The sequence below is a fragment of the Rhineura floridana genome, chromosome 11 (assembly GCF_030035675.1).
Source record: "Rhineura floridana isolate rRhiFlo1 chromosome 11, rRhiFlo1.hap2, whole genome shotgun sequence".
In the NCBI taxonomy this organism is placed as follows: Eukaryota; Metazoa; Chordata; class Lepidosauria; order Squamata; family Rhineuridae; genus Rhineura; species Rhineura floridana.
In genome coordinates, this window is record NC_084490.1 from 7779714 (window position 1) to 8068071 (window position 288358).

General features: G+C 43.8%; 4 protein-coding genes, 1 long non-coding RNA gene and 8 gene segments (V, D, J or C); 2 read left to right on the forward strand and 11 right to left on the reverse strand.

The window, feature by feature from the left end:
* Positions 1 to 2279: 2279 nt before the first annotated feature.
* Positions 2280 to 3755, reverse strand: LOC133366937 (olfactory receptor 6J1-like). The gene is made up of 2 exons (XM_061590486.1): positions 3659 to 3755; positions 2280 to 3172 (listed from the first exon to the last, which is right to left on the reverse strand). The coding sequence occupies exons 1-2, from the start codon at positions 3753 to 3755 to the stop codon at positions 2280 to 2282; spliced, it is 990 nt and encodes a 329-aa protein (XP_061446470.1).
* A 26135-nt stretch (positions 3756 to 29890) lies between these two features.
* On the reverse strand, positions 29891 to 45880 carry ABHD4 (abhydrolase domain containing 4, N-acyl phospholipase B). Of its 3 annotated transcripts, none has more exons than XM_061588793.1 (7): positions 45721 to 45880; positions 41445 to 41533; positions 38535 to 38910; positions 36649 to 36803; positions 34462 to 34573; positions 33829 to 34015; positions 29891 to 32036 (listed from the first exon to the last, which is right to left on the reverse strand). In XM_061588793.1, the coding sequence occupies exons 2-7, from the start codon at positions 41482 to 41484 to the stop codon at positions 31947 to 31949; spliced, it is 960 nt and encodes a 319-aa protein (XP_061444777.1). In that variant the 5' UTR covers positions 41485 to 41533; positions 45721 to 45880; the 3' UTR covers positions 29891 to 31946. The 3 variants fall into 3 exon arrangements, with proteins under 3 accessions (XP_061444777.1, XP_061444775.1, XP_061444776.1); XM_061588791.1 differs by lacking the exon at positions 45721 to 45880 and adding an exon at positions 44828 to 45107; XM_061588792.1 differs by lacking the exon at positions 45721 to 45880 and adding an exon at positions 43721 to 44621.
* A 97-nt stretch (positions 45881 to 45977) lies between these two features.
* DAD1 (defender against cell death 1) lies at positions 45978 to 50094 on the forward strand. The gene is made up of 3 exons (XM_061588794.1): positions 45978 to 46537; positions 49065 to 49211; positions 49915 to 50094. The coding sequence occupies exons 1-2, from the start codon at positions 46195 to 46197 to the stop codon at positions 49193 to 49195; spliced, it is 474 nt and encodes a 157-aa protein (XP_061444778.1). The 5' UTR covers positions 45978 to 46194; the 3' UTR covers positions 49196 to 49211; positions 49915 to 50094.
* A 15949-nt stretch (positions 50095 to 66043) lies between these two features.
* LOC133366938 (uncharacterized) lies at positions 66044 to 188473 on the reverse strand. The gene is made up of 13 exons (XM_061590487.1): positions 188324 to 188473; positions 187378 to 187676; positions 179784 to 179802; positions 177568 to 177858; positions 162573 to 162638; positions 161907 to 162196; positions 105031 to 105047; positions 89930 to 90004; positions 86653 to 86729; positions 73163 to 73447; positions 69878 to 69925; positions 69209 to 69316; positions 66044 to 66587 (listed from the first exon to the last, which is right to left on the reverse strand). Exons 1-12 carry the CDS (start codon positions 188367 to 188369, stop codon positions 69210 to 69212), a joined length of 1620 nt encoding a protein of 539 aa, XP_061446471.1. The 5' UTR covers positions 188370 to 188473; the 3' UTR covers positions 66044 to 66587; position 69209.
* On the reverse strand, positions 167780 to 169008 carry LOC133365973 (T cell receptor alpha variable 26-2-like). The segment is given in 2 exon segments: positions 167780 to 168355; positions 168660 to 169008. Coding segments are annotated over 2 exon segments (411 nt in total).
* On the reverse strand, positions 169169 to 171886 carry LOC133365974 (T cell receptor alpha variable 4-like). The segment is given in 2 exon segments: positions 169169 to 170223; positions 171692 to 171886. Coding segments are annotated over 2 exon segments (381 nt in total).
* On the reverse strand, positions 176885 to 178997 carry LOC133365972 (T cell receptor alpha variable 26-2-like). The segment is given in 2 exon segments: positions 176885 to 177858; positions 178681 to 178997. Coding segments are annotated over 2 exon segments (474 nt in total).
* Positions 188474 to 197217: 8744 nt separating the features above from the next.
* LOC133366939 (T cell receptor alpha variable 4-like) lies at positions 197218 to 198523 on the reverse strand. The segment is given in 2 exon segments: positions 197218 to 197588; positions 198367 to 198523. Coding segments are annotated over 2 exon segments (417 nt in total).
* Positions 198524 to 222384: 23861 nt separating this feature from the next.
* LOC133365976 (T-cell receptor alpha chain V region CTL-F3-like) lies at positions 222385 to 237358 on the reverse strand. The segment is given in 3 exon segments: positions 222385 to 222784; positions 223582 to 223640; positions 237271 to 237358. Coding segments are annotated over 2 exon segments (357 nt in total).
* Positions 237359 to 244001: 6643 nt separating this feature from the next.
* LOC133365975 (T-cell receptor alpha chain V region CTL-F3-like) lies at positions 244002 to 246042 on the reverse strand. The segment is given in 2 exon segments: positions 244002 to 245101; positions 245846 to 246042. Coding segments are annotated over 2 exon segments (363 nt in total).
* Positions 246043 to 247672: 1630 nt separating this feature from the next.
* Positions 247673 to 250027, reverse strand: LOC133366940 (T cell receptor alpha variable 18-like). The segment is given in 3 exon segments: positions 247673 to 247782; positions 248989 to 249292; positions 249979 to 250027. Coding segments are annotated over 3 exon segments (408 nt in total).
* Positions 250028 to 253198: 3171 nt separating this feature from the next.
* On the reverse strand, positions 253199 to 254070 carry LOC133366941 (T cell receptor alpha variable 2-like). The segment is given in 2 exon segments: positions 253199 to 253596; positions 253909 to 254070. Coding segments are annotated over 2 exon segments (468 nt in total).
* A 6025-nt stretch (positions 254071 to 260095) lies between these two features.
* On the forward strand, positions 260096 to 266426 carry LOC133366496 (uncharacterized). Of its 2 annotated transcripts, XR_009758415.1 has the most exons (6): positions 260096 to 260190; positions 261294 to 261448; positions 264244 to 264386; positions 264522 to 264874; positions 265422 to 265663; positions 266027 to 266426. It is a non-coding gene; the product is annotated as an uncharacterized LOC133366496 (long non-coding RNA). The 2 variants fall into 2 exon arrangements; XR_009758414.1 differs by lacking the exons at positions 260096 to 260190; positions 261294 to 261448 and having other exon boundaries at positions 263432 to 264386.
* The last annotated feature ends 21932 nt before the right edge of the window (positions 266427 to 288358 follow it).

Consider the following 288358-nt stretch of genomic DNA (forward strand, 5'->3'; position numbering starts at 1 on the left):
AAATACCCATGGGAATAAGGTCACAAGCAGGACCTGAATGCAAAGCACTTCCCCACTTGTGATTCCTAGCAACTGGCATTCAGGGGCATATTGTCTCAGAAGCATTTGTCTAATGCTCTTGTAAAGCCATCCAAATTTCGTTGTTGTTGTTATGTGCTTTCAAGTCGACTACGGCATATGGCGACCCTATGAATCAGTAATCTCCAACAGCATCTGTAGTGAACCACCCTGTTCAGATCTTGTAAGTCCTAAAGCCATCCAAATTAATGACCGTCAATGCATCCTGGGGCAGCACATTCTATAAGGTACATAGAAAAGTGGAGGGGATGGCTGAAGACTTGCAGCAAGGTGGGACAGAGAGAAGCTGAGTTCTTTTCCAGCTCAGATCAAGATCCAAGCTGGGGAAGAAATCGAGGGATTGCAATGTTTACCTTATATTTGAGGTGAATTTTATGAGTGCCGTGTTTTTTATTCTGATCCAAGGAAACCCACTCCCTACCATCTGGCTCTGAAAGGGGTTTGGGTGGGAGTGTTTTTGCATCACAGGCCAGAAAGAGGGTATGAATCACTCCCGGTGCTCTGGCATCAAAAGCACCAGTGCGGGGGAGGAGCAGGGATAGGCTATTTAAGGTCTTGCCCCCACTGCTTTGCCTCTTTCTTCAGGAGTGTGGCAACCATCCCACCCTCCCAGTATGTGGTATGAGACTAGCTGGTCACCTTAGAAGGGACTGAATAGAGTTTTTTGACCTCTCCTGTGATTGACTGGAGGGGGCGGGGATTTTTCATCTTTACCATATTGCATGCTGGAGGGGAGCAGTTAGAGATGGGAGTTGGACAAATAGGTTGATTGATTTAATTTAGCCACTGGGAAAGTACAAGTGGCAAGTACCCTGAGGCCCTTGTCAGCGCATAGGGCTGTGGAACTCTGTGGGGCAGGGTATGGGTCACTTTTGAGGTTAACCAGTGTCACTCACCTGGAGTTGTGGGGTTTTGGCAGGGATGAATCAGGAAGATCTCCGTCATCACCCGAAGGGGTATGGTGGAGAAAAGAGCTGGAAGCATAGCAGCTTAACTCCCTGCAGGGTAGGCTCATCCGGTCACGACAGGTTTAGGAGCCTGAGAGAGGATTATGGATTTCCACCACATGGTCTTCCTTCCCCTATGCCATTTAAAGTTAGAGGTTTTTAAAGTTCTTGAGTTCATATGTTCTTAAAGTTGGCCCTAGTTCACCCCATACCTATGTCTTACCTCTTTATTTCCAGTTTCCTGGCACAAAATGAACTTTGCATCACATTTCTAATATTTTGACAGATAAGTGGAATAACAGGTGGATTGAGGTTAGTACTGGAATGTGAATCGGTAAAAGACATATAGTGTCAACTTGAAGGAATAAACATTACAGCATTTTATTTCAAGTGACATTTGAGTTTATTTTAATTGTTTAAATGTAACTTTTTTTCCTTGTTCATATATATATGATGGTACACACAGGTGATACATTTGGAGTGACAAGGATGAGACCCAGGATTGGTGATAGATGGTTTAAGCACAGCTCTCACTAACAGTCTGTGTAAATTAGGAGGCTGGCGAAATGCTACAACAGGAGGCCTGCTGATGGCTCTAGCAAGATGTTCAGAGTTTGCCAGCAATGGGTAGCTCTCCCTCATTGCTCGGTGATAGGAGATGCTGGATGGAAATCTACCACAAATGGAATCCATTGGTTTTTCATATATATGAAAAAGTCACCTATTGTTTTGATGAACTATCTTAAATGCCCTGGTCTGGATCCAACGAACCATGCTACTAGTTCCTGACATACCAAAGGGAGGCTGTGAGCATGTATTTCAACAGCAGTTCCTTCCCCCGTGCAGTATGCCAAACTTCTTTTTAGACTGATAGGAGTTTCAGAAACAATTTAAGATATAGTATGGGGATCTCCCATTTAAAAAGGGGAGTCAAAAATCCCATTGGCCATACCAAAAGTACTTCTTTAGACCTCAGCTAGCATCCAAATCAAAGGACTCATGATGTAACACAATCTTGTCTTTGAGAGTGAAACAGATGTGTATTTGAACGGATCTCATACAGTCTTCCTCAACCTGGTGCTTCTTTCAGAATACAGCTGGGAGGAAGGGTAGGATACAAATTAAATAAATAAATAAATCATCATCATCATCATCCCTGTCAATTGGGCATGTTGGCTGGGGCTGATGAGATCTTTAGTCCAAAACACCCAGAGTGCACTAGGTTGGGCAAGCTGTGGTTTTTCCACCACTCAACTAAGGTTTTTCCCAAACGAATGCATTTTCTTTCCAGGTAGCCCTGATGCTTTGAATAAACTTGTCCCACGTCTGGTGAATTATCTTTCTAAAGGCCTCTTTGACATTATCATTCTTCAGGGTAAAGATGAATGGGTTTAGAAGCGGGAAAACAATGGTTGTCAGAACAGCGGGCACCTTGTGGGTGTGCAGTGTCTCTTTCTGAGATGGAATTATGTAGATGAAGATGGAGATCCCACAGGAGAGTGATATCAAGGTGAGATGAGTGGCACAGGTGTTGAAGGCTTTTGTCCTGCCGGTGGTGGTGGGGATGTGCAGGATTGTTGAGATAATGCATGAATAAGAAATCAGAGTCAGGATGGTTGAGCCAACAATGACCAGAGAAGACAGAATGAAGTCCATCAGCTCTATAAAATGGGTGTCAGTGCATGAAAGCTCCAGTAAGGGTCCAGTGTCACAGAAGAAATGGTTGATGTGATTGGATTTACAGAAGGTTAATCTGTTAATTTTGATGATTGGACAGAGGATAGAAAGGAACCCAAACAGCCAACAAGCCAACACTATCCTGACACACACCTGACCATTCATGATGGTATGATAATGCAGAGGTTTACATATGGCTGCATAGCGGTCATAGGACATAGACGTCAAAAGGAAAAACTCCACTGTGCCCAATAAGAAGTAGAAGTAGATTTGGGTCATGCAGGCTGGGAAGGAGATGGACTTGTCACCAGAAAAGAGATTCCATAGCAGTTGTGGACTGACAACTGTGGTGAACAGGATGTCTAAATTGGAGAAGTTGCATAGGAAAAAGTACATAGCAGTGTGTAGCTGACTGTCTACCAACACAATGCAAAGGATAAGCATATTGCCAGCCACAGATGTGATATACATTACCAGAATTGTTACAATGGGTTAAAAATTAAAATGTCACTGAAATAAAATCAATTGATGCAAAATATAACATATGCTTGCTTTCTGCAAAATACAGGAATTTCTGTTTATCTGCTTCTTCAGCAATTAGAGATGCTATTGCTAGCTTGTAGGACCAAAGGTCAAGGATAAAGGAAGTCTGAACATGAGAACAGAGAAGTGGAAAATTAAACAATTTTAGGAAAGCATCGCATCATGTATTCTTGATTACTAATGTACTTTGAGCTTGTGAAACCTTAAAGATTATGAATATGATGCGTTAATAGCCTATAAATATGATACTTGTCAACTGTTCGGGACAGCCACTTGATTGAGGCCCTCCCTTTGCAAAGGTATATTAAAGGCACACATTTACTGTTGTCTGGTCTCGTCTCCATTCCTTATTGGCATCTCAAGGAATTGAGAGCCTATATCAGTCAGGCCTCCATTCAGGCCTGACTTCTTTTGTAACAGAATGACTACAGCGAGAAGGATCTCTTCTCTATGTCCAATGGAAAAGCCCAGCAGGATGAATTCAGTCACTGTTCTGTTGAGGTTCTCCATCCCCTGCACCTTTTCTTCCCCGCTACCACTTAGGAAGATCACCTGTGCAGAAGTGGATAGAAAGTAGTCAGAGAACAGCCTGCATGGATTTCAGCACCCTGGACAGAAGCCCATGTCTTTACTTCTTTGCATTTGAAACCCAAACCAAGCACCAGCTGCTCATCTTCTGCCAGAACTCGTTTCTGATGCCTGGTTTCTTCCAGCTTTATTATCCTCCACCTCTCAAAAAAAAAAAAAAATCTTGCCACATGATCTCTCATACCACAAACCTCCATCATTTGGTTTTGTCTCAATGCCAATGGTTCTGGAAGAAATGCTCTCTCTGATAAACCAAATGTAGTCACATATACCCAGATTATTACATAAGAATTCTGGAGCCTTAAAACTTCAGTTTTCCTGAGAAAAGAAACTCCAAATTCAGGAACAAATATTGCGCAAATCCAATCAGATTTCATACCTCATTTCATAATTTTGTTTTTGTTTAATTTTGCTCTTCTTTCATTTACTTCCATGATTCAAAATGTGAAATAATTTGATGTTTCTGTGGTAAGAGAAATGAATGGCACATTGGTGTGAACAGAAGGAATGGAAGGAGGTAGGTAGGTAGGTAGTTAAGTAGTTAGGTAGGCAGGCAGGCAGGCAGGTAGATAAATACACATTCATGAGGATTAAAACAAAATAAAATAAAACGTTGAGATTCTTGGAATATAGGATTCTGTTTCAACTAAGGGAGAATTGAATCCTGTACTTGAGATTCTCCTATGTTGAGGTTTTATTAAAAGCATCAGCCATAAGGACAAAAGAAGAGCCCTGCTGGACCAGGCCAGTGGCCTATCCAGCCCAGCATCCTGTTCTCACAGTGGCCATCCAATTGTCTATGGACCTGAGTGCAACAGTACTCACCAGGGAGAGGGTTTTTTTCTGGATTGGGATTGTGACACAGAGGGAACTGGTTTAACCCTTTTCCCCACCACCATTTCCCTGCTGGCCCCTCCCCCCTTCAACACTGCCCACAAGGATTCTCTTTGCGGCAAAGAGCAGGTTTGGGCAAATGGGAGCTTCAGGGGGATTTTCACTGAGGCAATGGTGTGAGAGAGAAAGGGTTAAACCCCCTCCCCTCTGCACCACCATCCTAATTCACATCAGAGTCCCCCACAGCTATTATTGAACAAAAGAACTGGAGAATCTCAAACACTTCAGAGACGCATGAAACATCATGTCTTGGTTGACCCAAAGTGAAGAACTATAGGGCACATCAAAGGACTTTACAAGGGTCCTCTGTGTGTGTGTTTACTTCTCCTGAACAAAATTGCCACCCACGTACCCACCACCTCATTGCCATTATTTTCCTTTTGTCTGGCATGTTATCTGACTATCTCCCAAATACTCCATAGGAGAAATGAAATAGAGGAGAGAGAGAATAGAACATTCCAATGCAAGTATTTTTTTTAAAAAAAAGGTACTTATTTAAAATTGTATTTACTGTGTTTTCTGGGAAATGCAACAAGGAAAAGGAGAACAAAGAATGAAAAGAAGCTTTTTCTGGTCTTTCCATCATTGTACAAATTCTGTCCTCTGTGGGAACGCTTTAAGTCTCAGCAAATTTAGCCTTTTGCAATGATATCTATTTGACTCCCACAGCCATTAAAGACATGCATGTGGTTGTGGTTTTGGTTGGCAGACTTGCTTTGGGGGGAGGATTTGTGTGTGTGTTTAGCTCAAAAATGCACACAAAATTGCCAGGATTTCAACACTGGCTCAAATCCAAGGTTGCAAGACTACTTACATGACTGGAGAAGGCAAGGGAAATAGTCCTGCAGTATTTGTCTCTTGCTTATGCGCTGGGCCATTTAGTTAAATGTTTTGCTTAGATACCAAAGCACATTTGCTCAGCTCATAGGGCAACGACACCTTCTGCCTCTCTTCTCTTTTGATTATAGATCTGGAGTGTACCTCCATGTTGTACAGCCCAGTCCAGGCTTTCTATGCCTACGCCACCCTCAAGCTGCTTTATATTGCCATAGATAATAAGATACATTAAATTAAGGACAATCAAGAAATAGAAGTCTCCCATCCCCTACTTCCCCCTGCAAGCCCCTGAAAATACACCCCCCAAAATCCCCTCCAAGGGGTTGGGGGCCCTTCCTCGGCAATGTGAAATGAGGCATTGTGTGAGAGAGCTGCTTCAGGGAGGAGACATAAGGAGATTTGTTTCCTCCTTCAAACTTCTTTAATTTAACATCTGAAAGTCCAAGTCAAATGTTGGATGCTTCCCTCTTCTCTCAACACTCCCCCACCGCACCCCATCCCACATTGAGTGGGAGGAGTACCCTCAACCATCCAGACAGACTTTTCAGAGGGACCAAGTGACTGCAAGAGGGAGGAGGGGGCAGGAAGCTCTCCTCCTTCTATGAATTTACTGAAGTAAAGTTCTCTTATTGTCCAAGCCACAGATTCCTGATCATTGATCCATCCAACTTATCCCAGGAGTGTCTGCTCTGACTGTATGCAACTCTCCCCATTTCAAACTAAGGTCTCTCCCAGGCCCGTGACACATTTGCTGGAGATGCCAAGGACTGAACCTATGATCTTCTCCATGCAAAGCATAGATTCGACTCCTGAGCAATTGACCCTTTGCACAACTCCTTTTATTTTGCCCCCGTTATCCAAGCTAAACTGCCATTTACTTGTTTTCTGATAAATCTTTTTTTAAAAATTCCATTATATAAAAAGTAAAGGAAATTACATGCAAACAGGATAAGGAAATCAGGGCCCTCCTGATGTTGTTAAGCTACAACCTCCATCATCCCTGACAATTGGCCATGCTGGCTGAGGATGATAGAAGATGATGCCAAGCCACATCTGGAGGGCCACAGGTTCCTCAACCCTGCCTTATTAGTTAATTGTCCAACTTACAACATATGATTCTATGATCCCCTCTTCCCCCCTTCTTTTTTAATCCTATCTCATCTTGTGTTTGTGTGTTATTTATTTATGGCATTTATACCCCATCCTTTAACCAAATAGGCTTTCTGAGTGGCTTACAAAAAAACATATTAAGATGGTCCCTTCGGCTTACAGTCTAAAAAGACGTGGCACAGAAGGAAATGAGCGACAGGAGGGAGGAGGTGAAAGCAAGCTCCAACACAGTTTGAAGAATGGCTCTGGATACTCACCTACCCTGAATGTTAAGAACGAAATATCTGCTTCTCTCCATATGGAGTAGCATCTTCCATACCTTTTGCCAGTCTGTCCATACCACACATTGAGTCTGCTGTAACTGTTATTGCAGCGTCCTGTTTTATGCCGCACGCTGGAACTCAAGAGAACCTGCACCTTTGGGCACAGTGTGGACTCTGCGTCGGCTTTGCAGACTGGGAGACAAAACCCAGGAACAGGCATTAGAGGTGTGATAATGCAGATTGCCTCTTACTGCATTTGATGCCATAGCTGATAACTTCTGTGGTGACACTGGTGTCAAGCAGTATCCATTCATAACCACCTGGTGTACACCTCTGAGAATAAATAATTTTTTTTGTCCTGAGGGACGTAGAAGGGTGTCGCTGGTTCATAATAATGAGGTTCCAGAGGGACAGTCTTAGCAACAGAACACCTTGAAGAGCCTTTCCCAACCTAGTTGAGGAAGACTTACCCTCTAGATGTTTTGGGCCTGAGGTTTCCTACTAGTGGACGACACACCATTTGGCAGTGGACCTCCAGGGCCTGAGATGTGGGTTTTTCCCAGCCTGACTTGAAGATGCCATGGATTTCACCTCAGAACTTCTGTATGCAAAGGGTGTGCTCTACCACTGGGCTACAGCCTTTCCCATTTTATTTGCAATGCTTTGGGATGTATATTTTGACAGAACCATCGGGGGTAGTGATCTCCCCCAAATCCTCAAAAACCATTCATTTTCAAGAAAATGTTCAGGTCCCCACCCAGATTATATCTGGATGACATGGGTAAGTCTGCTAACTAGTGTACTTACATGTTAGCTGCCCTGCTTTGATAAAATATAAAAGTGGTTCTTAACTTTTATTCCACAACTGCCTACCAAACATGCAACTTTATCAATGAATGCTCAACAACCCTCAAGTTAAAACGTAGGACATAAAAACAGCGCTCCAGGCAAGGCAATTTTATTCTGATGTGTTCATTCTGACCTGCTACATTGATGAAATGTGCACACGATTCACAGAGACACATAAAACAGCACTTCAGGCAAGGCAACTTTGTTCTGATATGTATTCTGATATGCTATATTGATATGTGCAGATTTCAGACATGCATTCAATGAGATCTTGGCGCCTGATGACCATCAGCTAATTCCTTAATGTTACGAGACAATAGTCAAGAAATCAGAAGAAGGCTAGGACTGGGGAGGGCAGCTACGAGAGAACTAGAAAAGGTCCTCAAATGCAAAGATGTACCACTGAACACCAAAGTCAGGATCATTCAGACCATGGTATTCCCGATCTCTATGTATGGATGTGAAAGTTGGACAGTGAAAAAAGGGGATAAGAGAAAAATCAACACATTTGAAATGTTTTATTTATTTATTTATTTATTTATGAGATTTGTTAGACGCCCATCTGGCAGAGGTTAATCTGCCACTCTAGGCAACTTACAACCAAACACAAGTACATTCCATATAGACATAATCAAAATCCTAAAAATTAGAAATTAAAAATTAAAGCTTAAACATTTAAACCCCCCAAGATCTGCAATCTGCCAGCCTAAATTTGAATTTAAACCCCACAAGAACTCCAATCTGCCAGCCGAATCCCCTTCCCACGCCTGGGTAAAGAGCCAGGTCTTCAAGGTCCACCAAAAACATAACAGGGAGGGGGCCTGACGGAGGTCAGTTGGCAACAAATTCCAAAGCGTAGGAGCCACGATAGAAAAGGCTCTAGACCTTGTCCTCACCAACCTCACTTCTTTTACTGGAGATATAAGAAGTGACAGGGAAAAGGGGGAGAAAAACCAGGATGTCAAGAGGCAAATGTGGGTGAATCAAAGTCTGGAGATTTATTGTAAAAATATTTTTAAAAGGTATGCCCAATGCGTTTCGGCTGGAAAAACTCCTGCCTTCATCAGGGGCTAAAATACATAAATGAACGAACTCATTAATAAACCAGACACAAAAGGTAAAGGTTAGACAAGCATGAACTACAAAGAACCATCTGTATACTTACATGCCAAGTGATGGGGGACAGGACTGGCACCAGGCATGCCAGAGCCCTTGGGCACCAGCCTGTCCTGAGCCCCGGCACCCACCCATATGCCCCGCCTACCTTTCTCTTGAATTGAATGCTGGTTGTCTGGCTGGTCTATGACCGAAATAAAATTATTCATTCATTCATTCATTCATTCATTCATTCATTCATGCTGGTTGTGCTGTGTGCGCATGCCTGCCATCAACCAAGATGGCGGCCGAGGCTTCCCTAAGGGGCTGATGCCTCTGCTGCCATTTTGGTTGATGGCAATCATGCACCCGCAGTGTGGCCAAGGGAAAGATAGGTGGGGTGTGCAGGCGGGTGTTGCAGGCCTGCGTGGTATTAGAGGGAGTGCCTGGGAGCTCCCCCTCTGAGATCCACAGCAGGGTTGGAGCCGACACTGCCATGGATCGTGGAAGGGAGCACTAACCACCCACCCTAAGGAGCGGCTCTTCAAGGGCCCTTCAGGCCCCAGGCTCCCTCAGCCAGGGCCCAACCTGGCCCCCCTCTGGCACCAGCCCTGATGGGGGAGACATTTGTTTTGGTTCTCATTTTAATATGAAACTCCCTGATTTGCCAGGGGTGGGGAACCTCGAAACTGCATGCCAAATTTGACCTGGCAGGGGTCCCAGTTTGGCCTGTGAGACTGTTTCCCTTGAGACTATGCCCATCACCCACACCTGATGTCATCTGTGATGTGAGGAATTGGGCAAGTGGAGACACAGCTGCCAATTCACCATTGGGAGCCTTGAAGTCAGCGGTGGCTTGTGTCAGTTGGGATTGGTGGGGCGGAAGACAGGGAGCCAAAAGTAGGTGGAGCCAGAGCCAATGACAGGCATACCCAACTCACTCTAGTTTTGTTCCCATCCTCCTCCTGGCTGAATTCTGCAAGAGCAACACTGAGGAGAGGCAGGAGGAGGCAGCTGATAGGTGGTGCCACACATCCCGGGCAGGTTGTAAGTAAGGAGATAGGCAGATGGGGGCTGGCTGATGACAGATGGAGGTTGGTGAGACAGTGCCCCATTTGCCCTAATGTACCAGCCTCCACTGCTTGAACTCCGCTCCCAATTGTGCAGGGGCAAGGAAGGCTTGCTGTCCCTGTGAACAGCTGAAAGCAGAACTCCATAGCACAGCTGACCCCTGCAGAAGAAGTGGAGCTTCTACCAGCTGCTTGATGGGTGCTTTGGAAGCGGTGCATGGGGGATTTTGATAGCTGTTGCATACCTGACGTCACCATGATGTCAGATGTTTTGCAGGTGGGTCGCAGGTGGATTGTGCACCTGTCAAAGTTGGGCCATGGGGGGCGGGGATTGATAAAGATCTGCCCCATTGGGCCAAAAAGTCTCCCCACCTCTGCAATGTATGAACCAAAATTCACACTTTTTCTTTTTCGTGACGCAGTTCTCCAACCCAACCATGTGTACAAAAATGTGTATACTAGAGGAAACTGTGCCCAAAAATGCACAAATCAGTGAAAACAACATAGAGACGTGTTTTATTATGGAAAATGCTTGCAAAAATGTGAATATTGGGGAAAATTGCATACAACACATGTACGTCAGGAGAGGTTTTGAGAAATATTCATGAGATTATTAAATATATTAAAATATCCTTTTTTAAAAAAATGCAAACTGATTCAGAAATGTGGGGAATTGAAGATTGGAAATATAAGAAACTACATTTTACAGAGGTTGTTGGATTCCAATGTACCCAACTACCTCTGTAAAAACATTTGAAAAACGTTTGAAGAAAGGGGTCTGCTTCTTCCTTCTCCCCACTTGCAAAACAACCCGTTGGTCTTCCCCTTCCTCTTTCTTACCAGTTGCTCTTCTTCTTAACAGAGCAGGCATGATGTGAGGCAAAGGTACATACAGTTGTCTGAAAATCATAGTGCAGATCCACACCATACCTTTATAGCACACCAAACACACCGACCTCCCCCAAGGAATCGTGGGGACTGAAGTTTGTTAAGGGTGCTGGGAATTTGTAGCTCTTGGAGGGGGGAACCACAGTTCTCATGATTCTTTGGGGGAAGTCACATGTTGGATGTGCTTTAAATGTATGGTGTGGACCTGCTCATAGTTTTCTTAGAGTTCCACATGGGCCTGAAGACACACTCTGGGAAACAAAGATGATTTGTGTCCTGCTGGATCAGAACCATCTAGTCCAGCATCCTGTTCTCACAGTGGCCACCCAGATGTCTATGGGAGGCCCACAAGCAGAACCTGAATGCAACAGCATTCTCCCTACTTGTGATTCCCAGCAATGCAGAGGCATACTGTCTCCGACAGTGGAGGGAGAATATAACCATCATGGCTGGTAGCCATCAATGCCTTCCATGACTGTCTGGAGCTTTGCTCCACAACATGCCCATCCTGTTAAAAAAATGAAAGAAAGAGGAGAGGCATTGTGGTCAACTGCTACCAAAAGTGTGCAGTCATTTTTTTTGGGGGGGGGGGAGAAGCTCCCAGTCACCAGCCATAGAGGGGCCACTGGTTCCAGGCAGCAAAACAGCTCTTTGAATTACATCAGCATCTTGCAGGGTAATGTCTTATGATCCATTGTCTTTAATGTTCAGTACTTTCACACCTTGGGCATGATCTAAGTATCCATCAGATAAGTGGATTTTACTCAAAAGGTGGTCGGATTCAGCCCAGGATCTCTTCTTGACCACATGACAGTATCTACGGCTGGAATTCACCACCTGAGGCTGCCATCCAAAGCATGCGCACCGGAAAGCAAGTTCCATTGCACCAAGCTGGATGTACCTCTGGGAAAATCATGAGTAATGAGCTACAAGACTTGGCAGTAACTTTCTTGTTCTCTTAAGAAACTGCCAAATAGCCCAATTAACCTTGGTAATGAACTTTATAAAAAAAAAAGTGATGGGAGCTATCAGCTCATGAGCCTAATTAAGAGCAAACGATCCCCTACGTCAAGCAATCCCTGGAGAAGTGACCCTCTTCTTAATTAGGACATTGACTTTTTCAGTATCTCTTCATTTACTTTGGAAAGAGTTTTCACAGATTATTATTTAAAATGTCCCATATGTGTATGGTATTTTCTCCCCTTCTACTGATGAAAAAAAATCCCATTTCTGTTTTATTTTCTTCCCATTATTGCTAACAAACTGTCAGCTGAATAAGTCTCCACTATCCCAAATGGCCCCCCAATTTGGTGATGGCTCTGTGGGGCACAACATTTCAGCTCATATGGATTCAAAACATTTCCATCCTGTCTTTCAATAAAATATATTCAAAGCATCTTGCTCCATATTGCTACACACACACACATACAATAAAACCTGAATAATTTTGTTTTAAAAGCTTTGCATTTTCCAACTAGCCAGTTCAAAAAAAATTAAATTAATGGAAAGCTGGAAGCAATGTTCTAATCTGGTGCTTACAAATAATCAGATTATTTTCTAGGCAAACAGGACAGGATAGTTATGTGTTTGCTCTCACAGTCAAGCCAACCATGGTATTCCTGATCTCTATGTATGGATTTGAAAGCTGGACAGTGAAAAAAGTGGGTAAGGGAAAAATCAACTCATTTGAAATGTGGTGTTGGAGGAGAGCTTTGCGCATACCATAGACCATGTAAAAGACAAATGATTGGGTCTTAGAACAAATTAATCCAGAACTGTCACTAGAAGCTAAAATGGTGAAACTGAGGTTATATTTTGGACATTTAATGAGAAGACATGACTCACTAGAAAAGACAATAATGCTGGGAAAAACAGAAGGGAGTAGAAAAAGAGGAAGACCAAACAAGAGATGGATTGACTCCATAAAGGAAGCCAGAGACCTGAACTTACAAGATCTGAGCAGGGTGGTTCATGACAGATGCTATTGGAGGTCACTGATTCATAGGGTCACCATAAGTCGTAATCTAATTGGGCACATAACATTATTATTATTATTATTATTATTATTATTATTATTATTATTATTATTATTATTATTATAGCATTTGAAGTGGTATGGAGGTATGTGGTCCTTTTTAAATAAGCCCTTATTCCAGGAATATGAGGGCTTTGTTTTTAAGATGTTTGTTGAGATGCTTTGTTTTAAAGGGTTTTCAAAAATATGCTTTGTTTTCAAGATGTTTGTATTAGTTTATCATTTATTGTTTGCTGCCCTGGGCTCTTTTGGGGAGGAAGTGCAAGAATTTTTTAAAATAATAAATAAAATAAAATATCAGCCTTCCAAGGGATTGAACCTGGACCCAGATGCTCTGCCACTGAGCTACAAACCTTTTCTAAATAACAATGTGGGATGAAACTAAGCTGGCCCAGTTTCATCTCTAGCTGAATGTGATGTCTGTCCCAGTTTCCAGGCTGTTCTGGGTGCCTTCTACCATGTCTGTGTTGACCAGCCCCGCCAAAGACCAGCTTGACAACATTCATAACAATGGCATTAATAAGAAGACAGCAAGTCATACCACAAGATGCATCTGCCAGATGTTTCACTTTATTCTCCCCTCTGGATGCCATGGTCAAGGTTGAGGTGGGGCAAGGAATGCCCTTCTGCCATGATCATGCCATTAGCCAGGTATCGGAGGGGGGGAGGGGGAGGAGGACCCATGGCCTGGTCCCTTGGAACTTCATACCATGTGGGGGGAGGCAGGTCTTCTTCTGCCACCATGGAAGAGACAAGGTTTCCCATCAGGCGGTGATACCTGTAGTTCTCTTCACGCTCACCCCCATCTCCAGCCACCCACAGAGTCAAAGAGGAGATGGGAGGGCAAGATCTCTGAGCTGCTCGGCGAAGGCGTGCACCTCTGCGTCCCCAGGAAGACAGCATCTCCTTTGGAATGGGGTCCAAGTCTTGGTAGAATATCTCACTAGGGGCAAGCGATATTTCTTTGGGCTGCAACAAAAAGTTAGAGGTGAAATGCTTTTTTTTCAGGTTTGTGGGGGGGGGGGACTTCCATTTGCAAATAGCAAATTGCAAGATGCCCAGCAAAGATTCCTTTTGCAAACAGCAAATTGCAAGGTGTCCGTCCAAAATTCCTTTTGCAAATAGCAAATTGCAAGACGTTTGACTTCCTTGTTTCAGTTTCGGAACTGATATTCTGGTGGTGAAATGGGAGAGGAGGAATTGGGGCCACTGTGCAAAGAGAAGTGGGATGCCAATCCATGCCTTCTCAGGTAGACCTCAAGGCATCCCACTTCTTTTCAATGGATATCAGAGCCATCCTTCGATGGTACATACAGCGGAGTTATTTCATTTATTTATTTAAAGGGTTCATATTCATCTGCTTTTTGGAGAACACAAAACTGCTCACATTGATTAGTTAGTTAGTTAGTTAGTTAGTTAGTTAGTTAGTTAGATAGATAGATAGATAGATAGATAGATAGATAGATAGATAGATAGATATATAGATAGATAGATAGATAGATAGATAGATAGATAGATAGATAGATAGATAGATAGATAGATAGATAGATAGATAGATAGATAGATAGATAGATAGATGATAGATCTGAGTCAATGGTTGCCAGTGGAAGTCAGAGAAAAACACACTGCAGAGGCAGGCACTTGCTTCCCCTTCAAGGGCGTTGCTTGGGTGTGTCCTAGAGGGACTGAGCCATGGGGTTTTTACACTCGGCCCCTAATCTCTTGTCCATTCCCTCACTTTTTGTAAAGCTTTTTTTTTTTAAAGAAAAAACTTTGTCTAAAAAAATAGTTGGATACACTGTAAAGCAAGGTGCTGGTGAGCCTCATCTCTGCCCCCCCCCCCCAATAATTCACCCATAGGCACAAGAAGCAGCTCAGTGGGATAGGGAAAGAAAGGCGACATGGGGGAGGGAAATGAACCACAGGCAAAATTAAGTCTGGCAAAATTTGAAACAAACCCGTCCCAAACAGATCATATAACGCTAATTCTCCTCCTGGTACAATGGCTGCCTGTATGCTTCCAAGCCCAGTGCAAAGTGCTGGTTTTGATTTATAAAGCTCTTTATTGCTCCAGACCACAATATATTCTGGAATGCCTCTCCCAATATGAACCATGAAGCTCACTGGGTGACCTTGGGCCAGTCACTGCCTCTCAGCCTCAGAAGGAGGCAATGGTAAACCACCTCTGAATACCGCTTACCATGAAAACCCTATTCATAGGGTCCCCATAAGTCGGGATCGACTTGAAGGCAGTCCATTTCATTTTCAATGGGACTTACCTCCATGTTAATGTGCACAGGATTGTCCTGTAAGTACGTTGTGACCTTCTCTTTAATAATATATTAATGATCCTGTTTCTACCATGAAATGTTGGTGCCAAGAATCAAAAGCCCAAGAATATCTAGTGATACTCAGGTTAACCTGGAACAGATAAATAGCAACTAGAGGACAAATGAATTCCAACTACCTTGAATTTTCAAATTTGCTTTTTAGATGTTTTTACTGCATCGTTTTATCACTGGTGTGTATTTAATACTAAATAAAAATAAATAAATGAGACTTTATTGAACTTTTAATGTTTGGAAATGTTCTGCTAAATATGCTGTTTAAAGTTATTTTTATAAGTGCAGTATATTAAATTTGATGTTAGTATTGTTGCCTCATAACTTCTGTGCATATCACTGTTGTTTAAGTGTGATATATGTGTGTGTAATGTCTCCCAAAATCAAATTCCACAACTTTGGATTTGAATATCACCAAATATTGAGTAAGAGGCATCCAGACTAATGTAACTGATGATGGTGGTAATAATAATAATAATAATAATAGGTTGTATCCAGACTTATAGTGTAATCCTAATCATGTATATTTAGAAGCTAGTTCTATTGAATTCAATGGGGCTTATTCCCAAGTAAATGGGTTTAGGATCAACTCGGGGGTGCAAAGCCCTCAAGCCAAATGGAAACAACCAGCCCCTTCAATAGTTATCCTCCCAGAGCCCCTGAACAAAGAAGACTTTAAAATGGGGTCACTTGAGTACCTGACAACCCTGCTGCAATACCACTGCCACGCTCTCGATACTCACTTGCCATTGGCCTCTCCGAAAGAACTTCATCAGCCCCTGACTTCCCTTGGCTGGTCCACCGAACTCAGCTCCTTCATCTCCCGTTGCCTCCAGCTTCCTTCCGGAGGCCCAGTTCCCCATTCCAGGGGGTTCACCCCCCCTTGCTAGGAGATGCCCTTCTCCCCCTTGTCCTGCTTTCCCTGTGTGACCACCTCCACTGGAGCGGAGGGCTGTGAGGCGATGGGGCTATTGTGACCTCAGCAAGTTGCTGCCAAGGAGACCTGGAGGCCTGTGGCCTTCACTTCGACCAGGAGCTCACGCCTCGCCGCTGTACAACTCAGCCCATATTTGCCCTCATCCGCACCATACATTTAGAGCACTATTATGCCACTTTCAACAGTCTTGGCTTCCCCCAAATCAAAGAATCCTGGGAACTCCTTTTTTTTCAGGGCGCTGAGAGTTGTTAGGAGACCCTTCAGAGAGCTAGTTTCCCAGAGTTCGCTGGGAAGAGGAAGTTATTGTTAGACCACTCTACGAATTGATTGTCAGCTTTCCCATCTCCTTGTTTTCAGAAGCCAGCAGGGAGGAGGAGGAGGATGGGGACAAAAGTAGAATTAGTTGCCTCTGCTTGTCAATCATTCTGGTTCCACCAGCTGGGCTCCCTGCCATCCATGCCCCTACCAGTCCCACTGGGCACCAGCCACCACTGGACTGGTGGGGTGGAAGGCAGGGAGCACAACAGAAGATAGAGCCAGAGCCAATGACCAGTTTTGTCCCCATCCTCCTCCCTGCTGAGTTCTACAAGAGACTAAGGGAGGAGAAGGAAGTTCACAGGCAGTGTAACCTCCTGGACTGGTTGTCAGTAAGAAGGGAATTTGGTGGGAGCTAAGAGCAGGCTGAAGTTGGTAGGGAAGTACCCCCTTTGCTCTAACATACCAGCCTCCACAGCTTAAACAAGGACAGAAACAGCCACAAGAAACTCCTGATTCCACCCAGTTGGAGTTAAGTCCAGTGCCACCTTGTGACTAAACCATATAATGACACTATCCGCTCATCTTGTTATTTGTTAGTGTCAGGGTTCCACTTCCACTCGGAGGACTCTACAAGTTGAATCTCTGAGCAAAAATGGGGGGGAGGGATGGGACATGGTGGCCAATGAATCTTGTCTCCAATGCGCATGTGTGGACATGCGTGTGCATGAACACTAAGGAACCAGCACCGTAGCCTGCCTTCTTTGTTAGGTGGGGCAGCCACATTTCTAGGTAGGGCATTTTTGGGGGGGAGAAGGTGCATAGCTCCAGCCAATCCCACCCACCTACTGGTGGAAAGGATGTGAAGGCCAGGCCAGGGAAGGGAAAGGCAGCGATCTTCCCCATCACTCCTCTTCCACCCAGAAAGTGTATTAACTTGCATGAATGAAGTTTAATATGTTGAATTGTCTCACCCTTTTTTTGAGATCCCTAGGAATACCAGACTCAGAAATTGACTTTGCCTATAGCTAAAGTCCCCTTTCACCTGTCCGGTTTCTTCATGGGCTAAACTGGCCTTTTAATTGTCAGGGTGGGAGGCAGAAGAGATTCTTGGGATAAACTCCTCCCCCCCCCCCCAAAAAAAGTTTGGCTGGGATCATAAGCTTGTTTGGAGAGAATCTTCTTTTTTTATGGACTGGACCTGAACTGGAAGTTTTTTTATCTCCAGGGTGGGAGGTGGGGGAGATTTGTGGTGGCAAGCTGCCCCAAGAGCGGACTAGGCTCTACTGGACCTTATTTATTTATGCTAATTTATTTAAAGTATCTGAAAAATTGATATGGGCTTATACAAGATAATTAACCCTCATAAGAAAAAGAGGAAGGCCAAACAAGAGATGGATTGATTCCATAAAGGAAACCACAGACCTGAACTTACAAGATCTGAACAGGGTGGTTCACGACTAGGGTTGCCAAGTCCATGGCCTGAGATTGATCCTGTATCTTTAGCAGAAGAGAGAGTCAGCCAAGTGCAGGTGTTCTTGCAACGCTGTAATGGGGAAACCCAAAAGGTGGAATTCTCCCTCCCCCCTCCACAACTTTTAAAGATACAGAAGGCCTCTTGGAGGCTGGGTCTAGCAACCAAAGGTCTTCTGTATCTTTAAAAGTTGGGCAGGGGGAAGGGAGAATTCCATCATGTGGTTTTTCCCATTACAGCATTGCAAGAACACCTGAACTTGGCTGACTTTCTCTTCTCCTAAAGATACAGGATCAGTCTCAGGCCAAGAACCTGGCAACCCTGTTCACAACAGATGCTATTGGAGGTCACTGATTCATAGGCTACTATGAAGTGGAAACGGACTGCCTTCAAGTCAATCCCAAATTATGGCTACCCTATGAATAGGGATTTCATGGTAGGCAGTATTCAGAGGGGGGTTACCATTGGCTCCCACTAGTCCTCCCCAGCTGGCTAGGGCCTGCTCAGCTTGCCACAGCTGCACAAGCCAGCCCCTTCCTTGTCCACAACTGCCAGCTGGGGGGCAACTGGGCTCCTTGGGACTCTGCAGCTTGCCCACGGCTGCACAGGTGGCAGGGCATGTAACCCCTGAGCCACTCCCTGTGGGGGTGATCTTTAGCTGGCCCTTGACACCCAGGAGACATGAGCGGGGATTGAACTCACAGACTCTGGACTCCCACAAAGGTAGAATTTATGTTGGTTGCACTGCTTCCTTTTGCCTCTGGACTTGCTGATCATGCGGCCCCAGAAAAGTTGCCCAGAAAGGAATGCGGCCCTCAAGCTGAAAAAAAGGTTCCCCCATGCCTGCTTTAAGGAGACATCACCACCAAATGTCTGGCTGAGAGGTCTTCCTTCTTAAAAACCTGCAATGTCATCAACATCTGCTGGAACGACAGTTTAGCATCAGATCTTTATTGTCCAGCAAAACCCACAATTTATCGCATCCCTCTCAAACTTCCCATGCACACCCCAAGACCCCTCAGAACATCGTCAGACTTTTCCATCGGCGCTTGATCTCACGGGCTGCTTGGTCCAGCCACCACTCCGCGTACATAACTTCCTGGAGCCAAAGCTGGAACTTCTCCCATTCGTAGGAATTCTGAAAATCCTGAGATGTCAGCTCTAAGAGAGCGGTCTCCAATCTATGGAGCGTGGCACTGGAAAGTCGCAGGTTCCGATAGCGGAAATTCTCCTTCCAGCCTCTGACGTGCCCCTGTAACAAACAATTAGTTATACATCAGGGCTTCCTACAATCTACTGCAGAGGTAGCCAATGTGATACTATCTGGATTTTGTTGGGCTACAACACCTTTCAGTCCCACCCAGCATGGCCAACGGTTAGGGATGATGGGAGTTGTAGTCCAGGAACATCTGGAAGGCATCACATTGGCTACCCCAATCTATTGAGTGACTGTCTCCCTGTATGCACCTGGAATACCATCAGCATTTACCAGCTCATCAGCATCTGCCAACTCAGAAGATCTCAAGCAGACAGCAACAGGAGCTGGTTAAACACCAGGTCCATTTGTTTCTGAGGCAGGGATGGGGAACCTTTGGGTCTCCAGATGCTGTTGGACTACACCTCCCATCTCCCTAACCATCAAGCCATGCTGGATGGGACTGATGGGCTTGGGAGTCCGACAACACCTGTAGGGCCACTGATTTCCCATCCCTGTTCCCCGGACTGTACACTCATAATTATTCCCCAAGATAATAAAAGGGATCCTTCACAACTAGTCTCATCCTTGTAGAAGACTAGGCAGCAGGGGTAGCCAATATTGCACCCTCCAGATGTTGATTGACCAACTTCCATCCACCTCGGTCAGCATGGCCAATGGTCAGGGATGGTGGGAGCTCCAGGGTTGGCATGAAAGGGTGGCCAGGTTGGGCCCTGGCTGAGGGACCCACTGCAAACAGGGGCCCCTGAAGGGCCCCTCATTAGGGTGGGGGAATAGCACTCCCCTTCTGCGATTTGTGGCAGAATCCAGGCTGCCTGCCTGTTTGCTCGCTTCACCTACCTCTCTTCTGCTTATGCTGCTGTGTGGGTCTCCCATCAACCAAAATGGTGGCGGAGACTTCTTTAAGGGGCTGATGCACCTACTGTCATCTTGGTTGATGGCAGCCCTGCGCGCGTGTGCCATCAGCCAGGATGGCAGAAGGGGTATCAGCCCCTTAGAGAAGCCTCTGCCACCATTTTGGTTGAGGTAGCCCTGTGTGCGCAGTGCGTGCAGCAGCAGGACACAGGAGAGAGGTTGGTGGAGCAAGAGCCATGTGCTTGGGGTTAGTTGAATGCATGCATGCATGTGGGTGTTGGGGGTCTGGGGCAGGCTGGTGCCCAAGGGCCCTGGCATGCCTGGCGCCGGCCCTGGGAGCTGCCCTCCAGATGTTGCTGGACTATTCCAGCACTTGAAAGGTTGCTCCACAGAGCAGGGCCAAGATCTTTTCTTGATCATCCCAGAGTGCAGGACACGGAATAATGGGCTCAAATTATGGGAAGCCAGATTTCAACTGAACATCAGGAAAAAGTTCCTAACTGTTAGAGCTGTACGACAATGGAACCAATTCCCTCGGGAGGTGGTGGGCTCTCCAACCCTGCAGGCCTTCAAGAGGCAGCTGGACAACCACCTGTCAGGTATGCTTTAATTTAGATTCCTGCATTGAGCAGGGGATTGGACTCCATGGCCATATAGGCCCCTTCCAACACTAGCACTCTATGATTCTATGACTACATCACATTGTCTACCCCTGAAATACAATGTTGGTCTTCAGCTGGGAGTAACCCTACAGAACTGGCTACAGGATTGAGGATACCCTTGGCAAAAGACCCATCTGGTGCTCCCTCGTACAAAGGTGGGTCTCCCTATTGTTTGTGGGAGATGTCCTGGGGCGCTTATCTTGGTGGTACCAGCATAGCTCCAGGAGATCATTCCCCTCCTCCCCCAGCCTGGAAATTGTATCATCTCTTGGATGCGATCAAAAACAAAGATAGAGGCTGCTGGGAGCCAGTAAGAGATTTTTGCATATATAAAAGAAGGCCCAGGGCAGGCATAATCAGTGGGCCCTTCTGGAGAGCTAGCACCCCAGCAGGTGCCCCGGGTTGCTGGGTGCTGGCACCAGTGGGTGGAAGCTACATGTTGACCCTGACTACATTCTGGTTAATGTCACAATGGAACATTGCCTACCTGGGCTAAAAAAATAATTATGATCATAGGTTTTCCTCTTAATTTGTACTTAGAGCATGCAAACAAGGCCAAAATGGACCCTGCCAGGCTGCTTTTGGTTCAGCTGCATTGGAACATAGGAAGCTGCCTTATACTGAGTTAGAACATTGCTTCATCTAGCTCAGTATTGTCTACACTGACAGGCAGTGGCTCTCCAGAGTTTCAGGCAGGGGATAACCGCAGCTCTACCTGGAGATGCCACTGATGGCTGAAGGGGACTATTCTTTAAGGGACTGATGCACCTACTCCGATCTTGGTGGATCGCAAACCTATCACTAATGAAAGAATGTTTTTAACTGTGTTTTAAAATATTTTAACTGGGTTTTAGAATATTTTTAACTATGTCTTAGAATGATTTTAACTGTTTTTAGAATGCTTTTATTTTTCTTGTGACATTGTTTTGTTTATGTTTGCTGCCCCGGGCTCCTTCGCTGGGGGGGGGGGGGGAAGGGCGGGATATAATTTCAATAAAAAATAGTAAATAATAGTTATGAATTTAACCCTGTTAAATAACCCTACTGCAAAACAGGAAAGAAAAAAAGTCTGCACTGTGAAATTTTAACTTCATTTCGTCTTTGGGCAATGCTTTACTCAGTTGCGTAAGCATATGGATATGGCATGCACGTATACTTGGCCTTCTAGCCCCACCCCTCTCCCTTTAACCCCACCCATTGAGCACATATGCAGACTCCACCCCCATTCCTCATAGGTTCACATCTTCTAACATGCCATTAGAGAGCCATCGTGGTGTAGCGGCTAGAGTGTCACACTAAGGCTGCATTCAGACATGGGGTTGATTGTGTCGGTTTTACTGATTATAGTAACAGCTCTTCTGTCCTGATTTCTAACATTCCTTTCATGCTGCAGTACCTGCTGCTTTATAGAATGGTGACTTTTTGACCGAAATACTGCCATGTCACACTAAATTCCATTCACCCCAGTGGGCGTGGTGTAACAGAACAACGAATGTCATTGGACATGTTGCTACCCCCACTTTCTGCACCTGCACGCTTCTGTTCCCCCATGACTCACTCACAGATGAAACAGGAATGCTGGTATACTGACCCAAATTTTGTCACTTTATTCCTGTGATTTTCTGGATGGATGGGGTTGCAAACGGATTTTTTTTTTTTCTGGAAGCGACTGGCATGGAAATGAGTGCTACACTTCTGCTATATTCCACTTGATTTCTGGAACTGGAAATGTTGGGGAAACGGAGTAAACTACTAGTGGACATCCAATGAAGCTGAATGTTGGAAGATTTGTCTGGATAGACCAAAGAAAGTACTTCTTCACACAGTGCATAGTTAAACTATAGAATTCACTTCCACAGGAGGCAGGGGTGGACACCAACTTGGATGGCTTTAAAAGAAGATTAGACAACTTCATGGAGGAAATGGCTATTCGTGGCTACTAGCCAGGATGGCTATGCTCTGTCTTCATAGGCGGAGACAGTATGCTCCCAAATACCAATTGCTGGAAACCACAGGAGAAGAAGAATGCTCTTTGCACTCAAGTCCTGCTTGAGGGTTTCCCACGGGCAACTGGTTAGCCACTGCGAGAAAAGGATGCTGGACTCTTCCCTCCCACATTTTCCAGCAACTGGTATTCGAAAGCATATTGCCTCAGACTATGGAGGCTAGTAGCCATTTATCCTCCATGAATTTGTCCAATCCTCTTTTAAACCCATGCAAGCTCGTGGCCTAGTTTAACTATGCGATGTGTGAAGGAGTACTTTCTGATATTTGTCCCAAATCTTCCAACATTCATTTCATTGGATGTCCACGAGTTCTAGTGTTATGACAGGAGAAGAACTTTTCTCTGTCCACTCTCTCCATGCCGTGCATAATTTTATTCACTTCTATCATGCCACATCTGACTCATCTTTTCTCCAAACTAAAAAGCCCCCAATGCCGCAACTTTTCCTCACAGGTGTGATAAGAGCCAAAGTCACCCCGTATTTCTGAGACTATGTGATCGACAAACATAGGCTCCAGGCGAGCAAGAGACGTACACACAGTTAAATCTGCCCAGTGACTTCAGAAGAAACAGAGCACCACATCCTGTTCTTTCAGCTTATTTTATGTAGCATCCTGTTATTAACCACAAACTTTGTTCCAGTAGCCTGATTTGTCCTAGACAGAGTGCCTCTGTGGTTATGCAGAGTATATTTGCCATGCTTGTTTGTACCATATAGCTTGTGTGGTTAGCAAAGTGCTAAGAACATACTTTTGTTTTTTTGATGCAAGGTTCTCCTGTCAATTTGTTGGGACAACATCTCTTATGTAAGTTAAATGCAACCATTTACTATTTACCTGACGGGTTGAGAATTGTACTGCCAGCACCTAAGGTATCACAATTGATTGCGTATTTACAGGCTCCCATTTGTTCCCTCCAAATTCCTTCTGTACCTCCTATTTTATGGAGTATTAAAGAGGGAGAGGACATCACAGGGGAGTCGCTCCGTTCCCTTGATCATTCTGGTTGCCCTCTTCTGAACCTTTTCCAGCTCTACAATATCCTTTTTGAGGTGAGGCAGCCAGAACTGTACACAGTATTCCAAATGCAGCCGCACCATAGATTTATACAATGGCATTGCGATATTGGCAGTTTTATTTTCAGTATCAACTGAAACATCATGCTTCCCTAATCTCAGTTGTGCCCCTTGATGTCCCTCCCACCCTCTCCTCCAGGACCCTCCCTAACACTCACAACACAACAAATTCTTGGCCAGCAGCAGTCAAACAGCTCCAGCTGTTTCTCCAGTCTTCTTGAGCTGCAGGATGTTGCCTGGCTGAGGCCGACTTGGGAGGGAACACTCCCCATCAGCCCCTGGGTGCAGGTTGGGACTGGGGCTCTGCAGAGGCCTTTGCCCTGTGGAATGAAAGCAGGGCCTCCCACACCCCACCCCTGTGGCTAAAAGCAACATCAAACAGGCCCTGCCTGACCTCACAATGCAAAGGTGAAGTCACAGAGCTGCTGGTGGCAGGAGACCACACATACTATCCCATCTATCCCATGCCTACACAGAGGACTTCGAAAAGAAAGCACAACAGTATTGAATACTCAGGTTTTCAGCCAAGATTTCCCCACCCAACCGCCCAGGTAGATCCAGAGCTTGGAATAAACCAGTTTGGTTTAACAAAAGTTCACTGAATTAGTTCAAAAAATCTCTGAACCACACCTGAAAGCAATTCCCATAATTGCTGGGTGAAGTGAATGTGAATTAAGTTTGTTTTGCTCCAGAATTTTCTAATTCATCTTCAAGTTCATTTACTTACATGTGTGTTGTTTTTTTTTACTATTTAGACTCTTTCGGCCTTTAAGCTTAAAGATCAGAATTGTTGGGGGGAAATCAATGAAACAATTCACATTCTACTGAGTCTATGTTTTGAGGTTGTCTTAGTCTTCTTAAGTATGTTTTACACTTCAGCCCAGCAGCATGTAACATTCTGGATGTTTAAAAAAAATTGCAGAGGATCCTTTGGATGAACTGGAACTGTAAATTAAATTCATAAAGAGACAAATGTGAATGGGAATATAGTTCTTTTGGGGACATGCAAACTTCCTTGTAGAAATGAACTTTCAAAAACTTTCTAAGGTAGATAATATTTACTATCCACACAGAGCTCCAATGTAATTCTGGATATGTAGATAAACAAAAGGAAGTTACTCTTTTCATTTTATTTCTCAATTGCAGATAAGCTGGCCTCTGTCCCATCAAGGTGATCCCCCACCCCAGCATTTAAAAATATACACATATAAAACACCAAAAATAAAGACCGAATGATTACCACAGCAGCTTAGAGACTTAATAGCAGTGGCAACTCCAGTTCTAACTCTAACCTCTAACACAGCCTTTCCCAACCAGTGTGCCTCCAGATGTTGTTGGACCACAACTCCCATCAGCCTCAGCCAGCATTGCCAATGGTCAGGAAAGATGGGCATTGTGGTCCAACAACATCTGGAGGCACACTGGTTGAGAAAGGCTGCTCTAACATCTGAAAGAACTAGAATGGTTTGATTTGGTGGCAGAAACACATTAAGGGCTCCGAAATCTGTAGCTTCGTACGTGTGTCTGCTTTTATAGCCTAACGTTTCACTTGCAACTTGGGAACCATGATAACGTTGCATATTTGGTGGGCTGTTAAAAGTTAAGAACAACTGACCTGTATATAAGGCCAGGGCAGCTAATATGCACATGCACAAATTAACAGACTTACTCATGCAGACACAATTGTGCATATTAGGCAAGACTATATCTGTTAGGAGAAATCCACACTGAAATGCTGATGAATATTCATTCAGAAATTTTTTTTTATGTCAACTGACATGGAAATGTGGAAAGCTGCACTTAAGACTGAGAAAAAGAGACTGAAACTGACGGCTTCACCTATCCCTAGTGTTACATTAAGAACACAAATAGAATTCAACTTGTGGAGTTTAAAATAAATAAGAGACCAAGGAGGAAGGATGTCATTGACACCAAGGGGTGGGATGGTCCTTCCCTATCCAGTAAAGATCACACACACACTGTAGTGTCAGTGGGACTTCCCCACCCATTGTTAATTGTTGCTTAGTGTGCGTGTGTGGGGGGAGCGAAATCACAGGTGGGGAGGGAAAATTTAAACCTCCCTTCCGTGTGATGTCTATGAATCATTCCCTCCTCTGGTGCCTGTTCTTTTTTTTTTAGTCCATGACATTATTGCTAATGTTTTAATATGACCCCACTTCATTCAAATACCCCCCAAACAATGTGCAAACTGAAACAGAACTATCCTCCAAAATCCATACTTCTCTGAATTTTGTGATGCACTTCTTCTGCCGAAAAATGAGTACAAAAAATGCACATGTGAGGGGAACGTGTGTATAAAAATGCAGACGTTGGTGGAAATAACACACACAAACATGCATTACATTGGGAGAAACTGATTGCCAAAATGTGTATATTAAGAAAAACTGGACAGAAGTGTTATAACATATTACAAGAAATGAACACTAAAGTGGCTGATAAAAGTTCGTGAGGTCTTTTTTGAAAAAAAAACAACAACCACAACCTGATGGGGAAATGTGGCAAATGGAACTTAAGACTTGGGGGCAGGGGGAGTGAAAAACTGTAAGAAACCTATACTGAGAAGATTTCAGCGGCTGCTAATCCCTATATGACCCTTTCGGGTTCCTCTGTAGGATTATCTGCCCCAATACTGGTTTTTAAACATGCTGGTTCTTTTCCTGTTGCTTTGCTATTTTGCCCTCTTGCCCAGAAGGGTCCAGCAAGGCAGGCCCTTATTTAATTTTATCTCCCCGCCCACCCAGCCGAGAGCCAGTGTTGCACAGTGGTTAGAGTACTGGACTATGACCTGGGAGACCAGGGTTCAAATCCCCACACAGCTGTGAAGCTCACTGGGCGACCTTGGGCCAGTCACTGCCTCTCAGCCTTAGAGGAAGGCAATGGTAACCCCCTTTGAATACCTCTTACTATGAAAACCCTATTCATAGGGTCGCCATAAGTCAGGATCAACTTGAAGGCAGTCCATTTCCATCTTACCCACCCAGCCAAAAGCACCAAAGAATTTAAAGCTGCATTTCCAAAACATGGCCGCTGGATGGCAGCAGATGATTGACAATGGGAAGAATAAAGGCGGAACAAGAAGGAACCTGGATGGCAACTCTGAATACCACGTGGTCCTTTTAAAGTGGGAGGAAGGATGGAGCCTTTAGAGCAGTGGTGCCTAACCCCCAGCCCAGATCAGCCACTCCCCCATCATTTCCCCCCATCATTTTCCCCCAAGTCCCAACAGCTTTAAAAGATGATTAGACAAATTCATGGAGGATAAGGCTGCCAAGTATGATGGCTATGCTCAGCCTCCACAGTGGGAGGCAGCATGATTCCGAATTAGGGATGGAAGGATCTGACCATCTCTCAGATTCTCATTTTTCTTTTCAATCTTAAATTCAGTTCTCCGCACTTCTGCAGATATCGGCAATTTTAAAAAAAGGAATTCTCATGAAAATTCTTCAGCGTTTTGGTGTGAATTTTTCCTCATAAAACACATTTTTGTATGCAGTGTTGACTAGCGTACACCTTTCTTTGCAAGCAATCTCTCTTAATATAATGCATTTTTGTATGTCCTTTGTATATTCATTTTTATGCATGCTTTCTCTCGAAATAGGAATTGTTGCAAACACTGGTTGGTTGGAGTAGTCCATCTCAACATTTGGATAATTGCGGGTTTTGAAGGATGACTGTGTTTTGGTCCTCGCAAGTGCAGATTTGATAGACACAGCTGTAAATGTGAACTGAACTGAATTTCTCATTCATCCCTATTCCGAATACCAGTTGCTGGAAATCGCAGGAGGGGAGAGTGCTCTTGCACTCAGGTCTTCCTTCCAGGCTTCCCGTGGGCATCTGGTTGGCCACTGTGAGAACAGGATGCTGATCTAGATGGGCTACTAGCCTGATGACAAAAAAATGTGCCCATGTGGTGGTGGTGAATTAGACATTGCATTGGAGAAGGGAGAGGGGTCTAAATCTCTGCAGTCAGTCCAGGGCCAAAATGAGGATGCAAACGTCCTCCTCCCCAGCCACCAGCTTGATTGTCTGATGAGCAAGAGGTGTGTGAGCTAAGCCCCCTCCTTGCATGATCTTGAGAGATCAGCTGAGGAAATGGGGGAATGTGTTCCTGTGAGTGCGCAAGTGGCAGGAATGGCCCTATGCAGTGAGCCCATCAAGGGTGTGGCCCTCCAGCCTAAAATTTTTAGTCACCTCGGCTCTGGAAGGCACAGCTGAAATATGCTTGCAAGAGAGTGATCAGTGCCAGGATATCTTCTTGCACTAGCACAGCCTTTGTACCCAGACACCCTCATGTGAGACTTTCCCCTCCCAGTCAGAATGGCTCTGCTCAGTGTCAAAGATTCCTCCTTTTAAAAAGTTTTCGTTATGTTTACAGCCAGGCCTTCGTCCATAGAGCCCAGAGCATTGTTTCCTCCCTCCCCCATTTTTTCCTGTGGGGTAGTTTTGGTTGCGCTCTCTATTCTTCCATCCTTCTAATAGCCGATGTGGTGCCCTCCAGATATTGTTTGACTACAACTCCCATCAGCCCCTGCTGGCATGGCCAATGGTCAGGGATGATGGCAGTTGTCACCCAGAAAAATCTGGAGGGCACCCTGTCGGCCACGTCTGCACCAAGCTGTCTGAAGCCGAGAGGAGATGGAAGGGGCTGGTTGTGTATGGGTCACAAGATGCTATTGCTTGGGGTCAAGAATCAATGCACAGGCCATTGTTGGAGACATAGTGCTAGATTAGAGGCAGAGTTATTTTAGTTACTTATTTCTCATCTGTATTCCACCTTTCTTTCATCATGGTATTCCAGGTCTCCCATCTGAACAGTGCCCAGTTCTGGACCGTAGCTTCAGCAAGGTGGCTGTATCATATGTGAAGTTCAAGGTTCTGGCTTTGTACAGAGCCCTGTACAGATTGGGACCAGGAAAGATCACCTTACCCCTATATACCTAGTTGATCACTGTGCTCTGCAGGTGAAGGCCTCCTGCAGATACCATCTTATCCGGAGATCCTTTCCACACAACATAGGAAGTGGACCTTTAGAACTCCCTCCCCTTAAATATTAGACAGGCGCCATCTGTTATCTTTTCAGTGCCTACTGAAGACCTTCCTCTTTCAACAAGCCTTTTAAGCAGACTTTATCCCAGTTTGTGTCTGAATTGCTTTTAATGTTTTTAAAGCTTTTTTTAAAGATATTTTAAAAATATTTTGTTTTAATATGTTTTAAAGTCTGTTTTTAAGATGTTTTAGAGTGTTTTTAGTGTTTTGTTTGCCATCCTGATCTCCTTCTGGGAGGAAGGGTGGGGTATAAATTCAAACAGCAGCAGCAATGGTCGCTGCCGCCCTTGACCATTTTTCTACTTCACTGAGGCAACTCTTACATTCTAGAAAAGCCTTTAGGTCTCCAGATGTTGTTGGGCTACAACTCCCATCAGCCCCAGCCAGCAGGGCTAATACTAAGGGATGATAGTCCAGAAACATCCGAGGACCCAAAAGTTGGGAAAGCCTGTTCTAGACATGACTGGGTGAGGAAACCAGTGCAGGCAACTTTTCCTTCTGAACATCCAGCAAGAAGAGGCCATTTTTGAAAGCTATTTCCTGCAGCTTTAAACAGTACTTGCTCTAAATAAGGGGTGTACTCTCTCGTATGTTTATACAGGACCAACCTGGTGCTAGGCAGATGCTCAAGAATGACCCCTATTCCCCTCACAGAGCGACAAGTCCCAGCATAGTTTAACAATCCATCGTTCTTCCCAGGGAACCCTGGGAACTGTAGCTGAGAGGACTCTCCGCACCCTTAAACCACAGTTCAAAGGATGCTTTGTGGGAAGCCATGACTGTTTACTGTGGTATAACAGGGCTTCAGGTGCGTAGTGCTAATGGGGCCTATGCTAATGCCTCTTGCTTGCCCAGCTGGAGAAATGCGTGGCCTGCATGTTCATAAACCTCTGACTTGCGTGGGGCAGGAATGTAGCCTGCTCCACAAAGAGTCCCATCCATTGCTCCTCCCACTTTGGGTTCTGGTCCCACCCACCACAGCTAAGCGGCCCTCGGGAGATTGTCCAAGAGAGAAAGGGCTCCTCACCTCTGGGCAGAGAGAAAAACAATGGCCAAGGGGGCATCAAGAGGTGCCAGCAATGGCAAAGAAAGGGGCGCAAGGCAAAGCTAAAAACAGAAATGACCCAATTTCTTTTAAAACAATAATCATTTACTTTATTAAACATATAAAATTTAGTACAAACCAAGGTGAATTCTATACAAAGCACTGCCAGGGAAGTTAAGAACAATCTCCCACAGACAGCGTTAGAGAGGGTGTTAATATGGCACCACAGAGGTTACACACGCGTATGTGTGAACAGTAGGCCACAGTGCCAAGTAGATCTGAAGAGATAGGGTAGATCATCATCTTCTTCTTCCTTTTTGACCTTCTATTAAGTGCATCTCCCACCCCATCAGCCAACTCCTCATATGGCCAGGGAGCAGGAATTAAAGAAACCTGAAAACATCTAAAGTTAGCAAAACTTTTAAAAGGAAATCAAGCAAAATATGTATCTTTCCCTTCCACCAAGATGGTAGTTAATATGGTCAGTGCTTTATGTACATGAGAGAGAGGAATAGGTTTGACTGCACGGACACACAGTGTGGGTTACACAAGCCCAGCCACAAACCTGCCACAACAGAGGGGCCTTCATTGCCTGTCTGCCACCACTAGGTGGGGCCAGCGAGAGCGCAGAGCAGGAGGCTTTCAAAACTCTTGCGCAGTGAAAAACAAGCAGCCCCCGTCTCGCATTCTCTCCTCCTCTAGCACATTTTGATGGCTACTGAACTGCTGGCTGCATTTCAAAGGTGGGCATGAATGGAACGGCTGTGCAGTTATACTTAGATTCTCGAGCTTGCTTAAAACATGGTATGACACCCACACACACCCCGGAGGCCCGTTCAGATATTGCGGGAGCCTGGCTCTTAAGTATCATGAGGCTGCAGAAATGGTTGCAGCAGAGGGCTATGGGCAGCAAACAAAAATAGCAAACAAATACTGGCTTTGTTCGATAAAGGATGTTGCACAACTTTCAGCCTGCCCTCCATGCTCCAAAGGTGCTACGGTCATGAAATTCTTCCCTTAGAAGGAAACTAGATCATCTCCAGGATTGTAGTGACCTCCGATTCTCCCCTGGCACTGAGGGTATGTGTGTGTGCAGATCATGCTTAAGCCATTACTGCCTATACTGCTTTCTTGATTCTTCCAGGTCAAGCATCTGGAGGTCAAGTATCTCCTTTCAGTCCAATCCCCGCTTCCCAAACCCAGCATGTTGTACTGATCTAGGCCTGCTTCTGGAGTTCTCATCGGGAGCCATCATGCCGGACCTCCTGGAAGATCACCCAGCAGCCCATGAATGGCCCAGACTCCCTTGCCAAGCACATCCTGTTCCGGCTCTCCCATTGGTGAACAGACATGACATATCCCACTCCCTCAGCCAATGAACATTCAAGAAGGTATCGTTACAGAACAGAGAAAGTGGGGACGGGGACTTGCATTCCAGTTCCCCTAGATCCTGGCTATCTCCTTGATTTAGGTGAGACTAAAGATGGCATCCACGAGACCACTGCATTCCCTCCAGCTTCATAAACCAAGTAGCCTTGTGTCCAACTGGAGCAGCAATAGCATCTCCGTGAGGAAGGACAATGAACGGTGCATTTAAACTGCCTACCCAGAGAGACAGCCGGTGTAAGCCAATACTATTTCCCAGTGTTACTACTGTGATGTCAGCATATTGCAATGAGATTTTTTTAAAAAAAGCTATCTGGCGTGCAAATGCTGTGGATGGTGTCACAAGGACAAAATAGATGAGAAGAACCAACAGCAAAGGAGAGTGGAGAAAGGGGTGTGGGCGGGGTGACAATAGGGCAAGAGTTGCAACAGAGAAAGAGGAATGAACTGGAGGCGGAGGTAGCATAAAGCAAACCAAGGCACACGAAATTAAGAGAAAATAAAATGATTAGAGGTTAGATTAACCCAATGCAGGCGGCCTGCAGCCTTTAAGTAGAATGAAGATTCAGGAGCAAATCTGGGGGTTGGGGTGGAGCCAGACGTCCTCCAAGACCAATTTGCAAGGAGCTGGAGTGCTTGCTTCTTGGGGGGGGGGGGCATGAAGCACATGGGTGCATGTCTTATGCGTGTCCCCAGAGCCGGATAAGGGGCTGGAAGAAAGCAGCCTTCTTTCCTCTCCCGGATTACATGCAGTCAGTCAACAGAGTTGCAGATCTCTTCCACGGCAGTGTTAAAGGCGTGGGGCTGGTCAGCGTAGACGTGGTGGGAGGCACCTGGAATAGCCTGACAGGGGAGAAAAGAAAATGGAAGGGAGGATGAGACAGAAAGATCAGCTCTTGATGAAGCTGGACAGGTTAGGTTTACGTTTGTACAATGTATACATCACCTCCCACTTAAAAAAAAAAAGGCCCAAAGCGATTTACAACCCAAGTAAAAGATGCAATAATAATCACATTAAGGTTACTAAAAACAGAGTGGACAGTACAATAATATCGTATCGCTTGGTGCTGCCCAAGTGCATGGGAAAACAATAACGGCATTGCCTGGCATCAAAATGATGTCAAGGTTGGTGACAGGCAGGCCTCCCTGGGGAGAGCATTCCATAAGCATGAGGCTACTACGGAGAAGGCCCGTTCTCTCACCGCCGCTCTCTGGATCTCTCTCAGAGATGCCACGCAGAGAAGGGCCTCGGCTAATGATCTCAGGGTCCAGCTAGCTTAGTTCTAGCCCACAATACTGTTCAGATGAGCTGTAACTCAGTGACAGAGCACATACTTTGCATGCTAGAGGTCCCAGATACAGTCTTTGGTGTCTTTGTCAGAAGGTCCAGGCAGCCACCCATCAACAAGGAGTGCACCTCAAGGACCAGGATCCCCATGAGTAAGTGTCGTCGTCAAGAAGAAGGGGCTTCCTTGAGAGCAGGGAACCTTGAAGGGTGGACTAAGCAGTTGTCTCTGGGTTTGAGTAACCAGGCTACATAAGCACACATTTGCAGATGGCTTGTTGTTGGAACACTGCAGGTCCTTAGCTCTGTGCAACCTGGCTTTTTGTTCCTGAGTGCTAACCTTGCTGACATTGTGCAAATGAACCCTGGACCTCTGTGAATACCTTGCTCTTGGAATCCTGCCTATCTTTGGACTGCTCTGTTGTGCTTGACTCTGGTCCCTGCTTCGCAACCCTCCGATCGGATCACGCCCACTCAGGGACCAGCTCACTGTGTGCAAGCTCACCTTCCCCTTAAGAACTTGCATGCCTGGATTACCCTGATATCCAATTGATATGACACCAAGACAGGACAGCTTCTCGCCCACACTCCGCCAAAAAAAAAAAAAAAAATTCTGTGTATCAAGCAAAACCAAACGTTAACTGTCCGTTTTGGAATTAAGACGTTCGAAATATTTTCAACCAGCCTTTCGATTACAAGGTCACCAAGGCGATTTAAGAGATTGTACCCAACTAAGACCAATGAAATGAATGAACCTACATTAGTCATGTGAAGTAACTTCAGTGGGTCTACTTTGAGTAGGATTAGCATTAGATGCAACCCCAAGACATTAAATATAATTTAATTGGGGGGAGTTACTTTGCATAGTTGCAGAGGAATGCTAGGATGGAGAGGAAGCAAAGTTTTAATCTTGTGCCTATATGTTAAATGTGGTGCCTGATCAACTGAGGCAGGAGAGTTCCAGAACCAAAGTGCCACTGCAGAGAAGACCCTGTTCTTGGTAATCACCCACCTCACCTCTGAGGGTGTGGAAACCCAGATGATTCATTCTCAGAGGCATGGGAACAGGTATGCAGAAACTGAAGTTCTGACACTCTCTCTCTCACACACACACATACACACACACACTCTCCAGCTCAGCCCTATTTAGATCCTGACATTTGCTAGAAATTGCCCACAGATTTTTCCAAGCTGATATTCAAAGCCACAGGGGCTAGACACTTGGAACTGCAACCACTTTAGGCTGGAGGATGCCAGGCTGGACGCTGAATTCCACACTTGGAATGCGCAATATAACCACAACTACAAGCACTTGCTCATCCTAGTCCCTCTGTGCACCGAAGTTCCTACCATGTCACAGACGTAGCTCTCCGGTCGCATGTGCTTGACTTTCTCCCCGGTGCTGGTATCTATCCAGGAATTGGCACCGTAGATAAGCGTGATCGGCAAGTCGTGCCGCACCAGGTGGATGCGCTCCAACATGGGCCGCCGCGCCCAACCAAACGCCTCCGTCATGGCCTTGAACCCAGCCTCGCCACTGCGGTAGTGGTGGGGAAAATGGAAGACAACACAGCATTGTTACTGCTGGGCCTCACTATAGGCTTGCACTAACCAAGTGCGGCTTGGGGGGGAAAAATCCCCTTCACGTATGCATTGCAGGGGGAGATGGATAGCAAGGGACAGGTTCTGACAGAGGAACATTTGACCACCAGCACTGCTCTTCTCACTCCCCACTCACAATAAGCTTCCAAACAACCGGAGGTCTTTGAAAGCCACTGATGCCATTGAGACGTGCAAGGGACTTCTCAGGGTCAAGGGCTACAAGTATTCAAAGAACGTGAGAACCACCCTACTGGACCAAGCCAAGAGACCATCTAGTGTAGCCCATGGGAAGCCTGCAAGCAGAAACGGAGTGCGACACCCGCAATGCCCACCAACTGGTGTTCAGAGGCACATACCGCCTCCGGCGGTGCAGGTGCTAACCTGGGTGTCTGGGCATTGCAGTGGTAGATGTATTCCGAGATGGTATCGTCGTCAAAGAAATCAGCAAACTTCTGCTTGAAGTCTGGACGGAAGCGCTGCACCAGCCCGGGACCTGGGGGAAAGAGTGGATCCAGTCAGCAAGTCAAGCTTGTCCTTGAGCTTCTCCCCGCCCCCTAAAAGTCAATCAATTTCCCATTTCGAGTTGGGCAATAGCTTTTTCCCATCCCCAAGCATCTACGGGAAGGGTTATTGATTTCTAAATATTACCGCTTGTCTTTCCAGGGAAAAAAAACCCTTCATCCCCAAGACACTTCCAATGAGAACCGCTTCCTGTCCACATTCATCTCCAAACACAGCTCTACCCATTTTACAGATGGAAGAACCGAGGCAGAAGAGTAGTATCTTTTTGAAGGACACAAACAATGTCCACAAATTCATGTACGGTGTGAAATTTGGGACTAGGTCTCCTAGAGTCAACCCAAATACTTTTCTCATCCAATCCTTATTTATTTGGAATGAAGTGTTCCTGATATCCACAGGACTTCCTCTGGGCTTTTTGATTTAAGCAGGGGGGGGGGGGAGATGAATAAAGGAGGATGTGACAAAGGTTTATAACACTACGCATTGTATGGAGAAACTGAAGAGATGGATCTTTTCTTATAAGTCTTAGTCTTTGGTGTCATCCAGCTTGGGAAGATTCAGAAAGGGAATCTTGTAGCACCTTAAAAACTTAAAAGAATTAATGAGTCCAGGAAAGCTTTTGCCATAAAGTCCACTACATCAGATGCATGAACCAGTGTATGGAATTCACTGGTGCCACAAACTTAGATAGACTTAAGAGGGGATTAGACAAATTCAGAAAAGTCTACAAATGATGATTAGTCATGATGACTATATGGAACCTCTGAAGACCAATTGCCTTTTGGGGAAGTGGGAGGAAAGAGACAACAGGGGAAGGCTATTTCATTTGCCTGCGGGTATCTGGAAGCATCTCACTGGTCACTCTGGGAAGCAAGATCCTGGACCAGACAGACCTTTTGTCTGATCCAGCAGGGCTCTTCTTGGGAACATACAGAAACTGTCTTATACCAGGTCAGATTATTGGCCCATCTAGTCTCTTCCTTGACTGCAGAGGCTCTCCATGATCTCAGGCAGAGGTCCTTCCCATCACCTACTACCTGATCCTTTTAACTTCGATGAACCATTGATCGACCCAGGAACCTTCTGTAGCTGAGTGACTTAACAGCCTCAAAACTAGATAGGAATCAGCATGTTCCTGGTTCGAATTCGTTTCTGCCATAAACTCATCTGGGTGACTTAGGCAAACTCCTCCTCTCTCTCTCTCTCTCAGCTTCAATCCTGCCTCTCCCCCATCTGCAATATGGGAGATAACAACACTGCTGTACCTTGAAGGGTTGTTGTCAAGGCAGGGGTGGAGAACCTTTGGCCCTCCAGATGTTGCTGAACTACACTTCTGATCGTCTCTGGGCACTGGCCATGCTCGCTGGGGCTGGTGGAAGTGACGGTTGAGCAACATCTGGAAGGGCAAATGGTCCCCGCTCCTGTTGTAAGGATTGCAACCAGATGATGCAAGGAAGTGAACACTTGAAAATGCTGTGCAAGTGTCACTTCCTGTGGGAAGCTGAAAGAAACCTATGTGCAGTTAGGTAGCTGCAGCACATCCTAGGATGCTTTCTCAACATTTTAAAAAATATTAATAAACAACTCAGTTCTCTGAGTGCGGACCTTTATGTAGCCAAAAGAGTGCCATCCATGCACAATCAGCTGCTATCGACAGGCTTGAGGGGAGGCCCAACGCTTAAAGAAGCCCCACAAAATTGCAAAGAAATGAGAAATGCTAAAGAGTAAAACACCCAATGAGCACTGAGCACGCCCAGTGACCACGGAATGCTGACGGAATGCTGGAGAAGGAAAACCAGGGAGAGGGGAATACAACAGAGTATCGTGGAAGAGGGTACAGCAGGCTGGCTGGCTGGCACCCTGGACAGAAGCTCTCCGCACACTGCCCCATTTTGCTGCAGGTCCCACTTGTCTCAACCATTTTTAACAGCATGGATAATAAGCTCAAGCAAGTCTACTACTAACATTTGCCAGTCCCGGCGCCACCTCCTGCATATTCCCCGACACCCCCTGCATCTGATTTGTTTTCTTGCCAACTTCACTCACCCCAGGGACCAGCAGCTCGGAGCACAGCCAGAGGGTTGGACCGTCCCAGCACCGTGGCCACAGCCTTGATCCAGGTCGGGGGTGTCCGGATCTGAGTCGGGTCGGTCGGCCGGGTGGGGAAGCCCCAAGGGTCCACAAGAATCAGATGTTTCACCCTGGGTCAGAAGATGCATGAAAACCAGCCTAAGTCTGCAGTTCTGTACCACTGAGCTCAATGGCATTAATGTCAGAGTAAATACGCATAGGACTGGCACTGCAAAACAGTGGGAGATGAGTCACAAATCTAGCTGACTGGGTATTTTTAAAAATATTTCCCCACATTAAAAAAAAAAACTGCATGTGGGCAAACGAGCATGTCAGGGAGCTAACCTTCTCCCTGATGTGCTAGCTTACTAGATGAAAGGATAATTTATTTGTGAGGGAAATATTTCACTATCAGATTTCCCCCACCTGCATTCCTTGAGTGGTACAATCTAGCAAAGGCTATACTTATCAGAAGACAGCACCTCAGAGTCCTCATTAAGATCTAGTGAAGCCAGGCTCTCAATTATACGATCTATGTGCCTGGTTCAGCCGGCAAGGGCACAGAGAGAGGCATTATTGGTTGGTCTGCCCCATTAGACATTATGGCCAACCGCCTCCCCTCACACTGCTCTCAACTGCCCTTGCCTGAGCATCTTCTGGAACTGCTGTTAACATCTGTTCAGGCTGATTGTACTGACTAAGGGTTATGTTGCTGGGGGGGATATCAGAGGATGAATCTGGGTGGGGAGGTGGACGGAACCTCAGGCCCAGCAGCAGAATGCAGCTCTCCAGGCCATGCCCCTCCTCCCAGGCCCCTCCTCCCAGGCCATGCCCCTCCCCCAGGCCACACCCCTCCCCCAGGCCACGCCCCTCATCCAGCCTCCCCCACCCCCTCCAAGACCGTGCTTTCGCCCGATTGGAACGTGTTCTTGAATTCCGACAAGGCCTCTTGGTACCCTGGACGGGAGGGGCAGGTGGGTGCGTAGCACTTCTGTGTGGTTGGAATGTAGCTTAATGCACTAAGGTAAGGGAAACTGCAGGCCAGATCCAAAACATCCCCGGTCTAATCCAATGAATAAATAAATGCTGATTGTGTAACTCACTTGTACAAGTCCTATCACCCCTGGCCATTGGCCATGCTGGCTGGGGATGATGGAAGTTGCAGCCCAATATTGTATTGTTTTTATTGATGTATTTTTACATTTGTGTTTATTTTTTGGGGGTAGAAACAAACAACAACAACATCTCGAGAGTAGCAGGTTGGAGACATCTGGAAAACAGCTACCCCTGGCTTATAACCAGGCTGGTTGCCACACAGGGTAGAAGGCCAGGGCTCTATTTCTGTTGCTCCATTTAGAGAGCAATTTTAAGTCATGGAAGCCAGCGGAACATATGCCAGCTTAAGTTGAGCCAGCATAAAGTACTCTAGATCCAAAGCCTGTTCAGGTCAGAGGCTACTACTGGCTCAGTCAGCCACAGCCTGGCAGTGAGGAAAAGAGCCTGAAAAGCCCACTGAGTCAGGTCTCTTGGTCACGTGACTGAGCTGAACAGAAGTAGAAGCTAGCATTGGTTAGATTCTCTCTCCCTCCCAGTCCCCCCACTCTCCCGGAACTCGCATTTTGGGGGACTTGCACCAGCATAAACTACACTGGTCTCGGGTCATGTGGCTGAGCTCTGGCTGAACCAGGGTGAGCAAGTTAAGCCAACTGAGGCTGAGCCAGGATGCGTGATTTATGCCAGCGTAGCCTGGCTGAGCTGGAGATCCGCTAGATCCTAACTTGCTCATCCCACTGGATCTTGGATTTGGACTGTGCCCTTAGACACAAAAGGTTACCCTCGTGCCAAATGTCACAAAAACATACCTGTCTGGGTACTGCAAGCTGTAGGAGGCTGCCAGGAAACCCCCAAGACTGTGGCCCAACAGGATCATGCTGGGAATGCCCATCTCCCGACGCCAGGCCTCAATGGAGCTGACAAACTCCTCTTCGGCCCCCTGGGCATCCTGGGGGAATAGGGGGCGGGAGCTGCGGCCGAAGCCCAGGAGGTCAAAGGCGTAGAGAGGGCGCCGGTGGCTCAACGAATCCAGGTTCAGGATCCAGAGCCCGATGCCCCCGCCAAAGCCGTGCACCATCACCAGGGGGGTGCGCCCCCGGGCCCGTTCAGGAGACAATGATATGGTCCAGATCTTGGCCTGGTTCGGGAGGGAGATGTACCGGGCCACAAATCGGTTCTGGAGACCTGGTGAGGACAGAAGAGAGGACATAAAGGAGAGGTGAGCGTTTAGTATCCAGGATAAAAAAAACTCTGCAAGCCCACAAACGTGAGGGGGTCAAGATTCTCCCTATCACAGATTGCAGGATGTTGCAATGCACTCTAGCATTACTGGGCTGCAAAAGGGATTTGAAGGAAGATAGATTTACCCCAGGGATTGGATCTGCAGCCATCCAGATGTTGATGGACTGCAGCCCTCATCAGCCCCAGCCAGCATGGCCAGTGGTCAGGGATGACAGGAGTTTTAGTAACAACATCATCTAGATGGCCACAGGTTATCCCATCCCCAGTCAACCTAAAAGAATGATAGTAGTGTTGCAACATGTACTCAACTGATCAGTTAGATTAATCAATTAAAAAGACCCTGTGATTGATTAGGAATATGTGCATAGCAATTTTATGGAAGTGATTACAAAAATCAGAGATGGCACATGCCGTTTTGGAAGAGGCATTCTTCCTTCTCTCTCTCTCTCTCTCTCTCTCTCTCTCTCACACACACACACACACACACACACACACACACACCCCACTAAGGCACGGCTTTTCAATCTAAAACTTCGAGGCAAGGGTCTGTATCATCTAAAACAGTGAACGTTTTTCATCCGCCAAAAAGTGCAAATGCATGCAGATTTAAACAGATTGCTCAAAACTCACATGATTAATTGATCAAGATTTCTTTAAGTGGGCGATGACCCTTGTTACGAGCAATGAGATCTAGGAAAAAAACTTCACATTCAGGGTCACCATACCCCCAGTTCTTATATGTTGGATAAACAAGAGGGTGCAGCTCTCCCCTTCCTACTTTGCTTGTGAGCCTCCCCGGAGTACCTACTCGGTTGCTGGCCATAGATTACTCATTGGTTAAAAACCAGTTGCATACATTCTGTTTGGAATAAAGTAAGCCAAGACACACTTTACAGCAGTCATGTACAGCCCCAGCCAGCATGGCCAATGATCAGGGATGATGGGAGCTGTAGTCCAAAACATCTAGGGGACAACAGGTTGGCTAACGCGGAAGTCACGAGTAAACAGAGGGAGTCACAAGGCTCTCTGAACTGGAAGAAATATCCTCTAGCTCAGCCTTTCCCAACCAGTGTGCCTCCAGATGTTGTTGGACCACAACTCCCATCAGCCTCAGCCAGCATTGCCAATTGTAAGGAAAGATGGGAATTGTGGTCCAACAACATCTGGAGGCACACTGGTTGGGAAAGGCTGCTCTAGCTCTTAAAACGGTGATGAGTTATATCGCATCCATACCGAAGGAAACCTCCCCGCCGAGAATTAGGATCTGGATGGCAATCAGAGGAACGACCTTTTCAGTGGTGGTGTGAAATGCCTTCGGCAGGGAAACCCTCCTAGCTACCCTGTTACTAAGGCTTTGGGCCCAGGTTAACACCTGGGGATTTTAGCCATTTTATTAAAAGATTTTAATATATTATTTTAGTTGGCATTTTAAAAGATGCAGAGTACTTGTCATTTAGACTGGATTCTATCGGTCTTGGTTCTTTTTTAAGATTGGTTACTAAAGTGTTTTATTATTGATACACTTTGGGGATTTTTTTCTAAATTTGAAAGGTTATATACACCCTAAATAAATAACATTTTTTTTTAAAATCCAAGTATTTTCACATGGAATTGTTTTACTTTGTTTTATAACTGATACACACCGTTTTACTTTTTATGAGTTTTTTAATTGTATGATGACATTGCTGTAACACGCCCTGGGGCCTTGAGGTGAATAGAGGATAAGGAATCTTATAAACAAATAAACCAGGAGCATTGTGGTAAATGAAAATGACAACTTAAAGCCAACCACTCAGTGCTGGGCCAGTAAAAAAAAATGAGCCATGGGGAAGGCCTGGGCAGGCAACAGCACTGAGCCCTCAGACGCTGGGTGTTCACACCAGCAAAATCTTACAACTCTCCATGGATCTTAACTGAAGCACAGGAACTTTTTTTTTTTCAGGTAAGATTATGAAGGAACCGTGGCAATTTGTTCCAGCAACTTCTCTAGGAAACTTTACTCCCTCTCTCATAACATTCAGGGGCATCCAATGATGCTAAACGTTGGAAGATTCGGGACAGACAAAAGAAAACACCACTTCACAAAGCACATAGTTAAACTATGGAATTCCCTCCTGCAAGAGACAGTTACGGCCACCAAACTGGATGGCTTTAAAACAGGATTAGGCATATTCATGGAGGATAAAGGCCATTGATGGCTACTAGTCACATCGGCTGTGTTCTGTTGCCACTGTCGGATGCCATCCGCCTCTGAATGGCAGCTGCTGGAAGCTGTAGGGACAGAGCTACTGCGCTCAGGTCCTGCTTGTGGGCTTCCCATCATGGGCATCCGGTTGGCCACTGGAAGACCAGGATGCTGGACTAGATGGGCCACTTGATCCAACAGGGCTCTTCTTATGTGCTTATGGGAGATTAATTTGTGCCTCTTTCTTGGGAAAAGGAGAAAAAGATTTGACTTGCGTCCCCTCCTCACTTACACTGCAGGATCCGAGCTTCCACATTCTTGAGGTGGGACATGGAGGTGGGACGCCAGGCAGGCAGCCAGCCCCCTAGCCAGCCTTGGGGCCTGTGGAAAGGACAGAAGATTTGTTAAGGTGAGAGCAGGCAGAGGGGGATAGAAATGCAGCGCGGTTGGGAGAGGCAACAAAACATATCAAGGCAGTCAGTGATAGGAAGCTCATCTCTGTAGCAAGATTTAGCAACTCTATGATCCCTGGAAGGGAAATGCAACTTGATAGAGCACGAAAGAGCCCTTGAATAATTGGGGCCTCTGTTTCGTACGGGGACCAGCAACCAGCCATTGTAGCACTCAAATGTTCAGATTTCAGCGTAGGCACACGGAGTAGAGACCACCATGTTTTACGCTTCACTCCAGCTAACCTTTGCAGTCAAATGGAAGGCAACTTTGCATTTTGCTTTGAAAAAAAAACACCACCCCAAAATAGCTCATTTCCCCAAAACGCAAATGACTCATTTGCAGTGCAAACCCTATACATGTTTACTGAGGAGAAAGTTCTGCTCAACTCACCAAGACTCTCTTCTAAGTAAGCATGCTTGGGATTGCACTGTAAAGCTGCAGTCCTAAGCATACATTTGTTAAGGTCAGTAACATCCAAGGTCAGCAGCATCCAAGCAAATATGTTTAGTAAAGGGCTGCAAAGTCCCCAGTTAAAATTAAAACTACTCAGTGAGGGGATTTAGAGCAAGTCCCTGTCTCTAAGGCTCCCTTCTTCACTCTAGGTATAATATTTCATTTGTTGTTAGCTCTTCTTCCAAGAACTCACGATGGTCTACACGCTGCTTTCAGATCACATTTTTATGAGGTAGGCAGCTGACTGACTCAAAATCCCGAGAGAATTGTAATTGAGTCAGAATTTGAACCCAGGGAGTTCTAGTCCAACATTCTAGCCCAGCCTTTGCCGGCCTGGTGCCTCCAGATGCTTTGGACTACAACTCCCATCAGCCCCAGCTAGCATGGCTAATGGTCAAAGATGATGGCAGCTGTAGTCCAAAACAACTGGGGCAGCGCACCAGGTTGGCGAAAGCTGCTCTTCATCCTAAACCAGTGCTTCTGAGTTTTCACCGTGCAAAGCTCAGTACACTTTCAAGCCTTTCGTCACAGCCTGAGGACTAGAAGCTTGCTGCAGCTGCTGCTTTTTTTTTAATGAAAGGTCAGCCAATGAACTTCAGGGCTGAGTGGGAATTTGAACCTGGGCCTCCTGGTCTTAGCATGGCATTCTATGTTTACTCTTACACAATACTGGCCAAGCTTGTGGACGAGTTGTAACAAGTGACTGCAGTGATGTACACCACGTGCCTTGAACTTCTGGAACGCTATATAAATGCTAATCATTATCATCATGGTGCCATCAGAGTCCATTAAATGATCCCATAAGTGACAGGATCCCTGATAGCCAGAGACATATCATCAACCCAGCAGTTCTCAATGTCTGTCTGCCTTCCACTCTCTCCTAATCATTTACAGTGGCACAGAAGGAAGGGGGAATAAAACTACTTGCATTTAAGTCTTTTGCTTTTTCATACAATTAAGGACTCCCCAGCCCCCTGGATTTACCCACAGGCCCCGCTATAAAAAATCTAGTCTCAAGCTTAACCTTATGAGAGCTCAGTTTGGAGAGAAACGTGGGGAAACTAAGGCCCCTTCATTTCCAAAACTCGGCCAAGGAGGTTGATAACGCTGTAACTAGTGCATAGCTCACTCCAGCGCATTCCAAGCTGTCACAAGCGCAAGGCAGTCATCAAACAGCACTGCCCCCCACCCCCTTTTTGGAAATGGAAAATGGTTACAATGGAACAGCAAGGACATTGGCTGGCTTCCCCCTCTCTGGATAAAACAAACCAACCCCGAGGAAAACAAGGCTGCATTGTTGGGATTCTGTGACAAGGGCAGCTAGACAGATTGCTGAGTCACTCTCCTTCCTGGTTCCTCGCTGATTCACTGCTGGCTTCCAGGTCACCTGCAGCCTTGAATTAGTGACAGGGCAGACCTACACAGACACCTTTCAAGGGTTTGGTTGGAGGAATCGGTAAAACGAACAGCCATTCCAAAAACGTTCCATAACACCCTCCAAATCTCGCTTCCTCCCTTCCAAGAACACAACAGCTACTGACCTATCTGGGCGCAAAGACTATTTTTTAGCACCTAGATTTCAGAAGTTTCTGCGTCTCTTATTCCCCGGGCAACCCCTCCCCTTCCAAATCAGTTTGAGAACCTTCTCATCCAATGCCTCACCCCAAATATGTAAAGTGATAGCAAAGATGCCAGGGACTCCGAGCACATGCAGATGATTTTTCCTTCACCACGGAAGTAACCCCATCCAACAAATTACACACACAAAACTGGGATTAGAAGAGACTGATCCATCTTCAACTCAGGCTTGAATTCCAGCACCTCTCATTTAGAATTTAATCTGGCGTTATGTCTTATGCCATGGCCTGGAAACATCATCTATTAATCCATAAGACATGTTCCTTACTCGTACGTGTGTGGGAGAGATGCTGTGGTTACCCAGCAGTAAAGAGAAGGCACTCTGTTCGTACTCAGGGGCCCTGCAGATGTCACACATTCCAAGCCTGAACTGTAGTACAGAAAACAGTTCATGGGGCAGGGACTAGGTCAACATTTGTTAGTATTATTGATTAGATGTATATTCCAGCCTTTAATCCAAAGGTTTCCAGGGTGTCAAATTGGATGATGAATCTATGAACTCCTGGGATTTCATCCTGCCCACCCCCTTTCACATGCTTCCTGTCACTTGCCGGGTCTTAGTTAACCTCTTTCAACTAGCCTGCCTGATTTTCTCAGCAGACCCCTCTTCAAATCCTTCCTCAATTTTGATCTGGAGGGTCACCCTTCCTCCCTACCACACCTGGCCTTTCCTCAGCAACCTTAGAAGGCACATTTTGTCACAGTCGCCTATGGATTTTGATTTGCCTCTTCCTCCAAACAGGCCTCTTTCGATGTAAATCCAGCCTGCCTCACTCCTTTCTAAAGACAGCAACTTGCAGACAATTCCTAGCACCCCTCCAGCAGCAGATTAGAGCAAGGTTCCCATCAGCTCTCCTTAAGCCTTCCCAAGCCAAAAGAAAAGTAACCACCACACGCCCAGCAAAGTATTTGGGGAGGGGAGAACACTTAGCATCCCAAACCACCTGTGGGAGGAAGTTAAACGCACAACTTCCTCCGTTGTAGGGCCTAAAATGACAACCACCCCGTTCCGCCCTTTGATTTCCCCCCTTCCCGTTTTCCCTTCCTTCCAGCTCCGGAATCTAAGGGGGGGGGAATCCAAACCAAAATTAAACCCAGGCTCGCGATCTGAGAACATCCCGATCAACTCACGACGGCTCAAGGTCTTCCTCCATGACTCCCCAAGAAGGAAACCATCGCAACAGCTGGCGAGGAAGGCGTGTGCAAGGAAGGGGTGGAGCTTAGAACGTGGGGGCGTGGTTCACATTTTATGAATGGCTTGAGGTGGGCGGGGTGGGAAAGGCCGGTTGTGTAACCTCCCTGCTGGGTTATAGTACAAGGGGGGCGGAAGCGCGGGAGGGATATTCCAAAAGAGAGCGCGGCAGCTCCCTCCGGACTCCCTCCGCTTGCTGGGCAGCTAGAGAAAGAGGGAGAGGGAAAGAGGGAGGACTCTTTTCCCTGATGTGGGCGAGGCATCATAAAGAGGGGAGGAGTCTACTGGGGTGATTGATGGATAAGGGAGGAGGGGCTGCGAGAGAAAAGGAAGGAATCGAGGGTTGTTTTGGAACAGGAGCTTGCAAGCTCGAAGCGTATTGGGTAGAAAGGACGTTCCTGGCGCGGGTCCCAGCTAGGAGGAAAAGGGGGTAGGACTTAAAATCCTGCAGCCCCGGGATTGTTTTTGGTGGCAAACCTAATGCATTTTATTTAAACCACTTGTTTATTTTTCATCTGTTTCGAGGCAGTCTCCTTCTCACTCTTACGGGAAAAAAAAATCAGTTGGCCGAGGGTGTTTCTGAGCACATGTAGAGTGCGTCCCCCCTCCCTTTACCAGTTAGTGGCTACTTGCATTCACCACGACTCTTCAAATTATAGTGAAGTAATCATAGGGGACATGCATAATCGTAGCACATGCGGTTTGTAGCTTGGGACGTCTAATTACGAGATAGTAAGTGGGTGGCTACGGGGTGGAAAGTTATAATGCTATGCATAGCGCTTTCTGTTCTCTTTTCGTGTTACAAAGCCAAAGCCGTATTTACGTTTGTTACCTTCAGGCTGAAAATCAGGAGTTCTGATTGCGCATGCGTACTAACTGGCTATGTATATTGTCTGGCAGCCTGTTTTACTCCGGGTGGAGGTGGAGTTGAACAGGCGTATGCGCTTTGCATTCTCTACTTCTTCAAGTCGGATGCCTTAAAGCCAAGACGAATAAATAAATAAATACAGTAATCCCTAAAGGTGTAGAACCGCTACAGTTTTCTGTAATTATTATTGAGTACTCCTTTTTTCCTTTATTTTTTCCTAGCTTTTTTCTGAACCGAAATCTCGTGTGTAAGGATGAGTGTACTACACATGCGCAAGACACAGCCCATATCACGAATGGGTTCATTCTGGTATCAACTCATTCTACGCCTGCGCTTCCGTCGTACGTAACTCGTGCGCACAACAGCAACCCATGCTGAACATGGCCTCTCGGCAACTGAAACTTGCCATGCGCGCTACGGGATCACTGCTTTCTGCGCATGCGCTCTCCCTCTGGAGGCGTCGGAAGTTCTTCCTTGCTTCCGGCCAGCTCATTCCTCCTCCCCCTCCAGGTTTGCGGCTCGGGTCTAGAGACCGTCTCCGCCGCTATGTCAGGCGCATCTTCTGGGTCCGGGGCGAGCTCAGTGGGATCAGTGGTGCGGCGGTTCCTGGCCGAGTACAGCAGCGGGACGCCGAGCCGCCTGAAGGTGCTGGACGCCTACCTGCTTTACGTCATGCTGACGGGAGCGGTGCAGTTCGGCTACTGCCTCGGCGTCGGCACCTTCCCTTTCAACTCTTTCCTGTCGGGCTTCATCTCCGCCGTGGGAAGTTTCATCCTAGGCGGTAAGTGGGGCGGGGCTCGACGGTTGTAGCCGCGAAACCGTTGGCTTCCCCTGTGAGGAGAAACGGGGGTTGGGTGGGTGAGAAGGCTTGAGCAACGGTTGCTGCTGCAGCCTATCAGCGGCCTTGATTTTGTCGGGGAGGGTGGGGGAAAATGTTGCCGTGGCAACCCCGAGACGGTTTTGTCAGTTGACGTAGTAGGGGCGCGTGTGAAGAAGAAAGGGAGGGGGTGCAGAGGCGGAGGTTTCGTATCACCATGAAGATAGGGACGCCGTCGTTTCGCAGGATGGGGGTGGAGGAGCGTGACCATTGCCATGGCAAGGGCCAAGAGTTGGGGGGGGTGTAGTTCAGTGGCATAAGGACTCTAACTCCCAACAGCCTCTGCCAGCACGGTCAATGGTCAGGGCCAGTAGCGTAGTGTCAAATTCAGAAGTGCAGGATTCCTTCATGATAAGACATAGCCACCAACACTTCTCCCTTTTTTTTTTGCTGCAGGGTTGAGAATGTGATCCTTGTTAATGCCTTTGCCCACAACAACAGACGTCCCTAGGAGCCAATAAGCATGAACAGGGAGAGTGTTAACTACTGAGAAGAGTCTTCTCAGGGGCTGACTCCCCTCCTTTCACTCCGATTAGCTCCAATCAGCAGGAAAGGACAAGGGAGCATGTTAGAAGACTCTTCTCAGTAGCTAACACACTCCCCTTCCTGCTGATTCGCTCATAGGACGCTGGAGACATAGGGACCCTGCTTCCCAAAAAAGTAGGGGGTCTAAGACACCCCCTGAAACCCCAGATGGCTATAACCCTGGTCAGGGATGATGGGGAGTTGCAGTCCAACAAGTTCTGGAGGGATTGTCCAGTAAGCTTCTAAACCAGAGGACCCTGTTAGGGGCTTAGGCCAGGAATCTCTTCCCCATGGGTGCTGTTCAGCCCCTAGACTAGCATCTGGGGTCACCACTGCCGGAACACAGGAAGCTGCCTTATACGGAGCCAGACAGTTGCTCCTCTCTAGCTCAGTATTGTCTACACTGACTGGCAGTAGCTCTCCGCAGTTTCAGGCAGGGTTCTCTCCCAGCCCTACCTGGAGATGCTGGAGTTTGAACTTGGGACTTTCTGCCTGCAAGGCAGATGCTTTACCACTAAGCTATGGCACTTCCCCATGGGCGCCTGCCAGTGGTCCCAAGGCCATCGTCACTCTCATTGAAGCTTCTACATGTCATTGCTGCTGCCACTGAGGGGTGGAGCTGGCACTTGGTGCCCTTGTCACTGCCAGTCATTCATGTTCTCCTGGTGTATTTTTGATTAGTGGTGTATAGGATCGTCATCCTAGATTGCCAGAAATATAATAGCTGACAATAAAGTGCTACATCTCTTTACAAGGCACTGTGCCAAAGGCCTAGTAAAGTCTGGTTCTAGCCTGGCTCAGGCCTGATATATGGGGAAGATGTGAAAGAATGAGAGTGCACTTTTGACCAGCGCAAGCGGCCTTTCTCTTATGTGCTGGTGAGCCCCTTGCAAGTTGATGGGCAGTATTCTCAGGTCAATTAGTGCATGAATTACACATGCAGTTCTCTTACTGTTCGTGACAGCCACAGCACTTTTTGGTGTTTTCCCTGGTTCTTAGAGATCCTTTATTTCTGTCTCAAAATGTCTTTATATGTTTCTCCCTCTCAAGTTGTTTTGTATTTCTTAATTTAAACAAACTGTATCCTTCCTGTGAGTTAAAAAAATGAAAAAGGAAAAACTAAATGAAAACTTGAATGACCAACTTTAAAAAAGCATCAGAAATAGTAAAGAAGCATTAAAGCCCTAGTAACAGTAGCATGAAATCAGTTAATTTTTTTTAAATACAGGGTTAAACAAAGGTGCCTGGTGCCTAAAATGCAGCAAATTAGGACACCACAAGTTGTTGCTAACCTTGGTAGCTCCCTCTTCCGGTGTTTTTTTTTTTTTTTGCCACAGATTCTCCATTTTCATTGAAGGGGGTCTTTCTTGTGATATCTCACTGAGATTCAAAGGTGTACCAAATGCTTCCCATGCACAGTGTTTCTGTGGCAACACTGAGTGTACGGACCAGCAGTCTGCTGTGCTGAGTCTTGGAGACATTTGGGACAATGTTGTTGAGATCCATCACCTTCTCTTGCTGCTGCTTCACTGTTACAGAGATCAGTGCAAAGCGTGGAAGATCTGTCATCTAAACTCAAGGGAAAGCAAGGGATCTCACCATAATAATTTTTTTTTTCCAGGAGCAAGCTAGTGAGTGTATTTGTGAATCCTGGCCTGTAGTTCTTAAATCAGAGTATCACCTTATGGCCATTTTTCAGAACTGCTCTCCTGTTGAGTGAAGGGGATCAACCAATGCTGTGCCATAACATAACCCCACCAGGGGACCCACGTAGCTTCCTTGTAATAATTAATATGCAAAGCTGAGCTGTGATTACAGTCTAAAATTATATCTTTTTGCATTACATCTCCTGCTATTTTTTGCTAGCAATCCGTAACAATCGTTCTGTTTTTTCTTCTCTCTCTAGTTTGCTTGAGGATCCAAATCAACCCACAGAACAAGGGAGAATTTCAGGGTATCTCACCAGAACGGGCCTTTGCAGACTTCCTCTTTGCCAGCACTATCTTGCATCTTGTTGTCATCAACTTTGTGGGCTGATAAAAAAGACTTGGAGGTGTGTATGCCTTGTTGGCGCAGGGGCATATGGTGTTGGAGGAGAGCAGACTGTGCTGACGAAAACATAGTTAATGGTACCCTAACACTCATCTCTTATTTAGGTTCCTCAAGTAAGATTAAAGATTTTGCATTTAGCGTATCTGTACTAGTGTAAGGTGGGGGGAGATCTGCTTAGAGATCTGTGTCCTGAGTATTCCTTAGATGTTTTGTGATATCTTCCTCTTTACCATTACATATTACCTCTGGCTTGGCTTCTCCCAGGTGAATGTCCTTATGCAAATAAGGCCAAAGAGCAGTTTGTCTTGATTTAGTGATATAACAACATGATCGATGTTCTCAGAGTAAATTTGATGTAAGAAGTCAGTATTTGTGTGTGTGTATACACATATACTGTATACAACATTTTATTGTGTGTGTAGTGTTGATATTGAGTATATCTTAAGCTTGTAGTGTTTTCTATTCATTGACTGGAAAGGAGATAAGTTCACGTATGGAGTGGGATTTCTACCCAAGGGTGATTAACATGTGGTGAAATGTGGCTTTGCTACTTTTGTCAGTCATCTAAAGCTCTAGTTAGACTTTGAGGCAGATGGTCTTTGAGTTACATGCATGTTTCATTTGCAACACAGTGTGTTGGTGTAGCAGTTAAACCTTCCATTTCTTCCCATCCCCTCAAGCCTCTCTTCTCTTTTCTCTCGTAGGTCCTGGATTTGTCTTGTTTACTGAAGACCCCACTGCACAGGCACTGCACAGCACCATACAGATCATGGACTTTGATTAGTTTCCTGGTGAGAAAAGGCATGGGGATTTAAAATGTTCCTTGAAATAAATGGCCATTGCCTTTCATTTCTTATGATTTTCAATAAACCTCTTTTGTTACATTTCCTGTATCTTATTTCTCAATGACAGATGGAGAAGAGGGCCTGCCTTCATGGAGCTTCTCTTTCTTCCTTTCTTTCTTCCTTTCTTTCTTCCTTTCTTTCTTCCTTTCTTTCTTCCTTTCTTTCTTCCTTTCTTTCTTTCTTCCTTTCTTCCTTCCTTCCTTCCTTCCTTCCTTCCTTCCTTCCTTCCTTCCTTCCTTCCTTCCTTCCTTCCTTCCTTTCTTCCTTTCTTTCTTTCTTGTTCTTTCTGATTAAACAAAATCTTTGGGATGTGTCTTTGGAAGAACAGAATTGAATGGAGGTGGGCTGGACTTAACAGTTAGTACATATTTCAATCAAACATGTGCAGCCTATCCTAAAACTTGTTTTGCCTAACACTTAAGTTTTAGTCTTAATCCAGAACCCACTTTCACTTGAGCCCTGTGATGTGGTGTGTGTTTAATGTGAACAGGTTCCTGCCGTACTTTTCCCCACTCCTGCTTCCATGCTGTGGACAATATAACAAGCCAGACAGGCGTGGGTGAGATGCACCAGGGGAACTGCTGAGTAGAGTGCACCAAAATGCTATTCTGCCGATCTGCAGTAAGATTCCTTACAACCATAGAATCAAAGAATTGTGGAGTTGGAAAGGGCATATAAGGCTATTGAGTCCAACCCCCTGCTCGATGCAGGAATCAACTTACAGCATACCTAACAGGTGCCTGTCCAGCTGCCTCTTGAATATCTCCAGTGTGGAGAGCCCACCATCTCCTTACGTCATTGGTTCCATTGTCATACTGCTCTAACAGGAAGTTTTTCCTGATGTTCAGTTGAAATCTGGCTTCCTGTAACTTGAGCTCATTATTCCGTGTCCTGAGCTCTGGGATGATCGAGAAGAGATCCTGGCCTTCCTCTGTGTTGACAACCTTTCAAGTACTTGAGGAGTGCTATCATATCTCCCCATAGGTTTCTCAGGGCTGAACATGCCCAATTCTTTCAGTCTCTCCTCATAGGGCTATGTTTCTAGTCCCCTGATCATCCTTATTGCCCTCCTCTGAACCTGTTCCAGTTTGCTGTATCCTTAAAGTGTGGTGTCCAGAACTGGATGCAGTACTCAAGATGAGGCCTAACCAGTGCCGAATAGAGAGGAACCAATACTTCACGCGATTTGGAAACTATACTTCTGTTAATGCAGCCTAAAATAGCATTTGCCTTTTTTTACAGCCATAGCACACTGTTAGCTCATATTCAGCTTGTGATCAACAACAATCCCAAGATCCTTATGCAGTAATGTTGAGCCAAGTATCCCCCATTTTAAAACTGTGGATTTGGTTTATTTTTCTTAGCTGTAGAACTTTGCACTTAATCCTATTAAATTTCATCCTGTTGTTTTCAGCCCAATGCTCCAGCCTGTCAAGATCCCTTTGAATTTTGTTTCTGTCTTCAAGGTTATTAGCTATCCCTCCCAATTTTGTATCATCTCCAGGATGACCAGAATAGAAACTTTTGGTTTGGAAGGAAATAAAGCATTGAGAAGGAGCCAACCAAGCAAGTACTTAACAACTTCAGGCTCAAACTGGGTCCAGTTGATAGGCTATGCATGATATCAGAGGCTTCTTACTCTTCCAACAGTTTTTCTCCTTTCCCTTCTTAGGTTGACGAAGACATGTTTTTTTCCTCTTTCCCTGTCCTTTGCTGCCATCTCGTGTCTGATTCTATGAAATACATCTTCAGACCTTCCTTGTTAACTGAGAGTGTAGAATTACCAGAAGTCTTTAAAGTGTATTGAGAGTGCCTGGAAACAAAACATCTTCCAGGGCAAGGCAGTTTCACTGAGGTGCGTTTCATTTTCCCGTGGTGTTGAGATCTGGCTCCAGGCCACCTTGAAAACCTACATTACAAGACTAAGTACAGTGGCAAATGGGTTCTTTCACAGATGTATTCAAATCTCACTTCTACTATGAATTCTAAATTCCCAAATAGCTACCAGGCCACATGCTACAGTCTTCACAGGAACATACCACCTTGGATATGCACACCAGAGGATGGCATGTTAGAATTCACTCACTTCAATCCGCAAAAAAAGCCTGAGCCTTCCCCCTTACGTGCTAGGTTTGCCCGACTAGGGAGCCAATGTCATCTCAGTCTTCAAATATCCAAGGAAGGTACATTGTTACACCAACTGCATCGTACAAGTTGCTGTCTTGCCTTTTATTGACTGGCTTTGTCCAGCTACTGTTCACGGTTGGGAGTTGTGTGCTAATTGACATTTAGAGTGGATTCTTTACCAAAGCCTTGCTTCTCTAGTGTTGACATGTGAAGAATATCAGAAGCTGCTCAGCCTATTATTCAAGACAAGCCACCTTAGGAATTGTAACTTTTCGCTCTGAAAAAAATACATCTTAATGTTTGTTGCTGCAAAGATATGCTTAACATTTCATTGTAAATTGCTTTGCAACTGTTGTGAGAAAAGATAAATTCAGTACACATCTTAAAAGAGTGTAGACAATGATAACTGACATCTCTATAGCCATAGGACCCTCAGTAGTAGTGAGTATGGCTTGATTGCCTTACATAGCTCCTTATTGCCCAGGGCCATCAGATATTATGCAAAATAAATCATGCAAAAAAGGGAAAAATATTGTACAAACTTGCATATTTTATTTATGTCTGAATGGCTACTGGTTTAGATGGCTTTCAAAGGGATCTAGACAAATTAATGGGTGGATAGGTCTGTCCATAGTTATCCATTCCTTACTGTAGATCAGAGCTTCCCAAACTGATCTGCAGGCTTCATTCAGGTGGGCAGCATGTCAAGAGCACATTAAATTTAATTCTATGGCATTCAGATTGAAATATAACAGAAAGCAAGCAATGAAAGTATAACTAAAAATCATATAGCACCTAGCACAGTGCATTACAATTGCTACAATAGGCAGGAAAGAAATCATTTTAGTGGTCCGCCAACATCCTCAGCAATTTTTAAGTGGTCTGCAGGGGGAAAAGTTTGGGAACTACTATAGAGCCAGTGTGGCATAGTGGTTTGAGTGTTGGACTACGACTTGGGAGACCAGGGTTTGAATCCCCACACAGCCATGAAGCTCGCTGGGTGACCTTGGGCCAATCACTGCCTCTCAGTCTCAGAGAGAGGTAATGGTAAACCCCCTCTGAATACTGCTTACCATGAAAACCCTGTTCATAGGGTCGCCATAAGTCGGATCGACTTGAAGGCAGTCCATTTCCATTTTTTCATAGATGGAATCTCTTATGTTCAGAGGTTGTGTAACTCTAAATACCCAAGACTAAATCCAGGGGGGAGGTACTAGAGGTAAGCTATTGAGTTTTTGCCTGCCTTGTGAGCTTCTGGGGGACAACTGCCTGGCTACCAGGAAAAGAGAATCCTGAACTAGGTGGATCCTCAGTCTGAGCCCATAGGACTCTTCACATGCCAAGCTGCAGAACAGCACAGAATATTGGTTGTCTTAGTGCCAGTACAGCCATAGCCAATTTTGGGTGCCTTGGCCAACATCAGAAGGATAGAAAGGAGAGCCTGTGTTTTCATAAACTCTCCCATATTTTTATCTGGGCCATGTGGACTCAACCAAATACTAAACTCCCCTCTTTGCCATATACTGTTGGGGGATCTGCATAGTTAGCACTTGGGCCCTGGTGGCTGGCATATTTGGGGTATGAAAAGAAATATTACCAAGTGGCATGCCTAACCATGGACATGAAACATCATTGCTAAAGGACCCACACCGGCTGTCTATTTGCTACAGGGCCAGGTTTAGCTTTCAAGGCCCTAAAACAGCTTGGGACCAGGTTACGTGCGCGCGAGAGAGACTTCTCTAACTCCGGCTTGGTCACTCACTGATATCAACATTGGAGGCCACCCTCATGCTACAACCTGCAGGCATCCATCTGGCACCAAACACAAACAGGGTCTTTGCTGGGGCCCACACTCTGGAATTGGCTTCTCCCTGCCCCAAGTCAGGCAGACACTGATGCAGTTTTTGCATGCTAAAAACTTTCTTGTTCACCATGCTCTTTGATGGCTGTTGATGCTAGCCGCTGCCTAATCTTAAGTACTAACTGATTGATTGGGCCTGATATATTTGTATTTGTGGATTTTTCTATTGCATATTATCCTACTGTGCACTGCCTTGAAATGCCTGAGTAATGGGCACTATATAAATATCTTAACAAATAAAAGTATTCAGATTTGACTCCAGCAGACTTGACCCCATGCAAAGGGGGTGCAGGAGGTCTCCATTTGTTCCTGTTCTCATTTCTGGCTTGCCCACAACTGAAACAGCCACAAAGTTATTCTTAGTCCTTGCAGACCTTTGGGGGTGATATACTTAGCTACCCACTCTTGAATATAGCTATGCAACCATTGTTGCACCTGCAGTTCTGCTAGTGGCTTTGTGGTCCCCATCTTGATGCGAGGCAGCACCGTGCCCCCTGCCTTGCGGTGTAACGTTCTCCCCACCTCCCTGGCCTTCCACGTGAGCCCTGCCACGTGCCATCTCCTTTGCACTCCCTGCCTCTTTGAAAAACAACTCTTGTTTTCGAGAGGAAGCGGTTTTTGTGGGGTGAGCTTCAAAAGGTGACCCAGAAAAACTTGCACGCTTGTGACGCCATGGAAGTGAGGTGGTTGGCTGTGACCCATTTAGGGTTGACATAGTTTCTACTTCCTGCCTTCTTTGTTTTTTTTCCTTGCCTAGCCTGGCTTGGGAGGGTGGAGAAAAAAGATATTTTTGAGAATTAAATGTAAATAGCATCACAGGGTAGGGGTTGGAAACACCTGCTTGAAGGAGGCTAAAAATAGTCTCTTGATCTTGAGTTTCTGAAAGACAGTCAGCCTTTGACCTAGCGTGGCTGAACTTCAAAGCCTGGCCCATCCCCAATTGGTTGTGCACAAGTTGTTCTCTGTCTTGCACCCCAGTCCTAACTGCAGACACCCCACAGTAAGTCTCATTCCTTGCACAAGAGACTGTTTGTCAGCTAAGGGGCCTAAGATTAGCGCCACCCTTAAGATAACCATTTAGATGGAGGACGAGTCATCTGCTTTCCAACAGGCAAGAGGGAATTTTGACCAGTCTGCCTTCTCTCGGTCTTGCAACATTGCCTTGCCAAGCTGCTGCTGCCAAAATCCCTTCTGCTAAGAAAGCAGAAACCTGACTCCTGTTGAAATGGATCATTCTTCATCTATAAAGTGGTAGACAAGATAGCACTTTGCAGATGGAGGGGGCATATTTCTTGGAAATGAGTGGAATATTCAATGAGTGAAATAGGAGATCTTGCTTGTCTTTTGTAGATGCCAAACCCAACAGGCACCTGGACTTTTGCACCTCTGCTGATCAGCATTGGAGAGTTGTCATAGTAATTAATTAAATATGAAATCACAGTGTTGGGAGGGGGCCCTTGTAGGCCAGGGTGAAACAACTTAGGTCAAGGGCAAAATGCAACTCGCTGGGTCCGTCTGTCTGGCCTTTGGGACTCTCCCTAGCTTATTCCACCTCCTCCAGCTATGACCCTCACCGGCTCTCCTCCACCCCCTCTTTGAGTCTTTTTGACTGGCTGGAATGTGTGCTTGAACTGGATGAAAGATGCAGTGGAAGGACAGACAGATACTGTACACTTGCATGTGGCCCCCGGAAGGTTCTCCATAAGGAGAGTGGCCCTTGGGCTGAAAAAGTTTTCCCAACCCTGTTGTACCATTGTATTAGGTCCCCCAATATTTTTAGACCACAACTTCCATCTTCCCTGACCTGTTTAGCCAGTGGTCATGGATGATGGGAGATGTAATCCAACCACATCACGAGGCCCAAGTTCGAAGAACGCTGCTCTAAACAAACCTTTTCTGTGGTGCAGGAAATCCAGAGCTAGAGTATCCCCAGCAAATGGTTATCCAGCTTCTTCCAGAAGACACCCAGGAAAGGGGAACCCACTACTCCTCTAGATATTTGATTTCATTTCCAAACTGCTCTTTCTGTTGAGAAGGGTTCCCCCCCCCCCAATGTTCAACTAAATTCTACCCTCCAGTAACTTAAGCCCATGAGATCTGATCCAGTCCTCTGGGGCAACAAGTCTTTGCCCTCTTCTCTGCGACAGCCCTTCGGTTATTGGAAGAAAGCTATCATCTCTCCCTTCATTATACTTTTCTCCAGACTAAGCCTACTCAGTTGCTTCAACCATGCCACTGACCCTCTGAGCCTGTTCCAATTTGTGTGCATCAGGGATGGGGAAACTTTCCCACCCTGAGGGCCACATTCGCTTTTGGGCAACCTTCCAGGAGCCACATGCCAATGGCGGCGGGGCCAGAAGCAAAAGTAGGCAGAGGAACAAACTGTGAATTTTACCTCTGTACAGTAGGCTACGTTCACGCACCCTTCCCTATCTTCCCTCCAAGCAAGCAAGGGTTCGAGGGTTCCAGCCAGGTAAAAACACTCGAGTGGCAAAGTATTATTTTATTATTTATTATTTATTAAATTTATATACCGCCCGACTAGCGATAGCTCTCTGGGCGGTGAACATAAAATAGTATAAAAATACAATGAATAACAAAATAATATTAAAATACAATCAACAATACAATAAACATTATTAAAATTAGATCAATGTAACTTAAAATGCTTCAGAGAATAGGAAGGTTTTGACCTGGCGCCGGAAGGAAAGCAGAGTCGGCGCCAGGCGTACTTCCTCAGGGAGACTGTTCCATAGTTCGGGGGCCACCACTGAGAAGGCCCTAGATCTTGTCATCACCCTCCGGGCCTCCCTGTGAGTTGGAACCCGGAGGAGGGCCTTCGTAGCAGAACGTAGTGCACGGGCCGGTTCATATCGGAAGAGGCGTTCCGCAAGGTATCGTGGTCCCGCACCGTATAAGGCTTTATAGGTTAATACCAACACTTTGAATCTAGCCCGGAAACATATTGGCAACCAGTGCAAGCTGGCCAGAACAGGTGTTATATGCTCGGACCGCTTGGTCCTTGTCAGCAATCTGGCCGCCGCATTTTGCACTAGTTGTAGCTTCCGAACTGTCTTCAAAGGTAGCCCTACGTAAAGCGCATTACAGTAATCCAAACGTGAGGTTACCAGAGCATGTACCACTGATGTAAGGTCCTCTTTACTCAAATAGGGACGTAGCTGGGCTACCAACCGAAGTTGGTAAAACGCATTCCTAACCACCGAGGCTACTTGAGCCTCAAGTGAGAGGGAAGAGTCTAAAAAGACTCCCAGACTACGAACCCGGTCCTTTAGGGGGAGTGTAACCCCGTCCAGGACAGGGTATATATCCACCATCCGATCAGAGAACCCGTCCACCAACAGCATCTCAGTCTTGTCTGGATTGAGCTTCAGTTTGTTAACTCTCATCCAGTCCATTGTCGAGGCCAGGCAACGGTTCAGCAAATCGACAGCCTCACCTGAAGAAGATGAAAAGGAGAAGTAGAGCTGCGTGTCATCAGCATACTGATGACAACGCACTCCAAAACTCCTGATGACCTCTCCCAACGGCTTCATGTAGATATTAAAAAGCAGGGGGGACAAAACTGACCCCTGCGGGACCCCATATTGGAGAGCCCGCGGTGTCGAGCAATGTTCCCCAAGCACTACCTTCTGGAGACGACCCGCCAAGTAGGAGCGGAACCACTGCCAAGCAGTACCTCCAACTCCCAACTCCGCGAGCCTCTCCAGAAGGATACCATGGTCGATGGTATCAAAAGCCGCTGAGAGATCAAGGAGAATCAACAGAGTTACACTCCCTCTGTCTCTTTCCCGACATAGGTCATCGTACAGGGCGACCAAGGCTGTCTCAGTGCCAAAACCGGGCCTAAAACCCGATTGAAATGGATCTAGATAATCAGTTTCATCCAATAGCGCCTGGAGCTGGCCAGCAACCACCCGTTCCAAGACCTTGCCCAGGAATGGAACATTCGCCACTGGCCTGTAGCTGTTAAAATTGTCTGGGTCCAAGGAAGGCTTTTTCAGGAGTGGTCTCACCACTGCCTCTTTCAGACAGCCCGGGACCACTCCCTCTCGTAAAGAGGCATTTATCACTTCCTTGGCCCAGCTACCTGTTCCATTCCTGCTAGTTTTTATCAGCCAGGAGGGGCAAGGATCCAGTACCGAAGTGGTTGCACGTACCTGTCCAAGCACCTTGTCCATGTCCTCGAGTTGAACCAACTGAAGCTCATCCAACAAAACAGGACAAGACTGTGCTCCGGACACCTCACTAGGATCTACTGCTATAACTTGAGAGTCTAGGTCCCGGCGGATACATGAGATCTTATTCTGGAAGTGATCGGCAAACTGATTACAGCGGGCCTCCGATGATTCCACCCTGTCCGGAGGATTTGAATGGAGAAGCCCCCGGACAACTCGAAAGAGCTCCGCTGGGCGGCAAAGAGATGATTTAATAGTGGCAGCAAAATGATGTTTTTTAGCTGCCTTCACTGCTCGTACATAGAGCTTAGTCGAAGCACTAACCAGCGCATAATTGTATCCGTCGGGAGTTCGTCTCCATTTCCGCTCAAGCCTCCTCCTATCTTGCTTCATCGCTCTCAGCTCCGGAGTATACCATGGAGCTGTATGAGCTCTACACAGGAGAGGGCGTGCAGGAGCGATCGTGTTTACAGCCCGGGTCATCTCCGTATTCCACAGAGCGACCAGGGCTTCAGCAGGAGCGCCAGTCCTATCAGCCGGAAAATCCCCCAGAGCCCTTTGAAAACCTTCAGGATCCATTAGTCTCCGGGGGCGGACCATTTTAATAAGTCCCCCACCCTTGCAGAGGGAAGAGGTTACTGGAAGTCTAAACTTCAGCAAGCAGTGGTCTGTCCATGACAAAGGGAGTGTTGTAAAACTCCCCACATCCAGATCACTTTCCCCATGCTCAGTAGCAAAAACAAGGTCTAGAGTGTGCCCCGATACATGTGTTGGACCACTAACATATTGAGACAGCCCCATGGCTGTCATGGAAGCCATGAAGTCCTGAGCCGCGCCAGACAAAGTGGTCTCGGCATGAATGTTGAAATCCCCCAGTACTATTAGTCTGGGGGACCTCAACAATATATCCGAGACCACTTCCGCCAGCTCAGTTAGGGAAGCCATTGGGCAGCAAGGTGGGCGGTACACCAAAAGGATTCCCAGCCTGTCCCTCTGGCCCAACACAAGGTGTAAACACTCCAGGCCAGTAACTGAATGAACATGGTGCTTGGTGAGTGAGATGGAACTCTTATAGACGACAGCAACCCCACCTCCCCGACCCTCAGATCTACCATGATGCTGGACCAGGTACCCCGGTGGGCAGAGCTGAGAGAGACCAACTCCTCCCTGCTCACCCACCCAGGTCTCGGTTATACATGCCAGATCGGCTGCCTCATCCACAATCAAATCGTGGACGAGGGAGGTTTTATTATATACCGATCTGGCATTTAATAACAGCAACTGGAGATCTGAGAGTTGGCTGATAGGACTACCAACGACCTTGCGGGTGTGGGAAGGACCGGAACAAGGCACAGCCACAACATGTCTGGACCGCGTTCCCCTTACCTGGCACGTCCTTCTCACAGCGCCATACCTTCCTTTGCCCGTCACTACGGCAATTGGGGCCCCCTCAAGTCTCCCCGCCTGATGGATAAAACTCTCTCTGAAGCACATAATACAACTAAAATATACAACAATTAAACGTATAAAAACAGCTATATATACAGCCATATATACAGCATATAAACAAACATACATTCATATAATCAGGCACCCATTCATCTCAAATTGCATCAACACACCAACAAAAAGTAAAAAGAAAAAGAAAAAGAAAGGAGCAGCACAGCAGCAGCAGCCTCTCCTTCCCTTGGGGCGATGCTTTCTTTCTCCTGCAGGGCCTGGGTCTCCCAGGCCACCTCAGCCAGCCGGCTTATGTATCCCTCCAAAGAGGGACAGGTGGTAAGAATCAGTCCTGGCTGGCTGGGTACCTGGGGCCTGGTCCTGCCAGGCAGAAGTCCCTCTGGGAAGGGTGGTGGAGGTGGTGGTCCCGCAGCAGCAGCAGCACAGCAGCAGCAGCCTCTCCTTCCCTTGGGGCGATGCGTTCTTTCTCCTGCAGGGCCTGGGTCTGTGTAGGGCCAGTAAGGGCTGTGGCTAAGGAGGGGGAGTTATAAAGGCCAAACAGGCCTGGAGGGCCACAGTTGGCCTCTGGGCTTGGGCCTAATGTTGCACATGCCTTGTCTGTATCCTCCTTAAAGTGCAGCACCCAGAACCAGACACATTATTCCAGATGAGCTCTGATTACAGTGCAGAATACAACGGAACTCTTACTTCCTGTGTTTAGAAATCGTGGTTCTGTTAATTAACGAGATCCCCTTGTGGATTATATTTCTACATGTGTGTTGTCAATAAGTGATTATGGTTATACACTACCATGAACCTTCAGACAGTCTAAACTGAGGGTGAGCCAAAGATAAAGTGGGGTCTCCTAAATGATCTCTGGGTAATCTTTAGAGGTTTCTGACTTCCAGTAGCTTAATGATAGTAAGTAAACTGCAGAAGGAAAAGTTTCCTTCTTCCGTCATGGCCACCTTTCTCTCAGCCTCGGTGTTCCTCACTTGTAAAATATGAATTGCCTTTAACCAAGTCTTCAGGCAGCTTAGAATCCCTGAAGTTTAGTAACCCAGATGTGAGAGTTGCATCTGAAGGTCATCCAAACATGTGGCCAATGGGGTTTTGTCCTGCAACATTTAGAAGGCCACAGGTTCACCATCCCCAGAGCCACCATTTTGTATCCCTGGGGGTGGTGAACCTGTGGCCTTCTAAATGTTGCAGGACAACTCCCATCATTTCTGACCATTGGCGAGGCTTGCTGGGGCTGTTGGGAATTGGAGTCCAGCAATATCTGGATGGCCACAAGTTCACCCTCCTAATATACCCCCACAGGAATTATTCTGCACCTGTTTCCAGTTGATGGACTTTGGGGTTTTAGTAAAGACAACACCACCACCACCAAAATAGAACCTGCAAGCCTGCAGTCTGCCCACCTCTGTACTGACTGATATAAATGGTGTATTAATTGGAGGCACGCTGCATAGCATTTAATGATAGAGCCAGAATGCCACTGGCTCCAATCTGTAACAAACAGGACTCACCCATGCATCTCTTTCTCTCCACAGGTTGACTTAATGGTGGAAACCTCAGTAATGCATTCTTAGGATAGCACTCTTAAGACTGCATTCCAAGGATACAGACATTCTTTCTTGGAAGTAAAACACATTGAACTTGGTGGGATTCATGTCGGAGTAGACATGGCTATAAGCATCTTACTGGGTTGTTAATCCTTGTGAAGGAAGGGCACCAGGGCCGGATTATCCGTTAGGCTTAGTAGGCTGAAGCCTAGGGGCCTGTGCATAAGCTAAAAAAAGTTATAATATAGATTTTTCATTATGTACAAAAAGAAAATGTTTGCACTTTGCAATCGCATTCATAACGTTCTAAAAGGATGGCTTAAAAGACATGATGCACACCAGCCAAATAAAAACGGTCAATTAAATATTTTATTTTCCACAAGTTTAATGCGTCTGCCGCTGTGCTGATATTTAACATACAAGCCTATTAATAAAACTATATATACCATCAGTCCATTACCATTGTAAGGGGTTTGAGAAAAATATTCCCTAAGAGGCGAAGGGTCCCCCAAACACCAATCAGCCTAGGGGCCCTCCTCAACTTAATCCGGCCCTGAAGGGCACATTGAAAACGGAGGTTCTGCATCATTTGACATTGTGCTCAGCCCAAGTTCTTCAGCTGGTTTTTGGGAGGTGAAACTAAAATGTTGTCTCTTTCAACTGGGTCTCTTGTAGGGAAGGAGTTGCATTTCAGGCCTCAGTAGTCCTTCTGGAACCCATGAGTCCCCCCCCCCAATGATAAACTCACAAATCTGAAATGTGCAAAGTCCTAATGAAGTAAAAGTGCCTTGGAGCAACTGCAGTGTCAAGTCAAGAGTAGGTGCTGCAGTGTGACAGTGAATGTTGTCTCTGGTTAAATCATCCCATATGTTCAACCCTTAAGGAACCAGTGCAGTGTAGTGGTTACAGCAGGAGTAGCTAACATGGTGCCCTCCAGATCTTGTTGGACCCATCAGCCTCAGCCAAATTTCTCCTAACGGACACATTTTTTGCATAATGTAATGCATTTTGGTCTGTTATTTTCACTCACATTTGCATTTTTGTACACATTACCTGGCTGGAGACCCACATTGCACAGTCTGGGTAAGTGCCAGTTTCGAAGGACAGCTGTGTTTTGGTCCGTGTCTTGTTTCGGAAAGTGCTGAATAGTTAGTTTCACTTTCAAATGCAAATTGAATGGATTTTCTCCCCCACCCCAGGTAGCAATATGTGAGAGCGGCGAGCAGAAAGAATAGATCTATACTATTGTTGCCTTCTCTGTACTGGGCGAATTTTCTTCAGGAGTAGATTGCACCAAAGGGCAGGGCAATCAGTGCTCCATCTGCTTTTGAACATTGCTCGCCACCTTGCTGCAACATGCCTGTGGGTCTCTGAGCATTTTGACCTCCAGTAAGCACCACTGTCTGTCGCCCCTTTCCTCACCCCACTGCCAGGAATACATGGGGTTATGTTGCAAAGGATATCTATAATTCTGGGACTTGTTCATTCTTTGATTCATCACAAGGAACCAAAGTATGAAAGTCTAAAGTTGCAGTGGATCCTGGGAAACGGCCTTCTCTGTGAACCCTGAAGTTTTGTAAGTTGTGAGAGGCAGTAAAAGCATCCTGTCTCTGTCAGGAGGATATAAATCAAATTCCTAAGTTTCAATATCATCAGAAAAAAAGATGTTTCAAACAAACCACAGGGCCATCTGGACAAAGGCTGTGATAACCTTTGGCCTTTAAGGGATAAGGGGGATCGATCACCCCACATCAGGAATTTGCAATGGGTCTTATCAGTAAACACACGTGGTAGAGCTGGACCCTCATCCGCAATTCGAATGTTTTCTGTTGTTCTTCACATGTCACACCAGCACATCTCCTTCCATTTTACATGTTACTCAAAGTGATTCAGAAATACATATATGGTCATGATTCCATGGGCTTTAGTAGCACCTCTCCTGGGGGTTCAACTGCTGCCTTCCTCTACACAACGCACCCAAGGAACAGCATCGGGGCTACATGGAACCGCGAGAACTAAGGAAGGGTGAGATCTTTTGGGTCTAGCAAAGGTTACGGTAGGGGCAGAGCTTTGGCTCATAAGCTAGATACGGAAAGTCCACTCTGACATAGTCTCGCTGCATTCTTTAGGAAAGGTGATTCACCCTCAACTCTTGAGTGTCTCTTTTTTTTTTTCACAATATGACTTGAGGCAATTCTGAATGTACTGTAGGTTTAGGGTCTTTATCTGATCCTATATATAGCATTAGGAAGCAAATTACTGGGGTAAAGTTAGGCCCTGCTCACTGTAATTGTAAATCTATATTTTTCCTGTTTCTTCTTTTAATAAACCAATATTTATTTTACTCTCTGTGTTACTGGAGTTAAAGGTAAGGTAGTATATTCAGAAGAGTGATGTGTGAGTTTAATTCCAGCAAAAGGTGGTGTTTGAGTTTCCAGTGGGTATGCACACATGTGGGGATTCAAACATACATGTGTCATAATTAAGGGTAAAAGACATCCTTAATGGCCAGTCAGTCAGGCTTAAATCCTAGAATAACTCACTAAAGAAAAAGCATGTACTGCATTGTACAGAGACTGGGCCGGCACCAGAGGGTGGCCAGGTTGGGCCCTGGCTGAGAGCCTGGGGCCCCTCCTTAGGGTGGGAGGGTGGTGCTCCCATTCCATGATCCATGGCAGTGTCGGATCCTGCAACCCAACCTGCTGCGGATTGCAGAGAAGGAGCTCCCAGGCACCCCCCAATACAGACAGTGCGGGCTTCAGTAAGCCCACATGCACACTCCACCAACCTCTCCCATCAGTGTGAATGCCATGCGCACTCTGTGCACATGCCTGTCATCACCCGCAATGGCACTGGGTGCTTCTCTAAGGGGCTACCGCCCCTGCCGCCATCTTACTTGATGGCAGGCATGTGCGCTATGCATGCACATCATTCACACGAGGTAGGTGGGGCATGTGGGCAGGCTTATTAGCCCTGTGCTGCCTGTATGGGAGTGTGTTGGGCTATGGTTCTGTAGGCCTGGGACAGGCTGGTGCCGACCCTGTTCAGAGATAAAGGATCAAGAAGGCATGCTATCTTGGGCCCTATCACCTCTCTACAACTCTCTGGGCTGGAGGAAGGGCAATCTAAATTAATTTGAGCCAAGGACAAGTCCTTCTCTTCATGCCAAAACTGCAAACTGGTAGATAAAGCACCCCTTGTACATGTGCAGAGTACCATTCCCTAACTACTTGGCAACCTCACACTCCTGCCTACCTACTTTCAGAGGCTGAGTTTCTAGAGGATTTGTCTCGTAAACATGTAGAGCTTCAACATATTTCATTGTAGTTATTAAATAACTACTAATAGCCATTTCTCCAACACTTCCCAACCTTTCCGTGCACCACCTGATGCTTATTCCTTGAGGGGGGGAAATGAATGTTAGATGTCTGAAATGTGAATTTTTGTGTGTGTGTTTGTTCTTACGACATCTGTACAGGGGCTGTCATGCCAACTTTGAAAGGTGAAGGGGTTACAAAATCACTAGCAAAACATGAGATCCATTTCCTAAGGAAGGAAAATTGGATTTTATAGACTAAGGCTGCAATCCAGTACGCACTTCTCTGGGAGTAAGTCCAATTGAACGCAGTGGAGCTTACGTTTGAGTAGAAATGGTATTGGATTGCACTGTAAGATATAATTGGATTATATATTTTCAGTAACATGATAACTTTTGGATCTACCATTGTCTCCCATTCCTCCCTGTTAACTGTAAGCCTGAGCTCTTCTTAGAAACTGTTTTATTTATTGTCATTTCTGTAGTTCTTATTTGTCTATCACATAGCTGGATCATTACTGCCACTAAAACGGTTGTGGTTTCATGTGCAAAAATAGTTGAGGCTGCAGTCCTACACCCTTACCTGGGACTAAGTCCCAGTGAATGAAATGGTACTTGTTTCTGAGTAGAGATGGACAAATCTCTCCATTTTGGTTTCTCTCATTTTCTCATTTTTCAAACCTCAAGTTCTGTTCTCCACATTTCCACCTCATTTTCCGAATTTTTTAAAGCCCTCACGAAAGTTCATCTGCAAATATCTCCCAATATACACATTTTAATGCAATCATTCCATTTTTGCAAAGCAATTTTCCCTAATATAATTCATGATTCTATGTTATTTTCACTAATATATGAATTGTTATGTGCATTTTAACCCCAGTATATGCATTTTTGTACACATCACGTGACTGGAAAACTGCACTGCAAAATTCAAGAGAAGTGCAAGATTTGATGGATGGCTGTCTTTCAGTTTGCGTATTCTTTTGGAAAGTGCAAATCTGGTAACTTCACCTTTAAAGCCAAACTGAATCGAATTTGTCACCAACCCCTACTTCTGAGTAAACATACATAAGATTGCACCGTCAGTCAGATGATGCTACACTGGCCAGACATAACCTCTGAATTTTAAAGGGCAAACCATCCAAGGGTGTCTCTAGAGTCCATAGCCCTAAATGGATGCTTCTGACGCCACTACTTTTGAAATTAAATTAGATTTTAAGTGTATACCCTTTCTCTGCTGTTCTCTTCCTTTTGCTCTTTGCATACAGTGGATATTCCTCCCTATAGACCTCCACCCACCTACCCACATCATAAAATATCTTGCCATTGGGCCCTCATTCTTGTTTGTAACTTAAACCAGGGTGGGGAACACTCCGACCCTTCTGATTTTGTTCTTTTCCCATTAGCCCTCCCCCAGCCAGTATGCCCAATGGTCAGGGATGATGTAATCCAACAACTTCTGGAGGGGGAGGGGCACCGGTTATTGTTTACTTGTTTATTTATAGAAGTATTTCTATGTCGCTCTCTTGCAAAACATCAGGGTGGTCTACAGCAGCATAAAAACATTTAAAAGCATTACAAAACAATCATTAACATGACTCAAGAGAGAGGGGAGGCAGAAGCCACAAATTCATAAAGCACCAAGCGTGCATAAAGGATTCAAACATACACATGTTTAATATTCTGTAAAATACAGGATGTTGGGGGTAGATTATATTCACAAGAATAGCATAATACAATGGAACGATGCAGGAAGTGGGTTTGTCAACATTTCTCTCCCTTCCAGGGCTCCTGTGCTTTAAACAGTTGCACAACAAAGCAGAAATTCAGACGGTGAAGCTTTTCCCTGCCAGAATAAAAGTTGGCAACCCCAGCTGGAAGGAATGCAAGGAGGGGGTAGAGTGTGGTTGTGTCCAAGCAGTTGCAGATGTTCTCTCAGCTGGAGGGAAGGTTCAATGGGTCTCTGTTTGGGGGCTTCTCCACAGCATCCCAGATACGTTCCCCATTTTTCTGTCATTTCTGAACTGGAAGAAGAGAGTGAGGAATCTTGCTTAGCCACTGCATATAGGAAGCCATTGCATAAAAGAAGCACAGACAGCTGCAGATGAAGCATAGACAGTTTCATTGGCTGCCAGTTCAAGTTGCTAAGTTCAAGGTGCTGGTTTTGGTGTACAAAGCCCTATATAGCTTGGGACCAGGATACTTGAAAGACCATCTCACCCCTTATATATCCTGTCTGTCACTGCACTGTGCAGATGAGGGCCTCCTGCAGATATCATCTTATCAGGAGGTCCGCTCCACACAACATAGCAATGAGGCTTTCAGTGTGGTGGCACCTACCCTCTGGAATTCCTTCCCTTTAAATATTAGACAGGTGCCATCTCTGTTCTCTTTCTGGTGCCTACTGAACAGGGGCGGCACCAGGCATGACTGGGCCCTTGGGAACCAGCCTGCCCTGGGCTGGCGGCACTGTAGCCCAACACCCCCCATATAGGCAGCACAGGGCTAATAAGCCTGCCTGCGCATCCCACCTACCTCTCCCATCTCTGTGAATGACACGCGTGCTGTGCATGCCTGCCTGCCTTCAACCAAGATGGTGGCAGGGGTGTCAGCCCCTTAGGGAAGCCTCCATCAACATCTTGGTTGATGGCAGAAAGGCACACGCAGCACGGACATCATTCACAGGGACGGGAGAGGTAGGTGGGATGCACGGGTGAGCTTACTGAATCCCACACTCACTGTACTGGGAGAGTGCCTGGGAGCTCTCTCTCTGTGATCCATGGCAGGGTTAGGAGCTGACACTGCCATGGATCATGGAACAAGAGTGCTACCCTCCCACCCTAAGGGGGGCCCTTTAGGGGCCCCTCTGGGCCACAGGGGCCCTTGGCCAGGGCCCACCCTGGCCTCCCTTTGCCACCGGCCCTGCTACTGAAGACCTTCTTCTTTCAACAAGTCCCTTAAGTAGAGACTTTATTCCAACCGACATCTGTATTAGAATTGTTTCTAAGATGCTTTTAAATATGGTTTGTTTTTAAGATTTTTTGAGTGTTTTATCACTGTTTGCTGCCCTGGGCTCCCTTTGGGAGGAAAGGAGGGATATAAATTTAGTAATAAACAGATAAAATTACAAGCTTCAAAGACATGAAAATATGGATTCAACTAGGTTTCTGGCTTTTGCTACAGTGACTGGGGCGAAAAAAAGCAATCTAGCCCCCCAGATATTTTTGTAAGTGCATAATCACAGAGTCCTGCTGAACCAGACAGGGGTGGGAAACCTGTGGCTTGCCAGATGTTGGTGGACTCCAATTCCCATCAGCCCTATGCAGCACAGCCAATGGTCCGGAATGATAGCAGTTGCAGTCAAGCAATGTGGCATGGATCCACAGTGACCATCCAGTTGAGGGAAGCCCAGCTCTCCCATCAGAGACAGCAGTGTTGTGCTGCCACAAGGGGCAGGTCATGGGGAGAGATGTGTGAATGCTGTTCTATGTTGACAACATTGCCCAGCCCAAAAGCAGAGCATGAAGGCATCAGTCTTCCCCATCCATATTTAGGGGCCTCCTGGTCTCAGTCTGGAGGTCCGATTGGCTTTCCTGGGCTTTGTGACAATCTTTGTCCTCTGCGGATTCTCTTTAGCCGTTTAAGCTCCACCTCTTGGACAGTGATTTCTGTCAATTACTCTTGCTTACCTAATTCAACCTTTTAATGTAAATGCATGCACAGTCAACCTCTAAGTGCCTCTATGGGGAACCTTTGGCCCTCCAGATGTTGCTGAGCTACATAAGAACATAAGAAGAGCCTGCTGGATCAGGCCAGTGGCCCATCTAGTCTAGCATCCTGTTCTCACAGTGGCCAACCAGGTGCCTGGGGGAAGCCCGCAAGCAGGACCCGAGGGCAAGAACACTCTCCCCTCCTGAGGCTTCCGGCAACTGGTTTTCAGAAGCATGCTGCCTCTGACTAGGGTGGCAGAGCACAGCCATCATGGCTAGTAGCCATTGATAGCCCTGTCCTCCATGAATTTGTCTAATCTTCTTTTAAAGCCATCCAAGCTGGTGGCCATTACTGCGTCTTGTGGGAGCAAATTCCATAGTTTAACTATGCGCTGAGTAAAGAAGTACTTCCTTTTGTCTGTCCTGAATCTTCCAACATTCAGCTTCTTTGAATGTCCACGAGTTCTAGTATTATGAGAGAGGGAGAAGAACTTTTCTCTATCCACTTTCTCAATGCCATGCATAATTTTATACACTTCTATCATGTCTCTGACCCGCCTTTTCTCTAAACTAAAAAGCCCCAAATGCTGCAACCTTTCCTCATAAGGGAGTCTCTCCATCCCCTTGACCGTTCTGGTGGCCAGGGACAATGGGAGTGGTAGTTCAGCAACATCTGGAGGGCCAAAGATTCCCCACACCTGCTCTGCACTAACACCTTGGTTCTCATTCAACAGAGCATGAGCACTGAGAACAACGGTTGTTCCGCCGGAGCAATAGCCTAACTTATGGTGAACTGTGACTCATTGGGAGATCGCAAGATCACTTCTGAGAAGCAGCCAGAACTCCATGGGCAACCTTCATCAACCAGATGTTTTAGACTACAGCTTTCCCATCAGCCCCAGCCAGCACTTTAAGTGAGTTTGTTGCATGCTTACCTCAGCTCAACCACAGGTGAAAGGTGAGCAGCAGGTTGAAGGCAACGCTCTTGAGGAAAATGACTCTCAGTCCCAGCACGGTGACAGAGAGAAGATTCAACCTCTCATCTGATTTTTAAAAAACAAAAACAAAGGGGGGGAGAATAAGTGTCACATGAGAATAAGTTTCTGTATTGCAAGCTGCCACCTTTCTTTTCTTATGGATTTCAAGGCCAACTTGGACAACTAGTGCTGTTGTTTTAAAAAGCATCAAGATCCCCCCTAGACTCTCACTAATTTGCGGAAGGGATTCAATTGCAAACTGACACATTTCGGTTTTCTCAATTAAAGCAAATTAAAGTGCCTTTCTGCCCCAACAAGCCCACTTTAAAACAAAAGCTAGATCTCCCTTGATCCATGGTTATCCCACACTTTCTGGGATCATACCATTGCGGTGACATTGGACGGAATGATGTGTGGACAGTCCAGTACAAATTCACCACCATTATTACATCAGGGACATGTTACAGAATACACCCACAAACAAACCACCAGTCCCCACTACATTTAACTAACCCAAGTGGTCATTTGGCAACCCTATTTGCTTATGGGGGATGATTTTTAAGACAAAGTTATGGTTTCATTTTCTTTTTGTTCCTACCCAGCTTGCACATCCTCTGTTGCACATACCTGTCTCAAAAGCCGCTGTCTTCTCTCCTAAACACATGTCTGCAGAATCTGTAATATTGATGAGAATGATGATTAATGATGATGATAATTATGTTTCCTCTTTTTATTGGTTATCTTTACATTTTTTTCCTCCACGAAAAGAAAAATGGAATAGATGCCAGAACCAGGGAACATTTATTTTCTCTTTTTCTGAGATCTATGTTGTTCTAGTTTGGGGTATATGGTGGTGGTGGTGAGAAATAAATGCTAAACTGAATGAACGATCCACTTTATTCTGACATCCGCTTTGCATCACTTTACATCATTTGTTAAGGGGCTTCTAACTGCCTTCCATGCAGTCCTTTCGAGTATTGCAGAGGATTCTGTGGTACATGGTTGAAGATGCACACTCAGTTTGTGTGGGGCACTAGCCAGGCCTGCTGGTCCTCACTGATGTTCCACTTGAATTGAGTCAATGATGTGGGACACTCCCAAATCTGTGCTTGCAGATTTCTGGCGAAGATAGGAATCAATGGACATTATCACTGCCTGTCAAAGGAAGCTTCTCCTCAAAATACTCTCACAATGATTCCTTGGAGGTAAGGCAGATGCAGACTTGTTCACTGGTAGCACCTGTGTTGTGAATGCACTCCCGGCTGAAACAAGAGAGGCCCCACCTACACTGGCATTCTGCTGGCTTTTGGAGATGCACCTGTTCACACAAGCATTCTCTCTGTGTGTTAATTGCTCTGATGTTTCCAGTGGGATTGTTTTATTGTCTGTTTTAATTATAGATGTTTATCGCGTTTTAATGGGGTTCTTTTGCTGTATATTTAATTGTGGATATTCTTAAATTGTAAACCGCTTTGATGCTTTTAAATGAAATAGCGGTGTACAGGTATATTTCTAAATGAATGAATGAATAAATAAATGTTTTAATGTTTGTGTAACTGTAGGGACCAGCTGGTGCTCTCTGGTAATATTTTATTTGTTTAATTAATTTATATCCCACCCTTCCTTCAAGAAGGATCCCATTACATTGCATTTTTGAGATCTAAATTGCAAAAAGAGAGAGTAGATGTTGCACCAGTTGACCCATCTTCCCATACTCAAGAATAAATGTCTTTCTCGGAAACTAGAACTGTGGGTTTTCCTCCAGAGTTTCAAATGGAGAATATGATGCATGCAGATCCACACAAACAAAGCGAGACTTGCTTTCTGATCTTATGTTAATGGAAAGCAAGCCCTGCTATTCTCGAGTGGGACAAGGAGGGGAAAACAAAATGAGATGAAATGAAAAAGTTGAGTTGTTCACTAACATGCACCCAGGAATCCTTGAAATGAATCTCTTAATTATTATTTTTTTAAAAAACAAACAAACCTGTAATTGGTCTCCTGTCTGAGGAGAAAGGGTAGAGTTGGATTTCTTGATCCCTTGATCTCAGGAAGCAAGGCTAGTGATAAGGCTCTTGTACCTCCCACCCTGTGGGGTCCCCAGATGTTTTTGGATGACATCTCCCATCATCCCCAGCCACCTTAGCCACTGGTCAATGGATCATGGGAGTTGTAGTCCAACAATATCTGGGGACCCAAAGTTGAAGAACACTGCTGTAGAGCACCTTACCAAGTTAGGTGGGTCAGACCTGCCACTGTATAGTTTTAGGCAGCTGGTAAAAAGAAAAAACTGTTTAAAAACTATTTTACCCAATTGTTCTGCGTTCTTGCCAGTTCATCTTTGCGGTATTTGGCTGTGTACACACACCCTACCTTTAAAGCACATTATGTCCCCCAAAGATTCCTGGGAACTGTAGTCTACCCCTCACAGAGCTACAATTCCCAGAACTCTTAAGAAACTACAATTCCGAGGATTCTAGGGGGGGGAATAAAGTGCTTTCATTGTGCTTTAAATGCATGGCATGTGCACAGTCTTTGCTTTGATGCCTATTTTGGATTTTGTTACAGGAGATCAGATCAGATGTTTGTGATTTCAGCGGGGACTGTGGTCTTTTTTGTTGTTGCTTTTGTGTGTGTTTTGGATGGTAAGCTGCCTTGAGTTTCTTCGAAGATCGGGTGGGGCATATCGATTTTTTAGCAGGAAATAAATACAGATACATTTCAGCTCATAGTCTAACTATGACGCCCTTGGGAGTGGTCATCAGGAGATTTGGGGTGAGTTGTCAGCAGTATGCTGACGATACCCAGCTCTATTTCTCCATAACATCTGAATGGGGAGAGGCCGTGCAAGCCCTGGACCGCTGCCTGGACTCGGTGGTGGGCTGGATGGGAGCCAATAAACTGAGTCTGAATCCTAGCAAGACGGAGGCACTGCGGGTTGGTAGTTCCCGAGTTCAGATAATTGGTCAGTTGCCTGCTTTGGATGGGGTCGTACTCCCTCTGAAAGAGCAGGTCTGTAGACTGGCGGTGCTCCTGGACCCATCTTTGTCACTACAGGCCCAGGTGACTTCAGTGGCTAGGAGTGCCTTTTACCAGCTTCGGCTGGTAAGACAGCTGCAGCCGTTTCTGGACCGGGATAGCCTGACCACTGTTGTCCACGCACTGGTAACCTCCAGGCTGGACTACTGTAATGCACTCTATGTTGGGCTGCCCTTGATGTTGGTCCGAAAGTTGCAGCTGGTGCAAAATACGGTGGAAAGACTGCTCACTGGGGCAGGGTATTGCCAACACGTCACCCCACTGCTGAAAGAATTGCACTGGCTGCCCATTTGCTACAGGGCCAAGTTCAAGGTTCTAGTTTTGGTGTACTGCTTGGTACCAGGATACCTGAAGGACCGTCTTATCCCTTATATACTCAGTCGATCACTGCGCTCTGCAGGTGAGCGCCTCCTGCAGATACCATCTTATCAGGAGGTCCGTTCTGCACAACATAGGAAACGGACCTTTAGTGTGGCGGCACCTACCCTGTGGAATTCCTTCCCCTTATATATTAGGCGCCATCTCTGTTATCTTTTCGGTGCCGATTGCAGACTTTCCTCTTTCAACAAGCCTTTTGAGGTGAGACCTTGTCCCAGTCTGCGTCTGTGTTGGAATTGCTTTTTAATATGCCCTTAAACCTTCTTTTAAAAAATGTTTTTAATCTTAGATGTTTTGAAAGTTTTTTTTAAGTAACATTTTTGAAGATGTTTTGTTTTAATGTGTTTTAAAGTTTGCTTTTATGATGTTTTAGTGTTTTTGATGCTTTTGTTTGCCACCCTGGGCTCCTGCTGGGAGGAAGAGTAGGATATAAATGTAATAATAATAATAATAATAACAATAATAGAACACAAATATTTTCATTGTCTGATTTACCTGCTTTCTTTGTGTCAATGATTTGTCCATTGTAATTGACGTAACATTCAAAGTCCTTGTCACTGGCGTCCCAGACAACAGTCCCGTAGCTGGGTGTTCCCTTGTCATTTTCACTTTCTTTCACTACAATGACTGAACCGTTGACATTTTCTGCATGGTCTTTGCTACGTCCCACTGAGATGGGAGCGGGGAAATAGTCGGTCACAAGGCAGGCTGGTGGGGCTTCTTTGTCTTTTTCCTCATCTGGGTATAGGGTGTAGACGGAAGGCTCAGAACGGTTAAGATCTGAATGAAAAGGGGGGAAGCAAAGAGCAAAAGTTAATCATAAGTGAGCAACTGTGAATGAAATTTTCTGACTTTACTGAAATTTACTGAATGTACTGAAAACAGCAGCTGAAATTTGCATCTCCTGCCTTGAAAACCAATGTCACATTAATAATGGGCATACTCTTTTGTTGTTATGTAGGTGTAGGGATGGGTGAATCTGTCTATTCCAGCTTCTCTCACTTTCTCATTTTTTCCAGTCCATATTTTCACATCACTTTGCAAATTCTTTTTTTTTTTCTAGCTGGAATGGGTCCTTGAACTGTGGTAATGCCTCTTGTTTGCATGAAAGGAGGGAGGATTGGAAGATACATGAGATGTGTGTAGAAAGCTCTGTCTTTTGCAAGGCGGGAATGTGAACTATGATACAAAGTTAAAAAGAGTCACATCCATTGCTCTGCCCATTTTTGCATCCACCACTAGTATGCGGTCCTGGACAAATAATGCAGCCCTCAGGCAAAAAAGGTTCCCCACCTCTGTGATGTAGTTTAGGGGTCTGCTGTTCATATGACTTTTTTTAAAAAAAAGTTGAAAAAACAATCACATTGGGCACACTGAAATGCCTCATTATTTCCAAGGTATAGATTTCAGCTGTTCTGATCATTCCTTGCTAAACTTTTATTGTTATTCATCTATTCTTTGTTTTCTAGCTAGCAGTGCTCAAAGACTAGATAGATAGATAGATAGATAGATAGATATAAAACAGATGTTAAAATATATTACAACAAAACATCCTTAAAACATATTAAAACAAAACAGCTTTAAAAACAGCTTTAAAAAAAAAGCTTTAAAGACATATTAAAAATCAATTCCAACACAGATGCAGACTCGAATTGATCTTTCAACAAGCCTTTTAAGTAGAGACCTTATCCAAGTCTGCATGTGTGTTGGAATTGCTTTTTAATATGTTTTAAAGCTTATATATATATCAATATGAACACCACAGAATACAAATCAAATATAATCAAAACAATTTCATAAATCCAACACGCATAAAGAATAGAATGCCAGGATTAAATTATTCATTCGTTTCATAAAAATCTGACTCCAGTTTCATATGATCTCCCTTCTCTCCTTCATCCCTCTGCCTATAAAAGACAAGTCTTCAAGGAGCCTCAGAATGAAAATTTAAAAATATACCAATCAACAATCAAATCCGAAGAAGAGAACAGAATAAAGGGCTCAGGAACCTGTGCCCTTCCAGATGTGGTTGGACTACAACTCCCTGACCATTGGCCATGCTGGCTGCAGGCTGGTGGGAGTTGGGATGCTGCAAGAGAGACTTGTTGGGCTTGCCACAGTGTCAATAGAACATGAAATAGCTGGGAAACTGGATCTAAAAGTACTAGCGACTGAATTTTCAAAACTTAAAGCAAGAAAAGTTTGTGTTTTAAGAGCACAGAGTTGTTTGATTCAGAATATTTTGTAATCACAGGTTAAAGTTCATTGAAGAGTTTTCTTATTTCTTTCTTTATTGGATATGGTGGTAATGGCAGTTAAAGCAGGATAGCATAATGGATGAATTTGGGTTTGTAATAATAAAAATTATAACATTTTTAATGCATTTTTGTTTAAAATCAGACTGAAATAACATCTAGCTGTTGTGTACAAATCCATTCTGAAAATTCAGTGTCTACAATTTATCTGATCTCAGAAACATTGATTGGACAGATGGATGGACGGTCAAACCAAATAATTATGCCTCTGTTTAAATAAATACACTTAAACAACATTAAATGGATACAGGGGCAAAATGTTTCCCAGTTTACCGAAAATCTCATCCTAGATCTGACCTTGGGGTTTGGGGGTGGGGGTGCCGATTGCATGGTTTGCGAAGGGCGCCAGTTGCTGGCAGCTAGTCTAGGGCCGCCCCTGTGTCTCTGGAATAAATGAACAGAACAAAGCAAGCATATGTTTGTTTTGCATTGCTCTGCAGTAAACAAAATGTTTGCAACTAAAAACTCTGCTTCCTCGACCCCTTGCTCAGTGCAACCAAGCGTTTCATTCCAGCTCTGAGAACCAATTTCCCAGAAGTGTCTACAAAGTTCACACCTCAGCATGTGAACTTTGTTTCACTATGAGTATGAATGCTGAATCTGAGCAGCTGCAGCCACATCACTACTTGCAGTTCTCGCTCGTCTATACAATTTAGTGAACAGGCAAAAGGATGCCCAAGAGTGTGATTTTACATACAAACAGTCCTGCTGAATCAGATCAAAGGCCTATCTTCTCCAGCATTCTGTTCCCACAGTGACCAGTCAGATGATCTTGGAGACCCTGTGGGGTATGGCACCAATTCTTGTCCCATATAGACTTAAGTAGAGCCATGTATACTCCGCAGGGGAAGAATTAAACTTTTGCGTGCCAGGAACCAATATTCATTACCAAGAGATGCAGAATTCTGCAACCTGCATAAGATACACTAGTGGTAGGGAAGCCTGCAGGCCTAATCAGGCCTCCCCATTTGGCCCAAAAGGGCATTCAGCCAAGCCCTGCCCCCTGTACGCAGATGTGGCTTTCCAACATAACAGTACTAATTGCCATATAATAGGTACTATCTTGTACAGTTTGGCTAGGGTGCAGCGTTGCTGTCTCAGATCCGAGGTTAATAACAGGCAAGTCAAAAGACTCCCAATCTTTCCCTAAGGCTCCATGTTCTACTCCCCAAAATATCAGTTCCCTCCTGAAGTGTGTGACCTCTCCCTGTTTGGATTAGAGGCCAGGATTCATGAAGCCATTTACCATGCAGATCGCTGGATCCATACCATCAATGCCGTAACTGTATTGTTCTTCCAAGGAACATATGGGGAGGGGTGCAAATCATCAGATTTGATCTTCACAACATTCCTTTGAGGTAGGTTTAGGTCACCAAGTGAACATCATAGTCCAGCATGGGTTTGGATCCACGTTGCCCTGGTCCACAGTTGATCCTGTCAACTCTACACAGGAATGGGGGACGTGTGGCCCTCCAGAACTGGTTGGACTCCAGCTTCCAGCTTCCCTGACCATTGGTCATGCTGGCTGGGGCTGATGGGGAGCCCAAAACCTTTGGAGAGATGGTTTCCCATCTTTGCTCTATCCACTACATCACACTAGTTCAGGGACGGGGTATCTGTGGCCCTCCAGATGACGTTAGACTTCAGCTCCCATCATCCTTCACCATTAGCCACCCTGGCTGAGGCTAATGGGAGCTGGAATCCAACAACATCTGGAGGGCCACAGGCTCCTCATCCCTGCACATAAGAAGGAAAGAAAATGAAAACTATTAGGAACCAACAAATGAACAAGATGACAACTTACTTGGAAACACAAAGAGGCTTCTTCCAGATCCAAAGATCAAGGCCCTAGCCCCTGTTGTTTCCACACATACTCACCTCCCAGGACTAGCTTTTCAAAGTGTGACAGAGAAAGGTGGATTTCCAATGCAAAACCTCAAAGATTGGGATCCAAAGATCCCCATGTGTAGGTGCAAGCATATGCATTGGAAATGTCCTGATTTTTTCCCTTTCAACTGCACTCTCTTGTGCTCCATCAGAGGCCTTTCCTGGGAGTCCTCAACTTTCAGAAGCAATGGGTGGGACCTGTGTGGTACGGCTGAGGCTCTCACCCTTTCCTCCCCTTAAATATGAAAAGTAAGTCCCCCTCTGCACTATGCATTTTAAATCACCATGACACCACTTTAAATAGTCGTGGCTTCCCCTAAAGAATCCTGGGATTTGTTTGTTATTTATAAATAAATAAATAAATAAAAATAAAGGTGGTGTTAGGAGATCTCTATTCCTCTCTCCAAGCTACAGTTCCCAGTGTGATTTAATAATCAATCCCTCTTCCCAGGGAACTCTGAGAATTCTAGCTCAGTGATGGGAATAATGGTCTCCAAGTCTCAGCACCCGTAACAAACTACAGTTCCCAGGATTCTTTGGGGAAGCCATGACTGCTTAAAGTGGAACAATAGTGCTTTAAGTGTATAGTGTGGATGTGGCCAGATTCACATGCTATAGGCCTTCTTCCCCAATAGGTCTTTGAATTCTACTCACCTGGTTTCACAACCACCTCTGACCCATTACCAAATGTGAGTTTATAACCTGTACCACCATGATTCACACTGCAAGGAAAGACTTTGCAAGAATTCACTGGAGCATGCCTGCATAATTATGCCCCAGAACAGGTCTTGGGAAGCCTCGTGCCCTCCTGATGTCACTGGACACAACCATCCCTGACCATTGGCCATGCTGGCTGGGACTGATGGGAATTGGAGTCCAGTAACATCTGGAGGGCTGCAGGTTCCCCAACTCCAGGGCCAGCACTCAGTTAGACATACCTGATTCCACCGATAATTAAAATAGGGCTTAAAATAGGCATAACTGTGAATTGGATGGTACTCCATAGCCATGCTCCAGAATTTCATGTGGGCCCTGGGTCATGCTTGACACTCCTGCATATGCCAGCTTTTCCCTTCTCATTCACACATTAATAAAATCTACTGATAATGTCTTGGGGATGGCTAGATTACCTCTTTGTTTCTCAGCCATCATCATCAATGTAATATCATCAACATTATTGCCATTCTAATTTATCATTATTATTATCGTTTATTATTAATACCTTCATCATCATTTACTGCTTCTGCTACTACAAACACTACCATTGAACCATAAAGATAAAATATGTAATGTTTAAAGAGTTGTTCTATTTCCTTATCTTTGACTTGCATATGAATTTCAGTGGGTTTCTCTGTGTGTTTGTATTTTGAGAGAGTACGTGAAAGCTTTTGTCAAGGTGCTAGACGATCTACACAGAGCTAATTCTAGATGGAGTGGTCCATACTCTGGGGAGCTACCAAATCTAATAGGGAAAATATAGTTCTGCCCTCACAAGCAATTCAGAGCTCAGCCATTTGGGGGAATGAAAAATTTCAGTAAAGAAAAAGATGGATGGATGGATGGATGGATGGACAGATGGACTGACGGGATTGACTGATATGTAGAAAATATTTGGGAGTCTTTATGATGAGAAAATCACATTACAGACTCGGACCCAAGAGAGGGCAGCATTATGGAACACATTAGGGAGCGGAGGGAAACTACCTACGTATATTAAATTATCTCAAGGTTCCTTCAAAAACAGCACAAACAGGAATGTCAACTTACCAGGGATAACTACAAGTTTGGTCCCACTTCCAAATATGAGTATAAATCCACCACTGTTAACACTGTGAGATATGTCTATACAAAATGGTAGATCTGTAAGGATTGACATGCATCATGGTACCTACTTTATTTCAGAATGGTCTCTTGTAAATTCTTTGTTCCACGAGAGAAAGGTCTGAGATTCTTCGGATGGGCAAAATTTAACAAGTCAATGGATGGGTGAATCATTAGATGCCTCTTTCAAGGATCATTAGGGGATCATGTTTCTGATTATATGGATTTAATTTTCTGCTACCTGGTGCTGTTTTTATATCTACTGACCTTTGAGGTTTTTGAGGAAAGCAATATGAAAAAGAGTCAACAGGCTGGGGTCCAAAGAACTGACCAATGAGGGTTTGGATATGGTTTGTTTATTTTTTCAAACAGCACTCACTCTCCTTACATAAACTACTTTTCAGAACAGTTTCAACATGACGTGGTGAGGCATAGGACCTGCTGTTCCCAGACAAAATAAAATGGAAATCCATCAGGATGATCTAAAGCCTTTGTAAATCCCCAATGTAAGTAAATAATGCCATTTGCTCACTGTGTGTCCACTGAAAACCTCGTTCCTCTCAGAAAGAAAAAAAATTGCCTGCATAGGCCACACTGTGTTAAAGGTCTTATATTTTTAATATAATTAGTACTTCCACTGTGCCCACCATTTTAAATTTCCAGTGTGAATTGGGTTGTGGTAAATTGCACATCATAACATAGGAAGCTAAACACTGCAATGTTATATGAGAGTCAGACAGAGAGGACACAAGCTCTGGAGCTTACTAAAAAAAATATTTATTGTTGTTGCTCTATGCATTTTGGAGTACAACACTCCTTCAAAAGCTGTCAATGCTTGCAGATTTCTTAGACCCCCGCAAAACACCCTGCTCTGTAAACCTAAACTCAGAAACCAGCTCCAACCAAGTTGTGAAGCAACAGGGTTTTTTTTCTACTGGCCTCACTGCAATGGATCAGAAACACCGTTTTAGTGGGAGACTCCAAGTGTTTGAATTTTGAGAGAATATATGGATGCATTGTCAAAATATGGTAATGGACAACAGGTTGTATCCAACTAAGTCATGCTCCAAATAGATCCATTGAAATCAATGGGCTTAAGTTAGTCATGTGACATCCATTGATTTCAGAGGTCTACTCTCTGAGTATGACTTAGCTGGATTCAGCCCAATATCTATAGAGCTAATTGTATGTGAGATGGTCTACTCCTGGCAGAGGATTACATCTAGTGGGAAAACTTACAGAAAATGGGTGGATAGAATGGGTGGATGAATGAGACAGAAACACAGACAGAATTAAGAACCATGCTGGTTTTTGGCTATCTGGCTGTCTCCTTGGAGGGCCACCTATCTCAACATGCTGTTCCACCTACCTCTTAAGAGTCCAGTGATGAAGCACTCTTTACAAATCTGAATCGTCAGAAAGTCCCAACACACGCACCCCTGAAAGAGCTATAGATATAAATCAAGGTATTTCCCGCAGGAGTATATTAAAAGATATCCAGTTTCCCTTAAAACCAGCAAAAGCAGAAATGCCAACCTACCAGGTATAACAAGTTTTGTCCCACTTCCAAATATGTACCTCCAGCCACCAGTATCAACACTGTGAGGCACGCCCTTACAAAATGGTGGTTCTGTGGGACTTGGCTAGGGGTGGAAAGATCTGTCGATCTTGATTCTGTCAGTTTTTCACTTTTCCAATCTCAAATTCAGTTCTCCGCATTTCTGCAGCAATTTGCATATTTTTTTAAAAAATACTCATAAAATTTGTCAGCATTTTAATGCAAATTTCTCTTAATAAACTTAACATCCTTGAATGCAGTTTTGACTAGTGTGCACATTTACGCAAAGTATTTCTCCTAACAGAATGCATTTGTGTATGTTATTTTCACAAATATATTCATTTTTATTCAAACATTTACCTAATATATGCATTTTTTAAGACATTGGTTGGCTGGAGAACTGCAATGCAAAATTCAATACGTGCAGATTTTGAAGGACGGCTGCTTTTCATTTTCTCACATTGTTTCAGAAAGGGTGAATCTGATAGATTTGCCTTTCAAATGTGAACTGAATCAACTTTATTCCCTATCCTTAGACTTGGCATGTATTATGTTGCCCATTCTATTAATATTACACGGAGGGAAAAAAATAAAGATTTAGTTATGCTTGGGGGGGGGAATTATATACCACATGCTTAAAAAAAGAAACGAAAAATGCTTTGGCTCACAACTAAAATGTGTGAGGTTTGGATCCAGATATCCAGCTTAGTCATCTTTATAGAAGACATAAGATTAATTGTCCATCTGCCTCAATATTCTTACAGACAGACGCTAATGAAGAGCAATACGACAATGGAACCAATTCCCTAGAGAGGTAGTGGGCTCTCCGACACTGGAGGCATTCAAGAAGCAGCTGGACAGCCATCTGTCGGGAATGCTTTGATTTGGATTCCTGCATTGAGCAGGGGGTTGGACTTGATGGCCTTATAGGCCCCTTCCAATGCTACTATTCCATGATTCTATGATTCTAAGCCCCTTCTGGTAAATATGGACATGATGGAGATAGCCAGTTCCTGTTGCTAGTCCTCAGCATCTAGTAGTGAGAGGTTTCAGAGCTTGGAAAAGTTACTTTTTTGAACTACAACTCCCATCAGCCCAATCCAGTGGCCATGCTGGCTGGGGCTGATGGGAGTTGTAGTTCAAAAAAGTAACTTTTCCAAGCTCTGGGTTTGATTTAATGGACACATATCCAACCAACCATCTATAACAGGAATGGGGAACCTGTGACCCTTCAGATGTTGGATTCCAGCTCCCATCAGCCCCAGCCACAATGGCCAATGGTCAGGGTTGGTGGGAATTGTAGTCCAAGTACAGCTGGATGGTCACACCTTCCCCATCCCTGATCTATAACAGCACATGGCTCTCTCAAGGTCTATAAGAACAGAGTCACCTGGAAGTTAATGTAACCATAAAGCGAAACTTGAAGATCCTACTTGACTATCTTATGAGATGAGTCAAGACAAAACTCTCACGAAGGTAAATACTGTACTATTATCAATACAACCTATCTATCAATAATATCAATATTGCCTTAAAGAACATAAATAGGCTAACTTACTAGAGAGAACTACAAGCTTTGTCCCACTTCCAAATGTGAGTTTATTCGATCCACCAGCCCAGTTAACACTATGAGACACACCTTTACACAATGGTGGCTTTCAGGTAGTTCCCAAGCACAGTGTTACCTGCTCAATTTGTCTTCTGCAAAACATACATTCAACATATCCTATACTTTTACAACAGCATTCTTAGTTAGGTCAATCAGTCAGGAGCATTATACCTACTTTCTAAATATGTGGACGCTCTAGACATCTGCCTAAGGCAACCTTAACAGCAGAGGACAGTTCTGAATTGAGGATTTGTGTTTCTCAGCGCAGTCTCTTAGCCATTAAACTTCATTAGATCTCTTTCGGGGAGCATATTGGAGACAAGCTAATTACCCAAGCGCTCTGTTTTTTCTTGAGAATTTAGGAAGCTACCGTATACAGAGTCACACCATTGGTCCATCTAGCTCAGTAGTGTGTATTATCTAGCCTGACTGGCAGCAGCTATCCAGAGGTTCAGACGGGGGACATTCCCAGCCCTACCTGAAGATGCCAGGGATTGAACCTGGGGCTTTCTGCTCTACCACTGAGCTAAAGCCCTTCCCAAACAGGAAGCTGCATTATATTGAGTTAAGCCATTGGTTGATCAAGCCCAATATTGTCTAAACTGGGGGTTTCTCTTTCTTTCTTTGCCTTTTCAAAAGCTCCATGTAGGAAAAAATGTTCCCAGTTTGTGGAAGTTTGCAGGAATTTATTCCACGTACATGGATTGGATGGCCTAGTGCATTCACACGCATGACCTGCTCTGTGCATTCACAACAGCATAAATGCTGTTCCTGTATTTGTGCATGAACGATGGTGTACACACTTTTTCCTATTGCTGAGGTTGTCCCCATGTAGCAAAAATGATACATATGAAGATCTCAAATGACTTAATCTAGGTCCATGATGGGGATTATGTGGCCCTCCATCTCTCATAAGCCCTAGCTAATATAGTCAGTGGAGAGGGATGATGGGAGTTGTAGTCCAACAACAGAGGGCCACATATTCCCTGTCCTAGGTTGACTGCAAAAATCAATAAAGTCTAAAAAATATATGAAAAAGTCCAGATTGCTCCAGTAAGTGGCTGTTGTCATATAACCAACACATTTTCATGATCTGGACAAAAAATTGACTTACTTGGTTTCACAATCACTTGGGTCCCACCTCCAAAAACCAGTTTGGTGCCAGTTCCTCTGTAGTCCACACAGTGGCTTAGCATATAACAAAAACTCTCCTCCCTCCCAAGCTGTGGGGAAGCTTTGTGTTTTATGGAAGTATACAGAAGATGAAACTCTTCTCCCTCCTGTGGGTCAGAGGGGTTTAAGGACCAATCCCTCTTTCTAGGAAACTCTGGGAATGGTAGCTCTGTGAGGGGAACAAGGGTCTCCCAACAACTCTCAGCACCCTTTGACGAGCCTGTTCCATTGAAAAGAAATCCCACAAATCCTTTACACAAACACATCTTACTTGGCTGAATGTGGAATCTGGTCCCACTCCCAGACAAAATTTTGTAGCCATTACACAATGTTTGTCATTGTGACAAAAACACCCGGGAAGATGCTCAATTCACAGTGTGACACAGTTTGTCTCAGTATGGATAGCACCCACCAGGTGAAAGGCTGTAGCTCAGTGGTACAGCATATGCTTTTGTGCAACATTTCCAAGCTTTGATCCTTGGTGTCTTCAGGTAAGAAAAGGAATGTCCCATGTCTTAAACCCTAGAGAGACGCTGCCAGTCAGTGGGTCAACAATACTGAGCTAGATGGACCAATGATCTATATTCTTAAACGTATGGGATGCCTTGGCCATCTGGATCATCTTTGGTCTAACCAAAGGCCTACCTAATCCAATGTTCGATTCCACAGTGACCATAGAAGATGCCTATGGGAAGCCTCCACGCAGGACATGAGCACAAGAATACTCAAGAACACGTCAAGAGAAGTCTGCCTTCTATTTCCCTTTCAGATCACCTGTCTCACTCTAGCTTTGTCTTCCATACCTCAGCTACATCTACCCTATTCCTCTGTTTTTTCTGCACGTTCCTCTCCTACATCTATCCCCCTCTTCTGCCAATCCATCCATTGTTTTCTAAAGGTCCACCACCGCCACCACCAAAGCATGGTCTTGCCCTACCCTGCATGAACTTTTAATCCATTGGCTGACGCTCTATCTCTAAACATAATAATTTGGAAGCAAATTTCCTCGACATCAACAAAGCTGATGACCAAGTAATGTGTTTAGGAATTAGGCACCAGTGCTCATAATGTGGTCAATGCATTTCAGTCTTATGACAAATCCTGTCATCTCTTTCTAGACATAGAATCTCCATGATACACATAGTACTTTTGCTACCCATAAGAGGTTCCCACATTCATTTCATTTGCAGGGTCAATTTAGCACATCCCTTTGTACTCTTGAAATAAAGGAAGAGCTCCATACTAGGAAGACTGACATCTTTACATCAGGAAGACATTTAGATTGATTATAGGCCTCATTTGCAGTGTACTTTTAAAGCGCTATGATACCACCCTAACCCATGGCTTCCTCCAAAGAATCCTAGGAAATGTAGTTTGAGAAGGGTGCTGAGTTGTTAAAAAAAACCTATTCTTTGGGGGGAGGCATAACAATTAAAGTGGTACAAATGCACTTTATATGTATGGTATGGATGTGGCCATAGACTGATTGGAAGAGTTGAAGGATGGTAAGATGCGTAGCTGGGCCGCAGCTACACAGGGGAGCATGAAAAATGAAGCTTTCAAGCTATTTAGCTGCTCTGAATCATCCATCCCAGCATACAATTTCATCAAACTCTTAAGAGTCTAGTGGAGTGCTATTTCAATGTCTGAGTAACCAACAACACAGAAAGCCGTGCTATTATAGAATAAATCAAGAATGACAGCCCCCACACAAAGTCATTTAAATCACAGACAGGATACTTCAGACACTGGTATAAACAGAAATGACAGCTTACCAGGAATAACCACAACTTTGGTCCCGCTTCCAAATATTACTTTCCACCCATCACCAGTTAGCACTGTGGGACACGCCTTTACAAAATGGTGGTTCCATGAGGACTGAAAGGCCCCAAGGCGACTAATCAACTGGTACTATGTAGGGCAACTACAAACATACAGGGTGACATCTAACTAAGTCATAAAGTGGATGCATTGATTTCAATGGGTCTACTCTCAGTATGATTAATGGTGGATATCATTGTAATCATAAATTGAAACTACGGGCCCCTACCCAGTATATTAAACAATAAATGCTTTTAACTAGGTTATGTAATGAATCAAGGGAAATTCCCACAAAGAGTTTTTGTATAATAATAACAATAACAATGTTGTTGTTGTTACTATGTGCCTTCAAGTTGACTACGACTTATGGCGACCCTATGAATCAGCGACCTACAACAGCATCTGTCGTGAACTACCCTTTTCAGATCTTGTAAGTTCAGGTCTGTGGCTTCCTTTATGGAATCAATCCATCTCTTGTTTGGCCTTCCTCTTTTTCTACTCCCTTCTGTTTTCCCCAGCATTATTGTCTTTTCTAGTGAATCATGTCTTCTCATGATGTGTCCAAAGTATGATAACCTCAGTTTCATCATTTTAGCTTCTAGTGACAGTTCTGATTTAATTTGTTCTAACACCCAATTATTTATCTTGTTCGCAGCTCATGGTATGCACAAATCTCTCCTCCAAGACCACATTTCAAATGAGTTGATTTTTCTCTTATCCACTTTTTTCACTGTCCAACTTTCACATCCATACACAGAGATCGGGAATACCATGGCCTGAATGATCCTGACTTTGGTGTTGAGCGATACATCTTTGCATTTGAGGACCTTTTCTAGTTCTCTCATAGCTTTAATAATAATAATAATAATAATAATGTTTTACTTGTTTTTATATTCTACCTGTTTTTGTGATACTGTTTTATTTTTATGTTGTATTTCTGTAAGTTGCTTAGAGATTTTAACATAAGGAACATAACATGAGGCACTCCCTTATATGGCCCATTGGCCCATCGAGCTCAGTATTGTGTTCACTGACTGGCAGTGCCTCTCCAGGGTTCCAGACTGGGGTCTCTCCCAGCCCTACCTATAAATGCCAGGAACTGAACTTGGGACCTTGTGCATTTTAAAATACTAAACAATTTAAAAACATTTTTAAACAAACGAACAAATCCTGCCAGTGTTGCTTTTAATCATGGGATGGGCATATGCAAAGTTGTTGACTTACCAGGGAGAACTCTTAGTTTGGTCCCACTTCCAAAGATGAGTTTGCCCCACCCACCACCAGTGTTAACACTGAGACACAGACCTTTACAAAATGGAGGCCTTTGGAATGTTCCCAATAAGTCTAGCCCTATAGAGTCCATTCGTTCTTCATAGAAAATAATTCAAATGTAGCTTGTATTTTCACACTGAATTTTTTACAGTTTGTCCATTTAAACAGTGTTTAGAAATTGTGAATAAGTTCACCTAACTGGGTAAATGGTCTCAGCCTTGCATTCATTGCCACTCATCCCATTCTGAAAGAGAAGCTCCAATGTGTGCCTGGATTTGCCTTTGCCCACAAATCCTTCTGCCATTCATTTCAGTAGTGGAGTTTATCTTGTTTCCACATTCAGATGTGCACTTTTTGAGTTGCCCATTCTACTGATTTCTGCCAACACTGCTTTAAATATGGGGACAAAGTATTTGGAAATCTGTATATTCAGACAATCTCAATATGGCATAAATCAAGAAAATAATCCCATAAATATGCATAAGTCCAGTTTCCTTATATGCCACTATAAACTGAAATGTCAACTCACCAGGAAGAACCACAAGTTTGGTCCCACTTCCAAATATGACAGTCCAACCAGCATTATTAACACTGTGAGTTACACCTCTACAAAATGGTGGCTCTATGAGAGTTTATTGATATGCATTATGGTGCTTACTCTTTCATGGGGAGGTGCAACAATGTAGTCATGTTTCACAATGAAAAATATGTGGTTGGCTTTAAAAACAAAACCTGCATATTTGTTCCACAATGGAAATGTCTAAAGGTGCAATCCTAACCATGTCTACTTAGAAGTAAGTCCTGTTGAATCCAATGGGACTTACCCCCAGGTACATGGGCTTAGGACTGCAGACTTATTCCCCATCTGCCCTAATACGTTTAAAGCAGTATCATACCACTTTAAACTTACACAAAGAATCCTGGGAACTAGTTTGTTAAGGGTTCTGAGAGTTGTTATTTCCCTCACAGTGTTACAATTCTCAGAGTTCCCTGGGAAGAGGAATTGATTGTTAAAGCATTCTTGGAATTGTAGCTCTGTGAGGGGAATAGGGATCTTCTAACAACTCTCAGCACCCTTCTCAAACTACCCTTCCCAGGATTCTTAGTGGGAAGCCATGACTGCTTAAAGTGGTATGGTCCTGCTTTAAATGTATTGGGCCATACGGAGCCTATGTCTCTTAGGTTAAAAAAAAGCAGAGGGGAAGGGTCATAAAGTAAGAGACAGAGCAGGATAGGTTATTCTATCCTACCTTGTCTTTCCATCATCTACAACTCAGAGGTTTGATTGAATGGATATCTATCCTTGCATACAACCAAACAAATTATAGGAAAGCTCAACTCTCTCAAGTGCTGAGCAGGGATGGAGAATCTGTGGTCCTCCAGATTAGGGATGAATGAGAATGTTGATTCAGTTTGCATTTCAAGCCAAATTTATCAAATTTGCACTTTCCAAAATCATGTGAGAATCAAAATATAGCCATCCTTCAAAATGTGCAAGTATTCAAATTTTGTGATGCAGTTTGCCAACCAAATAATGTTTACAAAAATGCATATGTTAGGAGAAAGTGTGCATAAAAATGAATATATGAGTTAAAATAACATGCAAAAATGCATTATATGATAAAAATCGCTTGAAAATCTGTATGTTAGTCAAAACTGCCTACAGAAATGCATTTATTAGGAAAGAATTGCACTAAAATGCTGGAAAATGTTCATAAGGTTTTTTTTTTAAAAAAATCGGAAATTGTTGCAGAAATATGGGGAACTGAATTTCAGATTTCAGAAACTGAGATCAGAAATTGACAGATTTTTCCATCCCTGTTCCAGATTTTGTTGGTCTCCCAACTCCCAGCAACTCCAGCCAGCACTGCTAAGGGGTCGGAGTGAACACCTGGAAGGCTGCAGCTTCCCCACCCTAGCTTACAAAACAGCATCATCTGGGAATTAATGCCATCCTACATTCAGACTAGAAATTCCCACTTCACTACATTATCAGATGAATCAGGACATAGCTCCCACAGAGGTAAATACAATTCTGCTAACATTGCTTTTTAATATAGGCATATAGAGAGATGTTAACTTACCAGGGAGAACTACAAGTTTTGTACCACTTCCAAAGACGACATTGCCCCATCCACTACCATAGTTAACACTGTGAGAAAGACCTTTACAAAATGGAGGCCTTTGGAGTGTTCCCAGTAAGTCTAGCTCCTAATGAGCCCAATAGTCCTTCACAGAAAATAATTCAAATGCAGCTTGTATTTTCACATTGATTTTTTATAGTTTTTCCATTTAAAATTATTTTCTCACTAACTTCAAAACACCCCTCTTCCATATTTTTAAAATTTTACACCAATAATAATTGTTGTTGTTATGTGCCTTCAAGTCGATTACAACCTATGGCGACCCTATGAATTAGTGACCTCCAACAGCATCTGTTATAAACTACCCTGTTCAGATCTTGTAAGTTCAGGTCTGAGGCTTCCTTTATGGAATCAGTCCATTTCTTGTTTGGTCTTCCTCTTTTTCTACTTACACCAATAATATTAATGATGGCAATGCATTCAGAGATTATGTCTAAATACACATGACGCGGTGAAGGATCTCAACCACTGACTTTTCGTCATCAATATTATTGGTGTAAAAATAAAAATAAAAATTGGGAGTTGTTTCTTTGCCCACAAATCCTTTTCCTATTCATTTCAATACTGGACTTGATATTTTATCCATGTTCAATTTTGGAGTTACCCATTCTATTGAGATGAAGGAGAAGCTCCATATGTAAAGGAGCAGCACTTTGATATCACAGGTGTCTAGAGAAGACTAAATTTAGGTAAATTTATTTAGGTAAAGATAGATAATGGGTTCATAAGGTCATAAGAAGAGCCGGGCTGCATCAGATGAAAGCCCCATCAAGTCCAACAGTTTTGTTCTCATAGTAGCCAACCATATGCCCATGTGAAGCCTGCAAGTAGAACCTAAATACAGCACTCTCTACACCTCTGATTTCCAGCAACTGCTATTCAAAGGCACTGACACTGGAGTCAGAACATAGCCTACATGTCTAGTAGCCATTAATATCCTCTATGTATTTGTCTACTCCTCTTTTAAAACCAAGTTGATGGCCATCATTATCACTTGTGGGGAAAGATAACTTTGGTACACCAAAGTACTTTTGGATTCCATATCTTGTGAGGTCCATTATTTCAGAGGCTCTGCTCTCTGAGTATGACTCAGCTGGATTCAACTCTTTATCTATAGAACTAATTGTATGTGAGATGGTCTATTCCTGGCAGAGGACTACATCTAGTAGGAAAACTTATACAAAATGGATGGATAGAATGGGTAGATGGATGAGACAGAAACACAGAGAGAATTAAGAACGATGTTAGTTTTCGGCTATCCTGCCATCTTGTTGGACGGCCACCTATCTTGACATTCAGTTCCACCTACCTCTTAAGTGTTCAATGATGAACAAGCTCCCCTAAAAGAAGTCTGTACTATAGATATAAATCAAGATATTTCCCGCAAGAGTATATTAAAAGATATCCCAGTTTCCCTTGTTGTTGTTGTTATGTGCCTTCAAGTCGATTACGACTTATGGTGACCCTATGAATCAGTGACTTCCAAGAGCATGTGTCATGAACCAGCCTGTTCAGATCTTGTAAATTCAGGTCTGTGGCTTCCTTTATGGAATCAATCCATCTCTTGTTTGGCTTTCCTCCCTTCTGTTTTTCCCTTCTGTTTTTCCTAGCATTATTGTCTTTCCTAGTGAATCATGTCTTCTCATTATGTGTCCAAAGTACCTTAAAACCAGCAAAGGCAGAAATGCCAACTGACCAGGTATAACAACAAGTTTTGTCCCACTTCCAAATATGTACCTCGAACCACCAGTGCCAACATTGAGAGACACACCTCTACAAAATGGTGGTTCTGTTGGACTTGACTAGGGATGGAAAGATCTGTAAATTTTGATTATCTTAGTGTCTCATTTTTCCCATCTTAAATTCAGTTCTCGCATTTCTGCAGCAATTTGCATTTTTTAAAAAAATATTCATAAAATTCTTCAACATTTTAGTGCCAATCTCTCATAATAAACACATTCTTGAATGCAGTTTGGACTAATGTGCATATTTTTGCAAACAATTTCTTCTAATACAATGCATTTGTTTACATTATTTTCACTTATATTCATTTTTTGCACACTTTTACTTAATATATGCATTTTGGTAAACATTGGTTGGTTGGAGAACTGCAATGCAAAATTCAATACATGCAGGTTTCAAAGTATGGCTTCATCTCAGTTCTCATATTGTTCTAGAAAGTGTGAATTTGATAGATTCACCTTTAAATGTGAGAATAATCAAATTTATCCCTTATCCCTAGACTTGACATGTGTTATGTTGCCCATTCTATTAGTATTACAAGGAGGGAAAAATAACAATTTAGTTATGTTTGAGGGGTAAATTATACACCACTGGCATAAAAAAATGAAAACAAAAACCCTCACAACTAAAATGTATGATGGTTGGATCCAGCTATCCAATCTAGTCATGCTTACAGAAGAGATAAGACTCACTGTCCATCTACCTCAGCATTCTGATGACAGACACTAGTTTTTTCCATCTGGTAGGTGATAAAAATGGATATAATAGAGCCAGTTCCTGTTGCTAGTCCTCAGCATCTCATAGTGAGAAGTTTGATTTAATGGACACATATCCAACCAAGCATCTGTAACAGGAATGAGGAACCTGTGACCCTTCAGATGTTGTTGGATTCCAGCTCCCAGCATGGCCAATGGTCAGGGATGGTGGGAATTGTAGTTCAAGAACAGGTGGAGGACCACAGGTTTCCCATCCCTGATCTATAAATGCAAATGGCTCTCTCAAGGTCTATAAGAACAGAGTCATCTAGAAGTTAATGTAACCATAAACTAGAAGTTCCCACTTGACTATCTTATGACATGAGTCAAGACAAAACTCTCACAAAGGTAAATACTGCACTACTATCAGTACAACCTATCTATCAATAATATCAATATTGCCTTAAAAGAACATAAAGAGGATAACTTACTAGGGAGAACTACAAGCTTTGTCCCACTTCCAAATGTGAGTTTATTCCACCAGCCCAGTTAACACTATGAGACACACCTTTACACAATGGTGGCTTTCAGGTAGTTCCCAAGCACAGTGTTACCAGCTCAAATTGTCTTCTGCAAAACATGCATTCAACATATCCTATACTTTTACAACAGCATTCTTAGTTAGGTCAATCAGTCAGGAGCATTATACCTACATTCTAAATATGTGGACGCTCTAGACATCTGCCTAAGGCAACCTTAACAGCAGAGGACAGTTCTGAATTGAGGATTTGTGTTTCTCACCTCAGTCTCTTAGCCGTTAAACTTCATTAGATCTCTTTCAGGAAGCATATTGGAGACAAGCTAATTACCCAAGCGCTCTGTTTTTCTTAGGAACTTAGGAAGCTACCTTATACAGAGTCACACCATTGGTCCATCTATCTCAGTAGTGTGTATTATCTAGCCTGACTGGCAGTAGCTATCCAGAGGTTCAGACGGGGGACATTCCCAGCCCTACCTGAAGATGCCAGGGATTGAATATATCTCAAGATGAGATTCTGATTTTAAAGCCACATTGATGGCCATCACTATAGCTTGTGGGGAAAGACCTCTTGGGTGCACCAAAGTACTGAGTTTCCATATGATATTTAGCTTCCTTTCTTGAACAAAAAGCTACTACCACCCTGTGAAGCTAGATCACAAATTGCTTCTAAAAGACATATTAATTTCAGAGATTCCTTACTATCCAAAGCCGTTTAAGGCAAAATGCTCCTAATTTGACCACATAGCTTCTTAATGATTTTTTTAAAAAATAATTATCCTCATTTGGATGTTTGTCCTGGACCTAGAAACAAAGGGTGATTTAAATACCATGCATTTAAACAATTTTTATACCTACTCCAGTTATTAAGTTTTTTCACAGAGGTCCAATACAAATACTTGTCTGTTGAAGAAGATTTGAAATGGCCGATTCATGTAAGGAGCACTCACTTTTAACTGGCAATTAGCCTACAAACAGAATATAGGAGTGTTGCCTGGTCTGGATCATTATTTAACCGATCTGCATCAGCACCGCTTTATGGATCACACGCATACTTAACACGCACTAGCAACAAGGAGTGCATGTCTTGATATTTGTTGTGTATATTTTATCTTATGGATTAAAAGAAGATCAATTCAATTATTCACAATTGGGTATTTTAACTTAGCTCTGCTTCTTTTCTTTTCAAGATTATATTCTGTTAAGGTGAGAGGATCTTTTTCCTGTTTTGGGCTGGACTACAGTTCCTACCATCCCTGACCATTGGGCATGCTGGCTGGATCTGATGAGATCTGGAGTCTGATGGTCTGGTTTAGTATTAATAAAATATTCATATTTTCACGATGAGATGGTAGTATGGTAGGCTGAAAAAGATTTGTTCCTAGAAAGCCCACAGTGATCACTGGGTCATCTGCAGCTGCCATTAACTGTTATTCACATGTATTTTCCCTCTTGAAGGGGGAGGGTATCCTGATCTGTCACACACGCAAAATTGAAAGAATTAATGGTGGAAGCTTACTCGGTGTCACAACCAGTCTAGTCCCCCTTCCAAAGTTCATCTTCCCATGGCTACAAGTAGACCCCCAGTGTTTCTTGCCTTGACAAAAAAATCTCCAGGCACAAGTGGCACAGGGAGTGAAAACTTGAGCATGCTAAGGGACAGTCTAAAGCAGAGGATGGAGAACCTGCTGTCCTCCAGATGATGCTGGACTACACCAGTTATGAACTTGTATATGGTAACTTAAGACCAAGAGTTGGGGCTTGCATTTGGGTGGGAAAAGGAGACAGTATTTGGAAATGTCACACTCACAAAATGGAAGGAATTAAGTGTTAAAACTTACTTGGGGTCACAAGCAGTCTAGTCCCTTTTCCAAAGGTGACCTTCCCATAGCCAACATTAGACCCACAGTGCTTCCTGGCTTGACAAAAATTGTCCAGGCGCAAGAAGAACACGAAAAGCTGAACATGCTAAAGGATAGTATAGGGCAGAGATGGGAAACTTGTCCTCCCACCCACCCCCCAGGTGATGTTGGACGACAAATCCCATCATTCTTGACCATTGGCTATGCTGTCTGGGGCTGATTGGAGTTGGAGTCTAACAACACCTGGCAGGCCACAGGTTCCACATCTCTGGTTTAAGGAGTTATGATACTCTCTGATTGTTAGATACCCATGCTGTGAAATCCTTTTCAGAACCAAACCTGTGGAAGAAGGCATTCCTTGATCTTTTCACAAATTAAACCAGCGCTCCTCCTGACATTGCTGGACTCCAACTCACATCGGCCCTCATCATTTGGGCCAATGGTCAGGGAGGAGGGGAGCTGCTGCCAGTCACTGTGGACTATACTGAGTGAGATGGACCAATGGTATGATCCAGTATAAGGCAGCTTCCTGTGTTCCTATCTGCAGTCCAGCAACATCTGGAGGGCCAGAGTTTCCCCAGTCCTGCAGTAAAACCATTCTTATACTTTCATAGTCAAGATTAGTATTGATAATGTCTAATCTTTTTCAAAATGACTGGATAGAACAGTAGGCTGAAAAGGATCTCCTTTCCCTGTTGTGATCTGTTGCTAGAAAATTCACAGAGATCACTGGGTCATCTGCAGCTCTCCTTAACTGTTCGAGACATACGTTACCCCACCACCACCACCACCTTGATTTGACATTGTGTGCAAAGGCTGCAGGGGTGAGACTGTGCTGGGACCATCAAGGGGCAACTTTTTCCACCTGCCTTGCCCACCACTCCTCTGCCTGGACCTTATCTGGAGCAGCTGTAGGCTGGGAGGTATTGCTGCAGGGGTGAGACTATGCTGGGACCATCAAGGGGCAAGTTTGTCCAGCTGCCTTGCCCCCTCACCCATGCTCTTAGTGCTCTTAGTGACATTTTTCTGGGGACTCTCCTTTACTAGGAAGGTGAATGCTTTTGGTTTTTAGCTGCTGTTGCTTTTTAGAAATGCTAGGATTTTGTTGGCTTGGATTTTTGGAAATTGTATTATTTTTATTTGTATTTTGTATTTGTGTTTTTCTATTTATGTGTAAGCCACCTTGGGGGCCTTTTTGGCCAAAAGGCGGCCTAGAAATAAACCATAACATAACCTAACATAACAAATGAATGATGGATACTTACTGGGGTTCACCTTCAGGATAGTCCCTTTACCAAAGATCACCTGATTTGCTGCTGTATTCCCACAGTGCTTCACAATCTCTCAAAAATATCTAGAGCAGGAATTGTGAACTTGTGGCCCTTCAGAGGATGTTGGATTGCAGCTCCCATCATCCCTGACCATGGGCCATGCTGGCTGGGGCTGATGGAAGTGGGAGACCAACAAGATCTGAAGGGCCACAAGTTCCCTATTCCTGCTGAAGAACTTAGCCAGCCCTCACAACCTGATATCTTGTAAGGAACAATAAATAAGGATGATCTGCAGCAACATCCCACATACTGTACACTCAGTTTGGTGTACACTGTTCAGTCAAACATAAACTAGGAGAAGTAGGAGAAGTAACAGCATCCCATGCCATAACCATGCTTTTATAGCCACAAGGACAGATAATACCAAAAGGATTGTCTTCAATGGTCCTTGATTTCTACATTAGGGGTAGTTGATGTGGTGTCCTCCAGATGATGCTGGACTAGAATTTCCATCATCTCTGGTCACTATCCCAGCTGGCTGGTGCTGAGAGATGCTGGAGTCTAGCAATATCTGGGGGACACCACATTGGCTAGCCATGGACTACAAGTATTCTTGCTTAAATGCTGACAGGTGGCCGCTTGCTACTGAACACCTATTTGTGCTGCTTGAAGGGGATACTTTTTAAAGGAGAGAGGTGTGAATGGGACACCGAAGATATGCTAATACTTTAAGAGAACTGACGATGCAATGCCCATCATCCCTGATCATTGGCCATGCTGGCTGGGGCTGATGGGGATTGTACTCCAAAACACCTGGAGGGCAAGAGCTTGCAGAAAGCTTCTCTACAGGCTAACACTATCTTCCTGGTTGTTCCTCTAAGTTCAGCTTGAATAAGATAACTTAAATCTAAGTTTGGGGGACTCTCCTTGGGTGGGGAATGTGAAGGGTATCCTAATCTGTCATACATACAAAGTGGAAGCGATTAAGCCTTGAAACTTACTTGGTGTCACAACCAGTCTAGTCCCACTTCCAAAGGTTACCTTCCAGTTAGTACTAGCTGACCCACTGTGCTTCTTGCCTCGACAAAAATTGCCCAGGCACAAGAAGCATACAAAGCAAAAGAGTTGAATGTGCTAAGGGAGAGTATGGAGTACGGATAAGGAACCAATGTCCTCCTGATGATGTTGGACTACAACTCCCATTATTCCTTTCCATTGGCCACATTGGCTGGGGCTGATGGAAGCTGTAGTCCAAAGCACCTGCTGAAGAGCACAAGGTTAGAGAAAGCTGCTCTACAGATTAACACCATCTTCCTTCCCTAAACTTAACTTGTATATTAAGACCATGATTTGGGGCTTGCATTTGGGTGAGGAAAGTGGATGGTATTTTGAAATGTCACACTCACAAAATGGAAAGAATTAAGAGTTAAAACTTACTTGGTGTCACAACCAGTCTAGTCCCTTTTCCAAAGGTTACCTTCACATAGCCATTGGTAGACCACAGTGCTTCCTGCCTTGACAAAAATTGCCCAGGAGCAAGAAGAACACAAGAGCTGAACATGCTAAAGGACAGTATAGGTCAGAGACAGCTGATGTTGGACAACAAATCCCATCATCCCTGACCATTGGCTATGCTGTCTGGGGCTGACTGGAGTTGGAGTCTAACAACACCTGGCAGGCCACAGGTTCCACATCTCTGGTTTAAGGGGTTATGATACTCTCTGATTGTTAGATACCCATGCTGTGAAATCCTTTGCAGATCCAGGCATACCATGCTTTTTTTCACAGATTAAACCAGTGCTCCTCCTGGCATTGCTGGACTCCAACTCACACCAGCCCTCATTATCTTGGCCCATGGTCAGGGAGGAGGGGATCTGAAACCTTGGGCAGCTCCAGTCACTGTGAACAATATTGAGCTAGATGGACCAATGGTACGATTCAGTATAAGGCAGCTTCCTGTGTTTCTATCTGCAGTCCAGCAACATCTGGAGGGCCAGAGGTTCCCCACCCGTGCAATAAACAATTCTTACCCTTTCATCGCCAAGATTAGTATTAATGACTTCTATTAAAGTTGTGACCCCCCAGGAGGGAAGGGCAAGAAATTCAATTCAGTTCTCATTTGAAGCCAAATCTATTGAATTCACACTTTCTGAAGCAGCAAGAGGACCAAAACACAGCCATCCTTCAAAATTCACACTTACTGAATTTTGCAATGCAGTTCACCAACGTTGACAAAAATGCATAAGTTATGGTGTGCATGAAAATGTCTATGTGAGTGAAAATCATATAAAAAAGCATTATATGATAAGAAAACGCTTGCAAAAATCACTGCACTAGTCAAAACTGCCTACAAAATATGTTTATTAGGAGGAATTTGCACTAAAATGCTGGAGAATTTTCATGAGGATTTTCTTTTTTAAAAAAAATCTCAATTGGTGCAGAAATGAGGACTTAATTTTAAGACTGGAAAAATGAGAAACTGGAAGAACCAAAATTGACAGATTTTCCCATCCCTACCTTCTAGACATTGCTGAACTCCAACTCTCATCACCCCCAGTTATCATGGTCAGGGACGATGGGAGTTTCAGTCCAGCAACATCGGGAAGGCCACACATTCCCTACCCCTGCAATGAAACTAGTCTTACATGTTCACGCTCATAGTTAAAGATTTGTATCTGAAGACTAAAAAAGATCCCCTTTCCCCAGTAAGACTGCAGCGGTGGCTGATATTCCCAGGAGCTGGTGAGTTAGTGAGCAGTACAACTAATGGGACATGCAGCCAGGTAGTCACTGGAAGCAACTTGTTCTGGTTTTCCCTCCATCCTCCACCCTTGCAAAAGATGCAGTGGACCCTTAAGCAATTCTCAGGCACAAGCATCAAATATGTAAGACTGAGGAGAAAAGTTAGACACCTAGAAATTTCACATTTCCAGGAGTCAGCATCAAACACCTAGGTATTCCGGTGATTTTTCAGTTCTGCTTATACCAAGAGAACAGGACAGGAACTACTCCAAGAGTTTCTGAATGACAGCAAATGTATGAATATGATTCTATGGGACATAGGACTCTAGCACTGGATTTTAGAGTGCAGAATAAATAATGGTGGTGCTCTGTCCCACCTTGCCCTAGTGATCAGCCTCCCCTGGATCACTGCATCGTCTGCAGCTCTTACACATGTTGCTCCCCTCAATCTGACATCATGCATAAAAAACCTGAGCCATTTTCTTATTTACTGAGATTCACCTTCAGGATAGTTCCTTTACCAAAGGTCACCTTATCTGCACCTCTAGACCTACAGTGATTCACAGTCCCTCAAAAACTTTTAGAACAGGGATGGGGAACCTATGGCCCTCCAGGTGCTGTTGGACTAAAGTGCCCATAATCTCTCACCATTGACCATGCTGGCTGCGGCTGATGGGAGTTGGAGTTCAACAACATCTAGAGGGCCACCAGATTCCTTATCCCTGGACTTAGTCATCTCTCACGACCTTGAAGAAGCAGTAAATAAGGACGAGCTGAAATTACATCCTATGTACATTCACTCTGGTGACTCTTTGCTCTGTGTCGTCCGTGTTTAGTAAACTAGGAGAAGCAGCAAAAGTAATAACATCCTGTTCCATGGTTATGCTTTCATAGCCACAAACACAGATAATTCCCAAAGGTCTTTCTTTCCACAATGCCCATTAACAATTACAGCAGAGGTAGCCAATGCAGTGCCCTCCAGATGTTGCTGGACTACAACTACCACCATCCCTGACCATTGGCCTCACTGGCTGGGCAGACGGGAGTTGGATCCCAGCTACATCTGAAGGGCACCACATTGCCTAGCCCTGGACTACAAGAATCATGGTGAGATGCTGGCTGGTGGCCACTATCTACTGAACACTTGTATGCTTGAAGGAGACACTTTCTAAAATATATACGTTCTGAAGGTGAGAGAGTCCTTCATGAGACTGTAATGCTCTAAGGGAAGTGGCAATGCTTTGCACTGCAACTCCCATCATAACTGACCTCTGCCCATGCTGGGTGGAGTTTATTAGGAATTGAAGTCCAAAATGCCTGGAGAGCAAAAGAATGCAGAAGACTTCTCTATGGACTAACACAGTTTTCCTGGTTCCTCCGCTAAGCTCAACTTGCATGAGATAATGTAAAACCAAGTTTGGGGGCTTTCATTTGGGTGGGAAATATATCCTGAATTGTCACACTCGCAAAATGGAAGGAGTTTGGGGTTGAAACTTACTTGGTGTCACAACCAGTATAGTCCCACTTCCAAAGTTTACATTCCAGCTGCTACCGTAGACCCACAGTGCTTCCTGCCTTGACAAAAATTGCCCATGCACAACTAGCACAGAGATTAAAAACCTTAATGTGCTAAGAGACATTACAGGATTGGGATAGGTGATCTGGTGTCCTCCAAATGATGTTGAACTACAACTCCCATCATCCCTGACCATTGGCCTTGCCGGCTGGGCAGACTGGAGTTGGATCCTAGCCACATATGCAGGGCACCCACATTGCCTAGCCCTAGACTATGGGAATCGTGGTGAGATGCTGGCTGGTGGCCACTACCTACTCATCACTTACTTGTATGCTTGAAGGAGACACTTTCTAAAACATATATATTCTGAAGGTGAGAGAGTCCTTCATGAGACTCCAAGGGTTATGCTAATGCTCCAAGCGGAGTGGCAATGCCTTGCCCTGCAACTCCCATCACAACTGACCATTGGCTATGCTGGCTAGGGTTGATAGGACCTGTAGTCCAAGACTCCTGGAGGGCACAAGGAGAAAACTAGTCTACACACTTGTGCTGTCTTCCTCCTCTAAGTTGAACTTGTATATGATAACTTAAGACCAAGTCTTGGGGCTCGCATTTGGGTAGGAAAGGGGACAGTATTTTGAAATGTCATACTCACAACAAGGAAGGAATTAAGGGTTCAAATGTACTTGGTCTCCCAACCAGTCTAGCTCCCTTTCCAGACGTTTCTTCCCATTGCCAATGGTAGACTCAGAGTGTTTCCTACCTTGAAATAAATCCCCCGGGTGCAAGGAGAACACAAAAGTAAGACTTGAACGCGCTAAGGGGTAGAGTAGAGGGCAGGGATGCGGGATCTGTGTCCTCCAAATGTTGTATGCTCTTTGGGGTTCTTATATCCAGAAAAAAAATCTGGATCAAGGGCAGAGGGCATGTAGGGATGGACAAACAGATTGGAAAATGGATAAACAGGGGAGAAATAATTAATTTTGGTAAAATGCATTTTTATGCAAATACAACAGACTCACAGGGTCGGACAAGCAATCTTGTCCCAGATCCAAATGTCAGCTTGGTGCCTCCAAAGCTCACACAGTGATTTCAACTTTAGCAGAAATGTATGAAAGCTACATCTGTGACTAATCTCATCTTGGGGGGGAAACCCTTTATAATGACCACCACTGGCGTCTGCATGTTCTGTCTTTTCTGGAGTTATAAAAGAAGCCAGATATTACACTGGACTGGACAAGGGATCCATGTCCTGCTGCAGTTCCCAACATTCAAATGTTGAAGGTCAATATCTGCCCTATGTATATGGTGGCAGAGCACTAGTTAGAATTACAGGTTATCTCTGTGACAGGGATGGGGAACCTATGGCCTTCCAGGAGGTACTGGACTATGGTGCCCATCATCCCTGATGATTGGCTATGATGGCTGAGGGCTGATGGGAGTTGGAGTCCAGCAACACAGGAGGGCCATAAGGTCCCCATTCCTGGTCTATGAGAAAGAGATTATCTCATGCCTGTTTATCTGTGAACCTCTTTGCAATAACTTGAGTTTCTCTCTCTCTCTCTCTCTCTCTCATCCTAATTAGGGATGGAAACATCTGTCAATTTTGGTTCTCTGAGCTTCTCATTTTTCCAATCTTAAATTCAGTTCTCCACATTTCTGCAGCAATTTGCGGATTTTTTAAAAAAAATAATCATGAAAATTCTCCACCATTTTAGTGTGAATTTTTCCTAATAGACACATTTTTGTAGGCGGTTTTGACTAATGTACAAATTTTTTGCAAGCCATTTCTCATCATATAATGCATTTTTGCATGTTGTTTTCACTCATATATTTATTTCTGTGCACGCTTTCCCCTAATACATGCATGTTTGTAAACATTGTTTGGTGGCAAACTGCGTTGCAAAATCTGAGTAAGTGCAAATTTCAAAAGATGTCTATGTTTCGGTTCTCATGTTGTTTTGGAAAGCACAAATTTGATAAATTTGGCTTCAAAAGTGAACTGAATTGAAATTACCACCCATCCCTAATCATAATACGACCCAGAACTGTTATGATAATAACGTGAGACCTTATAGCAAAGTCTATATACACATATTATTGTTGTAAACCACCCAGAGAGCTTCAGCTATGGGGAGGTATACAAATGTAATAAATAAATAAGTAAATATTATAGCCACAGAGCCATCTGGATGGCCACAGATGGAAAAAGAATGCTTAGTCCAGGGATGGTGACCTTTTGGCCTTCCAGATGTTGTCAGACTCCAACTCGCATCAGCTCCAGCTCTCCAAGGTTTCAGACAGGGTCTCTCTGAGCCCTACATAAAGATTCCGGGGAATGAATCTGGAACGTTCTGCATGCAAAGCTGATTGTCTACAACTGAGCTGCAGCCCGTCCCCATGATGGGAATTGTATTCCAACAACATCTGGAGGATGCTAGGACTTCTATTTTTGCCTGAGATGAACTTTTAATCCATTCCAACATGACCACTCCCAGATTATTTTTCTAATGGTAGGAAAACTTACAGATGCACATAGAATGTATCAACATCAAGAAATATTTACACTCTTCATTTTAAAAAAAACTTACTGGGCTCCACCAATACCCTTGTTCCTTTTCCAAAAACCACTTTGCCAGCCACGGTATTCACACAGTAAGATTGGCCTTATCAAAAACCCAATATCTAATCCTTACATGTGAACCTCAGTTAGGCTAACCTGGTAGGTTGACTACACAAAAAGGACACACTGGCACAGCCAAAGGATGAGCCAGGAGGGCATGACAGGGAGCAGAACAAGAGCCAGACAGAAGGACCATTTTCAAAAGGCACCCCCAGACTGTGAACACTTTGTGGGAGGGATTCAAGCACATATTAGGAAGATCAAGTTTGCGCAGTTGAAGTGGATCAAAGTGCTGTGTTGCCCTTGCACGGCATAGCCACTTTAAAAAAAGAACAGACATTTTTGCATTTGGGAAGGTGGTATAAACCCCCTGCAAGCAAATCAGGATGATACGATACAATGCAAATGACTAACAGGAAGAACTATAAGCACCCCACAAGCAAATCAGGATTTATGCAGGATGAACGCTCATTGTTGTATAACCTCCCCACAAAGGAATTAGAACAAATATTCAATAAAAACCAGATATAAACTAATATCTGTCTAAGCCAGTCTTTCCCAACCTTTGGGTCTCCAGACATTGCTGGATTACAATTCCCATCGCCCCCAACCAGCATGGCCAATGGTCAGGCATAATGGGAACTGTAGTCCAGCAACATCTGGACCTGGAAAAGCCCAAGCACAGGTATCAATCAGCACACGTCAGGAGCAAGACCTTTAGCATATCGCTCCAAAGATTTGGGCCATCAAATGCATTGCTAGCTCTTTCACTGAGCACTCGGTCATTTGGGGGAAAATTGTGCCTCCTTATTCCATGGGGGTAAAGAAGTTTTTTTTTAGGAAGAAAAGTTGAGAGGTCATACACCTCTTTCCTTGCCTGCTATTTCTTCCAGCTTGCTGACTTTCTCTCCTGCTATCCCTTTGACAACCTGGTGCCCACCAGATGTTTTAGATTACAAGTCCCATCAGTCCCAGCTAGAGAGCACCAGATTGGCAAAGGCTGACCTATTTGGTTCGGGATGTTCATCTAATCTCATCTTTTGACTTCTGTTTCCATGATGGTTTACACACCTCTGTTTAAGTTCTTACACAGAATATAAGATCCATCCTGATCCACATACTCCAGCTTTTCATTTTTTTTCTACAGTGGAGAACCAGATCACACAAGCAGGGTATGAAGGCAAAAGATCTCCCTTGTTGTTGCACCCAGAACAAATGGTATTCACAAGTATGCTTCCTCTGAATCTAGAGGTTCCATATCATCATAATAGATAATGGCCATTTTGACAAATAACCACATACTCTTTTCAGCTTCAAAGTTTCAAGTCCTTAGTCTCATCTCTCCCACCACCCATTGATGGTCCAAGACCTTTTAGTTCCTGAGTCAGAAATGAGCACCCAAATGCATTTCCCCTCAATTACCCAGTCTGCCCAGTTACCCAAATTGGGGACATAGGGAAAGAGAAGACAGAAACAAAAAGAAATAGGACACAAATGTTGTCAAATTTGAACAATCAGGCCAACGAAGCAGACTTACTAGGAAGAACAATCAATCTTGTCCCAGATCCAAATGTCACCATGTTCCCGTAGTCCACACAGTGTTTTTTGCTTCAACAAAAACTCACATAATGCTGCATTTGTCCAGTTGGATGAGAGGTTCTAGGACTGTCAACCAAGTGGGTATATCAATAAAATATGTTTTATGATGGGGAGGGAGGGACATTATCTGATGAGCTAGCCTAATTCTGTGCCCAGAAAAACAGAAATCTGCATTATTCTGCAATTCTGAGCACCTCTTTGAAAGTCTGATGACTACCAACTTTCTTTTTTACAAACTGAAGCTGTGAGTCTGGGGAAACTGAACTGTATAGCCAATACCAATTTCTATGCTGCTGCAGAATCTTAGTAACACATGCAGAAACAATAAATATGACACTTTGTTTGCCTTTCTAAGGTAGAACATGATCCAGTCAATGGTAAGCAGGCTGAAGGCTGCAATCCTAAACAAACTTACTATTGAAAGTAAGTCCCATTGGACTTACAAGTCAAGGGCTCATGCAGCACAATAGTTTCCATCTTGATTCAAAAGTAAGTTTCACTGACTTGCATGTGAGTATACATACATAGGGTTAAGCTGCATGCCCTACTGATTTCAGTGGGAAAGTTGTAAGCAGTGTGTTCAAGTCTCCAGTTGACGTTGATCTGGTTTAAAAAAGGAGTTCAACAACACACCATCCCAGAATGTTAATACCTAGTGCAACATCCTTATTTATTTATAAGTGGAGGAGAATTGCAGATTCTAAACAACTGGAAAATAGGAATTCAGGAAGCTGCTTTATACTAAGTCAGACCATTGGTCCATTTGGCTCAATATTGTCTACACTGACTAGCAGCGTCTCTCCAGGATTTCATACAGGGTTCCCTCCCAGCCCTGCCTAGAGATGCATGACACATTCTTCATTATTATTATTATTATTATTTATTTTATTTATTACATTTCTACCCCGCCTTTCTTTTTCATGATTGAAACCCAAGGTGGCTTACATATGGTTCCCAGGCGGTCTCCCATCCAGGCACTGACCAGACCTGACCCTGCTTAGCTTCAACAGGGAGCTGGCCTCATGTGCCTTCAGACCACAGCATGCAAAGTAGATGCCCTGCCACTGAACTATGGCCTTTCCCCATGCTTATTGTGATGACCATTCAAAGTGAGACCTTCTCTCCAGGCTTTTCCATACATGGCGACTACATTTTACTGGCACTGATGGCTCTAAGATGCTTGTTGAAATGCTGGCTGGTGACTACCAGCTACCAACCAACCTTGAACAGTTCTTAAGGTACCCAGAAAATAACAGATGCAGTTTCCAAGGGTATGTTGATGCTTTGGGGGAACTAACACTACTTTATAGACTAATCCTGTGGTCCGGTTGCTGGTCCACCATGCCCACCTCAACAAAGACAGTGTAGTGTAGTGAAGCCTTTCCCAACCTTTGGGTCCCTAGCTATTGCTGGACTGTTGGCTATGCTGGCTGGGGCTGATGGGATTTGTGGTCCAACAAGATTTGGGGACCCAACAGTTGGGAAAGGCTGGTATAGTGGTTAAAATGTTGGATTTGAACCCCAGGAGACCAGGGTTCAAATCCCCACTCAGCTATGAAGTACCTTGGGTAACCCTGAACCAGTCACTGTCTCTCAGCTAGCCCGCCTCACAGGGTTGTTGTGAGGATGAAATGTGGAGGGGACGAGAACTATGGATGCCACCTTGAGCTCCTTAGAGGAAAGGTGAGATAGAAATGTGATAAATAAATGAACTTGGATAAGGTAAAGACAGTCGATATATCTAGGGGATGAAGATGTGGGGCTGAGTGGGGAGAGATATCCTAAGCGGCTCCACCTGGAGTAAAGAAAGGAATTAAGAATTTAAGCTTACTTGGTGTCACAACTAATCTAGTTCCACTTCCAAAGGTCACCTTTCTGTTGCCATCATACCCACAGTGTTTCCTGCCTTGACAAAAATTGTCCAAGGCACAAGCAGAGATAGACAAATCTGTCAGATTCAGTTTCTCATTTTTCATGGAGGACAGGGCTATCAATGGCTACTAGCCATGATGGCTGTGCTCTGCCAGCCTAGTCAGAGGCAGCATGTTTCTGAAAACCAGTTGCCAGAAGCCTCAGGAGGGGAGAGTGCTCTTGCACTCGGGTCCTGCTTGCAGGCTTCCCCCAGGCACCTGGTTGGCCACTGAGAGAACAGGATGCTGGACTAGATGGGCTACTGGCCTGATCCAGCAGGCTCTTCTTATGTTCTTATGTTCCAGTCATAAATCCAGTTGTCCACATTTCTGCATCAGTTTAATTAAAAAAAAAAAGTCCTCAGGAAACTTTAGCATTTTACAGCAAATTTCTCCTGATACTCATTTTTTAAAATTTGATCTTGCTTGATATGCACATTCTTGAAAGCAATTTCCCCTAATATAGTATATATAATTTATATGCTGTTTTCATTAATATATCCATTTTTATGCACACTTTCCCTCATATATACATTTTTGTGCACATTCTTTGGTTGGGAAACTGCATCACAAAATTCACAGAAGTGCAAATTTTGAAGGACGTGGTGCCCATTATTTTGAAAATTGTGAATTACGCAGCTTCACATTAAAATCCAAAGCAAAACTTATCCCCCATGTGCTGCAGAAGCAGAACATTAAGCAAAGATTGGAATAACGGAAAAGAAGGTGGTGATTTTTATTTTATTTTATTTTGAGGTATCCATGTTGTAAAATCCATGAAAGACAGTGATGAGAAAGGCTCAGCAGAGCAAAATAAACTAAAAAAATTTTTTGTGGCAACTAGCTACACACACACTAATCCAATATCTCCTGAGTCTTACAGTTACTCATCTAAACTCTTATTTCTTAAATATAAGTGTGTAGTCCTCATAACTGAAAGTGTATGGGGGCTGTTTCCATTGGAAAAAAATACCTTCTCTCTCTCTGTTTATAACAGACAATACATTATGACAGCTAATATGTCACAGCCTCTTAAAAGTGATACCTCTCACTCACACACACACACACAGGCCATATTCACAACATATACAGTATTTATTCCACTATTATTCAACTTTACTCATGGCTTCCCCCAAAGAATCCTGGGAAATGTAGTTTGTGAGGAGCACTGAGACCTGTTCCCCTCACAAAACTACAACTATCAGAGTAATTTAACAATCAGTCCCTCTTCCCAGAGAACTCCGGGAACTGTAGTTCTGTGAGGAGAATAGGAGCCTCCTAACAATTCTCACCACCGTTCACAAACTACACTTCCCAGGATTCTTTGAGGGAAGCCATGACTGTTTAAAGTGGAATGCATAATATGGTGTGAGTGTGGCCACTGTGAAGAACGTTGGAGAATGAAGGGGAAAAACAGGGTCCATTTTAGTGAGTTTTGATGGTTGTGTCTGGAAGGCTGGAAAGGTGTAAAGCAGGTATAGAAGGGGAAGCTCTGTCAAGGTGTTTGTTTATTTATTTATATCCCACTCTTCCTCCCAGCAGGAGCCCGGGGCAGCAATCAAAAGTGCTAAAAGCACTTTAAAACATCATAAAAACAGACCTTAAAATACATTAAAACAAAACAACTTTAAAAACATTTTTTTTAAAAGCTTTAAAGACATTTTTTTTAAAAAAAAGGTTTAAGAAAACATATTGTTTAAAAAAAAGTTTTTTAAATATATATATTAAAAATCAATTCCAACACAGACACAGACTGGGATAGGTCTCAATTTAAAAGGCTTGTTGAAAGAGGAAAGTTTAATAAATGTGAATTGACTGTTGGGTCCAAAGCCTCCCTTCCACGTGTTCCTTGAACACACTTTGAACATCTGATCAGGGATTACATTTCATTCTGTTAATCCAGTCCCAAATGTTTGAGCAGAGATAAGCGAATGATAGTCTGTAACCTGCTTCTGGTGAAATTAGGGGAAGGGACCACAGCTCATTGGTACAGCATCCGCTTTGCCTGCAGAAAGTCCCAGCTCCGATCCCTGGCATCTCCAGGTAGGGCTGGGTGTGTCACATGAAACCCCAGAGAGCTGCTGGCAGGCAGTGTAGACAATATTGAGCTAGACGGAACAATGTTCTGACAGTATAAGGCAGCTTTCAATGTTCCTACACACTGCAAGACATTGGCATGCTTTTTTTAAAAAAGACTGCATGAAGCTACACTGCTCTTGAAGAATAAGTCTGTTGTTGGCTATTAGCAATGAGAGGTAGGGGTGAGACCGCTATTCTCAAAGGCAGGATGTTTTTGAAAATAAGATGCTGAGGGCAAACAACAACGGAACCTTCAAGGATTTTTTATGAGGTGCAGAGACAGCTGGAATTTTGTGTGGCCTCTGACGGAAACAGAACCCTTGGCATAGTCTCCCCAAAAGTAAGTCCCATTGAATTCAGTGGGGCTTACTCCTAAGTAAGCAGAGGTAAGCAGGGTTAAGTTGTAGCTTTACTGGGCCTTTAGCCTGTTCCAGCATGGTTATTTCTATCTTACACTTCTAGAAGTGTGGAAGCATATCCAGCATATACAACACATATCACCAAACTGCTTACGCTCTTCAAATAGTTTAAATCACTTACTTGGCCTCACCACTAATTGTGTTCCTCTTCCAAAAATGACTTTGTAGTTGCCAGTATTCACACAGTAGGACTAGCTATTGCAAAAACCCAGCAGGTGTGTTTAGCCCTTGCAGGAAACTCAACCTGTACTTTCTCCCACTCTCCTCTGGGCAATTAACTTCCCTTATTATTCCCCTCAAAATACGCACACACTAGGTTCACAACAAGATTCACCAGGAGTCTATGCCATAGTGAAACGACACACATCTGGCGTGCCCAGAGATGACACTAGCAGGGTTTGATAGGGAACAGATCACAAACGAAGCAGACTTGTCCCTTACCTCTCCGGTGTCAATTAGACATCAGAGAGGCCATAGAATGGGTTGTCCACTCTCTTAGGAACATAGGAAGTTGCTTTATACCAAGTCTGACCTTTGCTCCATCTAGCTCAGAATTGTTGACGCCAAGGATGGGGAACTTGTGGGACTCCAGATATTGAGGGACTCCAGGTCTCATCAGTCCCCACCAGGGTGGCCAATGGTGAAGGATGATGGGAGCTGTAGTCCCAGAGGACCACCGCATCTCTGGTCTAAAATGACTGGCAGTGGCTCTCCCACAGTTCAGGAAGGAGGGCTCCCCTGTCCTTTCCGGAGATGCCGGGAACTGAGCCTGGAACCTTCTGTAGGCAAGGGAGATGTTCTACCACTGAGCTTTCCCAATCTCCCCAGAAGACGTGTGGCTCTGGGAATGTCCCCTGCCTGAAACTGTCCTTTCAATGGAGGGACCAGATCCAGTAGCAAAGTATGGAGGAAGGCAAGCTGCATAACCGGAAGGAGGGAGCTCTGTGCTGTCCCTAGAGTTCTCGTGCAGCATGAGTGAGGAGTCAGTAGCCCTCTAGATGTTGAACTGCAGCTCCCAACATCCCTGACCATTGGGTCAGCTGGTTGGGGCTGATGGGAGCTGGAGTCCAATGACATCTGGAGGGCCAAATGTTCCCTCTCCCTGAATGAGATGAACCTTCAGTCTGATCCAGAATGGACATTCTGAAATTATGCTTCTAATGGTTGGAGGGCAATCTAGCACAGATGGCACAGAAATGCCTGCTCATGTTTTTCATACATTTTAAATTACTTACTTGGCTTCACATGTAATCTTGTTCCTTTTCCAAAAGCGATTTTGTACCCTCCAGTATTCACACAGTCATACTGGCCTTAGCAAAAACCCAGCAGGTGTGTGTATGGCACTCTGTGGGTACTTCCTTTCTCGATAAGGTTCACCAGTTACATTGACTATTTCCTTTTTAAGTCTGAGGGCCACATTCCCTTATGGCCAACCTTCCAGAGGCTGCATGCCACTGGTGGGCAGGGCCAGAGGCAAGAAAGGAGCAAGAGTCAGAGGAGCAACAGATGTATACTAGATAGGGATGGGATCCGCATTTTGGTGCCGGTTTGATTTTCCCTCTATCGAACTTCCTTCCAGTACCACTTCATAAGGGATTAATGTTAGCTATTTGTGATAAATAATGATTTGGTATTTTTCCCACAAACGTGTTGATATTCTTTTAAATAGATTTTTTTTAAAATATTGATATTTTCTTCAAAATATCAATGTTTAATCAATGTTAATCCTACTCAGAGTAGATCCATTGTTATTACTGGACATGACTAAGTAATTTCAATGGGTCTACTCTGAGTAGGAATGCCACGGGACACAACCCATTATAAACAAAATAATTGAAAATACTGCTGCCGTTGTTGGTAGCCTAGCACAGGGAAGCAAGGAAAGGAAAGGGACAGGCAACAAATTCCTGCTGTTGTAAGATTTGAGGAATTGGGCAAATGAAGCCAGACTTGCAAGTAGGGATGGAATTATCACAATTTGCAAGTGGTCTTTTTAAGCCTCATGAAAATTCTTCACCATTTTAGTGCAAATTTATCCTAATAAGCACACTTTTGTACGCAGTTTTAATGTACACATTTTTGCTAGCAACGTCCCCTAATATGATGCATTTTTGTATGTTCTTTTCACAAATATATTCATTTTTATGCTCACATTCCCCTAATACATGCATTTCTATAAACGTTGCTTGTTTGGAGAACAGCATGACAAAATTTGGGTAAGCGCGAATTTTGAAGGATGGCTATGTTTCGGTTCTCGTATTATTTCAGAAAACGAGAATTTGATAACTTCACCTTTAAACGTGAACTGAATTGAATTTCTCGCCCATCCCTACTTGCAAGGTAGGATGTTCAACCTCTGCCCCCTGATCCAAATATCATCTTCTCCCTGCAGTGCACACAGTATTCCTACACTTCAACATAAACTAAAGAATTGCTATGTCTATCAAGTTTGATGAGAGAAAAGATGTGAGGATCATAAACCAAAATTATACGTCGCTATGGGATGTTATAGAAACGGCTGTTTGCCCACGCCCCCATGCGTCATTTGTGTGGGATGAAATGGGGAGGGGGGACAGGTTTGTGATCCATGGGGGTATCCTGATTTGCTGGATCTAACACAAAAAAAAGAGAAATGAAGGTCTGAAACTTACTTGCCAGTACAACCAGCTTAGTCCCACTTCCAAACATGAGTTTACTGTAGCCAGTGCCAGACCCACAGTGTTTTCTCCCTCAACAAAAATGTCCTCCCAGTTTCAGTGATGCCCATCTCAGCTTTCATTTTAAAACAATAATAGTGAGTCTGTAGCCCTCATGATGGAAACATGTGAACTATTCTTGTTGGAAATCTCAGGTCATAAATAACACTCATTTATTCTGTCTGGTGTCATAAGTATTAATCTGTCATTGCCTCTCAGAGGAAGGAAGATTCTGCTTAAAGAAAGAAGAATTGGAGGGAAGAGAAAGGGGGCAGATCCATTTTAGTTCGAATTGATGGTTGTGACTGAGAACATAGGAAGAGCTCTGCTGGATCAGCCCAATGGCCCATCTAGTCCAGTATCCTGTTATCTCAGTGGCCATCCAGATGTCTACGGAAAGCCCAAAAGCACGACCCGAGTACAACAGCATTCTACCCAGCAACTTGTGATTCCCAGCAACTGCTATTTCAGGGACATATTGCCTGTGACAACAATGTGCCTTACCAACTTACAGAATTCAAGGCATAGTTGTCTTTTACTTAATTCCCTTTGGGCAAAATGTTTACAATTCCAAATGATAACAAAATTATTGGGAGAATATTTGTAGCTGTCTGTCTATGCATCTATCTGAATTATCACCAGCAAATATTTTCTTCAGCCCTGTTGCACATACACCATTAAGAAAATGGCTAGGAATCTATTTCTGTTTTTAAAAGACAGCAGAGATGAAAGAGGAGTCCACATTCATGAAATGTTTTGCTTTCTGCAAACACAAACACAGTGTTTGTTCATTGTTCAGCGGGTGGATATGAAAGTGGGAACTGGCCCTTTAAAACAGTCTATAACATGAAGCCAAGCAATTGCCTCTTGGCAATTATGATGCAATTTCGCACAAGGGTTGTTCCCCCCCCCCCAGCCCAAGGAATATTTTTCTTTGGAGGAAAACTTCGCACTTTCTGAATTGACACCATTAGAACATAAGGTGAGCCCTATGGGGTCAGACCAATGGCCCATTTTGTCCAACATCTTGTTAGCCAGCTAGTAGCCAGCTACATGCCTCTGGGAAACTTCTATCTCTCTCACACACACAAAACCCTGAATCCCATGAAAATGTACAACAGTTGGAATGAGCAACCCCACCTTTTAAAATGTATAATGCAAGCAAGACAGAAAAGGAATGAATGAATTTTAGAAAAATGTAGTTGCTTTTAAGAAAACAAAACAAACTTACGGGGTAGGACAAGCAATCTCGTCCCAGAGCCAAAAGTCATCTTGTTTCCAAAACTATGCACAGTGATTTTCACTTTAGCGTAAACTAATACAATGCAATGTCTGTAACAGTGTGCGTATGGGAAAATACTTTGCACAAGAACAATTCTTCTGGCCCATATCAATGGTTATGCCTGCCTGCCCCTTCTATTCATCACCCTCTAAGCTAACACTGTAGAAGAGTGAGACATTATCCATGTCTTTCCATGGTTTTCAATACAATCTAATGCTGGAGGACACTGCCTGTCTGATTTGCAGCCCAGTTAATTCCTTAATCCGTGAACCAAACCCACTTTGAGTTTATTTACAGATCTGGAAAGCCATTATTAGAAACGGGATACTTGGCTAAATGAGCTGTGGTCTGTCTTCTGTCCCCCAAAGGCTATTTTTTTTAATTCCAGCAATCAGGGCTTATTATTAATAAAAGACCACAATTTGCATACAATGACAGGGTCAGAACAATTCCCATCTCCAAGGAAGAGTTGCTATTGGAAACCACACCCTGCTCACTGGGCCACCTGCAGTTGTCCTTAACTTTTAATTAAATGACCCTTTCTCCCTATTTGAACCCATCTCAGTTTTTGCTCAGTTTCTCATATTTTCCTAGTATTTCGTTCAGTTCTCTACATTTCCACATCAGCTTGCAATTTTTTTTTTAATCCTCATGAAAATTCATCAGCATTTCGGTGTGAATTTTGCCTAATATGCATACACACAGGAAGGTGTCTTGTTAGACCATCTAGCTCAGCGATTTCCACACTGGCTCTCCCAAGTTGCAGAGACAGAGCAATGAAAGCAAAGCAGATGGTCTACCACTGAGCTGTGGCTCCTGCAGAAGATTTCTACATGGACCACATTTTGGCCAGACAATGAAAGGTTAACATTTGCTCTTGGCGTGGGCGTCACCGGTAGTTAACCAAGTGCATTTAATGGCTACAAGAAACTTGCTTAAATGCTGCTGAGTGACTACTAGCTACTAAAAGCAGCTTCACTAGCTATGTTGTCTAAAGGAAGCACTTTGATCATCTCAAATGTAACTAGCAAGGAAGAAAGCTGAGTGGGACATAGGAAGCTGCCTTGTACTGTGTCAGACCATTGGTCCATTTAAATCCCTATTGTCCGCACTGACTGGCAGCAACTCTCAGGGGTTTCAGGCTGGGGATTGAACCTGCGACCTGCCGCATGCAAAGAGATGGTCCTCCACTGAGCCATGGCCCTTTCGCTGATGTGAACCTGAAGAACAGGTACCCACCTTAGGTGGGTTTTCAGCTAACTGGGATAAGGCAGGAGCTCCAAGGTGCAGCCACAGTCCCCTCCTGTATGCTGACAGCAGAAAGCACATTTATGTGAGATTTGATTCAGCCCTGTGCCAATCTAAAACTGAATCCATACTTTTTATCTCTCCCCTAACTCACATTTTTAAAAACCCAGATGCCACCATCACCTACCAGGAATCACCACCAGTCTTGTCCCAGCCCCAAAGGTGACTTTCCAGTTTGAGTTAATGTCACACAGTGATCCACCCAATGACAAAATCTAGGGGGAAAAGGGTCACATCCTCTCTGCTTATAGTAAAGAAGCCAGGTATTTCACCCCCGAGAAGCCACATACAAAAGCTCCATTGGAATGAAAGCTCAAAATTCACAAGCTTGTGGATCTTATCACATTTAATGAGTATGATATTATTTCAGTAAACTTACTTGGCAATACGACCAGCCTTGTACCAGACCCAAAGGTAGTTTTGTAGCCTGTGGCTTGTCACAGTGATACATTCCCTAACAAAAAAACCTCATCCGCTCACGATATTGCCAATTTCATTTTCTCTCGATTTTTAGTTTGTTTCCCATACTTTAGTTCAGCTCACTTCATTTCTGCAGCAGTTTGGGATTTTTTTTAAAAAAGTCTCCTAATACACATATTTTTAAAATATACAAACTTTTCGTCTGCTCCAATCCAACAGGCATTTCTTACATGGTTATCTTGGGCCTCATTTGCACTACACATTTAAAGCAGTTTCATACCACTTTAAACAGTTATGGCTCCCCCCCCGCCAAAACAATATCTGGGAACTGTAGTTTGTTATGTTTGCTGAGCTTTGTTAAGAGATCCCTATTTCCTTCCCAGAGCTACAATTCCCAGAGTTTCCTAGAAAGAGGGATTAATTGTTAAACATTCTGGGAACTGTAGCTCTGAGAGGGGAATAGGGATCTCCTAACAACTCTCAGCAAAGAGACACAATTAAGGCTGTGGGCACACTAGTTACCTACTGCACAGCATTTCCATTGGCCATACCTGGAGGGGGAACGGGTTGATCTGCCGATCAGTTGGAAAATCTGAAGCTGAGTTTTTTAAAAAGGCACACTCGAGCTGATCCCACCAGGTTTTGCAGTAAAAAGGGGCAGGATTTGACTAGCGCAGTGTGCCCCTGTTTTCAGAAAAGAGAGGTGGAGATGCACTGGAACTGGCAGAACAGCGAGTGTGTTTCTCCCCTTAGCCAGGGTGAAATACATCAAAATACAACACCTGAATAAGGAATGGCGGGTTAAATTTATTTATTTATTTACAGTATTTATTTATTAAATTTATATCCTGCCCTTACTCCAAGAAGGAGCCCAGGGTGGCAAACTAAAAACCACTCTAAAACATCGTAAAAACATATTAAAACAAAACATCTTTTAAAAGATTTTTTTAAAAAAGCTTTAAAAACCTCTAAAAAAGTAATTCCAACACAGACGCAGACTGTCTTTCGGTTGGAGATTGTAAGCTCTCTGGGGCAGAAACTGTCATTCCAATTTTAAGTACAGCCTCTAACCCACTAACTAACTAGGAATAGAACAGCAGAGTCCCAGTGCACAGCGATGTGCAGGTCTTCATATATGCATGAGTGAGAGGCCTAAAGGAATAAGATGAAACAAAATGTTTGGGGAGGAGAAAGGATAAATAAAGTGTTTGGGAAGAGACATGGGGCAAAGTACAATCCCAGAAGAGATATTCAGGACTGAAACTTACTTGGTGTTACAAGCAGTCTAGTGCCACTTCCAAAGACTGGCTTAGCAAAGCTTGTGCCAGACACACAGTGTTACATGCCCTGACAAGTACTAAGGCACAAAGAGAATGGTGTTCAAGGTCCGTCTGCATTCCAAGGCTAAGTGGGCTGCAATGCTGTGAAATGGCAAACAATGATGCCCCTTTCCTCCTATTTACAAGCACCCTTATCAAAGGAGCACATCCGTAAGGAAGAAACATGATAGTTACAGGGATTCACCCTCAATGGTCCCTTTAGCAAACATCAACATGTCTGCATTTCTATTGCCACAGTGACTTGAAGACTGGTTGCTCTCCTATGCCCATCTTGGATAAGATGAAGACCAAGTATTTGGGGGTATATTTTTGGGAGGGTGCACATGTGTGGGAAGGAATCCTGAGATGCTCTATCTTGCAGAATGGGAGGAATGAAGAGCTGAAATTTACTTAGAGTCACCACCAGTCTAGCTCCACTTCCTAAAGTTATCTTGCCGACATTCACCTTCAGAATGGTCCCTTTACCAAAGATCAGTGTATCTGTTTCTATTCCCACAGTGAAATGAAGGCCCTCAACAACTTTCTTTAGCATTTTCTCATCCCAAACTGCCTTTGTCTTTTAAAGACCAGTTCTAAAGCACGACCGGAAATGCTGTCCCATGGACATTCAGATTTCAAGGTATACTTCCAACCACACATTATCAGGGTTCATTTCCAATTGTACTAGTAGCTGCAGGAGCTAGGAAAGCAGGAAGGTGCATTATAATGAGTCAGGACATTGGTCCATCTAACTCAGTATCATCGACACTGACTGGCAACAGCTCTGAAGGGTTTCAGACGGGACATTCCAAAACTTACCCAGAAAGGCCAGGGATTGAACTTGGAACCTTCTGCATGCAAAGCAGATGTTCTACCACTGAGCTACGAACATTGTAGTAGATGTTTAGGTGTATAATATCATGGTCAGGCATCATAAGATTAAAATGTTCTGTTTGGTGTAGCTAATATCTCAGCATATTTATTTGATGAGGATTTATGGCTACAAGAGATTTGCTAAAATGCTGGCTCATGGCCACTAGCTACTAAAATCAATCTCACTAGAAACAAGGTGTGACTTGGTAATTTTGAATGTAACTTCCAAAGAAGAGCATTGAGTGGGGCTCTAAGGGTGGGCTGATTTTTTTTGGGGGGGGAACTGATACTTCGCTGACAGATGCTCTTGGAGGTTGCTGACTCATAGGGTCGCCATAAGTCGTAATCAACCTGAAGGCACATAACAACAACAACAGGCATCATAACACTAAAATGTGCTGTTTGGTGTAACTAATATCTCAGTACATTTATTTGATGGAGATTTATGGCTACAAGAGATTTGCTAAAATGCTGGGTTGTGGCCACTAGCTACTAAAAGCAACCTCAGTAGTATAATGGAGTGTTACATTTTGAATGTAACTTGCAAAGAAGAGCATTGAGTGGGGCTGTAAGGGTGTGCTGATATTTTGTTGGGGGGAACTAATAATTCTTTATAGACTAGCACTATCTGCCTGGTTGATCTCCTATGCCTGACTTGGATAAGATGAACATCAAGTATTTTTTTGGAGGGGGTGCACTTGTGTGGGAGGGAATCCTGAGCTTCTTTATCTTGCAGAATAGGAGAAATAAAGAGCTGAAACGTACTTGGAGTCACAACCAGTCTGGTTCCGCTTCCAAAAGTTATCTTGTCACCATACGTTGTACCCACAGTGTTTCCTGCCTTGACAAAAAACGTCCAAGGTAGGAGAAGGCTGACACAAGAATGAAACTAAGGGGGAATGATAATACTCTCAAATTTTAGTTAGTAGTGCTCTGCAGGCCCCCCCCAGTACAATCCAGGACAACCTGGACCCTCCCTAATCTGGGCCCTGAACTGAATTGAGAGCCTTGCATAGCCCTAATTGTTCAATAAGAGTTTTCAGGTTCAATTTAAAATGTAATTGAAGAGGGGGGGGTGAGAACAAGACACAGGCAGGAACTGTTGCCCATGTCTCCACCTGATCACATGTTTAATCAGAACAGGGGAGAGGCTTTGCCTGCGTCTCCTCTCCACCCCCTACCTCACTACTATCCACATGTTTAACTATTAACTTGTGGTTGCCTGACCACCACTCCTGTGGGCAGCCCAGATGGCTCCAGGTGAACCTGACCTGGGGAGATCTGGGATGCCTTAACTCACTCCAGGAAAATCCTGGATTGACCCAAAAGGACCCAATTCAGATAAGAATCTGGAATTTTTCTCATGCCAGTGCACCTCTCTCTTAGATACCCCTGCCAAATAATCCCTTGCAAACACACCCTTTTGCTTCTCAGCACAAGAAACCTAAGCAGTGGAATTCCCCCATTAAAAGAAAATACATATTTCTCCCTATTTATCATCAATTTAAACGCTGGTATTGAAAACAGTCTGGACTTCCTTAAGCATCTAGGCAGCCACTGTTAGGAACAGAATGCTGGAATACACTTGACCTTGGTCTGAACTGGTAAATCAACAATGCTCCTCTTATGATCAAGTTTAGCATTCAGAGGCTAAAGCATCTTTTTCTTTCTCCTGCATCCATGATGCATCTAGTCCACCTTTTTTAAAAAAAACTCCCCCAACCCAAAGGTAGCCAACGACACTTTGGTGATGGAGCAAGAATATAAAAAGGTGCCCACATTGTTGCAGAAATGCAATAAGAAATTGAACAATTTATGGGATTTTGTCCTTTAATAGCACTCCACAATCAGAAGAAAAGAAAAAAGAATAATGAAAAAGGCATTCTGGCTGCAATTACATGTGAAGAATCATGGCAACAAAGCAAAACTTACTAGGCTGGACAGTCAATCTTGTACCCGATCCAAAGGTGACTTTGTAGTTGTTAGTGCTCACAGCAATACAGCCCCTTACAAAAACCCATCTGCTCTCACCATTGCCATTGACCTAGAGCCATTGACTTTTGAATCTCTTGTGACAGATGTGTATATGTGTGTTCTGTATGCACACTGGCAACCTCCATGCATGCATATGGAATTCCGGATTGGGTCCACAATACCTGATGGAACGCCTCTCCCGACATGAACCCACCCGTACACTATGCTCAACCTCAAAGGCCCACCTCCAGGTGCCTACTCCGAGGGAAGCTCGGAGGATGGCAACAAGGGAGAGAGCTTTCTCAGTGGTGGCCCCCAAATTATGGAATGATCTCGCCTGGTGCCAACACTTATCTTTTCAGTGCCAGGTCAAGACTTTCCTCTTCTCCCAGGCATTTTAGCATGTGTTTTTTAAATTGTTTTTTTAAGTGTTATTAAATTTTTAATGTTTTTAATTGTTGTAAACTGCCCAGAGAGCTTCGGCTATGGGGTGGTATACAAATGTAATAAATAATAATAATAAGAAGAAGAACAGTGGGCCATCTAGACCAGCATCCTGTTCTCACGTTGGCCAACCAGATGTCCCTATGGGGATTTTTCAAGCATGACAGCACTGTCTCCACTTGTGATTCCCAGAAATGGGTATTCAGAAGCATACTGTCTCCAACAATGGAAGAAGAATATAGCCATCATGGCCTTCATTAATTAGTCTAACTCTCTTATTGTACTGTAGCAAGTGGGCAGGATAATGTTAGACGAAGAGTATGTAGGAAGAGGTTGCAGGATGATATCCCAATTCTTCATGCCTCATATATGGAAAGAAATAAAGGAGTGGAACTTACTTGCTGTTACAAACAATCTGGTGCCACTTCCAAAAGTTAGCTTACTGATGCTGCTAGAAGACCCACAGTGTTTCCTGCCCTGACAAAAAATATATGAGGGTGCAAGGACGATGTTGAGGACACAGCAGAACAAAGATAAGAAGGGATGGGGAGGCAACATAAGATTAAAATTTTCTCTTGGCTTTGGTGTAACTAGTAATTAATTAATGGACACTGGTGGCAACCAGAGACTTGCTTAAATGTTGGCTGGTGGCTACTAGCTACCAAAAGCAACCTACCTAAAGAAAACGCTTTGACAACGTTGACTACTGCTAGAAAGGGAAAGAGAAGAATGGAGCTTCAAGGGTATCCTGATGCTTTGGGGGGGGCTATTTATTCTGTTCCCAGTAGAGAATGCCACAGTGGGGTTTAGGTGCTTACCTAACCTCCCAGCAGGTGAGTCGCTGCTGCTTACTGGGATGGGAAGAGGGAAGGCGGTGAAGAGGCTGGGGCAGGGGAAATGCATTGGCTGAGCCCCTCTGGTGCTCCTGCCTCTGAGTTCTCCCAGCAGCCTCACCCCTTACCTTCTCCCTCCTGGAAAGCCGTGGAGACACACCTGTTGGGAGGTCAGGTAAGTGCTTCCACTCCACTACACCATCCACTATTGATTGTCTCTTATAAAGAAAAAGGCTGGCTTTGCTTTTATTTAAACGTTATGTATCACATTTTTAATATGGTGGCGTTTGCAAGCTATCCTGGGAATATGTATGGATGGGCACCTACTGTATATACGTTTAATATATAAATAAATAAACAGCCTGAAAACCAATCTTATGTTCATATGATCAACATTGCTCTTGTTATATTGTCAGAATGGTAGGATAACAGGGTGAGATCTATTTCGTTCTCAGACTAGACACCCCACAGTGATCACATCATCCATGGCTACTCACTCCAATGGTTATGTTCCATCTGCACTGCCCCACAATATCTGTTGCTGAAAAGCACAAGTGGGGAGAGCATTCTTGCACCCAGGTTCTGCTTGCAGGTTTCCCTAGGAATCTGCTTCGGCTCTGTGAGAACAGGATGCTGGACTAGAAGGGCCTTTGGACATCCAACCGGGCTCAACTTAGGTTTGCGTTTACAGGGGCCATTAACTATTAATTGCATAATATTTCAAGCTCCATTTGTTTAATCCACCACAGAAATACGACACTTACTGGGGTTCACCCTCAGAATGGTTCCTTTACCAAAGATCAGCTTTCTTGCATCTGTATACCCACAGTGATTCAAAGCCCTTCAAAAATGATCTCTGACTACCTTATAGTCTCAGGGATCGCATCTGCAACAATAGCTGAAACAAAATGCTACATACCTTCAGCATTGAATGAAATGTTCTAACTTCAGAATCCATCACAAGTAAAAATGTCCCTCCAAACGTCACATTCTAAATTTGCGGGAAGGGGATCTCTCTCTCTCTCTCTCTCTCTCTCTCTCTCTCTCTCTCTCTCTCTCTCCCCCCCCTCCAATATTCACATGGAATTTCAGAATTTGAAATCTTCACACTCAAACAAGATATATACAAGCGTGAGTGAGAATTTCTCCACCACCAAGATTTCTTTTGTTCTGACAATCATGAAATCTCCCCCCAGCATGAACATTGGAAGCTGCCTGGGTCAGACAACTGGTCCCTTTAGCTCAGCATTGACTGCACTGACTCTCCAGAGGTCCAGACAGGGAGTGTCTCAAAGCATTACTGGAGATGCCACTGGGGATTGAACCTGGGCCCTTCTGCATGCAAAGCAGATGCTCTGCTATTGAGCTATGGCCCTTCCAAGTTAAGCACTATTTAGGGCAATCCTAGCGCCACTTCAGCATCCTTGTTTCAAAGAGAATAAAGTTTAGTGGCAGACTCACTCCCATCTTTCCAGCCCCATACATTCATTTCCTCTCTAGGTCTTCCCGAACAACAACAACAAACGAGAACAATAACAATACATGGTCATCTTCAGATTGTCAATATTTTTGCAGGAGGGATTCAAGAGCTTATTGGGAATTTGTGTGGGTTAAAGCCCCCTGTCACAACAAATCCACTTTTTAAAACAAGTGATGGGAAGATGCACTAACAAGTGGGGGATGAACCCATGATTAACCGGAAGGTGCCCAACAACTGTGCAACCCAGTCAGCCTGAATGCAGATTGAAGGCTCATTGTTGTAGAACCTCACTGCAAACAAATCCATAAAGACCGGGCATAGTCTAACCTCCACATAAGCTTTCTGCAAGCAAGTCAGGATGAATGCTCAATAAAGAGGTCATCTGGATGAGCCCCTTCTCAGCCACGATACTTACTGGGTGTGACGAGAAGCCTGGAGCCATCACCAAAGAGGAGTTTGCGACCACTTCCAGTATTCACACAGTGACTTAGACTAAGACGAAAACTCCAGCCATGGTGCCAGAAACTGGTATATTGGGCACTTCTCACACAGAAAGAAAACCTCAGGATTGCAATCATGGAACCAGCAATCCAGAACAAAGCCCAGTACACATCTACACTTCTGCAAGCAGACCCCATTCATGCTAATGGAGGGAGGACATCAGGAATGTAGATAAGGAGAGGGCAGGTTGTGTAGTTGGAAGCAGGGAGCTCTGTGTGGCCCTTACCACACAGTGGGGAACTTGTGCTCAGAACAGAAGTCACGTCTGCAGCAACTGCAGAAATGCAAAAAAGAGCTAAGGTTTTTTCCCCAGTAGGAACAACATGCACAATTTCAATCCAGAGGACTAGAGACTTACTTTAAGAAATGAAAGTTGAAATGCATGTGCTAAAGTTATATACCTATGACAGGTCGTATATGCAAAGGTACTTTGCATAAGAGCAACATTTGTTGGCTTACAACATTTGTTGGTTGAGTACCCTTTGGCCCTTCAGCTGTTGCTGAACTACAACTCCCAACATTCCTGGTCATTGGCCATGCTTGCTGGGGCTGATGGGAGTTGTAGTTCAGCAACATCTGGAAAGTCCAAGGTTCCCCATACCTGGCTTAGAAAAATGGTTCCTCTTGGCCATAGACCAGGGACGGAGAATCTGTGGGCCCCCAGATGTTATTGGACTCCAACTCTCATCACCCATAGCCACCAGAGCCAGGCTGTCGGGAGTGATGAGAGTGGTAGCACAACAACATCAGAAAAGCGTAGATTCCCTACCTGTCCCACTGTTCATTCTGTGGTCCTGCGCTTAACACCATGGAACCCAAACAGTGAGGCAGAGGGAACAATTTTTATCCATCTGCTGGCACCATTTGCAACTGTCTATGGTTGGAGGACAACCCCTGTCCCATTTGCAATCCAAGGAGGCTCGGGGAGTCCTAGAGTCCTAGAGTAGTAGAGTGGAAGGGGCCTATAGCACCACCGAGTCCAACCCCCTGCTGAATAAGACTAAAACCAGGAAACTGCCATACTCCAAGTCAGTCCATTGATCCATCTAGCTCAATATCGTCCACACTGACTGGTAACAGCTGTCCAGAGTTTTAGATACGGGATATTCCGTGGCCTACCTCAAGATGCAAAGGACTGAAACTGGGACTTTTTGCGTGCAAAACAGATGTTCTACCCCTGACCTGTGGCCATTCCATTGATGTGAACCTGGAGAACAGTCAGTTCCCCATCTTAGGTGGGTTTTCAACCAACAGGGATAAGGCAAAGGCTAGGAGGGACAGCCAAGACACCACGTTTATATAACCCCCTGCTGCATGCTATTAGCAGAAACCGCATCTGAAACTGAATGCACACGTTTTTATGTAACTCAGGTTTGAAAACTGAGATGGCACCATCACCTACCAGGAACTACCAACACTCGTGTCCCAGCCCCAAAGGTGACTTTCCTGATTGACGCAGATGCCACACAGTGATCCACTCAATGATAAAAACTAGAAAAAGGTCACATCCTTTTTGCGTGAAGCCAGGAATGTACCGTTCTAGGACCTACATACAGAAGCTCCATTGGAATGAAAGCTGAGAATGCAGGCAAGATAAGATAGTCCAGAGGAGCACAGAAAGCTGTCATAAGTCAGACTATTGATTCATCTAGCTCAGTACTGTCTACACTGACTGGCAGCAGGGATTTAGACAGGGGTCATTCCCAACCCTATCTGGAGATTTCTACATGTATGTTGTTGTGGTCAGGCAATGTAGGATTGCTCTTGGCTTTGGTGTAACTTGTAGCTGAACTTGTTCATGGGCATTGATGGCTACAAGACACTTGCTTAAATGATGGCTGGTGGCTACTAGCTACAAAAAAAACAACCTCCCCTGAAGGAAGCACTTTGACAGTTCTGAATGCGACTAGCAAGAGAGAATGCTGAGCGGGGCTCTAAGGGCATACTGATGCTTTGGGGGAACTGAGGTTGCTTTACAGACTACCACTGTCAGCATGGATATACTCCTGTGTTCAGTTTGGATGAGATAAAGACCACGTATTTGGGGGGTGCAAATCTGCGGGAGGGAATCCTAAGCTCCCTTTCCAAGAAAAATGGAAGAAATTAAGTCCTGAAACTTACTTGGAATCACAACCAGTTTAGTTCCACTTCCCAGTGTTATTTTGTTAACACCAATGCCATTCCCACAGTGTTTCCTGCCTTGACAAAAATGGCTCAGGGTACCAGGAGAATGCGCTACCACTGAGCTACAGCCTACCTTCTTGTGCAACTTATCAAATGCATTGAGGCACGATATTAATTCAGTAAACTTACTTGGCAGTACAATCAGCCTTGAACCAGACCCAAAAGTCAGTTTTGAACCTGTGCTTGTTCACAGTGATACATGCCTTAACAAAAAATCCCATCGGCTCACAATATTGCCAGTAAGGATGGCTGACAATTTTGCTTCAGTTTGCATTTCAAGCTGAATTTATTGAATTCACACTTGCCAAAACAGTACGAGAGCGGAAACATAGCCATCCTTCCAAATGTGCACTTACTCAAATTTTCTGATGCAGTTTACAAAAATGCATACATTAGGGGAAAGTGTGCATTAAATGAATAAATGAGTGACAATAACATGCAAAAATGCCTTACATGACAAGAGATAGCTTGCAAAAATGTGTACCTAAGTCAAAACTTCCTACCAAGGTGTGTTTATTTTGAGAAATTCACACTAAAATGCTGGAGAGTTTTAATGAAGTTTTTTTAAAAGGGAGAAAGCTGAGTGGGACACAGGAAGTTGCCTTGCACTGTGTCAGACCATCACTCCATTTAGATCACCATTGTCTGCACTGACTGGCAGCAACTCTCAGGGGTTTCACTAACTGGCAGCTGCTCTCCAGCTGACTGAACCAGGGACCTGCTGCATGCAAAGAGATGGTCCTCCACTGAGCCATGGCCCTTTTGCTGATGTGAGCCCGAAGAACAGGTACCCACCTTAGGTGGGTTTTCAGCTAACTGGGATAAGGCAAGAGATCCAAGGGGCAGCCACAGTCTCCTGCTCTCTGCCGACAGCAGAAAGCACACGTATGTGAGATTTGATTCAGCCCTGTGCCAATCTAAAACTGAATCCATACTTCTTTTTTCTCCTATAACTCACATTAAAAAACAACCCCAGATGCCGCCATCACCTACCAGGAATCACCACCAGTCTTGTCCCAGCCCCAAAGGTGACTTTTGAGTTAATGTCACACAGTGATCCACCCAATGACAAAATCTGGATAAAAAAGGGTCACATCCTCTCTGCTTATAGTAAAGAAGACAGGGATTTCACCCTCGAGAAGCCACATGCAAAAACTCCCTTGGAATGAAAAAGCTGAACATTCACAAGCTCGTGGATCTTATCACATTTAATGAGGTATGATATTATTTCAGTAAACTTACTTGGCAATACGACCAGCCTTGTACCAGACCCAAAGGTAGTTTTGTAGCCTGTGTTTGTTCACAGTGATACATTCCCTAACAAAAAACCTCATCTGCTCACAATATTGCCAATTTCATTTTCTCTCAATTTTTAATTTGTTTCCCAATCCTCAGTTCAGTTCACTTCATTTCTGCAGTAGTTTGGGATTATAGTCTCAGGAATCCGATCTGCAACAATAGCTGAAACAGAATTCTACATACCTTCAGCATTTGGTGAAATGTTCTAACTTCAGAATCCATGACGAGTAAACCTGGAAAATGTCCCTCCAAACATCGCATTCCAAATTTGGGGGAGGGGGATCTCTCTCTCTCTCTCTCTCTCTCTCTCTCTCCACCCCCCTCCAATATTCACATGGAATTTCAGAATTTGAAATCTTCACACTCGAACATGGCATATACACGCGTGAGTGAGAATTTCACCACCACCAAGATTTCTTTTGTTCTGACAATCATGAAATCTCCCCCCAGCATGATCCAGCAAAGTTAGGAACATTGGAAGCTCTGACTCTCCAGGGGTCCAGACAGGGAGTGTCTCCCAGCATTACTGGAGATGCCACTGGGGATTGAACCTGGGCCCTTCTGCATGCAGAGCAGATGCTCTGCCACTGAGCTATGGCCCTTCCAAGTTAAGCACTATTTAGGGCAATCCTAGCGCCACTTCAGCATCCTTATTTCAAAGAGAATAAAGTTTAGTGGCAAACTCATTCCCATCTCTCCAGCCCCATACATTCATTTCCTCTCTAGGTCTTCCCTACTACTACTACTACTACTACTACTACTACTACTACTAATAATAATAATAATAATAATAATAATAATAATAATAATAATAATCCATAGTCCTCTTCAGATTGTCAATATTTTTACAGGAGGGATTCAAGAGCTTACTGGGAATTTAGATTTGTGTAATTAAAGTGTGTTAAAGCCCCCTGTCACAACAAATCTACTTTTTAAAACAAGTGATGGGAAAATGCACTAAAAAGTGTGGGATGGACCAATGATTAACCAGAAGGTGCCCAACAAATGCCACCATCACCTACCAGGAATCACCACCAGTCTTGTCCCAGCCCCAAAGGTGACTTTCCAGTTTGAGGTAGATGTCACACAGTGATCCACCCAATGACAAAATCTAGGGGGGGAAGGGTCACATCCTCTCTGCTTATAGTAAAGAAGCCAGGAATTTCACCTTCTAGAAGCCACATACACATACTCAATTGGAATGAAAGCTGAAAATTCACAAGCTCATGGATCTTATCACATTTAGTGAAGTATGATATTATTTCAGTAAACTTACTTGGCAATACGACCAGCCTTGTACCAGCCCCAAAGGTAATTTTGTAGCCTGCGTTTGTTCACAGTGACACATCCCTTAACAAAAAAGCCTCATCCGCTCACAATATTGCCAATTTCATTTTCTCTCAATTTTTAGTTTGTTTCCCAATCCTCAGTTCAGTTCATTTCTGCAGCAGTTTGGGATTATTATTTTTAAAAATCTCCTAATACAGGAGATTTTAAAAAATCTCCTAATGTTCAAAGTTTTGTCTGCTATTTTCCATCCCTGCACTGATCCAACAGGCATTTCTTACATGCTTTTATCTTGGGCCTTGTCTGCATTATTTGAGAATGAAGCTGAGAATGGAGAGGACCATGTATGACATCTTCAGCTTCTTGGAGGAAAGCTGGGTTACAATTGTAATAATAAATACATTTGTCTATCCATCCATTTCTCCACCCACCCATGCCTTTTTGGAATATAGAAATATGTCTCCTTAAGAGTTCCACTGCAGTCACATCAGAGCTTGGAAAAGTTACTTTTTTGAACTACAACTCCCATCAGCCCCAGCCAGCATGGCCACTGGATTGGGCTGATGGGCGTTGTAGTTCAAAAAAGTAACTTTTCCAAGCTCTGGAGTCATACACACTGCTCCAAAAGAATATCCTACACAACCAGTTCCCAAAAGTTATTCCCCATGGACTACGTGAAAATTGCTGAGGGTCTTGGTGGACCACTAAATGATTTTTCTGCCTGTTGTAGCAGTTGGAATGTGGTGTGCCAGATGCTATTTGATTTCTAATTGTATTTTTACAGTCATGCCACAGACCAGTGATCCCTGGACCACAGTTTGGGAACCTCTGCCCTACACTTTAGACACGAGCCCTCTACATGATCAGGACTACATCTCCCAACAGCCCCAGAGAAAACATCTGTGCTGGCTGGTGCTGATGGGAGTTGTAGTCCAAAATATCTGGAGGACAAGGCTAGGGAAGGCTGACTTAACATGTCCTAGTAAGGATAAGGAGCATATATTTACTTGGCAAAGACAATGAGTCTTGTACCAGACCCAAAAGTTAAGAATAGAGCACTGTTGTTGCTCACAGCAGTACAGCCCCAAATAAACAAATAGTTATTCAACATATTTCTAGTGACTTCGGTGTCTAATTTAAATATCTGTTTATCCAATATTCAGTCAACTAAACTCCCCAAACACTCACCCACCTAAGCTTTTGGTGATCCACAGACTGAGCATGTTATCCCCCCAATCTGCCTATGTTCAATTCTTTTCCTAAATTGTACACTAGTCACTTCACTGAAGGAGTGGGTGACAAATTTTCATTTGTGCTCAGCCCATGAATATCTAAGAATAGATGGCAGTGCTTCTGAGCAGGTGCAGAGGGCATTTCTCACCATCCAGTGAAAACACGGAGGCCCTAGACATCTGAGACAAAACAAAGAAAGCTACAAAGTCAATGGAGGTGGGGTGGGGAATGTTCCCAGCATCTCTTTGCATAAAATTATCCTTTGCCAGAATTTAAACACTGCTTAGAGATACATCCATCAGATTTGGCCTTCAATGATATCGTTTGTGCTTCAAAACAACAGGCATCTCCATCAGCCCTTATTTCATCACTCCTCCTCATTGCCTTTTTCCCCATAAGACATTCCAAACCATGTTAAGAAATTGCCCCAGGGTTGAAACAATCCGATGCTAGAATGAAACAATTCTATTCTAATAAATATGAGTCTGGAGAAAATCACTCACTGGGTTTTACGGAGAGTTGAGTGCCTTTTCCCCAAACGACCTCCCTCCCTCCTCCTGTATAATCCCCACAGTGGCTCAAGCCTTTGCAATATTTCTCACTAAAATGGAACTACACAGTCCTCAGACATCGGGGGTGCCAGATCACCCCTGCAGTATTGATACCACCTATTTTACTAGAAATTAAGTGCAGCTCAACCAATGTCCAACACCGTGCTAGGACCAAATTGAATGGGGAGGGGGAGACAATTCCTGGTGGGTCACACTCCAGCATGTGCAGGGTGAAGCATTAACCCTTCCCACAGGCAGCTGTGATCCCCTCTGAAAATCTTCACAGTACCACAATTAGGCTTCGGATAAAACCTTCCTTTGGGGCCAATGCAAGATTTGTTCCTAACCATAACCGCTAGGGAGGAGAGACCCACGGAGGGAATGCTGCAGGCTAGATCCAAAAGCACTGTGGGCCAGTGGTTGGTTAATGCCAAGAATATCTTATTGAACTGGTTTTACTGGGCATCCAAGAGGTGGAAAAATTAGGGTCAGGGGAAATGTTATTCATTTGTTCTAGAGAACTTCGGTCTGTTTAACTATTGCAACTTACTTGGATAAACTCTCAGTCTTGTCCCACCTCCAAATATAAGTTTGTTGCTGCTTCCAAAATCACACAGTGGAACAGGTCTTTGCAAGAACTGTCACAGTACATTTTTATATCGGTCTGGGGTGAGGGAGCCTCATGCAAACTTTGACATTTTTGAGAAAACAAATTGGGAATCAATATTCTTACATCAGTTTTTTAAAAAATAACATTACCAATCAGGGAGTGCATTGAGTTTAAACTTTTGCCTATTTTTGAATTACTGCAAAATTTCACTTCCACTGTTATTGGTTACTTCTTCAGCCAGTGTGGCGTAGTGGTTAGAGTGTTGGACTACCACCTGGGAGACCAGGATTTGAATCCCCACACAGCCATGAAGCTCACTGGGTGACCTTGGGCCAGTCACTGCCTCTCAGCCTCAGAGGAAGGCAATGGTAAACCCCCTCTGAATACCGCTTACCATGGAAACCCTATTCATAGGGTCGCCATAAGTCAGAATTGACCTGAAGGCAATCCATTTCCATTTTCGGCTACAAACTGGTAGCTCCCTACTATAACCTCTGTGCTGTTGTATCACTTAGCCTTAAATCCAATAAGAAGCTCATGTTCTAGTCTTTATGATATCATGGCCTCCCACATCTACTGAGAATATCCATTGGACACTACCTGCTGTGCGCAGACAAAGAAGAAGCACTTATACATCTCTTTGATTATTATTATCATCATCAACAACAGCAACAACAACAACAACAAAAATTTATATCTTGCCCTTCCTCCCACTAGGAGCCCAGGGCAGCAAACAAAAACACTCTAAAACATCTTAAAAACAAACTTTGAAATATATTAAAACAAAAGATATTTTAAAAACTTTTTTTAGAAAAAAGCTTTAAAAACATCTTAATAGGCAATTCCAACACAGATGCCGACTATGATAAGGTCTCAACTTAAAAGGCTTGTTGAAAGAAGAAGATCTTCAGTAGGCCCCAAAAAGATAACAGAAATGGTGCCTGTCTAATATTTAAGGGGAGGCAATTCCAAAGAGTGGGCGCCACAATGCTAAAGGACCACTAAATGTTCAAATGTAAAGGTCACATACAAAGGTCAAATGTAAAGGTCATTCACAGCAATTGCTCCACATTTATAGAATTACCTTCCCCCTTCCCTCATGTTGGAGGTTCACAAGAGCTCTACCCTGAGCATTACCCTGACCTTTCTTCCCTGGGGACCTTAAGCATTTTGAGTGGCAACTTTGTTTTGGTTGACATTACAAAAGTATCCACCATTAGCCACTCTGAGCCTCTGAGACAGCATGGGATGTAAGCATCTCCCCACCCTACAGTTGAAAGAGAGCATTTAATAGGTGCATAGGAAGCTGTCTTATACCGGACCATTGGTCCATCTAACTCAGTATTAGCCACCCTGGCTGGTTGTGGTCCTGCAGGATATCAGGAAAGGGACATTCCCGACTGTACCTGAAAATACTTGGGATTGAACCTAGGGCCTTCTTCACACAAAACAGATATTCTATTACTAAGCTACTATTACTAAGCTAAAAACCCTCTTCTCCAGACTACCTAACGGGTTCCTAGATGTGGTCAAGTTTGATCCCTTACTTCTCTTCAGACCCACACTGGGAAGGATGGGCCACCAGCTATGATCAGATTGCTTCTCTTCTGACATACCTGGTTGGATTGTTAATCTGGTCCCCAGACCAAATATAATCTTCCCAATGTTGCCTGTATTTAGACACAGTAAGAAAATGCTTTACAAAAATGGCAAGAGGAAACCGCCGATTGCTGCTTTTCACTCCCCGTTGTCATCCAAACAGGCCTACTCAAAGGAAATGGGCATAGAACTGTGATGTTCCCCAGTGGAAAGAAAGACGACACAGACTAGTCACCAGATCAAAGCCACACCTGGAGGGGAAACGGGTTGATCTGCCAATCAGTTGCAAGATCTCTTTGAAGCTGAATTTAAAAATAAACATGCTCAAGCTGCTCACCTTCAAGGTGTGGCTTTGAAAAAGGGGTGGAGTTTGATTAGCATTTTGTGTCCCCATTTTCAGAAGAGAGGAGGTGGAGATTCACTGGAACTAGCAGAACAGTGAGTTTGTTTCTACCCTAAAGTTCTACCCTGGACGTAATTCAGGTAAATCTACTAAATTCACACTTCATGAAACAATACACAGACTTAAAACATGGTCATCCTTCAAAATTCACATTCCTCCGAATTTTGGGATGGAGTTCTCCAACCACGTAGTGTGTATCAAAATGCCTATGTTAGGTAAAATGTACATCAAAATGCAAGTATTCCTGAAAACAGTATGCAAAATGAATTATATTTGGGGAAACTGTTTTGCAAAAATATCAAAATTGCATACACACATATAGGAGAAATTCACACTGTAGTACTAATGAATTTCCATGAGGACTTTTTTTTTTAAAAAAATCACAAACTGATGTGGAAAACTGAATTTAAGATCCTTACTTCCAAGCAGACATGCATAGCATGGCATTGTAACAAGGTGTGAGGTGATATGCTCAGATTCATCTTCTTACCACAGTTGTTCCACACACCCTAGAAAACCCTCTTCATTTCTCTTCTGGGGTTTTGCAGGAGCAGGCAAATTTCCCCATTCATAGGCTCCCATCCTGGTAGCAGCAGCAAGGGCAGATATTTACATTTGGTCTCTTTGGGGTATTTACATTTGGGTTTCTTTGAGTCCATAGCTCAGGGGTAGAGCATCTGGTTTGCATGCAGGAGATCCTGAGGTGAATCCCTGGCATCTTCAGATAGGCCTGGAAGCACTCCTTTCCAAAACCCTGGAGAGCCACAACCATTCAGAACAGATACCAAGCTAGGGTTGCCAGGTTCAGGGCCTGAGACTGATCCTGTATCTTTCGGAGAAGAGAAAGTCGGCCAAGTGCAGGTGTTCTTGCAACCCTATAATAGGAAAAACCACAAGGTGGAATTCTCCCTTCCCCCTGCACAACTTTTAAAGATACAGGAGACCTCTCGGAGGCTGGGCAACCAAGAGGTCTTCTGCATCTTTAAAAGTTGTGCAGGGGGAAGGGAGAATTCCACCTTGTGGTTTTTCCCATTACAGGGTTGCAAGAACACCTGCACTTGGTTGACTTTCTCTTCTCCTAAAGACACAGGATCAGTCTCAGGCCCTGAACCTGGCAACCCTAAGCTAGATGGATCAGTGGATCTGACTCAGTATTACGCAATTTGTTATATTCCTATGATTGAAAAGTGCTGTTTCCAATAATCCAGAATAAAAAGGGGGAAGGCGAAGACATACCAGGAATCACCATCACTGTTGTTCCAGGCCCAAAGGTGGCTCTCCACCCTGCCTCAGAATCCACACAGTGATCCACCGAATGACAAAAATTACAAATTATCAGCATGTCTTCTGTTTCCAATAAGTATTTTGGAATTCTCTCTCTCTCTCTCTCTCTCTCTCTCTCTCTCTCTCTCTCTCTCTCTCTCTCTCTCTCTCTCTCTCTCACACACACACACACACACACACACACACACACACCCCTTTGTAGAAATCAACCCCTAACACAAAGGAAAGACATGGTATATTATTTATCCTATCATACAAGTTATGAAATGTAATAATTATTCTGCTGATTTACCAGGGAGTACACCCAGCCTTGTTCCAGACCCAAGGGTGAATCTGTAGTAGTTGTTTTGCTCACAGCAGTTTAACCCCTTACAAAAACCTGTCGGCTCTAGGCATTGTCATTGAGGCACAGCATCCATGCAAATATCCACCTGTCTGGTGTCCATTCAGCCACACAGACATCCACACCATGGACTCGCTGAGTGACTCATTTGTCCTCCTGTCCAGATACTCCTCCATTCATTTTCAGTGTTATGAATGTTAAAGTTGGTTCACACATTGCACGGAACACAGGCACAAGCTCATCTACTGTGCACACAGGTACACAATCTGTACACTTGTTGAAGGTTCCTTGTGAATAACTGCACGAGTGTACTGCTCACCTATTTGTATACACAAATACACAGATTATACACATGCTGAATGTAACGTGTGAGCACCCATTATTCTTTTTCACACTCTCCAGTTTTTACACACACACACACACACACACACACACACACACACACACACACACACACACACACACCACAACCGTCTGATTATACCACCCCCACCCCAGGGCAGTTATATTGATGCTGCTATCATTAGTCAACTGGGAGTCAGAAATCCTTGCTGACCAACTTGCAAATCACCCAGAGATCAATCGATCGATCGATCCATCCATCCATCCATCCATCCATCCATCCATCCATCTATTTATATACCTCCCCATAGCCTAAGCTCTCTGGCCGGTTTACGATTAAAAACATTAAAAACAAATATACAAATTTAAAAACACTTTAAAAAAAAACAATTTAAAAACACATGCTAAAATCTGTAGACCCTGATTTACCTTCTGCCCACCCCTTCTTTAAGGTGTCATAAGAGTCTTTGTTGTTTAGACATGGTATCAGATTTGAACTCTTGGTTCTCCCAGGTCCCACAGTGGACATGGCTAGATTCTGCTTGGTTTTGAACGTACCTGGTTGGATTGTTAAGCTGGTCCCCTGGCCAAATACTAGCTTCACATTGCCTACACAGTGAAAAGATGCTTTACACAAAGTGAAGGGGAAAATGGCTGGTGCATAGCCCTTTTTACTCCACTCACTTCCCTGAGGTGAACACTAAGGCTGTGAGCACACTAGTTGCCTACACCAAAACATTTCCATTGGCCATACCTGGAGGAGAAATGGGAAATGGGATCAGCTGCAAAATCTCTTTGAAGCTCAAACTGCTCCCACCAGGGGCAGGGTTTGACTAGTGTCATGTACCCCCATTTTCAGAAGAGAGAGGTGAAGATGCACTGGAACTGGCAGAGCAGTGAGTATGTCTCTACCCCAAGAAAGAAACAACTTCAAAGGACACATTGAGGTGTGTACACTTGTTGATTTGTACAGCTCATCTACTGTCTACACAGGTACACAAATGGTACACTTGTATGAGAGTACAGCTCACTTATTTGTGTACGCAGATTATACACAAGCTGAATTGGTATCGGACAGTTTGCTCAAAAAAATGCTCTGGTGAATAGAACTACATATTGGATTGTCCGCATCAAGAAAGTGAAGCAAAGACTATGGGGGGTATTCAACTAGCTTTTTGTGCTAGCGCTAGAACTAGTGCTAGTGCAATGGGGTTTCCCCTTCTCATTGCCCCCCACACACTCTGCACCATCCCCAAATCTGCTCTGGAGGGTTGGGGAAATCCTAGAGCAGAAGCAGGGGGCATGTGAGGAGAGAAGAGGGGGAGATTGTTCTGTTGCTCAAAGAGAAATCCTTCCGCTGATGGAAAGATTGCCTTACCGCTATGTGGTAATACAACCCTATGTAACTGCAGCTGCGCTTGCTGGGGTTTTATTTTCCTACCATTTTCTTTCTCCATTCCTTCTGAAGCTCCAGGGGAGAGTAGTGGCTCAGTGACAGAGCAACTGCTTTGCATGGAAAAGGTCCCTGGTTCAGTCCCTGTCATCTCCAGGTAGGAAAGGGAGAGATCTCAGCCTGAAACCCTGAGATGCTGCCAATGGAAAACTGGTCTGACTCCATATAAAGCAGTTTGCAATGTCCTCCAGAAAACCACTCCTAGTATAAGGCAGTTTCCCATGTTTCTAAGATTTCCTTGCTAACTTCACCTCTCAGAAGCAATGGGCACGATCCAACCAAAATTAAAGACTCTTATGGTGGCATTCAATGCTAGTTCTTCTCAGAGTAGACCCATTGAAGTGAATGGAGTTGACTAAGTTGAATGGAAATGGACTGCCTTCAAGTCGATCCCTACTTATGACAACCCTACGAATAGGGTTTTCATGGTAAGCGGTATTCAGAGGGGGTTTAGCATTACCTCTCTCTGAGGCTGAGAAGCAGTGACAGCTTCATGGCTGTGTGGGGATTCGAACCCTGGTCTCCCAGGTCATAGTCCAAAACTCGAACCACTACACCAGGTGTATTAATTTCAATGGGTCTAGTCTGAGTAGGAGTTTGTTGAATACAAACTCCTTACATCTTCTTCATTTAAATGGGCTCCTACTGGGAGGAAGGGCTGGATATAACAACAACAACAACAACAACAATAATAATAATAAATAATTAATAATAATTAATGGCAGAGGTTTTGTTTGATTGCACTCCTATACATACTTACCAAGGCGAAAGTCTCACTGAACTCAGTAAGGCTTACTGTTGATTAGGCATATGTATAATTGCACTGCTAGAGATTCATTCCGCTCTGCCAGTCAACCAATGGGTCTTAAATGACCTCAGTCTAAACTTCTATTATCTTTCAGTTTCAGATTGCAAACTCTCTGGGAAAAGGACCATTTCACCCATGGATGTTCTGCACAGTTCCTAGCAAGCCATCAGTGCTGTATATGTGTTAACTAGAAAAAGGACAGTAGAGTCCCAAAATATAAGCATACAGATACTTTTCATATCATTCCATAGTTGCCAAGCAATGTGTAAGGGAGGGGGTTGAATTTTGCAAACCTTCTGGAGCAGGGACCTTTTCATCCTCATTTTCTGTCCAGCTCTTAGCAACTATCTATGCCAGTAGTTCCCAAAAGTTTTTTACGCACAGACCACTGGAACATTGCTGAGGGTCTTGGCAGACCTCTTAATGATTTTTTCCCTGCCTGTTGTAGCAATTGTAATGAAAGAAGCAATAAATCTACAATTAAAAATCAATATGAACATTTAATGTGGACATGCTGCGGACCACCTGAATAACACTTCTGGCCTGGACCATTAGTGGTCCATGGACCACAGCTCAAAAACCTCTGTTCAATGTTATACTAATGATAACTAGGGGAGGGCAGAAAATTCCAAAACAGAATGAGGTTGCTGCCAGATATTATTAAGCATAATATATGTCAATTTCACACATACCGGGTGTCACAGTCAATCTAGTCCCACTTCCATACACTAGCTTACTGTAGCTTCCACTAGTCCCACAGTGGTCCACACCCTGACAAAAACATACAAGAGCACAAGGAAGCCCTAGAGCTGGAGCGAGGGAGAGGACCTGTAGACTCCAACTCCTATCAGCCCCAGACAACAAAAGCAATAGTCAGGGATGATGGGAGTAGTAATCCAGCAGTATCTGAGGGTGGCATAACCCCCCCATCCCTGGCACAGAGTGAAAAGGGGAGCTTAAACAACAAGCAACTAAATGGGTGTTTTTGTAAAAAATAAAATAAATAGGGCATGGAGGTGATCTGCACTGGGACCCTATGAAAGGGATGGGGGTGGATTAAATCCTTTATGGTCCTGAGCCAGATCCCCTCTCATTCCCCCCACACACACCTTCTATTTTGCAATGGAAGCCTTCCTTCCTGGGACAATAGCAGGCTTGGGGTCAAAATCTGAAACAGGACCGAAACCAGGGGCAAAGGGTTCATGCCCATTGTCCTAACGGTCTCAATTCAAATCAAACCCTCCTTCCCAGCCTGTGATTTACTCAATTAAAAAGTAAGTTGTTCAACGGCTTGTTGCTTGGGCGGGGCTCAGGAAAAATCGTGTATGTTCTTGTTTCTCCATTCACTTGAAGGGAGTGGGAAATTCTATACACAAACTTCCATTTGTGCTGGATGTTGCCCTCTGTCCGCAAAAGCAACCGCTGAAACTCTTGTACCTGGGGAGGTGGTGGGGGTATCCTGTATGCACACTGGCAGCCTCCACTTGCCCACAAAGAACCCATGGCCCGGGGAAATATCCTAAGTGTTGCACTATCTGCACACTTGCATGTAGATGCATGCAACTAATGCCACATTCTTGGCTCCTACCTGCTGTTATAATGAGCGCTGCTCCTGGTCCAAAGACAAATTTGTAGGCAGGGGTGCTCACAGAGCTAAACCTTTTTTTACAAAAGGGTATCAACACACACACACACACACACAGAGAGAGAGAGAGAGAGAGAGAGAGAGAGAGAGAGAGAGAGAGAGAGAGAGAGACTACTGACTTCCAGACCAGCACTTACTGCAGCCTAGTCCTACTCCGGAGCAAACAGCTTGAGAGGGATGTTCTTGGCTGCCCGTGCTTATCTGCACATTTTGGTTATTCACAATCACATTTACCTGGACTGACTGTCAACCTCGCCCCTTTCCCAAATGCAGGCTTAGAGCCACCAGAAGGTGCATTCCACTCTAAAATGACACTTTAAAAAAGCTACAGATTTTCTCCCAGCCCAAGAGATTATGTTTCTCTCTGTTCTCAATCTCTGTTCTCAGTCCAGCACTCTGTTATCCCGGTGGCCAGCTAGATGCCTATGGGAAACGGTTAAGCAGGAGAGGAGCACCACAACACTCTCCCCACCTGGAATTCCTGGCAACTTGTATTACTGCCTCCAACAGTGAAGGTTGAACATGGGCAGACAGCCCTATACAGATCCACTCAGATCAGCTTGAGTGCATTTTTTTTTTTTAAAAAATCGTTCAAAGGGATTTTGCATCTGTTTGGCAGATCAACCCATTCCCCCTCCAGGTGTGACCAATGGAAATGCTTTGGTGTAGGCGACTAATATGCTCACAGCCTGAAGCTAAGAGAAATTCGCACAAAATCAAACCATCATGGCAGATACTTAAAAAAAAAAACTTCCAGTTTTGCTTTTTGGAAGTCAGAAATCTTTGCCAATCTCTACTGTAAAGCACCCAGTGACACACACACACACACACACACACCCTACTTCCCTATCTTCCACCCTGGCAATGCAACAGGCATTATCAGGACACATTTCAGAGAGGCAGAAACACTCAAGGGGTGAAGTACAACCAGTGAGGGGTGTGGCCTGGAGAGACTTCCAAGGGCCAGATGCAGAAGCTTTGAGGGCCACATTTGATCCTACACCCCAATCTACCTTCTGCCTGTTCTTGACTTGAAAGCTAAAAAGTCAACACCAAAAACACCCCTCGGCCCATCCTCAAAGCAATTCATAGACTGAGTAACCTGTCCTCTCACCCATCAGTTGGTAAGAATTGCTTCCCTGAAAGACTTTAACAGCCAGGCTTTTCATGTGCCGGGGCTCAACATATGATGTAAGAATAGATAAGGGTGTCCCTGAGAAAGTGCAGAGTATTTTTTCCTAATCACAGAATAACTACAGGAAGACCCCAAATATTATGGGGAATTAAAAGAGGCTTCCAGATCACTGGGAAGGGTCAGAAGTGGAGGTGCAGCATTTCCCCCCCCCCAAAAAAAATTAAACACTACCCATACCTAAGTCCATCCTCATATGTGATGTTTCAGGGATAAATTTTGAACCGGTCCCACTGATGGAATGTTACATAGCCAATATATGCTTCTGAGCTGGCAAAACAACCATAATATGTGCCCCAGCCTAATCCCTTAACCTCCTTCCAAAGGCATCCTGCAATCATTTAGGGAAATCACCATTTCATGGGGGAGGGGATAAGGCATTTGTTTGAATCCATCCTAATAATTACTCTTGCTTTTCAGACACTGTCTCTCAGCCTAACATTCCTCACAGAAGGCCGTTGTGAGGATAAAATGGGGCATGGGAGAACTTGGAGGAAAGGTGAGATCCACATGTGCAAATAAATTAAACAGCAACAGCGACTGTGTCAGTAGAAAGCCACTCACTGGGTTTTACGAGGAGTTTGGTCCCTTTTCCGAAAATGACTTTTCTGTCCCCAGCTGCATAAGCCACAGTGATTCAGGGCTTTGCAAGCTGTCTGCACTGAGAATCACAGAGACTCACAGTCCTTGCTGCTGAAACTGTGCCCACTTTGAAAAGAGAGATGGCCTTGGGCTCTGGCAACTGAGAAACCGAGACCAAAGGGATCCTTCGCCTCATGGAACCCTTATTCTGTGGAGCGGAAGGGGGCAATCCATCACAAAAGGCAGTCCAGAACACAGAGCGATACTATCCACATCCATCATAGTCTGGAAGGAGGAAATGTTTCTGAGATTTTCAATAGATGGAGCCTCTCTCCCTGAGCTCCATACAAGCTCCAACATGCGCATGAAGCTCCTGCTTCCCCATTTCTTTCAACGGAAAGGGAAAGTAATTCCCATACACATCCTTTTGTAGAGATGGATCTCCAAAGCTGCCTCCTCCACAGAAGTGAATGCAGCAGCTCTTCTGACCAGGAGCAAGTCTGCAAGAACACAGGGGGGCGTGGCATCCCAGAAGGAATCACCAGATTCAGGTGATTCCTTTGGCTAAATGATACTATTAATAAAGGGCTCACAAACACCCCCTCAAAGGGTAAGATATTACAGGCTCCTACCTGCTCTTACAATGAGTTCTGTTCCAGATGCAAAGAAGAGGCTGAACCCATCAGTACTCACAGTAGCAAACCTCATTACAGAAACCTCCTCTAACCAAGCTCCCATCAGATGTTGCTGAACTCCAACTGACAGCCAGTGTTGCATAGTAGTTAGAGTCCTGGGAGACCAGGCTTCAGAGACCAGGCTTCAAATCCCCAGTTGGCCATGAAGCTCTCTGGGTGACCTTGGGCCAGTCACAATCTCTCAGCCTAACCTATCCCATGGGGCTGTTGCGAGGATAAAATAGGGAGGGGGAGTATGGAAGGAAGGTGGTATATAAATGCAAATTAAATGTAATGATAAAATAAACTACCACCATTGCTTTTGGCCATGCTGATGGGAACTGCAGTCCAACAATATCTGGAGAACCACAGGTTCCCCTTGAACACAATCTCCCCGAGCACACCTAATGATTTAGGTCCAAGTGTATCATCCAGCTTTAGTCCTATAACCTTCAAAATTTCAAAGATCAAAATAGGGACACACGTGTAGCCCTTTTTCATACCATGAGTCGCTGTCTGATCCCAACCCTTGCACATCGCTGAAGGCTCTAGTCTGCAGTATTTGTGTACTTTGTAATAGCCTGTCTGGCCTCATTCTGAGAGCAAAGTTATTTGTCCCACAGTCTACGTTATGGACCATTCAAATGGCAGCTTGCACACAATGTGGCAATCTAGTGCTTGTGTCTGTGTGCATAGAGCTGACTACTCTAGCAATTTACATTAACAAAGTGTTGTCTCCAGTGCTAGTCTTGCTCAGAGTAAATAAAATTAATAAATAAAATTAATTGACATGATTAACGTACATCCATTCATTTCAGTGGGTCTACTTTGAGAAGAAGTTACTTGGCTACAACCCTTAATGTTTAACGGGTGTGTGTACAATCTGTGTATCTATGTACACAACACTGGTATAATCAATAGAAAATAATAATTCTAGTGATGCTGACTTGGAAAAAGGGGATCAGTGTTTACAGAAATCTAAATATCAGCCTGGATGTATTCTAATAAATTTTGATGTTTGCTACCGTGGAATCCTTTAGGAGGATGTATGGGATAGAAATTTAATAAATAGCTAAATAGCTGAATAAATAAATGTACCACTTAATCCAAAATCTTAAAGGGGGGGATTCTCTACATTAGAACCACAGAAAGTATGTAATCTGTGGAATTTACTTTTTATAAGATTAACTTGGAAGAACTCTCAGTCGTGTTCCACTTCCAAATATAACTTTCTTTGATCCTCTTACACAGTGAAAAAGACTTGAATTACTCAGGTGGAGGAAGTGGGATCTCAATGGAACTCTCTTCATTTGAATTTGTGCACAATGTCCTGAATTCCATTTCAATGGGAGAGAATGGTCCTCATATCTTTGGTATGTCCGTGTGTGTTTGTGCCTGTGTAGGGGACAGAAATAAAGCAACCTCAAGAATGTGGGGATTGCATGTTACATGCAAAGATGAGGAAAACATTTGACTCAGTTCACATTTAAAGGTGAATCCACCTAATCTGCACTTTCGGAAACAATGAGCAAATCAAAACACAACCATCCTTCAAAATTTGCACTTCTCTGAATTTTGCAAAGCATTTCTTCGGCAAGTGAGGTATAAAAATGCATTTAATTGTGCAAAGAATGCATTTAAGTGTGCGTTTAAATACATATATGAGTCAAGGCAATGTACAAAAATGTATTATGTTCGGGGAAAATGCCTTCCAAGAATGTGTACATTAGGCAAAATTGCATACAAAAATATGTATATTAAAAGAAATCTGCCTTAAAATGTAGATCAATTTACATGCATACTTTTAAAAAACCAGTTTGCAACCTGATGTGGGAATGTGTAGAATGGAACTTAAGACTGAAAAAAAATGACAAAATGAGACAAACAAGGAGGATCTTGAGAAAAGAGTGGGATAAAGAAAGGAGAAGAAAGGGAGATGCATTGAGATTTTCAAGCCACTTTGGCAAATCTCCCTGCCTTTAATTGGAACAGGGGTGGGGAACCTATGGACCTCCAGATGTTGCTGGACTACAAGTCCCATCATTCCTGTGCATTGGCTATGCAGGCTGGGGCTGATGGAGTTGGATTCCATAGCAGGTGGAGGATCACACAGATTCCCCATCCCTGAATTAGAAGATCTAAGCAGGTTGTTAATTTTGTCATAGAAAATGACTCCCAGCCACTCAAAGAAGGCTCATATCTTCTTCATTCACTTCAGAAGAACTTCGCAGAGCTTGGAAAAGTTACTTTTTTGAACTACAACTCCCATCAGCCAATCTAGTGGCCATGCTGGCTGGGGCTGATGGGAGTTGTAGTTCAAAAAAGTAACTTTTCCAAGCTCTGAGAAGAAGAGACAATTAAACAATGCCTCCATGTGCACCCACACACCTATATATTCTGCATTGAAGTGAATGCCAAAGGTCTTGTGAGAGAGTCAACAGTGCAGTTAAACAATTATAGACTCCAGAGTTGATGGTATGGGCAGGAAGTTCTTTAGATGGAAGTGTGTGCTATGATTACTTCCAAATGGAGTGAGCCAATACTGCTGCATTTGAGACCCCCTCTTGCCCATTCTTCTGAGTGGGGCCCTGGATGCCTGCCTCAAAAGTCCAATCCTGGTGGTATGTCAGAGAGATCTGCAAGGACTCTGGAAACCAGACACCCACAAGGAATCACAAAAGTGGGGAGATTCCCTACATTAAACAGGAGTTGTACCATAGTTCTCCTGTCTACACGTGGTGCGGGGAACTTTTGCTCTCCCTCAGATGTTGCTGATCTACACCTCCCATCAGCCCTAGCCACTGGCCATACTTCCTGGGGCTCATGGGAATTCTAGTTCAGCAACATCTGGAGGGTCAAAGGTTCCCCACACCTGATCTGCACACCCATGGGGTGCCTCTAGCCCGTCATTGTTTTGCAGGGAAGGGATTCAAGTGCATATTGGAAACATAGGCTTGCACAGTTGTAGTGAGTGAAAGTGCCCTGTTGCCTGAGCCTAATAAATCCACTTCTCACACATACACACACACAGAGAGACTTTTTTTGTGAATGACAAAGAGAAGGGAAAATTCATGGAAAAGTGTGGGCTGAATGCATAATTAACTGGAAAACCTATAAGCAGCCCGCAAGCAAACCAGGACAATTGCTCATTGTCGTGTAACCACCCAGGCAAGAAGAACAAATAGTCTGACCTCCACATAAGGTTTGTGCATGCAAATCAGGATGGATGCTTAAGAAGCAGGTCATCTGGAACCCCTCCGCACCACCGCCCATACACACACAAGCAACAAATGCAAATCATATCCCAGGAACCTACCTGCATGTACAGTGAGCTTTGTTCCAGATCCAAAGGTGACTTTGTAGTCACTGCCCCTCACAGCAGCACACCTCATTACAAAAACCTCCAACCCAGCCCTCCGGTAATGACTTAGCTAGTCTTGGAGCCTAGTACTTCTTTTGGGTAATGCACAACTATCTCATTCACATGAACCTGGATGTATTATTTCCAGACGTGTCCAGTTTCTGAATATGAGCTTAGAGCTCCCACAAGCAGCAATGCTATCCTGGAATGTGTCTTTGGGATTCTAAATTTCCTTCTCTCTTTTTTTTTTCTACAAAAAGTATATGCAGCAGTGGACACTGAACCCACAACAAAGACAGTGTATCCATTCCAGCATGTACCTAATCAAATAGTCTGTGAAATCTATTCTACATACTTACTGGGTAGTACAGTCAGCCTTGTGCCAGATCCAATGGTGAATGTGTTGAGGTTATTGCCCACAGTAACGCAATGTCTTACAAAAACCCACCAGCTCCAAGCCTTACCAGTAACTTAGAAGATCTATTCAAGTACCCATCCACTCACTACCTGTAGGCACCAAAAACATCCATCCCAGCACTAACCAGCCTCTGCATTAGAGATTGTCAGACCTTTTCCTTTGGCTTTTCCTCAGGCCACATCCACACCAAACATTTATTCCACTTGAAACAGTCATAGCTTCCCCCAAAGAATCCTGGGAAGTGTAGTTCGTGAAGGGTTCTCAGTGTTATTAAGAGATTCCTATCCCCCTCACAGAATTCCAGTGGCCAGAGTGGAATAACAGTCAGCCCCTCTTCCCAGAGAATTCTGGGAACTGGCGCTGTGTGAGGGGAATAGGAATCTCCTAACAACTCTCAGCAAAGTGACACAATTAAGGCTGTGGGCACAATAGTTACCGACTGCACAACATTTCCATTGGCCATACCTGTAGGGGGAACGGGTTGATATGCCGATCAGTTGCAAAATCTGAAGCTGAGTTTTTTAAAAAGGCACACTTGAGTTGATCCCACCAGGTTTTGCAGTAAAAAGGGGGCAGGATTTGACTAGCGCAGTGTGCCCCTGTTTCAGAAAAGAGAGGTGGAGATGCACTGGAACTGGCAGAACAGCGAGTGTGTTTCTCCTCTTCCCAAGATTCTTTGGGGGAAGCCATGACTGATTAATGTGGAATAAATGTCAGGTGTGGATGTGGCCTCAGTTTCTCATTTTCCAATTGTGTGTATTTTAAAATAGTCCACATGAAAATGCATCAGCATTTTAGTGTAAATTTCTCCAAATGCATGCATTTTGGCATGCATTTGTGCGTAATATGTAGTGTAATGGTTAGAGTGTTGGACTAGGACCTGAACTGGGTTCAAATCCCCACTCAGACATTATTATTATTATTGTTACTGTTATTATTATTACAAAGAAAAATAAACACAAGTATAAAATTCACAAAAATCAAACTAAACAAACAACATTATTAAGAAAAAAATGTCCAAGAAAGAAACTCAGACTTGAAGCTCACTGGGTGACCTTGGGCCAGTCACAGTCTCCCAGCCCAACCTACCTCACAGGACTGTTGTGAGGATCAAATGGAGATGGAGGAAAATGATCTACACCACCCTCCTTGGAGGAAAAGGTGAGATATAATTGGAACAATTAAATAAATAATACACACTTTTTTGCAAAGCAATTTTCCCTATTATAATCCATTTTTGGATATCCCCCCCAATAAATGCATCTATACGGACATTTTACCCTAGTATATGCATTTTTCTACACATTATGTGGCTAGAGAACTGCCTTGCAAAATAAAAGTGTGCATATCAAAAGATGGCTGTGTTTCAATTCACATATTGAATTTCTCCCCTGTCTCTGCCTCTATGTGCCCAGTCCATCCCGCCTGCCTCTTACCAGGTCTCACTTCCAGCCTTGTGCCCCCTCCAAATATTATCTTCCTTGCTGCATCATTCACACAGTAGAAAACTCCTCAACAAAAACATAGCCCTTATTTCCTTTCTCCCTGGTGTGTAATAAAGCAGTATAACAGTGATTTCAATGGATAGTGCCAACGGGGGCGTAAGTCGCTTGCGTTAGAAAAAAGGGGGAAAGGAAAAGGGACATAAAGTAAGAGATAGATAAGTTGGAATATTCCGGAGTTTCTCAAACTGTGGTTCGTGGACCATCAGTGGCCCGTAAATTTCATTCAGGTGGTATGTGACATGTCGGCATTAAATATTCCTATTTATCTTTTGTTGGAGTTTTATTGCTTCTTTCATTTTCTGAATTGTATTTTATTGGATTACAATTTGAAAACCATGCAGCATCTAGCACAGCACATGACGACGGCTACAATAGACAGAAAAAACATTAAGTGGTCCACCAAGACCATCAGCAGTTTTCAAGAGGTCCATGGGGGAAACAAAGTTTGGGAACCACTGGAATATTCTCTCCTGCCCTGCCTCCCCAGCATCTACAAGTCAGAGGTTTGATTGAATGGACATCTCCAGAGCTTGGAAAAGTTACTTTTTTGAACTACAACTCCCATCAGCCCTAGGCAACATGGCCACTGGATTAGGCTGATGGGAGCTGTAGTTCAAAAAAGTAACTTTTCCAAGCTCTGCTATACTTGCAACCAACCAACTTATAGCAAAGCACAGCTCTCTCAAGGCCTGCTCAGGGGTGGAGAATTTGTTGTCCTCCAGATGTTGTTAGATTTCTAACTCTCATCAGCCCCAGCCAGCATGGCCAATGGTCAGGGATGATGGGAGGCAGCGTTCATCACACGCTGAAGGGGCACAGGTTCCCCACACTGCTCTAGCGCTCTTAGAATCCTTACTAGACATGATAGGGCTGCTGTGTCTTGAATCTGGTTCCTTCTGACATACCTGGTTGGATTGGGTTAAACACACACTAACCATCCTCTATCCACAATAATCTGATGTTGCACCATGAATTTGTCTCTCCCATTTTACCAGTTCTCACTTCAAGCTGTGTTTCAGCATCCTGCTGCCTACCTGATTCACCCAGTGGAAAAAACATAGCACAACCCTACAGCATTAGTGTTGGTAGGGATCTTCATTTCATTGCTTCATTCCCTATTCAAAATAACACCAGAGCTGCCAGTCTGTTGTACAGTTCACTTCTGCACTCACAATATTTATCTAAGGCTGTGAGTGCACGAGTCACCTACAGCCAAGCATTTCCATTGGCCACACCTGGAGGGGCAATGGGTTGATCTGCCAATCAGTTGTGAAATCTGTCTGAAGCATTTGTTTAAAAAAATGCACTCAAGCTGATCCCCCCTCCCCAAGTTGTACAGTAAAAAGGGGCAGGGTCTGACTAGCATCATGTGCCCCCTGTTTTCAGAAAAGAGAGGTTGGAGATGCACTGGAACCAGCAGAAGGGTGAGTGTGTCACTACTAGAGATGGAAAAATCTGTCCATTTTGGTTCGCTCAGATTCTCAGTTTCCTAATCTTAAATTCGGTTCTCCACATTTCTGCAGCAATTTGTGTTTTTTAAAAAAAATCTCATAAAAATTCTTTAGTGTTTTAGTGTGAATTTCCCCTAATAAACACATTTTTGTAGGCAGTTTTGACTAATGCACACATTTTTGCAAGCCGTCTCATATAATGCATTTTGGTATGTTTCTGAAGGATGGTTGTGTTTCGGTTCTCTTGCTGTTTTGGAAACTGTGAATTTGATAGATTTGGCTTGAAATGTGAACTGAATTGAATTTCTTGCCCATCTCTAGTCTCTACCCCAATTTTCTGCATTGATAGTTATAGCAAATGTAGGCACGCAGCCATACTCGTATGCACACACATAACTGATGTGAAAGTTGGACAGTGACAAAAGTGGATAAGAGAAAAATCAACCCATTTGAAATGTGATGTTGGAGGAGAGCTTTGCGCACAGCATGGACCATGAAAAAGACAAATAATTGGGTGTTAGAACAAATTAAACCAGAACTGTCACTAGAAGCTAAAATGATGAAATTGGGTTGGGCTGTGTGGGTTGGGGGATAGCTTCTACTTTGTTGTTTAGTTTTATTGCTTGTTTTTTGATGTTTATATACTTTTATGTTTGATGTTTATATGCCTTTATTTTGTACGTCGCTCAGAGTGGCTGGGTTTCCAGCCAGATGAGCGACTAATAAATCGAATAAAATAAAAATAAATAAATAAAAATAAAAATTGAGGTTATCATACTTTGGACACATCATGAGAAGACATGATTCACTCGAAAAGACTACAGTGCTGGGAGAAATAGAAGGGAGTAGAAAAAGAGGAAGGCCAAACAAGAGATGGATTGATTCCATAAAGGAAGCCACAGACCTGAACTTACAAGATCTGAATCGGGTGGTTTATAACAGATGCTATTGGAAGTCGTTGATTCATAGGGTTGCCATGAGTCGAAATTGACTTGAAGGCACATAATAACAACAACAAAAATGAAAGTTGAGGGTTTGCTGTAACTTGTAAAAATACTATTATGCCAGTGGACTATCATTCCACCCTTTGGTTTAAATGTTCTTATAAGAAGCAATGATCCCTGATTACACCCTTGTCTCAAAACTCCTCACTGACAACATTTCAACCCCAAAGGAAGTGAAGAAGCTAAATTTAACAAATAAATAAATAAAACAAAAATAATACAAATAAAGGATAATTTTGCACTGAAATGTTCACAATTTTCCATGAGGGTTTATACTACTACTACTACTAATAATAATAATAATAATTGCAAACTGAACTTAAGACTGGAAAAATAAGACACTGAGAGAAACCAGAACAGATTCACCCATCACTAATGATGCATCAGCATGCAGTTATAGATATGGAAGGCATATCTATAATTTACAAAGATTTTGTACCGCATCTACAACTAAGAATGTTACCCCCCAAAAAAATCAGATTAGAAGAATATTGATTAAAATGTGTTTGTGAATAGCAAAGTGATGGAAACGTTTAATTGCAGACAAAAGTTTTACAGCCCAGTCCTGTGCATGTACACTCACAGTATAGTCCATGGGGCTACTCTCTCTCAGGTAAGTGTATATAGGATTGCAGCCTCCATTTATTAAAAATAGGGTTGGGGGCATAAGGTTAGGGTTTTCTTTATTCCAAAGAATTTTTTTAAAGACTTACGTGGATCAACTCTTAGTCTTGTCCCATGTCCAAATGTAACTTTATCAGCAGCTCCACTTATTGCACAGTGGAACAGACCTTTCCATCAACCAGCCTTCCCCAGCCTGATCATGCAAGTTCTCCAGGCAGCATAGGATCACCGATAGGTGAATCAGACAGCTTCAGTTTCTCTCATATTCTCATTTTTCCAATCTTAAGTTCCGTTGTCCACATTTTCACGTCTGTTTGCAATTTTTTGGGAGGGGGAAGTCTTCAAGAAAATTGTCAGCATTTTTGTGCAAATTTCTCCCAAGGTGCCCATGTTTGTATGCAATTTTGTCAAATATACACACGTTGGCAAAGCAATTTCCCCTAATATAATGCATTTTTGCATGTTGATAATCTATGTATTTGTACACATACTGTAGTGCCGGTTGTGCATTTTAACATTACTTGATTGGAGAAGAGCATCACAAAATTCCGAGAAGTGCAAATTTCAAAGGATGCCTGTGCTTCAGGTCACATATCATTTGGGAAGGTAGAAATTAGGTAGATTCACCTTTAGAGGTGTACTGAATAAAAAATGTTCCCCATCCCCAACCTTCATTTATTAAATATAGGATTAGGGATAACGTTAAGATTTTATTTATTCCCGAGAACAGTTTTTTTAAAAGACTTACATGGATAAACTTCCAATCGTGTCCCATGTCCAAATGTAACTTTCTGATTAGCTCCAGTATCCCACAGTGAAACAGAACATTACATAAACTGCTCTTCCCCAACCTGATCATTCATGCATCTCCAGGCAGCATACCATGATAGGAAACACAAAATCTCCTAGTGGAGGTTCCCCAGAGCCCTAGCTTGAGCATATTTAAGACCTTTCTTCCTGATTGGGCATTTCATGAATACTGTTAATGCACACACATACACACAATGCAAAATGACAGCCTATCCGTGTTGGATTTCTGTCTGGTTTGGTGTGTGGAACACTGAATCACGTTGAGCACATCCTACAAAACAGATTTAAACAATATTATGATGACCTACCTTTCTTTCTTTCTTTCTTAGTTCCACCATCTCTTCCCCTTTTGATATATGTGACAATGCCCTCTGCCTTCACTGCAGGTCTGTCAGGGCACAGTGATACACAGCTTCATCCCAAAGAGAAATTTTCATAATCTTCAAATTTTCTGCTTTCTTTCCAAGGTCCAACAATCCAGAGAATTTTTTTCCCATTACATCCGGAGAAACAAATATAATCAGGGGCAGTATATGCTCTGAAGGTTGACCGAGAAATTGATGATACCAAAAGAGGTGAGGGTTGGAGCCTATAGTGTCAAAATTAGAGTGTAAATGCATGTCTTCTCCCTCTCTGATGAATATAGCAGGAAATAATTGGAATACACTTTGACTGAAACCTGCAAAGAGGAAAAATTAGGTGAATTTATTTGCCCAGTCCTATGTTACCCTGTTCTGCTTCTTTGAAGCATGTCCAGCTGGCTGTCATTTTTCCATAAATCTTTCTCAGTTTTTGAAAGTTACTAACGGTGGTTCCCAAAATTTGTCCCCCATGTACAGTTTGGAAATTGATGAGAGTCTTGGTGGACCACTTCATTATTTTTCTGCCTGTTGTAGCGATTGTAAAACCAAATGTATGTTCTCTTACTTACCTGTACCATATACTCAGTTTTCTGTATTGAAACAGAACCTCAAATGCAACAGCCACGATCTAAAGTTATCTGGGAAAGTCTCTATGAGGATTTGCCAATTTCACGGTTCCAACAGCTGAAGTCAGATGTCAGATAGGAATGTACGAAGCTGCCTTTCCCAATTCAGACCATTGGTCCATTCAGCTCAGTGTTGTCTACACGTACTGGGGCAGTTCTCTAGGGTTTCAGACAGGACAACAATTGTACTTGGAGATGCCAGGGATTGAACCTAGGACTTTCTGGAAGCAAAGCAATTGCTCTACCACTAAGCTATGGCCTTTGCCCTGCACCAGATGCTGCACCAGAGGATCCCTAGGAGGGCAGACACAAGAAGCTGCCTTATACTGAGCCAGGCCATTGGTCCATCTAGCCTGGCACTGTCTCCACCAACTGGAAGTGGTATTCTAGGGTTTCAGACAGGTGTCTCTCCCAGCCCTACCTAGAGATGCTGGGAGTTGAACCTGGGATCTTTTGGATGCAATGCATGTGCTTGACCTCTGAGCTGCATCTCTCCCCTTAAGTGGATGGCTTGCAGGGAAAGGAAGCCCCAAACTCCCAGTCTGAATGCAGAAGACAGCCTGTCGGTTTTTGGATCTTGGCCAACTGTGGGTTGGAGCCAGGGTTAGTGATATTTAAGAGTTAGACCTGTAGAATCGTAGAGTTGGAAGGGGCTTACAAGGCCATCAAGCCCAACCCCCTGCTCAATGCAGGAATCCAAATCAAAGCAATCAATGGGACTTAAGATGCTCATGACTAAAGTCCAATTGGTTTCAGTGGATCACTTTTTAACATGATTAAGGCTGGATGCAACCCAGAATCTTTTCTACTTATTATCTATTTTTTAGAAATGTGCTTATTTAAATAGCATGAGGCTACTAACTATGAGCCCAGGTGTTGATGATGATGCCAGCCCTACCATTTGCAGAATGAGGCAGCTGCCTCAAGTGACAGGTGTTGGGTGGCAGGGATGGTGGTGAGGAGATGGAGTTTGTATGTCCTGCATGTGTCCTCTGAGTTAGTCTTCAAATGTGGTAGAACAGTGTTCGCCAACTTTGGCTCTCCAGATGTTGCTGTACTAACTCCTGTCATCCCTGACCATTGGCTGTGCTGGTTGGAGATGATGGGAGTTGGAGTCCAACAGCATCTGGGCACCCAAGAACACTTTGGTAGAGGTCACGGCCAATGCTGAAGTGAGATTCAAGTGCCAGTCTGGTTGGCTTCTGTATCTGAATTGTGAGGGGCGCCATCTTGTCCTTCACCTCGGGCAACCACTGTAAATCCCTTGTTCCTGACTTGCGTGTGTTACGACTAATAAACCTCAACACTTAGTTTCCTGAAGGCCAGCTGGCAGCTCAGTGGATATATTACCTGATTTCAGTAGCAGAAGGAGAATTCCCAAACTCCGGAAGCAGTGGTGAATCCTAGAAAGAGAAAGCATCCCTGTGACCATTGAAATGCTGCAGTGGCTTGATATGAAGGTTGTTTCCCTCTCTCATTTCTTTGTCTTTGAAAAGATTGTGGGTGAGGCCACCCCCTTCTGTAGCTGCCTCAGCCACTTCTTGCCCTTCAATGATGCTTGTTCATTGTTGAAATATGTGTAAGGCAGATCTGTGGGGAACTTGTGAAAGAATGAAGGTCTAGGTTGCCTTCTAGTGGCTATATTTAAAGGGTTGGATTCAACTAGGTTCAGTTCAGAGTAGGGATGAGCGAATCTGTCAGTTTCACTTTCCCTCCATTTCTCATTTTCCAATCTTAAATCCAGTTCTCCACATTTCTGCAGCAATTTGCAATATTTTTTTTTTAAACCCTCATGAAAATTGTAAGGTAGTTTTGACTAACGTACACATTTTTGCAAATGATTTCTTGCCATACGATACATTTTTGTATGTTATGTTCACTCGTGATTTCATTTTTATGCACATTTCCCCCTAACATATGCATTTTTTAAAACATTGTTTGGTTGATGAACTGCATTGCAAAGTTCATATAAGTACAAATTTCAAAGGATGGCTGTGTTTCACTTCTCATATTGCTTTGGAAAGTGTGGATGTGATACATTCAAATTGAACTGAATCCAATTTCTCATTTGTGCCCGCTCCTAGTATACACAAGTTTGTATGCAATTTCGCCCAGTTTATAGATTTTTGCAAAGCAATTTCTCCTAATGCAGGTTAAATGCTATTTTTACTTATGAACTTATATGCACTCTTTACCCTAGTATATGTATTTTTGTACACATTTCTTGGCTGGAGAACTGCACTGCAAAATTGGAGAAGTGCAAATTTTGAAGTCTGGCTGTGTTTCAGTTTGCATATTATTTAGGAAGGTAAGAATTGCATAGGTTTGCCTTTAAATGCAAACTGAATTATATTTCTCCCCCTTGCTTAACTCAGAAGAGACTCATTGCACTAGATGGACATTAGATCTGATCCAGGCTGGGCTTTTCATATTTTCCTAAGCTGATTTTAAAGAACTAACCTTCTGAGAATGTGTAGGAACGTCTTGCAGTTGAACCAGTGCCACCACCTTGTGGGAAAAGAGGCACACTGCATGCATATTCTCAGATGCTTTATGAATTGCAAATGAACCAGAAAGCTGTTAGTTAGAACAGACTTCTCCAAGCTGATGCTCTCCAGCTGTTTTGGACAACATTTCCCATCAGTCCAAAGCACTAATTAAAGTGGAAATAGGACCAAATGGGCTCATGAGGGAACACATATGGAAAGGGGGAAAAAACTGAGAGGCGTTTAACCAGCTTTGTAGTACAGAGAAGCCAGAGGACAGTCTAAGGCCGGGGTGGTGAACCTTTGGCAGCCCAAGAGCAACGTTTCCTCATGGGCCTCTTTGTGTGTGTATGTGCATGTCAGTGGTGGTTGAGCCCAATGGCAAAAGTGGGAAGAGCAATGGATGTGACTCTTACCTTTGTACAGTAGGGTTCATTTGAGCCACAGAAAAGCCAGAGGTTTAACCACATATACGCACACTTCTCTCCATCACCAACTAAGGCACACAGGAGTCACTCTCATGCTCCAGGGACTCATTCCAGCCCATTACAAGCACTCAAGGAAGGCACCAAAGAAGGCTGGAGTGGGGTGTGACCTGGTGATGGGGGCATGGCCAAGGGCCAGACAGAGAGGCCTAGAGGGCCGCATTCAGACCCCTGGACAGAGGTTCTTCAGCCCTCATCTAAAATATCCATTAAAAAAAACATACATAAGGATGTTTTGCACAATACATGGCTCTCTTTTTTTTTAACATAAGCTGGCCTTATACCTTTTTTCTTCTTCAACAACATTTTGAGACATATTTATTATATTGCTCTGTCCTGCTCTGTGTTGTGGCGTGGCATGGCAGAGCAAGGGAATGCAGGGGGAAAGGCTGGACACAGGGCAGGAGTCCAGGAACACAGAGCTCTGGGCTCCTGCTGGAAGGGCGGGATGTGAATTTAATAATAAACAAACAAACAAATAAAATATTGCTTCAGCAAGAAAAAAATGAGTCTGAGCCTTGTATAGTAGTAGCAGTAGCTGCATCCTAATTGTGAGTTCTGTTCACGCTAGAAATTGCTGCTTTCATTAAAGGGAACCATCCGGGCACAGTAATCTCCTACTGTAACAGATCAGGGGAGCCCCTGGTCTCATTGGGTCTTCTACAATGGATTCAAACTCTGTTGATTTCCTGGCTCACCGCTAATGCACACTGTAAACCCCTCTGCTACCGCCAGCTTATGGTGCATAGAATAATAGAATCACAGAGTTGGATGGTGCCTATAAAGCCTTCGAGTCCAACCCCTTGCTCAATGCAGGAATCCAGCTAAAGCATACCCGACAGATGGCTGTCCAGCTGCCTCTTGATTTCGAGCTTGAACAGGGCTCACAATGAGGATGCTCACAATCATGCTGCCTGCTGACTCTCTCCCCCATCTCCTTCAGCCTGCCTTAGCTCCTCCTCAGCTCAGCCTTGCAGTTTTTGAATGGAAATGGTCCCTCCCTGACACACTGTGCCGCTCAGAGCACAGTAGTACACTGCAGCATCAGTCAGAGTGACCCGATGGAGCACAAGAGTGTTGGATTTCTTGTCCTGGTCTACGTACAATGTGCTCTTCAGATCAGCACTTTCCTCAGATTTCCCTGGTAATGCACCAGCAAGATATCGAGGTCTTTGCCCTGGGAACTGCCGGTACCAGTGGATTACATCGCTTGATTCGGAAGACAGGCTACAGCTCAGGTTGTATGGATTTCCATCAAACGCTGTAGCTCTTTCTGGCTGGTTGACCTTTTGAGCTTTTCCAGGGGTACCTACAACAAAATTTATAAAGAGCAATTTAGCAGTTCCATGCACATCAGATCTACCAGTGTGGGCTAGAGAAAGGGATGGGGATCATCAATGGAGCTTTAAGTGCTTAAACCAATGTCACCTTCTCCAGTCTCCACTCCAGCTACTGACATTTTGGGGTGATTCTAGGAAGAAGCAGAAGCTAAATGGCTTTAAAAACAGAAAACTAGCAACTATCATAAATCCTGTTTTATAAGCCTGTATTGTAATTCCACTAAGAAAATTGCGCACCAGTTTTGGGAAACTGTCTCAGGGTGGAAGGTTTCACAATAGATGGTCTTTTCATTCTGGCCACCTCTGTGATCTGATGAAGTTTTCTAAAATTCCTCTCCAATATTTAATTTTTTAAAACCAAAGAGGGTTGAGAGCTCACTTTTTATCCTGCTCTGATCCCATGGTTGTCAATGATTGTAGCTAACTGATCTTTGGAACTCTTGCCAGGAGATTTCTGTGTAGGGCTGTGACGGATCTGCCAAAGTTGTTTTTTCTCATTTTCTCACTTTTCCGGTCTTCAGTTCTCCACATTTCTAAATCAATTTGTGATTTCTTTTTTTAGAAGAAGCCCTTTGAAAATTTGTCATCACTGCATGACCAAATCCTATGCACGTGTAATGCCTCCAGCTCCAGGGCAAGAGTCAAACAGATCTGACTTCCAAATAAAGGTGCACAGGATTGCAGCTTCAATCACTGACTAGACTTAGGAACATAGGAAGTTGCCTTATGTTGTGTCAGATCATTGGTCCATCTACCATTGGCTGGAGAGAACACTGTGTTCTCTCCCAGCCTTACCTGGAGATGCCAGAGGTTGAACCTGGGACCTTCTGCATACAAAGCAAATATTCTACTACTTCTGTATCTTTCCCCTTTCTAAGTTTTTCTCCTGGTTCTCTTCTAGCCAACCTCACTGTGTCACTCGAGGCGCAGAAATAGACAGCAGAGTCATTCAGCTGGCTCTCGGGTTTGTATATGTTGAAGATCTTCTGATTTTTATCATGCTTGGCTCTGAAGCCTAGAACATGCCCCTCATCTGAGTCTTTTTCTCCATTATCCCTCAGGAAGAGCCTGGGAGGTTGTCCAGGATGCTGAATGTACAAGAATGGATAGGTAAAGGCAGATGATTCATAGGTACACTTGAAAGGGATTTGGTTTCCTTGAGTGACAACCGTCACATTGCCTTCCATTTGGTGCAGTGACCGTCCAACTATCCATTCTGTAGAGAAGATAATGGCACATGAGACAATGTTGGATGGGCAGGTGGGCCAACTGATAACATCAGTGGACAACTCCAGGCCAGCACTGCAGTGCTGAGGATCTCATTAATAATTTCCAGGCTGGGCTGGAGGGAGAAGATTTGTGCAACTTTTTCTTGCAAAAGATTATAATCTTGCAAAATTGTTAACCTTGATCTTTGAAGAAGTCCATTTGGGAAAAGGGCAAAATTAGGCTTGTTCCCATGTTACACTGAAAACAGGTACATGGGTTTTGTGTGAAAGAGTGCACACTTGTTGATTTGTACAGTTGAGCTTTTGGGTACACAGACTTAAGGGCTGTAACTCAGTGCTACCATACCCTTCCAGGATTCAGTGCCCAGCATCTCCAAGTAGGGTTAAGGAAGACTCCCTGTCTGAAGCCCTGGACAGCCAATGCCAGTGAGGGTGGACAATATTCAGTTAGATGGACCCTAAGGGTCTCAGTCAGTGCACAGCAGCTTCCCACATTCCTATGTTCTAAAAAAAGAAGAAGACATGTCTAAAGAAATTGAGATTTTGAAAACACTACTCACGTAAAGTTACAGCCAAGAACATAATATACACTGATGTGGCGATCATGGTGAAGATTATGTCTGCATGCAGATGTAATTCATTTGAAGCAGGTCTGGTTTAAAATTTATCCTCAACTCTAGCTATAACTTATGAAGAGCTGGTGTTCAGACTACTAAAAGTTGCCTTTCAAAAGGTTGGCTTTCTCTTTCTGATTAACCGCTTGTGGTTTTCCTTGTCTAAGAAATTGACTAGTGAGCCAGCTCAGCAGCTGATGTTATTCATCTCCCTATCAAAGGTGGGACTGAAGCCACAGGCTTCATATTTGTCACCCTGTGACATATTTTGTGGGCATTCCCTTAGCTGAACAAGAAGAGGAGAGGGGCCAAGAATGAAACTGTGCAGTAGCATCACTGCCCCCTTGTGGGTACAGGTATGGTCTGATAGTTGCTTCTGTCATAGTTAATACAGGAAGTTTATTTATTTAGCTGTTTATAGATTTCTATCCCAACCTTCACTAAAAATGGTCATAGGATGGTTTACAAAAATAAGATAAGATTCACTAATAGGCAAAAAAAAAGTTGTAGTTTAAGAACGTACCTATAGCCCACAGATATTTCTATCAAACTTTAAAAAGCAGGAAATTGGGCAGCTATAGTGAATGCACCAGGGGAGCAGGAGACCTGACCTCCTCTCTGAGATATTGGACTGCCCTACAAAGTTGTCAAAATGCAAACACAATTTGGGTTGGTGTTTCACAGTCCAATCCACTTGCTGTGTAGTTTGGAAGAATTTCGTAACACGTGTCTCTGAGCATATGGTGAGTGGTGGCAGCATTTACAATCAGGTCTACATCTCCAAAGATGAATTACATTTTTTGTATGTTTGGACCATTGGAGACTATTCTACAGAATTATTCCACTTTTTTTTAGTGTAAATTATGCAAAGTGTTGTTATACTTCACATATTCATGGAAAGAGAAGCAAAAGATAATGCTTCACTAAAATTGCCAAGTAAATCAAACATATTTAAAGTAACTATCTGAATTATATCATCTGTCTTAATATTGTTGCTTCCTCCCTGCCAAAACAAGGTCAGCACAGCACATGTCTTGTTTCTGTTATTTGGGATGATTGCAGGGACAAGAGAGGGATGGAGGAAGGGAGGGGAAGGAGGGGGATTGGAAGGGGATGAGGTGAAGGAAGGGGAGGGAAGGGGGGAAAGGGAGGGAATAGGAGGGAGGAGGAGGGGAGGGCAGGTTTGATCATTTGCATACTTTTTGAGTTCAGTGGGATTTACTGAACTCTGACATGGGGGAGGGGGAGAGAGGGTGAAGATGGGAAAAGAGAGGAAGGGGGAGGGGTGGAGATTGGGTAGGTGGGCACTAGGCAGAGGGAAATCCCCTTTTCTTTCCAAAGGAAAATATTGTGAACAGTATCATTGTTTTTCAGGGTTTCCCCCACCTTTTTATTCTACAGCAGGCACATGTAGCCTCCCACTCAAATTTAAACCACAGGTGTCACTGGCCACATCCACACCAGACCTTTATTTCACTTTAGACAGTTATGTCTTCTCCCAAAGAATCCTGGGAAGTGTACTTTGTGAAGGATGTTGAGAGTTGCTAGTAGAGACCCTATTCCCCTCCAGTGGCTAGAATGGTTCAACAAGGGGAATATAGTGGTGCATTCACTATAGCTGCTCAATTTCCCTGCTTTTTAAAGTTTGATAGAAATATCTGTGGGCTACAGGTATATTCTTAAACCGCAAGGTTTTTTACCTATTAGTGAATGTCTCTGCTTTTTAATCCGGGAGGAAAGAAATGGGATCCTGTCCAAGTTTGCTGAGAATGGATTGATCATTTGCATGCTTATTGAGTTCAGTGGGATTTACTCTCCTGCAATCATGCTTAGGATAGGTGAAACTGACCACAGGGGATGGGGAGGGAAGAAGTAGGAGGAGGAGGGAGGGGAGGAAAGGCAGAGGGGAGGACTAGGATGGAGGGGGAGGGGAGGAGAAGGACAGGTTTGATCATTTGCATGTTTATTGAGTTCAGTGGGATTTACTCCCATGCAATCATGCTTAGGATAGGTAAAACTGACCATGGGGAGGGAAGCCTGGAGTGGGCAAAGGAGGAGAAAGAGGGGAGGGGAGAAAGAAGGGAGGAGGAAGGGAGAGAAGAGGGGAAGGAGGGGAAAGGCAGGTCTGATCATTTGCATGCTTATTGAGTTCAATGGGATTTACTCCCCTGCAATCATGCTTAGTATTGGTGAAACTCACCATGGAGGAGTAGAAGTAGGGTGAGATGGCTGGAGTGGGCAGGGGAGGAAGAAGAAGGAAGAGGGGAGGGGGAAGGAAGAGACAGTAGAGGGGAAGGAGAGGAGGGGAAGGAGAGAGGGGAGAGGAGAGAAGAGAGGGGGAGGTGGGAGGGGAAAGGCAGGTCTGATCATTTGCATGCTTGTTGAGTTCAGTGGGATTTATTCCTGTGCAATCATGCTTAGGAAAGGTGAAACGGTCCATGGGGGAGGAGGAGAAGAGGGAGGAGAGCTGGAGTAGGCAGGGAAAAAGGAAGAAGGAGGGGAGGAAGAAGATATGAGGAGGGAGGGGAGGGGAAGGAGAGATGGGGAAGGACAGGAGAGAGGGGGAGAAGAAGGGGAAAGGCAGGTCTGATCATTTGCATGCTTGTTGAGTTCAGTGGTATTTACTCCTGTGCAATCATGCTTAGGATATGTGAAACTAACCTGGGAGAGGGGCAGGAAGGGTGAGGAGGGGAAAAAGCGGAATGGGAGTGGTGGAGATTGGGTGGGTGGGCACTAGGCAGAGGGAAAGCCCCTTTCCTTTCCAAAGGAAAACACTGTGAACAGTATCATTTTTTGTCAGGGATTCCCCCACCTTTTTATCCTACAGCAGGCACACGTAGCCTCCCACCGAAATTTAAACCAAAGCTGTCCCTGACCACATCCACACCAGACCTTTATTTCCCTTTAGACAATCATGGCTTCCCCCAAAGAATCCTGGGAAGTGTAGTTTGTGAAGGGTGTTGAGAGTTGCCAGGAGATGCCCTATTCCCCTCCAGTGACCAGAGTGGTTCAACAGTCAGCCCCTCTTCTGGGGATTGTAGCTCTGTCTGGGGAATAGGGCCTCTCCTAGCAACTCTCAGCACTTTTCACAAGCTACACATCCCCAGATTCTTTGGGGGAAGCCAGGACTGTCTAAAGGGAAAGAAAGGTCTGACATGAGTGTGGCCCTCTGATTAACCAAGCCAAGCAGCTGTGAATCTGGCTTTTAGAAAACTGACAGTTGGTTCTTACTGAGCATGCCCTGTGTTAAAATTTACTTCAGTGCTAAATTTCTTAAATTAATTAAAAACCAGCCATGCATTTTTTTCCAGTATGGGACAAGGTCAATTACAGGATTACAGGTATTCCGTGAATATGACTGATTTTTAATTAATTTCAACAAATTATTAGACCACTGATAGAAAAAAGTCCACCAGGGGTCTGGATTTTTTTCTCTTGTTTTACCCTTTGAACTCTTAATTCTCTCTGACTATTTTGTGTATATCCATGCAAAGTTAGAGGGTGGTTAAGCAAACATTTCTGCATTCAGGACTGTAAGTTTTGTAAGGTTTTGTTTTGAAATGAACTTATGGGAAGCAGTGTGGAGTAACGGTTAGAGTGTTGGACTATGACCTGGGAGACGAGGATTTGAATCCCCACACAGCCATGAAGCTCACTGGGTGACCTTGGGCCAGTCACTGCATTTCAGCCTCAGAGGAAGGCAATGGTAAACCCCCTCTGAATACCGCTTACCATGAAAACCCTATTCATAGGGTCGTCATAAGTCGGAATCAACTTGAAGGCAGTTCAGTTTCATTTTTCCAGGGGAAGCATCAGAACAGCATGGGGGGTATTTTCAATTTAACATTGCAGAATGCAAAAAATCCATGCTGATTATAGTATACGGCCACTCTCATGGCTGTACTATACTATACTATACTATACTATACTATACTATACTATACTATACTATACTATACTATACTATACTATACTATACTATACTATACTATACCTTACCTTACCTTGACTTTATATGATATGATATTATAGAACCCCCACATTCAGAAGCAGAATATCACAGAACACCAGTGGCTTGGGGAGGGGGAAATAGTTTAGGAGGGCGGATGCCTTCATGCCCTGCTCCTTAGATCCCTGGAAGCAGCTGATTGGCCACTGTGTGAATCCAGATGCTTCATATTTGCACTAGACAGACCTTAGATCTGATCCAGACTGGGCTTTTCATATTTTCCTGAGCTGATTTTAAGGAAGAACCAACCCTCGGACACTCTGTAGGAACTTCCTGCAATTGAACTGGTGCCACCACCTTGTGGGGAAAGAAGCACCCGGCATGCATATTCTTAGATGTCTGATATGCTGGAAACCAGAATTGTTTCATAAAAGTACTGCTGATTGGTTGCTTAGTTGATTGGTTTTAACCAGGTTTCTACCACCTGGTACCCTCCTGTTCATTTGGACTACAAGCAGATGTTGGCTGGGGCTGATGGAGATGGTAGTTCAAAGGAGCTGGAGGACACCAGGTTGGAGATGTCTAGTTTGAAATCATTGAGGGCAAAACCAGAATGTGAACAAAACACTATACATCCGTGCTACAAGCTGTAATGGGTTTGAGGGGAAATATTTTAGCACTTTTTGAGTACTTGAAAGGTTGTCACACAGAGAAGATCTCTTGTTGATCATCTCAGAGTTCAGGACACGGAATAATAGGGTCAAGAGATATGAAGCCAGATTTAGGCTGAACATCAGGGAAAAATTCCTAACTGTTCGAGCAGTAGGACAATGGAACCAATGACCTGGGTGGGGGTTTGGCTCTCCAATGCTGGAGTCATTCAAGAGGCAGCTGGACAGCCACCTGTCAGGTATGCTTTAACTTGGATTCCTGCAATGAGCAGAGGGTTGGACTCAATTCCCTTATAGGTCTCTTCCAACTCTACTATTCAATTATCTGTTTGACTGTGTGATGGAATTCACTCGGAGGCAAAACCTGCAGTTTTTGCCCTCAGACACAGGCAGAAAGCATATTATCAGATACCCAGAATCCTCTATACTCAGGTTATTTTAATTCAACAAATGTTATGCAGCTAAATCATACTCAGAGCAGACCCACTGAATCCCATGGACTTTAATTAGTCATATCTGTTGATCTCAATGGGTCCAGTCTGTGTACGAGTTAGTGGGATTTAGTCCATAGCATCCCACCACCACCCGTGCCACTTCTACACAGCAATTTTAAACCTGGATTGTGTCATCAGTTTAGAAGTGTCAGTGAACTGTCCCCCAAACCTTCTGGTGAGCATTACAGGGTAGAGAATTACTACACTGCACAAGCACCACATTGCATTCCTGGGGGCAGGGGGTTGGTTGGGATCTGGTGCTGTCTTGAAAACAGGGGTGTTTGCAGGATCTGATATTTATGAATTCCGACATGATCTAACCTGATCCTCTTCCCCGAGTAATGGGCCAATCAGAGCTGAGTTATACACCAACATTTGGTAGAAGTCCAGCTCAATATTTACATCTAAATTCTGTGCTGAATATAAATTGTGTGTTTAATATGAGTTTTTCTGTGGATGTTTTTTGGGGGGCGTGTTGAAGAAAATAAAAGCACAGATTAAAGTGGAAATAGGACCAAATGGGCTCATGAGTGAACACATCTGGAAACAAAACAGGCACGCAAAACCCATTACTGCAGATGAAAAACATGTTCCAGCTGGGCCAAAGCACCCAAGAAAGGCAGACAAGGCTGGTCAGGGGCTGCTGCCAAGGGAAAGTCCCAAGAGCCAGACAGAGAGGCCTGGAAGGCCCCATTCAGACCCCTGGCCTGAGGTTCTTAATCCCTGACATAAAAATAAATGTATTTAAAAATTAAATATAGGAGCATTTTGCACACTGTGTTCTTTTTTCAGATTAACGCTGGTTTTTGTGTTTGTGTTTTGGTCCTTTTTCAACATTTTGAGGCATATCTATTACATTACACTCAAGACAAAGCTCATTCTTTCCAATCCTTAGTTGCTGGATGCAATAAAACTTTCCTATTGCACCATCAAGCGTCACGTGCGGTTATGCACATTATGTCATAGGAACACAGGAAGCTGCTTTATGATTAGTCAGACCATTGGTCCATCTAGCTCAGAGTTTCTGCCCTACATAGGAAGCATCCACGTGCAAAGCCAGTGCTCTACCACCGAGCTATGGTCAATCATCCTGGTTTGAAAAGCAGTCTGGCATCGTATCCCCATATTTCAGATTGGGTTGGTGTTAAGTAAATGGTGGTTGCCTCAAAGCTACTTCATGGGTTTGAAGCTTCATGGAAATCTGAAATGTGCTGATTTCCTGGATCAACACTAAACCCCTTTGCTACACCAGCTTATGCTGCATGTTGTCTGCAGACTCTCTCCCTGCACCTGCCTTAGCTCCTCCTCTGCTCAGCCTCTGAGAGGAGTTTTTGAACAGGGATGGTCCCTCCCTGACACACTGTGCCACTCAGAGCACAGTAGTACACTGCAGCATCTGCCACAGTGACCCGATGGAGCACAAGAGTGTTGGATTTCTTGTCCTGGTCTACGTACAATGTGCTCTTTGGATCAGCACTTTCCTCAGATTGCCCTGGGATTGCACCAGTAATATATTGAGGTCCTTGCGCTGGGAACTGCCGGTACCAGTGGATTATATTGCTTGATTCGGAAGACAGGCTGCAGCTCAGGTGATAAGGTTTTCCATCAAAAGCTGTAGCTGTTTCTGGCTGGTTGACCTTTTGAGCTTTTCCAGGGGTACCTACAACAAAATTTATAAAGACAAATTTAGCAATTCCATGGACATCAGATCTACCAGCTCTAGCATAGAGAAAGGGATGAAGATTGGGATCAAGGAGCTTTTCTGAATCAAACTTATAGTGCATCTTGCCGAATCTCCAGTGAAGGACTTTAATGGGTGATCCTTGGAGGAATTAGAAGCTATGTGGCTTTTAAAAATGATGATGATGATGATGATGTAACAACTCTCATAAATCCAGTTCTATAAGTTTGTTTATTATTCATTTTTATTGTTATTTATATACCACAATGCCAAAATGGGCACTTTTAAAAAACAACAACAAGCAACAAGAAGATTGCACTCCAATTCTGGAGGGTGGAGCAGGGTAGGACTGTTTCACATCAGAAGATCTTGGGGTCCTTGCCGGTTTTCTGATCCAATGAGGATTCCCGGGTTGACTCTCCACTATTTACTTTTAAAGAGGGTTGGCCGCTAACTTTGTGTCATATTCTAATCCATCCCTTGTCATTGCTCATGGCTGATTGATCTTCATAATTCTTCCCAGAGGATTTCTGCATGGTGATCGCCAAATCTGTCAATTTCAGTTTGTCTCATTTTTCAACTCTTATGTCCAGTTCTGCACATGTCCACAACAGTTTATATATATATATATATATATATATATATATATATATATGCATACATACATACATACACATATGTATATATATATAGCAGTGTGTGTGTATGTATGTATGTATGCATATATGTATGTATAATCATCATCACCATCATCATCATTTAAAAGTCCTCATGAAAATTCTTCAATTTCAATGTGCTCTAGGCTTTTGTTTGGATCACTAAATATCCTATAAAGGCTACTCGATTCTGTGTCTTTCCTGTTTGTCTGTTTTTGTTCTGCTTCTCTTCTGGCCAATCTCACTGTGTCTCTCACAGCACAGAAATAGACAGCAGAGTCGCTCAGCTGGCTCTCAGGTTTGGTTATATTGAATGTCTTCTGATTTTCATCATGGTTGGCTATGAAGCCTAGAAGATGCCCCTCATCCAAGTCCTCTTTTCCAATGTCTCTCAGGAAGAGCCTGGGGGGTTGGTTGGGATGCTGAACGTACCAGAACGGATACATAATGCCAGATGATTTATAGGAACAGTGAAGAAAGATAGGGTCTCCTTGGTTGACAACCACAGTGCCTTCTGTTTGGTCCACTGACTGTCCAACAGTCCCTTCTGCAGAGAAAATAATGGCACAAGACACAATGTTAGCTGAGCAAATCAGTGGACAAGTCCAGATCAGCTCTGTGGTGCTTAGCAGCTTTTGAATGTTTGCAGGCAGGGGTGGTGGTGGTGTAATTTTTCCTCTGCATTTTTACTATAGTTGTGCGAACCTGTGTACCTTCAGGCTCAGTCCCCATCATCTCCAGGTAGAGCTGAGAAAAGCTCCCTGCCTGAAACCCGGGTGAGTCACTGCCAGTCAGGGTAGGCAGTATTGACTTAGATGGAGCCCAATGGTTTGGAACAGTATAAGGCAGCTTCCTATGTTCCTATGATTATTTTTTAAAGAGCGAATGTTCAAAGAAATTAAGATTTTAAAAAGTCTACTCACTTAAAGTTGCAGCCAAGAACATCATACACACAGACATGGAGATCATGGTGAGGATTATGTCTGTGTCTAGATCCAATTTATTCAAAACGGGTAAGTCTTCAAATTTATCCACAGCAGTAAATCACCTCTGCCAGTAGGTTACAAAGAACTGGTGGTCTGCAGCACAGAGTGCCAAAAGCTGCCTTTCAAGAGGCTTGACTTCCCCTCTCTGACTTAACCCCTTGTGCGTTTCTCTTCTAGGAAGTGGCTAATGTGCCATCTCTGCAGCTGATGTTATTCATCTCCCTATCAAAGGTGGGACTGAAGCCACAGGCTTCTTCCTTGTCACCCTGTGGCATATTTTGTGGGCATTCCCTTAGCTGAACAAGAAGAGGAGAGGGGCCAAGAATGAAACTGTGCAGTAGCATCACTGCCCCCTTGTGGGTGCAGGCATGACCTGATAGTTGCTTCTGTCATCATAACTACAAGAAGTTTCGAATCACAGAATAGTCGAGTTGGAAGGGACCCATAAAACCATCAAGTTCAACCCCCTGCTTAATGCAGGAATTATTTATTTACTTGTTTATTTTCCATCCTTCACCAAAAATAGTCACAGGGTAGTTTGCAAAAACCTAATACACAACAACCAAACGTTAACATAAGTCTCAAAATTTAGTATGATTTTACACAGGGTGCTGAGAGCTTCCAGACCAGAATTCTAGATAGGATGGTGGAGAGCCCAAACATCTCATAAGAACATAAGAACATAAGAAGAGCCTGCTGGATCAGGCCAGTGGCCCATCTAGTCCAGCATCCTGTTCTCACAGTGGCCAACCAGGTGCCTGGGGGAAGCCCGCAAGCAGGACCCGAGTGCAAGAACACTCTCCCCTCCTGAGGCTTCCGGCAACTGGTTTTCAGAAGCATGCTGCCTCTGACTAGGGTGGCAGAGCACAGCCATCATGGCTAGTAGCCATTGATAGCCCTGTCCTCCATGCATTTGTCTAATCTTCTTTTAAAGCCATCCAAGCTGGTGGCCATTACTGCATCTTGTGGGAGCAAATTCCATAGTTTAACTATGCGCTGAGTAAAGAAGTACTTCCTTTTGTCTGTCCTGAATCTTCCAACATTCAGCTTCTTTGAATGTCCACGAGTTCTAGTATTATGAGAGAGGGAGAAGAACTTTTCTCTATCCACTTTCTCAATGCCATGCATAATTTTATACACTTCTATCATGTCTTCTCTGACCCGCCTTTTCTCTAAACTAAAAAGCCCCAAATGCTGCAACCTTTCCTCGTAAGGGAGTCGCTCCATCCCCTTGATCATTCTGGTTGCCCTCTTCTGAACCTTTTCCAACTCGATAATATCCTTTTTGAGATGAGGCGACCAGAACTGTACACAGTATTCCAAATGCAGCCGCACCATAGATTTATACAATGGCATTATGATATCGGCTGTTTTATTTTCAATACCTTTCCTAATTATCCCTAGCATGGAATTTGCCTTTTTCACAGCTGCCGCACATTGGGTCGACATTTTCATGGTGCTGTCCACTACAACCCCGAGGTCTCTCTCCTGGTCGGTCACCGCCAGTTCAGACCCCATGAACGTATATGTGAAATTAAGATTTTTTGCTCCAATATGCATAATTTTACACTTGTTTATATTGAATTGCATTTGCCATTTTTCCGCCCATTCACTCAGTTTGGAGAGGTCTTTTTGGAGCTCTTCGCAATCCCTTTTTGTTTTAACAACCCTGAACAATTTAGTGTCGTCAGCAAACTTGGCCACTTCACTGCTCACTCCTAATTCTAGGTCATTAATGAACAAGTTGAAAAGTACAGGTCCCAATACCGATCCTTGAGGGACTCCACTTTCTACAGCCCTCCATTGGGAGAACTGTCCGTTTATTCCTACTCTCTGCTTTCTGCTTCTTAACCAATTCCTTATCCACAAGAGGACCTCTCCTCTTATTCCATGACTGCTAAGCTTCCTCAGAAGCCTTTGGTGAGGTACCTTGTCAAATGCTTTTTGAAAGTCTAAGTACACTATGTCCACTGGATCACCTCTATCTATATGCTTGTTGACACTCTCAAAGAATTCTAATAGGTTACTGAGACAGGACTGCTTCAACAAGGCTTGTTCTTCTATGTGCTTGGTTAATCTAGCTTTAATAATACTTTCTACCAGTTTTCCAGGGACAGAAGTTAAGCTAACTGGCCTGTAATTTCCAGGATCCCCTCTGGATCCCTTTTTGAAGATTGGTGTTACATTTGCCACTTTCCAGTCCTCAGGCACGGAGGAGGACCCGAGGGACAAGTTACATATTTTAGTTAGCAGATCAGCAATTTCACCTTTGAGTTCTTTGAGAACTCTTGGGTGGATGCCATCCGGGCCCGGTGATTTGTCAGTTTTTATATTGTCCATTAAGCTTAGAACTTCCTCTCTCGTTACCACTATTTGTCTTAGTTCCTCAGAATCCCTTCCTGCAAATGTTAGTTCAGGTTCAGGGATCTGCCCTATATCTTCCACTGTGAAGACAGATGCAAAGAATTCATTTAGCTTCTCTGCAATCTCCTTATCGTTCTTTAGTACACCTTTGACTCCCTTATCATCCAAGGGTCCAATTGTCTCCCTAGATGGTCTCCTGCTTTGAATGTATTTATAGCATTTTTTGTTGTTGGTTTTTATGTTCTTAGCAATGTGCTCCTCAAATTCTTTTTTAGCATCCCTTATTGTCTTCTTGCATTTCTTTTGCCAGAGTTTGTGTTCTTTTTTATTTTCTTCATTCGGACAAGACTTCCATTTTCTGAAGGAAGACTTTTTGCCTCTAAGAGCTTCCTTGACTTTGCTTGTTAACCATGCTGGCATCTTCTTGGCCCTGGCGGTACCTTTTCTGATCTGCGGTATGCACTCCAGTTGAGCTTCTAATATAGTGTTTTTAAACAACTTCCAAGCATTTTCGAGTGATGTGACCCTCTGGACTTTGTTTTTCAGCTTTCTTTTTACCAATCCCCTCATTTTTGTGAAGTTTCCTCTTTTGAAGTCAAATGTGACCGTGTTGGATTTTCTTGGCAATTTGGCCAGTTACATGTATGTTTAATTTAATAGCACTGTGGTCACTGCTCCCAATCGGTTCAACAACACTTACATCTCGCACCAGGTCCCGGTCCCCACTGAGGATTAAGTCCAGGGTTGCCGTCCCTCTGGTCGGTTCCATGACCAACTGATCTAGGGAATAGTAATTTAGAATATCTAGAAACTTTGCTTCTTTGTCATGACTGGAACACATATGCAGCCAGTCTATGTCCGGGTAGTTGAAGTCACCCATTACTACCACATTTCCTAGTTTGGATGCTTCCTCAATTTCATATCTCATCTCAAGGTCTCCCTGAGCATTTTGATCAGGGGGACGATAGATCGTTCCCAGTATTAAGTGGACATCTTGTGGACATCTGTTTTGGGCAAGTGTAATGCATATAACATTCCTTAGTTCAAAGCATTCTGATAATCTATAAATTGCTAGGACATGTTAGGGAGTAATGGGGATGCTGTTAGGGAGTACTTCCTAGCAAAAAGGTGTTACACTGTGAAGCTGGTTATACTGTTGTAAACAAAATACTTCAAGGAAATGCTAAGAAACTACAAAGACTTTTTGCTTAGCTAACTGTTCTCTTAGTTGTTTTCCCACACCCTGCAGTTTTTGCCCTCAGACACAGGCAGAAAGCATATTTTCAGATACCCAGAATCCTCTATACTCAGGTTATTTTAATTCAACAAATGTTATGCAGCTAAATCATACTCAGAGCAGACCCACTGAATCCCATGGACTTTAATTAGTCATATCTGTTGATCTCAATGGGTCCAGTCTGAGTACGAGTTAGTTGGATTTAGTCCGTAGCATCCCACCACCACCCGTGCCACTTCTACACAGCAATTTTAAACCTGGATTGTGTCATCAGTTTAGAACTGTCAGTGAACTGTCCCCCAAACCTTCTGTTGAGCATTACAGGGTAGAGAATTACTACACTGCACAAGCACCACATTGCATTCCTGGGGGCAGGGGGTTGGTTGGGATCTGGTGCTGTCTTGAAACAGGGGTGTTTGCAGGATCTGATATTTATGAATATCATAAATGGGCCAATCAGAGCTGAGTTATCCACCAACATTTGGCGGAAGTCCAGCTCAATATTTACATCTAAATTCTGTGCTGAATATGAATTTTTCTGTGGATGTTTCTTTTTTTGTGGGGGCTGAAGAAAATAAAAGCACAGATTAAAGTGGAAATAGGACCAAATAGGCTCCTGGGTGAACACATCTGAAAACGAAACAGACTGGGAATAGACAGTGCTTTAATCAACTCTGTGGCACATTAAAATGGAAGGACAGTCTGGGACAAAGCTGATGGACGTTTTTCAGCCCATGGGTCCCATTTCCTTGTGCACAATCTTGGACAGGGTGAATGTAAGAGGTGGATGGGGCCAAAGGCAAATGTGGATGTAACAATGGATGTGACTCTAACCTTTGCACAGTAGGCGACATTCCAGCCACACAAAAGCTGGACGTTTGCACACATACACACACATGCACTCGGACCCATACTTCTCTCCATCATCCATCCCGGCACTGGAGGCTGGTGATTTGGGGAATAGGTTTCAGCACCTTGGACAGCCCCTTAGACTAAACCCCAGAGAGGATTCACTGCCCCACTCACAGGAGAGCCACCTCATCCAGTCTCCACCTGAGGCAGGCACGCAAAGCCCATTACTGAAGCTGAAAAACACGTTCCAGCTGGGCCAAGCACCCAAGGAAGGCACACAACAAGGCTGGCCAGGGGCTGCTGCTGAGGGAAAGTCTCAAGAGCCAGATACAGAGGCCTGGAAGGCCCCATTCAGTCCCCTGTTCTGAGGTTCTCCGCCCCCAATAAAATCTATGTAGATATAAATCTGTCCATTTTAGTTTGTCTCATTTTCCCACTCTTAAGTTCAGTTCTACACATTTCCACAACAGTTTCTGAATTATTATTTTTATTATCATCATCATCATCATCATCATCTAAGGGTTCACATAATTTATGCGCATGACATCATAGGAACACAAGAAGGTGCCTTATACCAAGTCCGACCATTGGTCCATCTAGCTCAGAGTTTCTGGCAGGAGTCTCTCCCAGCTCTACCTGGGAAACTTCCACATGCAAAGCAGGTGCTCTACCGCCGAGCTATGGTCAATCGTCCTGGCTTTGAAAATCAGTTTGGCATCATATCCCCATATTTCAGATTGAGTTGGTGTTAAGTGAATGGTGGTTGCCTCAAAACTACTTCATGGGTTTGAAGCATCGTTGAAATCTGAACTGTGTTGATTTCCTGGATCAACACTAAACCCCTTTGCTACACCAGCTTACGCTGCATGTTGTTGTGTGCTGACTCTCTCCCTGCACCTGCCTTAGCTCCTCCTCTGCTCAGCCTCTGAGAGGAGTTTTTGAATAGGGATGGTCCCTCCCTGACACACTGTGCCACTCAGAGCACAGTAGTACACTGCAGCATCTGCCACAGTGACCCGATGGAGCTCAAGAGTGTTGGATTTCTTGTCCTGGTCTACGTACAATGTGCTCTTTGGATCAGCACTTTCCTGAGATTGCCCTGGATATACACCAGCAATATATTGAGGTCCTTGCCCTGGGAACTGCCGGTACCAGTGGATTATATCGCTTGATTCGGAAGACAGGCTGCAGCTCAGGTGATAAGGTTTTCCATCAAAAGCTGTAGCTGTTTCTGGCTGGTTGACCTTTTGAGCTATTCCAGGGGTACCTACAACAAAATTTATAAAGACAAATTTGGCAATTCCATGCACATCAGATCTACCAGCTCTGGGATAGAGAAAGGGCTGAAGATTTGGATCAAGGAGCTTTACTGAATCAAACCTATATCCAGGTAGAGCTGAGAAAGGCTCCCTGCCTGAAACCTGATGATTCACTGCCAGTCAGGGTAGGCAGTATTGACTTAGATGGAGCCCAATGGTTTGAATCAGTATAAGGCAGCTTCCTATGTTCCTATGATTTTTTTTTAAAGAGTGAATGTTCAAAGAAATTGAGATTTTAAAAAGTCTACTCACTTAAAGTTACAGCCAAGAACATCACACATGCTGACCTGGAGATCATGGTGAGGATTATGTCTGTGTCTAGACCCAATTTATTCAAAACGGGTAAGTCTTCAAATTTATCCACAGCGGTAAGTCACCTCTGCCAGTAGGTTACAAAGAACTGGTGGTCTGCAGCACGGAGTGCCAAAAGCTGCCTTTCAAGAGGCTTGAGTTCCCCTCTCTAACTTAACCCCTTGTGCGTTTCTCTTCTAGGAAGTGGCTAATGTGCCATCTCTGCAGCTGATGTTATTCATCTCCCTATCAAAGGTGGGACTGAAGCCACAGGCTTCTTCCTTGTCACCCTGTGGCATATTTTGTGGGTGTTGCCTTAGCTGAACAAAAAGGGGAGAGGGGCCAAGAATGAAACTGTGCAGTAGCATCACTGCCCCCTTGTGGGTGCAGGCATGACCTGATAGTTGCTTCTGTCATCATAACTACAAGAAGTTTCGAATCACAGAATAGTCGAGTTGGAAGGGACCCATAAAACCATCAAGTTCAACCCCCTGCTTAATGCAGGAATTATTTATTTACTTGTTTATTTTCCATCCTTCACCAAAAATAGTCACAGGGTAGTTTGCAAAAACCTAATACACAACAACCAAACGTTAACATAAGTCTCAAAATTTAGTATGATTTTATACAGGGTGCTGAGAGCTTCCAGACCAGAATTCTAGATAGGATGGTGGAGAGCCCAAACATCTCATCTTGTGGACATCTGTCAAAGTCAGTAGCTGACTCCAGTTCATGTTCTTCCTTACTTATGGGGGCAAACAGTGGCCATAAAGACCAAAGGCACCTATTTGGCCACTGTGAGATGAGTTTTCCGGACTAGATGCTAGGAGGTTTCTAGCTGTATCTGGAGCTGCCAAGACTTTCCAGCCCATGTTCCCAATTTTAGACAGTCTTGAGTGTAGTGGGTCAAGGAAAACTTTCAAATGGTTGTCAATGGCCTTGGTTGAACTTTGTCTTTGTTACCCTGAACAAAAGAAGAGAAGAGCCTGCTGGATCAGGTCAGACGTTCATCTAGTCTAGCATTCTGTTCTCACAGTGGCCATCCAGGTGCCCACGGAAGGCCCTCAAGCAGCAACTGAGTGCAACAACATTCTCCCTGCCGTGATTCCTAACAGCCTTCTCTGCAGGGAGAAAACAGTGATGTGTTTTCATTGACCTCTAAGCCTTCCTTCAGAGCCAGAATGCAGGAGTTATTGCACAGGAGAGACACCAGAGTGTAGCACTGTGTCACTCAGTGCACAGTAGTACGTTGCAGAATCATTCAAGGTCACGCTGGTAAAGGAGAAAATGCTGCCTTTACGGTCTTTGGTGAGAAGCAAGACCCCCTCTGGATCGCTACTCTTCTCTCCTGAAAGATGTCCATAGACCATCAAAGTGGGAGGCTTGTTGGGGAGCTGCCGGTACCAAAAGATTGTACTAGCTGTTGTAGCAGAGGAGTGGTTGCAAGAGAGGTCTAGCTTTCTTCCATCAGAGGATATCACAAGGGGATCTTGCTCGATCTTCTCAGCTTTGCATTGAAGGACTCCTGGGAAACCAACCGAACAGGTGTATTTATGAAGCTGATGGATGTTCATGGATCCACACTACCACTTGCATTATCTACTTATAAGCAAAGTAGATAGTGTGCCATCCCACACAAGTATGCCATCCCAAGACACCCCTCAAAGACACAGCTTCTCACCAACTGTACTCTCCACCTGCCCCAATACCTTTGGGGACCAGATAGCACAAATGCCACTCGAACACTAGTAAGTGATTTTGGTTTGTTGGGCTGCCCCCTAAAACTATGGATTCATACTGGGCAGAAATCAAGAGGAACTAGCTGATATGTTGTTTTATGCCAGTTGCATGCAATAATGGGGACATATGCTTGGATATTTATTTATTTATTTAAGATGTTTAGCTCTCTTCCATCTGGGGTACCACAAAGGGATCTTGCTTGATCTTTTCAGTTTTGCACTGAAGGACTCCTGGGAAGCCAACCAAACAGGGGAAAAATCAGTGGTGTTGATTTTTCCCCAAACGGGAAAAAAATCACTGGAAGTGTTTATCATGAATGTCCCCATCAGTTTAATGTATACAATGGGGACATTTGCAGTTAAACACTACCACTGAAATTATTTCTTTGCATGTAAAGTTAATAAAGCGTGTCATTCGAAAATCCCTTCAGAGCCGTCTCTGCCCCCTCCCTGCCCTCATTTCCTTTTTGGACCAGATAGGGCAATAGCCACAGGAACCCTGTCAAGTGATTTTTTTTTTTAATTGAGTTGCCACCTTATTCTATGGAAAGAGGCATACGGCAGGCAGAAATCAACATGTGAAGCATTTTCCATCACTGAATGGAAGTGCTTGGAGGGCGGACAGAAACAGCCGATGTCTTGATATTTGCTTGTTGCATATAGCTGCATTGGGAACGGATTCCGTAATGAGGGATATTAATTAATCTGTGCATATGCCCTCATTCCAATTAATTAATTAGGTGCCACTTTTCATTCAGAAATGTGTACTCTCACAGTGGTTCACGATATACCTAAAAAGCATTAAAATCAATAGATGACAATTAAAACTTCCAAGCAGGTGTGTAAGTTCAACAACTATGAAATAGGTGTTTATTTTTCATTATACTGATTTACTACTTTCTTGTTCACTGCCCTGGACTCCTTTGAGAGGGAGGGTTGGATAGAAACAATAACAACAACAGCAGTCAGAAACACAAAAGAATGAAATATTAGCAGTTGGGAAAGGCCCAGGTGAGCAGGACTTTAGCAAAAGCACACCATCGGTGATCTCAGAGAGAGAGAGAGAGAGAGAGAGAGAGATTACAATTTCTGCTGTACATTGAACACCAGGAGGAAATCTTTGTAGGGATATAGAATACCATGCTGAGCCAAGGGAGAGACTGGCACAGACACTGATTGAGAGAAGAATTTGAAAATGTCATGTGAACAAATGTTGAAGTAAATGTGGATATTTTTTTCTCAAATGCTACTCACTTGAAGCTAAAGCCAACAATGCAATCAATGATGAAGCAAAGAGCATGGTGAGGATTGGTCCGTCTAGATCCAACCGATTCAGAGCTGTCCCGGGTTCAAAAATGGACCCTCAGCAATTAAAGCTGCTGTTCCTCGGGGTCTCTCCACCATCTGATTGCAACATTCAGAGAAGACGAGCTGCCTCACCAGAGTCTTGCTTCCACCTTGCTACTCTGGTTTCACCAGTTGTGGTTTTCCATTCTTGTTACCACACGCTTTGCTTGTGGTTCTGTTTAGCTTGCCTCTGCAGGTGAGAGGACCTAGGCTTTTGAAAGCAAGCAAGGAAGATTTTTGTTTTTTTAATGAAACGTGAGATGGTGAACGGAACAGTCTACCATAAAAATATGGAAATGCTGTCATGTCTTGAAAGATGGAAGCATCGGGAGAAGGCCCAACGCTCAGTGGTCAATCTGTCAATGCTGGTTCTCATATTCCCAATCGTAAATTCAGTTCTCTGCATTTCTGCAGCAATTTGCAATTTTTTCAGAAAAGAATCCTCATGGAAATTCTTCAGCATCTTAGTGCAAATTTCTCCTTGGCCTTATCCACCTGCAGGGCTCCTCTGATGTTCTACCATAAACAAGACCCCAGATTTCTATCTGTCTGTGTGTTCTTAGAATGGGACAGGGCGTGGGAGGGGGGATAACCAAAACCAGAGCTTGGAAAAGTTACTTTTTTGAACTACAACTCCCATCACCCCAATCCAGTGGCCATGCTGGCTGGGGCTGATGGGAGTTGTAGTTCAAAAAAGTAACTTTTCCAAGCTCTGACCAAAACACATAGCCTGCCAGCTGGAACACTGCATTTTACAAATCAATCTGAGCCGGTCCTACCATTAGGCAGAGTAAGGCAACTGCCTCATGTGGCCGATGCTCTGTATCAACAGCAGCACCAGCCTCTGGGTGATCCTCCTGAGACCACAGCCATCACTATCTCTTGTCACATGGTCCAGGCTTGCTTCCTCTTGTCACATGATCTGGCTTGTTTCCTCTGGTGTAGGGGGCCCTGCTATCTTGCCAGCAGTGTTAAATGAGATGCAACAACCAGTCCAGGCGGGTTCTGCGCATACAGTTTCGGGGTAGGGTGTACCATTTTGTCCATCTCAGGCAGCAAAATGTCTCGAGATGCCCCTGCCATGATTTCAGCTTACAACCAAATGGGGTGCAACTAACTGGGGCCCCATCTGCACTTTACAGTCAAAGCAGTGTCAAAGCACTTTAGTCGGTCATAGCTTTTCCCAAAGTCCTGGGAATTGTCTTTTGTGAAGGGTGCTGAGAGTTCTTAGGAGAGCCCTATTCCCCTCACAGAGCTACAATTCCCAGAGTTCCCTGGGAAAAGGGATTTGACTTTTAAGCCACTCTGGGAATCATACGTTGGTGAAGGGAATAGGGCATCTCCTAACAATTCTCAGCTCCCTTCACAAACTACAGTTCCTACAGAATTTTTTGGGGAGAAGCCATGACTGCTGTAAGTGGTATGATACTACTTTGGATGGGTAGTGCAGGTTGGGCCCTAGGAAACAAGTGTTAAAATCAAAAGTTTGTAGAGGCGGGAATCAGCGTACTAACGAGGAAAAGCATCACAGTTAGAATCATAGAATCATGGAATAGTAGAGTTGGAAGGGGCCTATAAGGCCATCAAGTCCAACCCCCTGCTCAATGCAGGAATGCAAATCAAAGCAATTAATTAGAACAAGATGATGGGCACGGGTGGTCTAGAGTGAAATGGTAATGTATTAATAAGACCCAAGTAGGACTTTTTCCTTCTTTCTGCCAAACTAAATATGATCTCTGTCTCTCTCTTTTATTAAGTAACAGGTCTGGGATCCCCAATCCAGATTGGCACCATGGTGTAGATGTAGTTGGCTTTAACACTTTCTTCCCCTTGGCCTTCTAATCTGGATTGGGGCCCTTCTCCTCCTATTTGCTTTGGGAGAAAACCTCCCATTAGCAGAAACCAGGGGTGGAGAACCATTTTTGAAACTGAGGTCCACATTCCCTCCTTGCCAGGCTTCTGGGGGCCACATGCCAGTGGGGGGTAGGGGCATGATCTGAGCTCAAGGACCCTTTCAAGCAAGGGAAAACACTGAAGGATAAAACCGATTCTGGCCTGCTTGCATTGGCTGCCTGTATGTTTCAGTGCTCAATTCAAGGTGCTGGTTTTGACCTACAAAGCCTTACACGGCTTGGGACCACAATACCTGATGGAACGCCTCTCCCGATATGAACCCACCTGTACACTATGTTCAAGATCAAATACCCTCCTCCATGTGCCTACTCCAAGGGAAGTTCGGAGGGTGGAAACAAGAGAGAGGGCCTTCTCAGTGGTGGCCCCCAAATTATGAAATGATCTCTATGATGAGGTGCGCCTGGCGCCTGTTATCTTTTTGGCGCCAGGTCAAGACTTTCCTCTTCTCCCAGGCATTTTAGCATGTGTTTTAAATTGTTTTTATATTGTTTTAAATTTTAAAATTGTGTTTTAAATTGTTTTTAAAATATGTGTTTTAAATTGTATATTTGTTTTAATGTTTTTGATTTCTGTAAACCGCCCAGAGAGCTTCGGCTATGGGGCAGTATACAAGTGCAATCAATCAATCAATCAATCAATCAATCAATCAATCAATAAGGAGGGTGCGGAGCAGGTTCAGTGAGGGGTGTGGCCTGGGCAAAGGGGGTGTGGCCTGGAGAGAGTCCAGAGGGCAAGATAGAAAGGCTTGGAATAGGGCTGCATTTGGCCCCTGGGCCTAAGGTTCCCCATGCATGGCTTAAACATTAATGAGTTGGTGAGAGCAAAAGAGTCAGGGAGCCAGGAATCTGCTCTGCACTGCAGCTGAGGAGCCAACATGCTTCACGAGAGGGAAGTGGTTGCAAAGCCTTAGATGTTCAAGCCTTAGATGTTCAAGAGTGCTCAGACTCAGTTGGACAAAGCATTTCTGTCTTACAGGCAAAGGCATAAAGAAAAGAGAGGTTGTTTTCCAGGAGGGTCCTGATTCAGTTTTCTCACCCCACTGGACCTCAACATTTCCAGATGCTATCAAAGAAACCCTGTGAATCAGGAATGGGGGAACCTGCAGCCCTCCAGATGTGGATGGACATCTCCCATCAGCCCCAACCAGCTTGGACAGGGATGGTGGGAGTTGTATTCCAGCAATATCTGAAGGGTGACCAGCTCCCCCTGCCATTCTGTACAGGCAGATGCTGTCTTGAAAAAGGACTCCATCTTAGCATTGATGCGCAATCCTGGTAAGAGTCAATGACTGGTGTATTAGCAAGAGGTTTGGTTCAAATTGCTGATTAGTTGTGGAATTGGGCAAATCCTTGATCTTTCATGGCCAGCATGTTGTCACCCATTCTTCTCCAAGGTCTGATTGGATGGGGATGGATGGAGGGGGAGGGGGTTGCTCTCCAAATCAGCCAGAATCTGTCTTATAAGTGTGTGATAAGAACCATAGCTTTATGAATTGGTGCGTGAGCTTGTTTTCCCCCTCTACCCTTCCCTTCCCTTTTACCTTCTGTGTCATGTCTTACTACTAATTGTTGCAACCACCTCTGGGGTTTTGTTGTTGTTGTTGTTGCTAAAGAGCAAGGCATGAAGGCTCGAAATAAATCAACTGGAAGGAAAGGGAGGGGAAAACATTCAGTGTTATATGAACCAGGGATTTTCAAATTTCTGCGAGACTGAACAGAACTTTGGCAGTTGAGTAGATGGCACCTCCATGTGAGGAAAGATGCCAATTGCACAGATCTACTAAAGTTGCCATCAAGAATTGCTTTGTAAAAATTACTTCCCAAGGGGTAGCCATGTTAGACAGCTACAGAGAAAACTAAAATGCTAATAGATTTTCATGAGGACTTTAAAAACATAATCTGCAAACTGAGGTGAAAATGTGAAGAACTGAATTTAAGATTGGAAAAATGAGAACCGGAGAAAAATTGGCATTGGAATATCCCTCCATTGCTGAAAGAGGAATGTTCACAGTGGTGTTGTGTGGTCACAAAATGCAAATAGGTCAGGAGGACCCTGACATCTGGGCTGCTGCTGGGAGGAAGGGCGGGATAGAAAACAAATAAATAAATCTTGCAGAACACCTTTCCCAATATGAAGCTACTTGGGCCCTTTGCTCCTCATCTGAGGCCCTTCTCCAGGTGCCCCCTGTGAGGGAGGGCTGTGACAAGAGAGAGGAACTTTTCCATTGTGACTCCCCAGTTGTGGAATGTTCTCCCCAGTGAGGTCCGCCTGGCACCATCATTTCCATCCTTCGCTACAAGGTCAAAGTGGACTTCTTCCCCCCAGGCATCTGATGGATTATGATTTCGCTCAATATTGACGATACACATTTGCAGCTGAGGTTTTTGCTGTTTATTGTGGCTGTTCCATAGGTTATTTTATTTTTTATTTATTAGATTTACTGTATATTCCACCCTTCCTCCCAGTGGTTATTATGCAGATTTTATAGCAATTTATTATTATTTTTCCTGATTTTAGGTTCACCCTAATGCTTTTAAAATGGTGTAAGTCCCATGGAGATCCCTATGTGGTGACTAATGGATTGAATAAATAATAACAAATAGTAATAAACAGCATGACAATTCTGTTGGCCTCCCTTGGGCAGAAGCGTGTCTTGCACTGGCCCTTTGTTGCTCCGTTCCCTACTAAGTTTGTGGCTGGCACCAGATTTGAACTGGGAGACTTCCTAATTCAGTCTTGAATTCCTAGCTCCAGCCACAAACCCATTCAGCAGCCATACAGAACAGGGCTGCTGCAAGATGTTCCATTAGGGAAGGGCTACTGCTCAATGGCAGAACATCTGTCTTGCATGTCCCATGTTCATTCCTTGGCATCTCCAGGCAGGGCTGGGAGAGACACCCTGTCTGAAATCCTGGAGATAATTAGGTACTAAATACTTCACCAAAGCCAAGGGTGAATGTTAATCTCACATTGCCTGGCCATAATAACATACAAATAGAAAACGTTGGGTTGGGCTGGGAATGCCCCCTGTCTAAACCCCTGGAGAGCTGCTGTTGCCAGTCAGCGTAGCCCATACTGAGCTAGATGAACCAATGGTCCAACTCAGTATAAATGAGCACATAAAGTCAAGGTGTAATAAAACATGATGCATTCCAAAAAATATGCAGAAATAAATAGTGGAAAATATGGTCTATCGATGAAAGCCCACAGAATGCACAATTAATACCAATTTGTAATCTACATGCCGTTTGCTCCCACAAATTGTGAGGTAAACTGCTTGCTGTGCTGACAAGATGTACATGCACTCCCAATGACAACACAGTAAGAAATTACAAGGGTATTCTAATACAGAAGTATAAAATGCAAAGATAAAATACACCACATATCTCAACTAATTTGCCAGACGCGTTTCGACTTGAGACAAGTCGCCTTCCGTGGCATCTATTTGGAAAGTTTCTCTTTGAGCGTGGATTTAGGTAAGGCAATACAATGAACTAAGTTGCTGCCGCAGATATCATCTATGAAAGATACTTTACAATCCTTCTGTAATGCAGCAAGATACAAGCTCAAATGTTCTACTTCTTTCTCTTCTTTTTGCTCCTGTTCTGCATCCATAAGCTTTCTATTCTAAGTCTACGCTCTCTCTTTGGTTATTGGTCAAGGAATAGGTTCTCCACGGTAGGTTTTTTGCTAACTCAGGACAAAGCAGCTACCTACTATGTTCAATGTTCAACTTTGTGCATGTTGTCTATGGACAGTCCTCCTTGCTCTGCCTGCTCCATCATAGTCTGTTTTACCTCCTCCTCTGCTCAGTCTTTGACAAAGGTTATTGCATGGAGACAGTCCCTCCTGAACACACTGTGTGTCACTCAGAGCGCAGAAGTAGAATGCAGCCTCTGCCAGAGTGACATCATGGAGCAGAAGTGTGGAAGATTTCTTGTCTTTCGCGAAGTACACTGTGCTCTTTGGATCTGCACTCTCCGTAGGGTCCCCTGGATATGTGCCACCAATATACTGAGGCCTTTCCCCAGGGAACTGCCAGTACCACTGGATCATCTCCGTGGTAACAGAAGAGAGGGTGCAAGTAAGGCTGTGTGATGCTCCATCAAATGCTACAGCTGACATTGTCTGGTTGATCTTCTGAGCTCTGCCCAGAGAACCTACAAAAAGAAAAAGAATGAGGTAGACACAGGGACATAGGAAGCCACCTTACATTGAGTCAGACCACTCGTCCATATAGTATTGTCTACACCGATGGGCAGAGGATCTCCAAGGTTTCAGGCAGAGTTGTCTCCCAGCCCTACCTGGAGAGACTGGAGACTGAACCTGGGACCTTCTGTCTGCAAAGCAGATGCTCTACCATTGAGCTATGGCCCTTCCATTTCATTCACACTGGAACATTAAGAAATTGTAGGGATAAACATGTATATATATCCCCCTAGTCTCCAGTCTCCAGCCATAGGCAAGTTCAAGAGATCCTAGGAGTTATTAGTAGGAGGACAGAGAAATACAAAACACAACATCTCATAATGCCTGTTCATGTAAGGCTATTATTTAACTGTATTCTTTCTTTGTGTAGTATAGATATTTAAATAACTGTTACTCAGCTCAAAGGCTCCCCGACCATCTTTGCTACATTTAAAATAACAACGTTCTTCAAGCAGACAAATGAATTTAATTAATTTAAAAGCAGCATCGCAGCTATCAATAGAAAACACACACACACAAAGGCCCAGCATATAAAATCTCTCTGTCATTAGAAAACTAGCACAGCAAGGAAGGGATTCAGTAAGAATCACTCATTTTCCCCCCCATGCAAGGAGTTTCTTACTCAAAATGGCATCCCTCACTAGGAACCTGAAGTGGTAAAGGAATTTTATTCCTAGCAGAGGATTATACATTCTGTAGATGTAGCATCAGAAGCTAAAATAATCTGATTAGAAGTTCTTGAGACTAAGAGCATCCATGAAAGGATCACTTACCCACTGATATGATTAACAGAGCCGCAGTCCAATGGAGAGGCATTTTCTTGCATAAAATTTGTTGATTCTGATCAGCTTCTGGGCTTAGTGCTGCACAATCCCCTGTATAAGAAGGTTTGAAGAAACGTAGCCAAGTTGTTTCTCCTGGTAAGTTTTTTTTTTTTTTTTAAGTACAGTGATTGGTAGACCAAAGGATGTGGTTAGCAGCTACAATGTCTGTGGGTTGTTTTCTAACATTTTATTTAGGACTCAGTATACACAGAAGTGGCTCAGTGGCTCCACCTTGTGTCTGAAAGCCATATAACAGTAGAAGGAATTTCCTGGGATTGCTCAGGACACCTGTCTCTATATGCATCTCTTCTGTATTCAGAGAGGGAGGGAATTATTCCAGTACTGGGGAAAATTCTTTCCACTACAACATTGGCTCTATTCTGCCAGAAGACAGGTTGCTGTCAGTTTAGTGGTGTTGGCCCAGAAACTACCACAAGTTACAAAAAATACACAGGAGCGCAGCATGAGCAACTTTAGGTACTTTGGTCTAGGTAGTAGAGTGTCCTAGTAAGGTATCCAGGAATGAACAACAGGGACAAGGCTACAGATCTGTCAGAGAAAAAAATTGAAAGAGTAATTAAAAGGCAGATTGTCAGATAAATGAATTAATGTGTGTTTACAACAATTTTTGTATCACTAACATTAAGGGGGGGGCATGTCATTGTGGTGAACATTATAAGAACAACCATAGAATCATATTCATAAAACAAATAAAAATGCATCACAAATCAATAGATCAGCTTAATGCATCAACATTCCTCAGGGAAAACCTGGTGAACAGGTGCGTTTTAAGCAGGCACCTCAATGCCTATGCTGTAGGTGCCTTCCTGATGTTCATTGGGAGTGCATTCCAAATGGCAGGTGCCATCACACTAAAGGCCCTGGTCTCAACACAGATAAGATGAACCTTAGGATCATACAGCACCACCCAGATTGTGTCTTGATTGAAGGCTTTATCCCAGAAGGGGTAGGGAGGGCAGAACATAAGGACAGAAAGAGATGAAGCAGTGGTGAGCTGAGAGTGGTTGCATGGGGATGATGTGTCAGCTTACCGGAGGGGAGAGGGAGAAGCTGAAGGGTTGGAGAGAAAGTGAGAGAGAAGGGGTGAAAGTGAGAGAAAGTGAGAGCAAGAGTAAAAAAAAATCAGTGGGATCGGAGGGCAAATTCACCTTTCCTTATGAACGGTCCAATAATACCACAAAGGGAAGGAGAGTGAGGGTCCTCAGTGGCAGGACAAAGAAGCCAATGGCAAGGCTTAGCCAAGAAGGATCACTGGATGAAGGTGTACAGTGAAGCAGGTCTGGTGCCAGGTTTGGAGGGGTTCTGGATACAGAGTCCTCTGCCCCCACCTCCAGCATGACCCCTGTGCCCTCTCCCTGGAAAAATGAAACTGGTGTGGCTCCAGCAGCTGATTCCTCTAATGTTACGCTTCTCAGCGCTAGGCTGAGGACCACAGCCCAGCGCCGCCACTGCCCATCACCTGCCCCTCCAACTAAGTTAGCCAAGCTGGGTAGAGGAAAGCAGCATTAGCAATGGGTAGCTTAGCTGGGCAGTACTGGAAACAAAAAAGGCAGTGGCTGCAGGAGGGGTACATAACCTCAGGCCCGGCAGCCAAAGGTGGCCCTCCTGGCCTCTCTGTCTGATCCTCAGGATTCTCCCCAGGCCACACCTCCACCTCAATCACACATCGTCCAGCCACACCACGCAACCACTCCTACTTCATACCCCCCCTTGAGAGTGTTTGCCTGGCTGGGATGTGTCCTGAACTCGGATAAGGCCTCTTCCTTGCCTGGATGGAGGAGAGACGGGGTCATGTGAGTGTGTGTTATATACAAATATAAAATTTACATTTGTTGCCCCACCCACTTTCTCAGGCTGGGGAAGGCTGGTATACAGGACTGAGATTCTATGTTTTCCATGTCGACAGAGGGTATCGAATCAACTCCTGTCCTAATTAGTTAGCCCTGGTCCACTAACATTTACAGGCAAAGTGGAGACTTCAAGCCTAGGGGATAGCAGCACGCATGTTATGGATTGCACTCCCTGCTGAAATAGGGCACATTTTGATGGTTTTTGAAGATGCACCTGATCTCCTGACATTCCCTTGATCTCTTGTCCTGAGTCTCCTGTTTTAATCACTATGTAGTTTAATGATTTTGTTTTGTTGTGTATTTTAGTTATGGATGCTTACATTTCTTTTTTATTTTGTAAACTTAGAAGCTTATTTTTCCATTAAGTGGTATATACATTATTATTATTAGTAGTAGTAGTAGTAGTAGTAGTAGTAGTAGTAGTAGTAGTAGTAGTAATTATACTGTGGGTACAAGCTGGTATTTTCTGGTAGCATTTCCTAACATTATAGTTTTGAGAGCCAAATAGGGAAAAAGTAGATGTTGCACCAATTAACTCTCTCTTTTCATACTCAGGACTCTAGACTGGAATTGCAGGTTTCAGATGAAGACTATGTTGTATGCAGATCCACGCAAATGAAGCAAGACTTGCTTTTTGATCTTATGGAAAGCAAGCCCTGCTGTTCTCAAGTGGGGCAAGAAGGAGAAAACAAAAGGCAACGCAGTGTGCAAGTTGATTTATTCACTGACAGTATGACATGCATGCAGGTTCATGTCAGAGAAGAGGACTGAAGCCACTCCCCCCTGCAGGTTTCTGTTCAGCTCTCCTTGCATTTCCCACCCGTGCGTCTCTCACGGCACAGTAATAGACCCCGACATCTGCCATCTCCACCTCTCTGATGAAGAGCTGAGTAGACTTGCTTCCTTTGTCAATTTCCATCTTCAACCAATCATCTTCCTCAGTTTTAAGGAAACCAGAGATGATAGCGTGAGGGGCTCTCCCTTGGTTTTGCTTGTATCAGAATAGTTCGTCGTATGCAGGGATGTTGTGAACACACGAGATCTGGGCAATTCTTCCCACATAGCTGGAGACTTCAGGAGATTGGGGGAAATTGCCAATGATTTCGCTGCCTAGAATAAGTCAGCAGCATTCCATGAGTTCTCTTTGATGTATTTCTGCCTGTTTGCCATTCTTCCTATGTAATCTTCCCACTTCATCCCTTTCCCTAGCCCTCTCTCTCACACATACAGACAGTAGACCCATGCTACCTCTTACTCAATGATGATAAATCTATGCCTCCCATTCCTCACTTTGTCCATCCATCACTTGTGCCACCCATATTTCTCTCCCTCCTTGCTGCTTTCATTTCGCTATATGTCAATCTTGTAATCTTGCACAACTGTACATAATCATCACGCTTCTATTAATTGCAGTTAACAGTAACAAGTAACTAGCTTATTATAGTAACTAATACCAATAATAGGTACACATCTAGTCATCATTCCAGCATTACATGCTAGTTAGAGTCTAGGAAGACTTCTGTTTCTAATCCCAGCAATATCTTCTATTGATATTAGTTTCTGATGCTACTGGTTGTAGGAGAACTACTTAGTAGTGGCAGTATTGTTTGAACTACTATTACTATTACTATTCTCTGGTCAATTAATTGAATATAAGCTGGAAAAAGTCCCCAAGTGAATGAATTATGGGGACTGGAACTATTTAATTATCCTTGTCTGTTATTGTTACTGTTACTGTTTCTAATGATTGTTCCACTTACATAGGAGAAGTAATCCAAAGAGATGCTTCCACTGAGCTAGTCTTTCTCTTGAGACCATCCTGAAGGATGTGTATGCTTCAGTTGGGATGTCTCCCTTCAGATACGGCGCTGAAATGCAGAAAACTTGCAAAGGTTGCCTCCTTCCTCAACTCAGTGAATTCTCTTCTTTTGGCTTTTCTGCCGTTTCCTCTCAAGTACAAATCAAAAGCTGACTTTATGGGAGTTATCTTAATAAAGTCACAAAAACCTCAGCTGCCTGAGCAGCTGACTTCCTTTGACAAAAGGAGTTTCTCTGATTCCATCTACGTGTCAGCTCTACACTGTGTGAGCAGTGCCGGTGGGGGGCTGGAAATTCCTGGGTGGTTGGCAGGGAAGCAAAGTCCTTAGCCGGCAGTCTGGTCATAAATCTGACAGGTCTAGGAGGAGGGGAGCTGATAAGGGCCAGGCTTGTCCGAAGCGTACTTGCCGAGTCAGGAGTCCAGAAGTGAGGTCAGTAGAGGTCCGGAATCAAGTGCCAAGGGGTCAGTCCGAAAGAGGGTGCCAGGAAACTAGGAACACACAAGCCACGCCTGACGTTGCAGTCAGCAACAAGCTGCAGCCAAGGTGTGCCTTATAAAGAGCAAGGTTGACAGCAGGTGTGAGTCCTCAGCGTTTGGGCCTGAAGGAGACAGGCCTGCCTCTCTTCTGCCTGACCTTCTGCTGTCTACGTTCTGCAGGTGAGGGGGAGTATCCTGTTCACTGTCTGTGTCTGGCTGCAGGGACTCTGTTGTATCTGGGGTGCTCTGCAGCTGAGGAGGAGAAGGAGCTGGATTCTCAGGAGGCTCCTCCATGTCTCCTTCTGAGTCTGCTGCTCCTGGGTCTGCTGCTGTTACTTGCGAGTTGTCCTCATCTGAGGAGTCCTCTGACGGGGCCATGACACTACGGGACAAAAGACAGGCCTGTGAAAAAGACATCATTGAGAACATGATTGGGAACGATAGAAACTAACACTCTCCTCTAGTCAGCCAGAAGAGTGGTGAGTCAAGAGCATCTCCAACAGTGAGAAGCTGTATGTGCCAAAGGCCTCAAATGGCACGTTTGCCGTAAGGTCAAATTTTCTGTTCCGTTGTGTGTGAGTGAAAGGAAATGTGAGACACTTCTCTGTGTGCACAGGGTTAAATAACTGAAATAAGGAAGGGGCAGGTTTTTATAAAAGTATGAGAGAAGGACTATGTGTAGTGTATGAATGGACTGATGTGCTCGAGTGATCTGCTTTGAAACTGTCATGGGCTCAGGGTGCTTCTCAAAGTGGATCAATTAGCAGCAGCCTATCATGGCTGTTCTGCTTTAAAATGGAACAGCAGCTGTGCTTCCAGACTTCTGGAATGCTAATGGCATTCTATAGCCACGTGATCAGTCCCACTTTCCCCAGGCCCAAATATTGTCGGGGGGAGGGACCACAACGTTTGTGTGAATGAAAGGGTTAAACAGCCCCTCCAGCTCTTCCTGCATGATTGCCCACCCCTGCCCTAAAGGGTATATATAGTCTGTTCAGTAGCTTGGCTTAGAAGCCCAAGGCTGTAATATGATTAGCTATGGGTGAACCTGTCAATCTCTGTTTCTCATTCCTACAGTATTAAGTTTAATTCTCCACATTAGTGAAAACTCGTCAGCATTTTAGTCAGCATCAATATTTCTCCTCATACACATATTTTCCGATGAGGTTTTGCATAACACACATTTTTGCAAAGTGGCTTCCCCCGAATGCAATGCATTTTTGTATGTTAATTTCACCAACGTATGCATTGGCATGCACACTTTACCCTAATATATATATTTGTGTACATAGTGTGTGATGGGAGAACTGCATCACAAAATCTGGACTTGTGTGAATGTCTAAGGATGGCTGTTTCAGTTCTCATATTGTTTTGGAAAGCGCAAAGTTCATAGATTCAGCTTTAAATGCAAACTGGATCGAATTTCATAAAATCATAGAATCATAGAGTTTGAAGTGGCCTATTAGGTCATCAAGTCCAACCCCCTGTTCAACGCAGGAATCCAAATTAAACTATACCCGACAGATGGCTGTCTGGCTGCCTCTTGAATGCCTCCAGTGTTGAAGAGTCCATCACCTCTCTAGGTCATTAGTTCCATTGCCGTATGGCTCTAACAGTTAGGAAGTTTTTTCTGAGGTTCAGTGAAAATCTGGCTTCCTGCAACTTGAGCCCATTATTCTATGTCCTGCACTCTGGGATGATGGAGAAAAGATCCTGGTCCTCCTCTATGTGGCAACCTTTCAAGTACTTGAACAGTGCTATCATATCTCCTCTCAGTCTTCTCTTCCCAAGGTTAAGCATGCCCAGTTCTTTCAGTCTCTCCTCATAGGGCTTTGTTTCTAGTCCCCTGATCATCCTCGTTGCCCCCCTCTGAACTTGTTCCAGTTTGTCTGCATCCTTGTTAAAGTGCAGTGTCCAGAACTTGACACACTACTCAAGATGAGGTCAAAGCAGTGCTGAATAGAGAGCAACCAATACTTCATGCAATTTGGAAAATATACTTCTGTTCATGCAGCCTAAAATAGCATTTGCCTTTTTTTGCAGCCACAGCACAATGTTGGCTCATATTCAGCTTGCAATCAACAACAATCCCAATATCCTTCTCACATGTAGCATTGCTGAGCCAAGTATCTCCCATCTTACAACTGTGCATTTGGTTTCTTTTTCCTGGGTATAAAACTTTGCACTTATCCCTGTTAAATTTCATTCTGTTGTTTTCAGCCCAATGCTCCAGTCTATCAAGACCTCTTTGAATTTTGTTTCTTCTTCCAAATATTCCTCCCAATTTTGTATCATTTGCAGATTTGATTAGCATTCCCTGCCCCTCCTCATTCAAGTCATTAATAAAAGTGTTGAAGATCAGTGGGCCCAGGAATGAGGTACCCTGCTTGTTACTTCCTCCCAGTTTGAGAAGGAACCATTGATAAGCACTCGTTGACTACGTTTCTATAGCCAACTGTGGATCCACCTGATAGCTGTTCCACCCAGCCCACATTCAGCTAGCTTGCTAATCAGAATATTATGGGGCACTTTGTCAAAAGCTTTGCTGAAGTCGAGATATATTATGTCCACAGCATTCCCACAGTCTACCAGGGTGGTTATCTGATCAAATAATGAGATAAGATTAGTCTGGCAAGATTTGTTCTTGATAAATTCATGTTGGCTTCTAGTAATCACTGCTCTGTTTCAAGGTGCTTACAGATTGACTGCTTCATAAAAATGTAAATTGGTTGGAGAACTGCAACACAAATTTCAGACATACGTGAATGTCCACATATGACTGTTTCAGTTCTCATATTGTTTTGGAAAGTACAAACCACATCGATTATACTGCCATGAGAGTGGCTGTATACTATAGTCAGCATGGATGTTTTGCATTCCGCAGTGTTAAATCAAAAATACCCCCCATGCCATTCTGATGCTTCCCATAAGCTCATTTCAAAACAAAACCTTACAAAACTTATAGTCTTGAACTCAGAAACTCTTGCTTAACAGCCCTCTAAATGTTCATTGAGATACACAAAACAGTCAGAGAGAACTGAGAGTTCAAAGTGTAAAAAAGAGAGAAAAACTCAGATCCCTTTTGGACGTTTTTCTGTCAGAGTTCCCATAATTTGCTGAAATTAATTAAAAATTAGCCAAGTTCACTGAGTACGTGTAATCCTTCTACTGACCTTTCCCCTACTCTGACCTTCATCTTCTGCAGTTTAAAAGTTTAAAAAATGTCTAGCTGATTTTTAATTAATTTAAGGAATTTTATATTGAACTGAATGATAATGTCGAGCATGCTCAGTAAGAACCAACTGTCAGTGTTCTAAAAGCCAGACTCACCACTGCTTGGCTTGGCTAATCAGGAGGCCACACCCACACCAGACTTTGATTTCACATGAGACAGTCATGGCTTCCCCCAAAGAATCCTGGGAAGTGTAGTTTGTGAAGGATGCTGAGAGGAGACTCCTATTCCCTTGAGAGAGCTCCAGTGGCCAGACTGGTTTAACAGTCAGCGGTCTGACTGAGGCTCTGTGAGGGGAATAGGGCCTCTCCTAGCAACTCTCAGCACCCTTCACTAATGACACTTCCCAGGATTCTTTGGGGGAAGCCATGACTGTCTAACGTGAAATAAAGGTCTGGTGTGGATATGGCCAGGGACAGCTTTGGTTTAAATTTGGGTGGGAGGCTATATGTGCCTGTTGTAGAATAAAAAGGTGGAGGAAACCCTGAAAAAAATGATACTGTTCACAATGTTTGCCTTTTGGAAAGGAAAGGGGCTTCCCCTCCACCCAGTGCCCGCCCATCCAATCTCCTCCCCTCCTGCCCTCCTCCTCCCCTTCCTGCCCCTCCCCCAGGTCAGTTTCACCTATCCTAAGAATCATTGTACATGAGTAAATCCCACTGAAGTTAACAAGCTTGCAAATGATCATGAGCATGAAGTACCAAATTCTTCCAAGCTACACAGGAAGTGGATTGGACTATGAAAGACCAACTCAAATTGTGTTTGCATTTTGACAAATTTGTAGGGCAGTCCAATATCTCCAGAGCTTGGAAAAGTTACTTTTTTGAACTACAGCTCCCATCAGCCTAATCCAGTGGCCATGTTGCCTAGGGCAGATGGGAGTTGTAGTTCAAAAAAGTAACTTTTCCAAGCTCTGAATATCTCAGACAGGAGGTCAGGTCTCCTGCTCCCCTAGTGCATTCAGTATAGCTGCCCCATTTCCCTGCTTTTTAAAGTTTGATAGAAATATCTGTTGGCTATTGGTACATTCTTAAACCGCAAGGATTTTTGCCTATTAGTGAATTCAGCTTTAAATGCAAACTGAACTGAAATTCTCCTCTCTCCCTACTTAGAACTGACTCACTTTCAGGTAAATGTGCAGAGGGCTTCAGCTTTGTGTCCCTGACTATATTGTGAATGCTCCTCTTCCATTCTGTCTCCTTCCCATCTGCAAGTTTTTGCTCTGCTTCTCTTCAGGCCAGCCACACTGTGTCAGTCGCGGCACAGAAATAGACAGCAGAGTCACTCAGCTGGCTGGCAGATTTCTCCAAGTCGAAGGTCTTCTTCTCTTTAACATGCTCGGCTTTGAAGCCCTGAAGATGTCCCTCATCTGAGTCATCTTTCCCAATATCCCTCAGGAAGAGCTTGGGAGGTTGGCTTGGATGCTGAATGTACCAGAATATACTGTAGACAGTCACATCATAAGAACAATTAAGAGAGATACGTTCTCCTTGGGTGACAGACACAATGCCTTCGGTTTGGCTCACTGTTAGCCCAACACTCCCTTCTGTAGAGAAGAAAAGGTCAGGACAGATTATGTTAGATGAGTAAATTGGGATGTGGGTTAACTGCAGGTCTTCTCTGGGGCTCTTGGTGAATCACACACAGCAGGGATGGTGAGCCTGTAGCTCTCCAGATGTTTCTTGACTCCAACTTCCATCAGCCCCAACCAGATTGGTCAGGGATGATGGGAGCTGTAGTCCAGCGACATCTGGAGGGACACTGGCTTCCCATCCATGGCATACAGCAATATCACACATCGTGCTGAAATAATGGTTTAACCTGGCAGAAATCCAACATACTTCCTAAGGGGTGGGATCCTCTCCACCACGGTGCAATTTACTTTCAAGTGCATGGTATTTCAGTTAGATTTATTTATTTCTCTTCTTTGTGGCTTTTCGCTTCTCAAATGCAAATATAAAACCCAGACTAAGGTATAATGGACATTTCAGGGTTTTTAAAAAAAATATCTTCAGTTTTCTAACCTGCACTAACTCTGTGCTCACAATTAGTATGTGTGCACATTCATCGTTGAGAACTGGCAAGGGAAGTGTTAAGATTATTAAGCCTGCAGGTGAGGAGATCTTAAGCAATGGCAGAATCTGTGAGCCAAAAAAGAGGTCAAGACAACTTTAAGGTTCAACCATCACTTACTTAAAACTCCCACGATCAACACAGGCCACGTCCAAAGAAGAGACATTGTTGCAAGGATGAAGAAGGTTAGAATCACAAAGGAACTTGGTTTCAATCCACTTCTAGGCTTGCACTGCCCTGTATGTGCAGACTTGATATAATGAAGTTCATGCCTTCCTTGTTGGTGTGAACTTTTATTTTTAATCAACCTAAAGTTGAGAGCAGGATGTGGTTAGGGCCTGGGTTGTCTGCTTTTTATAGAAAACTACAATCTGTTTACAAGTAGGGCATTGTCCTGATGTTGAACTGGCTCACTATCTCCACCTTATGCCTGAAATCCACATGACAGCTTTGAGATCAAGCAATAGCCCAATTTGTTAAAACAGGTTTCATGCTTACAAGATCCAGATTGTGTACTTTTTTAGCTGGAATGCCAAAAGCCTACCAGATGAAGCTAGGCTCACAACACTGGCTCAGGGAAGGCAATGTCCTCTTAGAAGAAAGGAACAGGCTGCCTCTAGGCACAGGAGGAGCCCAGGATTTTCTTGTTCATTATTTATTATTTATTTTATTTATTTATTTATATCCCGCCCTTCCTCCCAGCAGGAGTCCAAGGCGGCAATTGTTGGACCAGAAAGGAGCTCATAGTCACATCCCTCAAAACTCCACCTCCCAAACAATGTTCTTCATCTCAGCAGCCAGAAGGAGAAGAAAAGCAGACAAGTTGGAATCAGAGTCCTTGCTGATCAACTGGAAATCACTTAGAGGTTTCCCAGGAGATCCCCATTTATCTTCTATACAACACAGCGGCTAAAAGATGTAAAAATAAATAGCAATGGAAAGAACAACAGTGGTCTTGTTAATTATTTCTTTATTCATTTTACACCCCCCCCCCATTTTTTGCAAATAAAATAAAACAAAAATTAAATCAACTTGGTGGTTTGTCATATAAGACAGCAACCACAACATGGAACTCTCCCTCCCCAAAATCTAGACTCAAATTCTTTCTTTCTTCCTTTCTTTTTAGAACACCAAGTTCCAGGTTTTCACAGGGGAGACTGACAAAACTCAATGGGGGAGTTTATCATCATGGAATGTGGGAACTACTGTTGTTGTTTAGAAGGACGAGAAGGAGAAAATGAATAGTGATGAAAGTTGTAACTGAATGCATCATTTACAGCATGATCCTATACGTGTCTATTCAAAGTAAGTCCCACTGAGGATGCAGTCTTATACTCACTTGGAAGGAAACCCCATTAAACTCAGTGGAACATCCTTCTGAGTAGACATGTATACTGAGCAGGCATTTATACACCATAGCTGCACCACGGCCCAGGAATAGATAAAACACCACTGCTGTTCCCCCACAACTAGATGCATCCACTGATGTCCAGCTTGCCAGGAAGAGTCTCCTTCAGTCATCAAATGCCTAGGTAAACAGGGATGTTTTCACATTCCTCCTAAAAGTCAATAATGACGGAGACAGACACACCTCACAAGGAAAGACATTCCACACATGGGGAGCCACCACAGAAAAGACCCTGTCATGGGTCATCACCAACTGGGGAGCCACCACTGGTGGCATCACCAATAAGGCCTCACCTGCCAATTTAGAGTCCAAGATGGTTGATACTGGGGAAGGCATTCTTTTAGGTACTTGGGTCTCAAGCCATGTAGGGCTTATTTGCCTGGAGCTGGGCCCAGTAGCTCACTGCCGGTCGGTGCTGCACTTTCAAGACGGGTGACATGTGGTCCTATCGAGCTGCCTCATTTGCCAGTCTAGCAGTTTAATAGCAGTGTCAGGGCTTTGGGGCAGATGTCCAGGGTCCCTCTTAGCAAAAGGAGGATGGTCCCCAAATAATAATAATAAAATAATAAACTTTAATTTATAGGCCGCCTATCTAGCCAGTGGCCACTCTAGGCAGCGTACAATAAAAACATGATAAAATACAATAAACAATATAGCCTGTACAGTACAATGCAAAAATTACAGTATTTAGTAGATTGTTCAATTGAACTAGTTCACCTTGGAAGTCTCAAAGGTCGTAAAGGCCTGATGGAAAAGCCAACTTTTCAGGCCCCGGCGAAATATATCTAGGGAAGGGGCATGTCGAAGATCCATTGGGAGGGAGTTCCAAATCATGGGGGCTGCCACAGAAAAAGCCCTCCCTCGAGTCCTCACCAACCTAGCCACTTTAGTTGGCGGAACCGAGAGAAGGCCCTGAGTGGCAGATCTTGTAGGGCGGCACACTTTATGACGTTGGAGGCGCTCCTTCAGGTATACTGGGCCGAAACCGTATAGGGATTTAAAGGTTAATACCAACACCTTGAATTGAGCCCGGAAAATAACTGGAAGCCAGTGAAGATTGTATAACACTGGGGTAATATGATCATAACGGCGGCTATTCGTAAGTAAACGAGCCGCCGTGTTTTGTACCAGTTGTAATTTCCGGACTGTTTTCAAGGGTAACCCCATGTAGAGCGCATTGCAGTAGTCTAAACGAGAGGTGACCAGAGCATGCACTACGAGTGGGAGCTGGTGGACAGGAAGGTAGGGTTGCAGCCTTCGGATGAGACGCAATTGACCCCAAGCTGCCCGGCATACTGATGAAACCTGAGCCTCCATGGTCAGCCCGGAATCAAGGATCACCCCGAGGCTGCGGACCTGGTCCTTCAGGGGCAGTTTTACCCCATTAAACACCAGGTCAATATTTCCCAACCCTCCTTTGTCTCCCACAAGCAGTACCTCCGTTTTATCAGGATTCAGCTTTAGCCTGTTTCTTCCCATCCATCCACTCACGGAGTCCAGGCACTTGGACATGGTCTCCACAGCCAACTCTGGTGAGGACTTAAATGAGAGGTAGAGCTGAGTGTCATCCGCATATTGGTCGCACTGCAGCCCAAACCTCCTGATGATAGCTCCCAGTGGTTTTACATAAATGTTAAATAGCATGGGAGAAAGGATAGAGCCCTGTGGCACACCGCAGTTGAGGGGCCAAGGGTCTGAAACCTCATCTCCCAATGCCACAATGCAGCAAGACTTCTAAAAGTGAGGGGGGTATAAAAAATTAAGTTCAAAGTGTGGACTTGTAAGACCACTAAGTCAAGAGTCTAATATTATCTAACACTAGTCTTTCAGCAGATGTAGGGATGGGGGTTTTTTACGCCAAGAGCCACATTCCCTTCTGGGCAGCCATTGGGGGAAGGGAGAATGCCAGAAACCCCAGAGAGTCATTGCTAGTCAGTATAGACAATACACTGTAACCCTAACCCTAACTCTTTCTGACTCTGCAAGAGTCCAATTCCCCCCATCCCACATATCCTCTTCTTCCTAACCCTAACCCAGAACCTAACCCTAACAATAACCCGAACAGGAACAGGAACCCTAACTCTAATTGGAACCTTAACCCTAACTCAGAACTTAACCCTTACCCAGAACCTAAACTGGAATGCAAGCCTAACCCTAGCCATTACCCGGCAGCTAACCCTAACTGGAAGTCTAACTCTGATCCAAAATCCAACCCTAACCTGGAACCTAACCCAAAACCTAACCTTAAACCAGAACCTCTCTCCCTCCCCATCCCCTTCCAATCCCCTCTTCCTCCCACCCCTCCTCCTCATCCCCCTCCCCTCTCCCCTCCTCCTCCTCCTCTTCCCCTTGGTTAGTTTTACCTATCTTAAGCATGATTGCACGGGAGTAAATCCCATTGAACTCAATAAGCATGCAAATGATCAAACCTGACCTCCCCTCCTCCTCCCTCCCATTACCTCCCTTTTGGCCATCCCTCCCCCTTCCAGTGCTCCTCCATTTCCAAACCATCCTTCCCCTCCCCCTCCTTCTGCTCCCCTCTCCCCTCCCTTTCTCCTTCCCTCTCCTCTCCACTCCACCTCCTCCTCCCCCATAGCGCCCTCTCCCTTGCAGAGCTCATACAGCTCCATGGAATACCTTGGAGCTGAGAGCGATGAAGCAAGAGCAGAGAAGGCTTGAGTGCAGATGGAGGCGGACTCCTGATGAATGTAATTATGCCTTGGTAAGTGCCTGTTCAAAACAGTATATAGTAGCGGTGAGGGTAGCAAAAAAGAGATATTTTGCTGATATTATTAAGTCATCACTCTCCCGCCCAGCGGAGCTTTTTAAAATTGTACGAGGGCTTTTACATTCTGGCCCTCGGGACATCATAGATTCATCTGTAGCCCGCTGTGATGAATTTGCCAGGCATTTTCAAGATAAGATCGCTTGCATTCGTTGGGACTTAGACTCCAATATTATAGCAGTTGGTCCTAATGAAGCATCCAGAGCACGGTCTTGTCCCCATTTATTGGATGAGTTCCAGTTGGTGCAGCTCGAGGATGTTGACAAGATCCTTGGACTGGTGCGGGCGACCACGTCTGTTCTGGACCCTTGCCCCTCTTGGCTGGTGAAAGCTAGCAGGTCCGGAACCGCCAACTGGGCCAAGCAGGTAATAAATGCCTCTTTAAGAGAGGGAGTGGTTCCTGACTGCCTAAAAGAGGCGGTGGTGAGACCACTCCTGAAGAAACCCTCCTTGGACCCAGATAACCAGGTGAACAACTATAGACCTGTGGCGAATGTTCCGTTCCTGGGCAAGGTCCTGGAACGGGTGGTTGCCGGCCAGCTCCAGGGGCTCTTGGATGACACTGATTATCTTGATCCATTTCAATCCGGTTTTAGGCCTGGGTTTGGCACCGAAACAGCCTTGGTCGCCCTCCTCTGTCGGGAGAGGGACAGGGGGAGTGTGACTCTGTTGATTCTCCTTGATCTCTCAGCTGCTTTTTATACCATCGACCATGGTATCCTTCTGGGAAGACTCACGGAGTTGGGAGTCGGGGGTACTGCTTGGCAGTGGCTCCGCTCATACTTGGTGGGTCGTCACCAGAAGGTAGTGCTTGGGGAACATTGCTTGACACCCTGGACTCTCCGTTGTGGAGTCCCGCAGGGATCGGTACTGTCCCCCATGCTTTTCAACATCTACATGCAGCCGCTGGGTACGGTCATCAGGAGTTTTGGGGTGCGTTGTCATCAGTATGCTGATGACACGCAGCTCTATTTCTCCTTTTCATCCTCTTCAGGTGAGGCTGTTAACGTGTTAAACCGTTGCCTGTCCACGATAATGGACTGGATGGAGGCTAATAAACTGAAGCTCAATCCAGACAAGACCGAGACGCTGCTGGTGAGTGCCTTCACTGCCCAGATGGAGGATGTTCATCCTGTTCTTGATGGGGTTACACTCCCCTTGAAGGAACAGGTTCGTAGCTTGGGAGTTCTTTTCGATCCTTCCTTGTCTCTCGAGGCCCAGGTGGCCTCGGTGGCACGGAACGCTTTCTACCATCTTCAGTTGGTAGCCCAGCTACGTCCCTATCTGGACAGTGATGACCTCGCCTCAGTTGTTCACGCTCTGGTAACTTCTAGGTTGGACTACTGCAATGCGCTCTACGTTGGGCTGCCCTTGAAGATAGTTCAGAAACTACAGTTAGTCCAGAATGCAGCAGCCAGACTATTGACGCAGACCAGACGGTCCGCTCATATAACACCTGTTCTGGCCCGTCTGCACTGGCTTCCTATTTGTTTCCGGGCTAAATTCAAAGTGCTGGTTTTGACCTATAAAGCCCTACACGGCATGGGACCGCAATACCTGGTGGAACGCCTCTCCCAATACGAAACTACCCGTACACTGCGCTCGACATCTAAGGCCCTCCTCCGAGTGCCATCACATCGAGAAGCTCGGAGGGCGGTGACTAGATCCAGGGCCTTTTCAGTGGTGGCCCCCGAATTGTGGAATAGTCTCCCCGATGAGGTACACCTGGCACCGACGCTGCTATCTTTTCGGCGCCAGGTGAAAACCTTTTTATACTCCCAGGCATTTTAAAAATTTTAAATATTCTTTTTAAAGAAATTGTTTTGTAGTGTATTTTAAAACAGTGTTTCATTGCTGGTATGTTCTGATGTTGTTTGGTTTCTGTTCTTTGTTTGTTCTGCTTTTTGATTTTCTTATATTTGTTCTATTCATATATTTTCTTGTTTATCCTCTATGTACACTGCCCAGAGAGCCTTTTTGGCTTAGGGCGGTATATAAATTAAATTAATTAATTAATTAATTAAATAGTCAGTTTTACCTATCCTAAGCATGATTGCACGCGAGTAAATCCCACTGAACTCAATAAACATGCAAATGATCAAACCTGCCCTTCTCCTCCCCTCCTCCTCTTACCTGCTCCCATCCCCCTCCTCCTCTCTGCCCTTCCTTCCCTCCCTCCTCCTCCTCCTCCCCTCCCCATTCCCTGTGGTCACTTTCACCTATCGTAAGCATGATTGCAGGGGAGTAAATCTCAATAAGTCAATAAGCTGTCAATGAACTCAATAAGCATGCAACTGATCAATCCATTCTCAGCAAACTTGCACAGGTTTCCATTTCTTACCTCCTGGATTAAAAAGCAGAGAAATTCACTAATAGGTAAAAAAAGCCTTGCGGTTTAAGAACGTACCTATAGCCCACAGATATTTCTATCAAACTTTAATAGGCAGGGAAATTGGGCAGCTATAGTGAATGCACCAGGGGAGCAGGAGACCTGAACTCCTCTCTATTGTACTGCCCTACAAATTTGTCAAAATGCAAACACATTTTGGGTTGGTCTTTCACAGTCCAATCCACTTCCTATGTAGCTTGGAAGAATTTGGTAGCATGTGCCTCTGAGCATATGGTGTGTGGTGGCAACACCTGCAATCAGCCCAAATAATAGAAACAAGACATGTGCTGTGTTGATATTGTTTTAGCAGGGAGGAAGCAACAATATTAAGATAAAATACATATAGTTCAGATAGTCACTTTAAATATGTTTAATTTACTTTGCAATTTTAGTAAAGTTTCCTATAGGAAATCATTTTCTTTTGCTCTGTTTCTGTGAATATGTGAAGCACAGCAACACTTCGTAAAATATACACTAAAAAAAACCCAAAAGAATAATTGTGGAATAACAGCACTGTCTATTCTGCAGAATAGTCTCCAGTGGACATCCAGAGTGTCTCAGTTTGCACAAGATAAAACAGTGGCAGGTGAAATATATTCTAGCAAATTTCTAGGTGTGCTCTATGTTTTTAATTGACCATGCCCATTTTTCCTTAAATGAAGTGGTTTAAACATAAGAGGCTGAAAACATGCATCTTGGGTGGGCCAAGTTTGTTTTTTTCCAACAGCTAGAGTCATTGTTTAAGTAGCAACATATTGTAATCAGTCTGATTTGACATCAAAGTGCAGTTTCAGATTCAACTGTTAATGCACCCAAAATAAAATAGAACATAACCTCCAATTTGAAACACAAAAGGCTGTCTTCACCATCATATGACATTGACCAATAAAAAGGCATTGAAATTCATAAAAATAAATTTGATACAGGTTTCTAGGATGAATAATGAGGGAAATAATATTTTCTAGATTACATTCTCTATAGAAACAGTAGTAACACAGGAAAGAAGCAAACCAAAAAGAACACCAACAAACATACAAAAATGTAATTCTCCATCTTTGGAGATGGCAGATGTTGCCGCCACTCACCATATGCTCAGAGGCACATGTTACCAAATTCTTCCAAGCTACGCAGGAAGTGGATTGGACTGTGAAAGACCAACCCAAATTGTGTTTGCATTTTGACAAATTTGTAGGGCAGTACAATATCTCAGATAGGAGGCCAGTTCTCATGCTCCCCTGGTGCATTCACTATAGCTGCCCAATTTCCCTGCTTTTTAAAACGTGATAGAAATATCTGTGGGCTATAGGTACATTCTTTTAAAAAATGGAAATGGACTGCCTCCAAGTCGATACTGACTTATGGCGAACCTATGAATAGGGTTTTCATGGTAAGCGGTATTCAGAGGGGGTTTACCATTGCCTCCCCCTGAGGCCAGTCCTCCCCAGCTGGCTAGGGCCTCCTCAGCTTGCCACAGCTGCACAAGCCAGCCCCTTCCTTGTCCGCAACTGCCAGCTGGGGGGCAACTGGGCTCCTTGGGACTCTGCAGCTTGCCCACGGCTGCACAGGTGGCAGGGCACGTAACCCCTGAGCCACTCACTGTGGGGGTGATCTTTAGCTGACCCTTGACACCCAGGAGACACAAGCGGGGATTTGAACTCACAGATTCTGGACTCCTAGCCAGGCTCTCCTCCCCACTGACCACAAGATTTTTTGCCTATTAATGAATTGTTTTCTTTAAACACTAATAATCTATATATTTTTTCATTGTGCCTCTGCAGTAAGAAATATTACAGGCCATTACTGTTACTGTTATGTGTGGCATTTTCTTTGCCTTTCTAGCCATTATCAGTATTGTTCAGACATACTAAAATATATCCTCATGGAAATTCTTCAGCATTACAGTGGATGTGTGGACGCAAAGCCAGTGTGGTGTAGTGTTGGACTAGGACCGGGGAGGCCAGGGTTCAAATCTCCACTTAGCCAAGAAGCTTGCTGGGTAACCTTGGGACAGCCACAGCCTAACCTACCTCACAGGGTCGTTGGGAGGATCAAAGGGAGAGGGAGGAGAACTATGTATACCACCTTGAGCTCCTTGGAGGAAAGGTGGGAAATAAAGGTAATTATAAATAAATAAATTAAAAAGCAAGTGAACTACGCCTGATGACACCATTCCAAATGTCCGGTGTGGAAGCTCACCCTCCTTAGATGTATTGAAGGAATTTTTGTATTATTGTAGGAAGTTGCTGTACACCAGAATTAGCACAAACTGGGGGAAGTGACTTCGGCAAATGCTTTCCATTCTTCATGACCTTGATGGTAGTGAGATTACATCTTAGAAAGGTCAAGATGTTGGTACTTAATTACCTTGACTCAAACGTATCAAACTTAAAATCACTTCTCCCTACAGTGCAGTGTATTTTCATAGGTTTGTTCTATGTACCTTCTTTATTCAAGGTCAAAAAGCACTGCTGGGGCTGTTTTTGTACAAGAGGGGCATCAGGATGTAGCCCTGTGTCACTCAGCGCACAGTAGTACACTGCAGAATCAGCCAGAGTAGCTCTGAAGGAGAACACACTTTCCTTTCGATCCCCAGCAATATGCAAGAACCCCTTGACAATATCACTCGCTGCTGTTCCACTGTATCCAGCTGCTATAGCAAGAGGACTCTCATTAGGGAACTGTCGGTACCAAAAGATGGTTTGAGTTGAAATCGAAGTGTGCTTGCAAGAGAGATTCAGTGCTCTTCCATCTGACTCTATCACAAGAGGGTCTTGGATGATCTCGCCTTGGCACCGAAGGACCCCTGGGAGACCAAACAGAATTACAAAGTCAACTTTGCATGCATGGAACTGCCCAACAGTAGTTTTACATGATTACACGTCTAGTCTCACTTACTTAAAACTACAGATATTGTCATATCTCATAGGGACACAGGAAGCTGTCCTATTGTCAGATCATTCATTCGTCTAGTTCTGTATTGTCTGAACCAGAAGTGGGGAATGTTTATCAGCCCGAGGGCCGCATTCCCTTGGGGGGAACCTTCCGCAGGCCATATGCCAGTGACAGGCAGGCCAGAGACAAAACAGGGAAGAGCTATGGGTGTGACTCTTACCTTTGCACAGTAGGCTACATTGCATCCGTACAAAAAACCAGAGACACACATACCTGCCTCCTCCATCCAGGCAAGCAGGAGACATGATCACAGCTCACAAGGACACCATTCAAGGATGGTTCATCCATATCCTGTGTCTGCTCAGATGTCAATCCCACTGAGTACAATGGGACTTACTCCCAAGTAAAGTGTGCATAGAATTGGACCCTTCATGTCTCTTTAGATGTGAGACTTAGAACTCACAGGATCCTCTTTTGGAGTTGATCCTATTATGAGGGCTTACAGATGAATTTACATTCAGAAGTGGTTCTGTTGTGTTGGTTCCCAGGAATGCTTCCATAAGGAACCTAGATTTCCATCTTGTTCAGTTTATGGTCTCCAAAAACAGCAAACTACACAGCCTGTTGTATAATACAGCACAAATGGAAGGCGATGACATGCTGAAAGCAAAAGGGGAGAATCTACTCACCTAATGAAGAAAGCATCACAATGGACAAGGCCAAGATTATGGTCATTGTTGAGTTGTTAAATTCTCTGTCTGTCTGTCTGTCTGTCTCTCTCTCTCTCTCTCTTTAAGTTTACCCAAGCCAAAGTTCACTGTAGCTGAAGAACAAACACAGAACATCTGAGAGGGAGGCTGGTTGAAGGAGAACTGAGGTGGCAGATCAATGTGAACAAAACTCTGCTCCCTTGTGAAAAACATTTCCTAGAGGGCTGGCTGTTCCGTTTCTCACCTTAGTGTCTCTCAAAGTTTCTTGCAACTGTGGTAATTCTGCTGAGTCATATCCTAGACTTTGCGATCATCGTATAAGGTGCTTCTCTGTGTGCATCCTGAAAGGGAGGTCCAAAGGATGACAATGAGGGAACAGGCCTTTGCTGTAGTAGATTCCCCTTTATGGAGTGATCTCCCCAGGAAGGTCTGCCTGGCACCAACCTTGCCATTGTTTCAGCACCGTGCTAAGATGTCCTTGTTTTCCATGCATGTGTGCAGCACCAACGATGTGATATCTTGTTTTTAACTCATGTTTATTTGTTTCTCTTATTGCATTTTTTATTTTCATTGTAAATCACTTTGGGACTCCCCCCCCCCCCCGGGAAATGAAGTACAAATTGAATAAACCTCACCTGTCCTTCCTTCCCTCCTTTTAGTCATTGATGGTATCCCAGCCACACTCACTTGCCCTACACAATGTCATATGACATCAGGTGGAGGGCAAGTAAAGCTGTGAATGTAAAGTGGAGTTTGGCAACTTTGGCAAGTGGAGTTTGCATTCAGCACTTTTGAAATTTGGCACCAGATACACACTTGGCCACAAGCAGTTGAGAGCGAAGCCAGTCCCTTCCAAAAGCAGGGCTTGCAGTCAGTGCTGAATTTAAATTCAGTGCTCAATGCAAGTCTTCCTATAATTGGCCACACTCAGAAGATGCCACCTGGAGCTCCCAAATGAAGATGATCCTTGTAGAAAGCAGGTCTTTCAACCATCACCATCTCCATGGGAGCTCCTGAGAGAAGCCAACCCCCCCCCCAAAAAGCAAGGCTCACATGCAGTGCTGAATTTAACTTCAGTGCTAAATGCAAACCATACTTTCTGCAGGAACCTTTGCACTCCTGATTATTCCTTTGATGGACAGGTGAGTGACCCTCCCCACCTGTTAAATGTGGCCCACATATGGTGGGCCAGATCCAGTTATCCACGCCTGGTATATACTTAAAGGAAATTCAGTTATCTGAGTGCTGCTTCTTATATAGCCAAAATGTCACCACCAGCCATGGACAAGAAAGAGGTATCAGCATGCTGGCAGGAGCCCCTAGGTTTGCAGAACAACAACAAAATTTTGAAAATAAAATTGAAAGGAGTAATAATAATATTTTTTTTAAATGCCAAAAAAGTCCAGTGAGGACTGTGTTTGTCAAGTGATCAGGAAATGCTGACTGTTCGGGTAGAAAACCAGAGTAGAGAGGGAATGGAATGGAGTATTGCAGAAGAGGGCACGGCAGGGTGACTGGAACCACAAACAAGAGCACTTCACACCACAACATTTTGTTGCAGTTCCCACTTGTACCTCTTGCCCCAGGACAAATCAAAATGTGGGATAGGGTCATCATGTGTCCACTTGACTGAGGACAGTCCCCTGTTTGAAGGACTCCTTTGTCTGAAAGGCTGTCTGGTTTAAAAATAAGTCTAGTTTAAAGATTAAGATAATAAGGGAGATGGGGTGCTGCCATTGCCCAACACCTGAACAACAAATTGAGTAGGCACAAAAGGTCACTTACTCACAGTCTTCCCCACCACAGTGAGATGGACGTGTATTTACCTTTATATTATCATGATTATTTCTCAAATTGCATCTATATGTATGAATTAAAATATGCAAAAAAGGAAGGAAATCATAATGAGTGACCAGGACAACATAGTGTGAACTGCAGGGCATCAGATTTGAAAATAAAGGGATGGAGATGGGGAGGTTGTTTTTTGAATATGTGGCAAAGTGGTTGTGCGTGGTGAAGAAGTTACCTGAACCGGCTGTTAGTCCTATGAGAGTCTGTAGCAGGTCTTTAGTAGTTGAACAGATGGCCCCTCCTAGTGGTGACTGATGCATAGTGCATGCAGACGCCTCTCCAAGAGCAGAGAACTCCAAATGCAGAGCGGGAGATCCACTATTGGATGCCTCCATCCAGGAAAGTCCATGGTCCTTCTAATGACATCAGACAGTAGGACCAACAAGCAGAAGGATCACAGCTTAGTAGCGAAGCATCTGCACTGCATGCACAAAGTCCCAGATTCCATCCCCAGAGCTTCCCGATAAGGCTGGGAATCTCCACTGTCTGAAATGCTGGGAAGCCACTGCCAGTCAGTGTTGGCAATAGTGAGCTGGATGAGCCAATGGCCTGACTCAGTATAAGGTGGCTTTCTGCCTTATACCAGAGTGGATTGAGAGCGGAAATGGAATGGGTTAACACCATCTAATTGTTTCTCATGGGAGGGAAATAATGATTTTTGTTATAAAGAAGACGTTCCAAGCACACAAGAATGAGTGAGCCTGCTGTCAATGGCAGTCCAATATCGACTGGCTGTGCCTAGCACAAGGTGGTTTGCCAAAGAACGGGAATCCCTTATGACCCTCAAAGTATCTGTGCAAATTAGGGCTGCTTTGCACTCTCAAGGATGATTTCTTGGGGAAACATGGCTCCATTTCAGGTATAAGTTGGCACTAAAAATGGGATGTGCAAAAGGCTCACTAAGCTCAGTCCTTTGGATTGGATGCATAACAGCCTAGGATAGCTTACCTTAGATCTCACTGAAATCAATGGGATGCATTAGCCATCGGATAAATGAAGTCCTGATGATTTCCAGAAGATCTGTGTTCAGCTGTCTGAGGCTGAAATCCTATCCCCACTTACCTGGGACTAGGAGTAAGTCCCCCCGATGAGTATGGAGCATACTTCTCAAGGGATAGGGATAGGATTGCTAGATTGTGTAATATATTGCATGTTACACGTTCAATATATATATAAACTCATGTGTGTGTAAACACACAAACACATACATACATATATTATATATATCACAGCCCTCCTGATCTGCCCCATGGCCATGATCTGTGGGCCCCATCCACCTTGTCCTGACCAGGGGACCACCCACCCTTCCCCAGATCCACTTCTGAAGCGACTATAAGGCGTTTTTTTAAAAAAAAAACTTTAATTTTTTTTAAATAGTTTTAAAATATGGTTGGGAGGGGGACTGGGGAAGAAAGAGATGCTGCTTTTCTTTCTCTCCCCCCTCCCCACCTTGAGAGTAGGTGACACAGTGCTGGTCACTGCTTCTTCGCCACTGGCTTCTCTACACGCAGGGAAGCTGCCCATGAAGAAGCAATGACTGGCACTGCCAGGGTAAATCCTCCTGCTGCTTACCAGCTGAGCAGTGGGAGGATTCCATCCTGCCAGGTCCTGCTCCTTTGTGAACAGCTTCTCTGCACATAGGGAAGCTGCTCACCAGGGCCAGCACCAAAATATAGAAGGTCCTTGGGCACCAGACTGCAGTGGGCCCTCGGCAGTGGCGGCACACTGGGACACTAATGCGGCAACATGGGAAGTGGCGCGGCTGGGCCTATTTTAAGCCCGTCCTGGCAGGGGAGGGTGGTTCCCATTCTGCAATCCATGCTAACATCATGGGAGGGTGGTTCCCATTCTCATCATTGCCTGGGAGGGTGGTTCCCATTCTGCAATCCATGCTAGCGTCATATTGCAGAGTGCATGGTCCATGATCTGATGTTAGCATGGATTGCAGAGTGGGAGCTACATCTACCCAGTCCCAGCAGCAGGGGCCCCTCTCAGCCACAGGGCCCCATGGCCAGTGCCCAACCTGGCTGCCCTCTGGAGCTGGGCCTGCTGCACACAAGGAGGACTTTGAAACTATGCAGAGCTTGGGGAGGCCTGGCTGGAAAAAGAAGGGGTTGGGAGGGACAGGCACCTATCTTTCCCACCTGTCCTCCTCCTTCTCACCCATACCTGCCTTTCCTTTCTGCCCAACACCCCACCCCGATAGCATCAGGTCACTCCCATAGAGATCTGGGGCTGTTCTGGCCCAAATGCCTCTGAATAGGCCTGATATGACTCGGGGCTTGGACGAATATGGTGCACAGACCCAATACACAAACCCACAGAGTTGGTGGCGATGCTTGCAGTGAGTGCTTAATGACATGTTAGTTAATGTACTGATCTTCTGTAACTAATTTATTTTAAACAGTCCACCATTTTGCCTATTGTATTTTATAAATCCATGTGACCGTCATATTGAGAATATCTTGCACAGTGCTTTAGAGTCCTGTGGAACAGGGTGGGGACTGCTTCAAAACAGATGGCTTCTTGGCCCAAACCAGATTTGGACTGTATCATGTTTCTTTCACATTTCAAACAAGTGGAGTTCACAACTATGAAACTACCTAATAACAGGTCAGACCATTGGGCCATCTCACCCTTTGCTGTCTATGCTGACTGATAGCAATTCTCCAGAGTCTTGGCCCATCTAGTCCAGTATCCCATTTTCACAGTGACCAACCAGATGCTCCAATGGGAAGCAGACAAACAGGCCCTGAGCATTGGAACCCTTTCCCCCACACCTCTATTATGTCCCCTCCCCACTTCTTTGCCTTTCTTCTAAAACGAAATGCCCCTGGAAAAGACCCTACAAGTAGGAAAGGTGAGTGTCTACTGGTAAGATACTTGGAGGTATTACCTCACATAAAATTAAGACAATTTTGAACCAGCTTATTTTTCAGATTGGGCAAGTTACGTGATTAATCTAGATCCATCAAAGGATACAAATATATTCATAGGAATAGATAGGTGTGTAGTATAAAAGCAAGTGTAAACAGCATCTGATTGTCCTGATGCGCAACCTACACTCTGGACAAGAGGCTACTGTAAGGACAGAATATGGAGAAACCGATTGGTTCCCCATCGGAAAGGGTGTGAGACAGGGGTGTATTCTATCACCCTCTCTGTTTAATCTAAATGCAGAACATATCATACAGAAAGTGGGATTGGACCAAGATGAAGGTGTGAAAATTGGAGGGAGAAATATCAATAATTTAAGATATGCAGACAATACCACACTACTGACAAAAACCAGTAATGATTTGAAATGAATGCTGTTGAAAGTTAAAGAGGAAAGCACAAAAGCAGGACTACAGCTGAACGTCAAGAATACCAAAGTAATGACAACAGAAGAGTTACGTAACAGTTGACGAGGACACTGAACTTGTCAAGGATTATCAATACCTTGGCATAGTCATTAACCAAAATGGAGACAATAGTCAAGAAATCAGAAGAAGGCTAGGAGTGGGGAGGGCAGCTATGAGAGAACTAGAAAAGGTCCTCAAATGCAAAGATGTATCGCTGAACACTAAAGTCAGGATCATTCAGATGATGGTATTCCAGATCTCTATGTATGGATGTGAAGGTTGGACAGTGAAAAAAGTAGATAAGAGAAAAATCAGCTCCTTTGAAATGTGGTGTTAGAGAAGAGCTTTGTGCATACCATGGACTGCAAAAAAGACAAATAATCGGGTGTTAGAACAAATTAAACCAGAACTGCCACTAGAAGCTAAAATGATGAAACTGATGTTATCATACTTTGGACACATAATGAGAAGACATGATTCACTAGAAAAGACAATAATGCTGGGGAAAACAGAAGGGAGTAGAAAAAGAGGCAGGCCAAACAAGAGATGGATTGATTCCATAAAGGAAGCCACAGACCTGGACTAACAAGATTTGAACAGGGTGGTTCATGACAGATGCTCTTGGAGGTCACTGGTTCATAGGGTCGCCATAAGTTGTAATTGACTTGGAGGCACATAACAACAAGAAACAGGTTCATTTCCCCCCCCCCAGGTCTGGTGGGTTTATTGATGTGTTTATTATCTTTTTCTCTCTATAGGTCATCATGTTATGCTTTGTTACAACAGCAAACTGTACATGTAGAGACAAAATTGAATCATATATTCTATGTATATTGACCACTGAAGAAGACCCATTTAGGGTAGAAATGCATTTGGTCCACTATCTAAGCACCTGTATGTCACATTTGGCTTGTCACAACATTGTTGGCTATATTAGTTGACATTATGATATATTACCTTTTAGACATTTGATTTTATTTGTTGATATTTTCCCTGTATTGCTTTATATATATATATATTAATTGCTTGAGATTAAAGTTCTATATTTTTAATTTTATTAACTTTGGTATCAATGTTTTTTATATCTGGATACCCAAACCCAATTCTGTATTGCTATCAATTTGTGTAAGGTGGGTTTATATCCCCTTGTTCTTTTATTTCGTTGTTACATTTATTACCTGCCCTTTACCAGTAGGTCCCAGGACAGGTCACAACCATATAAAATACATAATTAAAAACAGTTTTAAAAAATCACATTCACAACTAGAGAGGGACCTAAAATATGTGTCTCTCAAGTGTCAAAAGCCAAAGTGAAGAAGCGTGTCTTCAGCATACAATGAACGCTATACAGTGAAGGTGCCAGACACACCTCTTTGGGGAGAGAATTCCACAACTTAGGAACAGCCATGGAGAATGGCCTCTCCCAGGCCACCACACCCAAAACTTCTGAGGGCAGTGGAACTACTAATAGGGCTCCTTCTGCTGGTCTCAACCCCCAAGAGACTCTGTAGGGAAGAGGCACTCTAGGATCCAACCCATTGGCTTGAACTCTTTAAATTCAAAGCCCAAAGTTTGCATTTTTTTTAAAAAAAAGAAAAGTTGTGGGTGTTTTCTATAGTCTAAAGAAAGTCTAAATTGTAAATCTTTCTGGTGAGACTTGAAGGCAATAATTTGTAATACTAACTTTCCATATCAAGGGTGGGTCCATAATTTGTGTGTTTTATGGGGGTGGGGGTGTTTAAATCACATTAGGAAATTATACATTTGGATTTATTTTATTTTTTTTGCAAGCAAGCCTAAGAATTGGTTTGAGTGTTTCTCCTCAGAACTGTTTCAGTGCCTACTCAACATCTTTGCATTTTCTTTTTTTGTCTAAGTGCATAGTCAAGGCTGACTCACTGTGGCACTCATAGCACAGTAATACACAGCCTCATCCCAAAGAGAGACACCTTCAATTGTCAGAGGAACTGTACGCTCTTTAGCATCCAAATTGGTAGAAAACCTCTTTTCAGCCACTGGATTCCTCTCAGTTTTGGACGCACGGAGAAGCTGGTGGGGTTGTCCATCCATATACTGACGATACCAAAAAAGGTATGGGTGTGAGTCTGAAGTTGTGAAATTGCAATCCACAGTTACCACCTGGCCCTCCTGAGTTTCCATCTGTCTCAGAGCCTGGGACACGGAATCCCTTTGAGAAATTCCTACAAAGTAGACATTAAGAAAGAAGATGAAGCCCTTTGTCTCTGTCTTTCCTCTGTTACCAAAGAATAACCTTCTGAAACATCGAATTGTCTTCTTTTTTAGGTTTAAAGTTTCTCCCGGATTTTGTGTCAGCATATGCTCCAGACGGTTTGTTTGTTTTGGCAGGGTGCGTGTAGTTAATGAGACCAAAATAAAGTTTTTAGGGATGCCAATGTAATAAATGTAAATGTGCATTATATCCCTCTTTGTCAGGGACTTAGAAAACTACTGGAACATAGAATCACTGAGACCAAAATCTGTAAAAAGGGAAAATGGAATGCATTCTGTCTAAGTCTCTTTTGGCCTTGTGGGTGTATCCAATCCTAGGCCTACTTCGAGAAGACCCATTGAAATGACTGAGCCTAAGGTAGTCATGTTCATTAACTTTAATAGGTCTACTCTGAGCAAGATTAGCATTAGACACAACCCTATGTCTCTATATGCCCAGCTGTCTTTCTCTCACTCCATCCCACCAACATTTTGAAAATTACCCCATTCATGTCCATTATTTTCATGCCCATTTTCAATGGGTCTACTCTGAGCAGAATTAATATAAGATACAATCTTAAGTATTCCTTTGATTTAAAGAATATTTTTACAGATCCCTATCATCTGAAACAGAATATTAACATATCAACATTTTGTATACTTTGTTTTCCATGTTCAACTTAAAACTCATTAGAATACAATGCCCTGGCTTAAGGGAACCTACATTTATTTAAATCTCACCTATCTATTAATATATCTGTTGGCTTATATGTATAAAATGTATGCCTCTTTGGATGGGGAGAGGACTGCAATAGTGGAGTTGCAAGGGGCCTATAAGGCCATCAAGTCCAGAGGAATCCAACTTAAAGCGACAAGTGCCTGTCCAGCTGCCACTTGAATGCCTTCAGTGTTTCAGAGCTCACCACCTCCCTAAGTATTTGGCTCCATTGTCATGCCACTCTAATAGTTAGGATGTTTTTCCTGATGTTCAGTCAAAATCCAGCTTCCTGCAACTTGAGCCCATCATTCCATGTCTTGCACTCTGGATGACCGAGAAGAGATCCTGGCCCTCCTGTGTGTGGCAACCTTTCAAGTGCTATCATATATCCCTTCAGTCTTCTCTTCTCAAGCCTAAACATGCCCAATTCTTTCTCTCCTCACCATGGACTATGGACTACTAACCATAGGATCATGAACTGGGGAGTATTCTTATGGAGAAACCTGGAATATTAATTTATAAATGCCAGAATGGCACCCAAGAAAAAAAGCTTTACCTTGTTCCAGGAGAAGAAGGCATGTTCCCAAAACAGCCAACCACCACTGTGTTTTAGAACTGGGAGCCATCATTTGGTTTGTTGACATTTTGAGACCACTGCTAACAGGACTATTTCTTCTCCCTTCTTCTTGGGTTTGAAAAGTTTTCTGTTGAGGCAAACCCCTTCTGTAGCCTGCTTTCTCTGTTTCCTGCCCATTTGTGACACTGCCATTTCTTTCACTCACATTCTTTCTGAATGATATGTATTTAATGATATGTATTTAAGGTTTGGCAAATCTGTCAGACACAGGTGAAAGTCTGGGTTGCCCTCTAGTGGTGAAAAAATATTTTAAAAAACAAGAAAACCGTGCTAAGCAGGAGAAAAATTGTGAAGTGTATTTGTCTGTTACAAATTTTAAAAGGAACTCTCTCAAACAATGCTCAATACCCTCACCCCCCCAAAAAAAACCCTACAAAAATTGGGAAAGCAATTATCATTGCAGATGACTAGCATGATTTCTCCCAAAAATATATATGAGATTTGTATCTTGTGAGGGTGTTTGTGAACAATATTTATTTCTTTCACAGAACTACCATTCCAGATTCCTAAGTTGGAAGCCCGGTTCTATAAACAGCTTTGAAATTTATACTGTAAACTGGTGGTGTAAGCAAGCCCCGATAATCTGCATTCAAACCACAGCCCAATCTGTAGGTCCACCTAGTTCCATCAAGCTGAGTGTCTCTGATATTGCTCTCTTTTAACTTGATTTTTTTCTCTAATGTTCTCTAATTTGAGGGTTTAGAATGGGAAGGAATAATGTGTGAACAGAAGGAAAGTATTGGATAATTGTGGGGTAGGTCATGAAAAAAGTGACAGATATGTCCATCTCTACTACCTATATTTGACCATGAATCTGAGTCCTCCTTAAACTCTGGGACAAGTGGGTGAAAACAAAAGTGAATTCAACGTGTGATTCAAGACATCACTTATAATTCATTCAATGACAGTGTGATCTGCATCTAGGCATCTCTGAAGTCAAACTCCAGCTCAGAGAAGAGGACTGAAGCCACTCCCTGCCATGCAAGTTTCTGTTCAGCTCCTCTTGCATTTCCCACCACTGTGTCTCTCACGGCACAGTAGTAGACCGCTGCATCTTCCATCTCCGCCTTGCTGATGGAGAGCTCTGTCAGCATCTTGCCCTTGTCAATGTCCATTGTCAAACGTCCTTTTTGTACCTTCTCAAATAAACCATCGATGATTGAGTGAGGGGCTGTGTCCTGACTGTGCTTGTACCAAAAGAGCCAATTATATGAAGAGGTTCCAAGGTTACAGGAGATCTGTGCTGTTCCTCCTAAAGAGACGAAGACTTCTGGAGGCTGAGCAAAATCCCCATTGATTTCTCTGCCTGGAATAAATCACCAGCATATCATGACTTGTGTTCATCTGCTTATGCTTACTTATTTGTTTTTATCATTCCATCTTTCCTTGTTTCCTCCCTCCTTTCTCAAGCCATCTCCCCCCACCATGCAGATCTATAGCACCCTCTCACTCATCCATCATGAATTCTGTTCCTCTCCCATTCATCTCTCCTTCTGTCTCCCCCTCCATCCTTCTTGATGTCCATTCCTTTTCTCTCTCCAACTTCCACTTCACTAAACAATGCACGCCTTCTTCCTTCGGATTTATTAATGACAATACTAAAATTCCCTAGTAGAGATTAGTAGTTAGCTGCTATCATATTTGTAGTTATGCAGCTAGAAATAATAGCCACACCATATGGAAGAATTGAGATAATCCTAATCCTACTTCTGGTACTGGTGCTGCTGGTGCTGCTAATACTTACAGCGGAACTACTGCAACTACTCATCATCACAGCATTAATTGCAAAATTACGACACCCATTTATACTAGTATTTACTGAGCAGCAGATTAATGGAATATGAGACTGAGGCAATGAATGAGAGCATGTGAGTGGGCAGGATATTAAACTACCTATGAACTATCTATGAACAACTATCTAAGGAACTCCCAACTTACATAGGCAGAGAAGTCCAAAGAGTTGTGTCCACTGAGCTATCCAGGCTCTTGAGACCATCCTGAAGGACGTGGATGCTTTAGCTGGTGGGGCAGGTCTCCCTCTTGCCAGAGAACTCTGAAATATAGAACAGTAGCCAAGGTTGTCTCCTTCCCAGACTCAACTTTGGTGTGCTGCTGTTTCCTCTCATCTGACTACAAATCAGAAGTAGAGAGTTTGTGGTTATCTTAAGACAGTCAGAAAAACCTCAACTTGTTGAATTTTGTCTTTCTCCAAGAGAGTGCTCTCTAGTGGGGAGAAGAAAAATCAAGCACGGCTATGGAAAAAGGATTGTCACTTTGAGCCTTATCTATACCAAAAAAATAGTGTAAGGTTCAGTATCTGATCTATACAATGGTATCACTTTTTTTAATGACAGGTATGAGGAACATGGGTCCTCAAAAGGTTGTATGACTCCAAATCCCATCAGTCCCAGCCAGCAGAGGCAATGGTCAGGGATGACGGGAGATGTAGTCCAGCAACATCTGGAGAATGACAGGATCCCCATCCCTACTTTACAGAGTCAAAAGTTGGAAGATGGACCATAAATATGTCTCAAGCTTAGGGCTAACCTGTGACAGGATGCCCTGGGCTCTCTAACCAACACAGGATGATGGGTATATAGGCTGAAGAGAGAATGGTTGACAAATGGCTTGACATCAGGAAAACTGTGGTGACTCCAGAGTCCAGCAGCAATCCAGACACAGAGTCAGAGGTTTCAGAGGCACCAGCCAAGGAGTCAGAATAGCTTCAAAGCTGCTGGGGATCAGAAGACCACTGGAATTGAGTCTGCCTGTCAGGAATACACAGAACAACCTCCCATAAAACCAGGGCTTACAGAGCTACATCCAGGACCCTCACAGGTTCTTACCCCTCAGCCTGAGGAACCCAGTACCTCACCAGTCCAGCAGCAGACGTAGTGCACCACATGAGCCCACATAACAACTCCCGTAGAACCAGAGCCTGTAGAGCCAAAGCCATGACTCTCTGCAAGCCAGAGGGCTGGTCTTTTAAGAACCTAAGTTCTTAACAATTATAGGAAATGCCTAAAATATCTACTTTTTTTTCACCCCAAGCCATGATGTTTCTTTATGCCTTTCTGGAATCCCCCCTCTTCCTTCCTTCCTAAATGGGTAGTCAAGGTTGACCTTTGTGACTTTTCTTTCGCCCTCACCAACATCCTGCTGCAGTTTAGGCTACTGCGTCAGCTTCACAGGCAAAGTTCTATGAATGCTGAGCCAGGTCCCCAGTTTGGTGTATTCACTTCCATAACGTCCATGCTGTTCATCTGCCAGGAGGGTAGATAGACTGATGAACCCAGGCTCAGCTGCCCTGCAGCATATAAGAGAAGCTACCAACCTGTGTTCAGACTTAGGACAAGTTCAGAAGGGAGAACAACCTTTCACTGTTCATTGAAACTGATTGCAATGCCATGTTCTGTGTATCTTGTTAATAAATCGTATTATTTGATTTAAGTAAAGTTGGTGGGATTTGATCCAAGGGGACTGTGAGCTACCTAGAGCATCTCACCCCGCTTTCCTTGCCTTGGACCCAAGCTACGATAGAGCCCTACCACTCCATATTCTGTAAGTGGTGGCCACTAACTTTGGGCTATCCTACTGTGGGTTGAATCTCAATGATAAAAGTGGGGTACCTAAATGTTCAGTTAAATTGGTCTTCTTAGTCACCCCCAGGGGGTGCCAGTACAGAGAGGCGTAAGAGTCTCTTAAGGGCCCCAAAGCATGTCACAGGGGTGGAGGCAGTTTGAGGAAAGAAATTTAAAAAGGCTCATATCAGTTTCCTTTCAACCTATTAGAGCAAGTGGCTTACGTGGACCTCTCCATGGTCCTGCAACTTCTGACCTTCTTTGTTGCCTGGGATCTGGCCCATATAGAACAGGACACAAACAGGAGGTCAGAGGCAGGAGATGTCATCATTTACAGGCTGGTGTTCAGATAGCAGAACAGATAGGTGAAGTATGGGGAGGCTGGGCGATCTGAGACTGATTTCTTACACAGTGGACAAGTTGCTGTAACTGCTAGGCCAGGCCTAAAGGAAGGGCTTTATAAGACCTGGTTCCTCTCCATTAGTTTGCCAGGTCAGCTGACTATCGTCAGGCTGTAGGACTGGCCAAGAGCTCTCAAGCCCGATACTGAAACCCAAAGGGTGCTCTTGACCCATGAGCCTGGCCTGGATGACCAGGTGAGGGACCAGATCACTGGTGACACAAGCAGTAGGTTCCGGAAGGCTGGTTACTGAAGGCCCCCACTTCAAGACCACCTCAGTGCCTCACTTTGTCATGAATAATATATAGCTCATAATCTGAGTTTCTTTACAGACAAGGCTGGCTTGTTCAGTCTTATTCTTTGCCTCCTCAGAGACAGTGTAGAGATACGGTCGGTCTGCTAGCAATCTTTCATGAACTAGCTTTAGCCTGTGGAGCATTCCAATCAAGGGGTGGGAAACCTCAGGTCCAGGGCCACATGCGACTCTCCAGACCTATCTATCTGGCCCTTGGGACTCTCACCAGGCTGTGCCTCATCCAAAGCCACACCCTTCACCAGATGGTTCTATTTACACCCTCCTCATTCCAGTCTGGCTGAAGTGTGTCCTTGAGCTATGATAACGACTCTTGCATGAAGAATGTAGGTGTGTGTTTTCCCTCTGGCCTGTCCACCATTGTCCTATGGTCACCGGAAGGTTTCACATAAAAAAGAGTTCCCACCTCAAATCATCTTATTTCCATCATCTTTATCACATTCTAATTCCCAGAAGGCTTTCAGAGAAACCAAGAGAAGTGGAATAAATACAATCTGCCTTTAGACTGGGAATCTACATCACCTGAAATGTCCCTTGTATTATCTAGTTTTGATTGAACTGAAGGTCTCATTTTTTTCAGATGTTAAAATGGAAGGAGTACTAAGATATGACAACTGCTCGCTGTTGGAGCAGATGGATCCAAAGCCTCTTCCTAGTAGGGTTCAGACAATCTTCCATGCACTGAAAGAATGTGTGAGCGGATTGTGTGAGGCCACATGGAATAGCCTTGTCTCCTGCTTCTGACGAGTGCAGTGAATATATTCATATGCAATTTTGCTAACATGCACATTCTTGCAAAACAGTTCCTCAAATACAATGCATTTTTGTATATTATATTCACGAATACTTGCATATTTATGCACACTTTATCCCAATAGATGAATTTTTGTACACATTACTTGGCAGGAAAATTGCATTGCAAAATTTGGAGAAGTGAGCATTTCAAAGAAGGCTGTGTTTCAGGCCACATATTGTTTTGGAAACTATGCATTAGGTAGTTTTGTCTTTTAATGTGAGCTGAACTGAATTTTCCTCCCACCCCTACACCTAGGTATGTGTGCATATATCACAGGTCTTGGTCCCTGCAAAGATGGTGAATCGGCAGATCTGCTGCTTATTTCCCCTTGCAAGTTTTTGCTCTGCTTCTGTACTGACTCACCTCACTGTGCACGACACAGAAATAGACAGCAGAGTCATTCAGTTGGCTGACAGATTTCTCCAGGTTGAAGGTCTTCTCCTGTTTCTCATGCTTGGCAACAAATCCTTGACTGAGCCCCTCACCGGAGGTAGAACCTGCTCCAAGATCACTCAGAAAGACCCTAGGAGGTTGGCTGGGATGCTGAATATACCAGAATAGATAGTAGGCAGTTGAACTATAAGCACAATTGAGAGAGACGCTGGCTCCTTGTGTGACAGTCACAGTCCCTTCTGTTTGTTTGGCTAACTGTCCAATACTCCTTTCTGTACAGAAGATAAAGGCAGAAAAGGTTATGTTAGACAGGGAGATGGACAAGTAGGAGAACGGAAGGATAATTGCTGCTTCCTTGGCTCTTAGCTTTTTGTGAATAATTTCAGGAATATTATTTTGTCATAGGAACGTAGGAAACTGTCTTGGTCCACTGCTTCATCTAGCTCAATATCATCTACACTGACTGGTAGCAGCTCATTTGAGTTTTAGGCAGGGGGACATACCCAGTCCTACCTGGAGATGCCAGGGATTAAAGCTGGGACTTTCTACATGCAAAGCAGATGTCCTGCTGCCCCTGAGTTTCAGCACTTCCCTGCTGGTCCAGATATTTACTTCATTCATGTCTCAATAAACCTGTGTTAATAATGCAGCATTTATATTTGAAAAGTGTAACATTATCCTTTCCTTTCAGCTTTAGCTCTTCCCTCTCCCTGCCCCAACCCTTCAGATCTCAACAGCAAAAGATTGATAATATCTGTATAAACCAACCAACATACAGTTACCAAGAGTGTAACAGTTGACCTGACATTGACATGACCCTTTAATTGAGTGATAGATAGACACTGAGGGGTTTTGTTGAAGGAGGACTTCTCCCATCCTCATATCTACAGGGCCGAGCAAAACTGGCATCTGCCAAAATTCCTACAAGGTACCAGAGTCCTGTCTTCTATAGCACTTGGTCACCTTAAACCAAGGGCGGGCAACCTATGATCTTCCATGTCCTTGGACTCCAACTCCCATCAGCCCCAGCCAGCATAGCCAATGGTCAGGGATGATGGGCACTGTAGCCCAGTAACATCTGAAAGGGCACAGGTTCCTCATCCCTGCCCTAAACACAAATAAAATATTTTCATGCATAACACTAAGGACTGAATCCAGGTACGTTCTGCTTGGACCAGACCCATTGAAGTCAATGTACCTAAGTTTGTCAGGTCTATTAATTTCAGTGGATCTACCCTGAGAATGACTAACTCTGGATAAAAACTTTTAAAATAAATGTTTCAGTGTTTATTAAATTTGATTTTTTCCAATAGATTTTCTTTAACTGCTCTTTTTCCTGAACCTGTAAATGAATGTAAACACTAATTGGTTATATAGCAATGTGAACTTTAAAAATCACACTCTTCTGCTTCTATCCTGAATCAACTATCTTCACACAGGCACACACACAGCACGAATGATACGTAAAGGACGTTATAATAGCATAAGTGAAAACAGCCATAGATACAGAAGTATCATATAGATTCAACACACAGTTGGAAATAGGGGTGGTCAGACTTCAGGTGAACAGGATCGACTTTGTTTTTCAGTAGAATCCTCAGATCCACCAAGTGGAGCCTGGTGCAAACAAACACACACTTAGAATTAAAGAGTTCTTAGTTCAGGAATTTATTCAGAGTGCCAGAACTGAATGGACATCCCAATCCCTCCACACACAAAGCCTGTCCCTGTATATCCTCAAGCTTTCTTCATTTCAGGAATATAATTTTGGGGCTTTGGACGAAGGGGTTCATTGCCTTGATGCTACTGCTAAAGCAATTGGGAGTCAGAAATCTTTGCTGATCTACAGGAGACCACCCACAGATCTTCCCTTAAACCTCTTTATCTACCTTTTGCTGCCCTCATGATTGAGATGATCTTCAGGTCCTGATAATGCATGGAGCAAAAATAACCTCTTAGTATGGTGGGGAGGCGGAACACTTACTTAAGACTGAGATGATGATGAACACAGCCAGGGCCCAAAGGAGAGACATATTCCTGGATCTAGGAGGAGAGAAGCACAAAAAAACTGGTAAGGACTTTGCTACTGGTTCTGCTCAGCCTAGGGGCTTTGCTCTGCAAACTCCATTGCAAGAGACAGATGAAATGATGCTGGTTCCTTCCAATGGGTAAGTACTTTCTAAACAGCAGCTTAAGACAAAAGGATGTGGTTAGTGGTGAGAATCCCAATGTATGTTGTTGAATGCAAACTCACTGTTTGACCTGTAATAGTCCATAGTATGAGTACAACCTGCTCAATGCCATCACCTTGTGTCTGGGAACTGCAGAACAGCTTCAAGGACAAGAAATAGCACAGGGAGCGAAAAAGATGGGACTCCAAAGTTAACCTTTTCAGTCCACCTCACAAAAGGGAAAAACATATTTGTATCAACTTTCCCTCCCTAGTATCAACCCTGAAGTTCCTTTTTACAGCCTTCAGCTACAGAATTTCTTTACGAAATGGATGGATGTCCATTCCTGGTCTGTATGAATTGCAGATGTGCTTGTTGTTCTGTCTATTCCATCTGGTACCGATAAATAAACAAGTCATAAAAAAAATTATACTTAAATACATATGTTATCATGTAATATGTATTTAAATGTACACATTTCTGTACGAACTTTATCCTCAAATATCGTCGCTCTTTTCATGGATATTGGTACATTTTATTAGCTGAAAATGATACTGAAAATTTCAGAGAAATTTAAATTTTCCAGGAGGTGCAAATTAAACTAGTTTGCTTAAAAACATGAAAATTCCCTGTTCTCTGGCTTCCCTGTAAGCTCTAGATATAGTTTGCAGCTCCACACGAATGGACAGAGACTTTTACCTGATTTAATCTTCATAGTATCTAGTAAGAAAAGAAGGCAAATACTGATAAATGTGGGATGCTGGAGGAATCCAATCTTTGTAAATTCTTATATGAAGTGACCTGATCTATAACTTTCAGAATAACATCTGGATTTAAAGTTATGTATCCACTGGGGATTCACACTTAGCGGGCATTCAGATGGCACTTTATTCCATCTTCCTGGTGGTTCCTTACCTTTTAATTTTCCATTTTATGAGATCTTCCACACAACGTAAAATTCACTTCTGGACATCTAGCGGAACATAATGGAGGTTTAGCAATTATGTGCATGTTAATTGTTTCCAGGGGGAAAAAATCCATTTGTAACCCTGGAAACCAAGAATCTTGCACGAGTTTTGCATTGTAAATTTTTGCATTTCCCATGCATCATGCGTGGTATTTTGGCAAATCATGGGGGAACAGAGACACACATGCATGGATAGGGTGGAGGAGTGGCAACATGTCTGATAATGTCCCCTGTTGTGTCACACAGTGCTCACTGATGTGAATGAAATTTAGAGTGATATGTTTGTGTATCAATGAAAAAGCCACCGTCCTTTTTCATAGCTTAAATGTAACCAATTGTACAAGGGTAAATGTGGCATCCTTTGATCACTGTGGGTCTCAGAGCACAGGAATACACAGCTTTGTCCCAAAGAGAAACCCTCCCCATCTTCAAGCTTGTTGTCTTCTTCACTAAATCCAAAGTCCCCAAGACGTTTCCTGGAGAAATTGTTTGGTACCTGCTTATTGGCAGTAGATGGATGGGAGATTTATTGGGGAATTGATGGTATCAAAAGAAGTAAGGGTTGGGATCTGAAGGGCTGAAATTACAAGGTAAATCGACATCTTCTCCCTCTGTGATGGGTATCTGAGAAAGTAACTGGAGAAAAGAGCCCTTTTGGCCAAAACCTATGAAAGAAAAAAACACTATTGACTTTATCTTTGCCTGTAATTCTGATAGTTCTGTGGACATTTGTTTTTGATGGGACTGTGGATTTTAGCTGCCTTTTTCTCAAGGGATATTTGTACACCAGTTGGAGAAATTTTTTTATCAAGGTTTATCAGTTTTCTAAATAAATGAATAATACATACATTAGTGGGAAAGTTAATCTTTTCCTGTATTTCTGTCTGTCTCTCAACTGGTCTATGACCTCGGAGACCAGGGTTCGAATCCCTACATAGCCATGAAGCTCACTGTGTGACCTTGGGCCAGTCACTGCCTCTCAGCCTCAAAGGAAGGCAATGGTAAACCCCCTTTGAATACCACTTACCATGATAACCCTATTCACAGGGTCGCCATAAGTCAGAATCGACTTGAAGGCAGTCCATTTCCATTATCATCTACTTGGCTGTCTATGCATTCACCCATTAGAGTCTTTAAGGATTTTCTATATTTTTATTCTTCTTTTTAAAAAACAAGCACCTTGCAAAACAGGGTATGACCCTAACAACATTTTCTTAAGGCTTTCCCCTGCTACATTCTTCCTTTTCCATGTGTAAAAAGAAACTCATTTCAAATACAATGGCAAGAATGCAAAGAGCTCACACCTAAAGAACTTATTTGCACCAAGGAGGCTTTGCCAATCTGTCAAGCTGCATCTCCTCAGTATGTCTGACACCACCATGGGTGGATTTGCAGAGGACATGTGGGGGGGCTGCCCTGTAAGTCCCCAGTGCACACATAGGAAGCAGCCTATGGCTCTTTGTATCTTAACAGATACAAATATAAATTAAATTTGGCATTCAAGAGGTGTGACTCTTTTCTTAGGAGGAGGTTGCCAGCTGTGACACTCCAGATGTTGCTGAACTACTACTCCCATCATCAATGACCACCCATAGGCGTTATAGATCAAAATTGGCTGGAGGGCACATGTTAACCACCTCTGCCTTGGGGAGGATTTGCCAGTCTTGGGGTCTTGGATATTCCTCCTAATCAACTGGATGGATGGATGGATGGACGGACAGACAGATGGATGGATGGATGGATTACCTGCTTTCAGGAGCAGAAAGAAAGATCCCAGAAAAGTCAAGTAGCTCATCTGAGAAAGGAAAATCATGGTTGTCCAAGCTACTGGTGATGCAGCTATTTCTTCTTCCTTTTGTGTATTTGTAAGCTTAACAGGTGAGGTAACCTCATTCTATGGTCTGCCTCATCTGCTTTCTGCCCATTTAAGATGCTTGTTCATTGTCTTGAATCATAGTGTTTGAATAAAGCACTATTTTTATTTTCATTTTGTAAAAAATGACAATAACTCTAAAGGAAAACTATGGGGAAACTTCTGAAGATCTAGATTGCCCTCTAGTGATTATAAATATAAAAGCATGAAACCTCTGAATAAGACAAAATGAATTCAGGGCACATCTGCTTTACATATTTCAGATCATTTCAGGGCCGGTCCTCCTGTTGGAGAAGGTGAACTCCTTGGGATGGATTAGGAGCACTTGAAGAAAAGTGCCCCCAGCCCAACTTTTTTTGCCTCCATCTACTTGCAGGGCCGCCTACTGCTGCCATTTTCCTTGTTCATAATTGCCTTCCAGTCGAATCCCCTCCCCAAGTCTGCTATGGAGTGCCCGGCACTGGCAGTGAAGGGTGGGACTGTAGGAGGATTGCTGTGCTGAAAGGTGGCAGGTGGTGGTACTCCTATAGACACTCCAAATGCTGGATTGGGCCCTTAATCTGATGAGGGGGAACATGTAAAGCCCTATTTTTTATTGATGTTTTTGTAATGTTATATGTTTTATTATGTTTTATGATGCCTTGGTGCATTTTTTCAATGTGTGGTCTCTAGATATTTTAATAAATAAAATATATTACAAGTCAGTAATACATGAATCACCTAAGGCTGGTATTTAATGTAGCCCTACTTGAAGTTGATCCATTGACACGAATGGGCATGAATAACTTAGATTTGTTCATTTTAATTGGTCTATTCTGAGTGGGACCTAGTTGCATGTAACCAAATGACTGAAATTCTAACCACATTTAATAGCCTCATTCTATTAATTGCAATTTACATCTGAGCAGACATGGTTAGGATTATATTGCAAGATGGGATTGAGAACCTGTAGCCTTCCACATGTTGTGGGACTCCAACTCTCATCAGCCACAACCATCATGGCCAATGTTCAAGCATGATGGGGGATGTAGTCCAACAAGAGGGTCACATGTTCCCCAGAACACAATATTTTGGTACACATTCCTGAGGTATGTGTATGGGGCATGAGCTTCTCAAAACTTTATTGCTTTCTAACATTTTGGCACTATGATATTGCCCTGCCTTTATTTTAATGAAATTGAATTATTCACTAACTCTGTGCAGTGTTTAGGGACATAAGCTGTTGTCCTTGATCTTTTGGCTTCATGATCTTCTGAACAATTACCACAAGACCTCTTGCTTTTTCCCAGTTAAATTCTGATTCATCACAATGACTGACAGACTCTCAGAATGTGCAAAAGCTCTCATTCTTACTTGTCAGCTCTTCAGCTGTGGAATGTTTGATCCTGTTTGCTGATCTCTTGACTGATTCATTTCTGTTACAGTATTTCATTGATTCTTCCAAATGAAATTATATTTCTTTGGGAGGTAATGAGACATCACATGCCTATCCATATAGAGTATAAAGGACCACCAAATAGCAGCTTCCCCCGATTATTTTAAGTTCGTGAGTTAACATTTCCATTGTAAGTACATGCAGACCCTTTGTATACACACATCACATGCATTGTGTCATATGAAACATCCATCCATCCCTGACCTATTGCTAACCAGGCTGCTACCAGTAAAAAAAAATAACTAAAGGTTTGAGTAAAGTATCAGCATTTTCATCACAAAGCATAGATAGTAAACACATTTTGGGGTCTCGTACCAATCTTGATCCAGTTATCAAGCTCATTTTCCCCAGGGCTTTGTCCCCAAATATTGATACCTGCCCAAATCCCCAAAACATAGGTCAGTAAGTTCCTTTATCCAGGCATCCACAGAGACAACGTGGCAACTCTGAGATGGTTACATGTGCTAAATGTTCTGAGGTGTAGAACCACCTATGGATTACTTTTAAAGAACACTCCCTTACATACTGCAAGCAGATACTGAGGAGAAGGGCCTGGGGGACCACATCTTGTGGTATAGGGCAGGATCAAATAGCTCCCCTTGGTCCCACTTCAACACCACCTTTAAACCATCAACAGAAAGGAAATATTTCCTCAAATTAACCCATTTTGTGGTAGCTGCAAGACATGACTTAGCTCAAAATTGGAATACAGGTGCTAATCGGACACTGAAGGCATGGTATGAGAAAATATGGACCATTGCACTTATGGAAAAACTCTCTAAGCAACTTAGGGTTCTAAAAGATGCAAACAAACAAAGACGACTTTGAGGAAATGTGGTATATTTGTATTCAACATATTAGAGGCAACATGTCCAGGACATGTCTATCCCAGTATGCATCTGTGTCAGAATTGTTTTATATGTTTTTTAAATAATGTTTTTAACCCATTTTACGGTTGTTTTTTAAAATGTTTTTAATGCTGTTTTGTTTTAATGTATTTTAAGATCTGTTTTTATGATGTTTTAAAGTTTATTGGTGCTTTGTTTGCCGCCCTGGGCTCCCGCTGGGAGGAAGGGCGGGATACAAATTAAATAAATAAATAGGACACCTCCATCATGGCAATCTCTGGGGTAATCTGCTGACACAATGAACATGACATTAACTAAAGCCTACAATTGACCACAACACTTACACATGACTTCTTAAATCACTTACCTCTTTGTGAATGGTATGTACACATGGAATGTCTGTGGGAAGGGGGAGTGAGGGGTTCTTTTGAGTAAGATTGTTTGTATTTACTGTGGAAAGTGAGCCAGTGTGGTGTAGTGGTTAAGGTGTTGGACTATGACCTGGGAGACCAGGGTTCGAATCCCCACATAGCCATGAAGCTCACTGGGTGACCTTGGGCCAGTCACTGCCTCTCAGCCTCATGAAAACCCTATTCATAGGGTTGCCATATGACAGAATCAGCTTAAAGGCAGTACATTTACATTTTTATTATGGAAAATGCACAAATAAAACTATTTAAAAAATAATAATCCATGCAATGAATAATTGATATAATGAAGATAACAACTAGATGTGATCAATGATTTAGATTTATTTTATTGTCATTTTGTTATATATATGGTATACAATCTTGAGGTACTCTTTATGGAAGTGCAGTCTTAAAATTTTTAAATAAGATAAATAATCAGCAATAGATTAACCAGCTAAGGTTGCAATTTCACCTCACATACCTGGCAGTAAGCCCCACTGAATTCAATAGGACTTACTTCAGAGTTAGGATTGCGCTGTAGGACACAGGTGGTGAATCTGTGGCCTTCCAGATGTCATGAAACTCAAGCTCCCATCACCTTCAGCCATCATGGCCAATGTTCAAGTATGACGGGGAAGTGTAGTTCAACAAGCCACAGGTTCCCCAGTCTACAATATATTTGAGGAGGAGCTTCTTAATCATGTCTTGGTCGCTAAGAAAATTTTGGTACCGTAATCTTTACCAGAGTTTCTCTTCTACATTTTAATGACAGGGAGTTAATCATATAACATCTGCCCCACACATTTAAAGCAGCATTATACCACTTTAAGCAGTCATTGTTTTCCCCAAGGTATGCTGGGAACTGTACATTGTAAAGGGTGCTGAGAGTTGTTAGGAGAGACCACACCCCTATTTCCCTCACTGAGCTACAATTCCCAAAGTTCCCTGTGAAAGAGGCATTGATTGTGAAACCACTCTGAGACCTGTAGCTCTAGGAAGCGAATTGGGGTCTCTGAACGACTCTCAGCACCCTTAACCAGCTACAGTTCTTAGGATTATTTGGGGGAAGCCATGTTTGTTTAAATTGGCAAAATGCTACTTTAAATGTATAGAGCAAATGGTGCCTAACTCTTCAGCGTTTGGGGCCATCAGCAGTTCTCTCTGATCTTGGCTCTGTAATAGTCTGAGCTATTGCCACAAGATCTGTCTTTTCCCAGTTAATTCCTCATCCACTATAATGTCCAACAGGCTTTCAGAATATGCAGAAACTCTCATTCTTAGGTTGACGGTTTTTGGACTGCAAGATATTTGATTCTGTTAGCTGATCTTTTCTCCGATTCCTTGCATTTATCTGGTTTCATCTGCTGCTGTCTCTCACCTCTCCTAATTTTGCAAATGTTTATTGATTGGTTGTTTTTTGTTTTATTTGGATGTTGTTGTGAGCTGCCTTGTGTGCCTTGAAGAGAGATAGAGGGATCAAATTATATCTGGAATACTCAAATAGAGCACTCCAGTTAATAGCAATACCAGTATCGCCCAGCCTTAGGACTGAAGTTCGTCCAACAAAATTCAAGGGCCTCATTCACTGAATGGCTGAATCTGTCAATTTCATTTCCCTCAGTTTCTAATTTTTCCAACTTATCATTTGCAAACTGGACATATTTTTAAAATTCTCGTGATAATGCACCAGCAATTTAGTGCAAATTTCTTCTAATGTATACAGAATATATTCATATGCCATTTTTCTAACATGTACATTCTTGCAAAACAGTTCCCCAAATATAATGCATTTTGTATGTTATATTCACGAATACTTGCATATTTATGCACACTTTATCCCAATAGATGAAATATTTTCATATGTCAGTTTGCAGGACACTTGCACTGCAAAATCTGGAGAAGTGCGCATTTCAAAGATGGCTGTGTGTCAGTTCCCACATTATTTTGGAAAGTGTGCATTAGGTAGTTCTGCCTTTTAATGTGAGCTGAAGTGAATTTTCCTCTGACCCCTACACCTAGGTACGTGTGCATATATCACAGGTCTTGGTCCCTGCAAAGATGGTGAATCGGCAGATCTGCTGCTTATTTCCCCTTGTAAGTTTTTGCTCTGCTTCTGTACTGACTCAGTTCACTGTGTCACTGCCTGCACAGAAGTAGACAGCAGAGTCATTCAGCTGGCTGGCAGATTTCTCCAGGTTGAAGGTTTTCTTCTTTTTCTCAAGCTTGGCAACAAATCCTTGATTGAGCCCCTCACCGGAGGTGGGACCTCCTCCATAATTACTCAGAAAGACCCTGGGAGGTTGGCTGGGATGCTGAATGTACCAGAACAGATAGTCAGCCGAATCATAATCACAACTGAGAGAGATACTGGCTCCTTGGGTGTTGGTCACAGTCTCTTCTTTTTGGGTCACTGACAGTCCAATGCTCCTTTCTGTACGGAAGATAAAGGCAGAAGAGTTTTTGTTAAATGGAGATGGACAAGCAGGAGAATGGAAGGATAATTCCTGCTTCTTTGACTGTTAGCTTTTTGTGAATAATTTCAGGAGTAATGTTAGTGTTTATTAAATTTGATTTTCTTTCCTATAGATTTTCTTTAAGTGCTCTTTTCCTGAACCTGTAAACAAATGTAAACACTATATTGGTGATATGGCAATGTGAACTTTAAAAACCACACTCTTCTGCTTTCTGTCCTGAATTAACTGCCTTCACACAGGCACGAGTAATACATAAAGGCCATTATAATGAAATGAGTGAAAACAGCCATAGATTCAGAAGGAGCATATAGTAACACACAATTGGAAATACTGGTGGCCAGACTTCAGGTGCACAGGATCGTAATCCTCAGATCCACCAACTGGCGTCTGGTGCAAACGAACCCACACTTAGAATTAAAGAGTTCTTAGTTCAGGAATTTATTCAGAGTGCCAGAACTGAATGGATGTCCAAGTCCCTCCACACACAAAGCCTGTTCCTGTGTATCCTCAAGCTTTCTTCATTTCAGCAATATAATATTGGGGCTTTGGAAGAAGGGATCCATTGCCTTGATGCTACTACTAAAGCAACTGGGAGTCAGAAATCTTTGCTGATCTACTGGAGACCACCCACAAATCTTCCCTGAAACATTTTTATCTACCTTTTGCTGCCCTCATGATTGAGATGATCTTCAGGTCCTGATAACGCATGGAGCACAAATAACCTCTTCACATGGTGGGAAAATGGAACACTTACTTAAGACTGAGATGATGATGGACACAGCCAGGGCCCAAAGGAGAGACATATTCCTGGATCTAGGAGGAGAGAAGCACGAAAAAACTGGTAAGGACTTTGCTACTGGTTCTGCTCAGCCTAGGGGCTTTGCTCTGCAAACTCCAGTACAAGCGACAGTTAGATGAAATGATGCTGGTTCCTTCTGATGGGAAAGTACTTTCTAAAGAGCAGCTTAAGACAAAAGAACAGGATGTGGTTAGTGGTGAGAATCCCAATGTATGTTGTTGAATGCCAACTCAGTGTTTGACCAGTAATAGTCCATAGTATGAGTACAACCTGCTCAACAGCATCACCTTGTGTCTGGAAACTGCAGAACAGCTTCAAGGACAAGAAATAGCACAGGGAGCAAAAAAGATGGGACCCCAGATATAATCTTTTCAATTCACCTCACAAAAGGGAAAAAATATTTGAATCAACTTTCCCTCCTTATGATCAACCCTGAAGTTCTTTCTTACAGCCTTCAGCTGCAGAATTTCTTTATGAAATGGATGGATGTCCATTTCTGGCCTGTATCAATTTCAGACATGCTTGTTCTTATGTCTGTTCCATCCGGTACCGATAAACAAACAAGTCATACAAAAACCCATACTTAAATACATATTTTATCCCAAAATATGTATTTAAATGTACACATTTCTGAATGAATTTTATCCCCAAATATGGTCCCTTTTTCATGCATTTTGGCATATTTATTAGTTGAAAATGATACTGAAAATTTCAGATAAATTTAAATTTTCCAGGAGGCGCAAATTAAATTGGTTTGCTTAAAAATGCAAAATTCTCCTATTCTCTAGCTTCCCTGTAAGCTCCAGATATTGAATAGTTTGCAGCTCTACACAAATGGACAGAAATTTTTACCTAATTTTCTAGTAACAAAAAAAGGTATATACTGATAAATGTGGGATGCTGGAGGAATCCAGTCTTCGTAAATTCTTATATGAAGCGACCTAAACTGTATCTCTCAGAATAACATCTGGATTGGAATTTATGTGTCCACTGGGGGTTCGCACTTAGCAGGCATTCAGATGGCACTTTATTCCATCTTCCTGGTGTTTTCTTCCCTTTTTTGAATTTTATGCAATCTCCCACATGAAGTAACTTTCACTTCTGGAAGTCTAGCGTAACCTAGTGGAGGTTTAGCACTTATTTCACTGTTTATTCATTTATTCATTATTTGATTGATATCCTGCCCTTCTTCCCAGCAGGAGCCCAGGGGGGCAAACAAAAGCACTAAAAACTTTAAAACATCATAAAAACAAACTTTAAAACACATTAAAACAAAACATCTTTAAAAATGTTTCTCAGAAATAAGCTTGCAAAACATCTTGTAAGATTAAAAACATTTTAAAAAAGAAGGTTTAAGAACATATTAGAAAGCAATTCCAACACAGACGCAGACTGGGAAAGGTCTCAACTTTAAAGGCTGTTAATTGTTGCAGTCGAGGGGCGAAATAAGACACAGAGACATCAGCTTGGGTTGAACAAGGGCCACTTTATTAAATTACAGCAAACAAAACCCAATTTAAAGTGACCTGCAGAGGGAAACCTAGGTGCGGGAACTGTCTATAAGCAAGTAGCTTGCCACACAGCTCTTGGGTGACCAGCCCCTGCTGGGGCAAGGGCAAGCCCATCTGCTTACCCTTTACCCCGGCCACACCTTGTAGGTGAGTAGGGGGGCCTTCCCACGTCATCCCCACCCGGGGCCGTATAACCCCTGGGTAGATGAGGATAAGTTGGCCCCAGAAGCAGCCCATATCCTGCCCTTGAGCCGTAAAGCCCTGACAGACAGGCCTCCGGAACCACCAATCACCTCCAAAGGTGCCTAAGGGGGCCACCTAGCTGTCCTTACCTATTTCCCTTCCTGCACCTTCCCGCCAAAAAAGGGGGACAAATCTCTATTTAGTCCCCCTTTACCCCACTGCCGAGAAGCACCTCTCGCAGACACCTCTGCAGGTCTCCCAAATATGTCGTTACCTGCATCTGACAGGTGAACACCATCGGCCCTGTATCGTTCACCCTTCTAATGCTGAATGGGGATGCGGAATGGCTAACCCCCCATGCCCAAGAAGAGCCAACCGAATCTGCCGGTTAGCCTTCGTTCGCCAAACCCTGCGTGGGGGCATGCCCAAAAGTAACTGAGGCCGTCGTAGCCTCTCCACTGCATGTCACACATGCACACCACTGAGGGCCTTGCCCTGAGTAACTGAGGCCGTCGTAGCCTCTCCACTGCATGTCACACATGCACACCACTGAGGGCCTTGCCCTGAGTAACTGAGGCCGTCGTAGCCTCTCCGCTGCATGTCACACATGCTCACCAACTGAGGGCCTTGCCCTGAGTAACTGAAGCCGTCGTAGCCTTTCCGCTGCATGTCACACATGCTTGCCAACTGAGGGCCTTGCCCAGCACAACTGAGGCCGTCGTAGCCTCTCCGCTGCATGTCACACATGCTCACCAACTGAGGGCCTTGCCCTGAGTAACCGAGGCCGTCGTAGCCTCTCCGCTGCATGTCACACATGCTTGCCAACTGAGGGACTTGGCTTTAAGTAACTGAGGCCGTCATAGCCTCTCCGTTGCATGTCACACATGCTTGCCAACTGAGGGACTTGGCTTTAAGTAACTGAGGCCGTCGTAGCCTCTCCGTTGCATGTCACACATGCTTGCCAGCTGAGGAACTGGGCTTTAAGTAACTGAGGCCGTCGTAGCCTCTCCATTGCATGTCACACATGCTTGCCAGCTGAGGGACTTGGCTTTAAGTAACTGAGGCTGTCGCAGCCTCTCCGCTGCATGTCACACGTGCTTGCCAACTGAGGGACTTAGCTTTAAGTAACTGAGGCCATTGTAGCCTCTCCGTTGCATGTCACACGTGCTTGCCAACTGAGGGACTTGGCTTTAAGTAACTGAGGCCGTCGCAGCCTCTCCGCTGCACGTCACACATGCCAGCCAACTGAGGGTCTTGCCCTTAAATAACAGAGGCTGTTGTAGCTTCTCAAACTGCATGTCGTCACCTGCCAGCGATCTGTGGGTCTTGCCTCAAGCAACTGAGGTCATTGCCACCCAGGGGAAGGACCACCACTTGTGAAACCGTCTGTACTGAATTATGCTGGAATAAAGTGGGTAGGAGCCTATCCAAACACATTCCTCTCCGGCCACGCCACTGTATTGCAGCCCATCGACTGAGGCCCAACTGTGAGCCCATGCTTGATTTCAAGGCCCTCCTGCCTGCCCAGAAGACTATGCTGAGGCCGCCTATTAGGATACGTGTCTGCTCCGTCCCCGTCCAGCAGCCTGTCTAAATAATTATAACTTGTTAGGCTTCCAAATTCCCAGGCCCTCTAAAAGGGGTGAATATAGCCCTTATAAACCTGAGGATGAGCGTCCAACAGCCTGCAACTTTGCCTGGGAAAACCCAAGACCTGCTGCCGTAGAAGCAGCTGTAAAAGCCCGCTTTGTGAGCACCCAAAACTGGTATTTTGTGAGGGGGTCCTCGCTTGCGTTGGGGAATAAATATCCTTCTCCAGATCCCCCTGGCCAATTTACGGTCTGCCCCATACATCTCTGGTCCGTCTGAGACCTTCACAATTGTATATGGGTGCAACCCCCCCATCCACGGAGACATCTGATAGCTGGAGGGCACGTCAAGACAGGTCTCACTTGGATCCAGCCATCACCTTACCTATCCTAAAAGCTCCAAAAAGCCCAGCATAAGGGCTACTGCCTGGAAAGTCTTGGTTCATAGCTGGAGGAGCATACTGTATTCCCACTGGCTCACCATACCCAATAAAATGTCCAGTGAGAAAGGGCGACGGGGATAGGGAAAAAACCACCAGCCTAGCTATGAAGGAAAGTCCAGCCAGCTTACCTTGAAGTGCTTGGACTAACAGGCCCCTACTCCTGCCATCCACTGGGAATTTCAGCGGGTGACACAACGGAAAAGGCCATTCTGGCACATAGCCCTTGCCGGCCCAAAATTCCTGAATTGCCCTACCTGCTCTGTGGTAGCTGGTGAGCGTACTGGGGGCAATGGAATCTACGGGAAGTCCAGCGCGCAGTTCACAAGAATAGGCCATGTTTGCACAGCCCCTACAGCCCTTTCAGCATTCCGAGAGCTGGTGATCACACTAGGGAAATGGATAGGCTTATGGCCATATCCGACTGGGGTAGATCATCCCTACTCTCAGCTGTCAAGGGAATCCCCAGGTACATAGCCATACTATAAGCTGTGACCTCAGGTGCTAACATGCATCCCAAAATCTGCCATACCCCTGAACAGCCAATCACACAGATAGTGCCCCACTACTTCTGGGCCCACATGTCTCCTGATTGCTCCCTCCCAGAAGAATCTGAAGCACTCCATGTAAGAAATATAGCAGTCCATAGGCAATGTTCTGCCGCATAAATGCATAAGGCACCTCTGCCACATGCGTGCACCATGTTAAATGAAGTGTAGCGCATGGTACCTAGACTATCAGGTATGAACCACTTACCGCTGAACCCCTTCAATAAGACTGGTGGTGAATCAGGTGTAATTTGCATCTTTACACTCTGTCCCTGGCAAATTACTGCCATAACGAAAACAGATCAAAGACTGTAGGCCATGAAGGCCAGCCTGGAGTTGGAAGCCACGAAGGCCAGTCGGGAGTTGGAGTATGGGACTAGGAAATCAAAAGGAAAACACCATAACAGACAAACCTTCCCTTAAACCGGGTAGCCAGCAAGCAAAGTTCGTAGTACCTTGAGTCTAACTGGGGAGGGATACATGTCCTTGAGCAGCTTATGCTGGGGGCTTCTACTTACCCCTTTGAAGGGCTCTTGCCTCCTATCTCACTGTTGCATATATCCTTCTGCAAAAGGGAAGGAAATCATTTATGAGTAAGTACACTTTACCAACTACTAGTTCATTGCTTCTAACCCAGTTCCCTTAAAGCAGAGACTTCAGGTAATTGTTATCAAAAATCCCAACAAAGAAAGGTTTTGTTATTGTTGTAAAGTCATCAGGAAAGGGTGAAGAGTCTGCCTGGATCTTAAAATGCAGCCTCTGTGTCAAAAACAGAGTCTAAGCTTGCATCAAGGCAGCCCTTGTTTCAGTAAAGTCCAAGATCTTGGAAATGAGGATAAGATCCTGATAAGTGATCTGTCTTTCCTCTTTATTGCTATCCACCCATTCAGCCACACTATCATCTGCAAGACCTGCAATTCCCTGCAGAAGTTTGCATGTCCTTCTGTAAATATAACAAATGCCATATGCCTTGTTTTTGATATGAGACCAAATTCAAATAAATGCAACTCCTCAGAGTTAACAAGGAATGTGTAACTGACACTTGGAAAAGGATCACTGTCACCTAAGTAGTGGTTGTGATTTATACATTTCCCAGCAAACCCTGTCATCTGTGCACACCATTAGTATCCAAATATGAAAGGCCCAAAGGCTCACCTGGCCCCTCAAAGGCCACATGTAATATAATAATAGAATTAACTACTTCAACCTACTATATTCCTGGGCCTAGCAGGAAGTCAGAAGCCTAACCAAAGAGCTCCACCCACCCCCCAAGCAACCACGATGTAATAAAATTAATAGAATAAGGTACCTTGAACCTAATATAGGCCCAAGTCAAGCAAAGGCCGCAAGCCTAACCAAAGAACCCTTTACAACAGCCAAGAGAGGCTGCCAAGGCCTCACCCACATCCTTCACTGTCTTGCGCCCCCTACCTAGGCTGAACTCACACCCAGCCTTGGCAACCAAAGGGGGGTAAATAGGGCCTGTTAAGACTCGAAAGGCTTGTGCAGCCTCCTCTCCCGTAATTAGTTCTGAGCCTGCAGCCCATGGCTGTTGGGGAGATTTCAACCCCAATCTCCCGGATCGCAGTCCAAACACCTCAACCACTATCAAAACCTATCCCATGCGTATGGGGTGGTGGTGGTTTAAAATTGCCCAAAGACCTGCATTTTATGAGGGGACCTTTCACACACACCTCTTTTCCTTGCTTGGTTGGCATGACTACTTAAATCCTCCCTGGCCTATAATAAGAATTATGATACCAATTATAATAATAATAATTATTATTATAAGCCACGAACTGCAGAAACACCAGCACAAATACCAGTATTGTAATGTAGAAAATAATGAACAAGAAATAATGCTTATTTGGCTTTTGTAGAATTTGCTTGGCTTAAGGAAAATAAAGACAATACCGGTGACTTAGTGAACATTCCATAGGCACGTTCTTTGCTGTTTACATAAGCTGGCCTGGCTATCTTGCTGTCTGTGTAAACTAACCTGGCTTGCAAAACCAGTTTCACAAGTATTCTCAATGGCGCTGAGTGAGGAGACAACGCCTGCCTAAGGAATGTGGCAAAGGGCCAACCAGACCTTATATGGAAAAAGATCTGGAATAAGGAGGTAGGCTGGACAAAGAGTTAATGTATGCATGATGTATATGGGGCCGACGGTATAAAAACCTGGCTGCGTCCAGGGAGGGGCAGACTCGGCTTTGTTCGTTTCTCCACTTGCAAGTGCTTCAATAAAACTCTGGCTTTACTTTTAAGACCGTTTCGTCGTTCCTTGAGTAATATTGAAACCTTGTACTTGGGAGCGGATCCTCGCCTAACAATAAAACTAATATTGTGGGCGTTTGTTACAAGTGGCGACCACGAAGGGACAGGCAATTGAGCGCCCCACGGCGTTCCAGGGTGACATGGCCGAGCGGAAAGAGCGCTCCGGGCCCCGTTGAGGCCTGTTCCGCGTAGCTGACGGGCGTGCCGGGACGTCGGGGTAAGCGCCAAGCCTCTCCATAGAAAGCGAAATGAGTAAAGCCAGACTACGGAAGGGGTAAGTCGCCCAGGACAGGGCTGAAGACTTTGTGAATGAAAGAGTCTGTATGCGGTGTGCGTGAGATGGGACGAATCCTAACGGTTATCCCGAAGCGAGAGCGGACCGGCCAGTAGTGCGTTTTCCGCATCCTCGCGAGAGGCCGGGCCACGACAGCAGGGAAGCGCAAGTTGTCTGTCTTTTCTGTTTTCGTTGGTAAGTCCTTGTCTGATTTGTGGGAAGAAAGGAGGGGGCTCCAGGGACTGGGAGGGGTCACCTGGGAATAAGTTACACACAGACAGGGTGGGTTTCGTCACCTGTAGGACGAGCGTTTCGTATCAGACACCAAAAATACCCCAAGCATGGGACAAGGTGCGTCGAAAGCCGTAGCCAAAGGGACAGCCCAGAAGACAAAACGGAGGGGTGGGCAACCGTTAAAGGGAAGAATGAGTAAAACACCGCTTGAATGTGTCTTGAGCGATGTGATGTTCCTATATTAATGTATATATGGTAAGTGCTGGTTGTTTAGAGTATACATGGTAAGTAGTGAAAGAGGAGGGGGAGTGAGTGGGCAATAGAATGCTTGATGATTGGCTGAATGTTTAAAATGGCTGACAGTATAAATGAAAGGATGACAGGTAAATCTGGGTGAATGTGAGGTGGTGAATTGTGGAATCTGGGGGGAGAAGAGAAAGAGTGGATTGCTTGGTGGGGTTTGAGAGAGTTGTTTGCCAGGAGAGAGTGAAGAAGGAGGGGGGTGGAGTTCAGATTAGTATTGAGTAAAACCATATGCTTATGTGCCTTAAGAAGAAATCTTGTTAATCTTGTTAGCTTTGTTATCTTTAATAAATACTTAATTTGGTTTACCAAAGGCCTGATCCTTGGCTGGGGTTTCACAGACCAGAAGGGAGGGTAAGGTAATGAGCAAGGCTGAAGGGGAACTGTAACAAATGGTGGCAGCGGTGAAGAGAATAACAATACCAGTATTCAGAGTCTCTGGGAATACTAGCATTGGGACGTTACTGGTGGTTGCCTAGCAGGGGGATCTGTTGAGATCTGTGCTAGAGCGGGGAGAGAAACCATAAGAGAGAGCGGTCCGGACTGGTGGAGTCCCTGGTGGTGCCTAGAGACAGGCAGTAACCACGAGCAGGTAGGAACCTGACAGGGAGAGCCAGGGAAGGACGCATCACATGTGGTGGTGGCAGTAGCAGTAGGATACGAACAACAGAGAATCCAGATACGAATACTAGAGAATCCAGAACAGTGGTGTGGCAAACAGAAATAACAAAACAAGATTTCTTGTGAGAGTGACTGGCAAAGAGTGTGTGGCAAAGAGTGAGTGAACTCAAACACCATGGCCGAATACATAAAAATGAAAAGAGAGGAGCTGGTGGAGAAGTGCATAACATTCAATTTACCTCACGAGGGTAAAGGGGTAGATGAATTGAGGGTAGCACTTATAGGATTTGCTACTGCCCAGCAAAAACAACCTGTCAGGGAAGAGACCCCAGAAGGATATTTAAGCAATCCCGCTTATATAGAGTACTTGAGAGAGAAGTTAAGATGGGAGGCTGAGGAAAAAGACAAGCAGAGGGAGTTGGAAGCTGAGAGATTGAAGATGGAAGCTGAGAGATTGAGGATGGAAGGTGCAGAGAAGGAAAAACAGAGGGAGTTGGAAATTGAGAGAATGAGATTGGGTTTGAGGAGAGGGAGAAGCAACGAGCATTGGATGCTGAATTACAAGTAGAAAAGTTAAAATTTGATAGAGAGAAATTTCACTCTGAGGAGACAAGGAAAGACAGAGATGGAGCAAAAATAAAAATTACTCCAAAGGACTTTGCTGTCTATGAGCCTTGTCAAGATCCTCAAATTTACCTCAGCACCTTTGAAAAAGCAGCTCAGTTGTGGGGGCTACCTGAAGATAAATACATGCAGTATTTATCAAACCTGATTAAAGGGGAATTGGCTGAGGTATACCAAAATTTCCCCTCAGACAGTCCCGTCACCTATGCTGAATTCAAAGAAGCAGTGTTTAAAAGATTCAGACTGGGGCCTGATCATTTTAGAAAGCTTTTCAGAAACTGCCAGATACAGACAGGGAGGTCTTTTGTGGAACTGGGAGCAAAGTTGATGGATATATTTGGAAAGTGGATGAGTAGTGCCAAAGCTCAGTCAGTGGAAGAGGTGAAAAGCCTCATGATACTGGATCAATTATATCATCAGTTACCACCAGAAATAAGGCTCCTGGTCAAAGACCGTTCCCCTACATCTGTGCAGGAGGCCGCAGAGATGGCGGATCACTTCGCCTCCAATAGAACTGGCTGGGTGGGGAAAACATCAAGAGAGTTTAAACCCAGACCATATAGTGCTGGCAGAAGGGATGTGGTACCACAGCGAGTGAGTCCTCCATTAAAATCTGAAGGGCACAGGACACCCCAGAGTGGATCTGTGTACCCTAAAAGTGAGGAGAAATTATGCTACAAATGTGGTAGACCGGGGCACCTACGTTTTCAATGTGAGGTTGCCAACCCCATTAGTAATCCTGCTCAGACAAGGGTAGTGAAAACAGAGCCCAAGGCTTTAGAAACAGCGAAAAAGGTTCAGTTCTGCCAGATAAACTGGACAGAAGTAACAGACCTTGATTCAAGTCTGAGAGAGGGAGTGTACAAGGGGCAAATTATTGGGCATTGCTTGACACTGGTGCCGCTCAGACATTACTGAGGCCAGATTTAATAAAATCTGAAGAAATATTACCTCAGGAAACAGTGACTATCCAAGGAGTGAGGGGTCAACCAGAGAGTTTGCCTGTGGCCCTAGTGAAAATGGAATGGAGAGGCCGAAAGGGCCAATATAAAGTTGGTATTAATGCCCAGCAACAAGAACCAGTAATACTGGGAAGAGATGTTATGGGGGCACAGGGGAAAATATATGTAGTGACCAGACAGCAAATTGGCAGAGAAAAAGAAGCCATATTAAGGGGGGCTGAAACAAACAGGGTGGAATCTGTTAACCAGCCTCAGGTCACCATAGCAACCACTAGCAGGCGTGCTGAAGAAGACAAACTGTATCAAGTGGTCTCTGGGGAAGAAGCAGATCAATTCAGGGAAGAGCTGCATAAAGATATAAGTCTGAAGCAGATAAAGGAACAAGCGCTGACCCAACAGATTCCTTTCACTGACAAACTGAGGAATCAAGTTGTGTGTGAGAATGGGATTTTATATAGACTGTGGATGCCTGCTGAGAGAAAGGATGAATGTGAACCAGTGAAACAAATGATGGAGGTGGTGAAAGAGAATTTGAGTCATGCACAGGAGAAGCAAAGTTACTGGTATGACAGAACAGCCAGAGAACGTGTGTATGATGTGGGAGATATGGTTATGGCGTTCATACCCAGGAAACATGACAAATTACAGGCTAACTGGGAAGGACCATATACCATCAGAGAAAGGCTTGACACAGTGACATATGTAATCAACACAGACCAATTAAACAAAAGCAAAGTGGTTCATGTAAATATGTTAAAGCCTTACCATACCAGTGATGCAAAGGTGTTGCAAGTTACCTTATTCCCTGAGGGAAGTGGGCCTGAACTTCCAGATTTGGTACAGGAAAGCAAAGACAAAGGAGGGGTAGATCAAGTGGAATGGTCAGAGGAGGTGAAGGAGGAAGTAAAAGAAGAGATTCTGAGAGTTTTGAAAACCTATAGGAATCTCTTTAGCAACAAACCTGGCCGAACCAGTATAGTTATACATTCCATTGATACTGGAGATCATGCCCCAATCAGATCTGTTCCGTACCGTGTGAATGGGAAAGTTTTGAATGAGATCAAAAAGGAGGTGGAAGATATGCTGGAATTAGGAGTGATCAGGGAATCCATCAGTCCCTGGGCCTCAAATATTGTCTTGGTTCCGAAAAAAGATGGAACGACAAGGTTTTGCATTGATTATCGGCTAATCAATAAAATTACTGTCCCAGATGCGTATCCTATGCTTAGGGTAGATGCAATGTTAGAGTTATTGGGGGCAGCAACCATTATCTCTACACTAGATCTCTGTAAAGGATTTTGGCAAATGGAACTAGACGAATAATCCAGAGCCAAAACTGCCTTCAGTACACCAGATGGGTTATATGAGTTTGTGACCTTACCCATGGGACTAAGGAACTCACCAAGTTCATTTCAGAGGCTAATCAATACTGTGTTGCGAGGCATGTCAGATTTTCCAGTGGCCTATATCGATGACGTGGCCATTTTTAGCAAGTCGGTGCCTGAGCATGTCCAACACCTGACAACAGTATTGGAGGCCTTAAGAAAAGCAGGCCTCACAATAAAAGCTAAGAAATGCCGGTTTGGACTAAAGGAAGTAATCTATTTAGGACATAAGGTGGGGAGTGGGAAAATCACCCCCTTATGGAGCAAGGTGGAGGCAATACAAGCGTGGCCAATCCCCTTAACCAAAAAACAAGTAAGGGCATTTTTGGGTGTGGCTGGATTTTATAGGAAGTTTGTGAGAAATTTTGGGGAAATAGCAACCCCCTTGCATGAATTAACAAAGAAGAAGTGTTCTGAGCGTGTGGTATGGACGGGTGAATGTCAGAAGGGTTTTGATCTACTGAAGCAAGCCTTGTGCCAAGGACCCATATTAATAGCACCAGACTATGAGAAACCATTCATCATGGCTACAGATGCGTCGGACCTCGCGCTGGGAGTCGTCTTGCTGCAGGAGAGAGAAGGCACCAGAAATCCAGTGGCGTACCAGAGTCGCAAGCTGACGCCGAGGGAGAAAAACTATTCGTCGGTCCAGAAGGAGTGCCTAGCGGTCGTGTGGTGACTGAACAAGTTGCGCCCATACGTGTGGGGACGAAGATTCACAGTGACTACGGATCATCGGGCCTTGTTATGGTTGCAGACTATGAAAAACCATAACACTATGCTGCAGAGGTGGTCCTGGGCCCTACAGGACTATCAAGTGGACTTCCAGTTCATCAAAGGCAAGGACAATGTACTGGCCGATGGACTTTCCAGGCAAGTGGCTGGGACTGCAGTGACGTGACCAGACAGAGGAACAAAGAAAGACATTTTCCCCACAGAGACTTTTATTTGTTAACGCGATGTATAAATCCTGGAACAGGAATAATACTCTGCTGTTGTTTAAGGGGGGGGAAATGTGATGTTCCTATATTAATGTATATATGGTAAGTGCTGGATGTTTAGAGTATACATGGTAAGTAGTGAAAGAGGAGGGGGAGTGAATGGGCAATAGAATGCTTGATGATTGGCTGAATGTTTAAAATGGCTGACAGTATAAATGAAAGGATGACAGGTAAATCTGGGTGAATGTGAGGTGGTGAATTGTGGAATCTGGGGGGAGAAGAGAAAGAGTGGATTGCTTGGTGGGGTTTGAGAGAGTTGTTTGCCAGGAGAGAGTGAAGAAGGAGGGGGGTGGAGTTCAGATTAGTATTGAATAAAACCATATGCTTATGTGCCTTAAGAAGAAATCTTGTTAATCTTGTTAGCTTTGTTATCTTTAATAAATACTTAATTTGGTTTACCAAAGGCCTGATCCTTGGCTGGGGTTTCACAGACCAGAAGGGAGGGTAAGGTAATGAGCAAGGCTGAAGGGGAACTGTAACAAATGGTGGCAGCGGTGAAGAGAATAACAATACCAGTATTCAGAGTCTCTGGGAATACTAGTATTGGGACGTTACTGGTGGTTGCCTAGCAGGGGGATCTGTTGAGATCTGTGCTAGAGCGGGGAGAGAAACCATAAGAGAGAGCGGTCCAGACTGGTGGAGTCCCTGGTGGTGCCTAGAGACAGGCAGTAACCACGAGCAGGTAGGAACCTGACAGGGAGAGCCAGGGAAGGACGCATCACAAGCGACTTCTTGAGTTTCAAAATCGGGGTTATTTCGGCAGGGGGTCCGGTACCAACACCGGAGAAATTAGAACAATTTTGTCTCATTGATTGGGTGGGGTTGGGAATCTCGTGGCCACCGGGTGGGACTTGGGACCGTAAGAATATTAGCCGTCTGATCTCCACTCTGTATGATGCCTTACCAGAGACGGCCGACTCTTGGCACTATGCAGAAGGGTGGAGGGTGGTAAGTCATAACCCACCAGCAGAATGTGCGCTGGAAATGGTCATGACTCAGTCCAAAGGGGTGAAACCTGTCCTACCGGACAGCGATGATTTTAATGATTTGGCCGTCAGAAGAAGATTTGTAGCACCTCTAGCACCCCCTGAGGGTGCAGGTGAGGGCCCGGCTTTAGCTCTGCCACCCCCACCACAAGCCTTACAACAAGTAGTGCCACAGCCCGGGAACCCGCCCCCTTATGCTGATCAGCCCGGGGCCCCGTCACCAACTGCCCCGCCTGAGCACCCCGACCAAGCGGAAAGGGCGCGGGAGGAATTGTCTCGGTCCCGACAGTTGCGGGAAGAATTGGCTCAGACCCAAAGGGAGCGTGACGCGGCACACGAGAACATGTTAAGACTCTATGAGAAATTGGCAGAGAGGGAACGGGAGGAGTTACCCGCAGCTACTGCAAAGAAAAGGCAAGAGCTGATAGATGCTATAAAGACAACGGGAGGCCCCATGACATTAAGAGGGGGAAAGCAAGTATTAGAAGGAAATACCCTTAAAGGAAGAAACAGATCCAATTCAATTTTGGAAATAAACTTTATGGCACCAATGAGAGAGGTATTGGATGCCAATGCCCAGGTCGCGTTTGTGCATGCCCCATTTTCTACTTCAGATTTATTTAATTGGAAAAACCAAATGCCGGGGTTACGAGATCCAAAATCATATAGAAAGAGCCTAGGAGGCTGGTGGGGATGCTGAATGTACCAGGATTGCTCAACTGTGTAAGAAAAGTCATAGGCACATTTGAGAGCGATGGGGTCTCCTTGAGTGATGGTCACAGCGCCTTCCTTTTGGTTCACCGACTGTCCAACACTCCTTTCTGTGCAGAAGAAAACAACAGAAGAAACAATGTTAGATGAAGAGATGGACAAGCAGGTGTATGGACAGGAAATTCCTGCTCTCTTGACTATTAGCTTTTTGTGAATTATTTCAGCAATAATATTGAGTCATGTCCACCCTTTCACTTTTTATTATGAAACACCACCACTCAAACAGGCACACATACAGCATTTGTGAAACTCGTGGACCTTTTAATAATATGAGAGAAAACTGCCACATGTTCAGAGTGAGCATATAGATCAGACATGCAACGGAGGACAGGGGCTGCCAGACTTGAGGCACACAGGATTGATTTTGTTTTTCAATAGAATCCTGAGATCCACCAGCCAGAGCCTGGTGCAAACAAATGCTTAGAATGAATGAATTCTGAGTCCAGGAATTTGTTCTGAATACCAGAACTGAATGGAGCTCCCAGTCCTTCCACATCCAAAGCATGTTCCTGTATACTTCAAACTTTCTCCATTTCAGCAGTGTAATTTAGGACTTTGGAGGAAGATGGTCATTCCATTGCTCCTATTAGTTAAACAATTGGGAGTGAGAAATGCTTGCTGATCTACTGGAGATTGCTGGCAGATCTTTCCAGAGGCCCCTTTTTCTACCTGATTTAGAGGATCTTGTGCACCTGAGGATACATGAAGCAAAAAAAAAAAAGACTTCTTAACATAGTGAGGTAATGAGCCACTTACTTAAAACTGACAGGGTGATGAGCACAGCCAAGGCCCCAAAGAAAAACATTTTTCTTGGCCAATGAGGATGGAAGCACCAAGTAATTGGTAAGGACTTTGCTACTGGTTCTGATCAGCTTCTGGGCTTTGCTTTGCAAACTCCACTGTCTGAGAAGATTTGAAGAAATGAGGCTGACTCCTTCTTGGTAAAGAGCTTCTAAAAAGCAACTTAAGGTAAAAGAATAGGATGTGGTTAGTCGTCTGGATGCTAATGTGTGCTATTGAATGAAAACTCCACGTTTGACATTTCATAGGCCATAGTATGTGTGGAACCTGCTCAGCATCACCATCTTGTGTCTGAAAGCTACAGTACAGTTTCAATTCCAAGACGGGGGGGGATGGGCCCCAAGTTGAAGTTTCCCAGTGCACCACCCTAAGGGCAAAAGAACAGCTGTCACCAAGTCTCCCTTCCAATTCCCAACTCCTTCTTACAGCTTTGATTTGCAGGAATTCCTTAGAGATGGTCGGATCAGTCAGTTTCTAGCCCCTGTCAATTTTGCACGTGTTAGTTCTAGGACGAGGTGAGAATTTCAATTCAGTTCCCATTTCAGGCTGAATTGATCAAAGCCGCACTTTCTGAAACAATATGAGAACCGAACCAGAGCCATGCTTGAAAATTCGCATGTATTTGAATTTTGTGATTCAGTTTGCCGGCCAACCAGTGTTAATAAAAAATGCATATATTAGGGGAAAGTGTGTACAAAATTTGATTATTTATTTATTTATCAAATTTATATCCTGTCCTTCCTCCCAATAGAAGCCCAGGGTGGCAAACAAAAACACTAAAAACACTCTAAAACTTCTTAAAAACAGATTTTAAAATACCTGAAAACAAAACATCTTTAGTTGTAGCGGACAGCACGATGAAAATGTCGACCCAGTGTGCGGCAGCTGTGAAAAAGGCAAATTCCATGCTAGGGATAATTAGGAAAGGTATTGAAAATAAAACAGCCGATATCGTAATGCCGTGGTATAAATCTATGGTGCGGCCACATTTGGAATACTGTGTACAGTTCTGGTCGCCTCATCTCAAAAAGAATATTGTAAAGGTTCAGAAGAGGGCAACCAGAATGATCAAGGGGATGGAGCGACTCCCTTATAAGGAAATGTTGCAGCATTTGGGGCTTTTTAGTTTAGAGAAAAGATGATGTGCTGTGCTGTGCTGTGCCACCCTAGTCAGAGGCAACATGCTTCTGAAAACCAGTTGCCGGAAACCTCAGGAGGGGAGAGTGTTCTTGCACTCAGGTCCTGCTTGAGGGCTTCCCCCAGGCACCTGGTTGGCCACTGTGAGAACAGGATGCTGGACTAGATGGGCCACTGGCCTGATCCAGCAGGCTCTTCTTATGTTCTTTAAAACGTATATGTGAGTGAAAATAACATGCAAAAATGCATTATATGAAGATGATGATAATGATGATGATTATATAATAATAGTAATAATAATAATATCATCCCACCCTTCCTTCCAAAGGAAGCCCAGGGTGGCAAACAGATGATAATGCACTAGAAACATCTTCAAAACAAAATATTTTCAAAAAACAGTATGAATACAGATGCAAGACTGGGATAAGATATCTACTTATTAAAAGGTTTGTTGAAAGAGGAGGCTTGAAGCTCTACTCAAATAGACAAAGACTTCCTAGCTGATCCAACCTCATAGAAGGTAGATACAATCACTACTAGTACTATTTAGTGAGAAACGAAGACAGGTAGAAGCCAAAAAGGGATGAAATTTGGGATGCTGGAAGAAATTGATATTTGTGAATTCTTTTTGGAAATGATCTGAACTGGACCTCTCAAACTAATGTACATATTAGAATTTAGCTGTCCACTGAGATTCACACGTTTGGGGGGTTATTATGGTACAGTTTCAGATGTTTGAATGCACCGAACTATGCATTTAAATGTGTCTTTTGAGGAAAAGCAAATGGAATGCAAATGTTTAGACTGCATACTTAAAGAAGCATTAAAATAGGTCTTAGAATATGTATTTTTGTTTTTTATTTTTTAAAATCAATTAATATGAAAATGGAAAAGAACAGAATGATGTGTAAAAACATGCAAAAGTGATATGGACTGGGATGCAGATTGAATATCGCTATTCCAGAAGCCAACTTTGCAACACGGACGTATCAAAAGATCTAAACAAGATCTTTGTTTAGAACTTAAGTGTGTTTCAAAAAATTCCATTATGAATCCCACCACCATCAACACATGTGACCACAGATCTGTCTGTTTAGTGATATTGCACTACATAAACTATTTGGTGGAAGAAATAGGTGAAAGCAAAAGGAAGTTTAATTTGAGATTTAGGACATCACTTATGATTCAGTATGACCTTGCTGATGGAGAGCTCTGTCAACATCTTGGCCTTGTCAATGTCCATTGTTAAACGTCCTTTTTGTTCCCTCTCCAATAAACCATTGATGACTGAGTTGAGGGGCTGTGTCCTGACTATGCTTGTGCCAAAAGAGCCTGTCATATGAAGAGATTCCATGGCTACAGGAGATCCATGCCATTCTTCCCAAAGAGATGAAATCTTCTGGAGGCTGAGCAATATCCCCATTGTTTTCTCTGCCTGGAATAAATCACCAACACATCATGACTGGTCTTGCTGTGCATCTACTGATTGTTTTTCCATTCCATCTTTCCTTGACCCCTCTCTTCTTTTCCATACCATCTTCCCCCACCATGCACCTCTGTAGCATCTTCTTAGCCATCCACTGTGTACTTGATTCTTCCATTTATCCTTCCTTCTGTTCCTACCTCCCTCCTTCTCAGTATTCATTCTCTCTCTCTCTCTCTCTCTCTCTCTCTCTCCAACTTCCACTTCACTAAAACTCACATGCCTCCTCTTGATTCTTGCTTTGGATTTGTTGATAGCAATGCTGATACAATAGAAATTAGTAATATACTGCAATTAATAGAAATAGAAATTGCATTAGTAGTCATACAACTAAAAATAGCAGAACTACTATAACTACTCATCATCATGGCATTCACTGAGATAGTTCTACACCTTTTGATTGATTAGTGGATTAATGATTGATTAGTGGATTCTGCAAATTACTTGGGAAGACAGACCGACTAATGTTAGCGTATTGGAAGAAGCAAAGACCACCAGTGTTGAAACAATGATCCTCCAACATCAACTTTGCTGGACAGGCCATGTTGTTCGAATGTCTGATCACCATCTTCCAAAGCATCTACTTTACTCCCATCTTAAGGACGGAAAATGGAATATCAGTGGACAGCAAAAGAGGTTTAAATATGTTCTCAAAGCTCATCTAAAAAAATGTAACATAAGCATTGAGAACTGGGAAGCCTTGGCCCATGAGCGTCCCAGTTGGAGGTCGGCCATTATCAAAGGTGCTATGGACTTTGAAGAAGCACGAGTACAGGGCAAAAGGGACAAACGAGCTAAGCAGAAGGCACGTCAAGCAAATCCTCATTGTGACCATCTTCCATCTGGAAACTTATGTCCTCACTGTGGGAGGCTGTGTGGATCCAGAATTGGCCTCCACAGTCCCTTACGGACCCACCGTTAAAGACTTTATCTTGGAAGACAATCTTACTCGGTCACAAGTGATCGCCAATGAATGAATGATTGGATTAATGGAACCTGAAATTCTATTATGAATGAGAGCTTGTGGGTGGATGGGGAGGGTGGAATTATTTATGAACTACTTCCTAAGAAATTCCTCACTCACATAGGAGAAGTCCAAGCAGATGCTTCCACTGAGCTAGCCAGGCTCTTGAGATCCTCCTGAAGAATGTGGATGAGTCAGCTTGGGTGTCTCCCTCCTAAGAGAGGGCACTGGCATGCAGAAAAGAAGCTGAGCTTGTCTGCTTCCCAAACTCAACTTTGGTGTGTTGCTGTTTCCTCTCTTCTGGGCTGCAAGTCAGAAGTAGTGAATTTGTGGTTATCTAAACACAGCCAGAAAAACCTCAGCTGGGGCGTGACTTGCAGAGCCACAAGGTGGCTGCATAACCACTCTGCTCTGCTCTCCTCCAGAGAAGAAAAACCTCAGCTTGTCTTTTCCTCTGAGAATGGAATACTCTCTAGTGCTCTCTAGTGGGCACAAAATAAAATTAAGCATGGTTATGCAAATTTTAGAAAATGCCACTATGTCCCTTCCTATGCCAAAAAAAAAAATTAATGATCATTTTTTGATCTATAAATGGCATGGAATTTTAATTTTTTTTAATGGCAGGCATAGGGAACATGAACCCTACAAATATTGTTGGACTCCAAATCCCATCAGCCCTAGCCAGCATAGCCAATGCCCAGGAATGATGGGAGTTGTAGTCCAGCAAAATCTGGAGGCTGACAGATTCCTCATCTCTACTTTGCAGAATTAAAAGTTGGAACGTCAGTCATAAATATCTGTCAGACTTGGGGCTGCGTAGCCTGTGACAGGCTGCCATGGACTCTGTGGCTGACACAGGGTGATGGGCTGGACAAAGACAGCATTGCTACAAAAAGGCTTGAGATCAGTCATGCTGCCATGACTCTTCAGTCTAGAAGCAATCCAGACACAGAGTCCAAGGAGTCCAAGGCACCAGCTAAGGATTCAGATGAGCTTCAGGGCTCTGAATCTGCTGCTGGAGATCAGTAGACCATTGGACTTCGGGCTGGCAGACATGATTCCACAGAACAACATCCCATAAATCCAGGGCCTAGAGAGCCAGAGCCAGGACTCACAGGTTCTTACCCCTCAGCCTAAGGAACCCAATACCTCCCACAGTACCTCACCAGTCCAGCACCACAGGTACCACACCATATGTGGGGCATGGAATGTCAGAAAAGTGCTCATCTTCAATCCAGATCTTTTGAGCATCTACGTTCTCAACAAGGGGGTTGTTGCAGAACATTGGGAAGTTTACCGTTAAATTATGGGAAACATGCAGCCTCACACCTGGTGTTGCTCAGGGATTCTAGGAAACCAAAAATGTCACCATCTTGATTCAACATGGCATCTAACTGTATCCAAACATAGACAACTAACAGTTCCTTTTTGTAAGGAACCACCATGGCCAGTTAGGCTATGATATTTTGAGAAGTATCCAAAAGGAAGACTACTGATTCCAGGCTTAGCTGATCCTAAAGCACATAAGAGAAGCTACCAAACATAGAAGCTTATGTTTGTAGTTAGGGCAAGTTCAGAAGGTAGAACACCCTCTTATTGTTCATTGAAATGTATTGCAGTACCATGTTTAATGAATCAAATTGTTTGATTTAAGTACAGTTGGTGGGGTTTGATCCAAGGGGATTGTGAGCAACCTAAAGCATCTCACCCCAGGTCCTTAGGCCCAAGCTATGGGAGGGTCCTGCTGCTCCATATTCAGTAAGTGGTGGCCACTAACAATTGATTGGTCTATTCTACTGTAGGTTTATTTATTGCTGATAAAAGTGGGGTACTTAGATGCCCAGTTGAATTGGTCTTGCAAGTGTCAGGTACAGAGGGATGTAAGAAATCACTTAAAGGCCCCCAAGGTTGTCATGAGGTGGAGCCTAAGAGAGGTAGTCAGGGGTGTAGCAATGGAAGATTGGTGCCCTGGCATGTCTGCCTTTGCCTCTGCCCACCTGCAAGGGCCACCTACTGCTGCCATCTTGATGGCTCCCAGTTGCCCTCCAGTCCAGTTCCTTCTCCTGACTCTGTTGTGGAGTGCCCGGCAATGGTGGCCACAGCTAGGAGGCTGGTAGCACACTTATAGGCACTCCAAAGTCAAGGATCAGGCCCCTGATCAGACTGGGGTGTGTGTGCATGTGTGTGTGCAAGCACAGCCCCATTTGTATTGATTTTATTGTAGTGTCCTTTGTTTTTGTTGTGCACTGCCTTGCTGCATTTTTATGAAAGTATAGCCTATTAAATAAATTAAATATATAAACAATCAGTAATGGGTGCATCAACTATGACTCCAGTCCTCATCTCACTTAATGTGGGAGTAAGCCCCACTGAATTAACTGGGAGCTACATCTGAGTAGTCTTATTTATTTATTTATTATGTGATTTACATCCCACCCTTCCTCCCAGCAGCAGCCCAGACTTGGTTAGGACTGCATTGCAAGGCGGGGTCGGGATCCTCTGGCCTTCCAGATGTTGTAGGACTCCATCTCCCATCACCCTCAAACATCATAGCCAACGGTCAAGAATGATGGGGGTTGTAGTCCAGCAAGAAGGTCACAGGTTCCCCAGAACACACTATTTTGGTGCCTATTCTTGAGGTGTCTTTATGGGGGAGGGACTTCTTAATACTTTCTTGCTTTCTGACATTTTGGTACATTGGGTGGTCTTCATCACCACTATTCCTACTCAGAATGGACCCACTGAAGTTAATGGGCATGGCTAAACTTCATTCATTTCAATAGGTCAACTGTGAGTAGGACTTAGTTGACTACAGCCCTATGATCGTCACCATCTTTTTCGCCAATCTTCTTTCAGATCTGCTGCAAGCAAATATCCCAATTAGCAGCAAAATGGCTGTAGCCCAGTCCAAAGAAGGAAGTACATCCAACAGATTTCAACTGCCTTACTCCCAGGTATGTGTGCATTTGTAAGGACTGCATCCAAAGTCCATGCAAAGATGGCGAGTCCTCCTGCAGATCGGCTGCTGATTCCCCCTTGTAAGTTTTTGCCCTGCCTCTCTACTGTCTCACCTCACTGTGTCGCTCATAGCACAGAAATAGACAGCAGAGTCATTCAGTTGGCTGGCAGATCTCTCCAGGTTGAAGGTCGTCTCCTGTTTATTGTGCTTGGCATGAAATCCTTGACTGAGCCCCGCACCAGAGGTGGTATCTTGTCCAATCTGACTCAGAAAGGGCATTGGAGGCTGACTGGAGCGCTGAACATACCACAATGGATAGACTATGAAAGAAGATTCATAGGCACATTTGAGAGCGATGCGGTCTCCTGCAGTGACAGTCACAGTACCTTCCATTTGCTTCACTGTCTGTCCAACACTCTTTTCTTTACAGGAGAAAACAGTAGAAGAGATTGTGTTAGATGAAGAGATGGACACACAAGAGAATTAACGGATTATTCCTGTTTCCTTAGCTGTTTGCTTTTTGGGAACAATTTCAGAAATAGCGTTGTATCAGGTCCACCCTATCCTGAAAGAACACCCTTCACACAGGCACACATTCAACATGAGTGAAACTCAAAGGGCCTTAAGACAATCAAAGATTCAGACACAACATACAAATAAGACATGCAATTTAGAGCTGGGGAGATCAGAGTAGGGCGGAGGATCAACTTAGTTTTTCAGATCCTCAGATCCAGCAACTGGAGCCTGGTGCAAACAGACTCTCGCTTAGAATCAATGAATTCTGAGCCCAGGAATCTATTCTGAGAACCACAACTGAATTGACACCCCAGTTCTTCCATACATAAAGCCTGTTCTTGAATATCCTCATGCTTTCTTCATTTCAATAGTATAATTTAGGTGCTTTGGAGGAAGGGGTTCATTTCCTTGTGCCTGCACTATGCAGTAGGAGCGAATCGTATGAGAACTCTGCCCCTGGACCCGATTCAAAGTCTCTTTGAAACTGTTGGGAGTCAGAAATCCTTGCTGATCTACTGAAGATCTACTGCTGATCTACAGATCTTTCCTTAAATCCCTTAATCTATCTTTTGCTACCCTCAGCATTAGGAGGATCTTGACCTCCTGAGCAAAAATGACCTCTTTGCATGGTGAGGAAATGGAGCACTTACTTAAGACTGAGATGGTGATGGACACAGCCAAGGTCCAAAGGAGAGACATATTCCTGGATCAAGGAAGAGAGAAGCACCAAGGAATTGGTAAGGTGTTTGCTATTGGTTCTCATCAGCTTCTGGACTTTGCTCGGCAAACTCTACTCTGTAATGATGTTTGGTGAAATGTGGCTGACTCCTTCCTCTTGGTAAGTAGTTTCTAGAGGGCAGCTGAAAGTGAAAGAACAGGATGTGGTTAGTGATCAGAAAGCCAATGTGTGGTGTTGCATGTGGACTCAATATTTGACTTCTTATGGATCCTAGTGTGAAAAAAAAGTTGCCCAACACTTCCACCTGGTGCCTGAAAACTGCATAACAGCTGCAAGGACAAGACACCACAAAGTGGGCAAAAAGGATGGGACCCAAAATTTCCAGTCCACCTCACAAAGGGGGGGAAATAATTTTTGCACCAACTCCCCCTCCCAATGATCAAGGCTGAATTTCCTTCTTACAGCTTTGAATAGCAGGTTGTCTTTGGGGATCAGTTTATTTCCAGCCCCTGTCAATTTTGCTTGTGTTTGTTCATATGTCTGTTCTGTCCTGATTCTAATGAATAAACTAATAAGGTTTCTTAGTCACCCTGTATCAAAGGATCCTAGGGTACGTTGCAACAATATAATCATACAGTTACTAACAAGAAAAATAAGTAAAACAGATTATACACAATTATAAAAACAAGTAAAAACAGTAACTTGACCATTTCTTGAAAATCAGCACTCCATCCTCCCAAAATACAAAATGTTGTATTGCAATTTATATTTAAATATGTATTGTGTCACAAAATAGGTATTTAAATACATAATTTATTTCAATGTACACATTTTGAAATATACTTTATCCTCAACTCCTTTCATTTTTATGAATTTGGTATATTTTATTAGGCAAACACTATATTGCAAACTTCAGAGAAATGCAAAATCCAGCGTGTGTTCAGGACATGAAAATTAGGTTGGTACACTTAAAAGAGCAAAATTCTTCTTCATCCCTTCCTAGTTTTCTACTAGCTCCAAGAGTTGAACAGGTTGCAGAAATGGAGTAGACTGTGGAATGTCATTCTATGGTTCTATGATAGGTTGCAGAAGAGTAAGTGCATCTCGGGTTGCAGAAGAATGTGGAATAGGTTGCCGAAGGACAAAAATCTCTCACATCCCTCTTTAGGTTTCCTGCTAGCTCCTAATGTGCAATAGGTTGCAGCTTCACACAAAAGGAGTTGTGCTATTGATGTAATGATGGCTACAAACATGGATGACTTTAAAAGAGTATTAGACAAATTCATGGAGGATAAGGCTATGTTCTACCTCCACTGTCAGAGGCAGTATGCCAGTGGCTGGGAATCATAACTGGGGAAAGGGCTGTTCTGATTGGTTTCAATCAGCAGGAAAAGACAAGCATGTTAGAAGACTCTTCTCATTGGCTAACACACTCCCTTTTTATGCTGATTGGCTTTTAGGTCACTGGAGACATAGGGACCCTGCTGGGACCTGGCTACCCCCAAAAGTAAGGGGTCTAAGACCCCCTGAGACCTCAGATGACAACACCTCTGGCTGTAGTCCAGCAAGAACTAGACAGGATCCCCATTCTGACTTTACAGAATTAGAGGATGGAAGATGGGTAATGAATATCTCTCAAACTGAGGGATAACCTGTGACACAGGGTAGAGCCTAGGAGAGGTAGTCTGAGGGCAGAGGTTTAACAAGGCTCAGTTTCCTGTCAATCTCTGTCTGAGCAAGTGGCTCACTTGGAACTCTCCATGGTCCTGAAACATCTGACCTTCCTTCTTACCTGGGATCCATCCCCAGATGAGAACAGGACACAAACAGAAGGCCAGAGACAGGGGATGTGGTCATGGATAGGCCGAAGCTCCGATACCAGGACAGGCAGGTCCTTTTGTCCAAAACCTGTAAAATGGAAAATTGATCTGATTGGGGGGCATGTACATCCCTATTTTTTATTGATTTCATTGTAGTAGTGTTGTTGTTTTTATGTGATGTAATGCCTTGCTGTATTTTTTTATGAAAAGGTGGCACATAACTATTTAAATAAATAAAATGTACAAATAATCAATAATAGATAAATCAAGTACGGCTGTAATCCTAACCTCATTTATATGGGAGTAACCCCCATTTACTTAACTGGGATTACATCAGAGTAGACATGGTTAGGATAGCATTGCAAGGCAGGGTTGGCAACCTGTGGCCTTTCAGATGTTGCAGGACTCCAACTCCCATCAGCCTCAACCATCATGGCCAATGGTCAAGCATGAGGGTCACAGGCTGCCCAGAACACACAATATTTCGGCTCCCATTCTGGAGGTGTGTGTTTGGGGGAGGAGCTTCTTCATAATGTCTTCCTGTGTACCATTTTGGTATGTTAGTCCTACTCAGAGTAGACTTATTGAACCTAATGGACATGACTAACTTAACTTTATTAATTTCAGTAGGTCTGCTCTGAGTAGGACTTAGCTGAATACAACCCCATGACTTTTATGTCTTCTCTCTTATTTTAATGACACAGAGTTAATCTCTAACTCTGTGCAGTGTTTTGGGACATCAGCTGTTGCCCTTGGTCTTTGGGTCCATGATCTCCTGAGCTATTAACATTAGACCTTTGTCTTTTCCCAGTGAAATCCTGACTCCTTATAATGCCTGACAGACTTTCAGAATTTGCTAAAGTTCTCCTGTGTACTTGTCAGCTTTTCAGCTGCGAGATGTTTGATCCTGTTTTTCTGATCTCTTCATTGATTCCTTTTGGTTATCTGGCTTTATCTGGGGCTCTCTCATCTGTTTCTCTTAATGTTGCATATTTTTATTGATTTCTTGTTGTATTATTTTGATTTTCCCATGAGCTGCTTTGAAGAGACACCAGGAAACCAAGTTATATCTGGAATGCTCAAGTGGAGCAAACAAATATCCCAATTAGCAGCAATTGCTTCTGGCCTGGTCTAAAGGTTGAAGTACATCCGATGGAATTCAACAGCCTTACTCCCAGGTATGTGTGCATATGTAACAACTGCAACCAAAGTCCCTACAGAGATTGTGAATCTTTTGTGTACCTGCTATTTCTTTCCCCTTGCAAGTTTTTGCGCTGCTTCTCTTCTGGCTCACCTCACTGTGTCTCTCACAGCACAGAAGTAGATAGCAGAGTCATTCAGACGGCTGGCAGATCTCTCCATGTTGAAGGTCTGAGTATCGAGCTTGGCATTAAACCCTTGACTGAGCCCCTCACCGGAGGTGGAACCTGCTCCATAATTACTCAGAAGGAGTCTGGGAGGTTGGCTGGGATGCTGAATGTACCAGAATGCGCTGACTGTGCCAGAATATTTATAGGAACAGTTGAGAGCAAAACGGTGTCCTTCGAGGGTAGTCACAGTGCCTTCCGTTTGGTCGACTGACTGTGCAACACTCCTTTCTGTATAGAAGATAACGGCAGAAGAGATGATGTTAAAAAGAGAGATGGGCAAGCAGGTGGATGGGCAGGTAATCCCTGTTTCCTGGCTTCGCTTCTTCGCTTTTTGCCAACCATTTCAAAAAATCTATTGTGTCATTCCGCCATTCCTATTCACAATCAGCACCATTCACAAAGGCACACAAGCAGCAACAGTAGAACTCCAAGGGACTTTTAATATCATCAGTGGAAACACCCCTAGATTCAGATGCATCAAAAAAATTAAACATGTAGTTTAGAGGAGAGGTGATCAGACTTTTTTTGGAGGGGTCAACGTAGTTCTTTTGTGGACTCCTGAGGGTGACCCAAATGGAACCTGACACAAACAGACATATAGTTAGAATTAATTATTTCTGAGCCCATGAATTTATTCTGAATACCAGAACTGAATGGAGCTCACAGTCCTTCCATATACAAAAGCCATTCCTAGACACCTCAAGTTCATCTTAGCTATATAATTTAGGGCTTTGGAGGGAGGGGGTCCTTTTGTTGCTGCTGCTTTAAAACAATTGGGAGTGAGAAATCAAGTGGAGATTACCGACAGATCTTCCCATAGACCCCCTTTTCTCCCTGATTTAGGGGATCTTGAGCACTTGAGGATACATGAATCAAAAAGACCTCTTCCCATGGTGGGGAAACGGATCACTTACTTAAGACTGAGGTGATGATGAGCACAGCCAAGGCCCAAAGGAGAGACATTTTTCCCAGATCAAGAAGGAAAAGAGCATGAAGGAACTGGGTCCACTCAGCTTCTGGGCTTTGCTCTGCAAACTTCAGCGTATGAGAAGATGTGATGAAATGTGGCTGGCTCCTTCCTCTCAGTAAGTGGTTTCTAAACAACAAGGGAAAAAAAGAGGATGTGGTTAGCGGTCAGGAGGCCAGTGTGTACTATTGAATGTTTGACATCCTTGTTTGACATCGCAGTAGGATGGAAACTTGCTCAATATCTCCACCTTATGCCTGAAAGCCACATGACAACTTCAAGGACAAGACATAGCACAGTGGGCAAGAAAGATGAGACCCAAGTTTAAGCCCTCTGGTCCACCACCCAAAGGGGGGAAAGAACCACTGGCTCCAACTCTCCCTCTGAATGATCAACCCTGGATTTCCTTTTGTCAGCCCTGAGCTACAGAATTTCTTTAGGTGAGTTTGCTTAAATTCTCCTTTATCTCTGTCTCTGCTAGCTCCAGATGTAGAATAAGTTGCAGCTCTACAGAAGCACAGAGGCCCTATCCTTGATCTTCATCGTATCTAGTGAGAAAAGAAGAAAAGGCGAAGCCAACCTTTGATAACATTTGAGTTGCTGGCTGAATTCAGTCTTTGTGCATTCTTATATGAAACAACCTGATCTGCACCTCTCAGGCTAACATGTGGATTGGAAGTTAGCTGCCCACTGGGATCCTTAGAGCTTATTTCCACAGGGGGGAAACAAGCCTGTTTTTTTGTTCAGTCTTACATTTTGCCTTCAGGAAACAGTGACAGCTGGAAGGACAAGTCGGCACAGTGGGCAAAAAAGATGGGACCCCAAGTTTAAGCTTCCCAGTCCACCTCACAAAGGGAGGGAAAGAAGAATAAATTGCATCAACCCCCTCCGTATCATCAAGTCTTACAGCCTTGACTTGAAGCTTCACCTTAAGGATGGCCGGATCAGTCTATTTCCAGCCCCTGTCAATTTTGCATGCGTTGAAATAAATAATTTATCTCAATGTACACGTGTGTTTTATCCTCAAATCCACTCTTTTTTAAAAATGCATTTTCATACATTTTATTATGTGAAAGCTACATTCCAAATTTCAGAGAAATGTGAAATCTATCACGAGTTAGCCCAGGGCATGAGACGTAGGTTGGTACAAAGAACAAAAGAACAAAATTCTCCTCCATCCGTCCTTAGCTTTCCTGCTAGCTCCAGATGTGGAATAGGTTGCAGAAACTCAATAATTTATTATTTAATTTATATTTGATTTATATCCTGCCCTTCCTCCCAGCAGATTGCAGAAGGGTAGGTGGATCTTAATTGCAGAAAATACCATGCAAGGCAGGATGGTTGCAGTAGAATGCGGAATTAGTTGCAGAAGTGCAAAAACCTTCTTTCCCCCCTCTAGTTTTCTTGCTAGCTCCAGATGTGCAGCTCTGCACAAAAGGAGTTGTGCTATTGGGATGGCTTTAAAAGAGGATTAGACCTATTCATGGAGAGTAGGCTATGTTCTACCTCCACTGTCGGAGGCAGTATGCCTCTGAATACCAGTGGCTGGGAATCACATCTGGGGAAAGGGCTGTCCTGATTGGTTTCAACAAGCAGGAAAAGACAACGAAGTGTGCTAGAAGACTCTTCTCAGTGGCTAACACACTCCCTTTTCATGCTGATTGGCTTGTAGGATGATGGAGACATAGGAACCATGCTGGGACCTAGTTACCCCACCCCACAAAAAAATAAGGGATCTAAGACCCCCTGAGACCTCAGACGACTACACTCCTGGCTAGAGTCCAGCAACATCTAGAGGGTGACACATCCTGACTTTACAGAATTAAAAGTTGGAAGATGTGCTTGCGGGCTTGCCAGAGGCATCTGATTGGCCATCGTGAGAACATGATTTTGGACTAGATGAACTTTTGGCCTGATCCAGCGGGGCTCTTCTTATCTTGTTCCATCTGATCTGATCTTTGTTGAAGGGAGATACTGTTGGTACTAGTGCTATTTAGGGGGGAAAACAGGAGAAAACAAAAAGGGAAGCCAAGCAGTGATGACATTTTGGGATGCTTTAAATTCACTTGTTCAAACTTTGTCTTCGACATTTTTTTCTTAATGTTATTTGTTATTTAGTTTAATTTTTGTAAATTGTATTGCTTTCATTGATGTAGTTTTATACTTGTGTTTATTTTTCTTTGTAAGTCGCCTCAAGGGCTTTTAGCCAAAAGGTGGGGTATAATTAAATTTAATAATAATAATAATAATAATAATAATGCTTGAGGAATTTGATATTTGCCATTTATGAGAAATGACTTGATCTACAGCTCTTAGTCTAACGTAAGGAGCAGAAGTTAGCTGTACACTGGAATTCACACTTTCTTTTGGGGTGGAGGGGGATGCTGTGGTACACTTTCATCAGTGTAAATGCTTCAAACTGCAAGTTTAAATATATGCTTTGAGAAAAAACAAATGTAATGCCAATGTTTGGAATGCATATATAAAGTGATATGAAAACACATGATTAAATATGTATTTTGGAAACATTTGAATAAAAAAAGTTACAGATACATGTGAAAATAGAACAGAATGATATGTAAAAACATACAAAAGTGATTCGGACTAGAAATAGATTGAAAAATGGAAATGGACTGCCTTCAAGTTGATTCTGACTTATGGTGACCCTATGAATAGGGTTTTCATGAGGCTGGGAGGCAGTGACTGGCCCAAGGCCACCCAGTGAGCTTCATGGCTGTGTGGGGATTCGAACCCTGGTCTCCCAGGTCATTGTCCAACACTCTAACCACTACGCCACACTGATTACCCACCCCTAATTCATAGGTCAACTTTGTCAAAGGGAAAAATGATTGGATCTAAGGCCACTATGGATTATATCCAGCTAAATCACACTAAGAGCAGGCCTATTGACATCAATAGACTTGACTAATTTAAGTCCATTGATTTTAATGGGTCCACTCCGAGTATGGCTTAGATGGATACAACAGTTTGTTGGGAACCCCAAGTGCATTTCAGAAAACTCCATTATGAATCTCGTCTCCAAGACATGTGAGCTTGAATCTGCTTCCTGTTCAATGATGTTGCACAACATAAGCTATCTCATTGAACAAGAAGGTGAAAACAAAAAGGAATTTACTTTGTGATTCAGAACCTCACTTCTGATTCGTTCACAGAGAACGGGACTTGCACCTGAGCATCCTCCAGCTCACAGAAGAGGACTGAAGCCACTCCCCTCCCCTTGCAAGTTTCTGTTCAGCTCCTCTTGCATTTCCCACCACTGTGTCTCTCACGGCACAGTAGTAGACCGCTGCGTCTTCCATCTCCGCCTTGCTGATGGAGAGCTCTGTCAACATCTTGCCCTTGTCAATGTCCATTGTCAAACGTCCATCTTGTACCTTCTCAAATATACCATTGATGATTGAGTGAGGGGCTGTGTCCTGACTGTGCTTGTACCAAAAGAGCTGACTGTATGAAGAGGTTCCATGGTTACAGGAGATCTGTGCTGTTCTTCCTAAAGAGACAAAGACTTCTGGAGGCTGAGCAATATCCCCATTGATTTCTCTGCCTGGAATAAATCACCACAAATTGTGACTGGTTATGCAGCTAGAAATAGTAGCGCTAACGTCTGGAATATTCCCTTTGTAAGCCTAATCTTCTTTCTGGTACTGGTAGTGCCGGTGCTGCTAATATGTATGGCAGAACTATTGCAACTACTTCTCACCACAGCATGAGTTGCAATAGTGCTACACCTGTGCATACTAGTTTTTATTGACCAGCAGATTAATGCAATATGTGATGAAAGCAATGAATGAGAGCATGTGGGAGGACAAGGTGTTGAACTACCTGCAAACGATTTTCTAAGGAATTCGCTACTTACGTAGGAAAAGCAGTCCAAAGAGAAACTTCCACTGAGCTGTCCAGGCTCTCGAGACCGTCCTGAAGAACATGGATGCTTCAGTTGGAGTGTCTCCCTCCTAAGAGAAGGCTCTGAAAAGCAGAACAGAAGCTGAGCTTGTCTCCTTCCCAGACTCAGCTTTGGTGTGCTGCTGTTAGAGTGTTTGTGGTTAACTTAACAAAAACCCTCCGCTTGTGTCTTCCTCTGTGAGAGGAATACTCTCTAGCGCTATCCAGTGGGGATAAAAATATCAACCACAGTTATGGGGGGGAGAAGGCCACCTAGAGGCTGCTTTTCACATTGCGCTTTATTCCATTATTCTGATGATTTCTTGCCTGGTAATTTGCATATGTTATTTGATATTTCACATGACATAAAAGCTATTTCTGGAAATCTAGCAGAATATAGTGAAAGGTCACTGCTAATTTCCGTGATAATTTCTGCCCTTCTTCCCATTAGATGTTCCCACCCTGATGAAAATTGTACTGGTATTTCAGCAGAGGTAACAGCTTCCCCTCCCTCCTGTTCCTACACCCACTCCTGTGTCCAGACAACCCACAAAAATAATGTCAGATGTTAAAGGGAGAAGAGTCGCATGGCAACAGAATGAGATCTTAACCTCCTGCACTGTGGGCATCTACAGTGTGTGTGTGTATAACAGGTGAGGGATGAAAACAAGACCTTGTTCACTGCAGTAGCGTGAAAGACATTTGTGCAAAATGCCGGTATACTGGCTGAAAAAAGCCATGGTTCCTTAATGCAACAAGTATGGCAGCGTGAAAGGAATTTCAGAAATTGGGACAGAAGCACAACCATTTTCGTCCGTAAAACTGACACAATAAGCCCCATGTGTGCAAGCAGCCTGAGACTTGTCTGTGCCCAAAAGTGGTATGAGTCATTATTTGGTCAATAAAATTTCATGGATTTTTTCTTTAAAAAATAACCAGATTAGGAACATGGGACTTCCAAGTGTTGTTTGACTCTAAATTCAGATGGGAAGGAAGCACTTTTAGTTTTGCTGGGGAGGAGGCTGTATACAGTAATGAGCCTAGATGCACCTCAAAAGGAAGAGCACTTCACAACCTTTCATTTATTTATTTATTTATTAAACTTGTATACCGCCCCATAGCCAAAGCTCTCTGGGCGGTTTACAATAACTAAAAACAAATACCATTTAAAATACATCTTTTAAAAAACAATTCAAAGCACAATTTAAAAATGTAAAACAATGTAGAGCACGTGCTAAAATGCCTGGGAGAAGAGCAAAGTCTTGACCTGGCGCTGAAAAGATAACAACCTTTTCAGCTCAAGGGCCACATTCCCTCATGGACAACCTTCCAGGGGCCACATCCCAGTGTCAAACAAGGGCAGAACAATGACTCTTATCTTTGTACAGAAGGCTTCATTCTAGCCATACAAAGACAGAGGTTTCCATGTACATACATACACACACCTCTCTATCTTCTGTCAAGAAAAGCAGACAGCATTTTTGCCATTCAAGGAGACATCCTAGCCACAAATAAGCACCCAAGGCTGGTGAGGGTGTGTGTGTGTGGCCTTGGGAGACTTTTACAAGCCAGACAGAGAAGCCTGGAGGCCCTCATTCAGCTCTGTTCCTGGTGTTCCCCATGCCTGCCTTAAAAGTCATATTCATAGAGCATCACCCTACCAGTGGCTAGGGTTGCCCAAATCTATCAATTTTGGTTTCTATCAATTTCTCACCATTTCCACATCACTTTGCAATCTTTATTTTATTATAGACACTCCATATGCTGGATTGGGCCCTTAATTTTATGGGGGAGGGTGAACAGCCCTATTTTTTATTGATGTTATAATGTGGTTTTTTTATGTTTTATGATGCATTGCTGTATTTTTGTGTGGTCTCTAAATATTTTAATACATAAAATAGATGAAGAAATCAATAAGAGATGAATCAGATCTGTCTGTTTAGTGATATTGCACTACATAAACTATTTGGTGGAAGAAATAGGTGAAAGCAAAAGGAAATTTAATTTGAGATTTAGGACATCACTTATGATTCAGTATGACCTTGCTGATGGAGAGCTCTGTCAACATCTTGGCCTTGTCAATGTCCATTGTTAAACGTCCTTTTTGTTCCCTCTCCAATAAACCATTGATGACTGAGTTGAGGGGCTGTGTCCTGACTATGCTTGTGCCAAAAGAGCCTGTCATATGAAGAGATTCCATGGCTACAGGAGATCCATGCCATTCTTCCCAAAGAGATGAAATCTTCTGGAGGCTGAGCAATATCCCCATTGTTTTCTCTGCCTGGAATAAATCACCAACACATCATGACTGGTCTTGCTGTGCATCTACTGATTGTTTTTCCATTCCATCTTTCCTTGACCCCTCTCTTCTTTTCCATACCATCTTCCCCCACCATGCACCTCTGTAGCATCTTCTTAGCCATCCACTGTGTACTTGATTCTTCCATTTATCCTTCCTTCTGTTCCTACCTCCCTCCTTCTCAGTATTCATTCTCTCTCTCTCTCTCTCTCTCTCTCTCTCTCTCTCTCTCTCTCCAACTTCCACTTCACTAAAACTCACATGCCTCCTCTTGATTCTTGCTTTGGATTTGTTAATAGCAATGCTGATACAATAGAAATTAGTAATATACTGCAATTAATAGAAATAGAAATTGCATTAGTAGTCATACAACTAAAAATAGCAGAACTACTATAACTACTCATCATCATGGCATTCATTGAGATAGTTCTACACCTTTTGATTGATTAGTGGATTAATGATTGATTAGTGGATTCTGCAAATTACTTGGGAAGACAGACCGACTAATGTTAGCGTATTGGAAGAAGCAAAGACCACCAGTGTTGAAACAATGATCCTCCAACATCAACTTTGCTGGACAGGCCATGGTGTTCGAATGTCTGATCACCATCTTCCAAAGCATCTACTTTACTCCCATCTTAAGGACGGAAAATGGAATATCAGTGTACAGCAAAAGAGGTTTAAATATGTTCTCAAAGCTCATCTAAAAAAATGTAACATAAGCATTGAGAACTGGGAAGCCTTGGCCCATGAGCGTCCCAGTTGGAGGTCGGCCATTATCAAAGGTGCTATGGACTTTGAAGAAGCACGAGTACAGGGCAAAAGGGACAAACGAGCTAAGCAGAAGGCACGTCAAGCAAATCCTCATTGTGACCATCTTCCATCTGGAAACTTATGTCCTCACTGTGGGAGGCTGTGTGGATCCAGAATTGGCCTCCACAGTCACTTACGGACCCACCGTTAAAGACTTTATCTTGGAAGACAATCTTACTCGGTCACAAGTGATCGCCAATGAATGAATGATTGGATTAATGGAACCTGAAATTCTATTATGAATGAGAGCTTGTGGGTGGATGGGGAGGGTGGAATTATTTATGAACTACTTCCTAAGAAATTCCTCACTCACATAGGAGAAGTCCAAGCAGATGCTCCACTGAGCTAGCCAGGCTCTTGAGATCCTCCTGAAGAATGTGGATGAGTCAGCTTGGGTGTCTCCCTCCTAAGAGAGGGCACTGGCATGCAGAAAAGAAGCTGAGCTTGTCTGCTTCCCAAACTCAACTTTGGTGTGTTGCTGTTTCTTCTCTTCTGGGCTGCAAGTCAGAAGTAGTGAATTTGTGGTTATCTAAACACAGCCAGAAAAACCTCAGCTGGGGCGTGACTTGCAGAGCCACAAGGTGGCTGCATAACCACTCTGCTCTGCTCTCCTCCAGAGAAGAAAAACCTCAGCTTGTCTTTTCCTCTGAGAATGGAATACTCTCTAGTGCTCTCTAGTGGGCACAAAATAAAATTAAGCATGGTTATGCAAATTTTAGAAAATGCCACTATGTCCCTTCCTATGCCAAAAAAAAATTAATGATCATTTTTTGATCTATAAATGGCATGGAATTTTAATTTTTTTTAATGGCAGGCATAGGGAACATGAACCCTACAAATATTGTTGGACTCCAAATCCCATCAGCCCTAGCCAGCATAGCCAATGCCCAGGAATGATGGGAGTTGTAGTCCTGCAAAATCTGGAGGCTGACAGATTCCCCATCTCTACTTTGCAGAATTAAAAGTTGGAACGTCGGTCATAAATATCTGTCAGGCTTGGGGCTGCGTAGCCTGTGACAGGCTGCCATGGACTCTGTGGCTGACACAGGGTGATGGGCTGGACAAAGACAGCATTGCTACAAAAAGGCTTGAGATCAGTCATGCTGCCATGACTCTTCAGTCTAGAAGCAATCCAGACACAGAGTCCAAGGAGTCCAAGGCACCAGCTAAGGATTCAGATGAGCTTCAGGGCTCTGAATCTGCTGCTGGAGATCAGTAGACCATTGGACTTCGGGCTGGCAGACATGATTCCACAGAACAACATCCCATAAACCCAGGGCCTAGAGAGCCAGAGCCAGGACTCACAGGTTCTTACCCCTCAGCCTAAGGAACCCAATACCCCCCACAGTACCTCACCAGTCCAGCACCACAGGTACCACACCATATGTGGGGCATGGAACGTCAGAAAAGTGCTCATCTTCAATCCAGATCTTTTGAGCATCTAAGTTCTCAACAAGGGGGTTGTTGCAGAACATTGGGAAGTTTACCGTTAAATTATGGGAAACATGCAGCCTCACACCTGGTGTTGCTCAGGGATTCTAGGAAACCAAAAATGTCACCATCTTGATTCAACATGGCATCTAACTGTATCCAAACATAGACAACTAACAGTTCCTTTTTGTAAGGAACCACCATGGCCAGTTAGGCTATGATATTTTGAGAAGTATCCAAAAGGAAGACTACTGATTCCAGGCTTAGCTGATCCTAAAGCACATAAGAGAAGCTACCAAACATAGAAGCTTATGTTTGTAGTTAGGGCAAGTTCAGAAGGTAGAACACCCTCTTATTGTTCATTGAAATGTATTGCAGTACCATGTTTAATGAATCAAATTGTTTGGTTTAAGTACAGTTGGTGGGGTTTGATCCAAGGGGATTGTGAGCAACCTAAAGCATCTCACCCCAGGTCCTTAGGCCCAAGCTATGGGAGGGTCCTGCTGCTCCATATTCAGTAAGTGGTGGCCACTAACAATTGATTGGTCTATTCTACTGTAGGTTTATTTATTGCTGATAAAAGTGGGGTACTTAGATGCCCAGTTGAATTGGTCTTGCAAGTGTCAGGTACAGAGGGATGTAAGAAATCACTTAAAGGCCCCCAAGGTTGTCATGAGGTGGAGCCTAAGAGAGGTAGTCAGAGGGGTAGCAATGGAAGATTGGTGCCCTGGCATGTCTGCCTTTGCCTCTGCCCACCTGCAAGGGCCACCTACTGCTGCCATCTTGATGGCTCCCAGTTGCCCTCCAGTCCAGTCCCTTCTCCTGACTCTGTTGTGGAGTGCCCGGCAATGGTGGCCACAGCTAGGAGGCTGGTAGCACACTTATAGGCACTCCAAAGTCAAGGATCAGGCCCCTGATCAGATTGGGGTGTGTGTGCATGTGTGTGTGCAAGCACAGCCCCATTTGTATTGATTTTATTGTAGTGTCCTTTGTTTTTGTTGTGCACTGCCTTGCTGCATTTTTATGAAAGTATAGCCTATTAAATAAATTAAATATATAAACAATCAGTAATGGGTGCATCAACTATGACTCCAGTCCTCATCTCACTTAATGTGGGAGTAAGCCCCACTGAATTAACTGGGAGCTACATCTGAGTAGTCTTATTTATTTATTTATTATGTGATTTACATCCCACCCTTCCTCCCAGCAGCAGCCCAGACTTGGTTAGGACTGCATTGCAAGGCGGGGTCGGGATCCTCTGGCCTTCCAGATGTTGTAGGACTCCATCTCCCATCACCCTCAAACATCATAGCCAACGGTCAAGAATGATGGGGGTTGTAGTCCAGCAAGAAGGTCACAGGTTCCCCAGAACACACTATTTTGGTGCCTATTCTTGAGGTGTCTTTATGGGGGAGGGACTTCTTAATACTTTCTTGCTTTCTGACATTTTGGTACATTGGGTGGTCTTCATCACCACTATTCCTACTCAGAATGGACCCACTGAAGTTAATGGGCATGGCTAAACTTCATTCATTTCAATAGGTCAACTGTGAGTAGGACTTAGTTGACCACAGCCCTATGATCGTCACCATCTTTTTCGCCAATCTTCTTTCAGATCTACTGCAAACAAATATCCCAATTAGCAGCAAAATGGCTGTAGCCCAGTCCAAAGAAGGAAGTACATCCAACAGATTTCAAGTGCCTTACTCCTAGGTATGTGTGCATTTGTAAGGACTGCATCCAAAGTCCATGCAAAGATGGTGAGTCCTCCTGCAGATCGGCTGCTGATTCCCCCTTGTAAGTTTTTGCCCTGCCTCTCTACTGTCTCACCTCACTGTGTCGCTCATAGCACAGAAATAGACAGCAGAGTCATTCAGTTGGCTGGCAGATTTCTCCAGGTTGAAGGTCGTCTCCTGTTTATTGTGCTTGGCATGAAATCCTTGACTGAGCCCCGCACCAGAGGTGGTATCTTGTCCAATCTGACTCAGAAAGGGCATTGGAGGCTGACTGGAGCGCTGAACATACCACAATGGATAGACTATGAAAGAAGATTCATAGGCACATTTGAGAGCGATGCGGTCTCCTGCAGTGACAGTCACAGTACCTTCCATTTGCTTCACTGTCTGTCCAACACTCTTTTCTTTACAGGAGAAAACAGTAGAAGAGATTGTGTTAGATGAAGAGATGGACACACAAGAGAATTAACGGATTATTCCTGTTTCCTTAGCTGTTTGCTTTTTGGGAACAATTTCAGAAATAGCGTTGTATCAGGTCCACCCTATCCTGAAAGAACACCCTTCACACAGGCACACATTCAACATGAGTGAAACTCAAAGGGCCTTAAGACAATCAAAGATTCAGACACAACATACAAATAAGACATGCAATTTAGAGCTGGGGAGATCAGAGTAGGGTGGAGGATCAACTTAGTTTTTCAGATCCTCAGATCCAGCAACTGGAGCCTGGTGCAAACAGACTCTCGCTTAGAATCAATAAATTCTGAGCCCAGGAATCTATTCTGAGAACCACAACTGCATTGACACCCCAGTTCTTCCATACATAAAGCCTGTTCTTGAATATCCTCATGCTTTCTTCATTTCAATAGTATAATTTAGGTGCTTTGGAGGAAGGGGTTCATTTCCTTGTGCCTGCACTATGCAGAAGGAGCGAATCGTATGAGAACTCTGCCCCTGGACCCGATTCAAAGTCTCTTTGAAACTGTTGGGAGTCAGAAATCCTTGCTGATCTACTGAAGATCTACTGCTGATCTACAGATCTTTCCTTAAATCCCTTAATCTATCTTTTGCTACCCTCAGCATTAGGAGGATCTTGACCTCCTGAGCAAAAATGACCTCTTTGCATGGTGAGGAAATGGAGCACTTACTTAAGACTGAGATGGTGATGGACACAGCCAAGGTCCAAAGGAGAGACATATTCCTGGATCAAGGAAGAGAGAAGCACCAAGGAATTGGTAAGGTGTTTGCTATTGGTTCTGATCAGTTTCTGGACTTTGCTCGGCAAACTCTACTCTGTAATGATGTTTGGTGAAATGTGGCTGACTCCTTCCTCTTGGTAAGTAGTTTCTAGAGGGCAGCTGAAAGTGAAAGAACAGGATGTGGTTAGTGATCAGAAAGCCAATGTGTGGTGTTGCATGTGGACTCAATATTTGACTTCTTATGGGTCCTAGTGTGAAAAAAAAGTTGCCCAACACTTCCACCTGGTGCCTGAAAACTGCATAACAGCTTCAAGGACAAGACACCACAAAGTGGGCAAAGAAGATGGGACCCAAAATTTCCAGTCCGCCTCACAAAGGGGGAAAAATATTTTTTGCACCAACTCCCCCTCCCAATGATCAAGGCTGAATTTCCTTCTTACAGCTTTGAATAGCAGGTTGTCTTTGAGGATCAGTTTATTTCCAGCCCCTGTCAATTTTGCTTGTGTTTGTTCATATGTCTGTTCTGCCCCGATTCTAATGAATAAACTAATAAGGTTTCTTAGTCAACCTGTATCAAAGGATCCTAGGGTACGTTGCAACAATATAATCATACAGTTACTAACAAGAAAAATAAGTAAAACAGATTATACACATTTATAAAAACAAGTAAGAACAGTAACTCTGACCATTTCTTGAAAATCAGCACTCCATCCCCCCAAAATACAAATGTTGTATTGCAATTTATACTTAAATATGTATTGTGTCACAAGATAGGTATTTAAATACATAATTTATTTCAATGTACACATTTTGAAATATACTTTATCCTCAACTCCTTCATTTTTATGAATTTGGTATATTTTATTAGGCAAACACTATATTGCAAACTTCAGAGAAATGCAAAATCCAGCATGTGTTCAGGACATGAAAATTAGGTTGGTACACTTAAAAGAGCAAAATTCTTCTTCATCCCTTCCTAGTTTTCTACTAGCTCCAAGAGTTGAACAGGTTGCAGAAATGGAGTAGACTGTGGAATGTCATTCTATGGTTCTATGATAGGTTGCAGAAGAGTAAGTGCATCTCGGGTTGCAGAAGAATGTGGAATAGGTTGCCGAAGGACAAAAATCTCTCACATCCCACTTTAGGTTTCCTGCTAGCTCCCAATGTGCAATAGGTTGCAGCTTCACACAAAAGGAGTTGTGCTATTGATGTAATGATGGCTACAAACATGGATGACTTTAAAAGAGTATTAGACAAATTCATGGAGGATAAGGCTATGTTCTACCTCCACTGTCAGAGGCAGTATGCCAGTGGCTGGGAATCATAACTGGGAAAAGGGCTGTTCTGATTGGTTTCAATCAACAGGAAAAGACAAGCATGTTAGAAGACTCTTCTCATTGGCTAACATACTCCCTTTTTATGCTGATTGGCTTTTAGGTCACTGGAGACATAGGGACCCTGCTGGGACCTGGCTACCCCCAAAAGTAAGGGGTCTAAGACCCCCTGAGACCTCAGATGACAACACCTCTGGCTGTAGTCCAGCAAGAACTAGACAGGATCCCCATTCTGACTTTACAGAATTAGAGGATGGAAGATGGGTAATAAATATCTCTCAAACTGAGGGATAACCTGTGACACAGGGTAGAGCCTAGGAGAGGTAGTCTGAGGGCAGAGGTTTAACAAGGCTCAGTTTCCTGTCAATCTCTGTCAGAGCAAGTGGCTCACTTGGAGCTCTCCATGGTCCTGAAACATCTGACCTTCCTTCTTACCTGGGATCCATCCCCAGATGAGAACAGGACACAAACAGAAGGCCAGAGACAGGGGATGTGGTCATGGATAGGCCGAAGCTCCGATACCAGGACAGGCAGGTCCTTTTGTCCAAAACCTGTAAAATGGAAAATTGATCTGATTGGGGGGCATGTACATCCCTATTTTTTATTGATTTCATTGTAGTAGTGTTGTTGTTTTTATGTGGTGTATTGCCTTGCTGTATTTTTTATGAAAATGTGGCACATAACTATTTAAATAAATAAAATGTACAAATAATCAATAATAGATAAATCAAGTACGGCTGTAATCCTAACCTCATTTATATGGGAGTAACCCCCATTTACTTAACTGGGATTACATCAGAGTAGACATGGTTAGGATAGCATTGCAAGGCAGGGTTGGCAACCTGTGGCCTTTCAGATGTTGCAGGACTCCAACTCCCATCAGCCTCAACCATCATGGCCAATGGTCAAGCATGAGGGTCACAGGCTGCCCAGAACACACAATATTTCGGCTCCCATTCTGGAGGTGTGTGTTTGGGGGAGGAGCTTCTTCATAATGTCTTCCTGTGTACCATTTTGGTATGTTAGTCCTACTCAGAGTAGACTTATTGAACCTAATGGACATGACTAACTTAACTTTATTAATTTCAGTAGGTCTGCTCTGAGTAGGACTTAGCTGAATACAACCCCATGACTTTTATGTCTTCTCTCTTATTTTAATGACACAGAGTTAATCTCTAACTCTGTGCAGTGTTTTGGGACATCAGCTGTTGCCCTTGGTCTTTGGGTCCATGATCTCCTGAGCTATTAACATTAGACCTTTGTCTTTTCCCAGTGAAATCCTGACTCCTTATAATGCCTGACAGACTTTCAGAATTTGCTAAAGTTCTCCTGTGTACTTGTCAGCTTTTCAGCTGCGAGATGTTTGATCCTGTTTTTCTGATCTCTTCATTGATTCCTTTTGGTTATCTGGCTTTATCTGGGGCTCTCTCATCTGTTTCTCTTAATGTTGCATATTTTTATTGATTTCTTGTTGTATTATTTTGATTTTCCCATGAGCTGCTTTGAAGAGACACCAGGAAACCAAGTTATATCTGGAATGCTCAAGTGGAGCAAACAAATATCCCAATTAGCAGCAATTGCTTCTGGCCTGGTCTAAAGGTTGAAGTACATCCGATGGAATTCAACAGCCTTACTCCCAGGTATGTGTGCATATGTAACAACTGCAACCAAAGTCCCTACAGAGATTGTGAATCTTTTGTGTACCTGCTATTTCTTTCCCCTTGCAAGTTTTTGCGCTGCTTCTCTTCTGGCTCACCTCACTGTGTCTCTCACAGCACAGAAGTAGATAGCAGAGTCATTCAGACGGCTGGCAGATCTCTCCATGTTGAAGGTCTGAGTATCGAGCTTGGCATTAAACCCTTGACTGAGCCCCTCACCGGAGGTGGAACCTGCTCCATAATTACTCAGAAGGAGTCTGGGAGGTTGGCTGGGATGCTGAATGTACCAGAATGCGCTGACTGTGCCAGAATATTTATAGGAACAGTTGAGAGCAAAACGGTGTCCTTCGAGGGTAGTCACAGTGCCTTCCGTTTGGTCGACTGACTGTGCAACACTCCTTTCTGTATAGAAGATAATGGCAGAAGAGATGATGTTAAAAAGAGAGATGGGCAAGCAGGTGAATGGGCAGGTAATCCCTGTTTCCTGGCTTCGCTTCTTCACTTTTTGCCAACCATTTCAAAAAATCTATTGTGTCATTCCGCCATTCCTATTCACAATCAGCACCATTCACAAAGGCACACAAGCAGCAACAGTAGAACTCCAAGGGACTTTTAATATCATCAGTGGAAACACCCCTAGATTCAGATGCATCAAAAAAATTAAACATGTAGTTTAGAGGAGAGGTGATCAGACTTTTTTTGGAGGGGTCAACGTAGTTCTTTTGTGGACTCCTGAGGGTGACCCAAATGGAACCTGACACAAACAGACATATAGTTAGAATTAATTATTTCTGAGCCCATGAATTTATTCTGAATACCAGAACTGAATGGAGCTCACAGTCCTTCCATATACAAAAGCCATTCCTAGACACCTCAAGTTCATCTTAGCTATATAATTTAGGGCTTTGGAGGGAGGGGGTCCTTTTGTTGCTGCTGCTTTAAAACAATTGGGAGTGAGAAATCAAGTGGAGATTACCGACAGATCTTCCCATAGACCCCCTTTTCTCCCTGATTTAGGGGATCTTGAGCACTTGAGGATACATGAATCAAAAAGACCTCTTCCCATGGTGGGGAAACGGATCACTTACTTAAGACTGAGGTGATGATGAGCACAGCCAAGGCCCAAAGGAGAGACATTTTTCCCAGATCAAGAAGGAAAAGAGCATGAAGGAACTGGGTCCACTCAGCTTCTGGGCTTTGCTCTGCAAACTTCAGCGTATGAGAAGATGTGATGAAATGTGGCTGGCTCCTTCCTCTCAGTAAGTGGTTTCTAAACAACAAGGGAAAAAAAGAGGATGTGGTTAGCGGTCAGGACGCCAGTGTGTACTATTGAATGTTTGACATCCATGTTTGACATCGCAGTAGGATGGAAACTTGCTCAATATCTCCACCTTATGCCTGAAAGCCACATGACAACTTCAACGACAAGACATAGCACAGTGGGCAAGAAAGATGAGACCCAAGTTTAAGCCCTCTGGTCCACCACCCAAAGGGGGGAAAGAACCACTGGCTCCAACTCTCCCTCTGAATGATCAACCCTGGATTTCTTTTTGTCAGCCCTGAGCTACAGAATTTCTTTAGGTGAGTTTGCTTAAATTCTCCTTTATCTCTGTCTCTGCTAGCTCCAGATGTAGAATAAGTTGCAGCTCTACAGAAGCACAGAGGCCCTATCCTTGATCTTCATCGTATCTAGTGAGAAAAGAAGAAAAGGCGAAGCCAACCTTTGATAACATTTGAGTTGCTGGCTGAATTCAGTCTTTGTGCATTCTTATATGAAACAACCTGATCTGCACCTCTCAGGCTAACATGTGGATTGGAAGTTAGCTGCCCACTGGGATCCTTAGAGCTTATTTCCACAGGGGGGAAACACGCTTGTTTTTTTGTTCAGTCTTACATTTTGCCTTCAGGAAACAGTGACAGCTGGAAGGACAAGTCGGCACAGTGGGCAAAAAAGATGGGACCCCAAGTTTAAGCTTTCCAGTCCACCTCACAAAGGGAGGGAAAGAAGAATAAATTGCATCAACCCCCCTCCGTATGATCAAGTCTTACAGCCTTGACTTGAAGCTTCACCTTAAGGATGGCCGGATCAGTCTATTTCCAGCCCCTGTCAATTTTGCATGCGTTGAAATAAATAATTTATCTCAATGTACACGTGCGTTTTATCCTCAAATCCACTCTTTTTTAAAAATGCATTTTCATACATTTTATTATGTGAAAGCTACATTCCAAATTTCAGAGAAATGTGAAATCTGTCACGAGTTAGCCCAGGGCATGAGACGTAGGTTGGTACAAAGAACAAAAGAACAAAATTCTCCTCCATCCGTCCTTAGCTTTCCTGCTAGCTCCTGATGTGGAATAGGTTGCAGAAACTCAATAATTTATTATTTAATTTATATTTGATTTATATCCTGCCCTTCCTCCCAGCAGATTGCAGAAGGGTAGGTGGATCTTAATTGCAGAAAATACCACGCAAGGCAGGATGGTTGCAGTAGAATGCGGAATTAATTGCAGAAGTGCAAAAACCTTCTTTCCCCCCTCTAGTTTTCTTGCTAGCTCCAGATGTGCAGCTCTGCACAAAAGGAGTTGTGCTATTGGGATGGCTTTAAAAGAGGATTAGACCTATTCATGGAGAGTAGGCTATGTTCTACCTCCACTGTCGGAGGCAGTATGCCTCTGAATACCAGTGGCTGGGAATCACATCTGGGGAAAGGGCTGTCCTGATTGGTTTCAACCAGCAGGAAAAGACAAGGAAGTGTGCTAGAAGACTCTTCTCAGTGGCTAACACACTCCCTTTTCATGCTGATTGGCTTATAGGATGATGGAGACATAGGAACCATGCTGGGACCTAGTTACCCCACCCCACAAAAAAATAAGGGATCTAAGACCCCCTGAGACCTCAGACGACTACACTCCTGGCTAGAGTCCAGCAACATCTAGAGGGTGACACATCCTGACTTTACAGAATTAAAAGTTGGAAGATGTGCTTGCGGGCTTGCCAGAGGCATCTGATTGGCCATCGTGAGAACATGATTTTGAACTAGATGAACTTTTGGCCTGATCCAGCGGGGCTCTTCTTATCTTGTTCCATCTGGTCTGATCTTTGTTGAAGGGAGATACTGTTGGTACTAGTGCTATTTAGGGGGGAAAACAGGAGAAAACAAAAAGGGAAGCCAAGCAGTGATGACATTTTGGGATGCTTTAAATTCACTTGTTCAAACTTTGTCTTCGACATTTTTTTCTTAATGTTATTTGTTATTTAGTTTAATTTTTGTAAATTGTATTGCTTTCATTGATGTAGTTTTATACTTGTGTTTATTTTTCTTTGTAAGTCGCCTCAAGGGCTTTTAGCCAAAAGGTGGGGTATAATTAAATTTAATAATAATAATAATAATAATAATAATAATGCTTGAGGAATTTGATATTTGCCATTTATGTGAAATGACTTGATCTACAGCTCTTAGTCTAACGTAAGGAGCAGAAGTTAGCTGTACACTGGAATTCACACTTTCTTTTGGGGTGGAGGGGGATGCTGTGGTACACTTTCATCAGTGTAAATGCTTCAAACTGCAAGTTTAAATATATGCTTTGAGAAAAAACAAATGTAATGCCAATGTTTGGAATGCATATATAAAGTGATATGAAAACACATGATTAAATATGTATTTTGGAAACATTTGAATAAAAAAAGTTACAGATACATGTGAAAATAGAACAGAATGATATGTAAAAACATACAAAAGTGATTCGGACTAGAAATAGATTGAAAAATGGAAATGGACTGCCTTCAAGTTGATTCTGACTTATGGCGACCCTATGAATAGGGTTTTCATGAGGCTGGGAGGCAGTGACTGGCCCAAGGCCACCCAGTGAGCTTCATGGCTGTGTGGGGATTCGAACCCTGGTCTCCCAGGTCATTGTCCAACACTCTAACCACTACGCCACACTGATTACCCACCCCTAATTCATAGGTCAACTTTGTCAAAGGGAAAAATGATTGGATCTAAGGCCACTATGGATTATATCCAGCTAAATCACACTAAGAGCAGGCCTATTGACATCAATAGACTTGACTAATTTAAGTCCATTGATTTTAATGGGTCCACTCCGAGTATGGCTTAGATGGATACAACAGTTTGTTGGGAACCCCAAGTGCATTTCAGAAAACTCCATTATGAATCTCATCTCCAAGACATGTGAGCTTGAATCTGCTTCCTGTTCAATGATTTATTTATTTATTTATTTATTTATTTAATTACATTTCTAGACCGCCCTATAGCAGAAAGCTCTCAGGGCGGTGTACAACAAATAAAATCACAATTAAAATATGAGCAAGTGTGAAAAATATAATACAATTATAAAAACATTAAACATGATAAAAATCCGAAATAGAATTGCCATTGAGTTTATAAATTAAAATCCATATTAGGTTTAAAATTAAATTTAAAATGTTTAAAAAGCCTGGGCGAAAAGGTAGGTTTTTACCTGGCGCCGAAAAGATAACAAAGAAGGCGCCAGGCGTATCTCGTCTGGGAGGGCATTCCATAGTTCGGGGGCCACCACCGAGAAGGCCCTAGATCTAGTTGTTGATCTCCGGGCCTCTTTATGAGTTGGGACCCGGAGAAGGGCCTTCGGCGTCGAGCGTAGTGAACGGGTAGGTACATAGCCAGAGAGGCGCTCCACCAGGTATTGCGGTCCGATGCCGTTTAGGGCTTTATAGGTAAGAACCAACACTTTGAATCTGGCCCGGAAACATATCGGTAGCCAGTGCAGCTGCTCCAGGACAGGTGTTATATGGCCAAATTTCTTTGTCCCAGTGAGAACTCTGGCCGCAGCATTTTGCACTAGCTGAAGTTTCCGAACCGTCTTCATAGGTAGCCCCACGTAGAGTGCATTACAGTAGTCCAATCTAGAGGTTACCATAGCATGGATAACTGAGGCGAGATTCTCCCTGTCCAGATAGGGTCATAGTTGGGCTACCAGCCGAAGCTGGTAGAATGCATTCCGTGCCACCGAGGCTACCTGAGGCTCAAGTGACAGGAGCGGGTCTAATAAGACCCCCAAACTACGTACCTGCTCCTTTAGGGGGAGTGTAACCCCATCTAGGGCAGGTCGAACATCAACCATCTGGGCAGAGGGCCCTCCCACCAACAGCATCTCAGTCTTGTTAGGACTGAGTTTCAGTTTATTATGTTGCACAACATAAGCTATCTCATTGAACAAGAAGGTGAAAACTAAAAGGAATTTACTTTGTGATTCAGAACCTCACTTCTGATTCGTTCACAGAGAACGGGACTTGCACCTGAGCATCCTCCAGCTCACAGAAGAGGACTGAAGCCACTCCCCTCCCCTTGCAAGTTTCTGTTCAGCTCCTCTTGCATTTCCCACCACTGTGTCTCTCACGGCACAGTAGTAGACCGCTGCGTCTTCCATCTCCGCCTTGCTGATGGAGAGCTCTGTCAACATCTTGCCCTTGTCAATGTCCATTGTCAAACGTCCATCTTGTACCTTCTCAAATAAACCATCGATGATTGAGTGAGGGGCTGTGTCCTGACTGTGCTTGTACCAAAAGAGCTGACTGTATGAAGAGGTTCCATGGTTACAGGAGATCTGTGCTGTTCTTCCTAAAGAGACAAAGACTTCTGGAGGCTGAGCAATATCCCCATTGATTTCTCTGCCTGGAATAAATCACCACAAATTGTGACTGGTTATGCAGCTAGAAATAGTAGCGCTAACGTCCGGAATATTCCCTTTGTAAGCCTAATCTTCTTTCTGGTACTGGTAGTGCCGGTGCTGCTAATATGTATGGCAGAACTATTGCAACTACTTCTCACCACAGCATGAGTTGCAATAGTGCTACACCTGTGCATACTAGTTTTTATTGACCAGCAGATTAATGCAATATGTGATGAAAGCAATGAATGAGAGCATGTGGGAGGACAAGGTGTTGAACTACCTGCAAACGATTTTCTAAGGAATTCGCTACTTACGTAGGAAAAGCAGTCCAAAGAGAAACTTCCACTGAGCTGTCCAGGCTCTCGAGACCGTCCTGAAGAACATGGATGCTTCAGTTGGAGTGTCTCCCTCCTAAGAGAGGGCTCTGAAAAGCAGAACAGAAGCTGAGCTTGTCTCCTTCCCAGACTCAGCTTTGGTGTGCTGCTGTTAGAGTGTTTGTGGTTAACTTAACAAAAACCCTCCGCTTGTGTCTTCCTCTGTGAGAGGAATACTCTCTAGCGCTATCCAGTGGGGATAAAAATATCAACCACAGTTATGGGGGGGAGAAGGCCACCTAGAGGCTGCTTTTCACATTGCGCTTTATTCCATTATTCTGATGGTTTCTTGCCTGGTAATTTGCATATTTTATTTGATATTTCACATGACATAAAAGCTAATTCTGGAAATCTAGCAGAATATAGTGAAAGGTCACTGCTAATTTCCGTGATAATTTCTGCCCTTCTTCCCATTAGATGTTCCCACCCTGATGAAAATTGTACTGGTATTCCAGCTGAGGTAACAGCTTCCCCTCCCTCCTGTTCCTACACCCACTCCTGTGTCCAGACAACCCACAAAAATAATGTCAGATGTTAAAGGGAGAAGAGTCGCATGGCAACAGAATGAGATCTTAACCTCCTGCACTGTGGGCATCTACAGTGTGTGTGTGTATAACAGGTGAGGGATGAAAACAAGACCTTGTTCACTGCAGTAGCGTGAAAGACATTTGTGCAAAATGCCGGTATACTGGCTGAAAAAAGCCATGGTTCCTTAATGCAACAAGTATGGCAGCGTGAAAGGAATTTCAGAAATTGGGACAGAAGCACAACCATTTTCGTCCGTAAAACTGACACAATAAGCCCCATGTGTGCAAGCAGCCTGAGACTTATCTGTGCCCAAAAGTGGTATGAGTCATTGTTTGATCAATAAAATTTCATGGATTTTTTCTTTAAAAAATAACCAGATTAGGAACATGGGACTTCCAAGTGTTGTTTGACTCTAAATTCAGATGGGAAGGAAGCACTTTTAGTTTTGCTGGGGAGGAGGCTGTATACAGTAATGAGCCTAGATGCACCTCAAAAGGAAGAGCACTTCACAACCTTTCATTTATTTATTTATTTATTAAACTTGTATACCGCCCCATAGCCAAAGCTCTCTGGGCGGTTTACAATAACTAAAATACCATTTAAAATACATCCTTTAAAAAACAATTCAAAGCACAATTTAAAAATGTAAAACAATGTAGAGCACGTGCTAAAATGCCTGGGAGAAGAGCAAAGTCTTGACCTGGCGCCGAAAAGATAACAACCTTTTCAGCTCAAGGGCCACATTCCCTCATGGACAACCTTCCAGGGGCCACATCCCAGTGTCAAACAAGGGCAGAACAATGACTCTTATCTTTGTACAGAAGGCTTCATTCTAGCCATACAAAGACAGAGGTTTCCATGTACATACATACACACACCTCTCTATCTTCTGTCAAGAAAAGCAGACAGCATTTTTGCCATTCAAGGAGACATCCTAGCCACAAATAAGCACCCAAGGCTGGTGAGGGTGTGTGTGTGTGGCCTTGGGAGACTTTTACAAGCCAGACAGAGAAGCCTGGAGGCCCTCATTCAGCTCTGTTCCTGGTGTTCCCCATGCCTGCCTTAAAAGTCATATTCATAGAGCATCACCCTACCAGTGGCTAGGGTTGCCCAAATCTATCAATTTTGGTTTCTATCAATTTCTCACCATTTCCACATCACTTTGCAATTTTTATTTTTTGGCAAACAAAAATCCTCAGGACAATTCATCTGCATTTTTGTGTATATTTCTCCTATTAGACACATTTTTTTTTGCTTTTTTTGCTACTACAGACATTTTTGAAAAGCAATTTTCCTCCATATAATGCATTTTACACACTATTTTCACTAATATATGCATTTTAATGCACACTTTACTATATCCCTTTTTTGTACACATTACTTGGCTGGAGAACTGCATTGTAAAATTCAGGGAAGTGCAAAATTTGAAGGATGGCTGTGATTCAGTCCTCATATTGTTCCAGAAAGTGTGAATTATTTATTTAGGCAATTTATATACCACTTAGCTCTAAATGGTGTAAGTAGGTTAGCCTTTCAATGCAACCTGCATTGAATTTCTCCTCTGTTCCCACCAGTAGCTGTTAACAATGGACCAGCATTCAAGGAGGCAGTAGATCTCTGAAATACCAGGTACTGGGGAACCAGCAGCAACAACAACAGATGATTATCTTCAGGCCTTGTATATGGAGTCAGAGGAACAGCTGATTGGTCACTGCTGGAAAGAGGATATTGCCTTCCAAGGATCTGTGATCTGATCCAGCTGTGCTGCCCAGGGTTGTTCTCATGTTAATATTGTAAACATGTTGAACAGGAACAGCTGTCTACCTTAGATGAGTGGCTGGAATTGGCCTCATATCACCACCTAGTGGGGAAGAATGTGCACTGTGCACATCTCCTTGGTAAAGCAGCAGTCCAGAATGGTTTCATGATGTTAGCCAGTGATACTTGTCTGTCTGTTTAAGAATATAAGAAAAGCCCTGCAGGATCATATCAAAGGCCCCTCTAGTCTCATCAGCCTCAGCCAATGTTCAGGGATGATGGGCACAACTGCGACCTGTCACAATTTTGCAAATTAAAAAAAAAAGGAAAAGCATGTTGGAATAGTTGTTCTTTCAAAATTCTCTTTATTTAAGATTTCATGAAGAGCCAATTCAACCAAACAAAGACTCCTCCCCCTGCCTCAAGCTCCCCCCCTCAAGAAACCTCCTGCCAAATCGCAGAGAGTCAAATATTTGCACAGTTTCACCATTACAGGATGGGTTATTTAAAAAAAAAATTGTGGAACAGTAGTGCTAGCGGAAGGAGTTAGGAGCATAGCAATCTGCCTTATGCTGAGTCAGACCATCTCGCTCAGCATTGTCCACACTGATTGGAAGCAGCTCTCCAGGGTTTCAGGCAGGAGTCTCTCCCAGCCTTAACTGGAGAGGCCAAGGATTGAACTCGGGACCTTCCGAATGCAAGGCAGATGCTCTGCCACTGGGCCATGGCCCTTCCCAAGTCTGAGCTGCACAATGGAACTTAGAATAGAATAGTAGAGTTGGAAGGGGCCTATAAGGCTATCAAGTCCAACCCCCTGCTCAATGCAGGAATCCAGATCAAAGCATTCCCGACAGATGGCTGTCCACCTGACTCTTGGAGGCCTCCCGGGTCGGAGAGCCCACTACCTCTCTAGGTCATTGGTTCCATTGTCATATGGTCTAACAGTTAGGACGTTTTTCCCCATCTTCTAGTGGTGACTGGTGCCTCCATGTCAGAGAAGCAGTGGAATCGGCTCTGGGTTTTATTCTGAACTTCCAAGGAGCTGTCCAAGGTGCTGGATGTATTTTGGGAATAGGCCTCAGCACCTTGGACACCTCCTTGGACACTTGCTTGGACAGCCATCAGCCACCACTGCCGTCTTCCCTCCCTGCATGCCCCATACATCTGCTTCAGTTTAGAGGGCAGCACATGGGGAGAGAAGAGGCCTGAGCTGTGCAAGTTCCATTGCACAGCTAAGACTCCTTGCGCTAGAGGAACTGTTCAGCTGAATATTGGCCTGTGTGTGCATGTGCATGCCATGCATTATAACCCTTCCTTTAAGGAAAAACTGTATTCAGTTGAGCCAGTCCATTGATCCATCTAGCTGGTTGAGGCTGATGGGAGTTACAGTCCAAAACATCTGGAAGGCTTCAGACTGGGGAAGTCTGATCCACACAGATCACTGACAGTGCTCTGGGATTCCTTTTCCATCCCTACTAGAAGATGGTGAGGATTGGAGCTGAGACCTTTTACATACAAAGCATGTCGTCTGTCACTGAGCTATGGCCCTTCCCCATTGTAAAATAGATTCATACCTTGTGATTTATTTCTTCAGTTGTTGTGAGTACAGCAGCCGTGCATGTTACAAGTGACCTGAACCAGTGCAAGGAGCAATAGACAAAAAGGACTCTATTTTTCCTTCTGCTGATTTCTGCTGTACAGCGTTTGTTGCTTTTGCAGGCTTTGCTCCTTCCCTTACTCTGTTCTCCTCCTGTCTTTATTCTCAGTTAGCTAGTAATGGCTCCCTGAGTGCAGGCTGCATGGCTGAGTCATTTTACCTCTTTGTAGTAATAAACCTTTCAACTAAGTCTTAACAGACCAATTATTTCTGCATTCTGCTGCAATATATGTCTACGAAAAACTCTAATAGACATGACTTGAACGTTCCATCATTTTCATACCCAGGGCTGGCGCCAAAGGACGGCCAGGCCAGGCCCTGGCCAAGGGCCCCTACAGCCCAGAGGGCTCCTCGTTAGGGTGGGAGAGAAGCTCTTCCCTTCTGCGATCCGCAACAGGGTCCCTGCTGCAGATCGCATGGAGGGAGCGTCCTGGCTGCCTGCCCATTAGCTCGCTCCACCTACCTTCCTCCTGTCTTCGCTGCTGTGCGCGCTGGGCTGCCATCAACCAAGATGGTGGTGGAGGCTTCTTTAAGGGGCTAATGCCCCTACCACCATCTGGTTGATGGCAGACATGTGCACGCATGTAGGGTACCGTACATGCATGCCATCAACCAAGATGGTGGCAGGGGCATCAGCCCCTTAGAGAGGCCTCTGCTGCCATCTTGGTTGATGGTAGCCCTGCGTGCACAGCACACACAGCAGGAAAGGAGAGAGCTAGGTGGAACAGGCAGGAGCTGCACGCCTGGGGCAGGCTGATGCCCCAGGGCCCAGTCATGCCTAGCACCAGCCCTGTTCATACCATCCATCTTCATGCCATACTGATTCAACTCTCCCGAGACAGGCACATCTCCAAAACCTTGCCTCCTCCAACTTCAAGGAGATGGTTCCTTTCCCACCTCCCCTTTTCACTTTATACATGTATCTGAGCACTATTAATGCCAAGGATGTGAGTTCTATATCCATATGGGCCAATTGTATTCCTTTGGGAAGGCTGGAACTGAGCGATGGTTCAATCCCAGGCATGTCCAGGGCAGGCTGGGAATATCCCATTTGAAATACCAGAGAGCTGCTGCCAGTCAGTGTCGATGATACTGAACTAGGTGGACCGATGGTCTGACTCAGCACAAGGCTGCTTCCTGTGACCCTGTATGAACTTCCATTCAAAGAAATGTCAGGGTGTTGTCAGGGTGTTGTTGCCCCAAACTGTCATTACTGCAAGAGGGAGCTATGAGCAGAGTCGGGGTGACCTCAAGGACTGCAGTTAAAATAAAATCTTAAGGTGGGGGGAGCCCCTAAGTGGGGGAGGGGGGCTGAAGCAGCCCAATGAGGAATGAGCATGCTCAGTGGCTGTAGAATGCTGACTGTTCAGGTGGGTGGAACAGACGGATTGGGGGTGGATACGGAATGGAGTATCCTGAGTGGTAACACCTCCACACGGCAACTTTTTGTTGCAGGTCCCTTATGCTGTCAATACACAGCAAAAATATGCATTGCATTTGCTACAGCGTGTGTGATTTGCCTCTCTGCTTTTTCATCTGAAGATCACATACAGTTTTGCTCCTTCTTTCAACGCATGGCACATTTGAGTCGAGATTGCATTATCTCACCAATGGCCACCAGCCCATGCCCTCAGCCCCACCCACTCATGATCAGGTGTGTCCCTATTTTACTCTTTCCAACACCCATCCATCATGTGCACTCACAGCTTGGACAGCGAATCCTCTCGGCCATCGTTCAGTGACGGAGCATCTGTTTGGTAGGCAGAAGGTCCCAGGTTCAAGCCCCACCAGGAAGAGCTGGGAATGCCTCACCTCACCTGAAACACAAGACAGCCACTGCCAGGGAGCTGTTAAGAGACTTCTATTTCCCTCATAGAGCTACAGTCCCCTGGCTGTTGACTGCTAAACCCCACTGGCAATTGTAGCTCTGTGAGGGGAATAAGGCTCTCCTAGAAGCTAAAATGATGAAACTGAGGTTATCATACTTTGGACACATCATGAGAAGACACGATTCACTAGAAAAGACAATAATGCTGGGAAAAACAGAAGGGAGTAGAAAAAGAGGAAGTCCAAACAAGAGATGGATTGATTCCATAAAGGAAGCCACAGACCTGAACTTACAAGATCTGAACAGGGTTGTTTATGCTATTGGAGGTTGCTGATTCATAGGGTTGCCATAAGTTGAAATTGACTTGAAGGCACATAACAACAATAAATACAAAGGTACAAGCACTGTCTTATCCAAGCATTCTCAAAAACAAACTAGATTGCAACAAAAAGTGGATCAGAGAAAAATAAACTCATTTGAAAAGCGGTGTTGGAGGAGAGCTTTGCGCATACCATGGACTGCGAAAAAGACAAATTTATTTATTTATTTATTACATTTGTATACCGCCTCATAGCCAAAGCTCTCTGGGCAGTTTACAACAATTAAAACATTAAAAACAAATATACAAATTTAAAAACACATTTTTTTAAAAAAATTAAAAACATATGCTAAAATGCCTGGGAGAAGAGGAAAGTCTTAACCTGGCACAAATAATTGGGTGTTAGAACAAAGTAAATCAGAATTATCACTAGAAGCTAAAATGATGAAACTGAGGTTATCATACTTTGGACACATCATGAGAAGACATGATTCACTAGAGAAGACAATAATGCTGGGAAAAACAGAAGAGAGTAGAGAAAGAGGAAGGCAAAACAAGAGATGGATTGATTCCATAAAGGAACCCACAGATCTGAACTTACAAGGTCTGAACAGGGTGGTTTATAAACAGATGCTCTTGGAGGTCACTGATTCATAGGGTCTCCATAAATCGTAATCGACTTGAAGGTATATAACAGCAGCAACAACAAAGCAAGTCTAAGCACCCTTCACAAAGTACATTTCCTAGGATTCTTTTCGGGAAGCCATGACTGCTTAAAGTGGAATAATAGTGGAATAAATGCATGGTGTGAACGTGGCCTGAGAGAAACCTCAATAGACAGATTCATTCATCCCTCCCCCTCTGCTGCACAAGCTTATGAGCCCTCTAATCCCACTTGCACATTGTCTGTTGACAGTCTCCACTCTCTGCCTCCTCCTCCGCAGTCAGCCTCAGCTCCTCCTCTGCTCAGCCTTTGAGATGGGTTAATGCACAGCGACAGTCCCTCCCTAACACATTGTCCAAAGCACAGAAGTACACTGCAGCGTCTGCCAAAGTGGTGCGATGGAGGGAAAGTGCGGTAGACTTCTTGTCCTTTGCAAAGTACAATGTGCTCTCCAGATCCGTACCTTTGCTACTGAAACCTGGATATGCACCGGCAATATACTGAGGTATGTGCAGAGCTTGGAAAAGTTACTTTTTTGAACTACTACTCCCATCAGCCCAATCCAGTGGCCATGCTGGCTGGGGCTGATGGGAGCTGTAGTTTAAAAAAGTAACTTTTCCAAGCTCTGGGTATGTGGCCGGGGAACTGCCGGTACCATTGAGTCATTTCTGTTGTCACAGATGAAAGGGTGCAACTAAGGCTGTGTGGTGCTCCATCGAATGCTAGAGCCGATGATTTCTGGATGATCTTCAGAGCTCTTCCCAAACAGCCTACAACAAACCACCAATATCAAAAAGAATAAGGCAGAATTTTTTCCCCACATATGATGCATAAGACTTGACAGACATAAAGCACATTCCCTTTCTGACTTGTTCAGAAGGACACCAAAGAAATCTTCCTAGGACATGGTATCACCAAACCAAATCTCCCATCTCCAAACAGGAGCGGTTCCATACGATCGCGGGAGGAGGAATCCACAAGTGGCTTGGGAGAGCTTTTGATGGTTACTCTTTGGATGTCTCCTGTGCTTTCTTTTTTCATAGACTGTGCCAGAGACAGGGAATATGTCACCCTCCAGAGTTTGCTGGACTGCAGCTCCTGTCCTTACTTACCTTTGGCCATGGTGGCTGGGGCTGATGGGAGCTGGAATCTTGCAACATCTAGAAGGCCTCTGGTTCCCCTTTAGGGTTGCCAGGTTCATGGCCTGAGACTGATCCTGTATCTTTAAGAGAAGAGAGAGTCAGCCAAGTGCAGGTGTTCTTGCAACATTGTAATGGGAAAAACCACAAGGTGGAATACTCCTTTCCCCTGCACAACTTTTAAAGATACAGAAGACCTCTTGGTTGCCAGGCCCAGCCTCCAAGAGGTCTTCTGCATCTTTAAAAGTTGTGCAGGGGGAAGGGAGAATTCCACCTTCTGGTTTTTTCTCATTGCAGTGTTGCAAGAACACCTGCACTTGGCTGGCTCTCTCTTCTCCTAAAGATACAGGATCAGTCTCAGGCCATGGACCTGGCAACCCTATTCCCTTTCCCTGCCTGATGCAAAGAGAGTTGGCAATGTCCTCACATTCTGGTCCATCAGTTGCTGTTCTCAAACTTGGCTGATGGAAGAACTCAAAAGATCAAAGAAGACCACTATGTCCTTTTCGATAAAATTGTGACCCATGTTGAACACCAAATTTCCAGAGCATGCAAGGAGTGGGATCAGGAATGCTCAAGTGGATCATATCAGGATTTTCCCCCTGAAAGCCTTGACAAAACCCTTCATCTGAATCATGGCCTCCCAGCTTCCTCAGAAAGAGCCTGGGAGGCTGGCTGGGAGGCTGGATGTACCAGAACAGAGTGGCTTGGTAAGCATAGACCGGGACAGAAGATTCATAGCTGCAATAGAGGGAGATGGAGTCTCCTTCGGTGACAGTCACAGGCCCTTCCGTTTGCTTCACTGACATCCCAACACTCCCGTCTGCAGAGAAGACGATGGCACAAGAGACAATGTTAAGAAGGCAGGAAAGCAGGCAGATGAATGGATGGACTCTTAGCATCTAAAAAAATGCTAGTAAAATAATGTTGTGCACTTTTCCCCCCTCTCAGGACATTCACATGACTGATTTGTAAAATCTGTGCTCATTTATTCTTTTTCAGGGTTTTCTGATTGATTGATTGATTGATTGATTGATTGATATCCCACCTTTCCTCCCAGCAGGAGAGCAGGGCGGCAAACAAAAGCACTAAAAACACTCTAAAACATCATAAAAAAGACTTAAAAATATATTACAGCAAAACATCCTTAAAAACATATTAAAACGTCTTTAAAAACATCCTTTTAAAAAGCTTTAAAAACATCTTTTTTTAAAAAGCCTTAAAAAATCTCAAAAAGCAATTCCCACACAGATGCAGACTGGGATAAGGTCTCTATTTAAAAGGCTTCTTGAAAGTTAAAGGTAACTCTTCCCTCCAGCCTGCCCCTTTCCTTCTTCTCAAGCACTGGTACAATGCAATGCACTCACAGAGTGACCAGAATTGTGGGTCTGGTGCAGCCATCCCCAACATGGTGCCCTCCAGATGTTTTAGATGACAATGTCCCTTATCTCTACCGTTGTTCCTGGTGGCTGGGGCTGAAAGAAGGTGGCCTTCAACAACATCTGAAGAGTACCATCTAAGGGAAGGCTGGTCTAATGGCATGGTTGTTGTTATGGGAGAAAGACAGAGTTTTGGTTTGCACCGGGAGTTGGGAGGGAGAGGGGCTGCACCTCTAGGAAAGGGCCAGAGCTCAGTGGTAGAGCATTTGCTTTGCATGCAGAAGACCCAGGCCCAATCCCTGATGGCATCTCCAGTTACAGCTGAAAAAAGCTCCCATCTAAGAACACAAGAAAGCCACTGACAGTCAGTGTAGGCCATCGCTGGGGAACCTGTGTAGTTCCAGATTTTGTTGGGCTTCAGCTCCCATCCTCATTAATCAACATGTCCAGTGGCCTGGCCATAAATGAGACATGGTCCAGCAGAATCTGAAGGTTTATAGGCTCACCATTCCGAGTATGAGCAATACTGACTAGATGATTTGGTATAAAGTAACCTCCTATGTAGTTGTTCTTCTGTTAAGGATGTAAGAAGAGCCTTCTGGATCAGTCCAGTGGCCCAGCTGGTCCAGCATCCTGTTCACACAGTGTTCAACCAGATCCCCACAGGAAGCCTGCAAGCAGGACCTAAGCACAAGAGCACTCTCCCTCCAAGTGGTCTCCGGCTGTGGTACCGTAGCACGTCCTGTTCAAAGGTAGACAACAAAGTCTGTGAGTTTTTTTAATTGGCCGGGAGAGGGATTTTTTGTGCAGCCTGTCCTGTCACAGTGCTTGCAGAGATTAGAAAAGCTGCATCTGCCCAATGTTCCCTTTTCTCTCAATGCCACCAGCCGCTCTCTGCTGCCATTGGTCTCCCAAAACATGCAGAGGACATTTGCACACATGGATCTCAATGAGCTTTTTCTTTAAAAGAGAGCGAGAGGGAGGGAGAGAGGGGTATGTATCTATTTATTTTAATCTTCCTGGTTTTGTTTCTCTGACTTCTGCAATAGAAATGTAAATTCTGGGTTGTAGCCAATTTTACTCAAAGTAGACCCACTGAAGGTAACAGACATGCCACTGTGCTCGCAAATACCAGGAGAGATGCTCAAAGGTGTTTTTAGGATCATAAGTAAAAATGCTGATAGATTCAGAGTAATGCTTTCTTTCTTTCTTTCTTTCTTTCTTTCTTTCTTTCTTTCTTTCTTTCTTTCTTTCTGCATACCACTTAATGCCAAAATAGGCTTCTAGGGGGTTGGCAAGTATAAAAATCAACTAAATATCCATAATTAAAATGCACAATTGTAGTAATCCTGTTAAAACATTCAAATATAAAAATCTGATAAAAATCCAATCACTATGTAATAAAACAATTCCATTTAAACACCACAGTAATTAAGACAGGAGACTCAGGTTGAGAGAAACCATTGATTCGGCATGCATCAATGGCCAAATGAGACATCAAGGCATGGGATGGAGAAAAAGAATCAACCATCACTTATGTAAGGCTGACAAGATGAACACAGCCAAGGCCCAAAGGACAGACATAGTTCTGGATCCAGGAAGTCAATCGGTAGGAGTTTGCCTCTGGGTTCTATGCTGCAGGCTCCAATATATAAAGGAGACTTGACAAAATGCAGTTGACTTTTTTCTCTTGGTAAGAAATATACAGGAACTTAAAGAAGGGGTATGGCAGACCAAAGGATGTGGTTAGCAGTCAGGATGCCCATCTGTACTATAAAAAAACCTCAGCATTTGACATTTTATTTCAGTGTATTGCACAGAAGTAGAAGTTGCTCAGCATCGCCACCTGATGGCTGAAAGCCACATGGCAGCATCAGGTATAAGGAATAGCTCAGTGATTCCCTAACTTTTTTCCCTGTGGAGCACTCGAACATCACTGAAGGTCTTGACGAACCACTTCATGAGCGGTTTTTTTGCCAGTTGTAGCAATTGCAATGCACTGTGCTAGATGCTGTATGATGTTTAATTGTATTTTTATTATTTCTTTGTAATGCAATAAAATCCAATATAAGAAACAAAGAAGCAATAAAAAATCCAGTTAAAAATTATCATGAATATTAAATGTCGACAAGCTGCAGACCACCTGAATGAAGCTCATGAACCACTGATGGTCCACAGATCAGTTTAGGAAGCTGTGGAAGAGCTCATTAGGCAAAACAGGGGTGGGCATCAGATAGATTGGGATCTACTGGTTAGTCTCTGCTTGATGGTAGTAGATCAACAAGGATTACTGACTCCCAATTGTTAAGCAACAACAGCAACACCTTTTTAATTCCAAGTTAGGCTGCTGAAATGAAGAAAGAAACCAAGAGAAATATTTGTGTGTAAAAGAGCTGCACGTCATTTTAGCACTGAAAACAAATTCCCGGGCTGAGATGAACTCAGAGGTGCCCTCTTCCTTAATTCTAAGGGAGGGGTGGGGAACCTTTTTCAGCCTGAGGGCCACGTTCCCTTCCGGGGAATCTATCAGGGGCCATATGGCAGTGGTGGGCAGTCCCAGAGTCAACAGTGGGCACAGCAATGACTGTGAATTTTACCTTTGCACACTAGGCTGGTTACTACAAGAACACATACATACATCTCTATCCTCCATGTATATCAATTTAAACATATTAAATAAATTTAAATATCAATTTAAACATCTGTTTTTGAAAGGATTTTAAAATTTACAGATGAATGTTGAAAAGGAATTGATGATGTGTAAAAAAAAAACATGCCAAAGTGATACATGCTAGTAATCGATTACCCATCCCTGTTCTAAAAGTCAACTTTGTAACAGGGAAAAAACATAAGAACTTTAAACATTTCTTTTCGGCAAGCCTATCCAGACACATAGATATTGAAGGACAGGGTTAGCTTGGTTGTCTTCCTCCTAGTAAATGACTCTGAAATGCAAAAGAAAAACCAAGAGAAGATCGTTCCTTCCCAAACTCTAAAATTTCCCTCTTGTGTGTTCCCCTCATCTGCAAGCCAGACTGCCTTGCTCATTGTCTTAATGTCAGAATGTCAGAAGAACCTCAGCTAGCAAATTTCAATCCTCCTCCCAGAGAGAAATACTCTCTATTGCCATCTAGTGGAAAGAAAAGCAAGCATCATCTTCTAAACTAGATGCAACCTGGGAAATCTGTGATCTCCCAACCTTCATTCATTCATTTAGCCCAGTTAGGCTAAATCTGGGGCTATACTACTGAAACCTTTTCCTTACACACTGATTCCTCCATTTATGTACCACCAGCCCAGATGCTGTTAGTTTAGAAGGCAGGAAGGGGGGGGTGGCAGAAGAGAGGAAGTATACTCCTTTGAAAAAGTACCCAGACCCAGGGGAGACTGGTGCTCCTATGTCAGTGGGGCAGTGAATCTGCTCTGGGTTTTAGTCCTAGATTTCAAGGAACTGTCCAATGTGCCAAAACCTGGTTCAGCACCTTAGACAGTTCCCTGAAAGTTCAGATTAACACCCAGAGTGGATTAACTGCTCCTCTGACATCAGAGCCACCAGTCTCCACTGCTCAGATGCCAGTTTTGTCCCCATGTATACGCTGGCCACACTATTTCAGAGCCTAATACTATAATCCCCCAGTGTATCTGTATATAATGATGCATACGTTCTACCTCCACTGTTGGGGACAGCATGACCCTGAATGCTGGGAAGCACAGCTGGGGAGAGGGCGATTGCCCAGTGGTTCTGCGTTGGGTTTCCCATAGGTATCTGCTTGTCTGCTATGAGAACAGGATGCTGAATTATGTAGGCCCTTGGCCTGATCCAGTAGGACTCTTCTTATGTTTGTATGATTTCTTCCATTATATCTTTCTTCCATTATGTTTTTAAGTGTTTCTAAAGATGTTTTCTTTTAGTATATTTTAAAGTCTGCTTTTATGAAGTTTTAAAGTGTTTTGAGGGCTTTTTTTGTGTGCCCTGGTCGGAAAGCCAGGATATAAATCAAATAAAAAATAAACAACACAACTATTTATTGTTGTTCTCATTATCCCACCTTTCAGGGTAAAATCCTTCCCAGGTAGCTTACAAGTAACATTTAGAAAATGCATTAGTGAAATCATCATAATATTAAAATATAACTATTCATAAGGCTCCTTCACAGAGGACAATTGGTAGTAGATGGCCCTGTAAGGGTAGGAAAAGCATAGCTAGAAAAGTCTCTAAGATGGTCTTCACCCTGCCTTCCTCACTCTCAACATACCAAGAATAGCCAGTGTAATTTCTTCCCAATGTTGATGAACTCTATATCCCTTCAACCCCAGCTGGTATGACCAACACTCAGGGATGAAGAGATCTGGATGGCACCATATTGGCTAACCCTTGCCATATTCCATCACCATCTCAAAGACATCAATGTCATTTTATGAAGAAAAAAAATGCCACAGCATCTAATTCACATCTTCATACATCAGGAGTTCCTCACTCTGCCACTGGGTGGGTTTTTGACCTGCCGTCCTTACCATCCTCTTCACTGTGTCTCTCACAGCACAGAAGTAGACAGCTGAGTCGCTCAGCTCAACGGATTCCTTTGTCAAATTGAAGAACTTCTTCTTGGAGTCTTCTGAGGTAGCCCACCTCCAGCCCTTGTTCACCTCCTCATCTTGAGTACCAGAGTTTGACAGCAAGAGCCGGAGGGGATTGTGTGGAAGTTGCTCATACCATAAAAGCGTTGAAATGGAGTAAGCTGTCTCATAGATGCATGTCAGTTCCACATGCTGACCCTCTTGGAATTCAAGGTGACCATCTGGTTGGGACACAGAGTCTCCCCAGGTCCTTTCTGTAAAAGCAATGTGTTAGTTGGTCATTAAATTCACCTGGGAATTTCCAAACAATCTAAGGGCATGTCAAAGAACAGAGTGAAATAAACAAAGACCTTTTGAAAGTCCCTCAACTTTCAACTTTGAATTTGAGGCCATCTAATGAAGTTGAATGTTGGAAGATTCAGGACAGCTGAAAGAAAACACTTGCTCACATAATACATAGTTAAACTATGAAACATACCTACACACACGAGGTAGTGATGGCCACCAGCTTGGATGACGTTAAAAGACGTTTAGGAAAATTCATGGAGGATAAAGTTATCAGTGGCTACTAGCCATTGTAGCCAATACCAATTGCTGGGAATTGCAAGTGGGAAGAGTGCTGTTGTGCTCAGGTCCTGCTCTCCACTGTGAGTACTGATTTAGAAGTCCTTTGGCCTGATCCAGCTCTTGGCTCTTCTTATGAGAAGACAAAGAGATGGCCAGTCTTACCATCAGTGCTGATACGCAGAAACATCCTGTTGACATTCTGTCTATTAACTGAGCAATTGATTGGCTTAACTAGGGCAATCCATTAACCATAAGCATACAATCATCCACAGTTGTCCCTTCCATGCTCATTTCAAGGGCCACACATCCTTTTCATGTCATGCATGCCAGGACAAATGTGTGCAACATTAATCAGTTCAATTAAAGGCCCAAGGCAATGGTTCTCAAGCATCTTCTTTCCTGGACCTCCTGCAAATTAAGGGTGTTGGCGACAACTTAATTATTTTTCTAGCTCTTGTAATGTGCTGCGCCAGATGCTGTATCTTATTGTATTACAATATGAATTCCATAGGATTAAATTAAAAATCAATGTGAATATTTAACGGAATGAATGTGCTGTCTTCTGTCTTCAGCCACATATTCACAGCATGCTATGGACCATCTGAATGACGGGAACAGTTTCCAAAATTCTGCTTTAAGACTAACTGATTTGTAGCACACTATTAACTGTGCCTACTCAGAAGTAATTCAATGGTGCTTACTCTCAGGTAAGTTGTGTTAGGATTGCAGCTTCAATCATCGGTGGCCAGTTTTAGTCAATGCAGATATCAGGTGGAGAAAACGTGTGTGTTTTTGTAGACTTTTTGACTTGTGGCATATGATTACTACACACATTGGACAAGAATATGTTACAAATACAATTTCTTTCTAATTGTGAGTGATCCGTTATCAAACCCTACATTATCTTCTGATTCCTTCAGTATTTCACTTAGTTGTTGTTAATATGAAGATTATTTTAAATCAATGGATTGCAAATCTGATGACTAGCCAACTAAAAATTATTCCAGTGGCTGATAAATTCTGCTTATTTCTGAACCACTGTTGCTAACAACGGGGCAATACCTTGCAACTAGGCACTCAAGAGTAAAGAAGATTCATGCTTAAACAATCCCAAAATGAATTGACCCAAATGTGTGCATTTTAAGCATTTTTTCTTGGCTTGGTTGACACATTTAATTGGGAATAGCCAGAGATGTGTCCATCTGGATCTGAACCATGAGAGTAAACACTCCTAAAATTGAGATTTCATCTTCTTTTTTTGCTAGTGGTTTTTAGGCCAGCTTCTCTGGCTATGCCCACCACTGTGTCTCTGAAGGCACAGAAATAGACTGCTGCGTCATTCATCTCAGTGGCTTGTTTCTGTAAATGGAAGGATCTTTCTGCCTTCAGGTGTTTAGCAAAGAACCCATCTTCGTTCATTTGAGTGTTGTCTTCCTCTCTCAGCAAAAGCTGAAGAGCCCCACCATCAAGGCGTTGGATATGCCAAAAGAGATATGGATACCCAGTATATTCATAGGTACAGTTGATGAACAATTGGGCTCCTTCCTTTACATCAAGGTGGCTTTGGGTCTGATTCACAGATTGACTCCTAGTCCCTTCTGGGGAGAAACAATAAATGGCTGTTATTCTATATTTTAAGGAAGTTCTCTGTCCAGTGCAATCAAGCCTCATACAGAAGTTATGGCTCTCCTTTTTTGGAGTGTTGGGTGTTTCGGTCTTAAAATGCATGAATAGCTACTGGGTTATTGTTAACTGGGAGGCATTATTTGGGTCACTTACCCTTCTCATGTACATCTTAAGAACTTAAGGAGAGCCTGCTGGATCAGACCAAAGGCCCATCTAGCCCAACATCCTTTCCTCATGGTGCATAACCAAATGCCCATCATGGGAAGCCCTCAAGCAGGACCTGAGTGCAGCAGTGCTCTCCCCATCTGGAATACCCAGCAACTGGCATTGAGAGGTATACTGACTCCAACAGTGGAGGCAGAACATAGTCCTTATGGCTATCTTTCATTTAACTTTCATGCCGCTCCTATAATATTACTCTATTTTGAGGGATTAAACACATTTATTATACTGAGAAGAAAGTTCTCAAAATCATCCTGGGGCATTTCAAAGAAAGGAAGACGGACAGGAGACAGATCAAGGAAGAAACACCATTTTCCTACAACCAACAGAGTACGGTGAGAGAGTTAGGAAGATGAAATCATTACAACGTCCAGCATGGAGGCAATCAGGAGTTAAGAAAATGCAATTTGGGGTGGGGAAACTGGTCCTCTGGATCCCTAACCATTGGCCATGCTGGGATGGGAGTTGAACATCTGGAAGGTCACCCAGATCCCCCACCCCTGCAATACCATATACTTAGATGCCCCAACAGAGAGTCTAGTTTGAAAGTTGATTGAACAAAGGTCATCCCAGAAATGCAAATGCTACTCACTTGAAGTTAAAGCCAAGAGCGTAACGAATGCTGCTGCTGAAAGGACCATGATGAGCTACCAGTATGTTTTGATCCAATCTGTTTCAACCTAGACTGGTTTAAATGTATCCTCGGCAGTAAGTCAGGATCGTTGTTGGGGTCTCCACCAGCCGGTGTTCTGCAGTACAGATGCCTAAAGTTGCCTTACAAAAGGTTTGTTTCCTCTTTCTGGGTTTGGTTCAACCACTTGTGGTTTTCTCTGCCAGGGACCAGACGAATGTCTCCTCTGCTGGTGATATTATTCAGCTTCCCTTTAGGGGTGGGACACAGCAAAGTCAAGCAAATGGCGTTTCTTGGGGAACAACCGTAATGTAGGGCATTTGCCAAGGAGCGGAGAAGGCAGCTAATCTGTAGCAAAGAAGAGATGGGGGCATTGGTTCAAATGCAGGGTGAGTTGGTGACAAAGGAGCAAAAGATAAAGTTGTTGTTTCCTGTTTTGAAATGTAGCTTACTTTGTGGATGGTCCCTTAGCTAGAAGCCAACAGGGGAGAGAGTTGGAGAATGAACATCAGCAATATTATTAACTTTATTATTATTAACCAGAGCTTGGAAAAGTTACTTTTTTGAACTACAACTCCCATCAGCCCCAGCCAGTGCAATGCTGGCTGGGGCTGATGGGAGTTGTAGTTCAAAAAAGTAACTTTTCCAAGCTCTGTTATTAACTTTATTTATACCCCACCGTTTTTCCAAATTGGAACTCACGGCGGCTTCCAGATAAAAAACAGATACAATTAAAACCTACCAAAGTTAAAAGCATATAATCCATAAGTAAATAAATATAGACAGATATAATTAAAAAATGAACTCTAATTTAAAATAGCATTAAACTGTTTCTGATAATTAAAAACTATACTCATAAAATCAGAATAATTAAAAAATAAACAAGCAAGAGCAATATGACCTCCTTTTTGGCCTATCCTTAGCCGCCTTTGGAATCAAAGGCTTGCTGAAATAAGAAAGTTTTTACCTGTCAACGAAAGGACTGCAGGGAAGAGGCCATTCTTATCTCCT

What these genes read in the sequence shown, in the direction of transcription:
- LOC133366938 (XM_061590487.1), bottom strand. Translation starts at nt 188,369, where the DNA reads ATGTCTCTTCTTTGGACGTGGCCTGTGTTGATCGTGGGAGTTTTAA. An exon ending in GTTGATCGTGGGAGTTTTAA is followed by an intron (nt 187,677 to 188,323) that starts GTAAGTGATGGT and finishes TCTTCTCTACAG; the next exon opens with AAGGGAGTGTTGGGCTAACA. An exon ending in CTGCCTTTGCTGGTTTTAAG is followed by an intron (nt 86,730 to 89,929) that starts GTACTTTGGACA and finishes ACCATTTTGTAG; the next exon opens with AGGTGTAACTCACAGTGTTA.
- ABHD4 (XM_061588791.1), bottom strand. Translation starts at nt 44,850, where the DNA reads ATGGAGGAAGACCTTGAGCCGTC. An exon ending in GAGGAAGACCTTGAGCCGTC is followed by an intron (nt 41,534 to 44,827) that starts GTGAGTTGATCG and finishes TCCTTTCCACAG; the next exon opens with GCCCCAAGGCTGGCTAGGGG. An exon ending in AGCTTGCAGTACCCAGACAG is followed by an intron (nt 36,804 to 38,534) that starts GTATGTTTTTGT and finishes CTTCTGACCCAG; the next exon opens with GGTGAAACATCTGATTCTTG.
- DAD1 (XM_061588794.1), top strand. Translation starts at nt 46,195, where the DNA reads ATGCGCTCTCCCTCTGGAGGCGTCGGAAGTTCTTCCTTGCTTCCGGCC. An exon ending in GGGAAGTTTCATCCTAGGCG is followed by an intron (nt 46,538 to 49,064) that starts GTAAGTGGGGCG and finishes TTCTCTCTCTAG; the next exon opens with TTTGCTTGAGGATCCAAATC.
- LOC133366937 (XM_061590486.1), bottom strand. Translation starts at nt 3,755, where the DNA reads ATGGAGAACCTCAACAGAACAGTGACTGAATTCATCCTGCTGGGCTTT. An exon ending in CGCTGTAGTCATTCTGTTAC is followed by an intron (nt 3,173 to 3,658) that starts AAAAGAAGTCAG and finishes CAATTCTGGTAA; the next exon opens with TGTATATCACATCTGTGGCT.